The sequence below is a fragment of the Corvus moneduloides genome, chromosome 3 (genome assembly GCF_009650955.1).
Source record: "Corvus moneduloides isolate bCorMon1 chromosome 3, bCorMon1.pri, whole genome shotgun sequence".
NCBI lineage: Eukaryota > Metazoa > Chordata > Aves > Passeriformes > Corvidae > Corvus > Corvus moneduloides.
The window spans coordinates 99823886-100111117 of NC_045478.1; the positions used below are offsets into that span (position 1 = coordinate 99823886).

The 287232-nt window shown below is 40.2% G+C and overlaps 4 protein-coding genes and 2 long non-coding RNA genes across 12 annotated transcripts; 2 read left to right on the forward strand and 4 right to left on the reverse strand.

The window, feature by feature from the left end:
- Nucleotides 1–46064: 46064 nt before the first annotated feature.
- Nucleotides 46065–48637, reverse strand: LOC116441270. The gene is made up of 2 exons (XR_004238999.1): nucleotides 48384–48637; nucleotides 46065–46314 (listed from the first exon to the last, which is right to left on the reverse strand). It is a non-coding gene; the product is annotated as an uncharacterized LOC116441270 (long non-coding RNA).
- A 73-nt stretch (nucleotides 48638–48710) lies between these two features.
- On the forward strand, nucleotides 48711–77854 carry SMYD2 (SET and MYND domain containing 2). Of its 5 annotated transcripts, none has more exons than XM_032102979.1 (12): nucleotides 48727–48975; nucleotides 51700–51763; nucleotides 58588–58698; nucleotides 60318–60378; nucleotides 62801–62925; nucleotides 66541–66608; nucleotides 68297–68399; nucleotides 70761–70871; nucleotides 72650–72770; nucleotides 72969–73143; nucleotides 74548–74656; nucleotides 76636–77854. In XM_032102979.1, exons 1-12 carry the CDS (start codon nucleotides 48794–48796, stop codon nucleotides 76714–76716), a joined length of 1311 nt encoding a protein of 436 aa, XP_031958870.1. In that variant the 5' UTR covers nucleotides 48727–48793; the 3' UTR covers nucleotides 76717–77854. The 5 variants fall into 5 exon arrangements, with proteins under 5 accessions (XP_031958871.1, XP_031958870.1, XP_031958873.1 ...); XM_032102981.1 differs by lacking the exon at nucleotides 48727–48975 and adding an exon at nucleotides 56524–56623 and having other exon boundaries at nucleotides 51732–51763; nucleotides 76636–77022; XM_032102982.1 differs by lacking the exon at nucleotides 51700–51763 and having other exon boundaries at nucleotides 48893–48975; nucleotides 76636–77022.
- Nucleotides 77855–78456: 602 nt separating this feature from the next.
- On the reverse strand, nucleotides 78457–190208 carry PTPN14 (protein tyrosine phosphatase non-receptor type 14). 2 transcript variants are annotated; one of them, XM_032102977.1, is made up of 19 exons: nucleotides 190109–190208; nucleotides 150661–150986; nucleotides 143861–144030; nucleotides 119689–119786; nucleotides 117501–117568; nucleotides 114503–114573; nucleotides 112784–112871; nucleotides 110305–110393; nucleotides 108611–108698; nucleotides 107867–107949; nucleotides 105533–105590; nucleotides 102189–102267; nucleotides 99046–100535; nucleotides 96274–96417; nucleotides 95032–95250; nucleotides 91395–91523; nucleotides 90229–90463; nucleotides 88123–88286; nucleotides 78457–84112 (listed from the first exon to the last, which is right to left on the reverse strand). In XM_032102977.1, the coding sequence occupies exons 2-19, from the start codon at nucleotides 150832–150834 to the stop codon at nucleotides 83984–83986; spliced, it is 3576 nt and encodes a 1191-aa protein (XP_031958868.1). In that variant the 5' UTR covers nucleotides 150835–150986; nucleotides 190109–190208; the 3' UTR covers nucleotides 78457–83983. The 2 variants fall into 2 exon arrangements, with proteins under 2 accessions (XP_031958868.1, XP_031958869.1); XM_032102978.1 differs by lacking the exons at nucleotides 78457–84112; nucleotides 88123–88286; nucleotides 90229–90463; nucleotides 91395–91523 and adding an exon at nucleotides 92663–93629.
- Nucleotides 190209–192055: 1847 nt separating this feature from the next.
- On the reverse strand, nucleotides 192056–202178 carry LOC116441273. The gene is made up of 5 exons (XR_004239000.1): nucleotides 200743–202178; nucleotides 199957–200128; nucleotides 193444–193518; nucleotides 192550–192585; nucleotides 192056–192466 (listed from the first exon to the last, which is right to left on the reverse strand). It is a non-coding gene; the product is annotated as an uncharacterized LOC116441273 (long non-coding RNA).
- Nucleotides 202179–202517: 339 nt separating this feature from the next.
- On the forward strand, nucleotides 202518–238221 carry CENPF (centromere protein F). 2 transcript variants are annotated; one of them, XM_032102984.1, is made up of 20 exons: nucleotides 202518–202626; nucleotides 203068–203272; nucleotides 204623–204819; nucleotides 207035–207150; nucleotides 208156–208247; nucleotides 210612–210879; nucleotides 212369–212571; nucleotides 215329–215454; nucleotides 217115–217243; nucleotides 218783–218905; nucleotides 221489–221624; nucleotides 222105–225526; nucleotides 226071–228365; nucleotides 228923–229063; nucleotides 230102–230278; nucleotides 231020–231181; nucleotides 232505–232691; nucleotides 233398–233871; nucleotides 235151–235344; nucleotides 237899–238221. In XM_032102984.1, exons 2-20 carry the CDS (start codon nucleotides 203111–203113, stop codon nucleotides 238097–238099), a joined length of 8805 nt encoding a protein of 2934 aa, XP_031958875.1. In that variant the 5' UTR covers nucleotides 202518–202626; nucleotides 203068–203110; the 3' UTR covers nucleotides 238100–238221. The 2 variants fall into 2 exon arrangements, with proteins under 2 accessions (XP_031958875.1, XP_031958876.1); XM_032102985.1 differs by lacking the exon at nucleotides 202518–202626 and adding an exon at nucleotides 202637–202761.
- A 4013-nt stretch (nucleotides 238222–242234) lies between these two features.
- LOC116441276 (spermatogenesis-associated protein 7 homolog) lies at nucleotides 242235–277204 on the reverse strand. Its single transcript, XM_032102986.1, is given in 11 exon segments — nucleotides 242235–243058; nucleotides 251213–251270; nucleotides 253680–253751; nucleotides 254358–254422; nucleotides 255638–255698; nucleotides 255791–255857; nucleotides 255860–256292; nucleotides 257575–257696; nucleotides 269614–269661; nucleotides 272570–272662; nucleotides 276789–277204. Coding segments are annotated over 11 exon segments (1206 nt in total). The 5' UTR covers nucleotides 276850–277204; the 3' UTR covers nucleotides 242235–242932.
- Nucleotides 277205–287232: the final 10028 nt, after the last annotated feature.

Here is a 287232-nt window from a genome sequence, read left to right on the forward strand (position 1 = left end):
GATTTTAGTTTGCAAGTGCTGGTGACTGGTGCAAAGTCTTCCTAAATACTCACAGTTACTGAAAGCTGGTGCTGTCCAGGAGGTGGATGCTTATATGATTTTATACTATAAGGGGACAAGACCACCAAGTAGAGCCCATCTCTGCAGGACAGCAAAGTGAGTTCATCTGTTTGGGCACCTTAAAACACGAAGTGTTGCTGAACTGAAAATACACTGAAACACAGTATTCATAAAGGTAAAAAAGAAAGAAAATAAAAGAACAGTGTGGGTAGTCTGATAGAAAATGGTGGATTAGTATCCATGGAGACTCCTTTCTTCTCTGTATTCACCCAGTATGTACAGGATGTTTGGTGATTTCTCCACAACATCCCACAAGTGCCTTAATCTGGGACACACAGCAAACACCTCTCTGGATAAAAGGGTAACTGGACTTCATGTCCCTTAGCTCAAGGCCTCTCTTCCTGGGCAATTGGGACGGATGTCAGCTACAACAGTAGTTTCTGCAGTAGGGCCACTTTGGAACTACACTGGTAGCCATTGATACTTTTAAGTCACTCAGCAACGTGTTAATTAAAGGTATTTATTGCTACGCCTTGAAAACAATTTACTGCCTCTAAAGGAAATTACTCTTCAATGATTACATGGAATTCATTGGGAGCAGAGGGAGGGGAGTTTATCATTTTGTAGCTTTGCGGAACATAAAATTATTCTATTTTTTCAACACTGGGTTTCAATTGCTCACTTATGACTGTTGGCAGGGGGTACTAAATGCCTTTACACACTAAAGGTGTGTTAGACATAAGGGTGTGGATTTCTGCGATGCTTACACATGCTAAGTGCCTGGGGCTGGGAAACAGATACCTGTCTTTTAGGAGAGAGCGCTCTTCCAGGCAGACTTTTTCATTATACAGGCCATGTGAATGAGATCAGCTTAGAGGGAAATGCCCTTGTGTGTCTCCAACAAGAAGGCCAAGAGCAAAGAAAAGAGGGAGAAGGCCCATCTAGACAGGGCTGCCTCCTAAAAAAATGTTGGCATGTGAATGTTATTGAATGATGATAGTGGAGAAGCAATTCAGCCGATAAGAATTCCCACATGCCTCCATTTCTTTTAAGAGGCATGGTTAATTTACAAAACAACCACTAAAATTAGCACGTTTCATATGCCACTGTCCACACTTGGAACAGAACTGTGCTGAGCACTGAGTTAGATGAACGACACCAGCTACACTGCAGGTCCCCAAAGCAGCCCCGGGCACACCCTCCAGATAATTGCTGCACTGTCAATCAACAACTTCACCAAAATGGAAAGAATTGTCGGAGCACACTACAACCCACCCGGGTACGGCCACACCTTTGTGGAAGGAGGCATGAACTGAAATAACATGCTGCTAGTTTTAGAGAGCTCAGCTCCCAGGAGCTCCAAAGAGGCCCGAGTCCCAAGGCAGGGGCAGAGACTCTTTTGGATACATCTGTGCATTGGTACTACTTGTCCAGTGATCTTTAAGGGTTTCCTCAAGCCAATTATACTACTGTGGCAGAGAGGTTACAAGGACCAGAAAATGCCGATAAACAGAGGGGCAGTGACAGCCTCAGGACTGGCTGCTAATGAGAATTAGCAATACACGTCCCTATGCCCATTGTCTAGGGACTGAGTAACACTAGTAGGTGTGAAATGACCCCAAATGTGGTCTTACATTCCTCAGCTTCATTTCCCCTCTGATTTCCCTCTACTATCCCAGTTACACCTTCTTCGTCTCTGAGTAGTGCATGTCTCTGTGGCTATTCTCATGCTCTCTGGAGAATGAGAGAGTGACAGAATGTTGCATATGCAACGGCTCTGTTGGAAAGTTTTCAAGAGGTAGGCTGTGAAAATAAAAATTTTTTCTTTTCTATAGTAACCTTTTTCAAGGACTAAGAACTGGCTTGGATATCATCTTTTCTCATTTCTCATTAAAAAAAGAAATGTTGACATGTCTTTGTTTTGAAACAATGATCTATCAAAGAAAAAAGGAAAGAGCAGCTGTTTCTCACCCTTTGAAGAAAACCTGACTAAAGTATCTCATATTTTTCATTCTACTTTAAATGTCTAATTTTCATCTATATGACAAGAGGACTCGGAGCAACTCCTCTTCTTTGTCCTAGCATTAGATACTTTTCAAAGTGTTATTTGTTCTGGCTGAAGTCTTGAGGAATTCCAAACCACGAAGTTCTCTCATTTGAACACAAGACTTCGATGTCACCAGCACATATAGCAACAAACATATGTACAAAAATTTTGTGACTGAACAATCTACCTCAGCTGATGTCTGAAAGTTGACAACATATGTACATTTTCTTCACTCTTGTAGCATGTGAGGGCTTTTTGGTCTCAATTCTTTTCTGTGTTTAAATTAAACTCATGATATAGCTGTATACTGAAATGGTTTCCTTGTGAAATATTCATTGATGGACCACGATAATTAATTTCTTTTTACATAATTTCAGAAAGCAATTGTAAAAGCCCCCTCAATTTGACACTGATACAACCTGGGTGCCTTTTATTAACAAAGCAAGTTCTTAAAGTATCCTTATTTTTACTGCTGCTACTATATTAGCAGCTGAAATGTGATTATACCTTTGAGATCCATCATGTCACCTACAGTTATCTGAAATACTGCTCTCAATTCATTATCCACAGAAATAAAGATACAAATCCAGTCCTACAGTCTCATTTTATGTGACAGCTCTCAGTCATGTGGGAGATGTGTACCACCAAACTGCATTTATCACAAATCTATATTAAAAGCCTGTCCTATATGAGCATGTGGATTAGAAAACTTGTTTCCTGACAATGTCTACAAATGCACAGTCCAATCCATATTCCTTGCCCTAATACAAATCTAATAAAAATGTTCACAAAATTCTTAAGGGTTAGCTGCCTTTCAATTTCTCCCCCTCAGGTGCTTCCTTCCCAAGGGACTGGTTGTTTTAAAAACAAATCTACCTACGAGTCTTGTTTTTCCTAGAAAATCTCCAGATAAGCACAAGTTGAAATCGCTTTTTTCATCAAAGCTATTCCTTTATATCTTTGACATTGGTTTTGTTCTTTTAAATTAAAGGGGGAATCTGTAAAGCTCTGAAACTGCAAAGGACTGAATTGCAGGTCTGTCTGGAACAGGCCATGGTTTAAGGCAAAGCTTACAGCTCTGGAATTGAACACGGGGGCTCCCAGCTCCCACCACACTTTCCAACCCACTGCATCAACAGCTCATTTGCCTGTGCACAGGTGTGGCCACCTCAGCTCTGGAACAGTCTGGTAATGTTAAGTCGTACGTTGCATGGACGGGGTCAAGGGAGGAAAAGGGAAAATGTTCCATTTTCCATCGTTTCCCACCACTTCCAAATTTAGAAGTGAGGCTGGGTGTATGGAAAAAAGGCATTACCTCCCACAACACACCTTGACTCTTATCTATCCTTAGACCATCACGGTTCCAGCCATTTGACTGTTACAGGCTTAGAAGCAACAAGAGTTTCATTACCCAGATACTCAGCGAGGGAATCTTCTGGGCTGTTGCAGTGCATTCAGAAAGAGCTGCTTTGAAATCATGTGAGCAATACACAGCATTCCCTGTGAGAGGCTCCCTGCTTTGTTGAATTGATGCAGACCCCTCTCCAAGGTAAGAAGCACATTTGCACGAGCTGGCAGAACCCACGTGAAAGCTCAGAGCTGCTCAGGGCTTTCTCGACATGTTTGCATAATTGTGGTTTTTCAGACCAAAAGAGGAAGGTAAACTTCATTCATGCCTGACCTGCTGGCCTTCACAGCTGGAACATGTTGGAATCACTTCTGGCACTGAAAAGGTTAATTGTCTCCTGCTGTGAAGTAGGAGTCTAGAAAAGGATACCACATTTGGTGGGAATTATAGTAAATGAGGTTTTCTTTATAGCACTGCTCATTCTCAACATGTTGAAAGGGCATTAGTTCACAGTCACTTTCTCTGGAATTATCAAATCTGCTCAGGAAGCCTTCATTAGGATATTAAACAAGACTTAATAAGTGAAAGTGATTTGCATCGCTGATAATCGTGCGCATTAATCAAGCAAGCTTCTGTCTCTCCCCCTGCAATATGTTTCATGTTCCATTGTAAAGCCTCTTTAATTCTGTAGGGCTTCTTAAAAGGGAAACGTTACATTTAGAAAGCCATTTTTAAAATTATTTACTTAGCAAAGATCACTATAAATAATGTTCAACTCACTCCTCAGCTTTAACCATCAATATAATTAATACTGAGGGGTTTGTATCAGGGATATGGACCAGATGTGTTCCCATTTATCAGATATAGATTGCACTTACTCTAATAAATGTGTTTTCATTCTGAGTAAGTTTTGAAACCAAATAACTGCATGTACCACTTTAATCTGAAGTCACAATTTTAGGCTAAGGCATTTATTTCTCATGCCATGGTGGACCATGCAAGCTTTCACTACATCATGCCACATACCAGAGTCGCCCTCACAGTTCTTAATGAAATTGTGCAGTAAATATCCCCTGCTCTTCGGTAATTCCAAGGTAACTTTGCATGATTTATTCTTAGGGGCTGATGCCACAGCCAGCTAGCATGGTGTAAATAATCCTCACACTTCTGCAGCATCTTCCCCTCTCAGGATCCCACAAAGGTTTGTAAACAGGTAAACACCCCACAAGACAAGTCTTTTGCACACAGGCAAACTGACACTCAGGGCACAAGTATTTTTGCCTACATCAGCAAATGCTTGAGGAAACAGAATTAGACCCTTAAAAATTAGAATTAGACTCTCTGCTGCCCTTGCCACTAGCCTGCACTATGCCAGTACTGGCTTCCCCCTCTAACATGACCCTGCAAACACCATGAGGGCTCTGCACGCTCATCAGTGCCATCTGCATATTGCACAGCCATGAGAATAAAAAAAACCCCAACAAACCAATCTTGATATTGCTGTTCTTCACCAAATGTCTCACCAAGGATAGCCTTAAGGCAAAGCTTGAATTAGAAACCATTGTGAAAAACGTGTAGATATTGTTTGTAGTGCAACAGGAGGGGCTTTGGCTATAGTCTGTGAATATACAGCAGTGGCCGAAACCACAGTCTAAGTAAGGAATAACACTGATGTCAGGATGAAGAAGGACGTCATCTAAACAAGTTCACCAGTGGGGGTAACCCCTTACCCACCAAAATGAGCTACAACAAGGAGGTTTATACATTTTTTAGGAATCCATATGAGACCCTGAGCAACTTTGATCATGTTTGGCTATTTCTGATACAGCTATGATTCTGTTTCTAGAGAAGGGGTGGAAATTACTGGTGGGAGTCAAGGCCCACTCTTTTTGCAGGTATGATGATTTAGCCCACTCCCTGGAGGAGGCTGCCATTGCTTACTTCCTTCATTGACTTTTTTTTGTGTTGTCCTTACTGCATTTCATGCCATTTACATTCTCCCAAGACTCAAAAGCATCATTTAAGAAACCATCACTAAAGTTATGACCATGAAAGTATTTATTGCTCCTAAGAAAATGCTGTTTGCTGGAGCTCATGTTTGCATTCACTGAGGCTGAGCACATAGCTTAAATGGAGCTAAAGAGATGATGTTTCTATAAAGTTGTGGAGACTCAATTCATCCTAATGGCCTTAAACATGAATTATGTGCCCTGCTTCACTAACTTCATGGTTCAGTAAGCTGCTATAGCTCAGATGGAACCATTTATCTGAAGAGAGAAAGGTGTTATTCCCTGCTTACTGCTGATTTTCTTTTATTTGTGCCTGTATATGTGCTCATGTGTGGTGTTTTCCAGATAGCAGGTGTTAAACTTCACAGGTCTAACTGAGCAGTTTTCTTTTTTTTTATAGAGTATATTTGAGAAGATCAACATCCAGCAATTCTTTCCTGTTTTCAATACCAAGTTTTACAGTTGGACCATTCACATGGGTGAGAAACTCTTCCTCTAAGCTTTGAAATCAGTTATGTGGCTTCCCTCTGATGGTAACAGAATGGGAAAAATATTCCAGTGGCCACTAATAAGAGCACAAATGCAACCATATTTTATTTTTTTTAACTGCTGCACAAAAGCTTTAAATTTTCAAAGCAAGAGCATAAAGTTTAAGCTCCCAAATCAATACTTTGGTGTTTAAATGGATTTGGCCATTTATTTTGCAAGTATGCTGGGAGTTGCACTGGAGGTCAGTGCAGCAGGCTTGCCTGAACACGGTCCATTACCCTCTGCAGCAGCAGCAAACATGGAACAAAGGGACCCCTTCATTATCCCACACAAGGAAAACTCTGGCAGAGGCTGAAAGAAGGTGATGAGTATATCTCCAGTGAGCAAATACAGTGCCACATGAAGATACCCAAACTAGCTCTAATTGACCAAAATACAGTTTCTCTACATGGCATTGCACTGTGCCATGCAAACATAGCTTAAACCTTTGTGTGTGGTGGTGCATTCCTGGTAGTTCTGGGTAAAGTTAGCTTTAGGGCCAAGACCCCCTCCATATAGCTCTGACAACTAGAAGATCAGAGATAAAGCTAATGATATCCCTCTATTCTGAATTATTGCTGCCAACTGTATCAGTGTTAAAGCCCCTGCTCCTGGGATCATATGATTTGCTGAGAATCTCTACTCTCATTTAATAATAAAAAGGTAATTTCCATCAATGATGCAGAGGAAAGCTTGGAAGCATGACCAGAATATATCCTAAAACCTCTTCTCTCCTGCCAAAAAATCCCTCAGAGGTAATAAAAGGAGTCTAAAAGGTATTATTTTTAATCTTCCAATATTTAAGCCAATGACATAATTCTCTGTGCTGCAGCATCTTATGATTTTTGAGCACTCAGAAGTATTAATAATGCAGCCTAAAACAGATATTTGCGAAAATGCAAAACTAAATAGCATAGGAGAGAGGCACATGAGGCCTTCAAAATAGCAGAGCAGGGCTGGGAAGGGAGGGAGGGCAAATGGCCACACAAGCTGTATCAGTGTGACCAAATAAATAGGCCCTGGATGTCTCTCCGTTTGGAGGCCAAGTGGAATGAAATGTCTGGCGCCCACATCCATCAATTTTCTTTCCCCCAAAACAGGGTGGCTGTGCTCAAACTGCCCCCTGGGACTAGGTGGTCACCTGTGAGTTTATTTACTACCATAGCTCCTGGGATAATGAGAAGGGAGAGCTGCAGGCTCTCCTGCAGGAAGATGGGGAATGGGGTACCTGCAGGATCTCTGACACAGTGGGAAGGGAGAGGCAGCTTGCAGGATGGAAAAGGTAAGAGAAGCGCAAAGGGCGTGAGTGTCTGCCAGGTGGGAAAAGGAAAGTATGCAGAGCCAGAAGGCAGCAAAATATGCAACTCTCTGAACACTAAAATAGAATGACTTCCTGGACAGAGAGGCACAACTGCCCTTCTCTTTTTGCTGTAAAATGTTATTACCTAGCTGCAGTTTGCCACCACCTCTCCATCTTAGCACTCGTGGAAGTTTCTTGACAAATAATAAACTTTACTAAGCCAGACTGGCATATGACCCAGAAAGAATTCTATACCAAGTTTTAATTTAATCTTTACATGCCACATTGAAAAATCAGGCAAGATGATATCAACCAACTGCTTTCAGGGAAAAAAAAAAGCCCACAAACACACAAGAACTCATCTAGAGATTGTTGATTTAGGCTTAATTGGAGCAAATGTTATTATAAATGGTGTGTGTATGTAATTTCTCAGACTGCTGAAACTTGTGAGTAATTTTGGTGTCAAATACAGTCCTGTATGATTTAGAAATGGGGAATAGGTACCAATATAGGGTCTGACTATCTTCATTGCCTCTGACTTATTTTCACTCCCTAAGAAAAAGATTGCACTTAAGACACAAATACTTACACCAATTTGGAGGAAGAAATTTGGATGTGAAATTTTTGGACAGGCTTATCTCACAACCCGAGGCCAAGTCCGTGAATAATTTAGGGCACTAACACAGAGAGATATGGTCACAAATATTTTTATTAGTGGAAAAAGCAAAGCAGAAAACTCTGGCCTTTGAGACACAGGAGAAAGCAAGGAAGTTGATTGCACGAACATAATCAAAGCACTCAGACTCTGCCAGAAGCCTTGGACATCACCTGTTTTTAACTGTGAAGGCCAGAAGGTCAGATGTAAACAGCCATAATTGCTTTCAGAAATTATAACAAACATTAAGCAGTCCTTCTCATAGAACATCAGTCTGATTTTGGTGATCATGATGTGGAAATAATAAGAGGAAATCCTTTCAAGGTTTTGTGCAAGCATTGCTGTGGATTCTCCCAGCCACCAGCTTTCTCACTGTTACACATTAATTGATTGCTAATCTCTGTTTGATGGCCCAGTTGCAGTGGGATTTGCTCTCACAAACTCAGAGAGTTTGTGACTCCTCTCAGAAGCCCCACTCCTCTCCCCAGAGGCACCTTCTGAATCCTACAGTAGACAATAGCTCACTGGTAATTTCTATAATGATGTGCCAGTGGTACTAAGATACTTGCCTTCTTGCTGGAAGCACTTGGATAACCTGTCAGTGTCTGTTATGTTACCATGTCATATCATATTTTATGTGACGCTGCCTACAGGGCTGCATATATGGGGTTTCATGAGCCCCTTTCCAGTGGTCATGGGGCATGTTTGGAGCACTATTATTTTTTACAACTTCTGGAGTAACGCAAAACATTTTTGGAATTAAAATAATAAAACTGACCTCGGACTGAGACTTTGCTGTTGCTCTGATGTATGGTGCACCATGAAAAAAAAGCCAAAAGAAATGTGCCTTCTGTCCTTCACGGTAAACTATCACAAGGATCCAGCAGCCACATAAAATTGGATTCTGGCAGAGTGATCAACTCATTTGTACTCATATTTCCTGTCATTTGCCTTGTGATCTGCTTAGCAATGTCCTCTTGGTGAACCTGACATTACATCCTAAATCTACAGGTCTTTTTTTTCCCCCAGCAGTATTACCCTTCTCACATGCTGCAAACTCAGCGTTGTTGGTGAAAAGTACTCAAGTAAGAGAAAAACACAGATTAACCAATCAATACAAATCAGCACACAACCAAAGTAACTTAATTAATAGCAATGAGGCTTTGCCATAAGGAGAGTAAATTGAAGGAGAATCGTTATAATCAGTTCTTCAAAGTAGATTTTATAGTGTCCTGGTACAGTAGCAACTGCATCTTTCTTCCTGTTGGAGATGGACTGTGTGCAGAGAGGAAGAGAGAGGATGAGAGAGGAAGGAAGGAAGAGCAACTGATGTGGTTGGCTTTCTGTTTTGAAATGTCTGGGTGGCATGTCTTCTTCAAGGAAGACTGAAATCCCAGTAAAGACTAGGCAGGAATTGTGGGAGGCCAGGAATTGAACTCATTTCACGCCTTCAAAAATATATGTATTGAGACCTTTTACAGTTTGGTATTATTTTATCCACATGTCTAAGAAAGCTGATTAGCATTATATCTTTAGAGAGTTGAGGATAACCTAGAGTACATAAAGTGCCTATGAGTGGCAGGGTCAAGGATGAAACCAAGGGTCTATAAATCCTAAATCTTTGCTCTCAAATAGTTATTAACAAATAGTCAGTATTTCCCCTCAAATGTGAAGAACAATGATTTTTTCTGGGTTATATTACTTTGGGGGGCTATATAACCTCTTATTGGCCCAGAAATTAGTTGCTCAAGATCCAAACAAGCACACTGCAGTGAAAGGTGAAGATCCTGTATTAACTTGTCTGTGATAGCCTCCACTGCTGAAGAAAAATGCTCATTTCAAGTGTGATTTTATTACAAGAGCAATAGAAAACACTCTTTTCTTAAATGAAGTTATAAAATTATTTTTACCACATCCTTCCTCATCTCCTTTTTCTATGGATCAGAACGACAGGAACCAGATGCTAAGCCAGAAAGGACATTGTTCCACCTGCAACATCTGGCTCTTTGGCAAGCCATACGGGAAGCTTCAAAGTTTCATCTCTGCCTCTCACATGGTAAGGCTGCTGGTTGATTGCTTTATCTTTCTGGATGTAATTTTCCTTTGATTCACCTATAATTCTGAAGAACTGATGCATTTGTATCCATTTTGAATGAGGTTCTGTACAAATGACACATTTGATCTCTAGGCAGATCCTTTTATTTTCATTTAAATGTTCTTTATTTCATGCACTAGCTCTACTGCTGCTCAGCTACATTGTGGCTGATCCTTGCACACATGCCACAGCCTTTTTTTGCCTACACCTAGTTAAATGGCCAGGCTCTCAGCCAGATAAAACCAAGTAGAAATTGAAATACTTTTCTTAGTATTGCTCCCTTCTGCAGTGAGGCATTTTTAAAGAAGCAGCCACCTGTTACTTGCAAACATTCCTGACTCACTCCTGTCCTCAATTCCTTAGTCCTCTTCTACCAGATTTTTTCCATTTCTCTGTTTCTTGTGAGTATTAGATCAAGTAAATTAAACATTAAAGTAACTTTCAGATGAACCAGAAAAACAAGATGACTGCAAGTTAAGACTGAGCACCAGTCTCTTCAGAACCAGCTGGCCTACTGAGGTAACAACTAATTTCAGCTGTTTCCAAGCACTTTGATGTCAAAGTATGAAACAGCCCCTGTCCCTACAAAATGATAATTGAGATAGCAGAGAACTGTACAAAGCATGCATAGCACAACAGTGTTCTGGCTGGGCTCTCTAGAGGGTGCTGCAAAACACTCTGTTAATTAGTAGGGAAGGAGTAATGAATTTTTAGCTTCCATTCATTCAGGATTTAAATCCTGATTAGAAATGTATCCCACCCTACAGCTATCAGAACCTTTTTTACTTTCTGTTGTAATCTGTAAAAGGGAACACGGTTCCAACCTTCGTTCCGCTATTTCCTTCCTCCGCCTGCACCAGCCATCAGACTGAAATCTATTTTCCTAACTGCTCTATCCCTGCTCTGAGGCAGGTAACATGCAGTCCATCTGAAAGAAGGATAAGGTGAAGCCTAAGAGAACTATTTTTCCCTTAAAGAACCACTTTTCTTCAGGTTCTCTACCTGGGGCCAACCAAAACTCAGCAGCTGCTTCAAAATAACATAACCCATGACAGGGGATCAAGTAATCTGTCCACAAGAGGCAATGAGTATGTTCCATGATGTGGCCCACCAGTATTTGTTTCATCTATTCACTTTAAACACACTGGGTGAGGCTCTGTTTCATGATGGGGGGGGGCTCTGACCTAAATTCCAAGGCAGAGGGAATTCCAGCTTTGCCTATGTCTAACTACCAAACTCAAGGATAGATGCCTTGCAATGTGCAGACATAAAGCCATAAAGCATAAAATCAGTGGAGGTGAAATGGATGTGGATTGCACCAGTGTAATTGGCAAAAATATGACCCACTGTATTCCAGCTTCACAAAAATCAACAGGAGTAAAGGAAGTCTACTTTTATCTAAGTTTAAACTTATTTGAAAATATGAAAATAGTACCCAAAACTTGTTTTGCCTTTCTGAGTTTTAAGGATAATTCCACTCTGAGTCAGAAAAACTGGATTTTTTCCAAGCTTCAGAAATTTGTTGTCGTGAAAGTTTCTAGCAACAGAGGAAGCTGCAAGTGGGGTTATGGCCCAGTTCTCCTAGCTACTGTACCAACTCAAGGTAATAGATGGTCTCTCCTGCAAAGGACTAGCAATAAAAATAAAAAATAGATATGGAAAGTGGCAATGGAAAGAGAAGCATAGAGGTGAAGTGACCTAATAAATTTACATAGCAGAGCTAAGAGTAGAATACAACTCTACCTGTGCCTTCTCCAAGTACCCGCTAGAAGAGGCCATAGACATCCCTCAGTTTTTCCAGGCAGTCCCCCAGTATTTGCTACCCTTGATTGGGTACCTTCACTTGGTCTTTCTGGGACAAAGAAAGGTCCTTGGGCTGTAGCTCACAGTGTTTCTAAAAACAGTTTACAATTATGAACAGCTGTAAGTGAGTTTGAGCTTTATTATTTTTATTTTACCCATTTTGCAATTTTATGTAATTGTTTGTATAGGAATACAAGTGTATCTGGGGTTTGACTCATTTCTTCTGCAATCTGTGGAGACTCCTTCTGCCATCTGACAATAAGGCACCTGTAGTTGATAATGTCCACAGTTTGTGGAGGAAGAACTTTGACAGTATTGTTTTCTTGACTCAAAAAGAAAATAAGAACTAACTAAGATTTGAGAGTGATAGCTCCCATGGAAGTCTACACATCCTTTTCCCTCTCAACAGCAGAGAAGCCAAGCAGAGGTGAAGCACCTCGAGCCTTCTCAGACACAGAGTAAAGAAGAACTTCACCCAATTTGTGCTTACAGGCATTGGTGTCTCCAGTTATTGAACCCTCACAGAAGAGTTAAAGTCATGCTGCTTGCAAGCCTAAGAGTGAATAAATAAGTGTATTACCGTGTGCTTTTGCGAAAGGCAGAGGAAGCCCTCGTATCTCCAGTGGATACTGGCAGTCGCAGATTCACTGGGTAGGTGTTGACTGCTGTTAAGGTGACGCCCAGTCCTCATTGGCCCAGCTGCCACAATTGCCAGTCTCCAGCCCTCCCAGTATTCTTTCTGTCCAAGGAAACCAAATGACTACTTTGTCTGCTCCGGAGGTACCAGCCACCCTTTTCTATAAAATTGCCCAGCTGACCAGCGTAGTTCAGACTCAGAGACACTGTTCCCAGCCTTTCCTTAGCTTTCTGACTCTTCTGGTCTAGACCAGAAGAAACTTTTGTGGAACAAAAACCCTCACTTGATTTTCTAGCCTGACCTGGAAGTAGATATGCTTCTTCCAAACCTTTCCTCTCTCCTGCTGGGCTCTGCACACTTCTGTCTTTGCAAAAGCTTATCCTTGAAGAAGGCTATTTTCAGGGAAATTGAGTGATCATGGAGGATCACGTTGTGCAGGAGATCCCCTTTGCTGCTATGACCATTATCTGAAAGATTCATGAAGTCTGGCAAGAATGTCACCCACCACACGGTGCTCTCCAATATCTTGAGGGAAGGTCACAAAGAACAGCCAAGCTAGGAATCTGGTGGGCACCAGTAACATTAGACAGGATAGAAGATGTGGCCAACAGAGATGGGAGAGAGATGGAAATTAGACATCCAAAACACGTGGGTACAGACGTCCTCTGAGTCAAAAGTCTGATATGCCAGTGAAGGCTTTGCTTCCAAGACCTCCCCTAATGCTGGCAAACTATGTATAAATACAGATTTATGGTCAGACCAACACTGTTTTGCCAGCTTTACAGATGCGCCTTTCCTCTTCTGCATTTTTAAGCTGTGCAGCTACCAAGATAACTCTACAATGTTGAGCTTTTTCTTCTGTATAAAAGGTCTCATCTTGTTTCCAAGAAGACCTAGTGTTTTTCTCCATAGATAAGATTTTATAATTTGTCCTTCCTCCTTTACAGTAACATTGTACTTCCTTAATGGTCAGAAACCAAGGGCCTAATATTTGAGTGTTGAGGACCAAGAAAAAATAATTCCCTGTGAAGTGAACAAGATATATGTGTGTGTGCTCAGCACCTTTGAAAATCAGGCTCTCTTGTGCTTAGCTGTCAAAATGATTGGCACCAGTTGTATCCCTAGACAGTGTGATCTATATGAAAGTATTCCTCCTTCAAAATCTTGTCACTAATTCCAAATCACATTGCTTCAAGACCCTGTCAAAAGTATATTAAATTTCTACAAAATCTAGTCCAGTTTCTCTGCAGAAGAACAGTTTAATTTACCCTGTTCAACCTGGTTAGGCTATTCATATTCTCTATTCAATTAGGCCAGCTCTACTTTTGATCTCATCAGCACCAGAACAAACATCATTTCCCAGATAAGGTCTCAGGACATTCACTTTTTAATGTCTCCAATCAAACTGCTGTTTTGATGCTTTTCCTTCTGTTCCGCAATCCTCTTCCTACATTTCATATATTTTTCAAAGGATCTCTTTCTGTGGTACCCTGTGAGACTTTCCTCCACCATCTCATGGAGTGCCCCCAGAGTGGTGATTTAACTTCTCTTCAGTCATTATCCTTTATGTGCACCTTTGCAAAATCAACAACAGTCTCTTTATGAATGCAGAGAAACTGTTCATTCATAAACCAATATTAGTATTTCACCTGTGGCCTTTCCCTGGAAAAAATGAATGACACAGGGTGTAGCAACAATGGTTAGGGAATTCTCCCAGTTTTTGTTGATTGTGCTTACATCAGACTGGCTTGAATGTGCACACCTACCCACAAGCATATATATTTTTATAGCAAATTCTGTCCAACTAGTGAATTAAAATCGAAAGTGCTGCACTACCCTGTGACAGATCTATCAAATGCCCAGGAGAAAAACGTAGCATTAACCTTCAATCAATGAATGGATTATATTGTAAATAATAAAATGGCTAAATATAGGCATGACCTATGAATTAAACATTGCCTAACTTTGCATGATGTTAATTTATTTTGGCAAATCTTGATGATTGTGCCGTGGCTGTGTCCTTCTGAAGGCTTTTTAATTGTCCAGTGGTTATCCTTTGCAATCCAGCTGCTGGCTACAGTAAAATATACAGTAATCCATGTCAACACTAACACACAACTGCACACACACATTGTACACCAGATATGGGTGACACTTCGTGAGGTACACATAGGCAGACAGCATACATGCATACAAGGCCTCATTCATTCAAAATAAAAAAGCAAAATTCAGTTATTGAACTGATTAGAAATGTTGTCAGTAGAGTAACTGGGTGTAATGACTGCAGACTTAAGCTTTCTGTGCCTTTCCAAACAACAAATCATTAGCATTTCCCATGCAGAGAAATGTTACACTATTCTTAGCAGTAAATCTCTTGCATTTGGTCTTCTGTGAAAACTAGAGGGAGGCCTCTGCCAAGAAGAAGCAGCTCTGTATTGGGTGCTGTACAACCACAGAAGAAGAATGAGCCACTGCTCCAAAGGCAGTCTAAGGTACAGAAGAGATGAGAACAGATAGAAATTAAGTACACAGAGGGGGGACTTGCTTAAAGTCGCCAGGGCATGGCAGCCCCTGTAAGCTTCTGCGTGAGAGCAGGATGAGCCTAACCCGAGACAAGAGATGGGATAGCCATTGGTGGGAAGAGAGCTTTAGGAATAATTAGGGATGAGAGTAGCTGCTGGAAGACAGGGAATTTGCAGAGGAGCAATGAAGAGCTGAAAAGCCCCACTGCAGGGTGCAGAAGACACTGTGCTGAGTCAGGAGGATGTGCTGAACCTGCCCTGGTCAGGGCACTCACACCATGGCAGAAATACCCCCATGTGTGAGCACAGGGTGCACATTCACCTGAAGGATGCTCAGCATTGTGAGCACCTTGCTCTCTACACGGCACAGTCACTCAGAGCATGGCCAGTTCTCTGTGGCACATGACTTTGTCCTTACATGTTCATATCAAATACAGGGGCACTGCAAGTGCCATGCTCCTTTTAGCCAGAAAGGCTGTTTGATCCATAAACATGCTTTTGACTCTTTTGGTTCTCTCAGATGCCCACCTGTGACTTAGAACTATTTCTTGAGTAGGACTTTCAAATGCTCCAAGGGTGCTTGTAACCCTCTCCAGTCCCAGCGTTTTACCATACCTGTTCTTCTCCAAGTCAGAAAATGCATCTGAGAACAATGGGCCAATGCTTTAGTGCAAGACATCGTGCATATCCCTAACATGAGGCTGACTGTTCTGCTAAGACACATAAATTCAGCCTCTACCACCTTCCCCACGTTCTAATGCATGGTCACCTCAAAAGAATCTGCAAAAAAGGAAAGAAAATATATTTACCACTGGCCACTGTTAGAGGATACATTGTATCCAGGCCATTACAGCCTGTAAAATCTCCTGGAACAAACCAGGCACAACATACCCTGATAGTCCTTCTTCCTAAATTAATTTATGCAGATCCTGCTCAAGTTTCTCAGGCAACAATATCAATGATTTGATTCATGTAATCGAGGGCTGGAGAGGGGATTGTCCCTTTAAATTCTGTTAACACTTTTTCTACATTTTCCCTCTTATTTTCTTTAAAACTCAAAATATGGACTATTTTGTGACTTCAGATCTGCAGGGAAGAAGATTACCTGGCTTTGGAACATGGCAATGTGCTTGTAAGCAAGTGGCAAGCACCACCTCAAACACACAGCCCTAGAAGATGTGCTCAGTAAACTAGGATGACTTTTTGTTTAATGTAGAGATGAGCTTCCTATTGCTCTCTGTCATGTAAAGCTCACTATGGAGGCCAGTTTCACCAATTCATCCCTGTGTTTACCAAAACTGTATACTGAGAGCTCAGAGAAATAAAAGAAAATGCCAAAATATATAAAATAATAAATATTGGAAATTATATGTGTAATTCATAGAGCAAATTAACAGAGATTACTTGTACAAGTAGCCTGCAATGTCCTTAAAAATATTCTTTAACTGAGGAAAAGTTTTCTGACCTTTGGAGGAAATGCTTGCTTCTAGCTATGACTAAAAAGAGATTTCCTTCTTTCTCTGTTGTGTTAAGAATCTTTTCTTCTTATAAAGAAGGCACCACAGTGGTTTATAACTGTCATAAAAGCCTGCAATCCTTTTGAGGTTAAGCTACTCAGCTATTCAACTTTTACTACAGAAACTTTGAAATTCAAAAAGAAAAAATAATGTAAGTTTTTGAAGGACATGTGTTGCTGTAGGTGATCCTGTTAATTAAAAGTGATTGCCTGCTAGGAAATCATACTTTAAAAAGTTTCATGAATTTATTAGAACCCTGAAGGTATCTTTGTATGCACAGGGCTTTACATGCCATTTATGCAATTTTGTTTCAGATCTGTTTAAAGCTTCACTGACGCTCCCTGAGCAGGGAACAGCACTGCCAGCATTTGTATGTATTTTGACTAATTGAATTATGTGAAAATACATACTAATGAAGCTTTACCAGTGATGTTTGCTGAGGATAGTTGAAGTCTCATTTTCTTCTATATTAGCAATATCTTCCTGCTGCAGATTTACCTTTTTGAAGAGCAGACATACCTATAGGTTTTTGTGCAGAAACTAAGTCCCTTTTTTTTTTGCAGTGTTATTCAGTAAGTAGTTATATGAATGTATATGTGGTTGCATGTCGATTGACATACAGCTTTCAACAGAGATGAAAAGATGAAGAGTAAACTATGATTTGAGATTAAAATATACTAGTTTTTTATTAGGAGAGAACAATTTCAAATGGAAAACTAATTAAGATCTATCTTACCAATTTATTTTTCCTGTTACTAGATTTACAGATTGTATTTTAATTGATCATTACTTAATTATCCATTTCTGCACAAATCCATCTGGCAATATTCTTACATAGACCTTTCCTCAGCAATGCTTTGCTGCCCCTTGACAATGGTGTTTGAGGGATAAATGATTGAGACAGAACAGTTGTTTACCATGTGAGGGTTTTTTAAGCTGAACCACGGGAACTATCAAACCTGAGGTGTATGGATCTGTTGCACTTGAGATGTGTGGGGATGCAAATCCCTGCACTCACCAACTGACTGCAGGTAACTCAAGTTTGTGGCCACTTCACAAAAGCAATCAGTTTAATTGCCTAATAAAAATTGCGGTCGTATTTGCTGCTCACATTTTCTTTTTCAGGTTAGACATTAGAAAACTCTTCTTTTCCTTTCTGTCATGTCATTTTTGTACTTTATAGTGTATTGCATAAACTAACCCAATGTGCAGGCAGCACCCTGCCTTGGTGTAATATCAAATACTGAAATGTTGAAAGGAAAAAAAAATCCTCTGTGACTCTTACCAGCCAAGAAAAAAAGAGCTGAGGAAAAGCAACAGGAGATTTATGAAAGTTCACCGTGCACTTTGAAGAATGTGTGGGCAGGTAATTTTGCTCATACTTTGGAATATGTTGTCTGTTACTGAGAAATTTATGCATCCCAGAATTGCTTTGGAATGATCAGTGCTGGGGAGTTGTTCGGACTTGACTGGGCAGTTGATAATGTTAACATTCATCTGGAGCCACTGCACTCTCCTTTGCTGAGCTTTTCCACATTCACACTATTTAAAATAATATCCCAGTACAGCTCTAGACAATGTGCATAATTAAATTTCTTTTTAAAAAGCATATTAATAGCAAACAGGCAAAACTGTCATTTGGTATAATCAAATCTTTTTTTTTTTTTTTTACTCAAGAGTTCTTTTAGATTATTGTGCTTGGTATCAGACAGACTGGAATTGATTTTTTTTCAGGCTGGTCTTCCCCTGCTATTTATAAAGCCTACTGGTGGCATCTTTAGAAATGTAAATATTTAGGGTTTGCATGTGGGTGTGCATGCCCATGCATTTCAGAGTAAAAGAGTTCTGCCTAAATTTTACCTTTTTAAAGTAAGAATCTGCATTTATTTATCTACCTGCTGCAGCATAAACAGTTTGTTGTGTAATGCATGAATAAGGTTTGTGAATAATAAAGCCAAGAGTTAATACTTTAGAGGAGGGTACAAAGTACAGTAAGAAAAGCAAATATTCAATGTTTTCAGTCTCCCATTAATACTGGTACTGTCGATCTGGACTATAACATCTTTTAGCATTAAATAAATGTGTCAGTTCATCTGAGTGACTGAGTGAATAATGTATTAATGTGTGTTTGATGTGCACATTTACAGATATGTATCTGCCAAGCCCAGTAGAAAAATCTTTTCTACAGAGAGTCCTTCTTTCAGAAATGATACCTCTTGAGGCATTAGAAACAAACAGGGCTTTTCCCTCAAGCTCTTATAGTCCCTCTTCACCATCCAAAGTAATCAGATAAACATTATTGACATGTCAGTGAATTCATCATTAAATAATGATGAATTATCATGTCTATCATTATAATAGCAAGGTGTTTCAGAAAACTTAAATGAAAGAAGGTTACATGTTAAGGGCAAGACTTTGTTCAGTCATGTAAGAGATGTACATAATGTGGAAAAAAGCATCTGAAAAAACCCGGAACCTTTTGAAAAATTTGTAACTCCTGATCAACAGAAAAGAAGCATATTTTGCATTTTGTCTTGTTTATCTGTCATGCCTCTCTGCTCAGTGCTAGTGTCTTGAAACTGCTTCTGCAGCAGGAGTCACAGCCAGTTCTACTGCAAGTTCTCTGCCACCAGCACACACTCAAATACTCACCAGCTGTTTTGCTCTGAAAAGAAAAAAAAGACAACCTGGTGCTGTTACCAAATGCCAAGACCCTAGTTGAGATGCAGACAATGTCTCCAGGCTCCCATTATGTTGCCTCAGCCCTGAGCTCTGAAGAGTATTGATAAGGGGCACAAAATAAAACAGGGAAATCAAGAGACGCTGAGTAATAGACCTTTGAATCTTTGTTATTGTTAGATTTACAAATAACACAAACTGGTTTGGGTAGGGAAGGGAAATCAGTTTGCAGTTCAGCATTGGCCTTGATACAATATCATTTCTCATATGTGGAAAAAAGCATATTTGAACACTGAGAGTCATTGTGGTACAATGAAAGTGAATAAATCGTGGCTTCTGTATCAAAGGGTCAGCCTCTCCATATCCCTGTAAAAGGGGTAGCAGTGCTCATGCTAATGTAAAGCTTATCCACCTGAATGCATAGGGCATTATATGCACATTGAGAGAGAGAAGAGTTTCGTGTCCTGAGTATTTTCCATCTTGCAAGATCATCTTTCCTCTGTACCTAGCATTTTTTCATCTCAATTTATATTTTGCCTGTGGCCAGTAAAACCTTATGCTTTTCAACTCAAATGAAGATTTACATTGCAATTCCGGATTTTGAATGAAAAGAAACTCCAGATGCTGAAAGGCTTTTTTTGTGTGGATGTCAGTTTGTGTGTGCAATTGTTCAGCCTTGTAGAAAGAATTTATAGTTACTTGCTCTTAAAAATGGCACCAAACCCAAGGCATTCTAAGCAAAACATACTATGCTTTACTAAAAACCAAAATATTTCACCTTAAATGCTCAAAATTGAAGTTCCTTCCTGGAAGAGATGCCTGGCACTCATCCAGCCACAAGGCTTGCCAGTCTTTGTCCCTGGGTACTGTCTGTCTCTGAGGGAAGTCTGGTACTGCTGTGCCTTTTCCTAAGTCCTTGCTACACTGCTGCCCTTTATCCATTCCAACAAAACTGTGCTGGCATGGTAGTCCCACCTCCCTGTCCCACTGGTGCTACTTGCTGTCGTCCCCAGAGCAACAGACTTTAAAATGCAAAATAACTGGGGTGATCATAAAGTCAGTTTAGGGCAACTGTTTCAGTTGGACTGTAGATTCAGGTGGACAAAACTGTGTTGCTTAAGTCAGATCAAATTGTTGCCATCTCTGAACAAAAATGAAAGCTAAAAATTATATATTCAAGGAAAAACTGTGGGTTTGCCATCTTTGCATGTCTCTGTAAATACATGGGCTTATTGTGACACTACTGAACCTGGAACTCAGTCCTCCAAACACATCCTCGGCTTCAGGTAGGGCTGTTATCTGCCTGCTTTCCAATCGCACTGCCCAGTTTGGCCCACACATAGACTGATCTGTGCCTGCACAGCAGGCCTGTGTCTGAAGCGACTTGCGTTTTGTATTTCCAAGGTAGCAACCCTGGATGGAACAATAAATACTCTTTTCTGGCAACGTTTTTCTCCTTAAGATGGCAGCTTGCATCCCATTATTTTTAAGGTAGCCCACTGAAGCAGGCTGTTGCTTTGAGGCAAAACCACAAGGAGGTGCTGAATGTGGTTCCTGGGTAAAACATACCATGATTTCCCACCAGACTTGTATTACACTAGAGGTTTAATCCTTTCCCAAAAGATACGTCTTTCTTGAGACTCAGTTCCACTCAGTAAAGGATGGGTCATTCAGAATTAAAAAAAGAGAAAACAGACATGGCTCTTTGCAGTTTGCAGTCCTGGTAGAACAGCCTCCCCAGCCTCTGGGGGATCAGGTAACAATGGGGTTTGATAATACTGCCGGAGTTTGTTTGAGGGATGTTGACAAGCCTAATTGCTTGGCAGCTCCGAGCAGCTGTAGGGCCCCTGGCTGGTCTGGGGTGGGGGGGGGGGCATTAACTCTTGATTTGCCTGTGGGGTTCCTCATCGCAGCCGGAACACCGCCTGAGAGAGGGTTACTGTGACACTGAGCTGTGAGAAACACGCTTGGAAAGCATTCGAGTCTGAATTATGGGAAGTGACTGAGAAAGATACTGAGAGGATGTAGCTGTAGTAGAAGAAAGGATAACGTATTTTAAATGGATAGCAGGTCTAGAAGTGGGCTTTCTGCATGTGTCCTCTGCACATTTAAAGTAATGAGCAACTGTGTCATTCTTGCAATGGAAGCTTTTTCCTGTGTTATCCAGAGAGTTAGTTGCCTGAAAAAAAAGACCAACCAAGGCAAAAAACCCATGACAAATCATTTCTGTAACAGAGACAATGAGTCAACTTCCCTCAGCAGTCTCTCATCCATTTATTTCTACTTTTCACTGAACTTTGACTTTTAAAGCAAATTCTACTGAGAAACAGAAGTGAATGGGGAAACAGACCCAACATGATCATTGCTGACTGTGATACAAAACATTGCAGATGTGAGAATCTGCATCATTTCCACTCTGTGTTCTACCCTACTGGAAATGGGTCATTTGCAAGTCTAGCAGCAGGTATATAGCTGTAACATGGCAGGGTAAAGTTGTTTTGGGAGTTTCAATCGTGTAGTTCCAGATTATTTTAGCGAAAGTGAAGTCCCCATTTTGCGTTATAGTGGTGGTTTTGCAAACAATGTAGTTCTCTGATGTGGAAAATAAAACACACAATTGTGCAATTGTTTTGGAACCCAATAAAACTGCCATTCACATTAGGCAGTGGCCATTTGATACAGAAATCCCTGAATTATATCTTAAAATTCTGGATTAGTACTTGGCATTTCACCCGTTCATGGCTTGTGCTAGTAGAAGACTGAATAGCCAGAATTTTAGCAGAAACCAAGAAGCCTGCATCTCTTCACCATCACTGCCAAAAGGTCTGCATGGTGTTAGCCACAATATCTTCCTTGTCTCAATTCTCTGTCAGTTGGGAGACAATCCTTAAAATTTGGCATGCAAGGGCAGCTCTAAGTCAGCCCACTTGGCACAACCACCCCAGGCCCAAAGGATTTCTAGGATTACTGTCTTTCAGAGAGCCCAGCTGTGGCATACGGTGCTATGACTTCTTCCTGCCATGTGCATAAGCTGTCCACATATCTACCTGGTCCAAGACATGTGTGCCATCTCCTTGCTAAGTGTCAAAAGGAAGCATATTCCTTCCCTTAATTATTAATCAATTCTTCTCCTTGATTTCATATTTATTTAAGCATTTAAGATAGTGTTCTGAACACATTCCTACAACATTTCTTCATGAAATCAGGAATTTCAAGTCTGTATCATCTGTATGCTCTGCACATAAGAATTATTTTAATTCTTTTTACTGATACTTGGGCTTTAGTGCAAGGGTTTCTAGCATGAGCTAAAAACCCTAGGAGATCTGTGAGTTATTTCTAAGGAATGCCTAAGAAAAGTATACTGCAAATAGTTGTATTTTCTTTTGCAAGCACCTAAACATTCAGCAGAAACATTTTCAAGGGTTACAAATCAGAAGCTGTTGAGAGCTCCTGCTTTAGTGTATTCTTTCTGGGAATGTAATTCAGACACGCCTGCCGAAAAGATGACTCCCAGAGCTCTGAGAACACTGAAAGCTTCCTTTGCTCAACTCATGTGACTTCTTTGTGTTTGTCATTTGGCTTGGATCAGTGAATCCCACACAGTGCATCATTTCTGATAGGAATGGCCAGAAGTGCTTATATATCAATCCACACCGTCTGCTATTCAGGGAATATTTTGGCCACACCTCTCTTTGGTGCAGACCTTTGGATTTTTCCTTTGGTGATTTGCAGTGCTGACTTCTCTTTACTTGGCAGTGTGTAAACTCTGAATAGGACAGAGCTATTTTTAGCGGCACATCAACACATTAAGAATGAAATAATTCCCAGTACCCATACGTGAGCTAAAGTATAGGAGGATTTTAGACAGCTAGTAAACTCGAGTTGCTTTTACAGGCTTTCATGGCCAGCAAGCTAACTGCTCATTTTGCATTGTAAAGTAAAAAGTACCCTCCTATCCCTTTTAAATAGTCTCTCCTTTCATCACTTCTATCAGAGAAGAATACTTTGTCTTTGTTTACTAGGTGCCTCGTCCTCTTAGAGTGCTCAGAGGATTGATAAAAGCTAATCAGTTCCAGCATTTAAAATACAGTAAATGACACAATTACCATCTGTGTATTAATGTACATCAAGGTGATTAATTTGATTTTCTTCCAGCTCAGTGAAAAAGAGCACAGTAAGGTAAAAGGGGCCCTGGATTCCCGATGAATATTTTTCTCCTGCATATTTTTTTTCCCCCCAGCTGAGACAATTTTGCTTTTCATTTTCCTTTTTTTTTTTTTTTTAATGCAGCTCTTAATTCCAGGCCACTCTAGAACATGAGCCACCCAAAATGGCATTTATGCCAAAATAGTGGAAGGCCAAACCACTCTGCCAGCAGTGTCCATGTGATTTCCAGGGCTCAGCAAAAGCCTACAGTGCTACATACTGCCCTGAGGACTCAGACATGAGGTGCACATTAAAAGTAATGCCTGCTCACTCCTATTCCCTTAGGCCACAAACAGCTTTGTTCCTAAGTGGCATGTTAAGGACAAGTAACTGCTTTAAGCATTTCCAGGTAAATACTTTGAGGCAGCCCTAATCGGAAACACCAGAGAGATCTGCTCAAAAATGACCTGAACACCTGTGTAGGAATCCTACACCTGGCCCTTTCTCCTAATGCAGCTTAGAGTCCGTTGTGCATGCCCCATCCTTGGGAGTGTTCAAGGCCAGGTTGGATAGAACTCTGAGCAACCTGGTCTAGTGGAAAGTGTCCCTGCCCATGGCAGGGGAGCTGGAATTAGATGGTCTTTAAGGTCCCTTCCAAGTCAAGCCATTCTATGGTTCTATGATTTGCAATTCTTCATTTCAGTTGACTCATCCAGACAACGGGGACAACTATAACAACTCCTGCAACAGCCAAGGATCACTCCAGCCTTCATTTGCTGGTGCTTATGAAGGCCCTTAAAGGCACATGGCCAAAGAACAATACTGCAATTAACTCACCCTTTGGCCTTGACCATGTTATTTATACTCCTGTTATCTTGAGTGAAATGGTTGCAGGCAAGGAGCTGCTGATGGATGGATGCACTGGCCAAAGGCACCATGTGAGAGCACGGACCCCTTACAAAGTAGGGCAGCCCGCTACAGTTTCCCTATGCAAACACAAGAAAGAGATAGCGTTAAGTGGACCCAGCACGGCCAAGGAGCGCCACAATCAGCCTGCAATCCCCCCATTTCTCGGCTCTCCCAAGACGGTGTGAGAAGCTGCTTACACGCTTCGGAGCAAGGAGCTCGCTCCTAATGACACGCTCGTGTTCCTCCGAACTAGTTCGTGGCGCTGCCAGCAGATGTCAGCAAGCGATAATAAAACGCAGTCCCGAGCCTCGCAGCAGAGCGTGAATTTGGGATTGCCTGCGCCCAACTTGCGCTGCGACCTCGGGGCATCCGAGCCATCTCATCACCCACGGCATCGCCATCCAGAGCAGAGCCGTGTTCGCCTGCAGCCGCCTTCCAGCTGCTTTCTGTTGGCGTGATCCCTTCCTAAAACCGTCCTGGAATGAGGGAAACTGCCGTGATGCCGAGACCAGGCCAGCTGGGGAAGGGGGCACTGCCTACAGGACACGGGTGCATCAGGCGGCCCGGGCCGGGGGGAAGACAGCAGGGCTGGTACTTTCCCACTAATAAATGAAATATGCCCAAAGCATCAGTGCTGGGAAGCGCTCGCTGACACCTCTTGTTTTGCCACATACAAATAGCCAGTATGTCACTGGATCTGCCAACAAGCCACTGCTAAGAATGGACAAAACAACAACAGAACCAAAATGTAAAGCTCTGTCCCAAAACTCTCACTGTACAGGTTTAAGAATCGCCTCAAGTGGCAAAATAGCATCACAGTAATCCCCATAGAGCAGTGCTTATATCACTGTGGCATAGGTTTAGATTTTAGTATGGCCACAGCCACAAGTGGAAATGAAATGTGTTCAACTCAATATTGATCCTCTTCATAACCTCAAATAGATCTGCCAACAGTTCTCAGAATCACCATCAAATGTAAGGAGCAAGTTTCATATCAGGACTTTGTATCAGCTGCTGGATATAAGAGTAGTTTAGTTTTCACTGTGGTTTTAGTGCTCCAGGCAGTAAATGTGAGCAGGATCCCAGAAAAACATCCTGCAAGTTATTTGCTGACTACTGACTCCATCCTGGCCTTACAGTTATTTGCTGACTACTACCTCAAACCTGGCCTCACTAGCAGAAATAAGGGTGAGGTAGCAAATTCTAATTCTTTGTGCACTTCTTGATGAACAACTCATCCCCTCATCAAGGAACCTGAAGCCATGTGAGTGTTGAAAAGGCATGTGGAAAATTGCTGTCCATTTGCTAGCAGGTTGAAGCAAAGTCTCACAGCTAAACTTGGAGTAATCTGTCTTTGCACTGAGCCCCAGAGGCTTTCAGGAAAGCAGAATGAAATCAATGTCCTGCAGCTGAAGTTTTGAGTGAACCACCAAACCCTGGAAGCAGACAGGTCAGCACACACCAAGAGGCAGTGCTGGGTTTGAGTCTTCTTTGGGGTTCTTTGAAAAAATATATACTTTTCTCACTTGGGGCCACACATCAAGTTGTTACTCAGATTTCGAACCTTTATAGGAAGACTGGAAGGCTTCTGATTAAAGCAAGCAGGTTACAGGACCATTTGATTAAAAAGCAGTTAAGGAAACTTTTTATTAGAATTAAAATACATTCGAGTAGCATCATCTGGCCTTGTATTTTTTGCCTAAATTTTTTCTTCATATTGGTCTGTCTTTTCCAGTCTTAACTATCCACAAAGAAATCTTTCTCACATAGTTCAACCCTCATATTTCACTGAACGTGTTTGACTGAGCTGGATAATTTAGATTTTTTGGCCCTGATTTGAATCCCATTCCAGGTGGTTTGGAATTATCTGAGCCTGAAAATGGATTGGAACCTATGCAGAAAAAAAAGAGTATGTCAAAGGCTTTGCCAGTTCTGTCCCAGCTGTCTGAATTGCCACCAAGCACAGAAAACACTGCCTCCAAAGGAATTGCTCCTTGATATTTATAGGCTGCTAAAGTGAAGTAAGAAAAAACCCTTCTGCCCTGGTCCTCCCATGGAATTCTCCAGACAGGGAGTACTTCATCTATGCTCAAACCAATGAAGAAGATGGATGAGAATATGAATGTTGAAATTCATCAGTGCAAATTCTAGATGATATCAGGAAGTTACAGGAAATTCCCTGCTGGAAACCTATATGGAAGGGATACAGGGGAAATAGGCAATGTGGAGATGGGGCTGGAGATCACCTAGAAATACCTGTTGCACTGCATTAAAGTCCCTTTGGATGGACCAGAAAGTCTAAAGCATGGGTTAGAGGAGCTCCAGAAGGATCTACAGTTCCAGGAGTAAAGGACATAAGAACATTGCTGAATAAGATTTATAAAATCAAAATTAGAAACCAAGAAAAGTAGGTTCAAAGACCAATTTGTAGTATCTTACATCTTATTAATTGCAGCAGCTAATTCTTCATGTTCCCAAATGCCCATGGTGCATTAATAAAACTTCACCCAAAGCCCAAAGATATCACTAGCATTAATGTTCACCTCACTGAAACCAGGCAGAGCAGGTTCCCACGGAGCTTAGCTTGGTATTTTCTTTTATGCTACATTGCTATTGCTACAGTAACCCCAAGAAAACACAAAACCAAGGGTGTTTGCACAGGTGTATTTGTTATTGCAGGATTTCTCTCAAGGGCGGCAGCATGGAGGAGTGAATACAGGTATTGGAGGCCAACGGGGCCTGACACCCACAACACGGTTCCCTGTCATCCTACCCTCTCCCCCTCTTAGCTTCCTACAAAAATACCCCATGATGCTGGACCATTTATTGCAAAACTCAGCAAGGGAGGCTGTAATCTGAGGGGTTTACTTGTGCCAGTGTGAGTTTTTCCACAGGGTTTCCACAGGGTTCAGACCCAGTCCAGAGGTCCTTATTCGCCTATCCAGCTTATTTGCTGTAAACTTAAACATGCACTTGCAGGATTAAAGCAGGTGTTTCAATTCTGTGCCTGAATGGAGAAGCATTCAAATGTGTGCTTAAATGATTCATGGAACTGGGGCCTGGAAACCCCCCAATTTCTCCTCAGGATAAAGAAAGGATCAACAAATGACACGAGAAGTTATTCATGTAGTTCAGAGAATTACCTGGAAGGAAATTCAGGGAGGAGCGAAGTAAAAAGAAAAAAGAAAAATAAAAAGAAACCCAAAACTCTTCTCTAGCACTTCATTTTTACAGAAAATGTCCACAGCTTCCAGAAGAATTTAATCTATTTTCCAGTATCCACTAGAATAACAATCTTTCTCAAAACACCAACACAAAGGCAACATCAGGTGCGATGTTCTGACAGTGCAGGAAACAACCTTTGCTGTCCAGCAGGAAAAAGGTCAGATCCTCTTGTCCTTCTTTCTGCTCAGAAAACCCTCAGAAAACACTGCGGTAAGAACTCTGCTCAGCTGTGAAAATTTTCTCTGTCCCATGACTGTTTTTCTCTCAGCATGTGGAGATGGATCTACCTCAACTAGCAAAGCTCTGAGCCCAGTGAATGCCTGGAATGATAATGCAGAATGTTCAATATACTCTTTCTATACATTTGATTCGCAGCTCAAATGTCACGTTCCTTTTCCTTTAATTACAGATATAACCTGGAACTATGAGTTATTTCTCGAGTCCAGAATCATATATTTTCATTTTTTTTGGTGGGATGTTTGCCACCAGTTGGAAGAGTCACAAGGTTTCAGCATTTCACACAGTTCCTTCTAACTTATTATCCCCTCTTCACACTATTCAGGCCTCCCACTGTTCCTTTCTTTGTCTTGTCAGATTTCTCTTTTGATGACTCAATTAACTCTGATGGAAAGTTCTTTCAGCTGTTTTCCTCACTGCTGCTCTATCTCTTTTTTCCTCACTGCTGCTCTATCTCTCTTTTCCTCACTGCTGCTCTGTTTTTTCCAGACTGAACAAGAGTACATCTCAGCTGCCAATGCCCAGTTCCCAGGAGCCCATTATGTCCAGGAAAGCAGGCATTTAGAAGGCATTTAGGCAATGTCCCTTCTTCCATGGAAAGGGAGTCACCCACGAGTTTCTTTCCAAGGGTTACCAGAAGTGCATTATCACTTCTGTCCTCACCTCCCTTTGACCACTCTGGAGTCATCCTGAGCCCAAACCCCAGTTCAGGAAGGGCGAGTATTGGTCCTTTGGGAATCCCAATGCTCTGTATGCTGAGGGAAAATAACTCAATGTGCCACAAGACATGGAATTTTATGATTGTAAGCAACTTTTAGAGGGAATCTAACAGAACCATGAGTGGCAAAGAGCTACTTTGGATACAGTCATATCTTCCATCAAGCAGTTGCTATCAAATGGATGGAGATATTGGAGTTGCCATTTTGATCCTGATACTGAACAATCCTCTTAGATTTTGCTTGTGCTAAGTAGCAATCCTAATATCTTTTTGTCTATTTTTTAGGAGGTAGTACAGGTTCAACATACACTTTTGAATTTAAAGCAGGAAGAAAAATTATTACTTGTGATAACTGTAATTCCACTGCAAAGGAATGTTGAGAAATCCTGATATTTATCAGGAAGGTGAGTTTTTGAGGGAACTGTGGCCAGAACTAAAGCAGGATCAAAGAGGAAAGACATCAACACTCATTGAGGCACTGAGATTCATATCATAAGCCTGAAACTGGAATTTACCTAAGGGTCTGAAGAGAAAACAAATAACTCCTTAGAGCAAAGCTGTCTGTGCCCTCTCTTCATCCCATGTCATTGTGAGTTCTGTGATCCCTGAATAGCTGTTTTAAAAAATATATTCTTCATCCTGTTTATATAAAAATTAACACTTAAAACTTAGAAGAAAATGCAATTTTCTCTGATTGTACTCTGTACAATCTCAGACAGCTTTAAAATTATCAAAGTTGTAGTGAAATACAGGCAGCTACATCAGTGTCATGACCATGCATCTGTCTAAAGATTACAAATGAAGGTAGAACATATCCATAAAAATATGGATTTAGAGCACACTCAGCTTCTACAAATTTCATTAAGGGTTAGATTTTGATACTGTTATCTGTGTCAAGTGATGTCTTAATACTTCATTCCAATGGGATAATTCAAAGAATTAGGTATTATGCAAGTTGAAAAAGGTATCACTATCCAACCTTAAAAGCTGAGTGCTCTCAATGCACACAGCAACAGGCTCATTGCCAAGAAAATTAATGTTAGACTTTTCAGGCAAATAATAGTCATTGTTTTCTACAAATTATATTTTCCACCAAAATCATTGAGAAATTTCTTAACTTACAGAGTAAATCCTCTGAGGGGAGGGGAGAATAGCTCTGGTTTCACTGCCTAAGTGTCTGTTCCATTTTAAGGATATTAGCTAGCCAAATGAAAAATGCATGAATCAATCAGCAACAAGGACCTTGATCTCCAAATGAGACAATGCTGAGCTTTGAGATTTATGGTCTTGCTTCCAGAATTCCATTATTTGGAGGAACAACAACAATAACAATGGGAGATGACATCAGAATAACGTGTGTTCTTCTTTTCTTTTCCTTTCCTGTTTATCACAAGATGCTGACTTCTGTGTCATTCACCCCTGTCAAATGAGTAAATGTGCAGTGCTTTAAAACCTCACCAGATGCTCACTGGGCTCAAAATAAAATGGGAATATCTTGAATGGAAGGACTTTATTTCCAATTGCATTTTGCACTATTAATTTGTTTATCCACAGAGCAATTAGCTATTTCTTCCCTTTTTCCCATATTTCTTCTGCAAGCAGAACTCCTTTTGATTTTCACACATATAAAACCTACTGTTGGGAGTCATACTGCACTGGTGCAGGGCAGGCATGGATTTCATTCTAACCACTCATGATTCTTGTTTTCTTTTCCCTATAAAATTGCAGTTGTCCCTTAATTTTATGGTATCTACAGTGGGTAAAATTCCTTCAGACATTGCCTGGCAAGACCTGCCATAACAGGCTTAACTCTGTCGATACAAAAATGCTGCTAGCAAAGATTTTCTTGCTATTTTCTAAGTCCGTGAGAGACTTTTCTCTCTCACAGAAGGGGTAGCAGTTATGTAAACAACCAAACACCTGCAGCCTTGAGGAGTCTTGTTTATGGTATAGTAGAAAAATATTTTGACAATGGATGTTTTAGGATTTTAGCCAATCACCCCCAAGGGGTGGCTGATCCTTTGTCCAATGAGACTATGAAGAAAAAAGTCTATAAAAGAGTTTGTAAAATAATCAAATAAATCAATCTTGCTGCACAATTCCTGCCTGCTGGATCTTCTGTCCTCCTCCTCCCTACGGCTGCAGGACACGGTGATGTACCCTAGGGCCCAGGCCTGTGGTAATAAAACTCTTCTGCCATAATGCCAAAAGTGAGAGAAGGTAAGGAGGGGACAGATTTACTGGAGCAGGCAAGAGGAACTCGCATTAGCACCTATGCCCAAACCAATGAAGAAGGACATGGGGACCCACACCTTATTGTATCTTACAGTGAAAATAGTCATACATTTGAAAGTGACTGTAAAGATCAGATTCAAATTCAGCCCTAAACTCTCTCCAGACTAGGGGACTTAGAATTTGTTCAGTGCCTTATCTTGCATGAATGGCTCCCTTCTTCAACTATCATGGCATAGCTCAGCCAGTGAGGCAGGAAGGAGAGGTAAAGGATATATCAGAGACAGGAATGCCCTTGCTTCCTTACTTCAGTAACTTACAGGTTACCTAAATCCTTCATATAATTTTAGGACATGTCAAGCTAAGCAGGTAAACCTCTTTCCCTGATGACATGGTCCTCATTTGGGATGACAGTGAGTTTAATACAGAATATATCAAGTTAGGGAGGTAAAGAAAGAATTGAATTGCTTGCAACTTCTTCACCTTTCAGGACTAACTCAGTAACTGGTTATTTGCAATGAAAATGGCACCCGCAATGAAATCACGGCCCTGTTTACCAACCTGTGCATAGAAAAAGGTAAATTCTGGTATTTAACTGCAAAAACAACAACCTCATTGACATGGAATCTCTTCTCAGCAACTCTGTGCATTATCTTGCAAATAAATCAGCACAGAGCATAATTTACTTGTTCTACCAGCATAGAGAAAACCCCTCCAAAGAAATTGGTGTATGTGCTTGCTAACAGAAAACAATGCCTATTGGGGTGCCATCTCCTGCAAAAAACATGAGCAAAAAAATACACATAAATCTTAGACCTGAGGTAAATGTAGTAATAGAACTGCTAGTAAATCATTACTTCTACATTACTGGTTGACACGTTGTGAAAAAGTGAAAGTGCTAATCACTGAACTACAGCAGTGGTGTTGTTTGTAGCTGTGAATGTATTGTGTGATCTTGTTCTTTGGAGAATGATCCAGTGTGCCACTGTCAGAACAGCCTTCAGCTCTTGGTAAGGAATCCACACCTCCTAGCAGGAACATAAATTAAACCAAGAACGACTTCTGCTACAGATTACTTAAACAAATATTTTAATCCCCCTTCAGCCTATATATGCTGGTCACTTACTACATTTGCACTGGCTTTCCCAGAAAAACTTCCGTTTACCATCTCAGGATATATTTTACAGAACTTATGACGAAGACTATGAGGAGAAAGCAACTGCCTTCCATACTTCCAACACGACACAAAAGTCACTGAAGTCAACATAGGAATTCCACACTGGCTTTGGTAAGTTTAGGATTAGACCATTTTAAACACAAGATCTATGTTTAAAAAAGACAATTGAGAACGCTGTGGGAAAATTTGGAAAATATGATGGCTAAGAAACCATCTGGCTTGGAAAAATATTAGATTTAATATTAAAAATATTAGGGTTTTTTTAAATGCAAGCATCCATTTTGCATGCCTTCAAAAAGTTTTATTATTGTTTATTATCCTTATTGGGGCAGCTTGCTTAACAAGAAATTCTTATGTTTTCAGAGTTCCCTTGCTCCTGCTGTTTATAGGAGCAGTTTGCTGAGACCAGCAGTCCTCAGGTCATTTATTTCAGACAAACCATCCTCTCCCTGTCTGGCTACCGCTGCTGTTCTGAGTGATGTGGCCATACAGAAGGCACTTCAATGTAGGACATCATGGCATTGTATGGCACTGGGTAGTTGATGACTCAGTGCCATTTCCAGGCAAATCAAGTGACAGAAACACCCCGTCTTTGTACCTCATACATACTCAGGTGAATCATGTTTTGGAGAGAGAGAGGATGAGGGAGTGGACTGCACTCAAGCTCAAAATTAATCTGTAACCTTAAAAAAAAGATCCCTATGCTTTATGGCCTTGAGGAATTAGAAAGTTTGTTCAGCTTTAGGAAGAAAAACACAACTCAGTATGAGGAGAAACAGTAAAAGTAAGCAGAAACAAGTTTCTGTTTTCTGGGAAAATCTACCTTTTTGACATTTTCCCTGTTCTGAAACAGAATAAAACTTCTTCCCAATTTTTCCTTGAAGTAAAGTGCTACCAGAGAAAAAGTATTTAAAATTAGCCCAAATGATTTGCTTTGACTTTGAAATTTTAAGATGTTTGAATAAAAATATATTCAGAAATTTTTAAAATGTAACATCTTTAATTTGATCAGGTATTTTTTATATTTTTCTTGTAACCAGATTTCAAGGAGTTAACATTTTAGATAGAAAGTTTTGCATTTATTTCTGAAAAGTTCCTGACAGGTAGGGAAAATAACTGGGGACAGGTACCACAGAGTTTTTAAAATACATCCCATTGCAGCAGGTAGCTACATGTACAATAAGGCTTTGACTGTGCTGTTCTAACCTGATCTCAGCACAGGGTTTCTTTACCTGCCTTTGTTGCTCCAAATGTTCTTTTAGACTGCTAATCTGAAGGAAGGGCCCTTGTAGTCCTGTGATGACACCCCTTTATTTATCAATAGATGTCCACTGAAAAAAAAAAGGTGACTTCAGTGGCCCCCTGCAGATGGAGGAATCTGGAGATCTGAAGTTAGGTTTCCCATTTCAGCAACATACTGTACTAACTTACAGTGGTTCTTCTTTTAGCTAAGAGCATCACCCAGCTTCCAGCACGGCTACAGCTGCAGGAAAGGACTGGCAGCTAACACAGTAATGAGTAAGTATCTATTGAGATTCACTCATTACTATTAATTTTGCCATTGCTTCCAACTGATTCAGGAACTACTTATGGAAATTCTTCTTCTTCTGTCTTGCTGAAATCCAGTGCTGTTGCTGTCAAACCTGCCAACAGGCGCTGCAATGCTACTGTGATAAAATAAGTCCAATTCTATCCCAATCTTGCTTTCCTAGGGAAGAACAGAACTCATTAAATAATTATCAACTGTGACAAGAAAGTAGCTGGCCAAACATTTGCTGCTAATCTAGGCATGACAGCAGGACTATACCTTTCAAAGCAGTAATTAGTTAGATGAACAACAACACAAGTACCAGACAATGACACGGAAAGGACTGTCCCTAAAGGACAGATCCATTATTCGTAGGGTTTAGTGTTTGTGTGACTTATGAATGTTATTTTGCAGTATAAAATTACATTTCTCCTCTGCTGCCTTTCTCTTTGTTTTCTGCACAGTTTATGGAAGGGGACAGAGAGAGAATCTGGAGCCAAAGCCATGAGAGAGCAGGTGGCAGAATCTCTGAAAGACCTTCCTTACATTCATGAAACGAGGGTGGGTGGATAGATCTCACAGTAGAACAACACCATCAGCCTGCACCTCCAGTCTTGTGTGGGTAAGAAATCCAGTACTTGCACCCTTCCCTTGTTCTATGCTTGGACTGATACCTAGTACAGATTTGTAGATTACGTCTGGTAATCCTCATGAATTTCCTTTCTCAACAGGGCAGATTCTTAGGTGGTGTAGATTGGTGTAACACTATTGAAGCCAGTGGAATAATACAGATTTATCTTCAGCACACACCAAAACAGCAGTAAGTGCCAGAGGTGTTGTCCCATAAGCTAAAAGAAGTCACGAGCCCAAACTGCTACCATTGAATGTAGAAAGCAGGATTACGATCACACGTAGAGTTGAAGCTGAAATTACACCCAGCCAAACTTGTTTTCAACTGGACTGTTCCAATGCTTAAAGTTAAGTATACACATAAGTGTTTGCAGGATTAAAGCCTTGATTTGTAATGACAGAGCAAATCCAAATAGAGATGGATTAGCTGGCAGGGGGCAGGTGAGGTGGTCAAAGGCACATGCAGTTCATCATATGGCTCTGTAATTTACTATGTGATTATCACAACTACATATTTGGTGTGGGGATATAGATATACATGCACACATGTATACACAGAGCCAAACTTTATTGGCACAGAGGCCCCACAGTCATTTCAAATTTAGACTCTGGGCTGCACTTGTTCCAGGACTGTGTGTCTCTTGCCAACACACTGAAGCGCCTCAGGCTTCAGTCTGATTCTTTGTTTGCTTGCCCATTAAAGTTCTTATCCCACACTCCCTTTTGGCAGAAAATTTTGTTATTTCTGCTTTATGCTGGCCTAGGCCCTTCTCTTGCTTCTGTTCCTATTAACCTATAGCAGTGACAGCCAGGAGCAAACTGAAGCAGCTGGTTGGAGATGCTACTATCAGACTGAGAAACAGCTGTTGTGCAGAGGGGCCACCCTGAAAAACTTCTATTGCAGCATTGCTGGGCTGTAGTTTGGCCATTGCAGTTGGGGAATTGGGGAAAGAGAGCACTTTCATTTTCAGATATTTAATTGCTGAAAAATGTAGGGGTGTGTGCAGCATCTTTATTGGATGTCACACAGAAGTAATGCTTTCCAGGTATTTTTTGGCACTTTGCATCATTATCCTCTTACTGCCAGCATGGAATGGCCCCATGTTGCAACTCAGTGTGCAACTGACTTCCAATTTTTCTGTTTAAATTAATATTTACCAGTTGGTTATTTTTGGCAGACTTTTATTGATAACACTGATTCAAAACAAATAGCCAAATTCTGCCCTTGGTTACAGCCATATGACATTTAGAGTTAACTCTACTTTTACCAATGCCACCAAGGGAAGACATGGTCCTTTTCCTGACCTTTGCTCTGTACTTACCTTTAGATTAGAGCTGGGCTGCTGTTTTAACTTTGAATATGTTGGGATACAGCATTGAGTAGAGCTCCAAAATGTATTGATTGGGCATTTCTCTAAGATATTTAATAGTCCCTGCATCTTACCCTTCAGGAACCAGTCCCTTCAGAATGCCATCACATATGTGCAGAAGAAACTCTTGCAAGAGCACTATAAATCAGGCCTTTGCTATCAGCCAAAAAAATTAATTATTGAAGTACTTTTGTATCCACCAAAAATCAGGTGGATTCATCACTTCAGACTTATTTTAGTTATTTCTAAATTAAAGATGTAGCAGAGTCATTGACCAGGGCATAGGACCTACACTGTAATTTGAATAGACTCAGAGCAAGCGAGGTACTCAAAGAAGCTGCGCAGAATTTTCTGCATGTCCTGCTGTACGTTGCCTCCACACCTCTGTAAATGCACAGCACTCCTGAATCCAGGATATTGATACAAGTAAAAACCTCAGCTATGCCTATAGAAAAGCCATAAAATGGCAGGACAGTGCCTGTGTAATTGGCATGTGGGCCTAAGAACTGTTGCATTCGGCTCATGTTAAGAGCTGTATTCCAAACCACATTCCTGTTTGTCACCTTAAGGGTGGGAAACCACTGAAAGAACAAAGTCAGCCACCAAGGCTGCCAAGCTAAGTTTGCTGTGACATTGATAAATATTCAAGCCAATGTCTTTCAAATGTTATTGTGAATCACCTTTCCCTCCTTCCTTCCCCTGCTTCAGTCATCTTGCTGGCTCAGAATATTCACCTTTGTCTCAGACCTCAGCTGCCTTCACTTTATTGCATATGATTGCTATTGTCTTTGTCTCTTTTATCCGCTTCACTGTGTCTCATTTTCCTAAAGTATCTGGCACCCACTTTTCCATAACACTGTTCCTTTGTTCCAGGAAAACATAATTTCAGGAGGCAGCAGAAATACAGTTCCAAAGGCCACCGGGTGACATCCTCTCTCACCTGATCTTTATTCATATTGGGGTTTAATGGCACTTTTTTTTTCCATTTCTCAAGCACCCTGCAACACCCTTCCTCCCTGACAGGAAGGCACATTTTATTTCTCATAAAAATGCTTCCCTACCAATCTTCTGTTCTTCAGAAGTTTCAGAGACCTTTCTGTTAAATGCTGGTTTTCTCATGTGGATGGACCTGTTGACCTGGTTGTGGTTTATTACTGTTTTGACACTTTTTTCTCCTTCCTAAATTTGGAAGAACTTAGACCCTTTTGTCATTTCCAATTCCTGTGATATTGGCTTCAGCAGCAATCTTTCCAAATGCTGTTTTGAATATTGTGGTAAGAACAATTGAGAATCCTCAATATTTGACCAGTTTGGCTTTCTAAAAGTAATATTTTTAACATGATACCACTAATCTTGTGTTTGTGGCTCATACATAATCAACCTGCCTCTGATATCATCAACACCACCAAAAAAAAAAAAAAAAAAGGAAAAAAAAAGTAGTTTCTGTCATTTCTACCAACTCAGGCAAGGATGCTGTTATGCTGTCCTTTATGTACACTTTCTTAGCTCCCTGGTGCACTAAAAAAGGGCCCTCAGTCCATTGAAATAATACAAAACCTCAGTTGCTGATGGTAGTGGTATGTGATTTCCTGTGTACGTTTTACACCAGAAGGTACAGTGCCTATTGTACATCCCCATTTAGAACTCAAACACAATGGCTCATGCAGCTGCATGGTGACCTGCCAATAAAGTTTAAGACAGCATAGACTTCCACATGAATCTGCAGATTAATGAGACAGAGAACTATCTTCTTTTTTCCCCACAAAAGGCTACTCGTGCATTCAGAATGTGCTGCAGACTAAAACCAAAGTTCAGCTCGCCACAGGAGTAGAGAGAGAAGAAACACGCACAGGATACACTCAAAAACAGCCCAGCCCTTATGGAAAACTCCTGTGGAATTTAACACAAAATGATATGCTTTCTACAGACTTTTTTTCCCTACCATCCTATAGCTCAGATAACTCTTCTATTAAATTCTATACAATGGCACAAAAAACTTCATATAAAAGATATAATGCTCCATAGGTTTTAGAGTAATTTTATAGTGTTCCGTTACATTTCTATAGGACCCCCTTGTTTCTATTCCAATTATGTTATCCAGAACTTTTCATAAAAGGCCTATTTTATAACAGGCCCTTTCCCTCTTTTTCTGTTTTCCTTTAACAGAATGTGTATAGAGATATACATTACAAGGCGTGTTTCTTACAACTCCATGATTTTAGGCATATTAAAGTCCCACACATGGCAAAAGCATTATTTTGTCTTTTGGCTAGGAAGCTAAGTAAATTAGTGAGCAAACTGTCAGAGCCAGACAAATACAAATTTATAACTGCCTTCTCATCTTGATTAGGCCGATGAAACAACACTACTGTGGGAGAGCAGGAAAAAAATGAGCTTTCAATCTTTTTTTTTCCTATCATTTTGAAGCAAAGCCCAAGGTATAAACACTTACAGAAACCTTTCTGGTGAATATCCTTTCAGGACTTTATGTTAAAAGGTGAAGTAAGTAGTGCAAGGGTTAATTTAACTCCTTGAAAAAAGTCTTCAGTCTTCAGGAAGTGTTTGGCACATCACAGTCCAGAAATTATAATGTAATTCTTACATATCTGTCATTCTGGAATACAGTGGCTGTTGTCTTGGGTGTTAATTCAAACACTGCCATGATTTTGGGCTGCTTAATATTTGTCAGTGGACACAAAGACAGCAGGTACTTCAAGGGTGATCTGATACCTTTATAATCTGAAGGTGCTAATCCACTATGGAAAGATAGCTCAGACTATTCTTTGAGCTAATAACTAGAGGCCAAATTATTCCAAAATGGACTGGAGAAATGACAGTAGTTTAAATAGAATTTTTCATTCTAGAGGTCACCTAGTTAACTGTGTTATAACAACACTGGATTCACTAGTCCCTGTTCGGCATGGCCATGGCTCCAGACAGGAAATTGTCTTCACATATGGTGCTCAGAGTGAAGAAGAACACAAGGATTCCCATATGGCCTTATGATGAGCAACAAAAATTACAGTGACTAAAGAGACGACATCTAAGAAATAGGTTTCTGTACTCAATTTTGGCATTTTCAGAGTTAGTGATCAAAATAAGTAATTCCACATCTATGAAGGAAAATGCTGGGTATATTAAGAAATCTATAGAAGACTAAAAGTTAACTGAAAAAGTTAATTGAACCAATGAAGGCACATGGTCTATTATTTTTTTCTCTTCCATAAATTTCACAGAGTAACCATGTTTTGATCTCAGAGAGGCAGGAGATGGAAGCTTAAAGCAAAGTGGCAAACTTTAGCTTATCAATTGGAGACTATTTTTAGTCACTGATTCTTGACACAAAGATTACCCTTGCCAGTTTTTATGGCTTGAAGAGAAGGGACCCTAGAAAGGTTTGATAAAATGAGAATGTCTTTAAAAAGAACAAGTAAGAGCAATCCTCCTTGAATTAACCTCATTTATTAAACAATAATTTTGTGTCAGTTTTGACTCATCGAGAGCTTATTTTGTTCATAAGAATGCCTTTGATGGTGTAAAAAGGTCTCTGAATACATGAATCACAATTCAATACCATCCAAAGCATCATCAGATGTCATAAAAAGGGATAAATTCAAATTCCCTGTGTTAATGTGGATTGTGTATCCACTTATTTTTATTATCAAATCTTTATTTCATTCCTGAGATGACAATATTATGTCTTACTGCTTTCATGATTGTTTCAATTCATCTAGCTCCTGCATACATTTCAGTACTTTTCATTTTTCACATAACTCCCTTGAGAAGGAGCTTTGCATTGACTCATTTTCTTTCTTTTCCCTCTTTAAGAAAGTTTTGTCTCTGTGGATTTTCTCTGAAGATGTTTTAACTGATGAGCTGTGATTTCAACACTGTTTCCCAGACTGACTGAGCAGTGTAGTCTCATTCTCATTGTGAGTGTGTTCGCTGAAGTTAGTACTGTGGTCCAGCTGAACAGTTTCCAACTCTCAATACTGTAGTCCTAATGCATCTTCTGTTCTCTGTCTTTCTTTTGTTCCTCAAGGTATTTCTTGAAGTATGGAGAATCCCTGCTCCCCTTCTAGCACTGGAGGAAAAGCATCATATTAATCTTTGGGAATGCTGATTTCTGTTCCTAGTTTTCTAGTGTTTGAAAAAAGCCTGACTTTGTTGACACAGTCATTTTCTGGGACAGAATATATGACTGATGTATTTGTCCATGAATTCCTGGTTTTATTTTTTATTATTTTAATAAAACAGTAAAATTACATGCAAATACATCCATGAAGTTCAATGAGGCCAAGAGCAAGGTCGTGCAACATGGGTCAGGGCAATCCAAGCACAAGTACAGGCTGGGGGATGAATGGATTGAGAGCAGCCCTGCTGAGAAGGACCTGGGGGTGTTGGTGGGTGAGAAGCTCAACATGACCTGACAATGCACACTGGCAGCCCAGAAAGCCAATTGTGTACTGGGCTGCATCAAAATAGTGTGGGCAGCAGGACCTGGGAGATGATTGTCCACCTCTACTCTGCTCTGGTGAGACCTCACCTGAGGTGTTTTCTGGGGCCCCCAAAAGAGGAAGGACATGGATCTGTTGTAATGAGTCCACAGGAGGCCACAACAATGATCACAGGGCTGGAGCACCTCTGCTATGTGAAGACAGGCTGACAGAGTTGGGGTTGTTCATCCTGGAGAAGAGAAAGCTCCAGGGAGAACTTACTTTAATAGAAGACCCTTAGGGATCTAAAGGGACCTACAAGAGAGCTGGAGAGTGACTTCGTACAGGGGGCAGGTAGAGACCAGGACAAGGGGGAATGGCTTTAAACTGAAAGAGAGTAGGTTTAGATTGGATATCGGGAAGAAATTCTTTACTGTGAGGATGGTAAGGCAATGGAACAGGTTGCCCAGAGAAGATGTGGGTGTCCCATCCCTGGAAGTGTTCAAGGCCAGGTTGGATGGGGCTCTGAGCAACCTGGTCTAGTGGGAGGTGTCCCTGTCCATGGCAGAGGTTTGGAACTAGATGTCTTTAAGGTCGCTTACAATCCAAACCATTCTATGATTCTATGAAAATAAAAAAATATACTTTTTACTTTCATTTAATATTTGCACCAAATCTTTGAGTAGATATAAACCCATCTGTATTACCCAGATCAGTTGCTGAACAGCCTCATTTTCTGTCTTATATATTGGGATTTTCCAAATTGTTGTCTTAAAGAACATTTGCCCTTCCATCTGGTCAATCATATCTGCCATACTGGTCCCTCTACACACTTGGGCCCTGAAGTTCACTTACCCTCTGCAGTCCAGGTGCTCCAACTGCATGTATGGAGTCTGACAACTCCAGTCTCACACAACCTTTCTTTCTCACCCCACTGAAAGGCTTCTCAGTGACATAAACCTGCAAGGCAGTCACACTTGAAGATAAAAGTTCCCTTAGTTTTATCACTATTATTATTGTTATTGCCATTCTCTTAACTCTGAGACCAAATAGGCACTGACAATGGACAAGGGAGAAGTGAGTATTTATCTAAAATGTATTTGTCTGTATCTAAAATACTTTCACAGCGCAATTCTCCACGGTGCTGAATACCTGAAATCCCTGACCAGTTCACACTTATTCTGTCTCCGTTCTGGATCATTCCAAGAGCATCCCCAAAAGAGTGCAATGGCCGTGTGACAGATGGTTTCCTCCAGAAAGCATTCCCAAAGGCAACACGGACAAGACTGCACCATATTATCTCCTGTCCCCATCTCTGTGACAACATCCAGCCCTTCAAGTATTCCCTGTGCCACATCCCTGAGCTCACAGAACTCTGCTCCCTGGAACCAGCATCACAGGGGCTGCAGCTTCGGGGATGCATTATTCCATATATATTGAGCAAACACCACAAACTAAGAGTGCTCTCCCTGAGCCAAAGGCTCACTAGCCCAGGCCCAGAGCAAAACTCACATGCTTTGACTACATTTTTTTTCTCCCATCCACTTGGTGGATGCCACACAAGCTAAATGACCACCAAAAAAAATTGTTGCAAGTAATGAGAATTCCCAAAGTCACTGATTGTAATAAAAATACTCTATATTTGATTTTTCAAATGCACTCTGGTACGTAATACAAAGGTGGGAGAGCACCACATTTCTGTATAAACACATCTGGAGGCCTTCCATCTGCTGCTGGTGTGATACCTCTCAGCACAGTGTCCCTTAGAAATAATTAGTACTCTCCAGACCAGCTTTCATCTTTCAAGAAGTAGAAGTGCCTGTCATCTGATGATGGATGGTGGCTCTTGTCTCAGCAAAATCTGTGTATTCTCTGCTTCTGTCCATGTAGAAAAGCAGGCACAGAAGGAAAAGCAGACGAGGTGGCTGTCAGAGAAAACACCCACACACAATGTGGACATGAATTAGCCTGCTGAAAGATGGGCTCCTCAGTCAACAGGGAATCATACCCTGTAAGAGGGAGCTGGTATACTTAAAGAAGGCTCTTTGGTTTCCAGAATCCATCTACTCAATGCCTTTTTTCTTTTTCATTAATGAAATTAAACCAGGACAGTAAGGGAAGAAGGTAAGAACAATATTAGTTACAGTTCTCCCTCCTTCCTGCTATTACTTCATTTTGTTGGAGGAGATTAGAAGGAGGAATAGTGCTCTGCAGCAAAAAGAAAGAAAAAGGAAAATTATTACACACAGGAAATTGAAGATTAAGATGCATGTATATCCAGCAAGGAAAAAAAAGACAAAAAATAAAAGAGTATGTGAAGTACACTATACACAGAAGAAATTCCAGCAATGGAATTTGCCAGGAACTAGATGAAGGTGGTAAAATCATTAATAATGAAGAAAGCCATATTCAATAAATATGTCTCTCCTTGATTTGGAAAAAGCAGGATAACAGCAGTATCATATCGGGCAGCCAAAGCCTTTTTCAGTCCATTAGTAACCAAATAGGATGTTAAATATCTACTTGTGATAAAATCCTGTAATTCATCAGGCCCAGATAACTTGCACCTGAGGAGTCTCAAATAGTTGGTGGAGGGAATTCTTCCTTCCACATGTTAATTTTTAATGGGTCTTGAAATAACACAGAAATTCCAGAAGACTGGAAGAAGACTGATGTTTTGCCAGTATTCAGCAAGGACAAACATGATGACCTTGGTAAATATAAGCCAGCTAACCTAACATCAAACTGGAGAGGAGGTGAGGGGGGAGCAAAATAATAGAATATGGGATTCAACTGATAAAGAATGAAAGGACAGGAAGTAATTAATGCCAGTCAGCATGGTTTTATGGAAAATAGGTCTTGTCAGACAAACCTGATTAGATTACAAATTTGGTTGAAAAGGTAACTGCCTCAGTGTGATATACTGAGGCATTTGTAAGGCATTTGATTTAATTTTGCAAAGCATTCTGATTTAAAAAAAATATTGTACAGCCTCAGTGAAACACCCCCTGGCAGAACAATGCTCTTATTAAGCAGCAAATCTCAAAAATATTTTATCTCTGGGAAGTCATCACTGAATATAGATATTTTTAGCATGGCTGGGAAAGGGTCAGTCTTAGGCACGGCATTTGAGCATTTCTGTAGTGGAGTTAAATATAAATTACTATTGATTGTACTGCTAATGCAGTCTTTGCAAAAAACAAATAGAAAAGTATGTACATAGATATGATGTTACACCTTTATGCAGCATTGGTGTGGCTACTGAAAATGCCTCACAGTTTCAGTGATCGTATGTTCCACAATGCTGCAAAAAACCCCAGAGGTTTAAAGAATAGCTGCAAAACCCATTATTAGGACTGAAGAAAATGCCTTACTATGAGAACTTTAGAGAATGTGGAGAGACTGCTTGGTTACAGTGAGTAAATACCTCCATCAGCAGAAAAGCAGCTCACACACTTTCCTTTTTCAGCACCCCCAGTGTGCTTGGAAAAAAGAGGTAGGCAGTCTTAGGGCCCAGGTCACCCTGAAGGGTTTCTGTTTCCACATCAGTAGCAGGATAGGTTAAATACAGCCTGGTGGCAATGGGGTGACCCTCATGTCAGGAGGGGTGCCTGACCTACTACACACGGCAGCACTCGTGTAGGTCGTCTGCATCTGTGAAGGCTCCAAGATTTTTCTCTTGCTTGTAATCCCTCTCCAAGTAAAAGGGCAGATAAAGTGACCCTGGATAACTCAAAAAGTGTCCTGGCCAATTATCCTAGGGAGCCTCAAGGAGTTATCAGAGGATCAAAGACCCTTCTCTAGTCTTCAACTCAGAAAAGTTGCAGCTAGACAACAAAAGGAGAGGCAGGGGAAGAATGTGACAACTTAATGATTCTACAGCAGCACCGGGTAAGATCTTCAACTTGAGCAAGCAGGTGCCACTCCTTCAAAGTCAGTGGAGAGATGCTGATTTACACCAGGGGAGAATCTGACATAATATGTTTTTTTATTTGCTTGAGTCCTGCCGTGGCTCCATAAGCAAAGGTTAATGCAGGTCTGCCAGGGGCAGGCTGGAGTTAACACAGAAAGGCAGTTGTGAGGTTGCTGATTCTGATAAAAGCAAATTGTGAACTGCAAGCATCTGAGTGTTGAGTGTCACATTCACACCTAACTGCTGCCCTTGCCTGTTCCCCACAGTCATCCAGCTCTGTCATCATGATATGTTCCTGAAACCACATTTGTGCTGCTGTCACTTTTTGTCTTTGGAAATTTGTGTACAGGCTTTCTATAACGGCATACTAAAAATGCTTTTAAACTTCAAATGAGTGGATTACAATATGTTTAACCCAGGCAAATCACTTCCATATATTAGGTAGAAACTTGAGTCTTTACTTCTTCTAGGTCTGCACTTGCAGTGGGGATGTTAACACTGATAAAACTGTAGGAGGCATCTGATAGGTGAGGGCAGTGAAGAGTTTGCTCCTTTCATGAAAAAAAAAAAAAATTAGGAACCTCTTTCCAGATCTCTGGGTCTTTCACTGTCACAATGTCTCTAAAGAGAAGAGACAGGTATCTCCGTAGGGTTGCTCATCTTCTCCACTTCCACCAGCCCTTTTTGGCCGGGAACAAAGTTCTGACTATCAAACAGAACCACAGCATCTGCAGAGTATTTTTGCCTGTGTTTCAGTACTGGGCAATGTCAACATTGTCAACATGTCAACAATTAGTAGCACAGATGTAGAAGATAACATGAGGACAGATTTTGAATGTCAAGGCCAGGCCCCTCTAGGGCTGGGAGCTGGGAGCACATCCGCCTAGAGACGCATTGGTGACACACCACCCTTGCAGCCCCCACCAAATTCTGAACTCACTGCCATCCCTGAACTCCCACCTTGCAGGTTATTTCCTAAAAGTGATTAACTGCACTTTTCTTCTTTGAAAGGCAGCATTTCCCAGCTCCTGCTGAGTTTTTACCTTCACACTTAATCTCTGGTTCACAACAAGTAATACAGAATTGCACTCTCCTGCTGAAAAGGTGCAAATCTGAACCCAAACTATCCATAAATTGCAAAGGTACCAGAAACAGCTGCCTAGCTACAGCAGGACAGAGTTTAGGACAAGCCACGAAATCTACCCACAAAACCTATTAAACCAGCTTACACCGAGGTTTTTTGTTACTTACACTGCACTGTGGGATGTGCTTCCAGCTGCCCTGGTTGTGAGTACCTGTACTGGTGAGCTGAAAGCAGCTGATGGTACCAATAGGTTCAGGATTAAAAAAAAAAGAAAAAAACAAAGGATAAAAAAAAGACAAGGTTAGTATACCAGATCTCTCTGGAAATAATTGCATTAAATATAGAAAAGGTTATATACCATTTCCTTTGTCCTTTCTCTCCCCGCAGGCTGCTGGCCTATGATTGTTTCTTGTACCTACCCTGTAGCTGATTTTAGTGTTTATTCCTAGCTCCCCCTCCAGTTTGCTCGGGGCCCTGTGTCTTAGTGAGTGACTCCCTGCTCCCTTTCCAAGTTCAGAACCTTTCTGGCTAAAGTCTGTGGTGACACGTAACACAAAAAGACAGCTCTGGGCACAGGGCATGCAGCCGTTCCTGGAGAGTGCAGGCTGCGGTTCGGCGGTACCGTTTCTGGAAGATTAAGTGATTAAGCCTAACTAAAAGTGACTAACTGGGATGGATCTTTTCCTGTCAAACACACAACGTTTTCCATAGAGCGGCTCCAAGGTTGTGAGTGAAGGTGAACAGCTCTGCTTCTAAAGACTCCTTAATTTTAAGAAATTCAAAGAGCCCGCACGACACTTTGTTCTGTGACTTTCTTAAACCTATACCCTACTTCACATCCTTTCATGAGCCATCATCTTTCATATTTAAAGCAGACACAACGGAAGTTAAAAAAAGATAGAAGAGATGAGAAGTACAAGTCTCTGCAGATGTAAGGTATAATTTAGCAAAGTATTTTATCACCCAATCCTGCCAGGTCCTCAACATGTTCTGCAAGCACAGACTCCTCCACTCATCTTGTGAGCAGTGGGGAGTGAGAGCACTCCAGTCTTTTTCTGGTTGCAGGAAACTCCCTGGTGTTGTTCATTCAGCCTTTGCATGCATATTCATATGGCTAAAGCCTTGAGAGTCTTCATAAATTGATTACTAAGTCTGTGTTTTGCAATAAACCATTATTTATTTAGGCATTCATACTGATTCATAAAAACCCACGTTCAGATTTTCTGATGAACATGGTATGAAAACACAGATGAAATAGGGAGATCCAAAAGAATATGTTTTATTTACAGGTTTTCCATAAATACAGAAAACAGGAGATGGGATAAATACTCTAACAAAGTAGCCACCAAACTGTTTTCATTAATAACTTATCAAACCAGTTTTATTTTTGCAAACATCCAAAGGAAGCTAAAAGCTATGCAGGCAGCTGGTTGAATTTCTCCTGGAGGGTTTGAATGGGACTGCAGGCCGCTGCTGAATTTCACTCTTGGGAATAAATCCATGCATTATCTGTTGGAAAGCAATATTTTTCAGGGTGGAATAGAGCCTATTTAGTAAATTATTATTTTTGTTTTTAAAACTAAATGACTCTTTATTAAAAAAGAGACCTACTGAAATTTGAATTTTTCCTCATTACCTGAGGCATAATCAAATTGTCAGCTGTTTTACAAGGGTGATAATGTGGAACAGAAGTGTGATAACATTTGCCATCATTCCAGCTGGTTCCCCCAAAAGACTCCCTCCCACAAGCTTCTTATCAGTGAACCCACACGATCTTAGAGAAGCACAAGTTATTGTTTAGAAGTGATCTGATAATGAACATCTTAGAATCATTAAGGTTGGGAAAGACCTCCAAGATCATCGAGTTGATAGATATGAGCTGTTAGCCTTCTTTTATTTGGACACAGTCTCATTTGAAACAGAAATTAAATGCTGACTTCAGGAAAGAATTTAGGAATTTGTCACTGATTTCAGCGTGACCAGGATTTTGCTACTGGAGTATGTCATCCTGTTTTCAGATTTCGGAAGCAAATGCTGAAACATTTCGTTTTGCTAATGTAGAGAGTAAAAAAGCTGAAAATGTTTCAAAATAGTTTATAATGTTATAACATGATACAGTAGCTGAAAAGATAACTTGGCATTTTAAGGGTACAATTAAAGTGTATGTGTTTACTAGGGATTTTTGTAAACACACTTATTAAGGACATTTTAAAATCAAGATTGGTTATTTCATAAAAGTTCTGCTCTACTTTGAGCATGAGTTAGTTTAAGGAATTCAAATAGCTTGTGCAGCGTAAGAAGTCAGAGTAGGTGCATTTAGGAGCTGTGACTATTTGTCTAACTATAATGGATCTATAAATTAATCAAACTGGATTGACCATAAGGGCAGTTTTCCAGTTAATGTTAATTCATTCTCAAAGTGAATACATTATCGATCACTATTTTTAAATATACTTAGGTATAGAATAGTCTATAATTAAGAGTTCAGGCCTTTGAGCTTGACATCCTCAATCTACCGAACTGGGATGTAAATGGCAGTCCTCACGCACTAGATGAGGTACTTGGTTAGACACTGCTCCTATTATTTTAACTGGATACCCTAATTCCATCCCTGCAGTTCTACAGTTGGTCATAATCAACATCTAGCTCATTTGTTGAGGGTGATAGCATATTTTTCAAGGACTGGACCTATTTTCATTGCTCAGTCTTTCGTTGTGAAAACAGTGATGTTTTAACTAATTCAAATAACACTAGTCCAGAAAGATACATTCTTTTTGCAGTGGATCCAATGACTTCATCATGTTACAATGGATGGGAATATCAGAGAAGTTAAAGATGTGCAACTGGATATAAATTAGTTATATGGAATGGTGTATTGTTAGGGCCCTGAGGGCACAACTAGGGCTTCATCTTCCTGTCCCACTTCCCTGGGGACTCCCACCCACTTTGTCTGCTGCTGCCCCTGGGACCTGGCTCACCCCTGACCGTGCCTGGGGCTGTCAGTGAACCTGCAGGGACAGGCTAGACTTGCCACGTTCTCTCCCTGCCCTGGTTATCCAGGAGGCCACAACACCTGAGCCCCCCATGACCTGACCTGGAAACCTGCTCACGACTGAGGTGCCTTGCTCTAGGAGACCTTGCTGCTTCTCTCAGTGGCACTTCATCACCCTGGTGTGAAATAAGTTTCAGATTACCCCACTAACTGCTCTGCTACTGCAGGCACTATATTCCTTGCTGACTCTGCTTCTCCGGAGCTCCAAAGGAGAAGCCTGCATGGATAACAAGCAGCTGCTCCTGAAGATATTTAAAAGCTATTCCCTGAGATAACTATTATTTTCACAGTATTACTGCATAGCAATAGAGCATGGACATATTTCTTGGTCCTTTGGCAGACAGAAATCTTCCGAATGTGATAAAACAAAGCCAGCCACTTCCTTTGGCACAAGAAAATTTGTGGTTAGGCACAAAATTTTAAAAAAAAAAAAAAACCAAACTAAAACCAAAAACAATATCTCAATGCAAAAAACACCTTAGAAGCTGGGAAAAGCCACTGCTGTGAAGCAGGAGAGTATAATTACCTCAGTTTTACCTTTCTTCAAATGAGTATGACTTGCTTCACTGACTTCACTGGGAACTGTATTAGGTGCTAATATTAACGAGAGAGCTGAGAGGCCAGCGGCAGAGCCCCTTCCCCGGTGCCCTCGCTGCCCGACAGCCGGGTGGGTCTCGGGGATGCTTCCACCGCACACAGGTTCGCGTGGGCAAACCCTCCCCGACCCCAGCCCAGCCCGCGGGCCGCAGCCGCAGCCAGGCCTCGGCGGGCAGGCGGCTCCCGGTGCGCAGCCGCCGGCGGGGCCCGCGCCGCCCGGAGGAGGCGCTTCCCGCGGCGGGCGGGCGGCAGCGGCGCCGCGGCGGCCCCGGGCGCCCGAGTGCTGGGAGGGCAGCGCTGCGAGCCTGCCCGGCACCCCTGCCCTCCCCTGCGGCCGGAATGCGCTCGGAGGCGGAGGCGCAGCTGGGCGGCCTGGAGAGGTTCGCCAGCCCCGGCAAGGGCCGGGGGCTGCGGGCGCGGCGGCGCTTCGCCGTGGGGGAGCTGCTGTTCAGCTGCCCGGCCTACGCCGCCGTGCTGACCGTCAGCGAGCGCGGCAGCCACTGCGACGCCTGCTTCGCCAGGTAGGGCCCGCCCGGCGGCCGCGGCTTCTGCGGGGCGGTGGCAGAACTTTCCCCCTCCTCGGCTCGTGGTGCTGTGGCAGCGTGGAAGTTTAAACTCAAAGCCGGTTTTCCGAGCTCAGGAAAGAGAAAAAAAAAAAAAAAAAAAGGAAAAAAGAAAAAAATCTGCTCTTCCCGTGCTCTGGCAGTCACGCAGACATGTGCGTAACCATCCTCTCGCCGGAAGTTTCCTTGATCCGTCTAGTTTTGTAATGATTTCGTGTTCTCCGGTTTTAATGAAGGTTTAGTAAGGGAGAAAGGGTTTACAATCGCCTAATTCACACTTCACATTTCATAGTGCGAATGGAATATCTATGAATGAAATTAATGAAATATTTATATATATGTATGTCCGTAACGAAATATACGGCAATATCTGTATGTTACCTCTGCCTGAAACTTTAGCCTTCAAATTACTTCTACTGGGGTAGAGCGCAGGCAATGCAAGAAGTTGTTTGTCGCATGGCTGGGAGCATTGGGACTGGAGTGCTGCCTGCTCCTGCGTGCTTCGGGATTCCTGGTGCTGGAGGGATGCGGGGGGCTCGAGTTTGCTGGGGCCCCTGCAGCTGCCTCCTTACCTGTGTGAAGGGAAGGTATTCCAGTGTTTGCCTCAAGCCTCTCAATATGAGCTGCTGCAGGGAAAAAAAAATAAATTAAAAAAAGGCATATTAGGGTCAGCAAATTCATGAATTTAACACTGCACACCACACCATATTTTTAGAAGGTGTAGTACTTTTGTGGCTTCTGACATCTTACTGAGGAATTAAGTGCTTACCTGGTTATAACTCAGAGCAAATGCTAGTAGTTGCCTCAGTAATTAAAAACAACTGTTGTAATTGTGCTATTTTTATCCATACATCCTTTTTCTTTCCTCATTACCTTATGTACTTATGGCTTGTTCACTTGATTCACCCCTCTCTTTGCATATGAGCTCCTAATATAGTTCCTAGTGAAGCAAGTCCCACCAATTTGAAGAAGGGTACAGCTGAGGTGATTTTCCTCTCCTCCTTTATGTCAGTGGCTTTTCCCAGCTTCTAAGATTTGTGTTGAGGTGTTGTTTTTGGTTTTAGTTTTGTTTTTTTTTTTAATCTTGTACCTAACCACAAATTTCCTTGTGCCAAAGGAAGTGTCTGGTTTTGTTTATCGTATTCAGCTTTGTCTGCCAAAGGACCAAGGAATACTCCCATACTTCATTGATATGAAGTAATACTGTAAGGATAATAGTTATCTCATGGAATAGCTTTTAGTTATCTTCAGGAGCAGCTGCTTGTTATCCACGCAAGCTTCTCCTTTGGAGCTCTGGAGGAGCACAGTGATCAAGGAACATACTGACTGCAGCGGGACAGCAGTTAGTGGGGTAATCTGAAACTTATTTCACACCAGGGTGATGAAGTGCCACTAAGAGGAACGATGTCCCGGTGATGTAACGTGATCTGCCGGTGCTCAGACATGTGCTCTGTGTCTGTGACTGTTGCATTAGCACTGAGCTAGCACGTACTAGATTCCGAACTGTGCTTGTTGAGCTTGCAAAGGGCCCTAGCAGGAAGGTTATGGGCTCAGCACCAGCCTTGGGAAGGGAGACTTTGCGAAGTTGTCACGGAAACTTATGTGGTAACATGGGCAAAATGAGGCTGTAACATTGTATTTGCATGAGATAGTGGTTGTTACTTTAAATAAGCGGTTGTAATGTCAGCAAGAGGAGTCATGATGTTAGCCCGGCTCGCTCGTGTTGCACCTTGTGTGCTTCGCAAATATAATCAGAGGATGCCAGACTTGATGGTTTTTATGGGCTCTGAATGCCAGTGACCACCAAAATGTTACACACTATCACATCGTATGAGGACCCTCACCCTTGATTTATTCCAATAAGCTTACCTCAGTTTAAGACAATTTTTTTTTTTTCTACTTGCACCAGGGAGGGTGTGAGACCTTTTAAAAGCATTCAGTACTGCTGCGAGGTCCCTACTGCTGTCATACCAAAATGTCACTTGTTGGGTAACACACGTTCTATTTTTGGTGGGATCTGCTGCAACACATGCACTTTAAAGCAGAAAAGGACCTTCTTGTGGCAGTTCCCTCTGTTGAGGTATACACAAATATAAAAAAGGAGAGTGTGAGCCTTAGGTCTGCTCAGAATACACAGATATCAGAGCAGACAGGGTGGGACAGTAAGGGGCTCTGAGGTGACAGGAGATCAAACAGCATATTTAACGATTAACAGTGTTTTTTCTTGGCTTTTGGAGGCACTTGTCCAACAAAGGTCATGCTTTCTATAACCAGAGAAGCAGTAGAAAGGCAAAGGGTTAGTACTGGTGAACGAGTACACAGAGCAGTTTTAAAGTTTGCAAAACACAAAAAATTTGGCTCATTATGCATCGTATAGTGACAAAAAATGATGCTGTCTGTCAAATAGCATAGAGTAACATGTTTCCAAACCCAGCAATTTATCAAGAAAGCAGAGTGCTTTTGCATAATGAGAGTTGTTTGGAAAAACTTGCTTTTGAAAATCTAAATCAAATAAAAATAGTGTCCACTGTTCAAAAATGTGGTTCGATCTGTAGCTGCAATGCTCTGAAGAAAATATAGTTTTCATTGTGAAATGCAAAATACTGTGCAAAAAGTGATCCAGCACACAGTTTTATTTCATTCAGGTTTCTAGAACAGAGTAACTTCTGTTTTCTTTTTAAGGAAAGAAGGATTGTCCAAGTGTGGAAGATGCAAACAGGCCTTTTACTGCAATGTGGAATGTCAGGTACGGTCATGCAATTTGTGAGAGTGGGGGGAAGGAAGGGGAGGTTTGCTGAACTCCAGTTTTTGTTTGTGTGGCATTGATATGCTCTAATTGCAGCTATGGTTAGCAGCAGTCCAGTCAGTTCCAGCATCCCACAGATGCTGACCATGGAGCTGTGCATTGGACAATCACAGGATTTCGACATGGTCTGCATGAGTCTTTCAAGATCGGTAGCTTCAGGGCTTGGTACCACTGAGACTTTGATTAGAGCTGCCTGTCAACCCACTAATTATGTCTGTATTACTTCTTCCTTTAAGGACAAACCAGATAATTTAACATTAGCTCACTAAACTGGTAAGAGATCCTGTGTCTAATGGAAAAAAATCAAATCACTAAATAGCCATCTTAAGAGAGATTTTTTAGGATTTTTTTTTTTTTTAATATTTGCAAATATTTTGAGTATTGAGACTACCACAGCTGATGGTAGTCATAACCATTTGAAACCTACCAGGCTTGCTCCCTAACTTACTCACTGTGGCAACTTTTATTCTTTTTATATACTTTGTTTTTTAAAGGCCCCTGGAAGTAGAATATAAGTGTACACTAAAGTAGAGCAAGACAAAGACATCCAAAACATTTGCATGCAGTTTAAACTCTACTTTTAACTCAAATTAGAATAAGCACCTTAAAAAAAAAAAAAAAGCCAGAGCTAGAATCTAGCTTTTCTGGGCCCTCAGATTGACATGGAAGAATTATCCCATTTCATGTGGAAAAGCTCAACTGGATTGAATAACGTAAGCTCTGCAAGGTCTGTGGTGCTGGGCACAGAGTGTGGAACAATGCTTATGAAGGATTTGAGTCACCCAAGGTCTGGCATGCAGCTGTGTGTTAGCTATAGGTAATCCAAACCTTTTCCTGCACGTCACCGTGCTGTTGGGTGTGTGGGTACCTGCCGAGTGGTCTCTGTTGTCATTATCATCTGGACAGAGATGTTGTGCTTTGTGCTGTTCAGTTCCCAGGCACTTTGGACATGGCTGTCGCTTTTATTTCAAGGATATATCTTACTCTCCTGTTGCACACGTTTGAAAAGAAGCCCGACCTCTCCTCAGTTTTCCTTCTATTACCTTCCCAGTTTCCTGCTTTCCCACAGAATCTTAGTGAATTGTGGGTGAATCAAATAGCCTTTTGGTTTTGAGGCACCAGGAGAACTCAAAAGGCTTAATAGAAATACATTTTTTACAAAATTTGCAGTAGTTCATAGAACTTCCAAAGTAAAAACTTACTGTATGAGCATCCTTAAGGGTCTTGAGAAGAATATGGGTGAGTTTTAAAGACAGTGTAGAGAAAACCCATGATTCATTCATGAAAAATGTTTTTTCTAAGAAATGTTTCCTCATGACATTATTTCTTAAGAGCCTTTAACTATATGAGGGAAGGAAAGACTTGAACAAAACATCTGTTTAGCAGCTTTTATCTGAGACTGTGAGTTTCTGCTCCTACTATATAAAACTTAAAATGGTTTATGAAGCAGCTAAGCAAGATTTTCTGAAGTAGGAAAGCTCAGTAATTTGTGCTGGGAAAAAATAGCAAGTAGATATCACATTGGAAGTAGAAGAACTTGTTTCTTCTCATCCATGGTCCTTCGCTTTCACTGCCAAGTGGCCCTCCCTCAGTATCCTGACTTCCAGCCTTGACAAAGTTTATACTTTTATATTTAAAAATGAGGAGGGATTGATTTTTTTTTCTCTCCCTGGTAAAGTTATGTACATGTATTGCTTTTTTTTGGATTGATTTTTTCACAAAAAAAATTATTTTTTGGTGGTCAGAATTCTCTCTCTCTAGATGAACATGTTCCTAGAATAAGAATCTGAACTGCTTAAACTGAGTGTCCTTAAGTCTACTAAAGCTGATGCTCATCAAAAGCGCGTCTGTCTTATAAGTTAGTGAATTAGAATCTTTTCTACCTGTTGGTGTGTGGTATGATGCTTTAGATGTAAAGGCCTTTTTTAGATTTTGTTGATGTCTAAACTATAGTATGACCTACACAGGTACTACAAGGTATCACTCTTACTGGTGATATACATATGGTTTTTGACTCCCTAATTGATGTAACACTGTCTTCCATCTTTTGGGTCCTTCTGAGTCAGTCTGATGGAATTTAAGAACGTTGCTGAGATTGAATTCTTTGACATTCTTTCAAAGTTACCTTCAAGCATAATATTCTCTAGAAACCAATCTCCACTGACTTTACATGCTGCACAGACAGTCTGCACTGCATCTTCATCTCTGTCTTCTTCAAAGGCACTTTTCAGCAGTTCAGCAATTCTTTGTCAAAGCCAAAAGGGACATCTGTGCCTTGATAGTGAATTTGTAACACTGGAATGTACAGGAAATGTGTGCCTTTTGCCTCCATGGGCATGAGACATCATGCGACAGGGACAAAAGGGCAGGGCTGTACTTGAGAACTGTCATGGTATTGGTCATTTCACTTTTATTTTTTAAGTTAACTTTTCCCTGTAAATCCATTGGATATTTTACTCAGTTCAGCTAAAAATTACATGTACCCAGCAAGGCATGGTATGATTTCATATGTTGGTTAATACCTTGTTACTCGATATAAATCAGTTGGACAAATGTTTACTATGTGAGGAATACTGGGATAAAAACCCAAAGCTTTTGAGCTTGCTCTTTTCTTACTTAAAGACCTCCTATACCACAATTCCAAGGAATTCTTGCTCATTGTGGGGAGAGGTGGATGTATGCACACACACTGGCTTTGGCACAGTTCCTTAATGTTCCTGTTTCGGTCTCTTATTTTGCTTTTAAGATAGATAACCACATGTTTGGCCGATATTAAGCTGGATGTTTGCGTAGGTGTGGATTCAGCAGTGGATACAGGGCATGTGAGGGTGGAAGTTGCCTTCGCTGTCTGTCCTTGCTGCTTTTAATGTTTTGTGGTTTGGCTCTAGTATGGGTTTGCTGTGTCTTTCTTTTCCCAAGCTCTAATCCAGTTCTCCTTTTAAAAGGGATTGTGATTTCCAGCAGATTTACACCGTCCCACTCTCCAGTGTCGCCTCCTCGGAGCACAGGCCTGTTATTTCAGCCCCCATCTGCAGCTGTTCGGGTCTTGACTTCTTAAATTATAATAATTTTAGTCAAGCAAGAAGAGACCTGTGCTCATTTTTTCCCCTCAGAAATTAGCTGCTGAAACACCCCAAAGAGAAATGTTTTAAGAGGATTACGTGGTTGCAGTTTTGGAACTGGTGAACTTGAACTGGCTACTGGAACTGCTCTTGCTCTTATTACACATGGCTATCATTTATCCCAGACAGAGTGGGGATCAGCTAGCCAGACTGCAGAAAGAGATGTTTTTGTCATGACTTTCAGCATTTGAAATAAATTTTGAACAAACCATTTATGAGTTTTTCTTAACGTGTCATGTTAAAGGCTGCTGTAGTTGGTATTGCTGGAGTAAGTGAAACAGGTATTTTTAACCAGCCTCAAAATGTAGTTGCAGACCTGTAATTAGCATTAAGCAGGTGTGTTTTAAATGGGACCTTGTAGAAACTGCCTACTCCTCTTTGATGAGCTGTAGAAAAAACACAAAATTTTTTTGCTGTAATGATTCTGCACAAAAGGATTTTGACAGTGCAAGATTGCTTTGGGTGTCTGTCCCCCTATACAAAAACTTTCCCAATATACTTTTCTTTGATAAATGTCTCCTGTGAGTATGTTGAATGTTAAACCATGAAAGTCAAATACCCTCTATAGCCCAGCATTTGGTAAATGATGATAGGGAAGGATGGCTGTGAAGATACATGAAACTTCTACGTTCACTGCTTGTTGAAAGGCTGTATCAGAGAACTTTACCAATTAATATCAGACATCAGAAGTTGCCTCACTGAAATTCAGTTAAAGAGTTGGATGCCATTTGATCACAATTGGACCTTAAGATTTTGAAGAAGTGAGCTTAACCCCTGCACTGGCTTGCCCATCATTTCTCTCTCGTATTTGTGTGTGTGTCTTTTTAATTGAGTGAAATAGAACAGATTTTGTATATAGTATTGTAAAAGTCCATGTGAAAAAGGAGGTATGATGACATTTGTTTGGGCTTAAGTCTTAATTTTTTTTAATATTGTGTTTTGTTAATTGTTGTTTTTCCCCAAAGGTGAGCTATAAGACAGTGTTCTGGGAATCAGTCCAATAGTCCTGGACAGCAGAATCTTTTTGAAGAACTTGGTGAAGAGGAGTGTTTCCATGCTTTGATGTAAAAACCATAAGCTTTAAAGAACTTCCCTTCCAAAAATGTTGTCATTCTTAAATGAAGGGAAAAATACTGTGGTTGTAATGAAAATAGGAAGAAAATGTCATTAATGAAGCATTAGGGATTCAGTTAGAACAATGCTACTTGTTATAATTCAAACTACTTGGAGGAAAATGTGGAAAAGAATGCAAAATACAGTCCTGCTGTGATCGCAGGGAAAGCTGCTCTCATGGTGTTTCTATCCCAGGTATTACTCAGTCATCAGAACTCTCTTTTTTTTGTGGTGTTTCAGGCTTTTATCTCATTTTGCACAATTCAGCCGTATCTTGTCCCTTTAACCTCCCTACCAGTTCATATAACTCAGTATGATTCTGCCTGGGGAAAGATTTTAATTAACGATGTGTAAAGAATAAAGGGACAAATGGATTTTTTTTAAAAACACTGGTTTGAGACAGGCACGTGATTTTGCATTTTGATTTTTTGTTTTATCAGGTAATTTCTCCTGTTTATTTAACAGGTGTGTATGGATGAGAGTCCTGCAAAGCTTCAGGTTCAGTGTCTTCACTTTTTGAGCAATCATGCTAAAGTTAGAGGGTATCCTGGGTGGGCAAGAAGAGGTGAGAGGTAACATTTCCCCTCTGTCTCTTTTTAGCCTTTAGCCTGTAGATTCCTAAGCAGAGGCTGTCAGGAATTTTCCAGAAATGATTTTGGGGCATACGTAGGAAATGGGTCTCTCTGGGGATGCATTTTGTAGTGTGACAGCTGTAGGAGAGTTGAGAGTGTAATTTCACATGACATGATTACAGTGTAATATACTATTTTGGTTCTGGTCTGTATTGCCACATCCTCTTAGAATATTTGCACTGGAGCTTATTTCAAGCAGCCTGTATGTAGGTTTTTTTGGAAGTACCATACTGAGTTGTCAAGGACAGCAAAGTTGACGTTGTGAGGGGTTAAATACCTTTGCAGTGTTGCACTGCTTCAAATCCTACCCAAGGCTGGGGCAGGTGTTGACCTTTCTTTTCCTAATAAAATAACCTCCTAAAGCTGTCCATGCCCAGGGCAGTTAAAAGAGCTGTTTTCAATGGAAGAATTTTTGGTGTAGTAGCTCTGAAATTAGTAAGCTCGGCTTTTGTTTTGATCTGCAAAACCTGTAAGTAAGTTGGTCAGCCAATGTAGGAGGCACTGAGGGTCCTGATTGCCCTGGCTGTTTAACTGCTTTGGGTTGTTGTATGTAGCCTACAGCTGTAGTTCCCACAAGGAATTCATCTCCCACTAGACCTGTATCATATCTACCAGTCCTGTGTAGATGCTTTAGACAGCCTCCAGTGTGTCTCTCTAGTGTCTCAAATGGCTCTTGCCTTTAGTGGCTAGGCAGCTGAGAGAAATTGTTTCTTCTGTGCTGCTCAGTCACTGTGATGGGCCATATTGTTGGGTTTTTAAAATTATTTTTAAAAATTTGGGGGGGTGGACCAACACAGGGTTTGGGGTACTGGGTGAATCAGAGTAGGGGATTTAAGAACATTCTGGAGGGTGCTAAAAGGTTTTCAAATTTTCACTTACAGATTTGTGGGATTTGTTGTGAGTTTTTTTCTCTGCTAGTGTTTTCCACCAGTTTGAATCGTATGAAAACAAAATTTGATGCTCCCTATGCAGACAGAACACTATAGGTCTGTTCTAATGTAGTGCTATAAATATGTGTTTGGGATGAGATATAGCAATAAATAACTGTGCATTGCTTGAATATTTCCATGTTTGAATGAATATGCAAAATGGAATTTGATGCAGTCTGAGGACAGCCTGGACTAGTGCAGATTGTTAATATGTGTTTCTGTGCTATTTTTTGGAAGATTCTTTGGCTTTGGGTGAAACTTGTAGAGTGACAAAAGCCAGTACCTTGTGCCATCACTCCTGTATGTTGTTACAGTATGTTGAACTAGGAAAATGCTATACATTAACTAAACAATATTCTATACATTTAACGAAAATGTTTGTCTATCTTACTGTGTTTTCATTGTCTAGTTGTACTTTTATTCTTCAATATTTAAGGAAAAAAATCTGATAATTCCATCAGAATGTTTGGGTTTGACCTTACAGTGAAATGATTCTTAGTGATTGTGAATCCATTGACTTCAGCCACTTTATTCCTGATTATACCAGGGTCGCCTCATAATGAGGGGCCAAGGTATTAAATGGAAATGAACCCAATAAAGACATCAAGTTCAGACCTACAGCATCCTCACATGCTTGAACTGAACAATAAGAACTGGTGATTTATAAATCATGTTGTCTGTTTGCTTCTTCGTCATTTAATACTTTTTTTCCATTGAGTAAATGAAGATGTTCTGACCTCAGCTCATCCCTTGTGAATTTGTTTGAAAAAAGCAGGATAGCTGTACCTCTTAAATGTGACTCAAGCTTTTGTTCAGATTTAGTGAGCGTCATCTTATTTTTTAAAGGAAATACATTTCACTTGACCTCTAGGATCTGGCAGGACTTGTTGCATCCCCTTTTTCGTAAGTTTTTCTCTGTGGCACTTCTTCATGTTTTTTTTTTTAATTATATTTGTCTGTGTTTTCAGAAGGAAGACTGGCCAATGCACAAGCTGGAGTGTGCCTCCATGTGCGCCTTTGGGCAGAACTGGCATCCCTCAGACACTGTGAGGCTAACAGCAAGGGTCCTTGCCAAACAGGTGAGCAGGAGGCAAGGCTTGGGAGGTTTGCTCCTGCTCTGGGTGCCAGGGAAGGCAGGAAAATGAAAACTGACCGACAGTAACTTCCCTGCAAAGAACACACACAAGTTTCCTGTGTACAGACAGGTGTAACACAGAGCTCGAGCAGCTGGATGAACTGACCATCAGACCACTGCAGCAGGGTCAGAGCCACCAGAGCCCAGCTGGAGACTTTTGTGGAAAGCTAGAAAAAGGCTGGTGGGGTCTTCAGCTGTGTAGCTGTAACCTATGGCCAAGGTACTGCTGAACAGAGCCTGGAAATGTTTACTGATAGTTTCACATTGGTGTTTCAGCCTCTCTTCTGGGAGATTTGAGCTCTTGGTTACACGTGTGGGCGAGCACCAAGGCCATGCTGATGAAGAGAAGGAAGAATGAGATTTGGTATTTGGGCTTAAATTCCAAGGAGTGCTTCTAGTGTTACCTGGCTGTAGGCACTGATATATTTATGAAGCAGTTGCCTGTTGTGTTTTTCAGCTACAGTTGCATAGCATTATGTAGCATATAACTCCCAGTACATTTGTAAGGTAAAAACACCTCTGAGGTATTCAGGATAAACATTTATGATTATGAATTAGCTGGTGAAAAATAGAGTTTGAGAGAGAAATCTCAGATCCTTGGTCTTTGGAGAAAAAAAGTATTGAGAAAGGAAGGAAGATTGCAATGTCAACCTCCATTTCAGTGTTCCCTGACTATATGGATACTGAGGGTAACACGGGTGCTTACACAGAGGGGATGGGATTCATGAGTTTCAAGGTTATTATGCTGTGTATCTTTGTAGAGCTCTAAACTCTCTCTGCAAAAACAAAACCTCTTTGAAGCCTATTTTTGTGATTGAGGTCTGCTTATGTGACAAGGGCAACTTGGATACTGTATGTAAGGAGGATTTTGGTGGCCTGCTGGAAAAGTAGCTGCATCCTTGCTGTGTGTGTAGGTGTGTGTGTGTGTGAATGTACATGTGTGTGACTTAATTAAAGAGTGATTTGCTGGTGATCCACAAACAAAATCGAATGTTTAATGACAAAAAGTTGTTAGAGTAAATTTCTGCTTTTATCACTTACAGGGAGGTGGGAGAACCCTACATGTCATATAAAAGCTAAATATGCAAACCATAGTCCCTGAACCTCAGCTGCTGGGCCACCTGCAAAGCCATATTTAATGGCCAAGATTACAAAGAAGTGGCCTTAGGCCAACAGTGGAGCATTGCTTTTGAACTCTGTCAACAGTCAGTTTATTCACTTTCCTCAAAGCAAAGCCTGTCTTCTGCCTGCTTGCTATTGTTAGCAGCTTTCTGGGTTCTAGAACAAAGCAAATGACATATTCAAAATACTGTTCAGTTTATGTATATAAATTTGATAGGAGTTCATCTTTGGCTGCCTAATTTGGTGTGGAGAGAATATTTCTATGCCTTTACTTAGGGTAGTCAATTTAACTCATTGCTGTTTATCAACTCCTATAAATTCCACAGACTGTGGATTTGGGTTTGTCTTACAGGTAGGAGTCCCCAGATTCTGAATGAGTAAACAATACTGCCAAAGCGAAGCATTAAAATATTTTCTTTTTATTTTTTACCTCGTTGTTAGCAAATTCACCCTGAAAGAACACAATCAGAGAAGCTGTTTGCTGTAAAAGAGTTTGAATCACGTAAGTAAGAAAGGCTTGCAGGTAAACAGAGGTTTTGACTTAACTATATTAATGATTTGTTTCCCCATGGTGCCCCTCCATCAACGCCTTTCAGAACATCCCACTCCTGCTGGAGGAAGGGAATAAACAAAGAGAACTGTGGTTCCTCATTTTTTTGAAAGTGCAGTGCTCTTTTTTCTTTTTTTTTTTTTCTTGGCTGTTTGTGGGAGCTGTAAAACAAGGATGAAAACCTAGACAGAGTTAATTATGTAGCATACATCCGTCTCTTGCTTCTCTAGTATTCTAGTGTCTTTTGAGAATTGTAATGTTGTAAAATTAAAATAGCTGGTATTTGTTACCAGGAGGCATAAAATCAGAGACAGCACAGTTGCTTGATGGTGACAGTGACTAAGGGGCTAATTGCAAAGCCCTCTGGACTGTGCTTCAGTGTCACTGCCAGTCAAATCTGACATGTTATATATGATTCCATGTCCTAAATGCTCTAAAATAATCCACAGAAGGAGGTAAGGCAATGGCTCACTTTTAACTGGAAATCTGTTTACATCCAGTAAGGCCAAGTTAGAAACTGACCATTAGTAACCACCCTGGCACAGTCTTCACCAGTCTGTGATTTTCTTTCTTGGTGCTGAGCATAATATACACAGAGAGAATGGGTTATATATTCACATTTCTCATTCTGATGGTTTCCAAAACCTTTTACAAAATGCTGAATAAATGCACTCATTTCTAGGACTTGAGGTAGCAGAGTAACCAAGCACAGTAGTCTTATTTGCTTCCTGAACAAAAGCTGCTGTCATTGCTTTTGGGACAACTTGGGGAACAAGGGGGAAAAATGCCAACATTTAACTTTGCCTAGGGCAAGGATAGTTTTTACAGGTAAGTTGGCAGGATTGAGGCTGAGGAGAATGGGTAAGTGCTGAAGTAATTTCTGTGTATTCTTCTGCATTGCAGCTTGTCTTCAATAATTTATTAATTTGGGAGCTAAAAGGCTGAAATGTTTTTTTCTGTTGCAGTGTTCCACTTGTCCTCTAGAAGCCTTTGTTTTGTTAGCAAGCACCACTGTTCCTGCTGGCTTTTTGACTCACCTCACTGCTTTAGCACACCTTTACTGTGTTCATCAGTTGTCTTATGCTTTACAACACCATACACAAGACAGGGAAAGGCACCTGGCTGGCAGCTGGAAGCTCAGAATTTCGTATTTCTGATTTGTCTTAATTCTCATCAAATGGTCCAGTTTCATTTTCCTCAGTGTTTTTTGTGACTCGCCCATCATTCACATCTGCTCTTACAAATCATTTCCTCTTTCTTCCACTGTTGTGCAGCCTTTTCTTTCCATTATTGTTTTGAGTTGGAGAGAGCAGGAGAGAACTATTAACACTGCCGCTGTGAGAGAGTGGATTAGGAAAAAACTTCCAAACACTCTGCTCTTGAGGGGAGAGGGAGGGGACCAGTGTATATGGTTGATCATCTAGCTTGCTTTGCATGGACGAGGCAGGAGAAGGTTCAGTGGCCATGGCTTTGGCTAGAACCTGTCACGGGCCTGAGGGTAAATCTCTGAAGAAACCCATAATGGAATACAGCTGGCAGGTGTGCCAGGACATTTCCACTGATGTTCCTGCTGTCTCCTATTAGAGGATGCCTGCAGTCTAAACACACCTCTGTTGATGGTCACCCCCCAGCCCAGACGTGGGCACTTTCAGGCACTGTTTGCTACCTCCTGAAGCAGGTACCTGCAATAGGTCAGGTGGATTGCATTCCTGGGCATCCTCATGTTATCCTCTTCTTGCTGCAAAGAGAACCCCTGTAATTAGCCCCAGTGTTGTTGCCAGATCCCTATCATGTGTGGCCACAAATAGTTAGGGCTTCTGTGCTGGGAAAGACCACATCTTTTAAAAGCAGCAGAGATAAGCAGTCTTAGCAGCAGTTTGGGCTAGTTTGTGCTGTTAAGGAATAGGTCTGCATGAGAAAATTTCATTATATAAAGCATGCTTTCAGGTGGGTGATGTTGAGTTCACACCACAATAGATGGGGCCATGTCGCTCATAAGGTCGTGTCAGACCAGCTGAGGACAACTATCCACAGTTGATAGGCTTCCAGAGGGCCAGGGCTGGCTGGGCTGCTCGCTAGAGTTAACAAATGCACTTTAAAGACCATAACCCTTCTCCCAAGAAAGTGAAGCCTGTGTCCAATTATTTGCTAATCTAAAGATGTCAGAAAATGCGTTTTAATCCTTCATGTTCTCATAGTGCACGTGTGGCTTTAGCAGAGGCAACCTTATGTTTGTGGAAGAGCAGACACTTCTTGCAGTACTTCCAAGTGGCTTGTCCTTCAGGGGTTTCTGTTAAAGTGTGGGCCTCTTCTAACCTAAGTCTTCCTGGGGGGTTTTCCTGTTACTGAAATGGAATGTATTCTTTGTCCGCAGACCTTGACAAGCTAGACAATGAAAAGAGAGAGCTGATTCAGAACGACATTGCTGCTCTTCATCACTTTTACTCAAAGCACTTGGAGTACCCTGACAATGCTGCCCTTGTAGTTCTCTTTGCACAAGTAAGTTGGCTAGAACACAGCCTGCTTAGGTGGATGGTGCTGTAGGAGTTTAGCCTTTCTGAAAGGGGGAGAATGTTAATGGCAATGGAAAGAGTAGCTCTTTGCTTATCTTGGGGACAACTGAGTATACTTGAAGGAGAAGATCTGCTCGTTGAGCAGTAGTGGCTGGATCTGCCCCATTTCTTTCCTGAGGGGAGAGGCTCTTGTATGCAGACTTTCCATTATGTGCTTCTCAAACACTGAATTAAAGGGGAAACAGCCTTTAGTAAACCCTGTCAAAGTTAAGCTTCTTGTGGGCCAAATATAGTGTGGCTGTTGTTGAACTAACATGGAAAGCTGCTGGCCTGAGACCCTGCAGAGGTAAATCCTTCGTTCAGGCTTCAAACTTGTGGAAATCCTTGCTGGTCAGGTCATCATTGTGTTTGACCTTCACAGGGAGTAAACTTCAGAGAAGTAGAAAGAGCAGCAGAAAGCGCAGCCTAAAACTTTTATCTGGTGTGTGGCTTTTAAATGTAGTCAGGTGGTTTGGCCATCTGGAGAGATGAAGGAAAGACAGGATGTCTTGTTAGATAACTTCTGATATGTCACTTCTTTTTTCTCACCTACTTTTCATATGCATCTGAATTGAACGTATTGTAGTGGATGGAATAATACACCAGTGGAATACTGAAAGATCCATTTTCTTCTTTTTCCTCTTTTGCTTCTATATAAGCTAGTTTTGTACTTAAGTTTCTGAGTAAAATAATATCTTGAGATGGGGGCAAATGTTGACTGCTGCGATGAAAGCTGACATGGAAATAGCCTGTTTGGTAGAGCTGGGCATCTACCAGCAAGAAGGCACAGTTACTATTTCCTTGATACAGAGGTACTCTTATTCTGTAGGGGAGTGATTCTTTAGGATGTTTAGCATCTGCTTATCATCCCTTGTGTTGTTTCTAATTACACATTTCCTTTCAATGACGAGGGATTTTTTCTCTTTTGAAGACTTTACAATTTATATTTGTCAGAGGGATACTTTGAAGATGTCAATACAACCAGTTTATTGCAGTACTTTGAATATTTGTGTTAGAATGTAGCCAGAATTCCCCAAAGATTACATTATTTTGGCTATAATGACTTTTGTTTCATGTCCTGTCCAAGAGCAGCTCCACCAGATTGTGGTACTTTAACTGACTTCTGTGAACTGCTGACTCCCAGATCTCATATTCCATCCAGTCTTCTCTATGGATGTCTGATGTCATCTGTAGGTGTTACCTTAAGCTCATCCTGATCATCAGGTATCAGATCATCTTGTCATCAGTGTCTCTGCCACTGTGGACATTAGAATTTTTTGAACTAAAATCTCCAGAAGTCACCTGGATGGTCCTCAGAAGTGTTTTACGGGATGCAACCTTATGAGGTGTTCTTCTAGAAGAAAGGGAGGTATGCTTGTACTTGACATGTACAAACATGTTTCCTAATAATTAGTTAACTGGACCTAAAACCAGTAGTATGAATATGCTGCTGCTCCTTTGTTTTCCTGCAATACTTACTCTGGCCCCATGTGGTCTGTTTTGCTCCTCCATTCCCCATTGTTTCTCCCTGTGGTTTAGGGCAGTCATTTGGGACTTGCATACTTTGACTCCTTCCTCATTACTTTTAGTGGACTTTGCCTGATGCTCTTCCTTACACAGCTAAAGTGTAAGTGATCCTTTTGAGTGGAATAGCGTTCTTTTGCCCAAAGTCCTTGCCTTTCACTGCTCTCTTCTCTGGCTGTTGGCATCATTCTACTTTCTTTTGTCCCCATGGAGTATAGGTCTTGAGGCTGGAGCTTTCCTTCCACAGTGTTACCTTGTCATACTCTTCGAACAATTTCTCTCGTCTCAAGTTCCAGCATCTCACCTTTTCCTTGAAGACCTTGCATTTCATGCCTCCCTTTGCACATTCTCATTTCCACCACTGGGAACAACCTTGAGCTCCAGTTTTATTGCTGTTATCTCTTCACTCCCTACACTTGGCCTTCTTTTAGTCATGCATTCATCTGGTGAAACCAGTGATATCTCATTCCTTCTAATCTCTCCTCCTGTATCATTCCTAATATGATACTTTCATGAAGTGTGTTGTCTCTGGCTTAGTGGAGGGGAGTTGGTGATAAGGTACTACATATTTTTAAATATTTCCCTGTGATTCAGAACCATCAAGCTGTTTTTTGTCAGCCTTGTAGCCTTATGTTTTTACTTGCTGTTGATATTATCTTCCCCTTCTCTTGTTTTTGCATTCAGCAATTACATGTTGGTTTTGGTTCAGGTATGCTCTTACACTGGCCAGTGCAGTAGCATGCCCATCTTGAGAGACTGGGAACCTTTGGGTGCTGTATTGCTAAAAATAACAGAATAAATATCAAGCAAAGATAGCAGAGATACTGAGGAGTGAATAAGGACACTTCCCTTAATTGTGAACTCACTCTAAAAGGTTCATACCTGAGGAGTGCCTTCGGGTATTTGTGTGTTTCTAAAAGCCAGTCCAGGCTGCATTCCGGCTTGTGGGACATATCACTTTGCTTGGTGAGCAGCCTGGTCTACTGGAAGATGTCCCTGCCTCTGGGGACTGGAGAAAAACCAAGCGATTGGAACTTGATCTTTACAGTCCCTTTCCAGAACAAATACTGCACTGTCCTTGATTGACTGTTCCTGTGCCCTTTCTAGCTTTAGCTGGACTTGGCCATGTTGTTTTAGTGAGTAGTTTTAGTGCTTTACTGGTGCTTTATTCATGTTTGTAGGGAGATAATGGTGAATGTAGAGAGGTTCTCTTTGTGTCGGTATGTGTGTGACTTGAAGTGGAAGTGGAATAAAGTACTTGACTGAGGTGCATTTTGGCCACTTAAAGTCATATAAACCACATGAAAAAAGCTGAAACTTCTGTAAGATTCCTTTGACTTGGATGAGAACAAAAGTGAGAAAGTTTTAAAACCTGCTTGAATCTAGTCTATAAGAGAGTTTTGTGAACAAGTTCTTTTGATCCCGTGTCTGTTTAAATTAGGAATACACTTCCTCTCATACTCTGTCCTTTTTCTGTCCCCTCCTATTCTATGTCTTTACGAGGTTCAAGTCTTTCTCAGTGCTTTTGTTGTTTTCATGTGTGCTTTAGCTGTAGCTGATATGTGCAGTCTTTGATGACAGGTGCTGTTGTGGCAGGTCTCTGTGACATATGCTCCATCAAAGCTCTGTACTGCCCCAGCCTGGCTGAGTTTGCTGCCCTTCATTCCCACATTGCTCCTTGCATGTGTAGTTCTGCTTTGGCCCTTTCCTTGTCGTGGCCCAATGAAGTCTCTTTGCCTCATGTTGGGGTGAGGTTTTGTGTGCTCTTTCTCTTGGCTGGCCCACTAGATGTGTCCTGAGCAGGTGCAAGTGTTGAACTGTCAGTTCTTTGGTGTCCTGTGCATTCCTTTGGAGAGGCATTCTATCCTCACTTCACTTGTTGAGATGTCGTGGAGCTCCCTGTGAGTCTTGGGGAGGTGGATGGAAAATTTTAAGCAAATATCTGCAATTGTGTTTGATGTATGAGAATGTGACATGAGTACATGTGGAGTACTCAGCTGACCAGCAGCTGATCCAGCACCTTTCTCTTTTTTCTTAGGTTAACTGTAATGGCTTCACAATTGAAGATGAAGAACTCTCTCATTTGGGATCAGCCATATTCCCTGAGTAGGTTGATTTTAATATTTTAAAAGTAAAACTAACTTATTTAAAAACAAACAGAGGAAGTAGATATCTACCAAAAGAAATCAGTTTATCTTGTTTTAAATATCTTTAATTGGCTAATAAAATGTGACCAATTATTTGCAGTAAAATCCAGTAATTTTGGTAAAATTGCTCATGTAATTTGTTTTGAAACTTAGATTGTGAACTGTATTCAGGTTGGTAGAAACACTTAACTTGGGTAGCAGGTTCTGGGCAGGGACATCAAGTAATGATCAAAGCCAAGTGAAAAGGATTGCAGGTGACTAGCTCTGTTCACAACCTTCTGGTTTGGGTGGGTATAATCCTTCACCTGGTGCTCTCTGAACAATATCCCTTCTACCTTTGTTCCTTGGCAAATAGTAAATCCCTTTCATAACTTCTTTGAGCCTCCTTGCTATGACAATGGAAAAAAAAATGTGCAAGCTTCTTAGCTTTACAAATAAACTGCAGATGTTACGTGTTAGCTGCAGTTCGGGAGTGGGGGACCACAGCTTTCTTTAGGGCCAAGAAACATTTCTTGCGTTTTTAAATCTTCCCTTCCCACTTAATATTGTAGCAGAGGAGGGTATTTTCTGTCCCTGATCTTTGCACAGCCTGTATGAAGGTATTAGCACTGAGGCTTAGTTTGACTTCCTGGTGAGGCTCGGATTACTCGAAGCTTATCTGTGTCAAGGTAACCTGAAACTCACAGATGCCTGCTTAAAGCGGGATGTGATTTTGCCAAGTGCTGCAGACAAGCAGTAGTAGCTAGTCCTTGCTTCACAGATTCTTCTTCAGGCAGGTTTGTCTGCAGTTCATATCCCTGATCTACAGGTTGGAAATTAATGCCTTGAAATGCCCAGGATCAGAGTCATTGTGGGAAGAGGAGAGTATTAAACCAAGCTGTTTTGGAAAAATGTCCAACACCATCCTTTGTAAATGCTCAGGATATAAGAGTCAGATCTTTCCTACTTAACAGATATGCCTGTGAGCTAAAAATACTGAAGAGACAGTTGTTATTTTGCTAGATTGGAAGAGAAAGAAATAAAATTACAAGTTTTATCTCAGATAAGCAGTGAACTGCACTTTCTCCAAGCTTGGTATTAAGGGGGTTTACTTTTCTCTATCCATCCAGGTTTTTGTCCAAGTCATGTGCTTGTATAACAGAGATCTCCTCCCTCCCACTTCAAACATGGAGGCTGTTTACATTTGAATAGAATCCAGCTAAAATTTTAACACCCATCTTAAGTTGCAATGCAGCAAAGGCTTTTGTTTTCATGTGTTTGCTTGTTTCCTTTTGGGTTAAACATGTTTTTCGTTCTTTCTCCTCTGAGGAAAATAGTCTGTCTATCATGTTGATGGTAAAGCTATATGAACATGCCTGTCAGCTGTCCTGTAGCACTGTAAGAAAGGGAAAATAATAACTTACCTAGTAATGCAATAATAGGATTTAAAAATTGTAATGATTCATTAGCACAGCCATTCTCCATATCATTAGAATAAACAACAGCACAACAGATTTTCCCAAGGTTACCTTCATGTTAAGCCTCAGAATAAAAACAGCTTACTGACTGAATCTTTCAGACTTATTTATTTTGTGAAGTGGTGCTTAACTTTTTGTCTGTTGCTTGTGGTGGTGGTTGGGGAAAACATTTACTTTTCTACTTTTACAGTGTTGCATTGATGAACCATAGCTGTTGCCCAAATGTGATTGTGACTTACAAGGGAACCTTGGCTGAAGTCAGAGCTGTTAGAGAGATTGAGCCTGGAGAGGAGGTAAATGCACAGTGTTTGAATGTGCTCTGTACTTGTGCAACCTGACAGGATTCATTCTGCTTCTCAGGGTTCATTTCTATTAGATGGCTACTTAATAATAGGAAGGAAGGATCTCATGTTTCTCAAAGAAATGCAAGATGGTGCTTTGGAATAGTTAGGGTGGCTCTGGAGGACTGAAGGGATTTTTGGAGACAGTACCCTATTTTGTGCTAAAACATGGGAAGGGCACCTGCAGCAGTCACTGTGTATCTGCCAGCCTCTCTCTCAGTTTGCCCATCTGTAAAATGAGGCTGAGTTTACTGATGTTTGGCTGGTGCTTTGAAATTCCAAGATCAAAGCAAATTATTACTGCTATAATAGTTCCCAGTATAATAGTAATGTGTTGAAATTGAAGCCAGAATAAACAAGGTAAATGGTACAGATAAATCCTCTGACTTCTGTTTGGACAGAGCATCCACAAAACATGGGACTTGGTCATATCACCTCAGTGGCATCTGCTGGGAAGTCACAGAACAAATGTGTGTTTTTAGGTGGAGTGAAACTGAACGCAGAAGGATAAAAATCTGTGAAATTGAGTAAGGCTCTGGGTTTACCTTGAAACTTTCTCAATCAAATAATGAATTTGGCTGGGAGTTTTAAACAGAAGAGCTGCACTTTACTTTAAAAAACCAAAAAAAGATGTTAAACAGAGTTGAGGAGGATGTTCAAATATCTGCAGGGAATGAAGATACTGAACATCCTCTCTGAGGATGGAGTTTGCACAGTTTCAATGGCTTATTTGTAAATAATAATTAAGTGGGTGAAGTTAATGCTGATAAGCTCAGATTTGATTTTTGATAACTTCTACTGTTTTCTGAGGTGTGTGATAGCAGCCTGCAAGAAAGGTAGAGAGGTTGTTTTTATGGATTGTAGCTGTTCCCCGTTGTGAACAAAGTGAATTTAGTTGCTGTAGCCAAGGGTGAATGACTCAGGTGAGCAACTTCTTTTGATGCCGTTTGCCAGCGATGATTTGTCTGTGATGCTGGCAGTCACTGCAAATGCATTGTGGTAACAGACAAGGACTGATTCTGGCTTCACAGTTTTGCTGTGGAATCCCAGACATTTTCAGCATGTTAGGGGGAGGTGTATCATTAGAGGTAGAGAAGTGGACTCTTTACCTTGCTCAGCATCTTCTTCAGCTTGAATTCTGCCTTAGAAGCTGCATCAGCTCTCCAGGACCTCATGGATTTTGCTCATTTGCTTTTCTGACACTTCAGAATTTTCTAACTGTGAGCTGTGGCTGTGTGTGGTCGCTGTGCAGTCTCCCAGCCTGTGTCTCCATCTTCAGGCTCCGTGTAGCCATTGCAGGGCAGCACTGTAAAGTTTTTTTGCTGTAAATGTGGTTCCTGCATTCCACATGCTTTGAAAATATCGAAGGGAGGAGAGGAGTGTGAGGGAAAGTGTGAGATGACACACACTTAAGAAGAAGGTGCACTGTATGAAATTACATGTAATTTTGCTTTTAAAGAAAAGAGAAACTTTAAGTATAAAGACTGAGCAAAGCATTTCAAATAACCATAAATGAGGAAACGGAGCTAAAGCTGTTCCTTGGTCTGCAGAATGATCAACTGCACCGTGCATAGGACGTGTTTCTTGGGGGAGATCTCATTTTAAAAGCAGAGCATTAAAGCTAGTTGCAGGGGTTCTTTTCTGAAGACCATTGAAATAGAGGAAAACTTAAGAATAGTGTATATGAAGGGCCTTTAAAATGATCAAAAGCAGGTTTTCTTTGCTTTAAAATATTGCTGCTGAAGTAAATCTGATATTCATTCTCCTTGAACTGGAGCACTGGGCCTCTCTTCTTTTCAGAGATCTAAAGGTCTTGTCCTAAGTTTCTAAAGCTACTAGTGACTCGTGTTGCCCCAATTTTTGTAGGTTTTCAGAAAGAAAAATTTGAGATTCCAGCCTCCAAAAAACCAGGCCACTGTAATTTATCCTAGGCTGGATACCTGAAATCATTATTTTACTTCTGAAAAGTAGGCATCTCTTTGTAGTCTGACAGGAGCCTGAGATTTATGCTGTGATAGTTTCCTTATCCACACCTGAATCTTGCTCTCCTGGGTGCAAGCCAGGGTAATATTTGAGGGAAATTCCACAACAAATAGGAAAAGAACACTTCTCTGTCAGGCTGCATTCACAAGTGACAACTCCTGATGCTGCCAAGGGGCTTGGAATGTGAGGGAGCAGCCAGGTGATGTGGCTGCAGGGGTCCACAAGCTGCATGAATATGTAGTTGTCATACTACATATATCAGAACTAGTATAATAAATATGTTTAATGATGCTGCTTCTCACTAACTGCTATTTTTTTTTCACCATGTAGATTTTTAGCAGCTACATTGACCTGCTGTATCCCACAGAAGACAGAAATGACCGGTTAAGAGACTCCTATTTTTTTAGCTGTGATTGCAGGGAGTGCGTTACGAAAGAAAAGGTAGTGCAATTGGTGTGAAATATACTTCTGACTGTCAAGGCACCCACCTATGTCCTTAGATGCAATATTCTATCATCTGGGTTAATTACTTTTTGGAAAGTAGGATAGTGGGATGGGGGGAGGTTTTGTTTTTCTGTCTTTCTGTCCAGAACGCTTTCTGATACTCATTCTTTCCACTGTAATTATGACACTTCAGGAAATTTCCTGGTAGAGGCCTATTTAAAGTTCAGCTGCAAAGCAAAGATGAAAACATTGTTAAAAGTAGATAATTATACTGTGTCTATGCTACCTGGCCAAAAGAATTAAGCTCAGAAATTTTTTTTTTTTTGTAATTTCATACTTTCTACCAACTCGCAGCAAGGAAATCTTGCTTGGGGCATTTCTGGGGTCCTGTTCTGGGATAGAGTACTGCTGCATTTCCTGGTTGGGGCATTACAGTCAATTCTAGGTGACACTGTATGGCATCTCTGGATGTTTTGGAGACCCAGCAGAATCTGAGGAATGGCCTTCCCTACAATAGCATCAGATTGATCTGCTCAGGGACAGTGTGGTCCTGGGTCATAGTCCCTGGTGAGGTTCAGGCCAGGGTTATTTTTGTTCATTAGACATGAGCTGGTGCCCCTCAAAGGACAAAGGAAGATCCAGACAGTCTTCCTGAAAACAAGGTGTTAAATGTTTTAAAGAAAAGCACTTCTTGGAGGGAAAAGGTAGATACTGAGACAGCTGTGCCTGTGCAATCATTTGGCCCTCCTTCACTGAAGGTCCTACAAGAATTGAGCTCTGTGTAGCTTATCTGTCATTCCAGACAAGATCAGTGTGTCTGGCACAATCTAATCCTTAAGTTCCAGATCATTTTTCCTCCCATCTTCACCAGGCATCCTTTTAAGAGCTGCTTCCCAAAGCGACCAGGCAACCATCTCCTTCCCCTAAATGGTGTCATCTTTTGTAATTTTTTTTCCCAAATAGTACCCAATACTGTTGCTTGAGATCATTCTGCTGGTACCATATCAGTTTTTCCCCACAGTTACCTTGATAATTTTGCCATGGAATTTAATGAAGCCAGGATTTCACCTGTGATTTTCAACAATCTTCTGCTCTGGGAATCACCTGTCACTCATTTTCCTTCAGTTCTGGAAAGAGTCCCTGTAGCTCTCTCAGCTGGCAGATTAAATAATAAAAAAATAAAGAAATCTAGCAACAATGTGAAGCTTAAACAGCAAAAAATTGTCTCTAAATTGTAGCTGACTTCATGAAATAGTATGTTAGATAGATAAGAGTAAGTGGAGCTGTCCAGCAGAAATAACAAAATACATGGAAATGTGGTTTTGTCTGTAGATCTGAAGGATCCTTTTCTGTGTTTAAATTCATGTAATTTTCCACAGAGACATCACTTGGTAGTTGACCTAAGGTATTTGAGCTGTTATAGCCCTAAAACTAAGGCTAAATTTGTTTTAAACCCTAATCTCTTTGAAACAGTGAAATTTCTTATGTAAAACTGCTTGCAACACACAACTGAAAAGCTATTCGATCTTTCAAAAGAAAGGGACTTCATGGAAGTAGAGAATAGCAGATGAACTGGAGGGCCAGGGGATCCTAGGATTTCTAGCCAAGGCTTTAGAGAAAAATTGCAGGTGCACATTCTACATTTGTTTTTTCATTCTTTGAAGAGCTTAAGTTCGCATCTGTGTCTTTTTATTAGAGTAATTTTGTATAGCAGGTGCACTTTTATTTGTAGGGCTTGGAACCTGCCTTTGTAAGGTCCATTGTGTTTCCTTCAGGATAAAGAGAAATTGGAAATCTGCAAGCTGAATGATCCTCCGTCAGCAGAGACAGTAAAGGACATGATCAAATATGCCCGGAACGTGATTGAGGAATTCAGGCGAGCCAAACACTACAAATATATCCTTTGTCTTACCCTGACTCCATTGGCGTGTGACCTAAAAATCTTATCTGCTGGACTTCAGAAGTACTTGCAGGAGAAATACTATGACCAGTAGAAATTAAACTTATCTCTGTCTTCTTTGTGTCTGAAGGCATTACCAGATAGTTGTATAATGAGAGGCCATCGATTTATTTCATTCCTTGACTTCTTCCTACCCCCTAGTGAATTACTGGAGATCTGTGAACTCAGCCTGGACAAGATGGGTGCAGTGTTTGAAGACAGCAATGTTTATATGTTACATATGATGTACCAGGCCATGGGCGTCTGTCTCTACGTGCAGGACTGGGAAGGTGCACTGCGTTACGGGCAAAAAATTATCAGACCATACAGGTAAATATGAGAGACTATTTTTTTTTTCCTTAGTGCTCTAATTCAGTAATCTGAACAATTAAGACAAGTCTGGGCAGAGATCACTTCTCTCAGTATATGTGGTATAGACATTCTACCCATGATACCACTACTCAAAAAGGAATATTTAGATGCTGGGACAGTGTTTGTTACTATCAGAATGTGGTCTGCAATATATAGCAGGACTGACTTTGAAATCATTGCTTTGGGTTCTCAAGACAATTTTGTGCCACCTTGGGTGCTGTGCTAATTCTGCTTAGCTGGTTTCCAAAATACTGTAATTTTTTACTAAAGAAGGGCTTCAAGCTACATCTGCAGCCGGTATTTTGTACAAGGTAATGGAGGCAAAGCCTGTGTTGCTGTCAGATTCCTGCAGTCTCCCAGTCCTCTCTCTCTGCAGCAGCACAGTGGGCACGGCTGCAGGAGCGCAGAGCCGTGTCCCGGGGCTGGGGCCGAGCAGCAGAGGGAGCTGGAGATGAGCTCAACTCCTGCGCTCAGAGCTGGGGGTGCCCCGTGTTGCTGATCCTGCTGCCCTAGAGCTGGAGGCATGGGAGAATGCCCAGGCTGAAGCCCTTCGTGGGGCAGGGCAGCACACAGCCTCTGCAGGAGATAAGAATACTGTTTCTGATAAAGTTCTCTGGTTTTGCAGTAGTGAGCCCGTTCATTAGAGCCAGCCGGTTACACTGGCTGTGTCTGGTGCTGCCGTGAATCTCCTAAACAGATTCTCGTCTTGAGATGTGACTTTCTTGCCAGCTGGGGGGAGCGCAAGAAAAGCTCTCCCTTTGGAACAGATGCCAACATAAAGTCACAGATCACTTGGCAGAGAACAGTGATACAAAGAAGGAGCCAACATTCCCCCCCTGGGGGCTCAGTACTATTTATCTTCCCTGGGACTTGCCCAGCTCCTCTGGCTCTGAGCCTGGCATTCCAGGTCAGCTCTGCTGCAGCGGGCTCTGCCCGCTCAGTGTGTGCGAGCACAGACTGCCATGTGTGCCCTGCACACTGCAGAGGGCCCCTCGCTTTCCAGCCCACCAACTATTGTGGAACACACGGAGCGACTGCTGTGGGTGCAGGGTGGCTCCAAAAACTCATAACAATGCAGGCTCTCTCTGTAGCTGGCTAGATTAAAACTAGTGGCAGAAAGTCATTGCCATCTGACAGCTGTTCAGAGGCATATGGTAGTTTCAGTTCAATTCCCAGCTGACAGGCGTCCCCATCCCAGACACAATTGGCACTGGCTCTTGGCAGTCACGGCAGAGGGGATGAGCGCTGAATGGGCAGGGGCAACGAGAGGCAGCTTCTTGCCCCATGAGAGGGGGACAGGGGCTGGGAAAATGCAATGAAACTGCCAAGGCTGATAAAGCTGCATTTCTTTCTGTCTTGCAGTAAACATTATCCCTCCTACTCGCTGAATGTTGCCTCCATGTGGCTGAAATTAGGGAGACTGTACATGGCACTGAAGAACAGGACGGCTGGAGTTAAAGCCTTGCAGAGGGTATTTATTGCCTGATTTCTCCATTAATAACACCAGTTCAGGTTGTTGAAACACTGTGTGCTTCTCTGTCAGTGAGCCTGGCAGGGTAGGAAATGCACCATGAGTTAATATATTTGGTCACTGGATTTTTGGCTCAGATTTGGCTTTTCTAATGATGGAGTATAGGTCTGCTTATGGGTGCCTTTTCACAGTGGGCTCATACTGCAGCAGCTGGAACAAGAATTATGCTTAAACATTTGCTCTGAGTTCTTCACTGAGCTAGAGCTGCACTAGTGTAAATGAAGCAGAACCCTATCTTCCCCTCATTTGCTGGGTAAGGACAGGAAAAATGCTTGGCTCTTATAAAAGGCACATAGTGTTTCATTGAAGTCTGTGATTTCTATATCCAACTTAAGCTAAGCATGCTTTTGGTAGTTATTTGTTCTGGAACCAGTTGATTTTTACATAACTGAAGGGAATTCAATGCATCTGGTAATGCTGAAATTGGCAAATACAGCATTTTGGTTTTATGTTTTTCTTCACCCCTTTTTGTTATTCTGTGCCTTATTCTTTAGTTTTTTATTCTTCTATTTTGTTATTAGTCTGTACTACGTTTCTTGACTATTTTCCTTTATTGATGTTGGACAGAAATTTATTTTAGTTTCTTAAGCATCAGTGACTACTGTAGCATATAATGACTCAGTGTGGAATGTCACAATGTATTTCTTCTTGCTTTTTAGATGCTGGCAAGGTTTTAGCCAGCAAATAACAGCGCCATCCAACCATGGTGAATGATGCTACAATCTATGCTCTAAAATGTAACTCTTACCTAGTTTGAAATTGGCATAGGTTTTCCTTCACTGTGGTGTTAAACCCTTGCGTAGAAATGGGAATTGTGCCAGTAGGAGCATGGGATGGGGGGTAGGGAACTGTGAGGTAGATTTGTTGGCATAGTTAGTTTCCTAACACAAACATTTCTTAATGACTCACTTCCAAAAGCTGTCTACAGGAACTGCCCAAAGTTATCCCAGCCTCTGATCATTGGGATTTAGTGGAAAAGCAAACCCATTGTTCCCTTTCCGTTTGTGAGCAGCTCATCCAGAAGGTCCTCCTTTCTTTTTGTGGGCAGGAGGAGGATTGGAGTCATTTCTTGCTGCTGAGGTGGAACCAAAAGCCCTTATTGTACTGTCCTAACAAATACAAGAGCATAAAAGTTTCCCAAGGATGAAATAACTAAATGCTCAGAGGGCCAGGATACCGCAGTTCCTTGCTCTGTCTTAGCACTGTTGGTCTTTAAACATTCTCAGACTTACACTGAACTTTCCTCTCAGTTCTGTCTCATGCTGCCTTTTATCACATCTTTCCTCAAGAGGAAATCTTGCCCTTGCACACATTCTGCAGGGCAGGAAATGTGCCAATCAGGGGGTTTGGCTGCCTGCAGTGTTCCCTCTCAGGCCTGGAGCAGGCTGCAGGTAAAACACCAGGGAGTCAGGCACAGCAGCATCTGTCCCAATCTGACGGGATCTCCCTTTTGCTTCCTTCCTGAAGAATTGGCAGTCCCTGGAAGGAGCAGAGGGTTTACAGACTCAAGTCTGAAATGCCTCAACATTACTCCTGCACTAGGCCTGCATGTCTCTGACAGCTCAAGGATAAATTGGTAGGAGCAGAGCTCGCTCTGATACTGGCTAAGTCCTCTGCTGGAATATTATCCACCGCACTTGCAGTTTTCTGTCCTGGAGCTGGTTGCATTCAAAGTAGTTTTGTCAAGAATATAATTTTGAAAGGTGCTTTGGGCTCCTTTAAGATCAAAGATGTATTCTCTGAATATAAAACCTTTATTACTTAGTTTTGAATTTCATTTTATTTCCTACTGGGTTTATGACTACAAGGGGACAAAAAGTAGCTAGAGGTGTCAGACTGCTTCAAACCTCTAAAGAGAGTATTTATAGCCTGGTGTTATATATGAATCAATTGTGTGAATATTTTTTTTCTTTTCATAGGCAATTGCTATCATGGAAGTAGCACATGGGAAAGATCATCCATACATTTCAGAGATCAAAAAGGAATTAGAGGACCACTGAGCCTTTGAATCTATGCAATCCTTCAAACCTTTATTTAAAAAGCCTTGTTATGGAAACCTTCAGGAGCACTTTGAAAAGCGGTAGAGTATGAGCACAGTTCTGTCCTATAATTGGAATGACAAACACACTTAGGCCTAGCTTCCACACATCTACAATTGCCTTTTTTTTTTTCTTTTTTAAGGAAGCATCCATGGTTCCTTAAAGGTTATGCCTTTTGATGGCTCATGGGCAAAAATGGCCATTTTTTTCTTTAGGGATGTTGATGTGGATCTTATTTGTGTAAAATAAATAAAGTGGTCTTGGGCCCTCTTGACTCCACTTGTACACTTAAATGGGTGCAATAGTCCTGTGATATCCGCTTTTGCCCAAATAGTTTTGCTTAATCTGACAAATTAGAAAAAACCCTACTTTTTCTGTTGTGGTTTGGCATCCATTTCCTTTTTTTCTCGCGTCATTTTTGTTTGCAGTGGCTTAACTGGGAGAGAGGAGAAATGGGGTGATGAATTCTGTACATTTTACAGCAAAGCCACCAATGTTCCCTCAACCAGTTAATCTGCAGGTCCATCACTGCTCCTGGCAGATGAGGATTCATCACAGTAAAGACCTAGAGCTCAACTTGTCTTGTACAGAAGATACTGACACCTATCTTGGAGCTCGGAGGCTTGCACAAGACATGAACTATGCAAATTCTGGCTTTTTAGTCCCCTTTACAAGTTAAAGTGAGTTATTGCAGAGGAGAGCTCATATTTCCTTACAGCCATACCTTCACCTCCAGTGGATTACAACTATTGTAATAGTATGTTAGCAATTATTTTTAAGAGAGGAATAGGAACACTTTCTGAGAAAAAAGTCCAGGACTTAGCTTTCTCCACCCATATATAAAACAAGGGGATTTTTTTCCCCTCCATTTAGATCAATGGCAGGAGTTTGCTTTTAAGGATGGGGGAAAAAAAGAGTGTAGCTGTAAACTTCTAGCATCAAAACTGAAATATGGTGCTCAATAAAATTACCTGCCCATTCCTTACTGTTTTCACAGCTTATAAAGTATGATGAGAAAGAGAACACATCACCCTTAAGAACTTCATTGTATTTTCTTTCTTGTAAGCACTGCTCTGAAAATAAAACTGCTAGAACAAGGGTCTGTCAGCTCATTTTGCTGAAATCTTTCATTGCTCTCCAGCCAGCAGTTGCTGCTGGAGTACATAAAACTGCACCACATCTACAATTCCGGAAAGCCAAGGCCATTTAACTACAGCCAAACCTAGGAAGAGGGCAGTAGCTGACTCTTTTTATCCTAACTTTGTCTTGTCAAATAAACTCTTGTCCTGGGACATAACACCTTTACTTCAGCAAGTCTGTCCAGAGCCCAGACCACACTTCAACACCAAAGAATTGGATTAGCTGAACATGAGGCACCAGTGGGAGCCTTGCCCCTGTGAAACTTGGATTACTATTTACAGAAGGTTATTCAAAGCTCACTGTGGGCCTGGCTGTGCCTATCAGTTTAACATGGGAAACCAACTGAAGCAGTGTAGGTGCAAATACAAAACCCTTAAGCTGATACAGAAAAGAATACAAACGTTTTCCTTGAAAAAAAAAGTTTTATTGTATACTGTGAATATGAAGGACAGATTTACCAAAAAAACCTTAGTGACTGAAGACATTCTCACATTTGCAAAAGCATATAAGAAACTATTTACACAAAGGCAGTGAAAGGGGTAAAAAAATTATTGCAGTCAATTAATGCTGATAGAACTTTTTATTATAAAAAGAGAAAGAAAAGAAACAGTGCAAAAATACTGTCAAAAGTAATCAGTTCTATACACAAGATAAAACTGATAAGCATAAGCTTATGTACTGATATGAATAATACATTAGAATATAAAATAGCATGCATAGATTTTTTTTAAAGGCTTTCAAATACCATAGAATAGTTCTGCCATTCAGCCCTAACAGGAGGGAGTGGGGGCAGGAAGGGCATATAACTGATGTCCCATTACAAAATGTGTACATACAATGAGATGGTGAGATTCAGATCACTGTTTTGTGCTAAACTGTCAGGTACAAAATTACAGAACAAAACAGAAGGCATCAAAATACTGAAGTAAAACAGGACAGTAAAATCCAGTGACATAAACATGTTATCTCATTTAACACATTCCACACAATAACATATGGGAATATTACAGTCATCTGCATGTGTAAACTTTTTCCTTTGCAAAATAGCCAAAGAAAGGTACTTTACTAGTGAGGAAAATGTGTTTTCCATATGGAGCAATCTCAATAGTCTAAACATCCTATTACCAGTGTTTCTGGCACTCAAGATTTGCTTTCTTTTGAAGACCAAGCAGAAGCAAGAAAATACTTTCATTTAACATACACAAAAAGGAAGTTCTTATACATTACATCTGTAAGTTGTGGAACTCACCAGCACAGGACATTGTGAAGGCCAGAGGAATAACTGGCTTCTAAAGAAAAGATAATGGGATTTGTGGAAGATGGATCCATCAGTAGGTACTACACAGAGTGAGCAGGATACAGCTTTGGCCTCAGGAAGCCCCTAAAGCAGGGGCCCAGAGGGGCTGAGAACCCTTTTCTATACACATCCCTATTTCTTTCTCAACTACCAGCCACTGTCTAACTCAGGGGGTGCCCCCCAACCTGACATGGAAACAGTTTGTGGGAAGCATTCCTCTTTTCTGCCTGTGTGCCTAATCAAGGAACACCACCCCTGAAATACCTGGAAATGACTGTCCAACCACTGAGTCCTTACCCAGGTGAATCAGTGGCAGTCCTTCCTTTGCTGTTATATAGTGCTGGAATTCTCCAGTGGAAGCTGCAATTTATCACTTTACTGATAAATAGCTGATTTCCTGTTCACTCTCCAAAGGCAAAGTCTTGTTGTTAAAGCACGTGGGAAACTCTCAGTGAGGGTGCACATAAAGCATGGGCAACAAAACTTCAAAAAAACAGCTGAGAGAAACCAATGCAACTGTAATCTAGGATACTCCAAGAACATTGAGTACATTTATTTACTTTTAATATTTATATAAACACTGCTATTTTTGAACTGTGCACTGTTTTTTCACAGTTTATTTATGGTTAATACCTCCATCTTGTTTGCCCCGCAGCCATCTGTTCCCTTCCTCAAATCCCAACCCCTGCAAGCAGCTGCATGTATAACATCCTTCTCTCTAAAGACTTAGATGGCATCTATAGCTCCCTTAGCACCAGGTCCTACAAGAAAACCTCTCTAGAAGGCTAAGACCGAACTGGGGACAATTGCCTTTGGGGTTCTGGACTTGCAGCCTTTCTCTTATTGGCATCAAAACCTATCCCAAACTCCATATGCCTTGAAGTATACATCAGCAGCTTTATATTCATTTCTGTAGAAGAGTGGTCAAAGGCTGTTTTCACACAGTCCTTCCATTCATGGCCAGCTCAGTAATTTGTTCCTGCAATGTGACGCAGCCTTTATTTCCTGAAGTGAGCGCCAGCCTAGCATTCTTTTTTCCACCAAGAGAAGCAACAAAATTTAACTCAGACCTCCCTCAGTGATGCATGAGAGCTGCTACAGCAGAGATCAGCCTGATGATTCCACTTTCTGAGCACACAGACCACAAACTGTTAGCAAGGCTGACAACAGCTAATTCAGTCATCATCTCCTCCCAGGAGACCAGCGGGAAGTCGGCTGTTGGAAATGCGGCATCGTCAGTAGCTGCTGAATTTTCCCTACAGATTTCTGTGCTGTATCCAAGTACAAGATTTCCCATCAGCATTTCTTTTAGAGTTGCTTGTGGACTACACAGACATAGCAGGTATTGGATCAAAAAAGTAATGTCCTGGCTCACAATGACAATAGCTATTGAAGCACTTAGATTGGAAAAGAGTAAGTCTGTGTTTTGCCATTTGCATTTCTGTTTGTTTACAAGAAAGTAATTTAAAAAAAACCCAACTTTTGAAATCATGCAAATATTTAATAGTATTTGTAGCTGAGGCAGCTGATTTAAATAAATAGAACAGAAATGCACTTCAGTATACTTCAAGGACTGTGTTGGCAATATGTTAGGTTCTCAGAGACATGTCTCTTGCCAGCTAAAATTAGTTTAGGGAATTTCTGATAAGGCTGAGCACTTAGGATCCCTGTATACCTATACAGGAAAATGTTTGTGGGAACAAGCTTAATCTTTCCTCAGGTAGTTGAGGACAAGAGGTGCCAAAACAGGCCTTTGTAGGACCTGAAACAAGTAGGACCTCAGCAGCTGATGTCCTCCATCCTCCAGTGTGAACAGAAACAGGATCCCCACAGCACTGAGAAGTGTCACAACTCCACTGTCATCTCTCCCATCGAACAACGGGAGGCATGAAATGTTCAGACTGTAACCAAAAATCTGATGCCAGTACCTCAATACTGTAGTTGGTAAGAGTTTAAATTAGAAAGGAAAAGGGTGTTAAATACAGATGAAGAGTGCACAAAAAGGAAAGTGGACACAATGGATTCCCAAGCCAGACTTACTCATCCACTGCAAGTTCTCTCTTGGAAAGCATCAGGGAGTGTAGGTCAGAGTGCAAGGTGGGTGCCCTGGGAGAAGACTGCTTGTGTCAAAATTCCTTTCATTGATGAATCATTGTGAGATTTTTCAATTCAGATTCCAAATGGATGAAACTGGTCTGAAATTACGGTTATGCTTTGATGTTAAAAAAACATCACAACAAACAGCAACTCCCAACTGTCCTTTTCTCCTCAAGGGTTCTGCTGTTTAAAAGTCTGCAGGACAGAAACTAAACAGCACTGTTGCTTTAAGACTCATGTGTTCATTCCTGCTATGACTAAGAAAATTGGATGCAAAATGCATTTTCCTGTCACTCCCTAAAGGTTAGGAAATACTGCCCAAGCAATTTTGGCCTGATAAAACTACAACAGGTTCAAAGTGAGAAGGTTCATTTTTTCCCTTACAAAACTGTATCACATTTCAACCATAAAACATCAGCATGCTGAGGGCTGCTTGTAAGCTGGGGTAGAAAAGAACCTCTGAAGACATGCACCAGCCCAATTCACTTATGATATTAACCGATCTAGTCAAGATAAAATCTAGCAGGGAAAAATACATTGAAGTCAGATGAAAGGAAAAGTTTAAAATTACCGTTCTTTGACAATGAAAGGGAAAAAGTGACTCACATTGGCCTCTATCTACCATACCAGCCACATTAGGAGTTAATTGAAATGACTGTTTACTACATGGCCACTTATTTGGCTCATTAATAGGCACTGACTTAATTTGGAAAGGATTTTTAGTGCCTTTTTCTAATTAATGTTTTTCTAAGACACCTATGATGCATCTTTGCATAAAAAACATGTGCGTAATTTTCTTCCCTTCAAACACAGCTCTTCACACTCTTATGCAAGAACTTTCCTGTGCTCGTTGTAGCAGCAGAAATACACATTTCAGCCAAGAGCAGCTGAATAATAAGACATAGGAACAGATTCTTTTCCCTCCTGATTTTCTACTTCTCATATCTAAGTGGAGCAATGGGACTTGACAGCTCTGAGTTCAAACTTAATTCATCATTAGGAAATTATTCAAAAAGTTATAACGAGATAACTAATTTAATACACTTTGCTTCAAGGTTTATTCCTTGGCTTTTTTCCCAGATATAAAGCATCTCTCTGCAATTATCATGCAGATGCTGCTGAAAAGACTTTAAATGGTTGCTGCTAATTTAACAAGAGATATGTTGGCACTGGCAGAAGAAATTAGAGGAAAACTGAAGTTGACTGAAAACTCAACTGATCCCTAAAAAGAACGTGGTCAAGGTATTACAGCAAAATAATTCCTCTCCATTTGTTGGGGGCTACAAGTCTTCACCAGAATCTTCGTCACCTCATTAGGCCTGTATTGCAAAGTACCAAATCAACACAGTGCTGTTTTAAACATATTTGAGAAACATTCTGGTACAGAACCTTAGCTTCAGCTCCCCACTGATTTTAGTCCCTTTAGTGCTGAAATTACGAGTGCTTGTAGGCTTAGGCCTTTGTACATTGACCAGGGTTTGAAGGCAGGGATGCAACAGAAAAGCGACAATAGGATTAAAATATTGAAAGTATCTGGGGAAGGGATACTGAGAAAGGTGATTTCACCATGACAAAGTAACTGCATTGCATCATGTGCCCCGAGAGGCTGTGAAATCTTCACCCTTGGAATTCTGAAACTGGATGTGACCATGAACAAGCCTATCCAAGTTTAAAGCTAGCAGTGGGGTGAGCGGGGCTGGGACCAGAGACTTCCAAGGCTCCTCTCTAGCCTGATTCATTCTCTAGCCATCCAACTATAGTTCACACATGAAAACTAAGGCAGCTGGAGATGCCTAATTTAAATGAGATTCCTTTTCTACGGGAGGTGAGCCTCAAGGCAATAATACTTTCAGTGTAATTCATGAGAAGGTGCTTGATATGGCTCTTTTTCCAGATACATTTGGTTGAATATCCTCTGCTGTTCAGCTCTCAGTCCACCAGTTATTGGAAAGACTCATTCACTGACTTCAGCCTGCTGTAGATCACTGCACTTCACCCTACATTGCTTCTTATGAATCCCTTCAAGGGCTGCACACAGCAGCAGAAGGCCTCCTTTAAAAGATCCAGCATTGATTTTTCAAGGACTAATCTAAAACTGTAATTCTTGTGGAATTTGAATAGTTTAGCACCCAAAACTCTCTGTCCTCACAATGTCCTGTGCTTGAGCCCTCTGTAACGTGCCCACTACACGTGAAGAAGCTCAGGTCTCCATGCTGTGCACCCTTACCTTCCACTCACACAGAGCAGTAGCTGACATCTAGCAGGTCTTGTTTTTACCAGGGAAGACACATACTGGGTCCAGAATGTCCTTACGTGAGAAAAAGCCCACTGCCAAATAACTGTAGGTTTCAGAAGCTGTGTAGCAAAATAAAAGCCAGCAAACTACCTTTACAAAGGATTGCCTTCCTTACAGACATGTTACAATGCAGACCAGCCATGTCAAATGTGGTTCACTTTGAAGGACACTATAAGTTTTATGAGTTATTAAAGTAATTCAGAAGTTATTCCAAGAAAAATAAATTATATCTTGTATAAAATAATCCACGGGAGACTAGTAAAGAACCATCATTCCTTACTTTCAAGACAACTTTAAAAAGTGCAATATATGCACACAGTGTTGTCCAGGCAGTTCCCCTTGTTCATCAGTAAGGTTCAGTCAGATCCACAATGCTGGGTCTGGGATGTTTGAAAAGATTAAATAAGTCTCGAGTTTTGCAGGAATTGTATGAGCACTTGGTAGACAAATTTGTACTGGGCTATGGTCTGGATCATAAACACTCTCTGCTCCCGCAGGTGTCTCAGCATCACAGGAACGTCCATCTTCTGTAAAGCAAAGGGAAAAAAAAAAGCATAAGGATCTGGGTTTATTAAATCAAACAATCACTGTCTCAAATATCAGTTATCTGACACAGGGAGCTATACTATAGGTTCCGTGGACAAAACTAAATATGCAGGCAAAGATACAGATCCTTTCACTAAAGGAGAAGGGAACTCACTGCCACCAAAAGATCCAGGGACTCCAACATCTGACTTCCCACAGTCAAGTGTATGTTAGCAAATAATGCTCCAGGAGAAATAGGTCTGTAAAGTGAAACAAAGACCCAGTATCCACAACACGTGTTTTGCAGACTCCAGGCCAGCATCAGTTTGTTGCCACCTTCTGAACATCCCCTGGGACACATTAGGGGTTCTCCAAGAAGGCATCTTCCAGCTTAGTTTCATCCAAAAGAAACTCACTCGTGTGCCCTGAAAATGCTCTGCAGCAGGAACTGAAGTAAGTAGGCAGAGATAAGGAGATCTACTGGGAAAGCACATCCCTAACCCCATTGGGCCCACTGGGGCACAGACAGCCTGTAATGGTCTGAACTCAAAACCAAATGAGTTCTGTGAAACAGAGGCCCATGAGGTGAAGTGTTAGAAATCACTGCACATTTCATTAGGATGCTATCATCAGATTTCTGTCATTTAGGGAGCCAAAAACCTATGATGCTGTTGTGTTTTATCTGTTACAACAGGTACACGAGGAGCTATTGAGAAGTTGTTGAGCCATGAAGCTCAGCCTGCCAGGCTCAAATTCAAACAGCGTGTAATGTGAGCCAAGCTGAGGGGCACAAACCTTCTATGGCAGCAGTAAATGTGAGCACTAAGATACATACTGGTTTTGAGGAAGTTCTTAAGCAGTTCAAGATACAAGACTAAAGAACAGCTACCCTATCAGGCAACATAAACTGCACTTTGTAATACCCACTTGCCATTGCAGAAACACCAAGAGAAACTTAGCAAGTCTTTTGACTGAGATTGCTGCTAAGCCTTGGAGGCCCAACTGAGCATGGAATCTGCTTCCAGGCACATCTGAAGTTTCCTGGAAAGTTTAAAATAAAAATCACGCTGCATATCCATTTCTGTCCATATATATAAAACTCAGAATCTCCATTCCATGTAAACAAGTATTAACTCATAGGCTATCACTTTCTGAAAACAAGGCCAAATATTCTGCCACATAGCCCAACAACCTGTTATAAAAGGACATCTCTAGAGAGCCAACAAGTGTAAATATTTGGGATGAGTAATGCCATATTATTATCAAACAGGTGCAAAGAAAAACGGAAGCTCTTTCCAGTTAACTTGGCTAACTTGGAGAAAGCCTCCCTGTGGACTCAGATGCTTATGAAAGCCACATGGTCCTTGCTGAGCAGAGTCATGTGGAACCTGATCTTACCTGAACAACTACAGCAAAAATGTAGGCCAGCTTTGACCTGCACATCATGTTTGTCCCTCAGCAGCTCACTGGTTTTTAGTAGGCACACTGTGTTCCATGCACCTCCTCAAAATGGAGATGGCTTTGCCTTATTTCAGAAATGGAAGAAAACCTCATCCTGCCTATTAAGCCTTGCTATTTATAGACAGCTTAGTATTTAATTCCAGGTAAGCAGAATCCCTAAAGTCACCTTCATTACAATGTTCATATTAAAAAAAAAAAAAAATATATATATATATATATATGTACACACACACACACACCCCCCCTAATGCTTTGCTAAGCTGGCACTTGCAAACAGATCAAACAAAAATGCTAACTCCTTTCTGCCTCCCAAAGTAAAGACCTCCCATGTGAAAGCATGCTGTAGATGCAATCATGAGTTAATGTCCCAGTGCCAAGTCTGGACTAAAAGTTGATAGAGCAGGTTCTCAATTACTTTCTCGTACTACGTGTCTACAGCAGTAAGGATGTAATGACGTGACATTTACATGCCATGCAGCAGTTACTGAAACTCTACCCCTGCAATGAGATACAGCTTTAGACTCAACCAGCCATTGCCCAGAAGCCACAGTGACTGAAGCTGTATAGAATTTGATTAAACATGGCTTTTTACCTAAATCTGAAACCTCAGGCTCAAGAGTTCTGGTTTTTGTTCCAGCACTGCTGCAGGCTTTCCAAAATAGTCTGTATCAAAATTTTCAAACTCTGATTTTCTCTCACTGCTAAAATGTTAATACATTTATTTGCTAGGACACTTCTGTGAAAACCAATTCCTAAGACTAAAACATTTTAAGCGATAAGTAATTTTATTTCAGGAAGAAACTCCAATCAATTCTACTACAAAATAAACAAATGAAAAGGAACCCCTCTGTGCAGAATCTGTCACAAACTGAAAACATACTGTCAAGATTTTTAATCTTTTTTTAAAATTAGGTTTTAAAAAAACAAAAACATTAACTTGGTACAATCTAGAGAAACAAAACCCTTAATGAAAATTGTATTTAATGTTAATGATGATTTTCATTATTAATCAAGACAAAAGAATGCTTTAATTAAGGGACATCAGAGAAATCCTTTATTATCGAGCACTACCATCAGGACCTAGTGAAGTTCATGAAAACTCTTATGAATGATGTCAAGGCTGAACCTCATGCTTAGATGTTGAGGTGCTGCCTTTGCCAAAGCTACTCTTTGCCCAATGGGTGACTTAAGTAAACCACAGACTGACTTCTGTAAACTGAGGTGGCCAGACGCTGTTGCACAACCTTTAGAGTTTGCTTCTGTGCACATACAGAGGATGCTGTAAAGCAGACATGGCTACACTGATGCTCACAAGCAATTCAGGGATGGCTTTTTTAACTCTCCAGCTTTCCTCTGGCATGCAGAAATTTCATGGCTGTTGTGTGAACAACAGAAGCAGTCACTTCCACATGCCAGTGCATAAGGAAAGTAAAGCAGGCTCAAGAGTCGGTGCCATTGCCCCACACCAGAGCAGCTACTGAGCAGCAGCCAGCACTGGGAGGCTGCTGGGTTCCCAAGACACATTGCTGTGGGCCCTTTCTTGGCCAAGCTACCTTCTTTCCCTTTCTCCTCCAGCTGCCACCACCCCCCCCAACACCTCCCACTGCCAATAAAAAGCAAGAAAACAAAGTGTCAGCTGTGACACAGATCTACGGGACACCTTCACCTTTGGTGTGGCCCAAGCAGAGTTGGAGGAGGTTTGTCTCAGCTGATATGAGCCCAGGATCTCTAGGGATCTTGTAACTCCAGAATGATGAGTTGCTGGAGTCCTCAGTCTTCCCTGAACTCACCCAGTGGCTGATTATTGGGAGGGGCAGATGATATATGTCTATTTGTCACTCTTTCTGCATTCTTATCTCTACAAGCAGCTTTGGTCTTTGAGCATTTTCTTTGGCAAGAGAAGCCCCTGGTTTCCATAGCTGTCATGAAAACTGTGTGGCACGTTGATAATCAAGATGTGATGTTCTTCCTAGACAGTTTCCCAGTAGCACATGAAAAGCAAGTTGCTACCCATGGTTACTCTACTGGGGCTCTTAACTCCAGACTGTGTTACTCGTAATGCTGGCTGCAAATCCTAAAGCCCTATTCCCCACAGGAATACACTTATCCTTAAAACACAGTTAAGTTTCAGTCCAGGTGAGATTACAGTCCCTACAGGAGCGAGGAAGGAGCCCGAGGAGAGAATTTAGAGAGCAGAAAACTTCAGTTGAAAGAGCAAGGACATTATTCTCTAGCCTCTCTCAGGCAGTGCTTGTAAACACACTGTCTCTAGACTTTTAATTAAATACAGGTATGAATTAGACTAAATTCTTAAAAGAGAGAAGAAAGCCCTATCTTTGAATGTATTAAAATAATCCTAACAAAAAAAACCCCCATAATATCAACTATACAGAAAACTACAGCAAGTAACCTGCCATGGGGAATCTCTGCCTGTCACATTGCTCACAGAGGTAGAGAAAGAAAGCACTTCAATGCCTTTTAATTTCAATCTCAGAAATGTAGCCAGTTAGCCAAGGGACAAGCTCAGGGTTTGAAAACAAAGCTGACTTACTTCATTATGCTCCAAGCAGCCAATCATGAGTTCTGTTAGGATGACCACTCCAGTCCTCCCCACCCCTGCACTGCAGTGGACCACAATGGGAGGGTTGCAGGTGTTGCTGCTGTCCAGCACGCTGTTGGTGTGCCGACGCACCGACTGTATCTCCTCCAAGTAAGCTGCAAGAGAAAATGCAGGCAAGGATGCAAACATCCGCATGTCTAAATGTAAAATTTAGGAGGGGAGGGAGAGACAGGGGAGAATGTGAAAAAGTTATTCTCTGTCAAAGTGGCAATAATTTACATTTTTTACAGCATAATAATTATCTTAGCCAGGGTGCACTGAACAGCACTGCATCCAGCAAGTACCAGCTGGGTGTCAATTATTACTTGGGAGTCTGCTCCTTTAAATTAAATAGTTCTTTTAAAAAATTAAATTCTGTTTTCCCCCTTGCAAATCTCCAGGTCCCCTAAGCAGATGATTCTAGACATTACTTACAGCAATTCCTGCTATTAACAGGCTGGGATCAAAACAATAGCTAAGTCCCATTGAAACTACTGCCTGTCAAAGCCAGTATCAGATGGGAAGCGAGCATCCATCTGCCCTGTTCCCTCTCTTCCTTCTCCCTTCTAGACTGTGACAGAATCTCCCCCTCACTCTCTGCTCAGGCTTTGTTTCTCAATAGCTACAAGCCCTTCTGGGATATCACTGCTTTGTTTTCCCTGAAGCCATTTGTAGAAAGCTCAGGACGCAGGAACAGCTGCCTTGTGTGGCTGTCCTAGTGTCATTCAACACATCCTGCTGTCAGACCACTCTGAGAACCTCATGTGCTGGAAGCTCACTCAGCTTGCCAGCACTCCGAGTGGGAAGTGAGACCCGAGCTGCACTCTCCTGCTCTGACCCTTGGTGTCAGGGCACTGCAGCCCCAGCTGTCCTCTCCCCCCAGGCAGGATGGGGCTGGAGGCCTACCAACATCCGAAAAGCTGCATTTTAATGCACACAGGGAAACGGGACTCTAAGTGGTGGCAAACAATGGAAGAGAGGAAATGGGGACAGTTAGGTTCCAATTACTGTCATGCCCAACCACAGCAACTGGGGTTGGTAGGAGAAACAGAGTATGGAACAAATGAAGAATTGGGCAATAGCTTTTCCTTCAAGACAGATCCCTTGGCACTCCTTTGCTGAAACTGAAATGCCATTTTTTATTTTTTGCCTTGGTGACAGATCTGGGGAAAGGAGGATGCCCTACTTACATCAAGCGTGTACCATGCAAAGGAGAATGGATCACTAAAGGACTGTAGCTGTGGCAAGACTGAAGAGGAACTAATGGACCTTCCTGAGAGAGGACTTAGCTGCCACAGAGCTGCAGCTGCAAAACTGTCAGGAACTAACAGGGCAGGCATCTCCAACACATCAGTATACCATGTTCAGACTCCTTCAGTGGTAATTTAAAGATTCCTGCATTGTTCTCTACTGTAGTGCCAGAGATGTGTCTTAACTAATGGTTGAATTCCTATTACTTAATATGGGAGGGCTTATTACTTGGCAAGAATCAGGAAGTGCTATCAACACATTACAGATCAATGAAATTGCTGTATTTTCAGAAATCCGTGAACCCGGACCATATGTAACTGGTACATGTGCTTACAAGGGTGGCAGTGAGCTCAGACTTACTGCAGGTGTGATAGAGCCCTCTGCTCTTTTACAGAAAGAAAAACTGGAGAAGATGCACCATATTTCACTAGCAACTCATCGTCTCTCACCCAGACCTCTCTAACCACATTTGTATACAGCCTATTATCTCCTACACTCATTAGGGAAACAGCAGTAACTTTAACCAACAGATCAGCCAGCAGAAGTATCCTATTATTTAAAATTTCCTGAGTTTTTGGCACTGTTGCTTGGATTTTTCTTCCTGCTAATCACCTTAGCTCCTACCTCTTGAATCCCATTTTTTTTCCTCCAAATTGCAGTGAAGTATAACTTAGTTGAAGCCTGCATATGCCACAACAACAACTACTTGATATCACTCCCAGCTGTAACTAGGTACAGTGAACTGAATCCAGTGTGAGCAATCTTTTTCTTGATGTATTTTATCATGCAAATTCAAGAAAATCTTACATAAAAAGCCTTGGACTTCTTCTGGACACCCATGGTCTGGCCAGTCAGTATACTGCAAATGCCACACTGTCCTCTCTTGTCCAGAGAGAAGATGCTTGACCTTCAGACCAGTAGTTGCAAAGCAGCCAGAGTCTGTGCGGAACTTGGTTGTCACCTTGAACTTCCCGTAAGTGGCTGAGCTGTGCTTAGAGCCCAGTTTAGGCCAGTAACGATGGCTCTTACTTCTTCCTCCCTCCTTAATAACAAAACAAGACAAAAAGCTGTTAGTTCCTGCAATTTTAATTCTCTACAAAGGGCATAAAACTCTGTGGATAAGCCAAGTATTCTTATTTTAAAGTACTACAACAGCAAGGAGCATGCCACAAAGTAAAGAAAACACCCATTAAAACCTCTCAGCCATATAATATTTCTAAGTGTAAAACTACTTGAAGAACTGACTCTTGTCTCATGATGAAAGCCAGCTACTGCCTACAATACCTTGGTAAATACTCTCCTCGTGGGGAAGCCTCTCTTAAATAGAAGGAGAATCTCTTCAGCAGCTTCTAAGCGTCTGGTTTTGCTCAGGCTTGAGAACTGGACAGTGACTTGATGTGCTCTGCTACTCCCTGTGTTTGCTGAAAGCAACCAGGCATGAAGCCGAATGTGGTGTTAGTTAACAACGTGCCAGTTTTTACAACATAGCACATAGTTCTTGGATTACAATAGGAATAACTGTTTTGCTTGGCATAGGAATAAAAAGTTGTGGGGTGTTTTTGTTTGGGTTTTTTTTGGGTTTTTTTTACACGGACACTTCTATGGAAACAACAGCTCCTGGTCTCTTTTCAGCTGATAAGAGAGATGGTATGCAGAACTGGCCTTGGACAGTGTGGAAATCTCTGTCATTTTAACCAGGAGCAAGTTCAGCACTCTCACATTCCAATGGAAACATCTTTGTTTGGGTTGGCCCAAGCAGGAGGAAGGAGGGCTCCTGCTTGTTTCGCTTTAGCACTTGCCAAGCTGAGTGTCAGAAAGTTAGGAAGTGTAGTATGAGAGCAGTACAGGCATATGTTCAAACAGAGCCAGAGGAAAAGGGGATGTTGATAGAAAGAACAGGTTATTGGAGTGGGAAGTGATGATAACAGGAGATTTTCTCACATCAGAAAGAACTATTCTGTGGTTTCACGTACCTCCTCAGCTGTGACCATGGCTATAACATTCACCCCCTGTTCCCACACCATCTGCCAGAAGTCATGGCATGTGTGTGGCAGGGGCCCTTGGGTAGCAATGTAGTGCCACTCCTCTCCACCTACAGTCACCTGGGAGAGAGGGAAAAAGAAACAACCAGTCAGGGCCCAAATTCTCAGCAGCGTCTGTGCCAGAACTGCCTTTTAAACAAAAGAGACTACAGTGAAATCTTTACTTCTTTGTTCTTCTACTTTTGTTCAGAATTATGAACAAAAATCATCCTCTTGATAAGAGCAAATCTGACAAAACATAACCTTCAGTGTTTCCACATCCTGTCTTGATGCCCATAAACAAAGCTTTGGCCTAAATGCTGTCTATCTTTCTTGCCATTGCATCTGGATCATACAGATGAAAAGAAAACCAAACAAAAAACCAAACCAGCAACCAACCAAACAAAAAAAATTGGGGATTTTTTTGAGGCCCTGTGTCTGATATGGCTTAAGTACAAATAAGTAGCTGACTGACACCCCTGGGCTTGGTGACAGACCAAGAATGAAAGAAAAGCTAAGGACCAGAGGAGGTGCCTACATGCATTAAAAAGGCACTGCCCTGCTGCAAATTAACACAGGGCAGGTGCAGAATGCCTGAACACAAATGACACTGTGCCTGACGAGCTAAAGGCCTCTGCTGGTTCAGACTGCCCTCAATTATTTTCCATTCAGGCAAAAAGTGATTTATTAAACAGCCTCTTCCTACACTGGTCACTGCTGAAGATGCAGCTATGCCCACATGCTGCACATAGCAGAGCTTGACAGGCCTGTTGCCAGTTAGAGATGAGATCCAGACAGGCTTCATTTCAAGTTACTCTTCCTCACTTGTCTTGGGTTTTTCAGTTCAGAACCTAAAAACTACCATAAAGTAAATCCAGTAAACTGGCTACATTAAATGGCTTTCAAACACCATGAGAAATTTAAATTATCCAAAGCTGTAGTCATGTAAATCTATTTCCCAATACACAACTGGTTTACTAACCACATCTTACAGGAATACTTGTGTATTTGCATGACATGTAATGAAATTCTTTTCGAAGTATTAACACACAGATTTACACACTGTAAATTCTGTAGTGCCCTCAACAGAGCCAGCATTACCTTGCAGTTAGCCAGTATAAAACACAGCTTCATTTAACTGACTGAGGCAGTTAAAAAAAAAAAAAATCACTTGTGTATAAAAAAATCGTAATTTTATGACACATAATTTGCTATACATCAGAAAAGGCTTACAAAAAAAATTTTTTTAACATTTTACGTAAAAAGCCAAAGTGCTTTTAGAACTACTACATATCATTTCAAAAATATGCTTACCAGCAGAACCAGATGAACTAATTATTTTGGAAAGTTGAAATATTTTTCCTTCTCAGGCTAAGGCCTCCTAATTCTGTTTATTAGCCCAGAGCCACTTCTCCCAAAGTTATAAATCCCAGAGAAGATGATTTACAACAAAAATGCTGACACATCCATAAATATCAACGTACTGGCAGACAGCGCTACAAGGAACAATCAATAACTCTGACAGGTTCAACCATACACTGTGTTTGAGGTACAAGTCTTTGAATACATTTTCAGAAATAGAATCAATTTACCTGTTAGTCAAACAACTGTTTATTAAGCTGAGATGCTTGGGGTTTTACACCTGTAAATAACACAGTTTTTGTATGACAACAAGTTTATCACTTCACTGAAAACTGTTCAACCCTGTACATCAGCTCCTTTTCTTTATTTCATACTATGCAGCATTTTCTCTTTTGAATGATGGTTAAAAACTGCAAGACTAAAGCAGGCAGACTTCTCAAGTTCTTGTACTAGATGGGAATTAATACAAACTCTCAGCCCTAAACAGCATCCTGCACTTGGACTGATGGTCTGCAGCCATGAGTGCTAGTACAGTGTTACTGAGCTTTCTAAGTCAATACTGACCTGGCCCAAACAGTCAGATGAAGTGCTCTTAAGAACCTTTTTGCTTAATCCATAAATTTAATTACAATTTTTCTCTTTGGTATAGATGATGATCCTTGCATCTAACAGCAACAATCCATGGTAAATAAGCAGAGAATTATCGTAAAACTGCAGTGCTTGCAGACCAAGCAGTGGGAGCTGGAATCCTCCAGGCATGGATCTTATCAGGATGACAGAGGAGTCTTCTTTGTCTACTGACTTCTGGTCCAAATATCCAGCCTCCTGGCACGTGACATGAAAGGCCCATAAATAGTCTGAAGGGAATAGGATGCCTGGAATGTTTACTGCATTCTAATGCCCTAACTGCAGGAAATTAAAAATTAAATATTGGGCTGAAAACACAGACACACAGTGTGCTGCTGAGGTAAATTTCACAGATGCAATTTCACCTTCTAAGCAAAAGCACATCTGCTTGGCTTCTGAAAGCGCTGCTCCGAGTGCAGGAGGAAAACCCTGCCAAGGCCCTCTGTCAGGCATCAAAACACTGCTGCCTGCTCCTGGGTGCTCTATGGACACAAGATGTGTCTGTGTCCAACAGCGACACACAAGATAAAATGTGGACTCAAAATTAGCCAGGGAAAATGGCATCATTTAGGAATATCTTTTTTTTTTTTTTCCCTCCACCTAATTTGTAGGTGGAAAATTCTGGGCTCAGAAATTCATCATCATAGCAATGTCTGATTATGCTAAAACTCAGTATCTGCTTCCTACCAGGCTATGCAGAAAAGTGATAAACTGCCCAGATCCTGGTTCAGAAATTGTTTTGGACCACCAGGATTTAACAGTGTAAATCACAGCCAAGGCCACCAAGAGTCTTTAAACTTTTAAAAGGATTTTACTCAAGGAAAATATTAATTTAACAGGATGTTTTATTAATTATTTTTGAATTATTTCGTTTTAATTTGGATTTTGACAATGAGAAAACACAGACAACCCTCTCTTACAACAGAATCTGTCATCTGATGCAGGCAATTTCTGTTACTTCTCTCAGGGTACAGTAAAAGCCAACAGAGGACTTTGCAAATACTGCTGGAAGCTTAAAGAAAAACAAACATCTGCAGTCACTGGAGCATAGTTCACTGTTGAAACTGACCATGCTTGTAAATACAGTCAGATCATATCTTTAATTATTTCTATATTGAATTAACATGAAATCTGAAGTTTCTTGTTAAAAACATGACTTGAAACATGGAAGTTCAATGCAGTTTCCAGTCAGAGATGCAGGGATCTTATTAGTAAGTCAGTCCATACTTAAAAAAATTTCTTTCTCACTCTGCAGGTATTGTGGCTGATCTAATGCACTTTCATGAGGTTTAATAAACATGGCACCTTTTCCTACACTAACCAATAAAGCCATTCCACAACAAGCTGGCAGAGGTAGGCACAAAAAAGCCAGGATGCCTCTCTAAAATGACTTCCCAGTCTCCAGCAGTTAAATCAACTTATGCATGTTAGTCGATAGGGGACTTCAGAGATGCCCATGGTGACACACAAAGGTATAATGATGCATCCTAAACCTTTTCAGAAGCTCCAAAGGTAAGGAAAATGCTGCTGCGCAGACAGAAATGCAAACAAAGCTTTAGCACACCTTCATTTGCCAAGCAAAACTCAAGCAGGCTTTTACCTTGATGTGTGAAGCATTGATGTAGCCTGTGTTATTTTCTTTGGTCGGCACCAGCTCCACTCGGTTCTCCTCATAAGGAATGACCTCTCTGATGCGGTTGCGCTCCGTGTTTTCAGGCAGGGCAGCAGTGGTGAAGATCCCATCTGCCTTTTTCTTTGGAATCTGCTCATACTCTGTAAACACCATCCCCTCTTCCAGCTTCCTCTTGAAGATTTTGCACTAGGATTTAACAAAAAGGAACACCAACCCATTAATGCTTCTGGGAAGAACATTTACCACTAGACCCATCCATCCATTCTTTGAATTCCAATACACAGCCATAGCATTCTCTCACTCACTCCTTCTGCAGTTATCTGAGGAAGTATTACACACTTATTTCTACCAAATGAAACCACAGGCAAATTTTTCAGTTTTACATTCCTCCTCCACATTTTTGAAGACTGATAGCATAAAAAGCAAACCTGTGCTAAATAATCTTGGTTCAGTAAGAATTTGAGTATGAATACACAATTTCAACATAATAGGTATTTTAATTTTTTTTTTCCGGAAGAAGATTGTACTGCAAGAAGTGTGATGGGGCCCACATGTTCAAAATACTGCCTAACTCACAAGGATGCAATGTCTGTGGTTGAACACAACCCCACATACTGACAGGTGGAGGTGAAGTGCTGCTCCCTAAGTATCAGACAACACAAGGTTGCAAAATTCTATCCAGAAAACCAGAAAGATTCTTTGCAAATTTGCTTCTCAAATCTTAAGAGCAGCAACTGTTTTTAATTTCTGAGATTCCATATACACGCACGCACTCGTGTGTGCAGACATCAGGAGGCAAACAACTTCTTTTTTTTAAATTTAATCCCATTAGAGACATTAACCAAACTCCTCAGCTGTATCAGAACATGAAAGACAGTATCTATGGGTGAGCACTGCAGAACTTCGCCTGACCAAGTGAAAAATGTGTTAAGTGTTAGATTTACAGATTGATCTTGTACAACATTGTACAGTCAGGTGAAACAGAGAAGAGCCTCCATTTTCACTGACTTCAGTAAATGTTCAAGACATTTAATGCTTTGCCTCCATTCAAAGACATACCAGTGTTAGCCACAGACCTTTTGCATTAATGGCTCTGAAAACTTTTAAGAGAACATTTTTTCACATTTTAAATCAAATTTTAGTATTTTAGATACTTCATGCTGCTGGGAACAAAGGGAACAAGCAACATTTCACGAGGCTCCATCTTACCCTCTCATCCATTGGCACCTTGGCAACTTCATCCTGGCTGTCCTCCGGCACTGGAACCCTAGCAACTGACAGTCCGTTCAGTGCTGCCAACATCAAGGGCCTCTTCTGGGCCTCCAGGCCTGCCATCTTCTGCTTTTCTAGATTCTTTTGGCAAGAAAAGGCACGTTTTCATCTCTGTGTGATTATTTATAATGCCAGTAAAATGCTGGAATGTTTTTTTAATCTCCAAAATCTGCAACTCTCTGGCCAAGGAATGCAGATGATCACCATTAGCATCGTAAATTCAAATACAACCTCTATTCTTCCTGTTATTCCTCAAAGGCCTGCTCCTACATGAGCACAGAATTTTAATTTCAAAGAAGCAATCCCAGCACGTAACACAGTTTACATGCCACTAATACAGTCTCAAGCATTTTCCTGCAGACATTATTCCGAATGCAGGACGCAGAAAGCATCACCCTGTTACGTTAAAGTAGCACTACCAAAGCCAAGATACCTGGGGCATCTTTTAAAAAGCAGTAATTTCAATCTATAACAAGCACTAAAACACAGGCCATTGTTTCTCTTCTGTGATGGTAATACTTAAAATGAGGAGTCTTCTGATGCACTCAGCTTTTATGGTGATTCAAACAGCACCCATGATATATTTTGCACTAAAAACTGAGCTTGCATGTCCCAGAAACTGAATGCAACAGCAGCCAGGGAGGGATATTATTTATCATATTCATGAATCATAATATGGTATGGAGAACCAGAGCATGAATTTTAAATTCATCCTGCTGCCCCCTCCTTATGCCACTGGGAGCTGAAGCATCAAAAAAGACAGAGCATCTCCAGAAGTACCCAAATTAGGAATATTTTATTCCATTTCCTTAACAGCTCTTTCTGCTGGATTTGGAAGGAGGGATAAGCAGAAGGGGTGCCTGGTTCTCAGCACACATATGGAAGCTGTGGTCACCAGATGGGCCAAGCTCAGCTCCTAGAAACACACTACTGAACCTGAATGCCCTCAGACATACGTAAATGGCTTGATTTTTCAAAAGCTTGTGAGCTTTTTCCTCACCACTGGGTTCCTCCAGAGCACTAAGCAAAAAAACAAACATCCAAACCACTCTGGCTTCTTTTTATACTTCCAGAAAGCAGGAAATGCAAGTATTTTTCCTTTGTTTGGGAATGTTATTTTTATTACTTCAAAGGTGAAAGAGAAGAAAGTCTGTGCTTAACAGGTCACGGTCACCAAATTACCATTAATGTAACACCTGATTTCTGTGACAAAAGGAAGGTCCCCACATGTCAAGATTCCTGATCTAGGCTGAAACCACCTTAAAAGCTTAATGCTAAGGCTACCCCTTTACTTTCAAAACAACAACAGAAAAAGGGACCTTTTGACCAAAGTGATCTGAATGGCTATTGCAGAGGAAGAATATTCAAACATCTAAGATCTCTTCCCACCTTCATTTCCATCCTAAAATCCTGTAGGCTCCTGCTTTTCACTAATTTTTCTCTCCTCAGAAGATCAAAAGAGCATATGCATGCTTATTGCTATGTCTATTCATTAATGAAAAATTATGTTTTATAGTCAAGTATCTATTTTACATTAAAGTTTTAATTTAAATTTAAAGTTTAGGAGTTGGCAAGGACTAAATTCAGTCTCCATGTTGCAATTTAGTAGCTCAGGCTTTATTGCTAACAATTACATCAGCACAAGGATGCCCAATGGACAAGAATAATGTTTAGAAAATTTCTTGAATATACAGTAGTATTTAAATCTAGCAAGTTATTGATCTTGTACAGTACAAACCCTTTTCTGCTTTGGACCATTTAGGTGCTTTATTAATTTGTTTCAGGAATTGTTTTTGTTTCAGACCTCAGTGCTGAAAACAAGAACTACAGCATACACTTTGGTTTCTGTGACTGCATCTGTACTGCTCACAGCACTAGAGCAGCTACATATGTAGGTCACTAAGTGATAAGCACCCCTCATATTTCTGTTATTGCCTTTAAATACTTCTTATTTTAAATTCATTGCAAGTTTAACAGAACCCTATTTCTCATACTTGAGTGCATTTTTAAAAAAATAAACAATCCAGATGCTCAACCACACGGCCTCTACATCTGCTGCTTCTCTATTTAGATATCCGGTTCCTCAGTTACTGGCAAAACCAACAATCCATACTCTAGAGCTACCAGGGTTTTATTCAGACAACTATGTTACATAAAGAGGCAGGAAACGGAATTAAAGATTGATTGCAAAAAATCCTGAGTTGCCATTATTATGTGGTACTTCACGTGACATCCTTGCAAAGGAGGAATAAAACATCAGTGCCAAAAACACAACCTCCCACCCATCTCAGCAAACACATTCCAGACTCGCCCTGCCCTCAAATCCTGAAGGGAAGCAGGCATCAAGGGGGGCTTTGACATCAGCCTCCTCGTCCCTGGCTGCATGCCCTGCCACCTACCTCCAGCCAGCACTGCTGCCAAGGTGGTGGCATCCTCAACTGGGTCAGACACAGGTCTGGCCAGCAGCCAAAGAGCCACAGCTGAGGAAACAGACAAGCCCAAGCAGTGCATGGGATCAGCCCCCTTGAAGGCCCACAAAACCAAATTGTACGTGGCACTTAATATCACATTTCCCAACTTTAAGCGAATCCACAGCTTCCCACCCACATGTTCCCCAGAGCTTACTGACCCAACAGTTTTCTGATACGGAAGTTGACCTGTGTGATTACTAATTTCCAAGAAGCCACCGCAACAGAGGAAGGCACTTACCCTCATCATGATCTCTCTTTCTATAATGCTGTCCTCGATAGAAAACATTTCCGACACGGGCCTTTCCTTGACCGGTTCTTTCTTGACCCGCTCCTTCACGCTGGTGAGGTCAGGCTCTGAGATAGAGGGCCCCAGGGAAGACCCATTTATTGCCACTTGATCAGTTCGAGAGACACTGATGGCTTTGGAAGGCCCTGGCCTCATGGCCTTAGCCCTGGCCACAGCCACAGAAATGCTAACGTGGTCCTGCCTCAGTGCTCCGTTGCTGACACTTTTACGAGGCCCAGGATACTCTGGAGGAGGTTTATTTGGTATTCTAGCCAAGGCAGCTTGCAGCTGAGCACTGTACTCCATGTTCTCATGGAGGGCTGTTATCCGAGACACAGATTCTTGGGTTTCTTCCTCCTCTTCGCTTTCACTGCTGTGTATCAGCATTGTGGCATCAGAAAATGTCTTTTTGTGGTGGTAATGAGGAACTTGCTGAACCTCGTGCCCCATCTGAACCGACTCTTCCGGCTGCACCTGCTCCCGCAAAGTGTTCCTGCGTGGCAGAGGGGCGTTCAAAGTTTTTAAGGCCATGGCTTCTATCCCACGCACCATATTGCTGATGACCTCCAGGCTGTGGCGCTTGTTCACCGCCGCGTGATGCTTCACGGCCATGAGGGGCTCGCTGACCTCCTGCAGTGACTGCCGCACCACCGGCGAGCTGTCCTCCTGGAAGGTTTTCACCGAGAGCTGGACCTTACGAGTGACCAAGTCAGGGCTGCTGCCACTGACGTACTTGTGCCGGTGGCTGGCCAGGTCGGGCGTGCTGGTGGCCGGACGCGGGCGTGGGTATGGAGGCGGGGGTCTGAAGAGATAGTTCTTTAACATGTGGGCAGTGTTGTAGCTCTGGCTGCTCTGCAGCTGCATGTTGGCAAGTTCTGGGGTGCTGACCGTGTGGGATATGGCACTAGCTGCTGTCTTATTCTGAGCAGCATTGTTAGGGTTCATTTGGTCAGATGGGGCCACAGGTTTGTTATAGCCACCCCCCTGGGGCCCGTAGGTGATCGTGTAAGGGTGCCTCTCTCGAATCTCAGGCTGGCTGTAAACTAGGTCTTCCGGCTGGTTATAAGCATGTGTGTTTCCAATATTGAGATTCCTCAAAGACTGACTTTGGCTATCCATCTGGATCACCCCTCTCTTCATTTGCCTCATGACAGTTTCATAATCTGGAGTTGGCCTGTAAGACGGGACGATGATTGCACTATGTCTGTGGCTGGGGATGTAGTCTGCTCTCATGATGTCGCTTCCCGGGATGCTCAGATTTGAGGACATTGGAGATGCCTGGATGAAGTTCTGTGAGCGATTGAGAGAGTTCATGCTGTGGGCACTGCATACACTCCCATTGGGTCCATTACCATTCAAGTAGCTGAAGTCCATTGGACACCTATCCAAACTGGTCTGAGACCTACAGTAGAAAGTTTCTTCATTTCCATGGAAAATGCTATCTGTGTAGAGCAGAGAGAGAAATGTTGACAATTTTAACCCACAAGGACTCATCCATTGTTAACAAAACTTCAAATGCAGTCTGCAGCAGTGAGTACAGAGACAGCTTAGTGCACAAGTGCAGGGAACATTCGGTCTTGGGAGCATCCTTGAGCCACTGAAATAGAACTAAAGCAAAGCTACTAACATAAACACTCCCAACACTTAGCAAAATATGGTAGTAGTTCAGATCCTTGTGGGAAACATGAAAGAGGAAAGAGAGGAAGTGTTTTTGCCTGAGGTGGCAGGGAAGAATAAAGGGGCATCTCCTCCCTCAGCATCATGGAAGGGTTGACTGCTGCTGACACCTTAAAACTCCAGCGCTGCGAGCATACAGTTAACCTGAAAAATTCTCTTGTCTCTTCTGTTGATACACAGCTGTCTGAGATTCATAGTAGCAGAGGACTGTGAAATTGGAAATCCTACTTTAGACCAATCAACAGTTTTGAGGATCTGAAGTATGACACAGCTGGGTGATCAAAGCTCAGGGAAAAAAAAAGAAAAAAAAACCCCAAATAACAAACCACCCTACAGATGCACTATAGAATGTTAAATACTTCAGCAAAGCATATCTTTGCTGAAATCAAGACAGTAAAGCTCATATCCCTGGGTCACAACTTTAATGCAAGACTCTCTCTGCTGAAAATCTTGTAAGAAAAAAGTAACAGTTCCCCAAACTCAGAAATCAGCTAGTTCTTTGAAAATATAGAAAAGTCTGTTGTAAACCTAAGGGAACTTGACAATTCTTCTAAAATTGAGAATATCCTTCACAGCCTCACCTTCACAATAAACCAGTAGTAGCCACTAAGTCACATCTACTGTATGCAAGGAACTCTACTGAATGGCTCCTTTCAAAACCTATCAAATTCTACCTTAAAAATAGTCAGATCCCACAACCTGAAAACGCTAACAGGTGTGACTGAGAGTTCCTCTGCTCGTGAGAGCACTTCAGCTGTACCTCTCATGAACTGCAAAGAACAGCCTAACAGACCTGGCTGTGTGTATTCCAAAAGGTGGGGTGGTTAAGGGTGTGAGACTGAAGGTGTTTAGGAGCTGGGCTCCATTCCCAGACTTGATCAAAGTAACCTGGCACAACCTCTTAAAGAATTTATTTGTCAAACATGGGCATAAAAATAGTTAACCCTCCTTGTGTCCATAAGGCTAACAACACAGGCAGATGGTGGTGAAAAATCAGCAGAAAAGATTGTCTACAGATACAGTTTCACGGACGGAACATTATGATTTCTCCTACAATAAAAGCTTTTTGCTGTCTCCTTTTTCCTCACTCGGTTTCTCTCCCTGGCCCCAGCTGGCACTGCCTTTGAGTACAGCCATCATACTCCCTTTAGAAATTATTTTTTCAGCTCACTGAACTGGAATACCAAGTTTAAGGTCCATATAATCATACACAGATATTTTAAGGAAATTTGAAAACTGAAATTGGACTTGAAACAGAAGACTTACTGCAACATTAACTATAAAACTGCTAGTTCTCCTGCAGCAGCAGCTCCCATTTGACCATGATGGCATTATAAATCTAGACACAAAGCTTAGGAGCTGCTTTGAATACACATAAAATCGAAGTACATTAAAGGCAAAATATATGCTCTAAGTACCTTGTGAATTATGTGTTTCAGTGTAGTGTTCTCCACATTGGACATGCATAGGAGGCAGTATAAAAGGATGTTGTCTTGGCTGAAATAAAAGAACAAGGGGGAAAAAAAAAAAGTATTAGAACTTCATTTGCTACAATTTTTGCAACTGAAACAGGAAAATGGTTCTATGCCCTTTCCACTGAATACTGCTCTTTCTTACCCAGCCAAAGACACGTCTTGGCAGTTCCTTATGGAACAGAGAATAACTTTTTGTAAATTGCTTGCTAAATTTTGTTACAGAGCCCAAAGCTGACCAGTTAAGACTCCTTTAAGCTCAACCACTTCAGAAAACAACATCCACAATTTCAGCTCTTTTAAAATTCTTCACATTTTCATTAAAAGCCCTTGCCCTTGAAGAATTAAATCCAAACAAAACAGACACCTAATCGGGACAAAAGCAGAGATGGAACAAATTCAAGGACTTAGGACACTGTTACACAAGCAATAGGCTTAAAATAACTCTGTAAATTACATGAACATTGAATTCCTTAGATAACAAATTCGAGTCTACTCCAATAATCTGCACTGAAACAAATTTTTTAACGCAAGTCTCAGAGGGGGCAATTCAGCATGAAATCAGCAGGATCATTTCAGGAAGAATAAATCAGAGCTGATGCCATATTCCCCAGCTTTGTCCCTTGGTAAACTGACCTGTTTTGCAATTCTACTTTGCCACCTGCACTGCAATGTCCTGTCTGGTGTCACTGAGCAAAGTTTATGAAAACATATTTCAATACATGAAGTAAGCAGAAGGACAAGGAAGACACTCCTGTCTCATGAATGTGTCTTCCTTAACAGCAGAATAAGGACTTTTCCTCCAGGCTGATTCAAGTAGTTCAAACTATTAAGGAATACTGTGGATGCCCAAGGCAAAAAACCCCACATAATCTGCCTTTGTGTGCACACGCACCAAATGAGCACCATGCAAGTTTGCTAGTGAAGAGGGGGTGGGAAAGAAGCAAGATTTACATTTTCTATGTAAGTGGTGAGAAGGAATGAGAATCAAAGATACTCAGTATGAATTCTTGCATACAAAATAGCTGTGTTAAGCCAGAGCTGGAAAACAACAACAAGTATTTCTGCTACAAGAATTACTTCCAAAGGTGTAAAACCCTAGCTCACTGAACAACCTGGGCCAAGGAGACTGCTGTTGACAACCTTAGGAGGAGCTGAGGCTGGAACTAACCAAGATGCTGGAAAACCTAACAAATGGAGGGCAGAGGAAAAGTGCAAGGGAAGAGAATTGACTTCTACTAGGAATGTGTATACATCTGGAGCAGACAGTTTCCTTTGTGATAGATGTCATGAAAGGTATCTGCAAGAAATTTGGAATTTTTCTTTTTAAGGCCCATCTGCCTCTTTTGACAAAAGAGAACCCTGAGGTCTGCAGAACAACAGTATCCAAATTAACAAGCGCTTGGATTTTTTTAAATGTCAGGTAATTAAACATACCATTATATTAAGATCTCCTACACTGAGGGGGCTTTTCTGGAAAACCAACATTGCTGGGTGGTCTGACAGGAGAAAGAGACAGCAGAAACCATGCCAAAACCATATAAAGGGTCTTGATCTGAAAGTAAAGAACATGATCCCTAGTGAAGTGGCAGAGCCTCACCCCAAAGATTCCACTTCACTTCCCATTCCTGCCAACTGATTTATTACTAAACAAGACAAATGAATAGGTAGGTGTATGGAGGTATGTGCAGTGCAGACAACAGTCAGGAGGGCTGCTTTTTTTTTCCTTCCAAAGAGAACTGTTCCAACAAGTTCACGGAACAATTATGAAAAAGGCAGCTGAAAGTTCACCGTGAGCAGCCAGCAGCCCAGTGCACTTTTCAATTGATGACCCTGCATTCTTCCTCTTGATCTGCCTGAGACTTTGGGGTTTTAAAACTCGTTGCATGCTTATGTTCAAAACAAAGTGGCAGCAGGATTTGTTTTTTTCTTTTGAAAGAGCAGATCTCCATTTTTCATATATAATATAGAAAAGACTTTTTCCCCTCGTGATATAACAGAGGCCCTAGCATCAAAATGCAAAGTGCAGTTCATTTCTTCACCTTCAGTTTTTCATAGTCATTTCCAGGGATCAAACTCATAGATACCAAAAATACTGTAAATACGCCTCTCAGAAAATGTGATACACAGCCTGCGTACCGCATCCTGACACCTCAGAAACAAGCTACGAATGGAAAGACAAAGAAATCTGGAGGCAGCTAAAGCAGCTTTCCTGCCAGTGGCTGGGAAACACAGAGTGCAACTTTTAGATCTAATGGACTGTAAACACATACACAGGAAAATAATCTCTGTCGGAATCTGCAGAGATAAAGCTGTCCTAATATCACTACCTGCTTAAGCTTAATTTTGGAACACTTTCACAAGCTGTAATGATGCTGTGGGGAAATGTCAAGAAAACACTTGCCCACATCAGCATTCTGCCATGCAGCAATCGGGTTATGGACTTTTCACTCTGGAAAGGTCTACAAAGTAGGTATTAACCTATATCACACATGAAAACTGGCAACCTGCATAGAGATAATATTGCCCTCTGTCTAAGGAACCAGCAGTGCTACTGTTACAGAAATTAAGAATCTGTTAAATAAGATTAAAAAATACTGACATGCTAGATGTTAAAATTTAATCCAAAAAGAGTTTCTTTAGAACTGAAGGGAGGAAAAAAGACCTCACACATTGTTGGGGTTTTTTTTGGAAATATTTCAGGAAAAAATTACCCAGTTTTGTCAGATTTATAGTGTTTCTGGAGATTAGTTAAATGGAAATAAATACAATTTAGGAAGAACTCTGAATCACAATCCTGACTGATTCTAACAGTTTAACTTAAATTAACAGTAACTTCACACATAAAATAGGATCCTAACCCAAGAAACTGGTAAATTGTAAGCAGTCTTTAAACAAAAACATGAGGATTGAAGAAATGTGAAACATAACATTATGTAATGACTAGGTTTTGATGCATACATCACAAGACACTTCAAATTCTTTCTAGAGGATTATTTTCTCTACATATTGAAATAACCTCAATCCAGCAGAAAAGATGCCCAGTTTCTCCAGGGCAAATAAAAATATAATGCCTTGAAGACTGTAATTTTTACTACTCAGTGGCGATATTATCCAGTTAAACTAATCAATCCGGGCAGTAACACCCTTGAAACTCTTTCCAATGATATTGCCTTCAAGAAATGAGTTAATGGGCTTATTTGAAATTTAGAAAGTGGTTCATCTTACACAACGCCTCATCCCATTAGAAATGGTATAGATATTCTTAAAGACCTCACTGTGGCACGTACCAAAGATGACCTACTCCAGGTTGGCCGTCGTCGGATAGGGGGAGGAGAATTTGATTGTCTGTGGAGGAAAAAGAGAAATGACAGAAACTACGATATCTCAATTCTGAGTCAAGAATGAATGGGAAAAAGAAGACATGAAGAATCTGTTTGTATTACTCATTACTGAGATCTTCGGATATATGAATAAATGAAATTAACTCAGGTTCTCCTTTAAATCCTTTAAATAAGTATTCCCATTCCAAACTATACATGCCTTTTGTTCATTATCCTATTTGGCTTACTTGGAAACACAAGAAAGAAAAATTCTGGTTTAAAATGAATTAAGTCTCATAAGTAAAAAAACTGAACATGGCACACAGATACAGTCTCAGGTGACGTAATGTGAACATTAAAAGAAGGACAATTTTATGAAATTGACAGCAATCACTCCAAAGCAATGCACACAGATCAGGAAGAAAAGGAAAAAACCAACTGGTTAGACAATACTAGGAGAGCCACATACCATGTTAGAGCAGCCAGGTGCGGTGGAAGGAATAAGGGATGTAGGAGGAAAAAAAAATACGAGGAAGGGAAAGAAACAAGTTGAAGGAGGTAGAAATATAGTGCTTACGTGAAGAGAGGAAAGGTGGAATTTGTCCTCTTACAGTTTCTGATCTGGTGAATGATGTTATGTGCGATTAGAGGAAAGGCACGCAGGAAAACAAACAACTATCATTTTAACACAGAGGGCAAGAAAATTATTTGGCTAGAAAACACGCACTGGCATATGCTGTCATCAGTATCTGTGGCTCTAGCACACAAGATTATACCACATGAGACTGTGGTAAGGGGAGCAGTTCTAATGACAAAAATATATTTAAACTTGTTATTTCACTCTTTGACTTCATGACATTCCCTACCTTTATTAGCCCAAATATTTGCAAGTTGCCTATGAAACTGCTTTATACACCCCATTCATGGGACCCACATACTTATGGTTCAGTGTTTAGGAAGAAACATGATCAAAAGCTATTGCTTCTGCAGTCTGGATTATGATTGGTAACAGAAAGTCCTCTCTGTTGACCCCATCACACAGCTTCAAAGGGGGAAATATCCCAAGGTGAGACACTATGGTATTTTGTTTTCTTTCTTGACTGTCACAGGGGAAACAGTGAGGAGCTCCCTTTGAATTCAATCCCTCTGGAACCATTACAACTGAATTTAGCATTGGACATTTGAAATCCATTATATGGTGCTAAGAAATGTCTTTTCTCCGCTCACCTCCCAAGAACTCTAAGTGCCATGTAAAATCTAATCAACACCTCTTTTGTGTAAGTGAAGAGATCACTCAAAGCATTTCACCTCACTGGACTCTCCTATGCTCTAACTCACCATATGTTAATACAACGTGTGCACACGTGAAAGACCTTCCAATCTTCCCCTCATCATTTTGGCTTTATTTTCCAACAGATGGCATTACCTAGCTGAACAGATGGGATGTCCAGCTCTAACTAGAGTTGTTGACAGAGATGAGACTTCTTCATGGTAAGTTTTGCAAGAATTTAATGTTCTCTGCTATACACACCCAGCACACCATGAAAATTTCTCAAAACTCTAACCTTTTGAAAGCCAAATTTATCTCAATCTGAAAATGTGTGCTAGTGTAAATGAAACATCTCAGCTAACCAACAGACTTTTGAATTAAAGCTAAAGTCGAATGAATTCCTCCTTCAGTTAGAAGGAATCCACCTGTGTGAGAGGACTAGCTCAAGGCCAGTTTCTAAGAAAGTGCTCAAACCAGACCCTAAAGGAGACTTCAGGTTTAGATTTACAATCTCTGCTGCATTGTGGCAGTACAGCTATGCAGATTAACACACCCAGGTGTCCTCCCTTGTTCAGCACACGTAAGAGGCAGACAAATGATGCTGCCCAAACTAGAAGATGACAACCTGCACTTTACAGTGCCCTTAGCTGCTGGATGGGCAGTGCATTTGCTACGACAGCTCACACTTTGACATGATAACGTCACCCTTCACTTCAGTTTGTACTGACACTCTGGGCTATCAACAGCAGACACCAAGGCCTTTGATTCAAGACTCTCTGTAGGATTTGGCTGCTTGCAGACCACCAAAGCTCACAAGGCTCAGAATGAAATTTCATTCTCAACTGTCTGTTCTTGCTGTTGGTTAAAACAAAACAGAAAAAAAAAGGGAAAGGGGAAAAGAATAACTGACAAACGTGACTAGGAAAAAAAACCAAAAAAACCCCCAAATTTAAATGAAACCAGACATGCCAAAACTCAGAGCAATTCCAAAGCAAGGTGCCAGAAAACAACTGTGAAGCAAGAGTACTCACTCTGTGCAGATTTTGTTCTGTTTGTAAAACTTGTGTCTTGATGCAAACAGACGTGAAATATATTTGGCATTTTCAAGATCATCCTTTAAAAATGAGAAAAAAAAAAAAAGAAAATAAATTATTTAATTTGTTATTCTTACCAAGAAGTGACAAAGAAGTTTTTTTAAAAATCCAGCTGCAGGAATGCTTGGTAAGGTCCATCATGTACTGAATCTGGCTCCCAAGAACACATCTAGTGGTCTCAAGAGCATTCAAGGCATAGGATTACTGAAACCCAGTGGTGTGCATTTACACACTGTCATTTCACTGCTAAGGCACAGTAGAGGGGGACAGCAACAAAAAAAATGGCTCAAGCTTGCTGGTCCAGTTTCTATACTGGTCTTGGTTCAGAGAGATGTGGAGTGATTTTAAACAGCACACAACAGCACCACAGCCTTCTAAGTTCCAGTATATGCACACACGGTAGCTCATGCCCTATTTCTACTTATGCTGCTGTATTTATGCCATCAAAAAGCACTTCAGTTTTTTGCAGACTTCCCAGCATAGCATAATTCAGGATGCTTGGAAGAAAATACAGAAATCAGTACCTAAATGAAGTTAATTTCACTTTCTGCATAAAGTACAGCATGAACTGTGAGGGGGGTGGTGTTATGCAAGTGAGCCTCTTTGAGAAAAGTGGAATTTTAAAGGTTTATTTTTACATAAGTAGCTTTCTTGATGACACTGATCAGATCTTTTTCTTACTGTGTGAAAGAGTACATTCTCTTCTTTGTTGATCAACTCTAGAACAATTGAAGACTTGTTATGAGCGATATTCCCAATGTCATTCCACCTGCAGAGTGAAAAAAATGCATTAGAGTTTGCCAACACATACATTCGAACATTTCACAAACACAGTAAGAATCCCTTAGTCAACATCAGTCTCATTTTATGGGAAAGCATTTCAGTAGCTTTTTGGTGAAGAAATATGGTCAGGAAGTCATGTTCTGATTAAAAGTGAAAGGATATTCATTTCTTTACCCAAAGCAGGAGAGTTAAAAGCGTTCTTTAAAAACGCAAAGTTGATGACTCACAATAGAGGACACATTGAAAACACATCAATGATAAACATTTTACTGAACTGTGGCATTTTGGAACTGATTGATTTTAGCCATATGCAACAGAATTATTTTAAGTGCCATTCCTCCCCAAATGCTGTTTCCACCTTTCATTCAGTGCCAACTCTTCCTAAAGAAGGGTAACTTGACAACAGGGTTATGTAGGCTGTGCATACCATGTTAATACTCTGGCTTTATGTTTGCAATTTTTTTTTTCCCCCAAGTAATTGTCAGGTTGCCCAAGATCTGAGTTATAATCTTCTTACAAATAGCTGACAGACATTTGCGTACATTGCATGCAATCCAAGGGGATGGAAAGGACTTGTTTGTTCTGTTTGCAGCATGCATTCCTCTTCATGTCATGGCAGGATGCGTGCAGTGCATATTTCCAAATAGTAAGAATCCCAGCATCAACTCTCATTTCTACATGTAAAGAAACTTCTTGTTGTTGTCACTGGGCCCAATTAAAGGATTATCTCGTTTCTTCTCAAAATTACACATGCAAAACATCAGCTATGTGGAAAAGGGAACACTAACATTTTTTAAGCTGACTAATGAAAGCCCTTTTAAGGCAATGCCCCCCCCCAAAAATTCCAGCTTCAGTCTGATATAAGCCTTAGCTACTGACTGAAAACCAACCAATGCACCTTGAAAAACACAACTTTTGGGCTGCACAAAATTCCTGCTCTAATCACAGGGACTAGTAAAAATCCACTTCAAGTAAACAGCAACAGTAATAAAAATACCCACTAGAAGAGTAGAAAAGAAGAGTGAAACTGTCCTCCCTGGAATCATGGAGATTTCTAGCAACATTTTCATGCAGAAAAAACCCACAAAAGAAAGTTAATGGATAAGTCATTATTATTAACCAAAATTAACAGTGGAAGAAACAATAGAGTGACACAGCCATGATTTTCAAAATCATGGAACGAGAAAGTTCAACTTTTTTTTAGTGGGGCACCTAAATACGGCAACCAGATTTTCAGAAGTGTTGAGCTCTCAGGCTGCCAACCATGAGGTTTACCAGATTTGTACTCAGCAGCATCAAAGAAGAAGACATAAAGACAAGAAAAGAAAAGAGATCAAAGCCTTGTAAACTAGAACAAGATATATGACAGGCTACTACAACTTTCTTGCCATCCAACCCATTCACAGACATCAGAAATTATTCTTTATCTAATCTCTTTGGGCCAAGAGACCAATCCTGAGAACAGCAAGGTTACTACTCCTTAGTTAAGAGGATTGGCACTACTACAGTCACACATGTAAGTGAGGAAAAAGTCCCACACATAGAGCTCTGGAAAGAAACTCACTTTAAATACAAAACACCATCATTTTTACCTATAAATCACAGTCGTCCTTCCAATTCTGTTTTTTATGAAGATGCCCATGAAGAAAATACCAAGGTGTATGTCATTTCCATGGTTATCCTGCAGAGAAAGGATAATAAATTTAAATTAATAAAGAAACTGGCCAATATGTGTATAGGAATGCAGGCTGAAGTACCAAAGAGAAGCCCTTCAGTGTGGATGCAGGACTAACCTATATTATACTGCTTGACTGGACTCTGATTTTCATTACTTCAGAGCAGTTAGCATTTAAGGGGATTCATTGTGCTGATTAGTGAGAACAGAAGACGGCTAAACGAGCTCAAAGTTCTCCTCTCTCAAACACCATGCAGACCACAAACTGGCATTCATTGTGTAAGACCCCACACATCCCCTCTCTTTGTGATTACAGCTATCTAGAGCCCATAAGAATACCAAAAGCAATAGTTCTCTTTCACAGTCATGGTATTTCTCCAGACATCTGTTAAAACATGTAGAGATTTCAGAACACCACACCTGGAGATGGAATCCCTCTCAAAAGCTCTACCCTTCACACTTCCTCCTTTAAGTACTCTGTGTAGAAGTTCACAGCATGTCACCTCAAAAAGTACTTCCATCTCTATGCAGATACATCCTCCATTGATTTTCAATTGTTGGGTTAAATATTCAACTGCACATACCACACAAAAACAATGCAAAAACAGTGGACTCTAAGAAGTCCTACTGTTTTTGCACCTACCCATGTCTCCTTGTAGGCTCCTGTTTGAAAACCACATGCTACTGATCCATTTTGAAATCAGTTTTCTTAAGAGAAACCCTTTCCTTTTTTTTGGCTACAAAAGCTTAATACTGTTGACAAAGAGGTTTTTCTACATTTATCAACAAGCAAGAACAGTTCCCCCTCAGCTGCATATATAGTAATTGATTCACACTTTAAAGTGGCAAATAGAAGTCACGCTAACACCATGAGTGTGGTTAGAAAGAACGGCAGCTAATGCACTATGCCTGCACAAGAAACTATCAGGTGCCCCTGCATTTTAATAGACCAGATCAGAGCTGTTCTCCTGGCCTTGCCGTGCTTGATCCTCAGAAGGCAACGATGGAGTATCTGCACCTGTTTAAGTACTGAGTGCCAGGTCTTTTGCAAACAAACCATGGATGGCAATTCATCCACAAGCCAGCAGAGAATCAGCAGTTTAGTCTGATGAGAGGACAACACACTCTTCTGCCTTGTGCCAGGGGGAGTTTTACAAAGCAAAAAGATTGGGAATGTGGGGGGGAAAATGTATGTATTTTTATACATACGAATACATATATCTACATGTGTGCATGTATACATACAAATATCTGTATGGAAAGAAAGACACATACTTCTAATAACACTTTCTACCAGGACAAAAAGAGAAATCTTTCCTTTTTCCCTTTGAATGCAGTTCTGTTTGTCTCCAAGGCCAGCATGCTGCTCTTTGATGCAAGGCTGACACGTTCCTGCCATTTTGCAGAGCACCCAGTCCACTGTTCATACTGACCTTACTGACACATGCAGTAGTATCTAAGGACACTTCCAACACAGAAATCTTTTGCGGTAGTATTCAGCATTATTCCAAATTAATTTGAGGAAAGCTTTCATTTCCTTCATTGGCAATAAACATTCCAGAATTTTGTTTGGTGGGTTGAAAGTTTTTTGCCATTCAGCTCCTCCCCTCCAGGCCAATTCTGAGATTGGCACCAAAGGATCAATTTTGACTTCAGCAGGAAGCTTGTTTTGTTTGGTGTGTGGCTGTGCTTGTTTTTAAATTCCAAGTTATCTTTAACTAGCAGTAAAACCACTCACAATCCCTACTCAGGGTGGCTGGGTAGGTTAGTAAAGGGAAATGGGTCATCCATTGGGAACAGCAGTTTTCGGTTTCTCAGCACAACTTTATCATGGCAGCATGTGCTCCATAAGGCCACACATCCAGACAATCCATGGCAGAATGGGACTTCCATTGAAGGGAAAGTGACTGCAAATGCAAAATAATCCCTGAAACTCCCCCTTATTAAAAATGTGGGGAGGACCTGTGTGCACATATAAGAAACTAAGGAAAAGTGAAGTTAGTGCTTGGTAAGTAGTAACTTAGACATGAAAAGGTCTCCTTTTCCTATCCTGTTGAAGATGACCAGAGCTGAGATTCATTTGCCCTGGTCACTCTCCCATAGACAGCACATGAAAGAAAAGCAAGGAGCATCTCTGATTCCCAAGAGAGCAGGCCCTAGCACAGAGCAACCTCTTCTGTGAGGAAGATTTTCATGGAAGAGAAGTAGCACTATAGGCCTATGAAACCCTCATGCTGCAATGTCCATTCAAGCTACTAGCAGTCATTTCACCCTCTGGAGCAGTTAAACAAGTCCTGTCTCTTTTGGACAAACACAACTTGCACGCAGTCCAAAGGCTGCTGCAGAGTTCTGCATCATTTGATTCAGAGGTTCCTTTATAATATACACTAACATACCTTCACAGGGAAAATTTCCTGCCCAAATCCATCCAGACGTTCCACTTCATTGATGTACATTAGCTCAGCCTCTGCTGCTGTAATGCCACTGCAATTAGATTAACAAAAGGCAGCAAATAGTTCAATATTACACACACAAATACTAGCAAAAAAAATGGGAGTTTCACAAACCACTTGAGAAGACACTTTGGAGACGCTGCCTAGAAATGCACAACATAAAACTAACTTTCAACATTAGGATCATAATCAGCAAGGGGGCAAATTTTACTAAATGTCACTAAGGTAAGGTACAAAGACCAGTTCAAATTACAGGAGGAACAAACTGAACTGATCACATTACTCAGCTTCTTCAGCACACATCAAATCTTCTCTAGGCTTTATGAAACCATCAGGTTGTGGACAGTTTTGGATGGAAAACTTGAACCATAGGGGTGCTAATCTGCCTGAATATTATACAAGGCCACTGGAGTTTCTTAAAAAAACTTAAAAGTTTTCAAGTTGGCTGTTCAAAAATACAGGCACTAAACCCAAAAGCTGAACAGATTCTCTTTCATAAAAGAGAACAAACCAGCTGAAAACTTTTACACACGTGTCTACACACGCTCCTGTCACAGCTCAGGAATTCAAACAGATTTCAATTCTCAAAAGTAGGTCAGAATAGATTGCAGGTTGCTCCAAAAGAAGGCCACTAACAATTTTTCTCTTCTTTGCTCCTCCTTACCACAGCTTACAAACAGAAATATAAGAACCAGATAAATATCTGGGAGATGGGAGGTGGAATACGATCTACCTGCTGAAGTGAGGGGAAGTATTTGCCCTTTGTGCTGCAGAAATAGCACTATAGAGCACAGCAGGTGGGAAATCTTTCCTTTCAAGTCTGTGAGTTAACCAAGATCACACAAGCAGCCCATGGCAGGGAGAGAACAGAACCAGGCCTGTTCATGGCTGGCTTGGAAGCTATTCCTTTGGCTGCATCAAAGGCCCAGGCTTGCATTGAAACTCAAAACTGAGAATGGCCTTAGACTCAGAGACTGATATTTGTCCTTTCACAACCACTTTCTCTCATGTAATGGGGAATGCAGCATCCTTCACATAATATTCCTATTGCATATGACATGTGGGCACTGCCATTTTTCCCATAACAGCACTCTAGAGGTTTGAACACTTCCACCACTGAAGCACCGGACAACATGAAAGAAGCCTGCTCACAAAGAAGATTTTTTTACTGAGGCACTAATGCACACACTCCTAGCTCATTAACTAGTAACACTATACTGTGTCTTCTCCATGAGACTTAAAACCCAATTCCTGTTATTTGCATTTCCATTACACTGAGAGCATTTGCATCCCACTCCTCTTGAAAGAGGCCCTTGGATCGCCACCAATCAAGTCACAGTGTCTTTTGCCATCAGGAATTAAATGAAATCAAAAAGAGAAAGGAGTCTACTGCATAGCACAAGTAGTGTTACACATGCTCATTAAACCTAAGGGTGTAAATGCTCGTTTATTTAGGATTAAGCTCCTCAGCCAGTTTGTGTTTACAAGAGGCAGATAATCTTTTGTGATAGACTAATTAAAAATCCAGTGACACAAAGCATAATAGTAACATGAAGATAAGCTAGTTAAACACTGCCAGGAATGCAGGGGGAGGCAGGGAAGTACTAGAACAATGACAAAAAATTTTAAAAAACAGTACAAACTTTATCATGTCAAGCTCACCTGTGAGTTCGGTGCTCCTGAGCAACCTTTTGAGTCAGCTCCTCCAGGACAGCTTCGTCCTGGGTCCAATCCTGTAAGAACAGGAAGCAGCATCAAAAACTAGTCAACCAAAGAGAGAGAGAGAATAAAATGGCAGGCAGAAATTATGAGAACAGATGTTTCAAGACTTTACTGTTCACACTCTTCTAGGTAGTTACCAAGAGAGAACCTATCACTGACCACATTGAAAATTCAGAGCATGGGATGCTGAAAATGTGCGAGAAGAACATAAAACTCTGATTTTTTTTTTTAAACATTTTTTGGGAGGGTAAAGCAATTCTGTTAAAAATAGGGGTAAGGTCCTTATTATTCCAAAATAGAGAACAGAGTACAGGGCACAGATAAAGGACTTTTTCCTGGATAGGTACTGAACAAATCTCTAAAAACTTGGAAATCTACAAATTAATATATACCTTTTAAAAACAGTCCAAAATAATACAGAGACCATGGAAAATGAATTCGTTAATATCTTTTGCTCTGCAGCATACAGGTTCCTCCTTCCTCACGTTAAAGGGATTGAAAGTTTTGCTACCTCTGCAAATAGGCATTAAAACCTACTTTATGCTTGCAACACATTCCTGAGCAGAAATTTTTGTACTCTGCAAATTTAATAAGGTGCAGTAGAAACAATTCTGAAATAATTGGGAGCAAGTTAATAAAGGAAGTCTGCTCATAAATTCAAGGCCAAAAAAAGGAAGCTGAAAAACTTTCTTGCAAAACCTCAAAGTTCTTACTTCTATTTAAGAAAGCCTTAAGGCTGCATGTAATGTACTTAAATACACTGCTTCTTGCTCAATGGGGCCCTCCCCTCTGATATTTGCTTCTGCCACAAAAAAATGTGAAAGTGGTAGTGTGCTAATGAAAAATGGCATGGTACATGCCTATGCACAGCCACACACCTGTGGGGTGTACTGTGTACATAACTTTGTTCTTTTCACTGCTGAAGAAATGCCATTTGACACACATTGTAGCCTCACAAGATCAAACAGCACAAACGCAGCTGCCCCTCCCTCATCCAAAAGCTCGCTTCACTAATGAATTTATAGCAACTTTCTCAGTGGAGGCTTTTTCTATGCCCCAAATTCACTCAAATCTTTCAGCTTGCTTAGGGACTAGTTTGTATCTGCAGCATTTAGCCACTGTTACTGAATTTGCAGTTAAATATTTACTATTATGTTATCCATCCTCCCCAGAAGAACAGAGAGAAGTAGTTAAAGAAATGTCTAGAGAAACAGTTGATTTAAGAGTAGGCTTCTGAAGGTGTAGGAAGCAGACACCCTGCTGATCTTCTTAAATTTAGCAATAGTAGCATGGATGAAAGGCAAGATACCACAAGGGGATGGTAAACATGCAAAACAGGAGAGCTGACCACACCACCATGCAGGCAGCTGACACAAAAACAGAGTTTCGAAGAGATGGGCCCACAAAGTAAATTGCTGAACCGCAGAGAAATTAACCACCTGGAAGCTCATCTAGAGACCTAAAACCTCCCCTAATTTTTTTTCTGAACAAAAAATAGTACCAGTGTATCCCTGGCAGTGTTCAAGGCCAGGTTGGATGGAGCACTGAGCAACCTGGTCTAGTGGAAAGTGTCCCTCCCCATGGCAGAGGTGTTGAAACTAGATGATCCTTAAGGTCCCTTCCCACCCAAACCACTCCAATTCATTCTTTTTGTATTGAAAGAACTTTGCAGAAGTTCATTTACGAAGTGACACCCTGACAACAACACTTTTCTCCGTATACATTTTCAGCCATCTTCTTTCCCATTTAGGCTATCATACATGACTTCAAAAGCCATCAACCACACACAAGATCATCAACTACTTATCAATAGATAAGATGGCTTACCAAAGAAATTCTGCTCCACTAGAGAGGATAACAGAAGTTTATTAGTGAAAGGTTAATACTGAAGCCACATTCTACACATATATTCCATGCAAAGCATATTCAGATCTCTGTACATTCCCTTCTTCCTTCCCATTTTTTTCAGGTCGTTTTGAACTGCCTAGTGGCTCAAAATTGCAGTCAAGACACAATACAGATGTCACCTTTTTGGATTTAAGAACAAACTGTCCACTGCAACTCCTGCAAAAGAGCATGGGTAAGTGGGATGAAATGCTTCTCAAGCCTTCAAATTACAGTGAGATGAATCATTCTCCCTCTACTACTCCACTAATTGCAGAGGGAAACCAGATGCCTTAACTTCCAGGCAGCTACACCCTGCTTCCAAATATTTTTTCCAGTTAGAAATAATTCCATGATCTTTTATATTTATGAAGCTTACACTAAATATTCATGCTGATGGACTTGTTCATCTAAGACAAAGCCACCCTTAGCTTCAACAGTCATTTGTTTTGGTTTTCTTCTTCTCTTATTCGTCCTCCCAGAGAAGCTCAATGTCCCAGACTGCAAATGCTCGGCATTTGTCACCAAATTTCCAACATCATTAGCGATCTAAATTCCTTTCCTAGTTTCCAAATGTAAACCAAATTTATAGCACAGTCCCTGGAGAACGTTTGGAGAAGACTTGATTCAGGCTTCACTTCAGTGCAACAGTCAGCTGATGTAAATTCACATTCTCTTCAGAAATGGCTGCATGGCTTGTCCCGTGACACAACATTTACTACAGCAGCAGCCCTTGTATCCCCTTGATATGCCATGTTGCTAACATCACAGTGGTGCTAATATATACCTTTTAAAATAGATGCAAATTCTTTTTTGATTCAAAGACGTAAGTTTCTTTTGTTGACACCTATTCCTAGTGGAGGCTCAACAGGAACTGAAAATGGGCTGACATTCCATAGCATAGAATCACTCAGCTGCAATCAAGTTTTGGGGAGCAAATTTTGCTTCCACTAGTCCAGCGCTGGTGTTTTTGCTCTGTTATCAACAAAGCCATCTCTGAGTCATGGAGAAATTATTCACAAAAGACCACAAAAGAGAGGGATAAGGAACTCACCATAGGAAACAAGACATATTCTCGGAGGAAGTCATGAGATTCAAACTGATTATAGTCTCCAAAATCCGCTGGAAAAGAACAACACAATTACTCACTTTGGCACTATCCACACATGTTAAGACCACACTCAACCTTTGCACAGATGCTTAATTTCAAGTGGGCGAGTTCTCTTGAAGCCACAGCCTAGCACAAAGATTTTTGCTTGTACTTTAGCTTTTAGCATGGAGGTCTGAAAATAATAGTGTTATTACCAGAGATCAAGTAACAGCCAACAAATAATTTTTCTTTTGATCTCTAATATAATGATCATTTGCAGTGCTTAACCATCAGAAGAGCAAGAGTTTGTTTTTCTGTAGCCTTCTTGAACTCATACCTCCATTAAAAAAATGCTGGGATTGCTCAGTCTCTTTAAAAATCATGCACACTTTTGCTTCTCCAACATTTCCAACTCTGACCAGGCAAAAATAAAGAAAATTTAAGCTACCTCTGCTACAACTCTACACAGTTGAACAAAAGATTAATTTTACAGGCTATAAAGGTTAAAATCCAGTAGTCAATTTTATTTAAAATTGTCAACAACCAACATGAGGGAAGGTTTATCCTTCTGCAGCCAATGGAACAGCATAAGGCACTGTGTTGGTTTAACAGACTGGCCCACAGCTTTCTACTCACTTTTCTGCTTCTTCTACATCTCTCCAAAAGATACTCATCTCCGTGCTCACATTCACTCATACGTCAGGCTGAGGATTCTTGTCTAAATATCCTTGAGACCATGGAGTTTTGGAAATGCTTCCTAAAGGCTAAACTACATTTAAAAACCCCAAACAATGCCTATATTTATCTATCTGTTAAATACACAACAGCTTATATCAAAAGAGTATCTTGCCAGGAGGTTTTTATTTTATATTAATTGAACAGGATCAAACGCCATCTACAAGATTCTCGTATTACAGGAGCTGGAAATCCCCACCATAAATCATTTTATCTTAACATTCTTCCAAAGCTTCTAGACGATTTCGCATATTGCAGGATGCCAAAAATGCGGTTTCATTTTGTTTCTACCTCAGAGTTATGTTTTAGCATAAATAGAAGGAAATCAAAATGGGCATGAAACAGAGTCTACAAGTTTAAAAGAAATAAGTATTTCAAATACCTTTGGTCGCATCGCATGCAAAGGACAAAGGAAGTCATACAACCTCAGGAATAGTAGGATTGACTCACTCTCAAAATTAGGAAAAAGCTCCAAAAACACAATGAAATATATTCAGTATCTATTCAGACCTAACTTATACACTGGAAAATCTTCATTTACCTAAATTAAAAGATTAATTATGGAATCTTATACATATATTTTCCTTTATTAGGCAAACATTTCAAGATTTGACAAGACATTTTCCCTTCAATTTTTAATGAAGATATAAGATACAAAACCAGCATTTCTACTGCTCTAAAAAAAGACCACATTAGCATTTCTCTCCATTGAACCTTTAATTGTCAACAATCAGATCCTCATGTTTGCTATTTATGTATACACTTCCCCCGTTCCACTCATCAGAGAGCATGCAGAGAACACTATTGCTGAAACTCTGCCTCAAGTTCTCAGTCAGTTGTGGATAGACTGAAACGTACATTATCCAAATACAGGGCTTCTTCCCCTGCACATATACATTATGTGATCCGACTTTTATTGATGTCCTTAGGAGTCTCAGAATAAAAATCATGTTGTAAGAAGTAGTTTATTATTAACTTATAACTCACATAACAATTACGGTCATGTGTTCTTTCATACTTCATATAGCACTATACAGCAAAATGAGATTTTAATTAAAGGCAAAATTAAAGCTGCTGCCATGCTCTTTGATGTAATTTGCATTTCAAACCAGAGAACGTGAAGCAAATCATTACTGCAAAGTACTCCGTGGTCAGGGCTGGAAGAACTGGAGTTTTGCTGAGATTCACTTGCATGAATTTTAGAAATAGGAAAGTTGAGCACTGTGGTGTGGTCCCTCGTTCCCTGCCTGAGGCTGTGAGCGTTTCATCCACGGCAGTCCACCCATGCACTTTGGAATCAATTGGAAACCCAGCTGCTGTGAGCAGGAGTCATACAAGGCCTCAGTGCTCAGTCACGATAGAGGACAAACCGAAAGAGCCATTGCTGGACAAAGGCCATGGGATCATGTCACCCTACCTTGCACTGCCAGACCAGCCAGTCGAATTCCCTGCTCGAATGAGGATATTAACCGCCCATCAAGAACATCCTTTTTCACCTGTAGGTAATACTGATATCTACAAACAAAAAAAAAAAAGGCACAAATTATAATATCTATAAGCTGGCACATTTCCCACAGGAAAAAACAAAGATTGCGGAAAAGAAGGAAAAAAATCACCCCAAGCAAGAGGCCAGGCTGTTGAACAGCAGGCCTGTACCCAGCTTCAGAAGCTCCACATTACCACAACAAATTCATATGATCCCTACCTGTGCAGTGCTTCCAGATGGATGACAGGGAAAATGAAAAGTTCTAGTTTGTGTTCCCTAGACCACATAGAAGAGGGACATCTGCTAAGATTACCTCTTTTATGAGTTTTATAGAGGTTAGTGCAGACCATGTAATCCCCAATGCAAAAAGGGGCTGTTCATATTGCTTCCACTGTTTTTGCTCCAGTGTCACCATTTTGACTGAAGAAATGGAATTTTAGCAATACACTTTGGTCTGCTGATTTAACTTAAACTATGGCCCATATAAAAGGTTTATTTATTAACTGGCATTTTTCATATGTACGGATGACTAAGACACACAAACCAAGCAAACACAGCTTCTAACATGGTCCATGTGTGCACTCAGCCTCCAGGTGCACCTGGGTGACCCAAATTAGGAACCTCAAAACTCAAGAAATGCACTTTTTCAGGTTGTGAGCAGACACACCAGCCTGGCTGCAGCTGAAACAGGTTCAGAGGTTACTGCACCCTTGAGCTGCATATGCCTGCTAGCCCCCTGAAACAGAGGGCATCCACTTAAAATGGCACAGATTTAAGAAAGAATTGCTTGAGATAAACTGGGATAGAAAGAAGTGGTACACAAGCATGCCAGCCAGTCCCAGAGACTGCAAGCTCTGCAAGGCAGACAGCGAACAGCAGTCAAAGTCTGTGGGCAGTAAACTCCTAACTGGGCTCAGCTACAACCAGCACGCCACATCTGACCTTTCCTCTGAACCTCTTGGCAAAGAAACTGTTCTGGCCTTGTTCTAGAGTGTGTCACCTTCCCAGTGTCACCTTCCCAGTCCCAGCAGAAAGGAGAACCACTGCAACATCAACCGTGGAACAGGGACCGCGGTGCCTTAACTAAGCTTGCAAATGTTACTGTTTGTGTTGAGAAGTAAGAAAAATATAATCGCATTTAAAATGCTCAGATTTGGCTTCCACACAGCCTAATGAAGATTAAAACTTGAGGGGATTTTGAAATTTGAGAGAGGCAGGCTAAAAAGCATACGGCTCCCCAGCTTGAGCCCTGTGCCTCAGCCCCAGGTTTTACAATTGCTCGGTCCAAGAGACAAATCAGCTTCTTTCTACTCCTTTGCAGTGACCAAATCCCAACTCCAAAGACATGCATGCTTTCATAGAAGCTTGACATAAGCTGCTTATCAACGATGCAGGTGAGCAAGTGTTTGATTCATTTGGTCTTCAAGACTTGTAATCCCAAAAGCAGCTATTTGGGTCCACGCTACACATACACACAAGTTACATATTCTAGTCTAACAAGGAGAGTAAAATCCACATGTGCCAGAAAAATAAAGCTATTGTTAAAACAAACACAGAGTTAAGAGGCTACATGAAACTCAAACCAATGTAAAATTCTTAGAGTGACATCCTAGCTGCACAGAAGTCAAGAATGTGACCAGCTGTAGGGGAGCCATAATTTGAACCAGTGTCCACACAACTGCAGACAAATCACAGAAAGAATTACTCAGGTAAGCATCACCAAAATACAGCGCCAATGCAGCTACCTTAGTATCAAATATTATGACCTAGACTTTCAAAAGAAACATTGCTGGGGGGTTTGAGTTGCCATGTGACTTGCCATCGGAATATGGTGCAAGCAAGGAAGGAAACATTTTTTTTTTGTCTGCCTTGGACAATGTGGAATTCTCAAGAGCTGTCTCCACCATTTCCCCCCAACACTGTCTTTGACCAGTAGCCTCCAAAATTAGAAAAAAAAAAAATAGGTCAGACCCTAGACAGATGTTAGAAAAGTTAGGGCAAACAAGGACACACGTGTGCACACACTCACAAACACACAGTTACACACTCACACACGGTTACACTCAGACATACACACACACACACTCACAAACACACAGTTACACACTCATAAACACACAGTTACACACTCACAAGGACAGCAGACAGCACCCATAATCTGAGAAAAATGCCCATTTACAGGTGCTTCACTTGATCGTCAGGAAGAGGTCACATTTAAAAATCTTAATAGGAATATTCTACAGCATTATGGAATCACAGAATGGGTTGGGTTGGAAGGGATATTAAAGATCATCCAGTGAGTTTAGGATTTATTATATATTGTAGATTGACATGCAGTAAGAGTTTAAGGGATGTATATAATTGGTGCTCTGACATTAACTAGTGTATCTGTCAGGGAAAAAGTCTCACGGAGAAAGTTGTCACTTTTCACAGGCAAACACACTGAAATGCAACCACCCACTGTGGCTCTGGCGCCTGTTTCAGTGGAAGTGCCAAGATAATCTGAAGAAGACCGAGGCAGAAACCTGTGGTTGGTATGTGCTTCCTCTTTACCCCTGTACTGACCGTGACAAGTGACACCCACCTGAAGAGTCCCCTGACATCTCTGTTCATGGTGTCCAAACAAAGCATGAACCAGGACATCTTTCCCCAGGCATGGACTGGGGTGGCTAATTCCAGTGTCAAGGCAGAGAAGGAGCAGGATACCCTGGAGGAAGCTCCACTAGAAGGCTCTAATAACTCCACCAGCCACAGATTCATGGCTCAGCCATGCTGCAAAACTGTGGTCAGGCTCCCTGCCCAGCCAACGGAGAGGAGCAACTGGCCCACATTCTGTCAGGGATTTGAGGCTCCTCCATCCGAAATTAAATTAAATGCTGTTATTATACCACTATGCTAACTGAGACTGCTCTTTGTTCACTTGGATTGCAAAAGTAGATCTATAATTTGAGGGAAATCAAACATTTTAAAAATGTTTCAGCCATAGATTCACTGAGGAAAGCTGTTCCAGGACAGCAGATAAAAACATGCGTTTCATAAGCCTTCTATTAGGTGTTTTAGTTGGGAAAGCATATGGAAAGTGAACAAAAGAGAAGTTTGCAATCTGCACCCTCAAAAATAAAAGACAAAAAATTCAAAATTAAGATTTATGAAGCTTTAATCACAAAGTCATTCTGGGATACTGGAGGAGAGCAGGGCAGAAAAGACACCACCATAGCCAAGTCAGCCTGGAGCTGAAATCTCTCACCTTCATTGCTCAGTTTGGGTTAAACATTATTAGCAGAGCCATTGTGTATTCAATATAATAAAGGCTACTGCAGTTTGCCAGCCTGTAGCTAATTCCAAGGGGAATGGGAGTGGACAACAAGTCTGAACAAAGCCATCATTAAAAGGATATCATTTCCCACAACTCTATTTAGCCAACACACAAAACATTAGAAGTATATTTGCATGTATTGCATCAAAAAGCACATTTTTATAGAGCAAAGAAGCTGCAACTGGATGACTATGAGACAACATCTCAACTCCAGAATAAACATCTGTATTTTGGCAATCCATACTATGAAAGGAAAAAAAACCCACCAAAACCCAATGGTACTAGCAAGCAGGAGATAAGGGTACTGTTTTAAAATTTAATTGCAACACGCAGATTCAGACTCTGCTACAGCAGCATAAATGCAGGGAAAGTCCATTTGCTCAAACAATTCTGCATGGGCCTCCCCCAAGACCAGGGTTCACATTTGTTCTGCTGTCACTTCAAGAAAGAACGTGGGTGTTTGTACAGTGTCACTGAATTCATTGCACCCTTCCATCACCACTGTTATCTGATGTAAAACCCCTGGTGCTATTTGATACATGCAGAAGATCACTCAATTTCACTGGTTTCCATTCTCCTCAACAACCAACGTTTCAGGTATCACAAGCCACACAGAACCTGGCCTGACCAACACCAGAAGTGAGATCTTTGCAGAGAAAGTAAAGGATGGTTTACGAAAGTAAGAATACGCATTACGTTTGCAGGGTAATTGCACTGCATCTTCAGGATTTTCTTACTAGTGACTTCCACAAAGAACCGCAAGGCAATACTTCCTTACCTGAATAATTACTCAGTATTATCAGATCTACTAGCCTTAGTAATCAAGCAGCATCAAACTGTGCTAGGAAATGCACAGGAAGAGAACAAAAAAATTCTTTTTGTCCCAGGGATTTACAATCTAAATGTATATTTTATACAAAAAGGTGACATGATCGAGCTAATAATGTTTAATACTGTTTGAATTGTGACCTGTCTGGATTTTTGTTATTTTTTCCTGGTTTTACTAGCCTTCTCTGTAAATCAGGAAGGGTTTGTAATATACACATTAACTCCAATGCAGCAGGAAACATTTAAAAAGCTTTTCTTTTTATTTTTAATCAGTTTGTTTTATTTGGAAATTTCAAGCCAATATAAACACATCACAGTTTCAATACCAATAAATATTTACCTTTAGTGTATCTGAAAACAAACAAAGCACTACAAAACATATATTAGTTACCCAATAGGTACAACTACTTTTCAATCGTTTCTAATGATGCAATTACTGGCATGACTAACTTTTTTATAACTCATTAGGTACCATTTTGGCATCAAGCCTATCTATTGAATAACTGCATAACTATGTAATTTAACTTCTTGTCTGGAGGAAAAGAGAACTGCTTTACCATTTCATATCTCCAAAAGAAGAAACCTTTAAGACTCAAAGGAGAAACAGATTGGTCCACAAGTGGTTTAGCTCAAGAACTTCAGCTCTTTTCCAACTTAAAAAAAAAAATTGCAATTAGAGTACAATATGATTTTCTAAAATTAGGAACACAATAAAAGTCTCATTGAGTCACAACAACAGTCCGAGTCAGCTTGTTTGAGATTATCTTAGTATGGTAATACATTTCTGAGGAGAGACGCTGCAATGTATACTCATGCAATAATGTGCCCACAGGGGAAGCAGTTTCTCCAGAACAGAGGCCTTTTATCATTTACTAAAATTATTTTAAGCACTAAGTTTGATATTGATGTGTCTATTGTTCACCTCATACCTGCCATGATTTTGGCTTTGATACTATTTAGCAACAGGATTCCATGGATACCTATATGCTACATTTGAAATAGAAACCCATTTTTTTATTTTGAGGACCGATTTTCTAAGCCTTTGAGGTAGATGAGTCAATGACTCAGCAATTCAGTGGGCAACCAAAGAAACTCACTGATAATGACCAAAAAGTGATTTCTATTTATTTATTACATATTTGAGACAATCATATTACTACTTAACTCTTGCTGGTAGCTTTTCTGAGAAAAACATGCTTTAATGTATTAACAATGATTAGCCTAATTTTATAGAATATCTGAGGTTGGTGAAGCTACTCATGTAAACTTGGGCAGGAATCCAAGGCAGATTTGGGAGATCTAGGTTTTGTTCCCAAGTTTCAATCCCGAGTACTACTTACTGGATGCTGCTTATTTCATGTGGGTCACTCAATATACTCAATATACAGTAACAAAGCTGACTTGCAAACTTGGACTGGATTTTATATGCTAAAAAAGGCAGACAGGCAGACAAGACTGGTCTTTTCAAATGCAACAACAGTATATTGGCAAACATGGTGTTATGATTTCTGAGCCTGGGCATGCTGAAACACATTTTGGAGGCAAGGATTCAATCAGCACATCTTAATCTAAAGGCACTTAAAAAAAGAGAGATATATAGATTCATGATGTCATAGTCAGTAACACAGAGCTAATGCCTCGTCTTTGCCACTTTAAAAACTTAGATGGGGTTGATAAACAGAACATTTCTAGTTCACTCCTTTGGAATTTCATCAACTTCTCTCCTAGCAAAAGTCTGATGTTTCACAGTTCTAGACAACAGCCATTTATCTGGGATTTGTGTTCGAATATAAAAAGCAATGGCAGTGTTTCCACTAATAGAAGGGTAATATTTTTGGAAGGGTATTATTGAGAATGAGTCTACCACACCCTGTCACAGACCTTCAGGAAGATCAGCAGACTTGCCAGAAAAAGAGTGAAGGAGACGAAAGAGCCTTTGTCACACATGCAGGAGGAAATTCCTTCAGAAGCTCAAACTGTCAATGCCAATAGTAAAAACACAGTCATAACGTCTTCCAGGGTAAGAGCTCTTTGATCATAACAACCTTAGAGGGTAGGTCAAGGTTAGCTTCAGGTAACTGAGAAATGACGCTGTTCAAAAGCAGCATCCAACTGCCTACATCCTGGTTTCCTCCAGCAGCTGGATGGAAAACATGACTGACACTGAAAATGAAATAAATACATGGAAAGATTTGTGTCATTCCCCTTCCTAATGAGACAGAACAATGCTGGGACAGCATCATACTCACACATTTGACTGAAAAAAAAGGAGACAGTTCCTATCATGTACTTCCAGATCACTCAATCTCTGTCTTTAAAAGCAACAGATTATAGTCAGAGGGGAAAAGAGGAGATTTGGCTACAACAGACTAACTTCACAAGGGTCACTTTCCATTCATTTTGATATGCAGATTGCGAGGTAGGGACAAGCTACAGAGCCTGGATGCCTGGCTTGCTTGGTGAGCTGCAATGAGGCACGTAATGAAAGGCCAGCTGCCATAGCTGACCAGTGAGGCTCCTACCAAAGGCCAATGCCTTCCAAAGGTTATGGGCCAGCTCTACAGTCAGCTCCTGGCTAAGGATACTAGAACAGGAAATTTTGCACAGCTAAAGACAGCCTGATAAGAATTGTGCACTGCTTAGTTGTTGTTTACCATCTCCATTTCAACAGTTGACTACTGAAAGGTTGTTCGTTTGCACGCATTCCCCAAAAGACAATTAAAATTCCAGATCTCCACCCCCTACAGTTCTCTACACAGCTGGCACACAATTTCAAAAGTAAATTCGAAGTATTTTAAGAGCAATAAGGTGTTTATTCTGGCATGAATCAGTCAACAACACCAAATTTCTGCAGAAAAATTGAGCACTTAAAGAAAAGTATATTTGTATTACAAATGGATATTGACTGTTTAGGAGGATAACACAGGCTCTATAACCTCTCCCATAGAAGCAGTATATGCTTCCAGTGTAGCCTGGTACCAAAGTGCTGTGGCTCTTTGGTGCCGAGAGTTAAAGAGACGGCCAGTGAAGCCCTCAGCAGTGACAGGAGACAACAGTGTCACACTGAACATTCTCACTGGCAGCAAAAGAGGGAGCTTGCATTGGAAAGAAGTGCTCTGCCAGTGGTTTTTTTTTCCTGCCACTTCTGATGGGCCACAAGCACAGACATGCACCCAGGCCTTGTTGCAGCCCGCAGACGTGACACAAGCCTTCCAAAACATGCCCTCCTTCCATGAGAGGCTTAGCCACCAGATGCAGCTTCTCAGTATCTACCAATTTCTCTACATTTAAACAAAAACTCCCCCCAACCGCAACAGGTCCGTCCTCTGTACTTGTACTTTTTTGTTCAGAGTGTATTATGCATTTTGCATACTCCAAGTTCAAATAAACCCACAAGCACAAAGTGAAACTTTAAATAAAAAGGCCAGTAATGGCATGCTTTAGCAAGAAAGGAAGGCATGCCACAACCTGATCTTGATTTTCTGCTCTTGAACTATTGAATTAATTATAACAAATTACAGGGAGCCCCACTACAATTTATAAGCACAATAAACTCCCTTACAACCACCTATAATTTTATCAGAGTTAATCCAAATACCTGAAGAATTATACAGCACAAAACTCCAACATGCCTTTTAGAGTAAAAAAAAAAAACAGGGGAAGCCATTCGCCTCTTGTCTTCTGAGCATTTTCACTTAGAAAAGGCTACATTTGGTCTCTGCAAGTTGTGCACCAGAAAACCCCATTGACACCACCATAGAATTTATCTTTATAAAGGCTAGAGTGGGATTGCAAAAGTAAAGCAAAACAAAATCACCTAATGCAAACAAATCTGTATTTTAGCATTTTTAACTGAAAATAAACCCCATTCAATGCAAGCATAAATATTATACAAATACTAGAATAAAAAATTTGGGAGCAAAGAGTTTGTTATCCACGCATCTTATCACTCTCTACAACTTCCTGAAAGGTGGTTGTAGTCAGGTGGGGGTTGGTCTCTTTCTCCAGGCAGCAACTGACAGAACGAGAGGACACAGTCTTAAGGTGCTCCAAGGGAAATTTAGGCTGGAGTCAGGAAAAAGTTTTTCATGGGAAGAGTGGTAAAGTACTGGAATTGTCTGCTCAGGGAGGTGGTGGAATCACCATCCCTGGATGTGTTTAAAAAAAGATTGGATGTGGCACTTGGTGCCATGGTTTAGTGTTAGGTCGTGGGTTGGACTCGATGATCTTAGAAGTCTCTTCCAACCTGGTGATTCTGTGATTCTGTCTTTGAAAAAAGCCATGTATCCATTTGGTTTCGGTTTTAAACACATGCTGAAAGTGTTATTGTTCAACGTGACAGTCCTACTGACTTCAGCTAGGCTTGAAAACATGCTCAGCTATGTGCTCATATCTCCTGAACTGAGCAGAATGCTTACATTTGGCTACAGAGATCCAAAGGTAACAGCTCAGGAGACTATTTTTTCTTTTTAGCTTCACTTTCATTTTTGATCGCAAAAGGAAAGAAAAAAAGGTAGAACTGGGTCAGGTAGGTGAATTGCAGCAATGCCACATACTGCTTTTCACAACATGGTTGGGGTTTTTTTGAGTGCAAACCCACAATGTCTCCCACAGCTGCTGCCTCCACCTTCACCTTCAGCCAAACATGGTCTTCCCCATTCCCATAGAGGGCTCCAGGGCTCCTCCTCCTTGCCCTGAGCTGCGTGTCCCAGAGGCAGCTACTGCTCTGACAATAAATAATTATTTATTTCTTAAATAATTCATATTTAATGGATAATAAACCAATTCTCCTAGCCAGCACCTGTCCTTTGGTGCTTGACACAAAACATGGGCTCCAACTAAGAACAGGAGCTCCAGCCACATACAGGCCCCACCTCCATACAGGTGCTCACTAAGGTGCCATGGCATGCAGCCTGTGTGTCATTTCCCACTTGGTTAGTCACATCCTCAGAACAGCAGGTCCCACACACACAGAGCAACTCATGCCCCAAGATCTTCAAACAGCATAAACCAAAAAAACCCCTGAAATGGCAGCTGTGAAGATTCATCCTCACAAAGATGCAATAATCAAAAGATAAGCTATGTATGCTGAAGACTGCTTAACCTCCTGGGGGAGAGGAGCACAAAAACCCCTGTTGGTCTTTCCTGATTTGGAACTAGATTTTGGCAAAAATGGGATTAGACCCCGAAAAGTTAAAAATATCTTGTATTTACTTCCTTTATTCATATGTGTTGACTCAGTTCAAAATATGCTGCTCCCTGCCCTGAAAAACAAGGCAGCTAACCTTCAAGCTGTATCTACTGTGGGAAAAGGTGGTTTAAGCTACATATGGAAGCAATATGAGTCAATGGTTTGAAAATTCTCCTGGTAGCCAGCCAGGTTAATGGCCAAGCAGGTTAGAATATCATGCTAAAAAAATGTGGTGAGTTAACCAGAACAAATGTATACTCCAGCTCATACTATGCAGTACTAAAAATAAATAGATAACCTTTTTTTTTTTTTTTTTTTTTTAAATGGGGCTTGAGTACAGGCGTAACTATTCTCTGGACCCAAAACAAACACGAAGAGTTCTCATGGCCCCATTCTCTTCTCCTCATTGTGTCCGTCGAAACAATAAAATATAATGTATATCCCCCATAAGTCCCGTTTCATTTTTCAATATATATTTTAAATAGTCTCCTTCCATACAGCTCTAAACTCTGGAATGACTCAAGTCCACCATGTTTTTCTGGTTAAATGTACTGCTGTGCACTGATGCAAAAGCTGAACTGAGTGAGCACATATACCAGTGAACAACCGGCATGCATATGTAAGCATCCAGAAGCACATCACAAAATAATTGCTTTGTGGGTGCAGAGCAGCATGCAAGTGTATTCAGGTGTTACTTTATTTAAAGAGCAAGTGAACACATTCAAACTTACAGAAGAATGTGTGCTTAGCCTGAACTTAACAAAACAAAGCAAAGCTCCGGTGAGCCTGCAGTGAAACCTTGTTCATGAATTTATAGAGCTCATTCCCAAAACCCTATCAGTGAAACCTTTAAGTAGTATCCCAACCTCACATAATCAATGTCTGAGAAAGCTCTATGGATTTAGTGGAATTTTACCTGGTGGGGAGTTAAAATCCAGTCCATTGGCTACTGCCTTTTACAGTAATCTGTCCTGGCAAGAAGAAAACACGGCTTGAAATGTGACACAATGAAGTTGCTGCCTATCTATAGGTCGTCGGTACAACACCTTATATTCCTGTGAAAAGGTTGTTGGAACATCTACATTAGCAGCACTGCCAGCTGAAAAGGAAAACTCAGGTTGCTTCCATCTCCCAGAGACCCCAGTGACCCTAGTGTTTCCAAAGGAATAATTGAAAACAGTCACCCCACACCTCAGTAAATCATGCAACAAAACCACAGCCCAGGAAGTTGTAACATCCCAGTGAATGCAACCCTGCAAAAGTGAACACAGCTCTGATAACAACGGGATGTTGCCAGGGAAATATGTGAATCAGTGCCCTGCTAGGTGGGTAAAACAGATCCATTTCATGAAATGAATAATTATTCTTTGTAAAAGCTTCAAAAACAGCTGAAGATATCAAGTGCAAAAGCAGCTGCCAAAGATAAAACAGTGGCCCAGTAAACATCTCACTGCACAGGAATCTGCCATCTTCCGACACTGAGATTTCTGCCAAATTCTTGTTGAGATTCTCAGCTGCATAAGGGCCTCCACACAAATGCCTCTTTTAAACACATTTGGAGACTTCAGGGTTGTACTGACATCCAACTGCAGCTCCTTTAGTGCTACACCCTGCCAGCAAGGCAAAAAAAAAAAAATACAGATATTCACATCACTGAAAAGGTAAGTTTAGAACTAAGTTTTCATGGTTTGTCTCAGCTATAAGAGAAGGGAAAAAGTTTGCTCCAGCCTGCAGTACAAACTTTGACATTGAATTAATTTAATTGAAGACTGGCAGTGCTACTGTAACCAAGATCTCCACTGTCTTAATTTAAAAAGCAGATAGAAATCCCAATCAAAACTCACAGATCTGTTTGCTCATATGCTGCTGCTGTTAGTGGCTTGACCCTCTTCCTGATGCTGTAGAAAAATTTCAGACATCTATCTGGGACTTCTAAATAGAAGACCAATGATCCACTGCTCCCTTTTCAAAACACACAGTAGGAAAGAGAGAATGAATCACCTGCAGAAAGTGATGCACAACAGAGGAATCCTGAATCACACAGTGGAAATGCCCATTTCTTCTCACTGATTACACAGGAAGTCTGGAGCAACCTTCACTCTTTAAGGCTCCCTCAGGAGCAGCAACATGACTGAAGCAGGATTGGCGTGTCATGAAGAGTTTATGCAGTACATCCCCTAGCAGTCTGCATTTCCCTGAGGAGAAACTGGTAAGTCCCTGTTACTGCATTATATGGGAAGACAAACAGAAGAATACCAGCCCCAGCCTAGGTAATGCAGACATCTGTCCAAAACCAGTGCCTTAAACCACCCTGGGAGACAAGTCCAAAGCATGTGCCAGTGTGTGAGGTGCAGCAGAATATCCACCCCGTGCACAGTGCTCCTTAATGAGTGGGAAACCTCCCTCCGCAGTGACACACATTGTTGCTACACCCGGAGGGAAAAAAGAGGCCGCCAAGCAGCTTGCAATAGTCTTGAATGGCAAAGGCAGTGAGTGGCTCAGTTCCTAAACTAGAGGAGGAATTATCCTTTTCACCTTCATTTAAGGCGATGCAAAACCGCTGATGGGCACTTCTGTGACTCAAGCAGCTAGGGATGACAAGTGTTGTCCCTTTTTCTACTTTTCTTATCCTTTCTCCTTTAAACTAAAACATTGACGCTAACATCTTTTTTTGTAAATCTCTCTATTTGCTTTTAGTTGCATCTGTCTGGTTTAAAGACACAACAATACACTAAGAACTTTCAGGGAACAAAATCTTTCATAACTGATTCTATTGAGAGTCATTCCACCAGCAGGGGCTTTTTCATTAAGTTTATAGAAACCTCCCCAATTTGTGGATGCAAACCCCCTGTCCATCATGGTGATGGCAGCACGCTCCCATCAGTCAAGAAACATTAGACTTGAATTTCCAGTCTAGAGAATATTATTTCTATTTAGAAATAAAACTATAATGACACAAAATCTGCTCTTTGTTTGTCATTTTGTATCTCTGCATCCTGTCTTAGGCCTGACACAGTCCTTGAGAGTAAATACCTAGGTGAAGATTTCTTGTAGAGTTTACAAGTGGAAGTAGATCTAGCAAGGCTATGTTGTTAAATACAACTTTTGACACAACCTCCATCTGTGCAAGCAGAAGGGAACTATCACAGGGGATCCAATGCTGGTCAGCACCGGTGTGCCACGATCTTCCTAGAAAGTGTGTCCTGCAAAGAACAACTCTTCCAGGAGTGATGGCAGAGCTCCCTGGGCAGCAGGGGATTTCAGCAAGTGTAGCACCTTCTCAGCTACAAGCGATTCCAGCTCTTGTGATTCAGCTCCCCGTGAAATCACCCAAGGCGAACCCGGGGACAGAGAGACAGGAGCCTCGTATGGCAATTCCACAGAGGTGGCTTTCATTGTCCAGCAGCCCCTGTGAAGGGGAGGCTATGGACAAAGGCTCCCTCATCAGGGGCAGAAACAGGGGGCTTTTTATGGGAAAGGCAGTGGGTGGGGTAGAAACCAACTAGCCAACTGGGTACAGGCTATTGCCATATAGAAACAAGGCATGCTGGGGGTGGTTCACTTTCTCACCATGACCCGAGGAAGGTTGCTTATCTCTGGGAGAGTCTTTTTGCCCTCAGGCCTCTCTCCTCCAAGGGAATGCAGAGGGCTCTTGTGCCAAGGGCTCCCAGCCCTCCACAGGTTACTATCCCTACACTCATCCTCCCGCCTCAAGACACTGCAGTTCAAAGAAAGCAAGACGCCATTTTCCACTTCATTCCAAAAAGTAGGTTAAGTTGCAGTTTTCATGAGGTTCTACTGCCAATTACAGCAAGATTTAAAATATTTTTCAGCACTGTTTAACCAGCTACTAACACAGAACAAGCAAAAGGGACACATTCAGATCATGCAAGCAGACTTTCAATAGATTTTCCATTAAATACACACACACGGAATGGATACTGCTAGCAGTACAGCTAGAGACATGCAACCGTGTGTGTGTGTGTGTGGCACTAGGAAATCTAACAGGAGAAAGCCACGCAGCAGGAAGAGCAGGATTTAAACAGAAGATAACTCCAGGTTATCACAGTGATCCACCTAACACAAGTGCTTATCACCAAGCAGCAGTGAGGACAGCTTCCTCAGAGGCGGAGAAACAAAAAGCAGCAGGTGTGACTCATCCAAACACAGCTCCATACACAAAGCAAGCTCCTCACTTATGAAAGCAAAAGACCAGATTACTAGCCTCAGCATTATTTCAACTGTCAGATATCACAAAATAAATATACAGGCCGCTCAAATTGTTTTTGTTTCCTTGCAGGAAGGCAGAAGAACTTTTTCTCCTGCAACAGAAGCTGGTTAGACCTTCAAAGCAAGTTTCAAAATGCTTAATATATTTCCATCTCTTTAAGGATTATAAAATGTCTCAAGTACTAGGTTCAGTCTCATGGACCCTCAGCTCTTCGTTCTGGAATTAAGGTTCAATCCTGACAGTCTATGTAATCAAGACACATTTTTAAGACAGTGGTTTGCAGCCGTGTCCTATCATACCCAGTCACTTCCTCTGGTGACCAGGAACAGGACATGAGGAAACAGAATGAAGCTGCCTTAGGGGAAGTACTTACACTGGGATTGTGAGACAGGGACAAAGCAGGGCCTGTTGTGATAAGACAAGGGGCAATGTTTTTAAACTAAAAGAGGGTAGATTTAGTCTAGACATAATGAAGAAATTATTTACAGTGAGAGTGGTGAAGTGAGAGTGGTGGAACAGGTTGCCCAGAGAGATGGTGAATGTCCCATCCCTAGAAACATTCAAGATCAGATGGAATGGAGCTCTGGGCATCCTGACCTAGATGCTCATTGCAGAGAGGTTGGACTAGATGACTTCTAAAGGTCACTTCCAATGCAAATTATTTCATCATTCTTCTGTGATTCCAAGTTCAGATTGGACATGAGGAAATGGTTCTTCACCCATAGACTAGAACAGGCTCTCAAGGAAAGTGACTACAGTACCGGTCTGAATGATGCTTTAAATCATGATTTATTTTTAGGTAGTCCAGCCAGAAGCAGGGAGTTGGGCTCAGTGATTGTTATGGGCCCCTTCCAACGTGAATGATTCTGTGATTCAGTGAATCCTCTTCTGTCCTGTTGCACATACCCACATTTTCTATCTGGCTCCTGATGCACTTTTGAAATGGATGCACAAGTACTGTACTGTCATCTCTGAAGTTTCATAGGCCACATACCAATCCCCCTCAAAGCTGTACTATTATTGAAGAGTGATACTCCTTTGGTAAAGCTAGGTGTTCCTTTTCCTTCTGGTTTTTGAGAGCTATAGAGTATTTGGAGTCATACCTTTCATGCCTTTCTTTACTTGCTCATTACCAGTCCAGTTTGAGTTGTGTTTTGAACATAAAAAAATTCCAGACTGAAATTCCTATCGTTACCTCATTTCGAGAGCTGCAAAGTTTAGGGAAAAGCCTAACATAATAAAAGTCTCAAACATAGACAATAACACGGCTATATTGTACCCAGCTGCAGAATTCTTCTTAAAAATCTGAATCATTCATGGTTGTCAACCATGGTAAAAGCCATCCACATTGCTTATCCAACATCAAGGTTCAGCCAGTGTCTCCAACAGCACACGTGCCCAGGTGGACAAGAAAAGGAGATCCAAAGTACTTTTTCCCAAGTGCAAATGCCTCCACTATCTTAACTGGCATGGAAGGATTCAACCTGGACTACCTAAGACCAGAGAGGAAGCCCCCTCACCTTGTGTCTATCATTACTAGTTGAGAAGAACAGAACCAAAGAATGTAATCTTTACTTCCCTTTAAAAGGGCCCAATAAAAAAAGCCTAGGTTACTCCAAAAGTATGTGTTCTTCTAAAACTGAATGTAGAAATAGCTCCCATCAGGAAAGCAATGTTAGAACACGTGACTAAGCCGCAGAACATAAAATTAGTATTATTTCCTTATGATCAGATATAAATGTGAATCTGCCTAATGCCAAGGCATTCCTGTTGCAACATTTCTAACCATCACAGCCACTGCCTTCAAAACACAGTAAAGCAAGAATGAAGGCTGGAAGTATCCTACACTGTATTTATAGTTATGCAACACTATTTTTTAGAGTTGCTACATATGTACTGCCCAACCACATACATGAAAACACATTCACTTTCTGGTCTAAAAGCACAGTATAATGTAATAGATTAGATCTAAGCGTCAACAGTTTCTTAAAATATCTGGCACAAAGAGCTCAGCTTTCAATAACCAACACACAGAGAACAAGCTCCCCATTCACTGAAGAAAGTCAGCTGGGAGAAATGTTTGCCCTCCTCAGCAAATATTTTATAAACAGGGAATTAATGTTGAATCTTAGGTCTGCCTTGAAGGAGTTCTTACTTTTAAGTCAAAGTTTAAACATCCACTAAAATACACATCCAAAAAGAACCAACTCAAAAATATTACTGAAAAGCAAAACAACACATATGCTGCAATAATATGAACACAAGAAGACCCAGGCAAATACTGCACATTATTTGTTGTTGCTGTCCTCTAAATACAACATGAAAGCTAATTAAGTATCAGGGTGTTTACAGTGAGGCAGGTACAAGCCTAACATGTGTTTTATGCTGCAGTAGCCACTAATATTAAAAAAGTCTAATAATTAAAACAAAACAATAAAACCATCAAAGGAGCATCAAAACACAAATATCCCAGACTGTCTAAGCCTGGGTGGCCACCCAGGGCTCTTAGGACTCATCCAGCTTGCATGCAGTTCCGGAGCTGCTCCCTTGTCTGGGCAACAAGAGCCCAAATTCCTGCAGCTGGAAGGAAAGGAACAGAAAAGAAAAGAAAAAAAAAAGCCTGACATTTCCAAGTTACTTCATGACCCACCCACAATCTTGTCCAACAAAAGAGAGCTGAGATCCCTGAGGACACAGGACTCCCTGGCTCCACTTAGCAATGAATCCCAGAGCTTGCCTATCTCCCGGCTTTGGGAGATGGGGTGCAGTTCCAGTCGTGAGACAATCAGTCTGAGGACCCTGAACAAGACTGGGGCCTGTATGGTCATGCAGGCTGTTAACAGCTATCTAAAACCAAGGGAATTCTGTTCCAGCAAAAATTTATTTGCCTCATGTCAATTCATAAAATTTCAGCTCCAGAGTTCCTACTGCTTCCTCTAGAAGATCTCGCCATGAGATCCTACAAATACTCTCATGAATAAGATACTTCTATTAGTACTTGTTCCAACTCTTCTTTTGCTGTCTTTCAATACTCAGCAACTACCTACAGCACCCTCTATTAGTTCTCCTATTTAAACAGTAAAGAAACAGTATCACCACATATGGGTCAGCTGGCACCCCATGCCCTGTCACAGTTGTTTCACACCATTCCTCTGCAGAAACATATCCAGTAATTTGACTCTCCAAATCATTTAGCTGAGAACAAAAGCTTTGATGGGATTCATGGGATTAAATTATCTTCCATTTCTAAGGTCTCCCATTCTTACACACCACCCTGTCCTTTTCTGTTCATTTGATACAGCTTCCATGTATAGCAGTAACTGTTTTAATTCATGTGAATCATTTAAAATTGCAGTCCATTGACCCAAAGTTCTCTATAAAATATATACGTATATGTATATAATGATAAAGTGGGAAATATTCTAGTAGAAGAAAGAAGCTGCACTGGTTTATACTACACAAGGGTCCAGCCCAATTTAAGAAACAACAGGAACTGACAAACCTTTTAACTGGAAATAGTTAAAAACACAGGACTCTTCTGACCATTAATATCATATTTATGTTGGAGAGAACACTATTGCTTTTTAGTGAAGAGGAGGTTCATCATCTTTCCAGCTGGGCAAGCCACACAGCTGTTTCTGGTGCCAAGAGGGAGGGCTGTGTGTGTCAGGGCCTTTCCTGTGTGGTGTGAGCAGAGCTGATCAGCACAAGCACCATGGCCATGACACTTCCCAGAAAAGCAGGCATTGAGTGCAATGATTTTTCTGGAAACTACATAGCCTGCCTCCAGATAACATCTTTCCAAGACAGCAGGCATGCTCTGAAAACATGTGTTGGTAAGGACACCATAAACACAAACTGACAAAAGGCTCCTAGGAAGAGACAAATTCGGACAAAGCAGTGAGACATCTGCTCTCTGAAAACTAAACTTTTTTCCTTTGTTACTCTGTTACACACCAGTAGCACTGAAGGGTTAAATTCTGACTTAAATTTCCAGGTTTAAGAGACCAACTGGACTTTTTTTGTTTTAAACACCCCACCTTCCCATTTGCCATGTATCACTCAGTTCTCTCTCATTTACCAATCCACTCAACTAAACCACACATCTCTCTTCTCCTCTCATCCTCCATGCTATTCTTCTGTACTTTCACAGAAAATTTTTTACGTGTCAGTACATTTTTGAGAACCACTGGCATTAAAAAAATCCTATGGGTCTATCTGAGGTGTAGTAACAAGCACGGCCACACAACCAGTCACAGTCCTCGCTTCAGGCAAGCGCAGTCCAGGATGTCTGGAACAAATCTGATTGTACACATTGTGCTGTTTTTTCCAGCACAGTGTGATATTCAAAATAATTATTTTGGACAATGAAGCCAAACCAACTACCACGAGCTCCAAAGTACACAGAGAGTCTTCTGCAGCCACCAGCTGCAGGTGTGACCAACCATAAAAAGCAGCCTCATGTACTTGTTACATGTACATGTTACATCCTTAACAACTAAAGAGTTCCACTTCACTGAGCTTGCCACAAAACCAGGCTGGCACAGGAGGATATGTGATATCCAGCCTTAACACAAATTAAAAGCACAGTGTAAGGAGCAGTGACTAGCAGAAAAGACAGCGGTGACTGGTAGAAATCTGCAGCTGATTGGACTTGTATTAAAAGCTAGCTACACAGGAGGAGGTGAAACTTTAGCTTTTTCAAAAAAAAAAAAAAAAAAGAAAGCACAGCAGACTAAAAGCAAAGATAAGCTCAAGTAGGCAAGACATTTAACAAGGACTTTTTTGAGGCGAAAGAAAAAGATCCAGCATTTGTTAAAACAGATTTGCGAAAACATTTTTCCCTGTAAATATGAAGCACTCAATCACTAATTTTTCCCCTCTAATTTATTCTCACACAATTTAAAAATTCATACAGTCCTAGAGTCTGTACCTCTTTATGCTTTAGAAGAAACTTCTGCTTAAAAAGGTCTTCACCTAACACTTGCAGAAAAATAAAGAAAGGGAAAGGCTGGGAACTGCAAAGAAGAAATATTTCCTTAAAAGACGAACAAAAAAACAGCTACAAGAAATGGTGAAGAAAAGGGCATGGCAGAAAAATAACAGAGAAAATAAAAGTTCACTTAGTTAAAAGAGGGTAAGGTTGAGGCTGAATTTTCACAGACCATTCAGAAAAGAGGCCTGGGAGCCACAGGCTCTAATTTTCCACCTGCGAACACATTCATTCCCACACGTCGCAGGTGCAGCCATCCTATTCCAAACACTGTTTCCTTTCACAGGAAAGCTGTACAGCACGTTCTTCTGGGGAAATGCAGAGCTGACAGCTGAACTTGGGGCAGAAGCCCAATGCAGCACAGTGCAGATGCTGGAACATGTCCTTCCCTACAGAGTCATGCATGCCAGACCCACCATGCAGAGTACCATGGGGACCCAGCTCCACGGGGGTACCCACACTAGGAACTGCTCTCACTTCCCAGGACTATGTCCCAGTCTGCAACAGCACAAAAGCCACTGGATATCACTGAGTACAGAGCACCCAGTAAGATACCAAAAACTTCTTCCAGGAAAGAAAGAAGAAAACCAGACTAAAGCACACCTTTATTCCTTCACAGGAGGCACAGCAGTATCACGTACTAAGAAAGAGTTACTGTGGGGAGCGAAATGTGACTTCAGTCTTCCCTTAGAACTGTGGGAAGGGGGAAAAGAAAAAGGCCCTGGATTGTCTGATAATTGTGCAGAAAGCAGCATTGCACCCACATTTTCAGAAAGCCACAGGAGCGTGTGGGTTCTCTGTTTTTGGAACAAGAGCACAGTGAAAGTAAGCTTGTTTACTTTAGACACTGTACAAAGACTTTTTTTTAAATAAATGCTTGAAAGGATGCCTCCTCTCTGAGGAGTTAGCAGAAAATAAAAGGCAGATTTATATGTCTAATCTATGCAAATATCTACTCTAGAGGGCATCACAAAGACTGCTTTATATCAGACAGTATGCAGATCCCAGGTGCTTTAAATATGCCAAAAGCATGCGCAGCATCTCCATCTGCGATGGCAGCTCACTGAGAACAGCTGGATGACTAAAGAGGTTGTCTAAGTAGCCTTCCATGAAAAATGCTTTTTGCTAATGTGCCAATCCCCATACTCCCACCCAAATTACTCCTGCTGTAACTGCCGTTGAGTCTGAAGAGGGATTTTTGTGGTTGTTGTTTGGTTGGTTTTTTTAATTCTGTTTATCACAAATTCTTCTAGAAATTTTCCAATTGTAGCAATAATAACATGGTGAAAACTCCTACTGACACCTTAAGGAATTATCATGATGTTTTAATTAATCTGTGGAAATGGAAAACGTGTGGGACTGGGCACCAGTAGAATGTCATGACCAGCGGCCAGGGAGATGCTGTAGTCACTGAGATTTTGGGAGAGACAGGATTAAGAGCAGGGAATATATACAGATGAGAGCCTCAACTCAAGAGAAAAGAAACAGAGTAGAAAGAGTAGGGAAATAAGAGGGTAGGAAATAACTCTCCTAGGAGAAGGCTTAATGCCAAGAGTACAATGCTATTGCACTGCAACTAAGGCATAGCAATAATATTTATGTCATGGCCACTACCAGAAAGAAAAGACAGGCACTTTACAACTGGTGTCTGCTTTCTGTATGCTTCCCTGGGACATCCTTGGGAAGCATCCATCACAGGTCAGGAAACATGACTGCCCTGAGTAGCCCCTGCATTTGCATTCAAAACCACAAATTGAACAAGACTGACAATGTCCTGCAGGTGCTTCCTACCCTGTCCCAGTGATTAACTTCATCCAAAGAGGAAAAAAAACCACACCACTAATACCTTCATCTTTAGGCAAGTGTCAGTTTTGTAGCAAAGAAGGAAAGAACTGCAAGCCAGAGTCAGATCTGACCTACTAAAACAATTAATGTGCTCCCCAGAGTACTCTTTGCCTCATCTTTTCTTGCAGGTCTCAGAGGTTGGCTTCAAAGAGCTTAAGAGCTAAATAAACTGCTTTGACAGCCTTGTCTTTTCATTTTCTTTACCACAGGCCGTCTCTCATATTATCAGAAACACCTCTCAAAATTAGCTACAGGCATCCCACAAGAAGACATGGCAAAACTTGTGTTTATATGACAGGTGCCTGCAGCTCCACAGGTCCTCAATAACCAGTTACATGGTCAGCACCCATCCACAATTTGGAATTATGAGGTCATTTGGGCATAAACTGAAATACAAGGCATGCCTTCTAAACATAAACACCCTCCTTTATTGCAAGGGTGACTGAACACCCTAGATTTCCCAGAGTAGGTGTGGAATGTCTCCCTCCATGAATATATTCCATACCAAATGGGAAGTGGTCCTACAGCAATCTCCTCTAGTTGACCTTGCTCTGAGCAGACAATCTCCAGAGATACCTTCCAACCTCAACCATTCTGCAACTGCTGCTTGCTTTTCACTGCAGTAAATCACCTGACCCTCCCACACTCTGACACCCTGTGAGAGCCAGCAGTGACTCCTCACTACACTGCCATTCCACTCCTCTCCCAGCACATCACATGTGGGCAGGTTTCCACCGAGTCTGTCCAGCACTGTCGGACACAGTGCTCGGGGCAGTGTTACTCACCTGTACTTCTGCCTCCTTCTGACACTTGGCTTGTCAATACAGGAGGTTACCAGAGAAACCACAAAGAGCTCCTGACCACTACCAACACCTGCAGGCAGTTAAAATCCAGGGGCCTGGAGGCATAATTAGCATTTCCTACTTCCAGCAGTAATGGTAAGATGTAAAGGAGTTATAATTTTGTAGATACTGTCCTATTGGTAACAGGCTTTTTCCTGTTGGTCCCAGCCACCAAACACAAAATGGTTCACATACTGTTTTGAAGAGTCAGATGATCTTTCAAATAAAATTATTAAGGAACACCACCTCAGAGCCAGTGACCAACACCCTAAGTAATGCTCCTCTCAACCAACAAAGCCTGAAAGACTTGGACCATTTTCCCTTTTTGCGATGACAGTATGTGAGGCACAGGAGGTTGCAGTCACTGGGAACAGGAAGGAGTATTCAATTTGGCGACAAATTTCTCAAAATCAGCTATCAAGTCTATAATCCTACAGATCAGAGGCAGAGTAAACCAGCTCAGCAAACCAACTCCCTAGTTTTTGAATACTTGTGCATTATGTCAGTGTTTGCTGAAGCATTCTCAGAAGACTTCATCATCTTCAAGGAATATTAATCAACCCTGGAAACCCTCGAGTCTACAATTAACTAAAAGCTTAGGCTGAGAGATGGGTTTCACCTCCAGCTCCAAACACAGCCAGGCAAGCTCAGGGCTGGAGATGTTTCCACTTAGAGAAGGTTACAGAGGTGACAGGTTCACTGCTGGCTGTACTGTCATCACCTCTGCAGCTTTGGCCTTTGGTGATGGTTGCGTTTTGGGGTTGGGTTTGTTTGTGGTGGTTCTGCAGCCTCCCAGAAGGGGATGAAGTGTCTCATCACAAGTTCTGCATTTCAGACAGATTTGTCATTTGTACCTAAATATAAGTCAAATACATAGGCACTGAGTGGGTGAGTCCAGTGCCTACCTCAACATCACATGTAATCGTATCACGATCAAGTCTAATCCTAGAAGCAGGCAGTGTCAAAAAAAGCCAAATGTTTAATCAGTTTACCAAGAGCAAACAAAGCCAAAAAACCCCCTTACAGGCCCACATCCATCTGTCCATCTAATCAGGTTTTAAACTAAGCCTTTCTCAGCCATTTGTTTCAAAAGAATCCTCCATGTCCCCACCATTGCTTCAAACACGAATCTACCTATGGCACAGTTGAAGGCTTGCTGCCATCACACCATCTACAGTGCAGCAATTCCACTCCGCGAAACAAACAAACAAATCTATAAACAGGCTATTCTATATCTGAAATCCTCTAGGAAACTGCTGCCTTTGCTACACACATTTAAAGAAACATAAAAGGCACTTATAAGACTCTGCAGCTTATGTTATCAATCACTTCAGAAAGAAAAACAATTCAGCAGCCACTCCAATAGAGAGTGCTGTGAAGTTCAATTGTCACTGAAATGCTTTGTTATTACCAACCTGGGCAGAATGAGCAAATATACCTCTGCAGGTGAGCTATGAATGAGCAATCAGCACTGCAGGCTGCAGCTTGAAGAGATAATAGCATCCAAGTAGCTACAATGCTTCCTTGCACACAACTAGGCCAGGACTGGGCTGACAAATTGAGCAACAACATTTCAGACATTCCGTCTGCACATTAAAATAATTCTGAAGGAAAAGGTACTGAGGCTTCCCTCTCCCAGCACGTGCAAAGCAGGAACACACAGATACAGACAAGCATCAGTATTTGGTCTGTTCTCAGAGAAACTGAGGTTTTATGATGTTTTTATCCCACTCTTTGGCAAGAATTCAGCATACACAGTAGTCAAAGGGTGGCTTGACAGCTGCCATTTCAAGAAACAACTTTTTCACATCCTACCAACGTCAACTCTCCAGTTCAGTGTCAAAGAAAGATCCTTTAAAATACACAATCTGCAATATAAAAAATGCTTCATGTCTTGCACGCCTTCTAGAACTAAGGCCACTCTTTCTCCACTATTTATATTTCTTTCCTTAGTTATTATGACCATGTGCTGAATTCCAGGTTTTCAGCAACAGCACGTTTTTTTCAGTGGCAAAGTTTCTGCCACGCTGAAGCCTTCACCCACTTATTCCAGGCTTTACCTTTAGTTGTGCTGATACAACTTTGCTCTAGACTAGATAAATGAAATAATTTTGGTTAAAAAGAAAACAATTCCACCCCTTTTAAAGTGAGGTGGGCTTTTTTCTCCTCACTCCCTTTTTTGTATTATTAAATTTCAATATAGCACAGATGTGCAAAAACCACACAGTGATGTGGTTTACAAAAATAGCCCCTGAAAACAGTTGTATTGTTACACAGAGCTCTGAATAAAAGAGTAATTCCCACTGAAGTTGTTTGCAAAGGTACACTCTGATCATAATTAAAACACTAATGCCCTCTTAACAGTTTTAATCTTTTTGTGAAGCATAAGGGAAAATCAGGAGTGGGATGAGCAAAACTTGGGGAAAAAAATGCCAAAGTTCACTTTCACCAAAGCACACGTAGGCTTAAGAATAATAAACTAAAACTCTATATAGAGGTCCTTTGTCTGTGGCTTCCTTTTCATCAGTAGAAAGTTACAGAAGAAAAAGCATGGTCCTTTTTAAATTTATGTCAGATTTTCAAACATACAACTATTACTCCCATTTTTTCCCTGCAGTTGGTCATGCACATTCAGTGGGACAACTTTTTTTTCCCCTCTTCCCAAGCAGACATAATCAAATGGTGACTTCTCCCACTTTTTCCCATTTGGGCAATCATCAGGAAAGGAAATAACCAGAGGACACCTGAGCAAATACTGAATGCCAGAAAGAGAGCAACTGTTTCTCTCAGTGGCTCTATCACAGACCCATTCTCTCCCAGCTCTGTTGCAATAGTGCGAACAGAGGGAAGCACGTACCTTGTTACCTCCTGCTGCAGTCGGGAAACACTGGGCACATAGAACATAACCCCAAAGAAAAGCAAAGGCTCATTGGCAAATTTGTCCAGCTGCTTCTTCAGAGGCTTTTCCAGTTCAACCCAGCGGTCTTGCTGGCTCTTGCTGAGAAACCAAAGGCCGAAGTAGTGAGTCTAGATAAAGAAACAAATTAGTGTCAGTTTACCTTTGCCAGCTAGATCACTCACACAATGTCACAAATGCAAGAAAGAACAGATGGCATTGTGTACAATTTTCCATATGCAAAATCAGAGTAATTTCTTTTTTACTGCCCTTTTTTGTAGGACAATTTTGAAGACGATGACAAAATATTGCAATATACTTCATGGAGCACTATCTGCCTCCTACCATCTCTCCCAAATGCATATTGAAGAGCTCTACCTGACATTGTGGCACAGGTGACATAAATGATTTACAGAAAGTGTCTGAGTCTTTGTCTTCCTAAGGGACACCTGTGCTTTGTGAACAGACAGCAAACACTAAGTCTGAATTAAAGTGCAAAGGCTTCATGAGACTCTGGATCAGGAGCACCGCACGCAAAGGACAAGGACTCTTCCAACTACAAAAAATAAAGAATGCAAACCCACATGCATGTGTCAAAATATATTGACCAATAGTAGAACCGTTTACCCAACACAGAACATGTTTACTTTTCTATTTTTTAATGCACTCACAACATTTTATGACAGACAAGTATACACTTAGAATGTGCATATCACATACAAGTTGTTTGCTCTAGGCTCTACAGAAATACCAGGTTGGAAACCTCAGCTGTTTCCTGCCCATGGCTGTAGTAGCCACCATATGAGCCACATGGGACTGCTGCTGGTGAAGAGGAATCAAGACAGAACAGTGCTCAGAACTATAGCTTCAAATACTACAAGCTGGCACTAAAGCAGAAGGAATAGTGAACCCAACATGAAGGATTTTATTGAAAAACACTTAAACATCAAGTACTATGACTACAGATCTGAAGAAAAAGTGAAAAACGTTGTAACAGACAAATTGCAGATGTTAAACTTTGCAAAATCCACCATGAACAGTCTGTTTCATGCTGGTAAGGAGGTTTCTATAAAAACCATTGCACACACCATGACTTAGCACACAATGACATAAGGACAAGTAATACAACACCAAAAATTTTAAATGTTTACAAACGGCAACAAACCAGCAGGGGAAACACTGCTCCAACTGCTTTATAGCTGAGGGCATGCAAGAGACAATCATGCAAAACTCTGAATGCAAGCACAGGTGTGCTTACTTTAGGGCCTCATTACGTACATATTTTCAACTTTGGACAACGTCCAGACTAGCATTTAACTAAGGTGATAACTAATTCAGCTTGATTCCTCAATTAAGCCTGACAAACAGCTTGAGCACTGCTCAGTCTGGTACAGTGAAGCAAACTTGTCCTTTTGTAGTATTTCCTCCTAGAAATTAGAGATATCTTCAATAAATAAATAAATCAATCTATCTAGGGCACAAATAAATCAAGAAGTCAGCATCTCCCACAGGATAAACTTCAAACAAAACTAACCTCATACATGTTCCCTGATATATGTCTACTCTCCCTTTGTAGTCGGCAGTGGATAAAAAATTCTTTCTGATGAGCTCAACCATGGTAGTAATTAGATTAAAATGAAGGTGGGAGGGACAGTGGAGGCAGCAGAGAAAAGGAATTATTGTGAAGGCAGAAAAAACCAGTGATTTTACCACCTCTTAAGGGAAACTCTAACACAGTTGAAAATCACTGCAGGGCAGCTCATCCTCAGCAAGAAACAGCACAGAGATGCAAAAACAGGGCTTCCATATTACTTGAAAAAGTAAACATTCACAACAGCTAGAACCCAAATTCAAAGTGTGAAGTACTTGTAAAACATCTAGCAACTAGGAAAATTCAGACTCTGAAGTCTAGAAGAGTTATTCAAGGAATTCAGGTATTGCAATTAAACAGCTCAAATGAGCACAGTCCCTTCCCTTTGAGTGGGGGCTGGGGGACAACACAAGTTTAGATTTGCTACAGTAGAAAGACTCTTCAAGCACCGAATCCAGAATCAATTCCAAGGAACAAGAAGTAAATGAAATGCATGGTCGAAACCTCTAGACTACAGGCAGTACAGTGGAGCAAACACGGCAGCATGCATTTTGCACAACTAAAAGACAACTGTTTTCCTGGAAAGCAGCCTGGAGAGGATCAAGCTACTGCAGATGAAGCACAGGAACTGACTGCAGAGCAGAGCTCATGTCACAAATTCAGGCACTTTGGAGAGACAACCCATAGAGTTATCTGAACATCAGCACCCTGTCACCAGCAACTTTACTTCTTGAAAATATCAGTGTTTTTTAAGAACCCACAGTGAAGGACTTCTGTAGCTACTACTGTGAATGCCTGAAGAGACTCTCCCCCTTAGGAACATCAGTAATCCCCAAAAGGAATGGAGGAACGTGGGACTGGAACAGCTGGACCATCAAGTTCAGCATGCTATGAGCAGTCATTTGGCTCTCCAGGTGGCCTTACAGAATGCGAGTCATGCCATGCTCTCCAGTCCACAAAGCACCCCAAAAATAAGTTGAGGGAATAAAAAAATGGGATCTTCTATCTGTAAGCAGCTGATTGAAAACTAGGTTGATTCCAAAAGCTGGTCTGTTTGTCCATCTGTACAAAGTGAACCACTGACTTTGCTCCAATTTCCATGGAATCAGTATCTACACCTACAGCTGTCAGGCTCTGAAGTAACACATATTACTCTCAAAGTTTTAAAATTTGTCTTATCTACCATGCATGACTTCACACTTGGTAGAAGGAAACTGGTTTACACTCCTCCAGGAGCTGTGGTCCTCTGATAAAGCAGCAAACAAGAACTAGAGCACTTCTGTGCCCCAATGAAAAGGTGATTCTCAAAATAAGGTGAGTCAGAACACTGGACATACAAAAACTGCACTGGGAAGTCTTAAAATAGATGACATTATAGCTGCCATTTCAGGAGGCAAAGTATTTGTTTTGGATTTGGCCTTAGCTATACTCGCAAGTGCAGAACTACCCCTGCCTTTACGTTGGGCCAAACAAGTAGAATTGTCAACTAGAGGAGATGACAGAAAACTACTAAACCACCAAATGTCATTCTAAAAGATTCATCAAGCACAGCTTAGTGCTTATTAAGGCACCTGGTTAAGCAGCCCAACTAAATAGAAATCCTTGAGAAAGAGACGGAGTTCCAGCTTCTCCAGGCAAAAAACCATTAAGCCCTGCTGTCCCAGGGCACTTGAACAGAGGGGAAGGTGCCATTTACAGCAGCCAATTATTCACTGCAGGCCTTTTGTCCAAGCACTGCCTAAACCCCACCCCTCAGCTTTGCTGGCAAGACAAGCCAAACCAAGCCACGCTTTGAGGCAAACTGGCTGTAGAACCCCAGGTTTCAGCTGTGCCTTAAGAGAAAGGGGCACCTTCTGAGGCACAAAAGTAAAGGTCAGAATGGCAGCAAAGGGCCACCTCTGCACAGTGATCAGCATCTGCCTGTGGTGCTCAGCTCACCATCCTCCTGCTTTGGTTTGGGGCTTATAGGATCACAGTGATGGACATACCATTATGAAATCTAGCTCACAAGAATAATTTTGGTTGGAAAGAACCTTCTTGCCCTCTCCTCCACTTACAATACATCAGAACATACCACCTTTAAACATTTTAACATTTTAGAAAGTGAATGAAAAATAACAAAAAGGAGAAGGAAACATGAAGACTCACAACAGATTTGTACTTAGTTCACTTAGTCTGGAAATAGAATGGAAAAATGCCATTATACTGGGGAAAAAAATCCTTTTTATAATCTGTGCACATATATATAAGATTATAAAATTACATTTTTGACCTTGTCTTTCCTCTCCCTTCCTCCCCTCTTCTCATCTTTTTACATAATGCTGGCCTAAGAGCTCACTTTATTGGAACCGGTAACTGTTCCAGTGGAAGACCTGATGCTTTGTCAAGAGCTTTGCTGAAAAGGATAAATACAGATTTTACAGTAGTTACTGTAAAATGGCTCCACTTTCTACTGACCTATTCCTGAACCCTGACTCAGTCAGGCAGGGAGTTGCATTCCCCAGAGATCAAATAGAAATATGCATAATCCATTAGATACTGTTTTTCAGTCATGTGTGGTATGATTGACGGTCCTTCGCAACGAGGCATAATCTCAAACAGTTTTGCATTTTAGCAGGAAGGGTTTGGGCAGTTTTTTGTTTATTTCTAAGAAATTGCATTGAGTGAGATATGGATGCATTCCTAACTCGAAGGTAGAAGTTGTGGTACACCTGGGATTTATTTGAACGTAAGACTAAACTGAGGTATTACCTGAGACTGCATGGAGGAGACAAACAGGAGTTTAGCACTGCTTTGTTAGCATGGGATTTAATGAAGGCTGGCTTTGTTAGCATGGGATTTAAGGTTGTCTTATTCTTACTTGTACATCACAGTTTGCAAATCAGGACTTCTAAGAAAAGGCATATTCCAGCTGAAGTTTTTGCTGCACTCAGGGAATTTTAAAAGTTTCTCTCCAATATGAATGCTTGCAAGGATTTTTTGCCTCAGTATACTTAACAGGCTTCTCTACTCAGCTATCCAATTGCACAAATCCTGTAGAAATCTGAGCTTTGTGAAAATATTTTTGACCCTTCTGCAGAATTTGTCTGGACAGCAAGTTCAAAAACTATGGTAAACCTAGAGAGGAGAGGGGATGGTCATCAAATTACTTCATCATCCTTACAAACTGTGGCAGGAAGAGTACAGGGGCAGAAGAAGAATTTAATTTGGGGTCTGAAAGACAGAACAGCACCGGACACCTCCAAGCCTACTAGCCCTAATTATTCCGCATCCAAGGAGCAAAGGAGGATACAGGGAGACCCTCTCAGAGTTGAAAGAGGTAGGTAATTCTCTCCTAAAAAAAACCCCAAACCACCCACTTCTGTCAAAAAATGCTGTACTGTCGAAATCTGAACTTTACAAAACCAGTGCAACATTGCCAAAACCTTGTTAAGAAAAAAAAGCAGGGAGGGTGATGAAAGAAGGGGAATGTGTTCCAACAACATCAAAGCATTCTCTTCTATGTTGTTAAAATATTTTTTATCTTGAAACACAAACTTTTTGTGCTGACATTTCTTTTTGCATGACAGAAATAATTTTGAAAATGAAAAAAACCCAAAGCAATAGAAAACCTCCATGAAACTGAACACTGACCAAAACAGCTTCCTCTGCTACTCTACTGTCTAATTTCATTTCTCTGGAAAATTTTGAAACTTCAGGCTTTGTTCCAAAGTGGAACAAAACATGTTCTGAAATCACAAAATGCTTTGTGGAAAAGAACACTAACCCACTGACAGAGCTATTGTTTGCAAATGCAGGTGGACCTCCAGAGACAATCAGGAGGCCCCAGACTTCTGCTGCACCAACTAGATAAGCCTACAAGGAACATGAGGAGAATCACTTCATTCATTTCGCTGCTTTCTCCATTGGAAGGAAAGAGAGAGTTAGGTTCTTCCCTAAGGACACCCTAGGGCATCACCAGCAGAAAGGAAAAAGAAGGGAAAAACTATTTACTGATAAATCTTGATCTCTAGAAGTAAAGCAGGAGGGGGGAAGGGGAAACGATTTTACTGAAATTCATATTTAAAAAAAGAAAAAGCAAAAAAACACCCAAGTATGAAAATATGCAATATTCTCTCTTCCCTGTTCCTGCCTGCACATTCCCCAGCCTATTCTGCATACACAGAGTTAGATTCTTCTCCCATTCTTTATTATTATGGATGGATAAAAAAGAATTTTTGTTTAGTTTTCATCTGTTGTAGTTATTTGTATGCTACCTTCCAGTTGCCCCCACCACCAAGGCCATGGACCTTGCATAAGACACTGCAAGATTTTTCATTTCCCAGCTGTGCTTACAGAAAGTATCAGCCAGGACAGCCAGATTATAACATAGCAACTTCCAGGCAATAGTTTTCCACTTATGATTTGGAAAAGTCTTGAAGCATGTAGGATACACACAGGGAGCCCACAGAAGGTAAGAAAAGTCAGTCAGTTCATTTGAGCCATGCACATTGGAGAGGTATTTCTAAAAAGGATTCAACACTTAAACACTAAAGTCTACAGCAAGAAGTAGAAAATAAAGGATTTCTATCTTGAATAAAGGCTGGTTTCATCAGCCTTTCCAGAAGCATTGGAAATGTAAAAGAAGCCTTTCAGGATTCCAGATGTGAAATATTAAACAAAACAAAAGGAAGAAAAACTCACCATCCTCCAACTGTTACTACTAAAGCACAACTGTTAGTTGTAACTGCTAATAACATCACTTGCCTACTTCAGTTTTATAGTAACAGGAGTATTTATGTGGAGGTGGATGTTTAAAAGCCAGTGGTCTCCTTCCCACCGGCATAACTCAGCCATCAGGGCTGGTGAACCCGGGGTTACATTCAGAAAAAAGTTACTCTAACTTGTCCTTTGGCATCCCAGCTCAAAAAGTAACACTTGCAGCTTTCTAAGAAAAGAAACTTCATGTTACAAAGAGCTCTCAAAGCTATGATGGATGAGCAACAGCCCAAAGCCCTGAGTGCCGTTCCGCCGTCAGTTTTCATGCAATCAGAGTATGTTTGTCCAAGCTCCAGCTGCTGATCATATCTGGCCAGCCCTGAGAACAACATGACTCAAACGCACAGACTGCCTGAGCTAAAAATGTGTCCAATTATCCAGTGACAGATGGTCTTTCCCGGACTACCCTTACCTCGCGTAATTCCAGCCTCTGAGCGACAGCTTCCAGGCACTCCTGCCCCGTGCTCTCCACGGACAGGGTGCACTCGATCACGTTGCTGTCCAGCAGACGGATCCTGGTCACAAAGCAGTTCTTGCTCAGGACGTTGTAGCGCCTGGTCCGCCGCAGTTTCAGCCCGAAAGGCATGGCTGAAGGCCTGCAGGGTCGCCCCCTCCCCGGGCTCTCCCCAGAGCTATCAGCACACTTGTCGATTCGCCTCGAAGGCTTCTTCAGCTGGCACTACTCTCCTCCAAAAGTGGAGGTAGCTGTCCATTCCTGGGGCAAGCTCCAAGGGATTCCTGCAAAATACATACACGTAAGTAGACTGAAGTGTGAAACAAGATGTTCCTAAAGTTCAGTGGGAAAGAAAAAAGTTTAGGAGTCACATTTAAAACCATAAAATAAACACCTCCACATGAAGGATTGCCATTACTACATATTACTACACAGTCCAAATGAACATCTTATACAACAAATCTTCCAAAATACTGTTTTGGCACTGAATTTAAAGCACGGATTTAATTGCAAAGCCGTTCTTTGAGAAGCTCAGAACAAACAGCAACTCTACAGGGCACTCATCCAGAGGTGCTAACTCTCCCACCATTACCCCCACCACAGGGGTCTATAACATAATCTTCAAGTTTTCATGCCCTCAGGCCAGCTTTGAAAACTAGTTTAAAAAGCTAAGGAATAGAGGCATTGAAAAGAGGTGCGATCTTGAAAGAAGAAAGGCTGGCTGTAGTCAGCAGGAAATGCAGGCACTCAGCACCTCTGAAAAAATCAAACCGAAAATATGCATGTGAAAAGCAAGAAGCATCTGAGCCATTTCAGAGGAGCCTCCTCTGAGGCAATCCCTCGCATTTTGCTGGCTTCCAACTCCAAAGCGATGCTGCGTTTCACCCTTTTAGGTGGAATGAGTAACTGCAGGAACGCGGCTGTCAGAGACCGGGGCAACACCGAGGGGGAGGAAGAGAACACATATTCTAGATACTGTTTCTAACTAGTACTCCTAAAATTTATCAGGGACATACGCAACTGCTGAGCCAAAACACAACGTAGACAGAAGAACTAGAGATACAGAAATAATGAGGAAGAATAATTGAAGAAGTTATGATCCTCACCTGCAAGAACCACTTCTTTTAAAGCAAAACAAACCAAAAAAGTTTAGTTAAGAGCAGGTTCAAGCTAAACCAAAACAAAGCATTTGCACTGACATAACCAGCTCTAAAATGCCACTGTCCATGTGCTGAGAGGAATGAAGTAAATAGCAAATTACTTGCTAGCAAGTCTTCCTGGTTTTGTTTGAATATTCTGGAGCAAAAAATGGAAGAACACTAATGGCGGCATTTAAGAGTCCATTTCTCTTAACCAATAGGACTGCAAACGAAAAACTAGATCCCATTTCCTTACTTCTTAAGAGAAGCAAGGGGAGGCACTGCCAGCAGAGTATGCATCATTTGAATACATCAGCTGAGTGTGACATTTCAAACAGATAGTACATTGCCCACACATACCCCTTGGCACAGAACTGCATGAATCAGTTATTTTCACTTTTTACTGGATGTAGTTGCTATGGGGATTACTAAAAGCTACCTGACTGACTACAGTGGTTATCATTACATTAGAAAAATAACTCACATTTTTCATGAAGTGTATTTTCCAAAGCCAGTATAACTTGCCATTTATTAGGGAGTTAGAGCAACACAAAAAAAAAAAAAAAATCAAATCAAAAAAACCCCACACAAACAGAAAACCACTGGTTAGGTGTGTGACTAGCCTGGTAGTCTACCAGCATCATCAGAGAAAAGCCTAGAGACTGAGAAGGAGCACTGCTACTTGACTGAAATGCAAACAAACCTATCAAATTAGCTGCTGTGGTTTAATCTCCCATTTTTAGCTTTCATGGGTACAGACATAATGTATTATTTTCACTTAATTGATGAGAAATCTGTCATACCTTGCATGGCTGTAACATCAGAAGCCATCAAAGCCATAGAAATACATCCTCACAAACAACCTGATGAGGCAGGGACATGTTACCCGTGACTCCCAGAAAAGGAACTGAAACATGAAACAAACATCCACCAGCTTGTCCAGCATCGATCAGGACAATGGCTGAAGACCTCGTACCAAACCATGCAGGACGGGTTACTGCTTTAACCCCTGGCCAACTACTTGCCAACTGCCCTGCTGACCAACCTATCTGAAACTACAGCCTGAATGTGAAAAGTGGGAAGAATGGAAGGAAATTACAGAGAGGGAAGGGTGTGGAGGACTACATCTTATCAAGAACAGTATTTTTGTTCAGTCTCTGGCTTTGCAGATTATTTTAAGTTGGACACAGAGTTTTAGCTAGCCAATTCAATTTCAAGAAAGACTTTTATCTTTCATTACTGTTAGTTGCACACATTTCCTTGCAGAGCATGAGCCATTCTCTGTGCAGTAATTGTAGAGTTAGCAGTACTCTAAGGATGAAATCAATGTTAGTTAAAAAACCCCAAGTGTTTAGCTTTGCTGTCCAGGCACACTGAACACTGCAGCTACAGCTGGACAAGCCATTCCAGAAGGTGTGTGTGCAAACATGCTATTCTGGAATTAACGCATCAGCTCCTGTATACCAGACCTGACAACATGGATTGGACATTAATTGCTCTAAGTTATACTGTACACTCAGGTAAACAAGGCCAGTATTTCCCCTGCTTTTCAAAAGCAGTAAAGTAACATGAGTTTTCCCTTAATTCTGTGAGTGCAATCAGCCAGCACCATTTTCTCAAGGTGCAGATGTACAAACGGGTTAATGGATGCACTTCGTGTAATACAGATGGGATTACTATTTCATTTAACTTAAATATATATATGAATGCCCAATGACATCTCTCTCACATGAAAGATCACACTTAAAGTAGTTTTCAGTTAAAGAATTAATTGGGATGGCAAAGCTGGAAACACTTAAAAACAGCTCAGATTTGCCCAGCTTGTAAAAACTATTAATTCTCAGATCAATTCAGGTATCTAAGTTTTCTGTTTACACATATTCTGGATGTCTGACCAACTTCTTACTGGGTTTTCTGGTAAGATTACTGAATAAGATCTCACAGACCAGTCACAGGTACCTAAAGGTAAACTAGGTTCTTCAATGTTTGCATCATCTTAAAAGCATCAGGAGCATTCATTTTTACTCATGGTTATTTTGTAGATGACTGAAAAAAAGATGCCATTGAGAGACAGAAATGATTTGGTGTTCCAAATGAAGGATTATTCCATTACAGGATCTCCCTTCCCAATTTAAAGGTTGCCTGGGAGAAGCAATGTCTCTAACAAAGTCATCCCAACTGCGCAGGCATTCACAACATTCCCCTCCTCAAACTCACACTTAAAACAAAACCAAATCAGTGAAACTAATGCAAGCCTATAAACAGCTTATCAGATAACCATGAACTTGTTCTAATTTTAACAAAGGATTTTTGTTAAGAGTATTTCAGGTGTGAAAAACATTTTAAAAGTGACGTTTTCCATTAAGTATTTATTTTTCCGAAGAGAAATTACACTGGGCTCCTTAAAAACTTTGGGTACTTTTTTCTTTTTTGTGTATCAATCGCTCTTTGCAAATTAAGCTCATTCTAAGTATGCTGAATTAAACAACGTCCTTAGAGCATAAGCTTTGGAATTTAAACATTCTGCTAAGTGGAAATTCCTTATGTTTAAAGTACATACTCTGTAGGCCTACAACACGCACACAAAACCTTAAAGTCCTTCAACCATTTCTCAGAAAACAGCTACTGAAAAAAGAAGTATCCTAAATGCAGTTTCATCAGTATGAAGACAAAGAGATCTTTGTGGATTCTTGGTAAAATTTTATATTCTCCTACTTCATCAGACCAAGAAAAAACTGAACAATGAGCCAGTCCCTTTGCTATCACAGATATTGGAATCAGACTTTTTATGGTATTTACTTGAAAAAGCCATATGGATAAAGTCAGTGACTGTGGAATGGGGAAGACCATAAGTAAGAAAACAGAATAAAGAATGAAACAAATTTGATACAGAATAAAACTAAACCATTAATCCACGATCTCATGCCAAGCACAACACAAGTCCTCCTAACAGCCTTCACTACCAAACAGCTTAAAGGGCCTGATGTAAACCACTTATGTCTCAGCCCAAGACACTCTTACCTATCCGCTTTCTCTACATGTGACTGAAGAGAAACATCTCGGTTTGTCCGGAAGCCTTACCAGCACACTCTGTGCAAAGGCAGGAGACACAGAGGTATGGATCCCTCCAACAGTATTTGATTCCTCCATAGAACCACTGCATCTTGCAAGGGGCGAGAGAAGGAGTCACTGATCATTCTTGCAAAAAATCCTTCTCTGCAGAGAAGGGGCTTCAAGAGGTACCATTCCACCCCCTCCCCCCCCCCCCCCAACCACAGAACTTGTTGTTCACACATCCAAAAGCAGGAAAAAAAAGGCATAACTCATACAACCAAGAACATCTTGCAAGCACAATGCTGGGGACCAAACAAACACCTTCAAGATGACACAGCTATAATGGTTTAGGGAGGAAAAAGCTAATCCCTTAGTGCTACCTATTAGTAACATTAGTAACCACCCTTCTTCACTGGCCAGTCCTGCATGAAGAATTAGGTCAGATTCACAATGTGATACACAGCATAGAATTGCTTCTGGTTTTTAAGAAAACTTTGTTAGTTTCTGCATAGAATTGAAACTCTCCCTATAGATCTAAACTACCTGATGCAGATAAAAAATTGTGCTTTTCCAAAACCGTAATTTTCTTGGGGTTTTTTTTTTTTTTTTGTTTGTTTTTTAATGAGACATTACAGTGAAACCAGGTCAAACCACTACTACACAAAAAGCAAATGAATGAATATTTCACCCGTTTTCCAAACCTAAAAGCAAAAGAAGCCAGAAATACAAAAATTCTTCCTTAGCTCTCCCAAAGTCAGCTGGGGCTGGCCAGACTCCTGTTTGTCAGTAGTTTTAAAAGACAGACTGAAGGGATCAAGTGAAGCCAAGATGCTGGGTGTTTCATGCAGACGAGGCCGTATGGCAGAAGCTGCTTTGTGAGGTGAAGGGCACTGCTCCAGTCACTGGGCATTCTCAAATTTATTTGAGGGCCAGGAGAGAAGAAAAGCTTATAAATAATTAAGGCCAATATAACTCTCAGGACACTTCCAGGTATGTGACTCTCTCCTCTGTTACAGACAACAGGTACAGACTGTGCTACATTCAAAGGAGCATAAAAAAAGAATACATAGCATCTGATACGAAATGCACTTAAAGCAGAATGCTTTCCTTCACTTCATTTGCTTTTGTACGTAATTTCTGAAACTCCAGGAAGAAAGCAATTATGTCAAACTGCAGCCTGTATTTACCAACAGCACCTGGCAGCCCTCCAGCATTCCTGGCACTGCAGGAGCAGCAGCACACCTAACAGAAGTATGTAACCCTGGGCTGGGCTGAGACCGCAGCATGGAATGGCAGCTGCAAGTGGTGTGCTGGCCTGCAGTTTTAGGGAAGAGTAAAAATAACAGTGCACGGGAGACGAGGTCTGACACAGTCCATCTCCACCTAGCTGTGTCTAGAGGAAGAGATCTCTCTCTGTGAAACAGCTTTCTCTCCCTTGAGTGCTCTCATGGGAGTGTTTCATGCAGGTAGAGCACAGCAAGGAGCATTTCTGTGCCTAACAAGGTGCCTGTATCCCACCTAGTTATGGGTGGAAGTCCTATAAAGCCTGATAAACTCTCAGGAGTCAAATTCATCCCTGGACAGATGAAAGGGGGTTTTAACCCTTACATAATACCAAGTTGTCTGCCCCAAGGCCACTGTCTTCAACTACTTGTTTATACAGTCCCTGGCAAGACACAGGCCTCATCCTCAGGCATTGAAATCTCCTTAAAAATTCTTGCAGGCAGGAATTTAAACATTCCCCTAATCCAAACAGTAATAAAACTATTAACACTCTCACCTCTACATTCTGGAAAAGGAGTCAAATTACAATTCCATTTAATTTTTGTAACTATTACAATATTCTAGACAGAACTTTTAGAGTCTCTTAAGCATCTAGAGATGGCATACCTGTGCACACGAACGGATGCCAAGGCTTCCCCAGGACATTGAACTCAGAACACAACTGCTACTGTTACTACTACTGTGAGTCATCGGACAACAATATGAGGCAGCCAAAGATCAAAAAACCATCTCAGTTAGCATTTCTACTTTCCCAATCCAATCACAGCTTTCCCTTTCCAGGAAAGCTTGCGTTCTACATCAGATCCACCTCTGTTGTAACAGATCTTTTTTGATCTAAGTTGTTTTGTGTTTTCACTGTATCTAATTTGGGTCAGTTTCTGGTTTCAGTAGTCCAAATAAAACATCTAGAGAGGTTTAAATGAAGTCAAATTAACAACTTCAATTCAAACCAGTTAGAATTCAGCCCTTTCCTCTCCTTTGTGGCAGTACCCATGACAGTACATACTCAGAGACTCTCAAGAACACAGAGATTAGTATGCACAGCCCTTGTTATTCCATCCTCCTCTCCCCTGCTAAAGTACCACACTTTTTGTGCGAACACACCTTTCTTGTGCATCCACAGAACTATGCAGTTTTGTGGGTACAAATCTGTCAGGCAGCACCTAAGTCCTCTTCTGTGTCAAGGTCCACAGGCACCTAGTATTTCTATAGGTTCTAGTAAGTGTGTGACCAACGAAGTTTCCATCGAAGAGAAGATGTGAACTTCCCAACCTGCAAATTAGCACCTTATTCATTACTTCCTTACTTATCATTCCAGAACACCCGCAGCAATCCAACAGCTCTTACCAAGGCAACTACTGATGGAGGACTCCTTTTGAGGTAGTCTAAGCATTCCAGTTAGGAGTAACATCTGCATAAAGTGACATACCTACATGATGCTTGCATTGCCATTGTGATCAGATTTAACCCACATAATATCAGCAACGAAGGTGGAGTTACCACTCACCTTGCAGAACTTTGTGTTCTAAAGTTAAAAAAAATCAAATAAAACCCTCATAATACTCACCAAACCAAAATGCCAGACTCCAGTACTTTTCCCTTCCAAATAGGAAATGCTGCCTGTCCATGTCCATGCAGCAGCTCCACCTCTCTGTCCTGGCAGGGTTTAGGTCTGCAGGGTACAGCAGTTAACCATTTACAACCCTCTCACACCTTGGCTGTGTTACTGCAAGACCTCAGATTAGACACAGCCAAAAGTGCCTGGATGGCACCTGTCCAAGGATGCAGTTTTGCACCTGAGGCAATCTCATTTAAGAGCTCACTTCTGCCAGGAATGGGTGAGAGGTCCTGATCTCTTTCCCCTCCCTTAATTCCAGAGCACATTACAACTTGTCTTGTGCCAGCTCTGAAAATCTGCTGGAACATCCTCCTGGTTTAGCCCCTTCACCTCCCTAACTTAGTAAGAGAATATGATCCTTTTCAGCTGGGTTAGTGAGTTTAGATAGCTCACGGCACAGCCCAGAGTGACTAGCTCATCTGGCAGAGGGAAGAAAAGAACCACACAGCTCAGAGAAGGAAAAATAAGAGTGATTCTGCCTTAATTGACAGCAGTTGGTCGGGTCAGGAGAGCAGTTCGTGAAATCACAGCCCAAGGAAGGCTCCTGGTCTCAGCAGGCAAAGGAACTCCCCAGAACATGTTCCCATTATTCTTCTATTGCAAAGCTATGTTGGAATAAAAATTGCTTTATTGGAAATAGCCACTTGATTCAAATTGCACTAATTTTTTTTGTTCCCCCCTCCAAAATAAAACATTCTGTAATTGAATGTCTATAAGAGGAGTTAATATTGCAACCTCTATATGAGTTATGTTTTCTGCATGGGACAAGCCATTCAGAAGAGGAGAAGCAAGACCAAGACCAGCATTCTGGTACTTTGAGAAATCTTTCTTTTAGACCTGGTACAACATCTGGTCTCTAAGTGCCACCCTTCAGAAAAGGCACAAGGTCCTGCAGCCTAAATTTTCACTAAACACTTCCTAGCAATCAAAGATTAGGAAAGCCTAACCATTATTGTAAGGGTCAACTATTTAAAATCCATTATAACCAAGTGACTTAAAAATCTCTGAGAACATTTGACAGGATTCTTCACCTTTTGTCCCTACTTTACCCCTACTGGCTACAATCAGTAGCAACACAGTATTGGTGCCATTTACTTTTTCCTTGTAGTTAGTCACCTTTCTAAAGGTTTTCAACTCCTTCAGACTTGCTGGAGCTAAGGTGATTTTTAAGAGATTATGTTTCCTGCTAAATGTGATTGATGGGCATGCAAAAACATTACAAAAACTATGAATGATACTCTTAGTAAAAACCACAGAAAAACTCACAGCATGTTTCATTATTCTCTCATGTTACAAAGAAAGACATGAGTAAAACTAAGAAGTTCTAAACACAGGACAACATGAAGAGCAGAATCAATAGCTCCAACAGATCCAAGTATCAGATAGAGGGTAAAATTATATACCCCAGAGCATTCTCACTAGTTAAACATCCACTAGCAAAAACTGGTGCCAGTTGGTGTATAATTTTAAATAATGCAATAACAACTTCGTTAAAAAGAAAGACATAAATTCAAACATCACCTATCCTGCTTTAATGAAAAAATATCTATCCTCAAGAGGTGGCTGCAGTTTCACTTCTGTACTGGGATTTTGCAATGGAGCAGTTACAAGAGAGCACTCGGAGATTAGGAAGCAAATAGCCCCAGTGCTCGTGAGACTGAAAGATCTGCCTGCAGCTCATTACATGGCTCTGGTGTCAGATAAGACTGGCAGCTGCCTACCTGGCCTCACACGATGCTGCTCTCAGCTGAGATCCTGCTGGGAAGGTGTGCTACTGCAGCAAAATATGGTCCTATGCACTTAATGAAGGTGTGATATTTCTTCTCCTGCCTTTCTTCTGATTTTAAAATGGCACATGCAAGTGTGTTTTTATAATTTCTACTTAGTGGTAATGCTTGTGTACCTTCCATTCTTCTTCACCTCCTTTAATATATACATATACATATATATTTGGAAGATTGTAAAGGCTTTCAGAAACAGAAAACCGGGAAAACCTGGGTTATAACTAGAGATTTCCAAAATGTATCACATTACCCCTGACTCTTGAAAAAGTCAAAAAGGTATTTGTTTCACATAAGGAAGTCGCAACATAAGTGGATTCCTTGGCCCACCAGGAAAGAAAATGTTTTTTTTAATATTTACAACTGGGGGAGGGGGAAAAGATCAACAAGAACCACTGAATTTGCAACGTATCAACTGCAAACAATGTAGTGGCCACTCTAAACTGCCAACCTGCCCTTTTCCTTACAGGAACAAAATCCAGTCCTGCTCCCACTGATGTCAGTAACAACACTGGCACCAAGTGAAGCAGGACCCAAACCTACAGTAAGAATAAAACTTTGTTCAGTTTCTTGATGTTTAGAACAATGGTCTACTCTCCTGGAGAGGCTCAACTAGTCTCATTCACCTATTAGGTAATGAACAGAGATAATGCAATGGAGGAAAAGTGGCTGCAGATAAGCAATGAGAGCCAAGTGTGATAGGGTGAAGAAAAAAGAGAAGAGGGAGAGAGAAAAGAAAAATAAAGTTAAAAAAGCATGCACACTGTAAATCCCAAACCACGACCAGGCACATTTAGTTACACAAGTAGATACTTCACACAAGATCATAACATGAACTTTTGAACTTGCATGGGAAAAAGCCACTCCACTACTTAATGTATTAAAACATCGATGCTACAAAATGCTGAAAAAATTCCTTCCAGTTGTATCAAAGGAGGATTATATTGTGGGCACATGCATGAAGAAAGCAAATCTGTTATCTTTACTGAATATAGGCCTTGATGTAAATCACACAGCCACAGTCTGTGAATAACTGCATTTGTTTCGACAGCAAAACACCTCATCTGAAATACAGAATAGCTGCCGGAAATGAGCTAATGGTACTTTTCTTTCTGTATTAAAGGATTATTTTCCAGCGCCCACTGTGTGGGCTTAAACACTAGACTGAAACAGTCAAAATACTTAGAAGTAAGATTTATGGCTAAAAGGGGGGAGGCTAGGGGGGAACCTTCTTTGAAGTGACTGATTTCTTTGACCGGTGTCTCAGAATTACAAGGCTACAAAAGAACCCCTCTCTGTGAGCAGCCCCCTGCATTCTTCCTTCATCTCTGTGGCAGATCATATTGATAAACAAGATCTGAAAACAATTACCTGGGTATCACAGCATTGGATAGCACATACTAACTGAGATATTATGACCGACAAATGTCTTTTTATTTTCTAATAGTTCTTAACAGAAAAATTACACCTCAAACCCTACTTCAGCCAACAATATGAATCCTTCAGCACTTTTTGTTTTTCAAAAGGTTCAAATGAGCTTGGGAGAAAAATCGGGAGTTTACTTCCACGGTATTCCAAAAAGTGTTGCTAATTACATTGACAGAGGAAGAAATTGTACAACCTGTAACCCCACACTCTTTCATTGTACAAAAGTATAATTTTCCTTTTTTAGTTGCAGCAGTGCTATAATAGATTCGTTTAGATTGGCTGCTTATTTCCTCTAACATATTATTTGTCATTAATTCTACTCAAGAGAACAGCTTTGCGCTGAAGGCCAGTAAAACTGTGTTAGTTTTGGAGTATAAAACACATGCTGCAGCTCTATACACAAACCCACTGTAATAAATCCTAAAAACCGTGGCACCATTCTTTTTTCACCTTTCCAAACAGTGCTTTGATAATCACTTTACAACCTTTCACCATAAGTCTGGACAAAATACTCACCCTTTACATACGGTGATAGCTTTATCTAGAATCATAACTGAGGTTATCAGCTTTTCATGAGATTATAGCCTGATTCTTGTTAACTGCCCCTGTTAGAGAAGGTAGTTGCTTTGTAACACTTCAGAGTGAAAAATTGCTTTGCAGAAAATTTTACTTTGTCAGGAGCTGAAAGAAATTCTTCTTTAAAATAAACCATCTCTATTTCTTGCTCAGATTAATCCATTTTTTGTTAACATTTTAGCACATAATTAGAGCAATAAAGGTCCAAACTGACCTGTAAGCTTGTGACCCTCTGTAGCTCCTGTAGTAGACGTTGTATATTAAAATGAAGACTTTGTATATTAAGGTGGAGAGAGGCAAAAAACCATCAAAACAGAACATTGATATTTTCTTGTTTTGCTGTTCCTTGTAAGAAATTCAGCTTTGAAACACAGGAGTTAGTCTGACTTTTAGTTCTCAAATGAAAAGCAGCAAGGTTACTCTAAATTTAAATTGCACAATTTATTAAAACAGCCTAGATCTAAGCACGACTTGCACAAAATCAAAACACCTTCTATACAACCACAAGCAGGTGTATTTATTGTATGATCGTATCAAAGTGGCACAGATAGGCCTTTGATCCACTGCATCCACTGCAGTGGCCATTGAAGTTCTGCTGAATGCAGACAAAGAAAAACACTATATATAGGTCATGTAAGTTTATTTTCTTCTAAGTACAAAACCTAAATATCAAAAGAGAAGAAGGTGGAGTAAAATAAATAATAATTAAAGTCTCTCTGTATTCATCATGTTATCTTGTTTGCTATCACATAACTGGACTCACAGAAGTCTATGGTGATGAGGTATCCCTAAGACTTACACTCAGTTTAACTGCAACACAGAGAGAAGCAAGAGAAGAAACCAGGAACAAAAATAAAAAGTGGAGAAAGCCCATATGGTACAGCCCTCCCTGTAATCCTGTCTCTGGTTAGCAAGTTGGAAGCATTTCACTTCTCTGACTTGAAGCCTGATATTCACATTCCTCTGTGGCTTAATGTCGACATGGACTACAGATTGCACTCATGTCTAAAAGGAGCTAAATGATTTAGCACAGCAAGCCCACAAACTAGGAGAGAGATAGCAAGAAACTTTGTATTTCCATCCACTTCGAAGAAAAAGAAAATAGAATTTCATAATCCCCAGTTCTGCTGCGAAGTAGGCAATGCCGTGTGGATGCAATGATTGCCCTAACCAAAAGTAAGTAAAAGCTGTCCTTGGCAATTGTGAAGACACTCAAGCCTCCTGAAGTGCTGTTAAGTGTGGCCACCACTCCTGGGAAATCAATCAACCTGCACCAACACAGTGTGGGAGTGGGACATGTCTCCAGCCTGTTGAGAACCAGTGCAGAGTGGCAACAGGCTGAACAGAAATGAAACAGCAAAGAGGTGACACTAGTGTGCATTGGATTCAACAACTTACCACAAAGACAAGCCCATGCTAACACAAATTCCTGTAAGCATGGAAGAGCAAATTGCTGTATGTGATGAAAAAAATGGAGCAGACCAAGCCATGCCTGATGCTGTCTCACAGCAACATCTACTGCACATGAGACACCAGTGTCAGTGGGAAGGGAAAGGAAGTGCTCCCCACCAAGTGGCCACAGCACTGCAATTCCACCCAAGCTATTTATTTATTGCTGCTAAAGTTCAGTGTTCCCATTTGCAGACGCAAAGCTCCGGGACAAACTTGCCAAGAATTAACCGGCCTGCCTTTTTTATAAAATGATTAGCTATGCTTTTGAAAGAGTTACTAAGGACCACAGGGTCACAGGGTAATTTATTTACAGAACTGATGCAGGGATGAAGTGACAGATAAAGACATTACAAAGATCATGCAGAGTAAGGAATGAGAAATTCCTGAAATTTATAGTCTAGCACTGTGAAGTATGATTCAGAGACAGCACCAGTTCTGCTCTTTCCTCATTATAGTGATAGACTATAATGAAAATACGAAATCTGACTCAAGACTTTAATTCTCCATTTCCTACTTCGTACTGGATCTATTCAAGAAGGTAAAAAAAGATTAAATCAAGCCTGCCATACAGTAGACATCATGAAGAGGCGATGTTGCCTTGCTTTGGTTTGGAAGGTAACCAGCCCAATTGTGACAGAATTAAAGTGTTCCCTTTCAGCTAAATAAAAGCTGTGGTTGCAGTACAAACCACTGCCTTGCACTTCAGCATAAGGAGAGTTTACAACCTGCTGTTGTGGGAGGGCAACTGGAGGCAGCATGGTTCAGCCGTGACTCTCTAAGAGGGAACAGGATCACTGGAAAAGAGTTTTAAGAATCCTCGTGAAAGACAGAACAGCTCATATCTTCCCCAGCCACTCCCCCCACTGCAGAATACAGGACACTCAGTCCAGAAGCATTTTCATTGCCTAAATATAACACAGGCATTCACATAGCATAAATAGGAGAATCCTTCTGAAGGGCTGTCTTCAAAATAACCTCCATTTTTCAGTAGGGCTAGAGTTCAAAGTCATATATCATCATGTCAAATTCTGGATAGCCTCCTAAGAAAAGCGAATTTATTGTTACTATACCTGGCTATTTTTATAAAGTTTCTGGAAACAAAAAACATGAAATGTGCTTAATGAATACTCATACACCTTCATGTTTCTATTTGGTCACAAGCCAAGAAGATTTGATGGAGTATGATCATATCCTTATGGGATTTCGTAACATCAGTTTTCATTAGCAACCATTCATTACATACTCCAAATGAAGCTGCTATGTTTTTTCAGTCTTTTTCCTAAGCTTTGATATATAAACTTGTCAAAGTAAAAAATAGCTGACCCTTAATATTACAGTTTATGCCAAAACCAATAAGAAGCTATAAGAATCACAAAGCCTAGAATTTAATTAGAAAATGAATGCTGCAAAATATCCAAGCATAAACCATATGATTATATCAAGAAAGAGTAAGCAAAAAAAGTGTAGTTTTGAAGAAAAGTTAACTCGCTACCCATGATGGACAAATTTCAACATCCATTGTTTCCATATCTAAACACTCCAGCAAACCAAACATTTTAACTGGCAGTAGGATGTATGCCCTGGCAGATATATGTCTTCTGACAGTGACAAGGGCAGCACAAAATCTACTACCATGTTTCCACAGTGGAAATTCAAAAAATAAACTAGTAGAGCCAAAAGACCAAGTTCACATTGCTGGAACCTTCTTCAGGTCACTGGGCTAAATAAGTAAGACTCAAATAGCACCCCCTCACTACTATGATGTATGAAAGTACTCAGCCTGACACCAGGAAAAGAACCCAGACACTACTTATTTAGTTAGTTTTAAGTTAGAGCAAGAATTTAATTTCCAGAGGGGGGGAAAAAACATCACTTTGGCACAAAGTGGAGGGAGAGTAGGGAGAAAAAGAAAAAAAGATTGGCAAAGATAAGCAAAGAACATAGAGAAAACATTTTTTCACTGCAGATAGGAAAGGGAAAGAAAGACTCTGCAGCTGTTGGCCGATCTGTACAAGTTTTAAAACTGTTCTGAAGAAGTAAAACAGTGGGTGTTCATGTAAGATACATGATTTAGAAGACCACTCTTCTTCTAAACTCCTTTGCCTATTCAGACTGCACTTTTCCCACTGCAATCAAAGTTCATCATCTTTTTTTTTTTTTGTGGAGGGCCAGCAAAAAGCAACTCTAACTCATCTAACTTGTGTTCTAAACATAAAAAAATGCACAAAAATCTGGGTCTCATATTACTGATCAAAAAGAAATCTAGAAACCAGCTCAATCCTAATTTATGTTTTCTCTCCTTCGGCAGAGGGGTCCAACATAACTACTCACCACCCATTCTCAAGAGTCAGGCTCATCCTTTCATGTGAGTTATAACTCAGACAACAGATGAGAGCAACTACACCGTTCCATGAAAATAAGTTCACATTTGCATATTGCTATCATCTTGTACCTCACAGATGTGAGAATTATATCTTTTTCTCATCTGTATACAAATACTATAGTAGTTTCAAAAAGTTAGCAAGATGAATTATCCCATTCTGGAATCAGGCCTGCCTGCAACCCTAGACATCAAATAGCCTCCCAGTTTCTCACCTCGTTTTTCCTTGGAACAGTCTTTGTGCACCTTAGGGCTTCTAGAAAACAAAATGAACGACTTTTATAGACAAGAAAAGGAATAATGTACTACATAATTTTCTTCCACTACTACAGCTACCTGTGGAATCTTAAGAAATTGCAAACAAGACAAGTTTATCTGTGATCTTGAGAAAAGAAAAGAGATATTGGAGCAAGAAGACCTAAATTAAATAATGGTCCACACAGTTGAGGAAGTTTCAACACCTTCTTTCAGCTGGAGAAAGAAGACAGGAATTACACAAAAGCACTCAAGCAGTACAAAACTTACATACCTTAGCTGTAACCCATATATAGTTAGCTTCCCTTCACAGGGTGGTACCGTGAATACTGCACAATAAAAACAGAGGAAGAGTCTGGCTATAGACATCAGTATAAACGTTCTTTTATAAGCACTGTTTTCCTTCTACAGGACCAAGAGTGAAATACCCCATATAACATTTTATTCTCCCGTAAATGAAGAATACAACACACAGAATTTCCTGTAGTGGAACACACTTTTCTTTTCCATGTGCAATTTAAACTGCCAAGTTTAAACAGAGAAAAATATTACATGTATCCATGGATATCTAATTTTAGAAAGACAAACAATTCTCCTGCTCCAGCACCAGGGGGAAAAAGTGGTAAGAAAGAAACAGTTATTACAAGTCTTACGGAAAGGAGCTACGACAATACATGACGTGCAAAGAACGTAGTAAGGACTGAGTTGGGCAAGTGCCCATGAGGAAAACAAGGCTTTTGTGGGCTCTGCATCTGAAATGGACAGGCTACAGTTAAAGCCATCACCTCTTACTGCCAGCTTGAGACGCTAATTTTTCTCCAGTGGAAAATCTTTGGGAAGGTTGATGCCTTTAGTGCCTTTGCTAGCAAGCAGAGAGATTGGCATTATAATGATTCCACAAAAGCAACTGTAACGTCTGCTTGTCATTCATACACTTCATTTTCCAAAGTCACTGTGGTTTTGGCTTACAGAACCTGGCCAGAAGTCTTCAGAAACTCAACGGGGCAATTTTCCTTTCTATAATCTGAACTAGATAGAGCTAGAGAGATTGATAGTTTCACTGCATGCAAGCACATATTCATCACGTATTATAGTTCTTGCAACAGTAAAATCCAGTATGTGAAATGTAAAGAAATATAAAGAAAAATATTTATGTTCATACAGGACCAGTGCGCTCTAATGAAGAAGTCCCAGTAAACAACAAAGGCAAGCATCTAAAAAGAGAAAATGGATAAAACCCCTGGATGTTACAGGTTCTGGAACAAAAGGCCAGACTGTCCTTACAAATGGAGTGCCAGTACTGGAAAATTCATGCCAAAACCAAGATATGAAAAGGTCCTTGTATTTACCTTAAGCAGCTGCTGAAGGTTGCAGCAGTCTCCAAGGTAAAACCCACTAGTCTCCACTACCAGAAAAATTTATTCCTCAGAATTACAAACTATCTAATTAGCAACTAAGTTAGCTAGCTAGTTTCAATTATGAACAAGCACTGTAATTCAGATATACCTTCAGGTTGTATTACGCAATTTATAAAACACTTTCATTCTTTAAACATACTGTTAACTAGGATCCATTAAAACAAGGATTGCTATCTCACCTTCAGAATCGAAACCTGCCTTGCATTTCTGATTTTTTTTGTTCAGAACCAGTGGACAGAAGTTTACCAGTCCTCAAGGCGTGCTGAATCCTATTTAAACTTTCCAGGTCATATGAGCTTAAAAATTACGTTTGTTTTCTTTCTCCAGCTCTTGCTTGTAGAAACTCCCTATATGATTGTACCAACCAGAAATCATATTTGCAATCTTGGGATGATCCTGAATGCTTGTTTTTGTGCGCTAACAATATCATTAACAGAAGGCAAAAGAATATTATCCAGAAGGACAGAGAAAGAAAAAATAATTGAATTATCATGATGTCAAAAGTATGATAGGACTTGTGACTTTCTAGAGATGAACACAAAAAAGTCATTGTTCAAACTGAGACAGTGATAATGCTAAATCCTAAGAAACATACCTCCCTGGCCTTAAATTCAATAAAATTTTGTCCAGAAATGCACCTCCTGTTTAATCCAATTTGCAGTTCAATTATCTTGGTTAAAAAAATAAATAAATAAAATACACATAACTAAAATTAACCTCATTGTTCATTAATGCTAAAATTTACGTAGATGGTCTAAGGGCAAAGTAACCACCCAAGGCCAACAAAAAAACAAAAGGCCAGGATAAAAAAAGTAACAATGCATTTTTTAAAGGACAGTTTTGAAATTTACTATAAAGTCTAGAAATAGCCACTGAACAATTACAGTTACAAATTTAGCTTGCCAAATTACAACTGCATTGCAAAAATCCAGCAAGCTATGCTGGATCCCATGCAGGGCACTAGCACCCCCATCTCAAAGTCCTACTAAGTCCTTTTAAAACACAGACCAACTGATCTCCCTCCTTTAACTCTCTCTGTGGTTCTTTGTTAGTGCCTGACTTAATTTTCTGTTTCCTTATTTTTATCGCACATGAGAACACTGTGATATTTTGACTACTTACAACATTCAAAATGTTTTTGAATTAAAATAGCCAAAATAATCCAAATAAAATTTATCAAGAGAAAACAGTGATACACAACACATTTCCCTTTTTAAAACCTTGCTTTTTAACCCAAATTTTATCTGCTAAAAGTTTACCCGCCAGATTTCCTCCCCCTACTCCAGCCACTCGGGCACTACGAAGAGGCTGAATCAATCTCAGAGCAGCCAGCCAGGAATTCCCTAATTTCCGACCCAAGCAGTGACCCATGCTGAGCCAGAGGTGCCCTGACAACCAGGTAGTCCTTGCTTCCCACTCCCTGTGCTAAGCAAACCTCAACATAAATTCTTCTTTTCAAACAATGTGACTTGAAAACAAACCAGACAAAGGTTCCTAAAAATCCCTATAACGGGGAGTTGAAACTTGTCCGTGGATGCACACACAGACAGAAACTACCTCAACCAGACATAACGTTGCACAGGAAGCCAGAACCCTGTTCATGTGTTCAGGACCTGACAGAGTGGTTTGAAACATGATACAGTCCCTTTGATACAGCTCACGAGTTTAGAATTGGAGGGGCCGTATCCTATTAAAAATAACAGGAAATTGGCCACAGCAATAAATCTAAAGCTTTGGCTGCTGCAATTTCTTATCTTCCATGAGCAGCTGGTGGTGTGCAAAAAAACCATGCAACTTTTCCTTCTGAGAAAAAGAAAACAAACAAACAATTTAAAAAATCACTCCAGAACTGTAGCTTCCACTTGGTAACAACTTGCATCAGTCAGTGACAGCCTTGGGAGACCTAGATCTCCTGTCACACCAGGATATTGATGGTTTACTGCTGCCTCCAGGCAAAACCATGTCACTGAGGAAGTGAAGATGGTGCACTAAAGCTGACAAGTCCCAAGCAATCTCATCAGAGGCTTTGGCACTCCTGACAGGACCCTTCTCATGCAATTTCTGCCTTTGAGTGATCTCTCTATCTCCTCTGATAGCATTTTTCTCTTTACCTACTGAAACAAATCAAGATCCAAGATGATAGCAGCTTCTTCTAATGGCTTCCCAGCACTTCAAAGAGACTGCACCAGGCAACGTTATCTCTGTTATTCCCACTAGTGGAGAAGCAGCTTCTGCTGGGCTGGAAAAAAAGAGGATGAGGGGGCAGGGAGGAGGTAGCCAAGGCTCTTCCTCGAATGGAATAAAATACATACGTCAGAGGATTTCATTCAACTGGCAAAGACTACACTGAGCTTTTTGCCAGCATAACTGTGTCTGCTGTGGGTTTGACTTGTTTTCCCACTCATAAAAGCAAGAGCTTCACCAAAAAAACTTTAAAGACTAAGACCAACAATGTGGGTGTAGGGTTTGGTGTGTTTTCAGTACACGAGTGAAGTTAACTATGGTCCAGATTCCTGCCAATCTAATCGACACATCGTGTAGTGCCAGTATTTTCTTTGTTTCTTACTCCAATTAGGTCCTGCAAGCATTTCTGGAGCAGACTTTTCAGACAGGCAATCCTCCTCTGAAGCAAATTTTTTTTTTTTAAATCCTAGTGTAAGATCCCAAAGGCGGGAAAAACTGAAGGGCCAAGTGATTTAATACAAAGGGCAGATATCTACTTTAAGAGCTAAACGCACATCTAAAACACGTGTATTTTGCCTACATTTAGACAACCACAACATGCTAGTTGTATGAGATACACTGGAAAGATGAAACCACTGCACCTACTAAAAAACCCCCAATCATCAACAACAACAACAAAAAACCATTCTTCCAGCCCTAGAGACTTAAAAACCAGAAGATGAACCTTCTTGCATTAGGACTAATTATAGCAGAATAGTTACAACATGTTTGGAGATCACCTCACCTGTGAGTATGTGCCAAAACCAGGGCTCAGTTCTCTCCTGCTACTCTGGAGGAAGGTGGGAGGGAAATAAGTTCCATTTTGGATAGTGCAGGACCCCAAGAACTATCTCCCCTTGAAAAAAATATTTATATAAGAAAACAGATTGAAAAAACTTCCTCTTCCTTGCATACATTAATTCTGTAAAGCTGTTTCCTTGGTTGGAAAAGCTGTGTTAGAGCTGGGCCCGCTATGTGAACCTTCTCATCTCAGTCACGGAATTTTGAATCTCAACCAGCTCCTGATCCCAAGCATCAGGAAGGCTCTACATATTTTTCCACAGATCTGCCTCCAAGGCTGTAAGCCAAAAAGTTCCATTCCTTGACATGACTCCTTGATAATCTCTTCTCTAGAGCCAAAAAGCCTAATACAGAAGTCCACGGAGTGCATGGTGATCCCACTGGCAAGAAAACTAACATTGGCAAAGAAATTATTAGGCCACCAAAATGACTTTCCACTAGCATATTAGAAGGCAGAGTTAGGGGTATGGAATTTCTTCATGCTTGAGGGCTAACTCTCACCAACACTAACCCATCTGACATACATTGTTTTATGTCTGCTTTGATTTCTTTTCTTTTGCTGCAAAAAAAAAGGGAACGCACATCAGAAATGTTATGGACCACCAGATTTGTTTCATATATTATCAAGGCTAAACACTCAAACATTTTATGGAGATTAAGAGATTAGACTCCAAGAGATTTTATTCTTCTGTGTGCAAAGCTCTCTCTTTCAATCAAATTAAAAAGTGAAGTTCAAGGTATGTTGTTAATTCCTGAGGGGAAATGATACATAACCCACATGCACAAAGAAGTTGGCTTGTGAGTGGTTGTTTTTACAGGACAGAATCTGTTTCAATCTATGTTTGTTTAACAAGATGCAAGTCTAACAATGGTAATTTACTAAAAGCTTGTGCACAAAGTATGTACAGTACCAGAAACAATGGTCATAACTCCTTCCAAAGATACAAAAGCATCTACAAAACTATCAAAACATAAGCACTGCCCTGGATTAGTAGTTTCAAAACCCCACATTCCAAACAGCTTCATCATTTCAATAATCCATCTATAAACATTTAACTAATTTTGGACTACTGTTTTACATTCCAGCAATGAGTTGCTGCCAGTCAGTCCAACACAAAATTTCACTATTTTTATTTTCACTGATTTTTTTTTTTTATCCACAGTATCATTACTGTTTGCTCAGACAACTTTTGCAACAGCAAATCCTGGCTTAAGTATTGTACTAGGAACACCACTTGTTCAAGTAGCTATTTACTATTAAGATCCTCAGTCTATATTTAAGCACTTGAATAACCAGCTACTTGTACAACTAATGGCCAGTGACCACACAGCTGCAGGAGGCGAGGTGGCACTCTGCCTCCCCAACAAGCCTGTTTGTCAGTGCTCAGGCCCAACCTGCATCCTGCAGTGTTACAACCATAATCACATTTTGAAATGATTCATTATTTACAATGTTGCTTGAGGCTTACTAGATGATATTCTGTTCTCCCTAAGAACCTAATAGAGCTAAATGAATCTTTGTGATGAACAACAACCTGTGCCTTTAGCTATTGCATCAGATGGTCAAAGTTTCTTCAGTCCCTACCCTGTGTGCTTCCAGCACCTGTATTTTACAGAATGTATTTCACCATGATTTCTACCTGCACCAGAAGACTGAACCTTTCTTTGTCATGGTGAATTTTGTCATGTGGACTGTAAAACAATTTTGGTTCAATATTTGCATTTTGCTCTTATGATCAGAGCCCAGACACAGTTTTATGTCAAGATAGCCCAGAAACTTCTAAATGGGCAGGTCACTTCATTAGAAAAGAATCAACCAGAAAACAACCAGGTGTAGCAATTCCCCTCGAGCCTTGGAAAACAATTAACAACAAGGTTTACAAAGTGCATTAAAAATGTTAGAAATACTTGCTTGGCAACAACAAACAACGCACAAACCTGTTCCTGAGGACAACTGGGGAGTGGGTTGCAGACAGTTATATTGTAGTAAGGTCTGTAAACTATGGGTGGTTACAGTGCACTTCTTACTAGCTTCAAAAATAAAGTGTTTCACATTTCAGACACATTTGGTCTTAATTAACTGCGGCAATCAGTTAACCATCGTTCAATCGCACATACTTGGAGGGTGACTCACCAGATGTCAGGTGTTTAACTTGCATGCTCCCCAAGTAACATCTAGCCACTGACATTTTTTTCTCCCCTGCCTCCAAAGTACTGTGCACAAATGATCACAGTAGTGGAAAACATCAGAGGATTAATATCATTAGTTATCATGGTTAGGATTAATATCGTTAGGAGAGATATGCAATGCCATAACCACTCTGAATCTTGTAACAACCATGAGATAAGCTGCAAATTGTCTCTGTAAAGGAAGTAATTGAGGGAATGGAATTTCCAAGATTCTCTGAAAATTGCTTTTTGCTGATATTGTTCAGCTTCTCAATTCTGCAACCGCTACAATGCAGGCACTATCATTATTCTATTTTTTTAAAGAAATATAAATTCAGTGGTGCTACCTATTTGAAGTAGACCTGGCACTTTAATTCAGCACATTTCTAAACAGTACCAAGTGAAACACCTCATTGTTTTTCCCTTACTGGCAGGCATCAATGTACTCAGCACTCGTAAAGCATCTGGCTAGCAAGATGTGGCAGCCTTCAAGTTTTGGAATTCTTTTCAGTGCTTCTCTAAAAGAGAATTGTTTTGATCCCCAAGTTGGTCCAGATGGTATCTCAGAATTGTCCAACTCCTCCTTTCAAGATAGCTGCCACTATTGTTCCAGAGGGGCAAGCAAACAGGGATTTTCAAAGCAACCCATCACTACTGGAGATGGTCTATCTAAGGAAGCTCACAACATCTAAATTCTCTGATAAGCACTGACAGGAGAGTTTTTGTAAATCAAAACTATTTCTCCCATGTGTCAGACTAGAGCTTTGCAGTCTCATGCAGCTGCTGGGCTGGTAGCACCAGGTGACAGACTTCCTCAGAACTCTCTGAGTGCTGATCCTAAAACTGCAACAAACCGCCTGTAGGGTTGGCTTGGACCAGAGAGCTCGATTCCACAGCTAGCAGAACGTCATAGCTTGCGTGGAAAATATCAACACACTGAAAACACTTGTCAGCAACACAAGGAGGCAAAATGAACAATTCCCATTTGAAGAAAAGATTCTGATTACTAAAGCAGCTTGCACAGTGCCTCGTGCCCAGCAGATCTCTTAGAACCACAGAATCATTAAGGTTGGAAAAGACCCCCAAGATAATCAAATAGAATCTTTGACTGAATACTACCATGTCAACTAAGGAAGTGCCATGTCAAGACATTTTCCACTTCCAGGGATGGTGACTCCACCACTTCCCTGGCCTGCCCATCCCAATGCTCACCCCCTCTTTCAGTACAGAAATTTTTCCTCATGTTCAACCTGAATCTCCCCTGGTCCAGCCTGAGGCCATTTCCACTGGCTGTTTTGCATAGGCAATAAGTTAATGCAATTCATCACATAACCAAATAAATAAACCAGTTTTTTGATCCTTCAATAGGAAAAAGTACATGTGGATGAACATGTGAAGAGGTTCATTGATAACAAAGCACTGCAGACTTAAGCCAGGCTTTTCATACCAAAAATATTTACAAGGAAATTATAAGGGTATCCTTGACCTCTTGCAAAGTAACACCAATTTTTCTGGAAACTGTATAAAAAGCACTGACACTGAATGCACCAGAAGCACCATATTTCTGCAAAATCCAGGCAATTTAATAGAAAAATTCTCATTTTACAAAAAAGCTGCATTTTTAGAAGTTTAATACTGTGAGAAAAGAAATGCCAGTACACATCTCAGTCTCTACAATTTAATGCTTTTTACTTGCACTGAATCTTCATCTAGTATGTACAGTTCTCAGAAAACATATTTTGTAGCTACTAATTTAGAAATAAAAAGGGAAGCATTTATTTTCACCATTTGGGTAGTGACACTTCTAGGAAAGAGTTAATGAGTGTAACTTGAGCAATACCTTACAGTATACAGAAAAAAATACTTCGCAGGATTGAGGGGACTGGGAGAATAAAAACCAGATATTATCATCATCATTACTATTAACCCTTTATTACAGATAAAACAACCAAGAGGCATAAGAAAATGAGGAACTTAAAGTGTCTTCATAAGCCCAACCAGAGAAACCAACACTCTTCAGTGCTTTGGAGAATTCCTTTGTCTAATCCAATCTAGAATTGAAATTATCCTTCTGGAAGTGCAGAAAAAAAGCTGTGCAGAGAAAGTGACTGTATCACCATGATTAAGGAAATCCTCTTCCTCCAGATGGGTTTCCCCACCATGACACTGCAAATTCAACAAACCACATTCAGCCCAAGTCGTCAACAGCTATATTCATTTTAGGAGGTCTTTTAGCTAGCAAATATAACATTGCCCTTAAGCTACCAAGGAAAGAGTGTCACCATTCCAGGAAATGCTCCAAAAATAAATCTCAATGAACGAAAAATTAGAAGTCACCTACAACTATTCATTACAGTCCTGCATTATCTCAGTAAACAAATACATTATGTCACTTGGATATATGTTTTTCAATTAAAAGCCAGACAAAACACCAAGAAACATTCTCAGGTTTGTAAAACAAATATTAACTTCATTAAAAGGATATGAAAAACACAGCCATGTGTGAGTTATTTTTATTTTTAACAGAAAAGTTCCCTTCGCCAGTACCCGTTCATCTTCTTTGAAAAGTGTGTTTTCCATTCAGCCCAATACTAAAAATACAGTTTTCAATATGGCTGATAAGGCATATATTTCAAATACTGCACCTTTTTACTTTTTCTTGTGCTCTAAACCAATAGAGTGTGTTTCCTCAATGTAAATCTTTTCTTCAAATTGTTAAAATGGATTATATGCGAAGTCTATTTAATGAAAACTTGTTACTTTTTCCATCAGCCTTAGCAATTTGAAGAATACAAAAAGTGTGCTAATAGCAGAGGGGCTTGAGGAGGAGTAGCTTTAGATGCAAAGCTGACCTCTGGTGAAAAAGCAAAATCTAGCAAAGTAGCAAAGAGACTGCGGCAAAGGAAGAGGTTTTTACATCTCTTCTACGCAGACATGGAAAATTCACACACAAATAATTTATCTCTAAACGCCAAAATGGGTTTTTTGTAAGGTAATGCTTAAATCCTTCAGAAAGACACTTCACAGCAGAACCCTCTGCTACAACAGGCTCCTCTTACACTGGCATTATCCAGTTTCTTTACACAGTGCAAGCTACTGGACCCTTACTGCACATCACCGTTCAAAGAGTACTGAAGCAAAATCTTGACCTCAGGTAATAATGTGCAACAGCGAAGTCACAAAATTGCAGGAACATCTAGCACAAATGTTGAACAGTGATGCACTTCACAAGCCCAACCCTGGGCTGATGAATGCACTCACACACCGAAATACAGAAGCAATCTATATTTCTGTATGCACGTGCAGTACAGACAGGGTCTTAAACTCATAGTGGTGTCTGGTTTCATAACATATGCCCTTCCTTATCAAATGTCATTTGTATTGCCATCCCTGCATCTGTCTCCACAGATGTCATCCCATGTAATGGAGCATATGGGCTTAAGCTGACATTGTTTGCAAACAGGAAGAGCTTTTGGCAAGAAGAATTGAACATAAAGTGTTCTGCGGGCTGCCTCTCTTAACCCATCTTTGGTTGGCTCCTCTGCTCAGCTGAAACTGGTCAGCTACTTTCTGAGAGGGCAGAGTGCCAACCTAACAGATGGGCAGAAGTAAAGTCATGCCAAAGAACCAGAATGTGCATCTAATTTGATAATTAGGGGCTGAATTTCCCCTTAGAAATATTGCAATGGCAGCACACACAAAGTTTTCAAGCTTAAGGGTAAAAGAATATGCTTCAGACTATCCAGTTGAGGGTTAATTCTGAAAATGAAAAAAAAAACCAACAGAAGTGAGCCATGGAGGAGGGAGGAGACCAGCCATGGGCTCCTATCATTCAGGATTAGTATTCTTCAAGGAGAGAAGAAATAAGAGAGAAGGGGAGGAAAGACACAGCAAGATTAAGCCTTTATCGTGAAATAGCTCTCCACAAGGGGCACCTGCAAATCTTGGCCAGAACAGTTCTGCGGCCTTGCTGAAAATAATTTATGCTGAATAGAGATAAAAGCAAGGAACTGATGGCCACTTTACAAAGCATTAAACACAGCTTTCCTGTCCACAAGGAATAGCCAAGCCAATAGCCAGTAAAAGGCAAAGGACAAAGAGTGTTTATGGCTCAGTGGAAATCAAACATAATAATGTACACACGTACTGTTGACAATTATTGTCTTGGTCTTGATATACAGTGATACAGAGCTGTGGCATTCAAATAAAAAAGTTAACAGTAAAAGAGAGAGAGAAAGATTTGGGCACTCAATAGAAATTCTCTTTTAATACATTTTGCAAGTTTTCATGCAGTAAGGCAGTGGTCCTGTGACTATCTTAAAGAGTCCTGTCAAAGCAGGCTCTTCTGGGTCATTTTTCTCTTCACCTTGTGCGTTCCCTCCCCTTTCTCAAGCCACTTTACTCAGCAGAATGAATGCCAGCAGCCATGCACGGCTCAGTTTGGAAAAAACATTGTTCTAATTAATTCTTCTCTTTCCAGTTCTAAAGAGACTCTTCCAATTTACAGCTTCTGAAACAAAAATATTAAGAGTAATAACTACGATGGCTTCAGTTAAGTAGGATTTACAGGCTTATAGTTTGGATAAACAAATAAAAATTTTAATCCTGTCTTTTTATCATAAGCCCTGTGTTGAAATTCTCCAAGAAGCTAAGAGGTTACTTACTCTCACTTTGCCTCCTTTGGAAATATGATGTTTCAAGAGGGCTTTCAGGTTGTCAGTGGATGGAAATTAGCTCTCCAACACAAGTAGTGTTCTGAGCCACATCTTTGGAACAGAGCAGAAGGCTCAGTCACAGATTTAAAATAATTTAAAAATTATAGCTGGAAAGTGTCTAAAATCACATGTGCTGCTTTACAGACCTCCACTGAGACATCTCCCTCTGAAGAAACTGGTCAGTGAAATGTCCTTTGTTCTACTGTCAAATTCTGGCAAGCTCTTTCCCAGTATAGCAGGAGACTTAATTGGGCTTTTGTTTAATTACCATCAAGACAATGACGCTCAAATGAAGAGCACAACATCAGCAAGTGAGTGAAAGCAATCAATTAGGATGAGCTTGAAACTATCTTTCCAGGGAAAGGAAAGGGCTACTCGTTACTGCGGCCATAGGCTAGAAACTCAAAATATAAACACGTCATTTACTAAAATAATACATAGCTTTTAGAAGCAAATAAATTAAATGACAGATAGTAACTACAAAGGAGAAGCATCATTACGAAGTAAGACCAAGATTTAATACCACAGCACTGCTGCTAAGCTTAGGAACACAGAGACTCGACTTAGTGGATTAACATGAATGCTGGTGCCAAACTGGGGAAAGATCTCCGAAATGCACTCCAGGTGCATATTTAGCAACAGCCTAGATGATACAATAAATGAATCAACGAACACAGAAACTGCCATGAAACATTTATCAATTAGCTTGCAATGAATCAAGAAAGCAGTTAGCATCTCCACAAATAAAATATGACAAAAAATCTAAATACTATCCTGGTAACTCCCAAAATCAGTAATACAATTGAAGGTAAAAACCACAAAAGGATCTAGTATATATTCTACAGCAATAACACAAGACTTGATATTAAATCCGCATCAATTGGTAAGACAGCAGCTGCATTTGAGAAGCCAAAAAAAGTTTAATCAAAGGGGTGAAACCTAAAGACAAACCTAAAGACCTTCACATTCAGTCTTCCCTGACACTAAGAAGTGCAATCTCACCCAACACTATAGGCAAACACACACCCTAGCAAGCAAACGACATCCATTAGTGGGAAATGAGACTTAACCATAAGGGACATGCAGATGGTTGAGCAGGGAACACAGCAATAGCAAAATGTTTGCCCACGGTCTAACTAAGGTAGGACATACCTGGAGGAGTTCTACCTCACTGTTCTAAAATTCAGCTCTACCTTTGCTTTAAAACCTCAGGTCTAAGTTTGCCTTTTGCTTTGATAAGTAAATGAGCACATGTGAAATCCAGGAAGTCCATTATTTTCAGTGGCCACAGCTTTCATGCTAAATGGCAAGAGAATATACAAAAGGTTATGTATTTCCAGACTTACTTATTCAATTTCTACCCTAGATGAGCCAAACGTGACACTGTGCATCTCAGTTACTTATTTTCTCAGCCAGAGCTCACAACTGCAGGCTCAGCTATTAAACAACAGCACTTTCCCCACAAGAGCGAGAGTAAGTAGTGATACAGTAAACAGGTTGTTGAGTTTTTTCTACCACTTATATAAGCACACCAATTGCAGACAGAAGTAGCATTATGCTTTCTTGGCCTGCATGTTATTACAATAGCATCTCCCACTAAATTAAAAAAAAAATAAAAAAAAAACTGGGTAAGTATAAGAGTTGAAAAGCTATTTCAGACAAAGTAAGGAAAGTGGACAGAGAAAAAATTTAAAAACACAACAGGAAAAAACAACCCCAACACATAATTTAAGTGAAACCTTTATTACAGAAACATGATACTGGTACCTCCTGAAACAGATTGTAAAAATAATGGAAAATACCCTGGTGAGACAGGAAGCTTAAACACAGCTAATCTAAGGATAACTTTCATAATACAGGAAGCAAGCGTGCTACCAAAGAGATGACAAAACCAGAGATTATTTTAGGTGTTTACTTATTCCCAGATGAAGCTAAAAAGTGTGCTAAAGGAGCTTGGGGTAAGCACGCCAGACTTACTGCTACAGCCTTTTGTTTTAAAATAAAATCACAGCACTGACTTGGCAAGTAACAATCGTCCAACAGAACTTACTTTGGTACAAGCTGTCAAGAGTTACTGACCGCTTTCACACACTCACCTTTGGAAGTGCAATTTCTTGTTGCAGACTGATGTCCTGATCCCACAAACCTCTGCTCACACAAACACTCTGGGCTGCCAGTTGTGCTGGTACACGCCGGAGGCTTGGGGATGCAGTGCTCACCAAGTGGACTTCCTGCCTGGAGCTTACTGTGCCAAGGTAAATAATTACGATACCACACTGACAGACGTGTCAGAGGTATGAGGTATTAACTAGATTTACTACAGTCTTGAATAACTGAGTTGTAATTTTCCGCTCTCCTGGCACGTAACGTAATGATGCGAGGTGTCTTACAACGCCAGGATGCCCCCAACTGCAACACTTAACTTCTGTATCTTAGAGTCCATGTGTATTGCACTGCCTCTTCTGCACAAGACTCTTGAGCCCCTTTTGTCTAACCACACCACTCCTCCACCAAAAGAGGGCTGAATTGAACCCAAAAAAGTCTCAGTTACCTCTGCCTTGTAATCCACTGAGACTGACAGAATTTGTGTTTGGACAACATTCTCAGACACATGGTGCAATTTTGGGGCTCATCCTGTGCAGGGACAAGAGCTGCACTCCATGATCCTTGTGGGTCCCTTCCAAGTCAGGATATTCTATGATTCTGGTCAAAGGACATAAGACAGTTGTCATCATCATGATCCTGGCAGGACAAAGATAGTGTAATCAGTGCTCAGTCTCAGCAGACATGGCAATCAGGCATTCTTTTGTTTTTAATTTCCTCTGACCTTGCAGTTTGTCCTTGCAGAGTTCTCACTGTTCATGAGCTAAGGCATCTGTTTGAACAAACTTAGTACACAAACTGCTTCCACACACTCGATAATGTCTTTTGCTCATAATTCCACCAGATCTTCAGAGCCACCATTCATTGCCATATTCCTTAAGTCAAGAAGATATGGAAGTATAGAAATCACTGAAAATATGAAAGATTTGACACATAATCTTTAAAGGCATATACAGATAAATATTACAATGAAATAACGTAATTGATTCCAGTATTTCAAAGTGTCCTAAAAACAAAGTGAACTTTTCATTATCTGAAATTTCTAACTTCTGAGAGATATAAACTGCAGAGGTAAAGCTCATGGTCATGTCTAGACATCACTTATCCAATGCACAGTGCCACAATAGTTGTGGTGACAGGCAGCTGGCAACACAACTGTACATAGCCTATAATAAAGAACATCACATCTGGGAGAGTACAGATCAATGATCTTCATCTGTTGACAGAACTATTCTTAAAAGCCATATACCTTTGTTATTTTATAAACTTCATTTATCTTTCCTATATTTCTTCATCATTATGGGGATGAGATATATATTATGTTTTAAAACAAAACGAAACTACAAAAACCCCACAAACATTTCAAGCTCTCCTCAATCTCTTTTCCTAACGCGTAAAGGAGTCACTGCATAAAGACTTAATAAAACACCCATCACTGACAACATCACCCAGAACAGATTCTGCACTGTTTGGTGCAGAGTCCCTTCCTGTGCAGTTAGCACTTGATACCCAGACCTATCAATCTGTTACCCTGATTAAATTCTTTTAGGTTTGACTGCTCTACACAAAAATCACCACACATACCAGTAAAATAACTTCACTGAGATAACAGTGAAGGAAATCTACATTTAAGTCATCACCCAAACAGTTCCTATCCACACTGGTTCTCCATGAGAGGCATTTAGGACCTTGCTTAGAGCGTGTTGCAGAGAGCAGGTTGAATGATGTCCGATGGAACGTGGTGTACAAAGCACTCAGCGTGGCCAACATGAAACATTCCTGGGTATGACACCTAAAGAGAGCCCCAGGTGGGGCAGGAATACACACGGGCAAATGAATGCATAGCCCGTCAAAAGTCCCAGGATAAAGCAAACGAAGTGTGTATCAAAGTCCAGGTATGAAGGTATGAAATACTGCAAAGGAGGTCAGTTTCTTCACAAAGGCTCCAAAACACTGCACTGCCAAAAGTACTTACTGAAAGATTTCTGGATGGGTTTTATACTACCATTTTACCAGATCCTTTGCCTAAAAATGGGTTCAAATGCTTAAGCAAAAAAAACACCAGAAAACAGCCAAAGAAAGCTTGATTTTTTCCCCAAGATCAGTAACCCAATTCATCTTTATCCTTAAAAGAACTGCAAAAAATAACAATTACTGGAGCTAATATCACCAGCTTTTAAATTAAAAAATATTTTATTTTTTCAAACCACTACAAAGTAAGTGATCTCCTTGATTACAAAGCCAGAACCTTCTCCATTTTTCTGACAGACTTTGACTCTTCAGTGAATGTTTCAGTGGACTGTTGAGTCTTATTTTAACACAGTTCCCACAACAGAGCTATTCCTAAGAAATTAACACTATAAATCATAGAGCTCATTATTGGGAAGTTTTCCTAATAAACAATCCAGATTCTAAGTTGAACTTATAAAATTATTTTATTAACAGTATTACCAAAGGGTCTTTTTTAACATGGAAGTTTTAAATGTTATTTTATTTTCATTCACATATCTTAACCTTTGCAAAAGGCACTCAACAAAACTAACATGTTCTGCTTTCAAAACCACGGCCACAGGGCGCTCAGGTTGTGGCAAAAAGCCTTCTTGAGATAAACATGCACAAACCTGTTTTCTTCATCATAAGAAAATATTGGAAAAATGGAGGATATCCTTCCCTGTCATTGTCTTATCCTCTGCTGCTCTCTTTGATTGCAACATACAACATGAAGAGACTGACAAATGCACTTGCTCTGATTCCATCCCAAGTAAAAAAACAAATTACTTTATAAATCCACACTATTAAAGAGAGCAGAGAAAGCAAAATTAAGTGGCATTTAACAGTGGACAATGTTACCTGAAGTTAACTGAATGCCCCTTTTATTGAACAGATTTACATGCAGAGGACTTACTGTATTATCACCAGCTCATAGTCCAGCCAGTCATGACCATTTCAGTGTATTGCTGAATGTATGGGGGGTAGGAAATGCAGAATTTCACAGCTGCATGCAGAGAACTAGTGGTACTTGTCAAGGACACTGACAACACAAAGCTAACATGAAAGTTAAGCCATGTGTTAACAAACTTCTACTGTAATGCAAGCTGAAAATAAAAAAGTAGGTAAGAAACCTTATATAACATCAACCAAAGCTGACAATATTGACTAATAGACAAAATGACTAATTGTCTCCAATGTGCACCCGCCCCTTGTCAGATGTTTTGACAGATTAATTAGTGCATGGGTGGCAGTCTTCATACCTCAGTCAGGTTCAAGGAAAAACTGTAAGACTACATCAGTCTCTCCGGATAAACCCATTTGTACATCAAAAGAGACAACCAGGCCATCATTACACAAGGTTTTGAAAGCTCGACCTATCCACAGTAATAAATTACCCTTCCAGCAGTGAAAATTTATATGCAAATGTACACTACAAGAACTTAGAGCCATTCTGTGACCAACAGTTTTAGGTTACTACACCAGCAGCAAGGAACAAAAGCAGCCAGAGCAAAGCTAACACACAGCAAGCAGAGATGATCTCATACCCCAAGCTACTGCATTCTTCTTACAGGTGCTTCTTTTCATTCCAGCTCCAGAGAAATGCTCATCGTTTCACAAAGTCAGGCAGGTCCTGAGGTGGTATCAGTAATTTTCTTCCAGAACAACTGTCTCAATTACTGAACCATAAATCTGCATTTCTGATTTTGCATATTCAAATGCCCATGGCAATCACCAATCAAATGCAGAAACCAGAAAAACTTTCTAGAGGTGAACCAGCTTTAGAGGGCAGGCCATGACCAAAGAAACCAAAATTCTTATAATACATGGCAGCACTCCCCAACACACCATTTGCCTCTTGCACCAAACCGTTTCTTCTCCTCTTCCTCAGACTGTAATTCCAGACATGTATTTTGTCTTTTCCTATTTGTAAACTTCCCAGTACATTCTACAATACCAAAAGGAATTCAAAAACATTATTTTTGAATTGAAATGTATCTCTCCATACACAGAATTGTATTTATTTAAACAATTCTCTGTACATAATGTTAAGCAGCATGCAACATCAAACTGCATAGCAAAAGCCCTAAAATATGCAAAAAGCAAAAATAACGTTCATCTTTAAATAGCAGCTTTTATTTCCCCCTTGTCAGAAAGAAAGATAATAAGAAAACGGAAGTGAAATTGTCAGCAACAAACATACTTACCATTTGGATGCTAAATGTTAACCCACCTCAATAATGCCCTCCTGCAATATTTGAGTTCTGCTTTACAAATGAGATTTCCAACAACACAAAGATGCACTTTAGGGCACCAAGCTAGGAAGGGCAACATGGATACATGGAAGAGAACTTGAAAAAAAACCCTGTCACTGCCTTTCTTTGCTCTCAAAAAGAACCTCAACAAAGTGGGGATCAGCAGCACATCAAAACTGTGATTTAGCTTCCTCTGCTGTCACAGATTCCCACAGCACAGTCTTGGCAAAGGTGGAAGGACTCACAGGACCTTTACTCAACTATGTCTGAGTGAGTTGTTTCATTCACAAGCAGAAACTTGCCCTGTCCACCCTCCATTCTGAAACAGCCAGAGCTCTGAAGCTCTGTCAGTATTTCTGTCTACCAGCAGCAGACTGCACCAGTCATCCCCTTCAATTAGCAGCCAATTTCTTGATCTGGTAAGCTGACCAAAGCATCTTCCTAAACAGGCTGAATCTTCACAACACTATGAAGAATGTAAATAGACATCAATTCCACTCAGAAGCTCTTAAAATATACCAAACTAGGAAAAACAAGAAAAATAAACGAAAAATTATTATCATTTCAGATGCCTGTTTTCCAGGACCTTTGAAATAAATTCCCACCACCCCCAAAGCTCATCAGGGATTTTCTTTCTGAGGCAGGTCTGTTCACATCAGGCATTTCACAAAGTTCTTAGGGGAGAAGTGGGATTTCCTCTGAAATCCCTCTTTTTCTATATTTGAGGTAAGACTTTCAAGGCCTGCTCCCTTCTGAAGGTATCAGAAGTTTCACTCCACCTCAGCACAGGGCAAATTAAGCCACTGAATATATTGTTTTTCCCCTCTCCTCTCCCTCTGTCCTGGTAAACAACAGGCACAATGTTTTGTGTAGAAATTCCCTTACACACTGTCTCCCTTTCAATGCACCTAAGATAAGCACTGCATATCACATACCCAGAAAATGCAGGGTTTCCACTACCAGCAGGATACCTTTTGCACTGAAAGAACAAATAGAAGTCCTGCATGAAGAGGTCAAAATCAAAATGGCATCAGCAATAGACATCAAAAATAGGATCTGGCTTCTATCTGTTGAATCTCTGATGGGCAAAGTCCCCTGATTTTGCCCAGGCTTGTCCAAAAACCTGGCTTAATTATCATCACCAATAAAAACCTAAAGGCATTTTATCTACAAGGTAGTGAATGCCTCCTCTCAAAAGAGGGAGTTTCATGATAAGAGCTAATCTCAAAAACCTTAGGAATGCAAACTATTTTCTCAGTTGTAAAAACAAGAAAGAATTTCACAAACACAAGTTAAAACAACCACTGGTAACCTCCTGCTTCTCTACACTGCCAACTTCTCCTGGGCTAAGGCCCCACCTTTTGTCCTTCAGAGAGATATGCTTTGAATCCAGCCCAATGGTCAAAGGATGTCCCAAGAGAGGACATCACTTTCATGCACCTTTAAAAATGAGAGCCTTCCCATAAACTTTATTTTCTAAGTTCAAAAAGCAGTGCAAGGCTGCCTTCACAACAGCTTCAGCCTTTTGAAGAGGGAAGTCAAAGTCAGTCCACATTTTATTTTGCAGATAGCTGCCAGGCAGTCCGTAAGACAGCTCATTCTGGCTGCTTAGACTACCTAAAAGTTGTACAAGTCCTGGCTTTTTATTCTTTAAGCTATAGCATAGTTTTCTGAAACTTCTATAGACAACTCTTAACTATGTTATATACTACATACACTAGTCTGTTAACATGAGGCGTTGATTGTTAGATCAATCACAATGCCTGCCACTAAATCAATCTTTCCCCCAGCCTGCAGATATGCAAGGATTCCACGGTGTTGGTACACAATTTTTTGGCAATATTTTCTGTGAAAGACCCACTAAGTTGCAAAAGATGTAGTTATATCCATAAACCAGTCCCTGTGCTTCTCACAGCCAGACACAGAAATATCATTCTGTTACAGAAATCAAAACTATTTATATTAACTACCCAAGTTTTTAAAATACCCTTTGTTCATCAGAAAACATACTAGAAATCATAACCAAATTGATTAATAACAGATACCAGTGCTATCTGCCTTTTAAATGAAGCCTAATCATCACTTCTGTTCTTCTCTATGCCTGCCCAGGCCACAGCAGAGCATGTCTCAATAAATTAAAACTTGAATCTGTTAAAGACTTAAAGTCTAATGCATACTTTCCATGAAACCTGAACATATACAAAGAAATTAATCTTTCAATTCCACCTGCATGAATTTGTAATTAAAATCAGCATCATTCACAGCACAATACAGAAACTAAATTACTATACTGTCTAATCATCGGCCCAATATCCTGCTCCTAACAGCGGCTTACCCTGTAAGAAAACATACAAAATATCACAGCAGGCACATATAGCATGATCTATCCTAAGAGAAATTTCTCAATCCCTGTCATAGGGCTGATTTATGCCCTAGAGCAGTACAGTTAACATCCCTTCAGGTGTAGCTGTGACTCTTCCTCCCATCCCTAGAACAGTTCACTCATCTTGTTCATCCTACCAGGCTTTTGGTTTGTATGATCTCCTTCGGTGATATACACCAGAAATGTTGATTTAGGAGTTTTATACACATTGTCTTTCAAACTACTCCCTATAACCAGTCATTGTATCAAAAGGTAACAGCCAACCACTATTTTGCACATACACATCCTACCTCCTCTAACCAACCCCCTTGAAACAGTGCTACACTAATATTTTCAGTTCAGCTTCATACAAATATTTTTCAATCACTCTCCTTTGACAGGCAATCACAAATTGATTATTCCAGGTCAATCTGAGCATCAGTTTAATAGCATCCTTTGTGTCATTAACACCATATTGCAAAACAACTGTGTCATTTTTCTCCTGCCCAACACTAAGCATTAAGAAGGTGCACAAGTTCAAATAAAACATTGTTGAAATCTTCCTCTCCAACTTAATAAATACAGTTAATTTACAAACCAGTAACATGAACAAGTAATTTGATTATTCCGTCTAACATGCACATTCTTGAATTTATCAGCATCATCTGCTATGCTTCCCTTTCACCCAGCTTTCTTGGATTCCCTTTACAATTTCTCAGTCTTCTTCAATCTTGCCTAATCCAAACACTTTTGCATCATTAGCAAGTTTTGGCACACCATCATTCATCTAGTTTATTAGATCACCAACACACATGTTCACCACCCTCTTTTTAGAGGTGTTTATACATCACATAATGTAATTTTAGGTTTACATTGTTACTGACAAAATAAAAAAGTATTCTTAGTCATAAGGACAGGTAGACTGACTGAGAATTAGAAAGGAGAGTTGCAGGTTCCAGAAGACATGCTTGGTGTTGAGCAAAGCTCAGTACCTAAACTCTACAAGAGCAGAAAATAAGACTCTCACAATGGCTACAGGACATCAGAGGGGTCAGTGTTCTCTTCTTCCCAAGCCAGCATGCATCCATTATGTCATACACCCAAAATCCTCCAGAAAAGTCCTTTGGTCAGAAAACCTTTTTCATGTTAGCTAAATTCATAGTCCCTCAGATATTCACATATAGCTGACAATAACATGCACAACTGCTTATTAGGACAGCCACGATAAGGTGGGAAATACATTTTAGAACAAATACACACTTCTTTTTACATACTTTGTGCCGCACCATAATCTCGTGTCCTTAAACCCTTTCACATTCCAGATTTCTCCTCATTCCATCCTACAGCCCAGAGGAAAGGGGAAGAGTCATGGACTGCAGTTCCAGCTCCTGGGGCTATCTCTACATTGGTGAGGAGCCCTATGCCTTCAGAGGGTGTGACAGGTCTCCTCACAGATCACCTCTTCAGCTTCACATGCACAGCAAACCAAAAGGCTTTAAGCAGAACATGGGCACCTCATGGGACAGGTTACACTTGCTCTGGACATGGACTGAATCCAGCACCACCAGAGGAAGCTACGTCTGCCCACTGAGTTTTAAGGTCCCTGCACCAGGCACAGGAGGATAGGGGTTAGACAATGAAACCAAAATCATACTTTTACCTCAAACATGGACTTCAGCTCCATTCCTTTAGGAACTACTCTTTAATTATTACTTTTAATATACATTTTTTAATAATTTCACAGGTGGAGGCAGCAGCTTTCAAGAAATCTCTGAATAGAAAACCAATAGATTTTGAAAAAGGAACCCAACTTTTTCACATTAAACTTCTGAGAATCTTGTGCACAATCTTGTGCCATACTCCCTACTCACAGGAGGAAAATCTACACAGTAATGGTTTATTTGCAAAGATCAGGATCTGTTCCAATGGAACTCCACAAAGCATAATAGGCCAAGGCATGCAGTACTTCACAGTGGACTTAGACATAAAAACTACTTTTATGGCATTTGCTCAGCATAAAAATTAAGCCTTTATTGAAATCTTCTTACAACTGAGCTGGATACACATGCACAAATATACTGCATACTAGTATTATAGCTTGGCTCCTGCAAGGACTTGTATACATGTTTATTATTACATATATAAAAGAAATCCCATGGTTTCAAAGGTACTATTCATGAAGGCAAATTGAAGCACATGGGTGGGTCTCTGCAGGACTAGGACCTATATGCTACTGAGCAGCACTGCCTGCTGGAAACTTTCTACCTGTTGTATACTACCAGCAGTTTATACATTCCCCCCTCAGCTGACAAACCCTTGCAACAGGATTTGCTTCCAGCTGAGGAGATGAAGTTAACATACACTTTTCATACTGTATATACCTATGCTAAATATAAATCCGTATTAAAATGAGCTACTTAAGTAACAATTAATCAAACACAGCCTCACTGCATAAGAAGAGAAACAGAATGAAGAGCAGCAGATTAGCTCAGCAGTACCAAATAAACATAGAAAAAGGAAGCCATAGAGTTATCAGAACAATGCACACACCTCTATTTGTGTGTATATATATAAAAGACTTTCTCCATGATTGGAGGAGCCACTGGTGGCCAAAACAATTTGCTAAGTGCACAAGAGTAGATGCATTTCATAGAAAGCCATTCCATACCTAAGTTACAATAACTGACTCATGGGCTTCTGCTGGACGAGAATGACCAGGAGAAAAGTCAGTCATTAGTACTAACACTGGTTGCTAATTAACCCTCATGAACAACGCTGCACCAAAGCTACTTCTGCTACTATTACAGAAACATTTAAAAGGCACGTGTAAAACTGTAAATATAATGTACATACAAAAGCTCAGTACAGAGATCAGCCCAGCAGCCCTTGCTCTGGCGTTGGTCTGCACCACTGGATTCCCTGAGGATGCATCAAGACAGTCATGCTATACAGCTTCTCGCACACAAATGCACTGGCAGAATTGATGGCCTACAAGCTCTGCCACAGATTTTAGGGACTACCTTTTAGCTGATGGACTGTGCTGCAACCCATAAGTTTGCAAAGCTCCCAAGTTTTGCATCATGGCCCATGAGATACACACAAGTGTCCTCTGTAAGCAACTCTGGCACAGCCTTCTGAAGATGCCAGAGAGAGTTCAAGTACTGCTGATAACTGAACAGGTCCTAAAGCTTATTTGCATTACTATAATATCAACACACACTCTATTTTACACCGTGTAACAAGTACTAGATGTCAGCTACAAAACCCCCAGAGGCCAAGAGCAAAAGCTGTTTAATCAGTATTTTGTCACTCATATTTGATGGGACATTCTCAGCTGGACAACCAGAGAGCAGTCTCTGCTGGGGCTGCCTCCCCTCACATCTCTCCCCAAAAAGTCCTACCTCCTCTCACAATATGGAAGTTGGCAGGTGGTGACTTGTGATTTTGGGGGGAGCCATTTTATATGTATATTTTTCCAAACTCTGAAGAAATGCAGCATGTAACTGTGCTTTCGGAATAACCAAACCCTGTAACAACTATCTGCACAGAGTTTAAAGAAAAAAGAACTGGCTTCTGGTAAAAGCATTTCTTCTCTGGTTTCAGGCTACATGCCAAAAAATCCCAGAAAACTTCTTGGGATATTGAATACTGAATCAGCCTTTTATGGGTCACTGTTCCCACCTTGTTAAAGTTACAAGCAACCAAAGAGTTGCTCATAATGGAAACATATGATTATTTTACGCAAATCAGAGAGATAAAACGTTCTCAACAGGAAAGCTCCAGTACACATTATATCCACATACCACACATACATTATGTAACGCTTGTCCCAAATACACCCCAATAAAGTGAGCTGGTTTGAGATCTTAACAATTCATCGAGTTTGCCACATCAGAAACGAGAGTAGATGTCACTCTTCCCTGCCTCGCCGCGATCTTTGCTGTAGCACTCGGCAGAGTTACAGACTTGCTGAAGACGGCCAGTTTAGGCTTGACTGTAACTAACAAAGAGCAAGGTAAAGCCCCGGGCGGGGGGAAGGCAAACACGGGCATGCCGCGATGTAAATAGGGGCAGCCCAGCACGGAGCCCTGCCCGTTCCTCGCTATTTACAAATACCTCTTGACTAGACAAATGCCGTGTTATCTGGGTGTCTAACAGATTAAATTCACGGGCTGGACGGACCGTCCGAGGCTCGCTTATCGCAGGTCACCGACTGGCATTTATAACGCAAGCATGGCTATTTTGGTGGTTCACAGGCAGCGGTGCACACCCGGCGGAGCTGTGTTAGCACGGCGAGCCCAACGCAAACGCTGCCGAGTGCGAGGCAGCGCTCGGGCTGTTTCAAAGTCTGCGCGGGGACGCGCCCGAACTCGAGCGAACTCGGCGGCGGCGGCGGCTCCTTACCTGCTGGGCAGCGCGGCGGCTCCGGCTTTGTGCGCGCCCGTGGGAGGCGGCGGTCCCGGCCCGAGGCTGCCGCCGGCACCCGGCGCTGCGGAGGGAGAGCGGCTCCCGCCGCCCCGGCCCGGCCACCGCGGGGAACTTCGGCGGGGCGGCCGGGAGGGCGCTGCGGCCGCCGGTGGCGGCGCGGAGGGCCGGGCGCCCTGAGCTCCTGCTGCCGGCCGCGGGGTGCGGGAAGGAGGGAGGCAGGGCGGGAGGGAGGGGACTGGTGTCCCGTGGGGGCGAGCGGGGCCGGCGGGCGGGCGAGCCGGAGGCGGCGGGGCCGGGGCTGGGCTAGGGCCGGGGCGGCGCGGGGAGTCACGGCCCAGGAATGCCAGGAATGTGGGGCGGCCGCTGCGGCCGCGGGGCCCGGAGACGTCGGGGACGCGACTTGGGATTTCTTTTCTCTTTTTCCTTCTTTCTTTCTTTTTTTTCCTTCTTTTTTTTAACTCTTGCCCCCTCCCCAAGGAAGGAGGAGGAGGGCTGAAACCCACCCCGCGGAGGAGGGAAAAGGAGGGAGGAAGAGGAGGGCGCAGGCTCCTGCCAATCCGGGCGGGTGCCGGCGGCGGCTCTGCCGAGGAGGGCAGAGCTACCAGGTGCGGGTGCGAACCCCTTCCCGGCCTCTTCCCGCCCCTCCTGCCGTGGGGCTCCGCGCACGTGTCGGCCCGGCCCGCCAGGAGCACCGGCGGAGCTGGGGGAGCACCCCCAGACAGACTTTGGGAAGGGGCAGGCGGGGAGGCGAGACAGGCTCTGCACGCGTGGGCCTGGAAGCTCCTGAGATCTCCTTCCAGCCCTCCCGTACGAAGGCGCGGTACCGCCCTGCTTCTCTGTGGCCACTTTTCTGCCCTTCCTTAACTCCCTGTCCGTCTCCTACAGCCTTGCGCGACAGCATTGTTTGTCCCTGTGTTTGCTTCTGCTCTTCCCATCTCAGTCCTTTCGGTCTCCTGCTTACTGTGTGACCCTCACTTCTAGAAGGGTGATTATCCCTGCTCTTCCAGCTGCACAGAGGGTAAAACACCCGAGAATGGAAAACACTCATGATCCTGCTGTCATGCCTGTGCCTTGCTGGAAAGCAAGCAGGAGAAAACCTGAAGTTGGCCTAAAATGTGGTGGCTTGTAATTACACGAAATGCCCAAGACTTGGCAGATCTGATGCCTGCTATAAATGAGAAAAGGAGCAGGGAACACATCATGCTGTAGGAATACCGTCAGGAAGGTTGAGACTATCAACAGGTGTTGAACGTACCACACCAAATCAAGTAGGCTTAAGAGCAATGTGAATATTAGAAATTATGTGTAGATGCTCTTGTGCATCATAGCTAATGGGCAATTTGCAAAATTATTTTTGCCTGAAAAACTACACTTATTTAAAATTATCCACATTCCAAAAATAATCCACATTCTAGAAAGTATGTACAAAATACCTCTGGTACCAATGGGCATCTACAGAAATGTCAAAGGCAGGTATCCCTTTAAAATAACTGTGATGCCTTGAGGAACTTAAGGACTCTTGCAAACAGGGAAAATTATTAAAAATAGTGATAAATGAGAATTGATACTATTTTGGAGTTGGTGTTACTGTTTGTTTCTTGTATACCTTACTGAAGGAGTAAGTGAGCAGATTCACTGGAGTCAGGATTACTCAGGTTATTAATGGTAAGAGGATCAGGAGCTGAGAGAGGGAGAAATAGCACAGATTCGTGATTTTGATAGATAAGTAATTGTATTTAAACACTGTACAAGGAATCACAAGCCTATGCCTTACCTCTGGCATAGTAATATTATAATTACATTTTGCAAGCACTCCTTTTCATCTGAGACTCTCAAACATTTTACAAGCACCACACCTTAATGAAGTAAGTAATTATCCCCATTTTACATATGGCTACACTGAGGCACTAAGAAGTGACACCATTTAAGATTTAAACTTGAATTGTACTTGACCACAAGTACAACTGTACTTGTAGATATGAGAGCTTAGAGTAACAATCTGGAAGAAACATCAGGTGTCAGGATGAGATGATAAGATGGATCATGGAGTCGCTGTGCTCTGAACTGATACAGAAAAGGGATTTCCTTACTGAGTAGAAAGTTGCAAAAGAGGGTAGTAGGATTCAACTTGTTTGTTTGCTGTCCTGTTTTCCCCATGCTGGGCCGGGTGTAAGGATGCTGTTTTTAACACAGTAGTACTGACTTGCGCATCTATGCCTCAAGGTGGTGTGCTGGCTCCCCAAAGCCTTTTAGTCGAATTCCTGGTTTGCAGCTGGTCACTTTCACTTCCTCAGGTCTCTCTGCATTCGAAGTAGACTTATTTAGGGACCTTAACTGCAAAGGAAACGTTTTTACAAGAATCACTGACACGTTGAAGGAAGGCAAGATTTGTGGGGGAGATTTGACATATTGGTTACCTGCAGGATTGGGTCCCCTAGAAGAGATCAGATTACCTAGAATAAATAAAATCATACTTCTTATCAGCAAGAGCAACGTCAGCTCAACAAACTGCAAAATAAAATACATTGCAAATTTACCCAAGCAAGAGAAGCTCCCGAAACTGAGAATGGTGATGATCATTACTTTTCATGCATTACTTAATGCAGTGATTAATATGTGTATTAGACTCTCAGAGACGGTAGCAGTAGGTGCTTTAAAAACCAAGCTTCCCAGACATTATAGCCGGGTTCTGCAAAGAGGTTTCCATAAGCAAATCTGCTGTGTTGGTGGTACTACAGTTTTCTAGGACCATTAAAACCTGGAATCTTTACATACATCTTTGTTCCTTAAGAGCAGGCAGGAGTGTATGAATTTGGGATTAAAACTAACAGTTCTTATCTGCTAGTTGGAGAGTGATTTAATAAAAGACTAAAACTAGTGTAGGTGTTACTCAAACTGTTTCAAGAATTGGAGGTAAAAGTGATACAAATTATTGATTTGGTTCCAAGTGCCTGTGCTGGTTCAAATTTGTCCAGAAAACCTTGATAGTTAATCTTGTATCAGTCATATGTGGGCTGGAATATGTATTGTCTTTCTATGCTGCTAGAGAATTTTACAGCAATTTTTTTTACCTGAAAACACGACACCTCTAAATTATATTTAGAGATTTTATTGACTTGCCATAATGATTTATGAACTCTATCTCAAAAATATTTCCTCTGCTCTGGTATAATTTAATTTTTATACTGGATCCTTTTACAGTATCACCAGGATTATTGTATTAAGTGCTCTACAAAACAGAAACATCTAAATAGCATACAAATAGAAACATCCCAACAAATGGGAAATAACTTACTGACATAGGACTGTACCTCAGCTACCTTAGCTACCAGTCTTTGGCCTGATGTTGGGCGTGTAGCAGCACATCCCTGTGTCTGTTTTCTTGTCTGAAAATTGAGAAAATGATAGTGATCTTAGGAAGGTGCTTTTTGATTTCCAGATGAAAGCAACCTATAGGAGAGATATATTATTTAAATTTTTGTACCTAAATTTTGGATTTGGTAGGCCTGAATGTTGTCTCAAACCCTTGTGAAAATAAAGCCCAACACCATTCAGGTTGACCAAATGGTCAACTATCAGCAGAGGAAAACTGACTTTATCTATGTCAAAATATAGGAGACATTTATTATGAAACTGTGCAATGAATTTTGAAGTGTCTTAGCACTTTGCTAGCAAAACCTGTATTAAATGTATTTTGAGTATGTTAAAGAATCTTGTTATAACGTGGAAAAAATCTCGGTCCTTGTTGGTTGATGAAACCGTCATAACCTGTTTCATACAAAACTGTCTTTAAACTGTGCTTAAGCAACAGCTGGTGGTTTCTCCTGTGAATAGTAGATGATGTTTCATTAGCTTTACAGTCATCTACATTACAGTCAAATCAAAGAATGCAGTTGCAACACATTCCCAATTTGTATTGTAAATGTGACCCTAACAGTGTTCCTAAAATCTCTGTCATGTGCTACAGCTGGGTACACTGACCTGATTGTAATGTAATGAGCAGAAACTTAGTGCACTAGCAGAAATTCCCATTCCTAAAATTATGTTAGTTCTTTATAAATTGATACTTTCAATGTTTGAAGCTTACCACAAAAAAGATTTACTTCTCTAGTATCCAGTGCTCTCATTAATTATTCCTTTTAATAGTGCTTCTCAAAATCATCTCTTAGAAAAGGAATTTGGATTGCACAACCTTGGAAAACAAACCTGTTGCTACCAAGCATGAGCTAACATGTTGTAGTACTCTGTGGCTTATCACAAGTAAGCCAGCACCCAGTTTTGTAGTCCAGAAAAAGTTTTGGTTGATTATCTGTGCAAATAAACTACACTGTGTTGAATATTCTAGTTTGCTTAGAGTTGTATTCTGCCTGAGGACTTGTTTAATACCTGTGTCTCTTTCTAGCTTTCCAGTAAGGGCAGTAAAACAAAATACCTTTTAGTATTTGCGAGTAAAGTAATGAACTTTGATTCCGTGGTTGCCAGTACTCCCAAAAGGGGTTTGGGACTACAAATATAGTTTACTGTGCAACTGTTACTGCTGTCCAAGGTAGGGTAGTCCAATGACGGAGTGAATAACATTTTTATAGTTTTCATGGATTACCAATTTGGATATTTTTGAACATACCATTTAGCATGGTATTAGGTCCTCCAATTTCTTTAAACAGTGGCCTCTTGAACAAAAAACAAAACAAAACAAAAAACCAAACCAAAACCAAACCAAACAAAAAATACTAGCTTTTAGCAGAACTTAGTTTTCACTGTGCCTTGAAGTCAGTAGAAACCACTGATTCGTAGATGCTTTAGTGGCTGCCCACTTTCTGATAATCTTCATGCATCTCAGCATGGATTTATGTGTCTGACTGTGGGCACCCCATTGAAAATACTTTGTTGGCACTTAGAGGTAAATGATTTCCTGAGAAAGCAAAGAGCTAATGTCATAATCTAAAATACGGGTTTGGGACTTTCACAAACCTGTGTAACTTGAATTGAATCATTAATGTTTGCTTATCTCTATGAAATGGGTCTAAGACCATGCTTGGATATGAAAGTAGTCTGAAACTCCATATTTTAAGGTTTTCTGAATGATTTTCTAAAGTGCAGTGTAAAAGACTAAAACCTCAGCTAGATGTATCTCAGCTTTTTGGAATCTGTATATTGTTTCTAAAAGAGCTCTGATTCTTATTCTCACTTCTGGTCAAAACAAACAGGGAACTTGCTCTGAGAGCAATTTGGGATGCAGAGAGGTGTATATATAAATATTATTTTCTATGCTGACTATCATTTATGTGATAAGCTAGATGCTCTGGAAAGACTTGAAATACATACAAACATTTTCCTGGAAAGGACTAATACAAAAATAGTATAGGAAATATCAATAAACTCTTGGCATTTAGACTTGGAAGAGGTGAGGAAATCAAATGATAACCAAAGTCATTAAGATGTAGAAAACAGTTGTTTTCTCCTTCCATACTTAGTCTGTTGGATCATTTCAGTTAGTGGCTCATAAACTATGGCTTTTTGAGATGGGTTTCCTACTACAGTTAGTTGAGTGACTAAAAACTCACTCTAGACCTTGCCTGTAAAAATGGCAGAAGTAATGTTGAGGTGGTTATGGTGAGTATAGGATAAGGAAGTGTACTTTTGTCTTATCTAGTCAAACTTTTCACAGAGAATCACTGGAAGATTTTAGAGACAGCATTAAGATAGGTAGAAGCTAATAAGTGATTTGATTAGCTTGTCATGAATGGTTTAAGGTTCTTATGGTTTAATGGTTCTTAATTATCTCACTGACTGATAAATTGTTTGACCAGTGAGTGAACACAACACAAAGCATGATTAGAAGATTGTCAGATAAGTACCTGCATAAAAGTTACACATACATATAAATTTATATACATATATATATTACAAATATATGTGTATAATCAATAACAGTGGAATTTACTCCCAATGGATTCTTGGTTGTTCAAAGACCAATATGTCAGCTTAATCCCTGGGTTTCAGGCTGCAGACACATTGTAGGTTTAAAGCTCCATGTCAGTGGCCAGGTTAAGTCAGATGGCAAGCAGTCAGCAGGGCTGAAATGATGTAAAGATTTAACCTTTTAACAGCAATAATGATGAGTGGAAACGCTTATCTAAGTCTTGCACTGAGCAAGAAATTGGAAGCTGAACAGGAGATACCTGCAGATAAGCCATGTGATATATGAAAGAATTCAGTGTGCTGAACATGTCCTTTAGTGGTCTGGTGACTCCTGTCAAGTGTGAGGGAAAGGTATTCTTTCCAGGATGATCTAGTAGTGTGCCCAAGCAGGTGGAACACCATGGAGAAGGGTACCCAGGACCTGAGAGAATGAGTTGTGCTGGAAGTAATCTATAGGGATTCAAATAGAGAGCAGTCCCGTGTAGATCCAGATGAGATCCAGTGTACACAATCCATGAGGCAGAAGTTTGTACAGAGCTGCCTTTCTCCACTTCTGGAAAAAAAAGAAAACCAAACAATAAAGCAAAAAAAAACTGTCTGCAGGTTTGGGTTTTTTCCAGAAAAGTTCATATTGTTTTTGTTTCAGAAGCCTCATTTATTTTTAAAGTGTGTGGGTGCAGCCTCAGCTTCTGTGAATGATGTGTGCAAATGCAGAGACCCAGTGTGCAAGTGGCTCAGAAGGTAACACCCACCTGTCAACAGTCAGTCAAGGTTATGTTTTGCCAGAAGGAAAAATCATGCCAAACACAGTCTTTGTTGGCAGAAATTATTTAAGGGTGAATGAAGCAGAAATTTGGAGTTCCTTTAAATGATACGCTACTGTGACAGAGGTGAAAGTAATTACTGACAGAACTGGTGTTTCCAAAGGGTATGGATTTGTATCTTTCCTGAACAATGTGATGTTCAAAAAAGAATAGAATCACAAATCAACTTCCATGACAAAAAGCTGAAACTGGAGCCAGCGATTATAAAGCAACAAAACTTGCATTCTTATGTGCATCCTAGACCATAACAAAGGAAAAACCAAGTATGACCTCAAGACTTCAATTTAGGTAGTTCAAAGGAATGGGATGTTCAAACTGAAGATAAAGCATAGCTAGAACAGCCATGATAAATGATCAAGAACTTAGAATAGAGAGGCCAACAAAGAAGAAAACTCAGACTTGTGAAGACAATCATGCAGATATCATGGCTGTATACCACTGGGAGAGATGGCCTTTGTGGAAAAGAGAAATTAAGAAGTATTAAAAAAAAAAGTAGTAAAGTAGTTAAAGGTGATAGAGGGAGAAAATTATTGAATGTAAGCCAAAGAAAAAACAAATCTTAGACAGGTCTGACAAGAAACAGAGGTAACCTAACTTACCAGCTGGCATTTTCTAAATTCCCCATTTTAAAAAAGTGGTGGTAAAGGTGGAAGGAGTCAGAGATGGCTATAAAAAAGTACATGCCTTTTAGATTACATGTAGTACACTTCTGTCTTAACTGCTTTTCTCAATAGATAGAACAGAGTGATACTCACAGTAGGAGTACTTGTGTGTGGTTAAGGGTACAGATCTAACAAAAATGGGGGCCAAAGGAGATGCAAGCTATAGATCTGTGAAAATTAGGAAAGAGTGGACCACAAAGGATACATGTTCCCATCTTACCAAATGCCCTTTGAAATCTGATAACTCATTGCCCATAAGATATAACAGTATTTGATAGTACCATGACTGTATTTTTTTGTGTTAACATACGTAGCATGAAACATTTGCTTGATATCGTCATTTCTGGTTGGCAACAGAACTACAAAGAGAGAGAAATAACCATTGGGAAAAAAAAAAGTGTTCCAATCTTATTTACAGTTCAGTAAGTGGTAATTTGAAGCCTTAGACAATATGGACTTGATGTGTCACATCATAATGTAATTGCTGTAATTATTTATCATTTTCTTAATTGTACATCAGCCCTTTAAGCATTATGCTAATGGCTGTATTCATAGTGTTTAAAAATAATGTTTTTAGAACAGGAAAGAAAGACATTAATACCTTTTCACTACTGTAACTATTGCTTTAGCTGCAAACCCTTCTTCAGATGGGACGGTATGTGTTCACTTACATAAAAAACCATTTCTTTTTATATGTTTGCTTTCTTCCTCCACCCTTCCAATATACTAACAAGTGCTAAACAAGTAACATTTACATTCAAAGATAACATTTACTAACATCAACTAACAAGCAGCCAGGTTTTCAATCCTTTATATGGTTAAATAATTTACTATTTTTTGTTGCAGTGGGTCTACCCTTGGAACTGCCCAGCAGCTTTAAATTCAGCAGTTAACACTTCTGCAGAAGTTTGTAGATTATTTAAAAATTGCAATAATGCAATGCAATGCATGTAAAGGTCAGAAAATACTTTCCTGTAATGAAAATTATTCAGAGTAATTGCCCTAAATATATCAGGGACTTAACTGAAAGCAGAAGCTGTAAGATAGTTTTACCCCTGTAAAACGCACTGATTATAAACCACAAGAATTCATTTATTGTGGAAAGGTTTCTTATTACCATTTGTCACAGATAGGTGTTAGGGATTAGAGCACAAGGACTTAGGGGCTTGTTGCATGATGTTTTAACTCATTTAAGCTGGTATCCCCACAGCCCTCTTTACTCTCTCCTGCATATCCCTGTTTCACCTGCTGAGCTGGGACAGGCATTTATCTGACCAGACAATACAGCACTTTGCAGCCCAATGTATATGTGTACATGCTGATGCCACCAGAAAGGTCTTTGCTTGACATAGTACCGCTTACCTGGTAGTTCAGGTCAGCACCAAAGTTGTCACAAAGGAGCAGTGGCAGCACGCAGGTGGGGGACAGGAGGGAGGGTGGCAGTGCGGCAACATTGCCTGTAGGTGTTTTAAACTGTCAGGAGCCATACCTGTGGGTCCCTGTCCAGCACCTGCCTGTGATTCACTCTGTCACCTCAGACAAGCCAGGTAATCTCAGTCACCTTGTCAGTACTAGGAAACCTCCCTGCTGGTATTCGCTAGGCTGTACTAGCCAATGTGATCCCGAACAATAGAGCAACTGTGGGTATTTTATCCACTAATACATTCATCCGGTTCACCTTGCACAGGTGTCAGCACTTCAGTAACAGTTTCCATTGGTACATAAAAAATACTGTAATACTCACTAGAGAAACACCCCCCTCTCCTTTGGGAACAGAGTTATAATTTGTGGTATGTCATGGTCCCTGATTTTGTTAATAAACTGTGAGAAAAGATTGTGCAGATCACTTCAACCTTTTTAAAGAGCAAAAGGCAGTTAAGAAATCTAAGGCGTAAGGTCTCTATGCATCCCAATGGCATCCACCTTAACATTCATTCTGTTCGCCAAACAAGGTACGTGTTCTGTGAAAAACCATGTAGAGTAGGGAATCTAAGGGTGTATAAACAACCAAACATTGTCTTTTACAACAGTAGCTCTCTGGTTTTTCCTAGTGCAGACTTAACTTTGCAGCTGCAGTACTGACACCTAAACTGGCACCATCTTCTCAGTCACCTTCATGCATTGGCAGAGATGGGGAATTTTGTTTTCCAAAGGCAAGAGGCATCACTTAGGGTGGGGTTTGGGTGAGGCTAAGGAAAATGATCCGTCTTTCTCTTCTTTCACACGCAGCCTGGCAGAGTGTCTGCCTCTGGTGCCTCCGCAGGGAAGTTGGGAAGGTGGAACCCCATCAGACAGAGTGCCTGGACCATTTATCTCTTTCCCTGGGTGAACGGGGTTGCTACAGCTCTTCAGGTGCTCTTTGATGTGTATATGCATTTATATCTACGTGTGCATATGTATTTATATATACACTTACATGAATTTGGACTTTCCTGGTGGATTCTGAGTCTGGTAAGGAAGAATATGGAGGAAAAGCTCCATCTGGTTTCTGCCTCTTGTAGTATCCAAGCGGGGGGAGGTTTTCTCATTGAACGTTCTTTTCCTTTCTTTCCCTTCTGGTTTTGTTCCATCACATGCTCTGACATAAGCTGTAGCAATACAAATTCAGTCTTTAATGGCTTTTGTATTCTACTTACTGTTCTGGCCCCTTACTAGAAATTGTAGTAAGGAATGCAGGTGAGAAAACATAAATGGTGATTTTTAGCACTTGGCAAAAACTGAATGGAAGTTCAAGGACAGAGAAAAGCCAATTCACAAGACTTGAGGTAGTTTTCTCTGCTCAAAATCATGGGGAACTCTACAATAGGGGATTTTGAGAGCCTCTTAGAAAGACCTTAGAAATTCTATCCAGTAGAGAATAATGAAAATAATTACAAGTGTTAGGCAAACTGATTGTTGCTATTAACACCCTTTATAACTTCTTATTATTTTTTCAGAGTATTTGATCTTTTTCTTGTATCTCATAGTTCAATCTTACATTTACTAGTATTTTCATTCTTATATTTACTTCTATTAATTAACATATTGATACTTATGAAGCTACTGTAAAAAATAAGGTTGAGGTGGCAAAAGAAAAAGCAAGTTCCTGTACTCATTATGAGTCTTTTTATCTTTCATGATAATTAGTTAATTCCTGCAAAAGTTACATAACAGTTGTCAAATATGAAAGAATTAATTTGTAGATCATTAACCCAGTACAAACCTGACCATTCTTAGAAATCAGCTTCAGAAGAAGTTTGACATACTTAAGTTGACAATAGTGTTCAGGTTCCCTTTTTTTAGCCTCAGTTATCCAGATATGAATCAGACTGCATCTTCAAAGCTCAGCACACAGCAGCTGATTTTCATTTTTCATGCCTTGTAAGAACCCTGAAGGCTGTCTCTACTCATTCTTCCCCTTCTGAAAAATATGCCACCAGTCTTGGAAGTTGAAGCTGTTTCACTGAAGCCTTCCCTGAGGGATTAATCATGATGAACTAGTTTAAATGCTAGGGCTCCATGTCCATCAGTCGTCCCACTGTAATATCATCTGTAGAAAATGAAAACTCTTCAATTTTTTCAATTGATTATGTAACATTTGTTACTGTCCAATGGGAAACACTTGTTGAAAATAGCATATAATGAGTATTTCATTCTTATAGAGCATTTGCTCCTTGTCCACCAAGCAGAGGATCCCCTTCAGTTCAGACTGGTCCTCAGCTTTCATGAATTATTTGGCAGTACTGTGTGAGGGTTTTCAATTCCTCTAAAGTTGTTCCTGCTCCGCTGCTGTTTGTGCTCTTCCCTCAGGAACGCCTGCACAAAGTTCACCATGGAACTTTCTAGCCTGTTTGATTGGTTTGGTTTTTCCTAATTGTAATTTGTGAAGAGGTATTTATGATGGATCAGTTCCATCATTGCAATGGCTTGTTTTGTTCGGGAGATAGTTTGGAGATGTTTTAACAATGTGCTGGTGAGTTTGTTGTGCCATATTTATTTATAATAGGAGTTCTCACCAGCCGACTGGTGAGCTGTTTAACTTCTCAGGGAAGATTTGTTTAACTCGATTTCCTAAATATGATTAAAAGAACAGTGCTTTAGTAAATATTCTCAGAACGATTACGAGAGGCAGGACGTTTAAACAGGTAAAATGATAATCAGATCATAGAATCACAAGTCACAGAATCTGATGGAAAGGAACATTGCGCTTCAAATCCAAAACTCCCCTCAGAGAGGCAGTTGGGGGGTTAGGGAGAGGAATACCAGAGGGTTTGAAAAACCAGTGACAGGTACCCAGGGAGGTCCACAGGAACATGAGAATCCTTCAGCCTTCAGTGTTGCCATGTCTGTTCTATGCTCCATGTTAGACCATACTTACAAACTATTTGGGGCTTTATGAATGTGTTTGTATTTCTGGGTAGAAAACGTGTAATACTGGGCTAACTTGCCTCCCTTCGCCTCAAAAAAAACTAAAGAAGAAACAAACCCCAACCCGCGGGAGCAGAACTGAATACGAAAGCACTTCGGGATCCTTCCGTTGATCTTTCCCAGTGAATGGGTGATGACCAAGACAGCACGTTTCGTTCCTTTTCTCAAAACTCAGGTTCTCTTCGGGGTTGGGAAAGTGGGTTTGGATAAAGATCTGACGCTGCCGTTACACCCCGCAACTGCTGCTTTTACCCCCATCCCTTTCTCCGGCCTCGTCCCCTTCCCGCCCCGCCGCTCCCCCCGCCCAACTGCGGGCACCGCCCCGGGGTCGCCCCGCCCAGCTGTAGGCAACGGCCTCGGGCGGCCGGGCGCCTGCGCCGCCGCCTCCAATGGAGTTTGAACGCTTCCGAACCAGCCACTCAGGAGGGCGGGCGGTGCCGGGCTGCGCTCCCATTGGCGGCGGGGCCGGGGCCGCGTGGCGAGCGGCGTGGCGGCCGGGCCAATCAGCGCGCTGGGGCGCGGCACGGCGGGGGCGGGCAAACGGCCGCGGGGCGGTGGCGCTGGGTTTGAGTTGCGGCGGGAGCGGCTCCGGCAGTGAGGGGCTGAGAGTGCCGGGGCTCATCGGCAGCGGTCGCCGGGCTCCGCGTCGCTGTCACCGGGCTCCGTGCGGCGGTTAATAGTGAGTGAACGGTCGGGTGCGGGGTTGACGCTGCCAAGTAGCCCTCCTGTCTCGTGAGGGCTCTCTCCGCCTGTCGTTGGTTACTAGTTTTAGTTCCTCTGAAATGCCCCGAGCTCAGCCGCGTTGCTTTGAAAAGTAAATAAAGAAGCGTCGCTGATGCCCGACCGCAGCCTTGTGTTTTCGCAAGGAGACGCCACCTGAGGTAGAGCTGTCAAAGGCAGCTCTAAGTGTATAAACTCTGTTGCTGTCAGTAGATTGAGTAGAGTGAGGTTTTATGATCTGGTCTTAACTGCATAGAAGTGTGTTTTTAGATCAAGAAGCCTGTACGGTGGTGGAATGCTGTATTCTAATCGCTGCTAAGCTTAAAAAATGCAATTTATTTAAACGGGACGCTTACTTAACCTCTTGGAAGGTCTCATTGTAGTTGTTTTTGTGTTTCAGGCAAAATACTATCCATTTGGTGTGAAACAAGAATCCGGCCAGCATGAGCTGGGCTGTGGAGGAATGGAAAGAGGGCCTCTCCCCCAGAGTCCTGCAGAAGATCCACGAGCTGGAAAGTCAAGTGGATAAGCTCAAAAAGGAGCGTCAGCAAAGGCAATACCAGCTAGAGACTTTGGAGGCAGCTTTGCAGAAACAGAAACAGAAGGTAAGTCAAAATGCCATTCTCCATGCCAAACGCTGTTATAACAGTTTCTTATCTGGTGGTTGTTGTTGTTTTTAGGGGATGGGTTAGTGTTTTGCTTCTTCCCCCCTGACTGAAAGGAAAGGTAGCACAGAATTATAAACTGTTTATTTTCATCTTACTTCATACTCATCATATTCTTCCCTCTGTTTAGTTCTTTTTGGTTGTTAATGTGATTCCTGCTTCCTATCTGTTTGGCATGATTGTCTGTTTCTAGGTATTTAAGTGTACTTTGAGGTTTTTCTACAGCTCTTTGTGATTAGGAAAATAAACATTTTATTGTTATACCTGTTAAAATCTGTGCTAACGTCTGGGCCTGTTTTATATACCAGAGCTGCACAGTTAGCAGCCTCTTCCTCTTTCACCTTGCCTACAGATACCCATAATCTTTTACTTAGTTTATGTAATTCCTTGGTTTTTTTCCTTGCAGAGACTGGGGGTTTGGGATTTGGTGTTCTTTTTCATTTTTATGGCTGTAATTTTACACCTCATCTAACTACCCCATCAGCCCTCTAACCAGGGGACCAGACACCCTCCTGGCCAGGGTCCTCCCATGCTTCAGATTAGCAGAGACCCGTTTGGTTCAATTTTGTTTTGTAGTATCTAACTATAGCTCAGAGACAATTTACAAGTGTTGCCTGTTAGTCCCATTGTGTTGCTACAACTTTCTAGGAAATCCTAAGCCTAGTAGTTTTTTTTGAGCTTCTTCCCACGAGTTTCCAGGAAATTGTTTTAACCATCCCAAGAAATGGCTGTGCTCCCCAAACCAAAATAAGGGATGCTTTAAAATTCTGAGAAGTAGTAGGTAATACTATTTTTCAGTCAAAAGAACAACACTGTGCCAAAGATGGTACGCCTTAGGTGCTTCTCCAGGGAGGAGAAGGACATCTTTCCTGCCAGACTCTATCTTCAAAGCTGTGACCCTTGATAAAGATTGTGCACTCTGTGGAGTGAGCCAAGGTCTTCTGGCTGCTAAAGATAGGCTGGAAAGGGAAGTGAGATGATTTTTGAAGAAGATGGACTAATGATGATTATTAGTATTTAGGGATTGATCAATTTTTTGAAGAGCTTGTATCTCGTCAATAAATAGAAATTGTCAATGTCACTGAGTTGATTTTCAGGAAATGTGGGTTTTATTCACACCCAAGAATATTTAAACAATGTGTACATCTGAGGTTTTTAGAGCTGTCAGGATTTTGAAGTGTCAGGAAGAAAGTAACAGCACGTAAACTTTGTGTTACTAAAATAATAATAAATGCACCAAAGTATAGAGAGGAGTTGATAATTTCAAAGATGTCTCTGTATTCCAACTAGGTTGAAAATGAAAAAAATGAATCTGCAATACTAAAAAGAGAAAACCAGAGCTTGATGGAATTGTGTGATAATCTTGAGAAAGCAAAGCAGAAAATTTCACATGATCTTCAAGTGAAAGAATCTCAGGTCAACATTCAGTCAGGTCAACTGAATTCCAGCAAGAAGGACATTGAAAGGCTAGAACAAGAACTGAAAAGGTGAGGACTTGTTGTATGTCTCTAAAATATTTACAATGATTATTTTGTCTTTTTTGCTCATTTAATATGTCCTTCATGGTATTTTAGTTTCATGTCATACTTCTTTCAGAATTCGTCTGAAGTCTCAAAACATTAGCCTGTTTTTACATACACATGTGCATATACAAACTTCTACATGAGCTCTTGTGCTACTTGAAGCAGTTAGTGCCTGTAGTTTCTGTTTATTTAAGGGCATTCTGCAGTGTCATGGGAAATGGGAGCCATCCATTCTGTGATTTTTTTTAAAAAAAATTTTGTTTTTTTGTTTAAACAAACAAAAAAGCTAACACAACTGAGGCACTTGGCAAAAGTAACCTGCAAAGAACTTGGCGTTGCAAGCAAAGTACACGAACAATTCACTCTGTGAGATGAAGTCTACCAATAAACTTTGAGCTCTGAAAGAAGGAGGCAGGAACTTCTACTGGAGTCAGAGAGGAAGCTGCCAAAAGCAGTGGTACTGTGACCGAGACACAGAATCCAGTTGCTCTGGTAGAGTGGTGCCTAGTTCATAACACCTCAACTTATAAACACTGCTGAGACAGTGTCTGTGTGCTGTCTGTAGGGGTGGAATGCAAATCACACAACACAAGAATCTTCTGCAATGCAGGCACATCTTACATCCTTCTGAGGGTGCTACACAAGTGGAACAGTTGCCCAGAGTGAAGGGCTCTCACCTGTTAAACTTGCTCTCATAGAAGAGGTGCCCTCCATTCTTGAATAAAAGAATTTCTGAAACTGTGTGTGCTCATAAGGCTGAGTGTTCTGTCTATGCAATAACTTGTTGTGCTAGTAATGCAGATTACTGTCACAGAGAGGGTTGAGTCTGGGCTACCAGGGTTCTTTAGGGCTTGGGGTATTTTTTTGTTTTTATTTTCACAGCCTGCACTATGTTTGCTTCCTGTAACTTTTGGATGGCATGCCTCATACATGTCCTGATAGAAGTAAATAAAGAGGAAGTTGTGTTGTTCTTTCTGGGTTTTTTTTCCCTTTGCCCAATCATTTTTTGAAAGCTAAAGAGAGTTGAGGTATTTGACTCCTGTGAGAAACGATACAACACAATCATTTATGGCATGTAGAAACACTAACTTTGTGCAATGAGTTGCTGAGATCCATCAGTGAAAAATCTAGTGAGATTCAGCAGGGGTGATAGAATCACACTAGTGTTCTCTGTATCTGCTGTCAAATGTTGGGACAAAGAGGTTGTGAGCTGAGGATATGTGTTCCATTTATCTATTCCCAAAATTTAGTCTGGTTTGCTGAGTTCCCCCTTTTCATTATAGTATTGTACATAACTGTTCTCTACAAAATATACATATATATATATATAATATAATACAAGGTATTACATGTACCTTGTTCTTGGCAATTGTTTTTGATTTTGTATTTGTCTGCATTTTGTTTGGTACATGGTCATTTGCCATCCCAACTAACAGTCCACTGGGAGAGGAGTACTTGGCATTGTGTTGTAAAGGAGGGGAAAATAAAAAAGGCAAGTGTGGAGTCACTGATGCAGTGGGCTACAGCCTGAACTATCATCAACCTGTGCTCACTGAGCAGGATGAAAGTTACTGTATAGCCTCTGAACTAGTTTTATATATATATAGGTTTCATTGGATGCCCTTGTAACTCTTCAAGCTCACAGAAGTCACTTGAATGGGTTGCCTACTGTGATGTTTTGGGTAGTGATGTAAATGGAGCACATGAAAAATGTGGACAGTATTCCCTTGCATTTTCATGAGGTATGCACACTTTTCTGAAAGTGTGTAGGATCAGAACATAACTAAAAGTTATGTTTCCTGCCATAAAGATGCTCACTGAAGAGTAAGAGTTTGATATTCTCAGTGCTTACAGTGATTTAGGTATATTTAGCTGAACTACAGCTTTGTACAGTGAGACCTCAAGCACTTCTAACAGATTTTTTTCTACCTGGGGTTTGGTTTTGTTTTTTAGCTCTGACTCCTGTGTAATTGATTAACTGTTGAAACTCTAAATAAAATGTTGTTTCTTTATTTGTGTTACACCATCTGAAAATTTTCAGTGGATGTATCTTGACTTGATCTTTAAACTAAGTCCTTAGAATCATATAATTTATTATTGTATGTTATGCTCTTAAAAATAGATCATTAACTTTTTCGTTTCCGTTATTAATTTATGCTGCTGCTTCTTTCTTAAACAGATGCAAATGTGAGCTTGAGAGAAGTCAGCAAACATTAACTGCAGGAGATGTATCATTCAGTGGCACTCCACAGAAAAGTTTTACTTCTCCTTTAACACCAGTTCGAAGTTATAATGGTAAATGATTCTTTTCTTCGTTCAGCATGTCAGTTTTCTTGGAAGGTGGAGTATTTTAAACATTACACTTGTACTGAGTTGCTCAGTCCCTCTTACATAGGTTATTTTAAGAGTGTCTACTTTGTAGCACCCCAGATTTCAATTTTAAAAATTATTAGTGCAGATTGAACACATCACAAATATTACATCTTTTCAATGCTACATTGATGGACATGGAATAGTAATAAAATATCCTTCAATAGACTGCAGCAATATTTTGAATGCCTGTTCCTGGTGTCAGCTCTTCCCTTCATGTAGTGGGGATCAAATTTCTTTCTCCATGTACCATGGGTACTTTAACTAAAATGCAGTCAACAGTTAAATGTGTTATATCTTTGGAAAATTATTTCTTGTTTAGACTGTTACTGTGCATAATAATCTACACAATTAATGTTCTGTATCCATTTCAAAATATCACTTCTATCTTCAAATTAGTGACATCAAATAGATTTAAATACTTGAATGAACTAGAAAAGTGAAAGGAAGTTTCCTTAAGTGGAGAACTGTTTTGTAGCCAGACACCCTTATGCACTTTATGCTGAAAAACTTTGATGTGTTCAATATTATACATGTTATTTACCTCTTTCAGTGCGGTGAACAAATGTTCTATGAGTTTGGCATCTCAGTCTTACTCCAGTGGGAAATCTGAGATAATCTCTTACACTCTTGTTCCTTTTACTTTCTTTATGCATATCTGGAAAGGGGTGCAGTTAGTGGCAATGTCAAGCATGGCACTCCTGAAAGAGGGATAAGATTAAAACTATTTAAATAACTTTATTTAAAATTGTATTCCTGGAGAGATACTTTCCCTTGAAAGCTGGAGTCTTAAATTCATTAAGATCATTGAATCATAGAATATTTCAAGTTGGAAGGGACCCATAAGGATCAAAAAAACCTGGCTGGATTGGGTGAAAAACTGGTTGGACTAACATAGATTATGAAGAAGTATTCATCGTGTCTTTGTAGATGCTAAGTTTGAAGAACTAGAAGAAAAATACAAGAAAAAAGTACAAGAAAATAAAGAGCTAGAATTACAACTGAGAACCATCCAGCTAAAGGTAAGTATCTCTTAGGAATGGCTTGTGTGATATCTAAGAAAGTAACCACCGAGTGAACTTGGAAAATGAAGTGTAAAACTAGTGAAATATATTCTACATCACATAAAATATAGTTTCAAAAGGAGAGAGAATTAATCTGTGTGTACTGCTATTCAGAAGTAGTCTTGGAGAATTCAGAAGAGCCAGCCTCTTTGAATAGCAAAGGAAAGAAGGACATTAAAAATGAGAACACATCCTTCAGAAACTGGAAGTCTCCTGCAAGCAAGGACGAGATAAAACAGTGTCAGTTATGCCAAGTTAAATACAATAGCATAATAAAATAGCCTTGAAAAAGATTGTGAGAAATAATTCACACCTAGAAAATAGAAACCCATAAATCTTTCAAACATATAAGAAGAAGGAACAGTATTAGCTGATCTCGGGCAACAAGATGAATAAGATGTGAAAGCCCTCAAGGAAAAAGCCATTGCAGAAAATGTAAAATAATGTTTTATTTAGTACATACTATGTAAAGGTTTAAAAACTTTTCTATACCAGAGCCTTTTTTCATTGGGGTTGAATCTGTGGCACAGCCTCAAATTGAAAAGTCAGAAGTAGTCTTAAATTGGATTGATAAAACGAATAGTAATAAAAAAATCACCAGATACAGAGAATATTTGCCCATTAATTGATAGGGCACTGCAGTGTGGGACTGTTGAATCACTGTGATGTGCAATGTTGCCTCATTCTTCTCTTGACACTGAAAGGGGACAAGGATGATGACATCAGAAAAAAACCACTTACAGTGCTGATTCCTGGAAATACGGTTTAGTCAGGCCAACTTTTTGTCCTGGGCAAACTGTTAGAAACATGACACAATATGTTTATTGAACCATGTGTAGGTGTATGGAGAAAAGGTCCCTTTATTGATAAAGACAAATCATGCCTCTTACATTTTCAGAGCTTTTGGGCTTGTTTTTTTTTTTTTAAATAAATCAGAGAATGTGTGAGGTAAGTGTGACTCGGTGTGATGTTGTTGGATATCCACAAAACACTGATGAAAGGAAAAAAAATTGATAAGAGGAGTTCTTGCAAATTTTAAGGAAAAGATTGAGTACAGTGGCAATAAATGGTCAGTTTTTACTGGGGAATGGTCAACAGAGGAGCCTGAAAAGGCTTGGTAAAGACACCTGTGCTATTCAGCATATTGATTAGTGTTCTGAAAAAGTTGAGTAATATGGTTGAAGACCACACAGTATTTTCTACCACTAAATAATTGCAATAATTAAGATGGTAAGTAAAATTAAGCTTAAAAAATAGTGAAAAAATCAGGAAAACATAATTTTAAAAAAGAATACCTGATACATTGACTCCAAAACTACGATTACAGGAAGCATTTGGTAGTCATTATGGCTAGTTCTGGATTCAAACTTTTGTCTCAGAAACTGTAAACTTAAATGGCATATAAGGAAAATGATTACTGCATGCATGGTTAGGTTTCTTTGCTCTATGTTAGCAAGTTACAGGATTGGACACAGCATTCTGGACAATACAATACAGATTTCTGGTCTTGGCACAGCTATTCCTAGATAAAAGCATATTCTCTGGTTTGACTGGGAAGTCACACTGGGTATTACATGGTTTAGGGATTTAGTTTAAGAAAAAATAATTCAAATGAGCTGCATTTCAAAATCCAGTTAAAAATACAATAGGGGCTTTACTGTTTGAGGTTTTGTTTGTTTGGGGTTTTTTTCACGTAAGGAGGAAAAAATCTACTATTTTCTCTGTTTAATTTTCCTATGGGCAAATATTGAAAGCTTGTACCTGGCGTATTTTATTATAGCAATTTTGGGGTATTCTGTTTATAAGTTTAAATAATTAAATCTCTTTTGAATTTACCTGTGCTTCTCCAGTAGAATTAAATGTTGGTCACATATCAGATATGTTAGTCTAGACTTCAATTTTTTTTTTTTTTTTCCAACTTACTTGTCTTCACTTGCCTGCAAAAATGTAGGCTTCCATTTTGAAAAATGTAGGAGTTAAATGATGGGATCTCTCCCATCATTTTCCCATCAGTTAAATGATGGAGAAAATACAAGAATTTGTGTTACTTATAAAAATACACAGATCAAAACACTTTTTTTGATATCCTGATTTGTATTTATAAGTATCAACTATGCTTGGATACTTGGGCTAAAATTGTTTTGTTTACATAGCATGAAAAGTAATAACATGTATCAGTACTTTGCACTCATGGGTGCTGTGACATTTTAACAATGTGAAATGATGGCGAACTATTAGCTACTTAATATTAAATTAGTTGTTTTGTTATGTTTTGGATAAGGAACTATGTAAAGGTATATCCTTTTCTTATTTTGGACACAGAAAATAAACCAGCCCCATCCTCAAAGCTCTTTGAGTCATAGAGAGATTGCTCGGCATCAGGCTTCCTCATCTGTGTTTTCATGGCAACAGGAAAAGACACCAGCTAGAAACCAAGAAACACCTGCAAGGGGAAGTTCTGCAGCATCCTCTTTTCCATGGGATAAAGAAGCAAATTCAAGTATTATATCAGAGAAGAGCGAGTTTGACATCAGCTTTGCTGAGAACTGTAATTCTTCCCTCATGATCCAGCTAAGAGCACAGAACCAAGGTATCTGATGCGTTTCTTTAAGACCCAGAGGCAGTCTCCTGTGTGGTTTCATGAAAGCTGGTGTGCAGATAGAGGCAAGGTATTGAAATTAATGCTTTAGCAAGGAAAAGAGAAAGATACTTGTTGTTGCCTTTGGCAGCTGGCCCTGTTGGCTGCTGGTGCATTTTCAGTGATCAGCCAGTACACAGAGATTACCTACAAGCTGTGGTATCTTTTACATAAGGAGTGTGAGAATTAGAAGGGAACAATTTGTATTCTTGGGATGAGTAGAGGACATCATCCAATATAAAAAATTCCTTCTCTATTATTCCCATTGCTCATGGAACAATCTTCTTAAAACAGCTAAAAAAAGTCCTCAGGATTTCATTGCATCTCACTGTTAAGTTCAATTATATTGTTTCCTTGTTTTTCTATACTACTGATATTTTTGGCTGAGCAATATTAAAAATTTGATGACTGAACATACTTAATGATAACTGAGTTCGTCAATAATGGATGCTACTGGAAGCACAAGAAGAAGTATGCTGCAAAAAGTACAATCAAAACCCAAGATATGGTCTTGTATTGCACATACTGACATGAAGAAATACTTATTCCTGATAGCTGTAAGAGAGGAAATAGTTGGTTTGTTGTGGATTTGTTGAGCATTCACTTAAGCCTGCTATTTGTACTCTTTGGACAGCTTTTCCACTGTTTTACAAGTCCCCATACTCTCCAAACTATTCATTCAAATACCTCCCATACAGCTTCAATTTTGGTGGCTTTTTCAACTTGGAAGCCATACAAATTCAGAATCAGGAAGACAGGACTTCTTTTATCAAAAAAAAAAAAAAAAGACCAAAAACCAAACCAAAACCATATAATAGTAATTCTGGATAATGCCCCATGAAGCTAACTTATGTTGTCTATTGTGAATTGTGTTGTGGTTTTTGGAAGATAAACTCTTACTGATGCATACTGTGAGAATATTACTTGGTTTAGTTTTATATGTATGCAGTTTTGAGACAGGAAAAACATTAAAAATATGAATTGGGTACAGATACCAAATAGTTGAAAAGTCTCTTGAAAGCACAGTCGCCCCAGGCAAATGCTTGTAGTGAATATACTTATAAAAAGAAAAAAAATGTAATAGATATTTCAAGTGGCATGTTTAAAAACAGTAACAAAACCAAACAAAAATAAATGAGCAGAGGAACAAATTGTCTTTGCCTTTGCAGCACTTGCTCCTGAGCTCTCATATTTCTATGTTCTTTCTCATGAGGTAGGAATTATTTAGAGTCAACTGTCTTTCAGTCTTGATAGTTTTAGTCATTGATGTCATAGTAGAAGACAGATGTACCTTGTTTAACTTGCTCAAAATTTTACAGGGTTTCTGCCTGTGTCAGGAAATTGGGTTTTTATCAAACATATTAAATACTTGTAAGTGTGTTGGAAGAGGTACCTTCCAAAGCAGAAAGTATTCTTAATCTTTACTGTTCTTTAAATTCAGAACTAAATTCCATCATTGGAGACCTAGAACAGCAACTGCAAGCTCAAGAAAAAATGAAGAGGTCCCATATGAATAAATATCAAGAGACTGAACTGGAGCAGGACAGATTGAAGTTGCAGTTAACAGAGAAGGATAAAATTCTGAACAAAACCAGAGATAAACTGACTCAAACGAGTGCACAGCTCGATCAAGCTACCACACAGGTAAAACGTTGGCTCACACATCTGACTTTCCTTACAATGCATTGCCAGAATTCCTGTGTGTCAGTTTTCAGCCATTTTAGTAAGAACCAAGGTTCTCAGACTAAGTTTCTTGAGAGTTTGCTAAGGATCAAGTTTACTAAGGATAATACATATCTAGTTTGATTTGTATTATGTGTGAAAACATTATTACGTGTATGCAGTTGCCCATTTTCTGGAAGGTTTTTATACCACCTGAAGAAATAATTTTCATACTCGGGTAAGATTGACTCAAATTCTGAAAAATATTTTACTGGTTAAGTTGCATAGAGCAACAATGACATCTGGTGGCAAGTTCTGACCTGTCATGCTTCTTTGGCAGAAAATCAGAATCTGTTGCTTATGCTACAGGACGTTGTGGGGGCATAGTCCTTGTATTGTAAATTGCTTGTTTTAAATAAAGTCTAGGTAAAAATGCAATACACAATTAAGAATATATGCAGTTTCTAAAAGGACTTTCACAACCTAATCCTAAGGAGTTTGAATTCATAGTAAAAATCAGTAGAATAGTACAATTTGCTTAGTCAAGAATTTACAGTGTATGTAAATACCTATAAAAATCTGAAATGGTTCTGATTTTTGCTCATAATCATGCAAAGAAGAGGAGAATGCCAGTGCTCAAAATATTTCAAACTGTAGAAGGTAACAAGTAACTGTTTTCCTTGATTAATCAAGTTGCATTACCTTCCTAAAGTCCTTTTTCCCGACACTTAACAAAATTGAAATTAGTGCACAGATGTCATAATTTCTTGAATCTTCATGTTTTCATCTATCTTTTAACTTTTTTACCATATTAGTTTGATCCATCTACAGGATAGGGGAAAAAGATGTTTCTGTGTGTATCTTCTCTGGGTATAATAATTATCCATGTTTGTCAGCAAGTTTCTGCATGCTACTTAATTATGTTGGTAAGCTGCTGTTTCCCACAACTCCTGTATTGGTCCTTAAAAAATAAACCTTTGCATGTTCTCATGTAAACCTTGACCACTCTGCCTTCTCAGAGAGACAGCAACATTTGGTAATTCTGCGAGGAGCTAGTTTAGGGGAAGTCTTGGCAGGTTAAGGGAAAATCAAACTCCTGTCATAGTCCCTTGACTTTTTTATAAAGGCACAGTCATCATGGTGCATTTGTAGGAAGACAGCTGACTCAATCTGACAGCTCAATTTCTCTGAAAAGGGCTTTATTTTAATTTATTTGATTCCACAAATGACTGGATTCAACTTCCTAAAAGACTAGGGTATTATGTATTTAATTTTCCCTTGTTTAGGGTATTATGTATTTAATTTTCCCTTGTTAATTTTCTGTGGGTTTAAGAGAGTGGAATTGTTTTACTAAGGAATCAAAGGGGATTAAAAGCAGCCCAAGGGAAGGGGCAAGGCTGTGTATCTAGAAACATGCCTGGGGAAGGACAAGGAGGAGTGGGACTTGCCGCCATTGGAACTGAGGTGCAGCCCATCCTTAAGGTGCAGTGCATGTTGCCCTGAAGGTTCCTTTGGTCCTGCCATCTGAAGGTGACTCCTTTCTGTTCTGTTTCCTCTTTCTCGCACTGGAATTGATTCTCTGCCTGCCCACCCTGGACTTTGAAAGCAGAACTGCATTGCGATTTTGGGTTTTAGTTCTTGCCTTGTAGTCTGGATTTAATCCTGGCACTCCCTCTTGTACAATTCTCTGTCACTGGCGCCATGCACAGACTTCAACCACAGCACCTCTGTGTTATCAAGTATTTTCACTCCTTGTGAAATCTGCAGCCTTTCTGCAATCAAGTTTCTGTGTGATGTTACAGGAGTTCATGATCCCTGCAGTCTCTGCCTAATAACCTGACATCCCAATACAGCTACCCGCTTCTTATTTTCTTATTTCTACTGTTTCATTAACTCCATAAACAGCTCTTGTTGCTGAAAAAAGAGAGTCCCATTCACCCTTTGCCATTTTTCTTACTCTCTGGGGAAAAAAAGAACATATTTTGCATTAACAGATTTGGTCTGGAATAAAAATTGCATTTTTTGTTTGGGAATTTTTTTTGTTCACTCTCTTGGGTGGCACAATATTGACATAATCAATGGAGTTAAATAAGTTAACATGGAGGTGAACCTGGAACATAGCCTGCCAATTTTTTTTTTAATTAAAGTTTAAATTGTAAAAGATACTCTGTTGTAGTAAACTAAGAGGGCTGCTTCTTTTTTCTGTCCAAATCAATGTGCTGAATCACTCTGAAATTCAGTGGAAAATTCTTTTATTTTCAGTCTAAACATGTAGTTGCTTAGCAGTTTGCTGTCATTCTTTAGTTGGTAGCAACCTGAGATACTGAAAATACAATCTATTCTTACTGCCAGATGTAGCATATTTCTGCAGACTGTCAAAGACACTGATTTTCTTATTAAATTATCTAAATATATAAAGATATATATTATCTAAAGATTTTTTTATTATTGTATGTGTATGCACTCATACACACCTAATGCATACATACAAAAGTATATATACTCTTTCTATATATACACACGTTTTCTCACTAAACAAAAGGAAAAATGAGTTTTGATGAGTTTTGTACTTTGGATTGCTAAGAATTTGTATGGTACCAGCTAAAGTTACTTTGGTTATATGAATGCTAGAACAATTGTAGTAGCTGAAAGCAGTGGTTTTTTATATGAGTGCTTGTACATTTAAATGAAACATCATTTGCACCTTTAACACTTGTGATTGAAACTAAATTATTACAGGTCCAAATGTTGGAACAAAAGGTGAAGCGATTGTCAGAAGAGCTGAATTGCCAAAGACAAAATGCTGAGAGTGCTCGTCAGTCTTTAGAACAGAAAATAAAGGCAAAGGAAAAAGAATACCAACAGGTAAGACAAGGAGAACGTTTTAATTTTGACTTGCTGAGGAGATGAAATCACTTGTCTTATTTTGTGTGTCTACTTTTCTGTTAATTGCAATCACATTTGATAGAGGTAAAAGTTGCAAAGGTAATTGAAAAAATGGAAAACAAACATTGCAATAGAGGGGAGAGGCTGTTGGAGAGGTGCAGGATTCTGTTGGTATTCACTGGACAGTAGCAGATGTGTTTGAGAGATGGAATGAGGTACAAATTCATGGGAAACTGGGCTCCATTTTTATAGAATTATGTATATGTGAGCTCAAACTTAATAACCAACTCAGTTATTTCTGTGAAATCTGAGTTAATTTTTAATGCATTTTGCATGGAAGAAAATAATTTCTTTAGGATTATATCTCTGTTATTCTAATTTTGGTTCACGCTCAGAAGATGTTAATATAGTCAATTAGCATAAGTGTCTTCCATTTCCTTCATGCCAGCTCTTGCAGAGAGAAAAACTCTATCCCGGGAACATTTCTGGAGCGAAGGTATATTTAGTATTAACAACATTAATACTGACTTGGATTAGGCCTAAACTCTCTGTATTTTTCTTTTAAAGCTTAATAATGTAATCAGTGTTAGGAAATCCAAGACATAGACTTGGAAGTGATAGTGCTGCTTCAGATGGGTATTTTGAGTTTGCTTTAGGGATTGAATAAGGGCCCTGAGGAAGACTACTTCTTGTGTCAAATTTTTGACTTGAAACCTTTTCTCTAAGATATGTCCAGACAGATAAAATAATGGGCAGAGGAATTCTGCTGGGGTAGCCAATAAACAGTGCTCCTACCAGCATTCTTGAGTGAAAAAGTGATTTTACAAAGTCCATTAGTCCAGATAGTACCTCAGGATCTCAAATTGATACTGAAGCTTGTCTAGAAGTGGTAAATTGGAAAAACGGATCTTTATATCTGAATAGTTGTAGCATCACTGTATTAATCAAAAGATGGATTGAAGGCCCATAAGCCTTCTGTCCTGGTTTTTCTTTAAGTTAGCTAAAAAAAGGCCTTCATAAGATTAATATGTAAGTCCGCATACTGCCATTCTAAGTTGTTCAGCAAGGCCATTAGTTGAGAAGAACTCTTTTTTTCTACAATTTTTAGGATCTGTGAGCTGTTATAGGTTCTTAGAAAGTTTGTTTAATGTTCATTTATTTATAACAGTCTGTAAAGTCCAATTTAAAGGCTCTGTATTACATCTTCTTGCAACAAAATTTGTGCAATATCGTAGAAAAAATCAACTTTATGGTATGGTAAGTAAGTAATAGCAGAGATGAACTTGTTCACTTGCACTGTAATGTAGTTCTTATATGAAACTTCCCTTTAATATGAAAAAGTTTAACACCATTACTTTCACTAGTTTTAGATTTTTTTTTTTTCTTTCTGTGACAGGGATATTGCAGTAATTAAGCTCTTAAGCAGATGACATATGTTGGGTTAATGTTATTCTTGCCTATGTGGCATTTGCCTTATGAATCAAAGATGGGTTTAAACTGTTGTTTACTGTGCAAGACAAGCTTCCCTGAGGAGGCAGCACCTGCTGATTAAAATCAGTTGTTATTTCTACAGTAACCAAAATAGAGACTTCTTGTAGTCATGTGTTTATTTCTTTGCTTCTCTGCCACTGTTTTCTAGGAACTCTCTTGTCAGCAGCGTTCCTTGCAAACAATGGATCAGCAGTGCAACCAGATAAGAAGCAAACTGAATCAGGAGCTACAGCAAGCCAAAAATGACTTCAACGTACTGCAGGCAGAATTTGACAAAGTAGGCTTCTCTTTTAGCATTAAAGACCACTACTAGAATGGTATTTAGTTGTCTCAACAGTACTGCCTTCATTTAATTATACATAAAGAAAAAAAATAATTAATGTGGCATCTTGCATTAATGTTTTTATGGTATGTATTAGGTGTTTTGTATTTACCATTTCTTACTGCAATAATATGTATCTAAATCTGAATTATAGGCTTTTGAAAGTTTGTGGCTAGTCCACTTCTCACAGGGAAGGAGATGTAAATGCAGACAGTGCAGGTAAAACAAAACTGAGTGAGGAGCAGCTAAGGCTGATCACAAGACACTTTATGTAAAAACCATGCAGAGGTGTAGTTTGATGATAGAGCTAGTGACCAACAGGTTGTTGCCCTTTGGAAAAACAGTCCCATTTTTATATACCCTGGCCACGCGCTCCTCATGTGATCCTGGAGAGACCTGATAGAGCAGATAAAAGAGCAAAGAAGATCTTACATTTAAATTAGCATATATGTATACAAGGCCAAGTGTTTGCTATCAGTTTAACTCCCTGAACTGGTTCTCCACAAAATCAGATGAAAGTCAGGGTTTGTGTAAGGAAGAACATCCCCCTTGTATGAAGGAGGTATTCCACGGCTTTGGCAGCAGCTAGCTGTTAGAACACATTAGTTATCACAAACTCCCAACTTTAAGTAAGTTAGAAAGCAGCACAAGCCTCTCGAGTGGGTTGACCAGAGAAGAGGAATGTTTAAAGGCCTCAAAAAACTTTTGAGAGCATCTCTCAAGCAGCAGAGCTGACTGAATTTCTAAAAAGAGCCACAAGTTCTTGAAAGTTATATTGAGAAGCCCCATTGGTAGGCAGCCTGAGCTTGAAACATCATTTCTAAAACTGCCAACAGCTTTCCTGCAGGCTTGTTTTATTTTAGAAATATAGCCATGGGACTACATTCAGTCAAGTGTTTTTACTGGAGGCTTCTTTATTTTATTTTGTATATGCTTACTGGAAAATTGATTTAATTGAGAGGAAAAAAAGTGCCTTTTACTTCCTTCTCAAAGAAAGGTAATTTATTACTTAATGACCTTGGAATAGACTTTTTTTTGACCCACTAGTGGCATTTCCTTCTTTTTTAGTCTGGAGCATTTTAGGACTATTTTGAAAGAGTTTAAACCTGTTCATCTTTTGTAAAATCTATGTCAACAGAGCAGTGAGTGCAGTTATGATCCTAACTTTCTGATTCACACGGTTCAGCAAAAAGGCAATTGTATTCCAATCTCATTTGTATCCTACAGATATCATTGTGGTGATGTACCTGCAAGTTGGATGAATTAATCTGATTTCAGACAGTCTAGAAATGATGTATCTTACAAACATCCCATTTTTTGGTCAGAGGCAAGGGAGTAGAAAGGCAATAAGGAGCTTTCCTCTAGGTAACAGTAAAGCAAACCATGGTGGGATAAAATACTGTAGTTTCATTTTGTAATAGAATGTTGAGCTCAAGAATAGGAGTTTAAAGAAAGAAGTTGTATATGCCTGTGATGACAGCATTGGTTTTCCAGGTAATGGCAGTGAAACAACGCTTGGAACACAACACCAGTGATCTCACCCAGAAGCTGTGCAGAGCAGAGCAGGCTTTAACAGCAGCCCAAGCTAAGGAAGCTGATCTTACAAGAAACTTTGAGGTGAGCAATGCTGAGGAGTATTTGGCAGAATTAATACCAGAAATCAGCAATTTGTAAATACTTAATACTGTAGAGCATTTGCTCACAATTGTGTTTTTCCCCATAAGCGATCTTTAAACACTTTTGTGGGCTATCTTAATAACTCATTCTAGTTGTAACACAAAATGAGTCCTTCCCTAACATCATTGGAATTAGTCCATTTTCTGGAACTGGTTGTGTGGTTAGGATTCATTGCTGTAACGCTGCTGATATGATTCTAGTTCATGTTGGACTTCTTTTTTTAAAAAAATAGATTGTGTTTCAAGAGATTCTTGCTTTTGGTTCTGGAATAAAAATAGAATAATAGTAAAATGCTTGTTTGATTTCGAAAGTAAATTCTAGGATCATTGACTGCTGCTTTGATTCATACTGTCAAACTCGGTTATTTTGTACAAATACTAAATCATCTTTAAAAAAAAAGGCAACTATTTTAGAATGAGACGCTCCAATAAATACACAGTTTAGAAAAACTTTCCCCCAAATGAAGGTAAATGCAGAGAATTTTCTGTATGCTGCCATACCACCTCATTGCTTTGGTGGCAACCAGAGCAGCTACACTTGAAATTGTTACAGTTTTGCCACTAGAGACCTCATAATGCAAATTTTTTCCTTTATTTGGAGAATCAGGAGTAGGTAGGAAAAACAGCTGGATACCTATGTAACACATGTCACAGTTTGGTTTTGTTAAAAACTCTCATTTTGCTTGTTGCCAGTTGTCATCAGCAGACATAAAATAACCCGACGTAGTCTCTGCCAAAAAATTACCTTCGAAATTCTCTGCAAAAATCTAAAGGAAACTAGTGGGTTTTGTTCAGATCATTGCAAACATTTGTATGGGTTTAGTATATTGTGAAAATTTAGGTACATTCTTGCTGGTAGATTGCGATGTCTGAGAACATTCCCAGCAATTGGAACGTGACTATTGTTAGAACAGCACTTTGCATGCTTTTGGCCTAGCTGACTGGCTCTCTCTCATATATTGACTTGTTGAGCAAGTCCAGAGGAGGCCACCAATCAGAGATGATCAGAGGGATGGAGCACCTCTCCTATGAGGAAAGGTGGAGAGTATTGGGTTTGTTCAGCCTGGAGAAGAGAAGACTTTGGGGTGCCCTAATTGTGGCTGTTCAGTACCTGAAGGGAATCTACAAGAAAGATGGAGAGGGACTGTTTACAAGGGCCTGGAGTGACAGGACAAGGGGGAATGGGTTTAAGCTGAGGGTAGGTTTAGATCAGATAGTAGGAAAAAATTCTACACCTAGTCTAGCAAGGGGTATTCCTGCCCATAGCAGGGAGGTTGGAACTAGATGACCTTTAAAGCCCGTTCTAACCCAATGTATGATTCTATGAATACTGGAAATGTTTGCACCAAATCAAAATAAATGGACCTTTCAGCCATTTTAATTCCTTAAACTTGTTTGTTTTTCTTTCCTTACATAACCCTAAGTTTTCTAATGATCAGGCTAGTTTAATTCATGTGCTTGTATTGCATCTGTGCATGCAGCTTTGAATGCAAGGGGTTTAGATGCTTGGACTTCTTTGAAAAGTTATTAGGACTGCTAGAAAACTTATTCATTGAAATTTATATGTGACTGGATTTTTTTTTTAAACTATGGGTAGGGAATGCTGTGAGTAGAAGGGAAGGCAACTGTTAGTGGCAGTGACAACTTTAATCATGTTCTGAGGATGATTTATTTGTTGTTGCAAAAACAACCCTGCCATGCCAGCAAGCTTTTAGTTTTTTTCATTCAGACCTTTCCATTTCTTGAGCTTGGCTTTTGTGAATCAATGCCCATCTGCTAGTAGTAAATGGATGAATAATTGGCGGTCTGTTTCCATTTGGGCCATGCCAGTTCCATGCCATCTGTTGTCCAGAGCACAGGAGTTTGGAGAACAAGGATGAGTTTCCTTAAAATAACTTTTGTTTGGTTTCCTGGGTGCGATGTAGTTGCATAGCTGGGTGTTTTTTGCTGGTGGTGATAGTGTGTTTTCTTTACTTGTTTGAGGTTTTTTAAAATCAATTTATTTAAAAGAAAATGCTGTTAATTGCAAAGCACCTGTCTGAAAGTGTGAGCACTTCTAAATAAAATTTGACCAGTGTTGCCCTGTTGATGATATTCAGTGGAAAGAGAACTTGTCTCTGCGTGAGATGACAGGTGACATCTGATCTACACATTTCATGTTAATTTTGTTGCCATTGCAGGGATTTGTTTACCGAGCTGCTTTGGAAAAGTAGCCTGACTTCATCAGCTCAGATTTTGTAGAATCTCTCCTGTCCTATCTCTATCTGTGAGGTCATGTGGAGCTGTTTTTTCTGTGCTAACAAGGAGCACACTGACTACATCAACTTGCAGCACATCTCAGATGCTGTCAATTTGTTAAGAATAAAAAGTTCAGCTTATGTTTCCAAGCAGTGCTTAGGAACCCAGGCTGCCCAAAGTCTTAACAGGATCTAATGGAATATCTTTACTTTGATTTAAATGAACTGAGTCCTTTGATCTCCTTATCAATTTACATGAAATATGGTCTTATTTGGTTTTGGTTTAGGAAGTGAAACAGGAGAAAAATCTTCTCAACTGTCAACTTGAAAAGAAATCGCAAGAGATCCACCAGCTTGAAGAGGAACTAAATATGATCAAGCAATCTCTAATGCAAAGCCAGAATTTTGCAGAAGAAATGAAAAGTGAGTCGTGATTTTAAGTTTACACAACTCTTTGTATGTTTCCTGCATTGCTGTAAGTTCATTGTGAATTAAGTAAAAAGTTTCTGCTGGGGGGCATGATTAGTGTTTTTTAACAACACTGAGTTTGTTGTGAATGAAAAGAAGGTTTTTGTCTAGGAATATGTACAGTTCCCGAAGATACGCTGTTCTGAAAATAATTAAAGTGTACTGAACTTACCAGCAAACTTGTTTTCATAGAATCTAATTAAAATAGAAAACTTCTGGTTTGCAATTCCTCTATGGAAAGCTGCCTGTATTTAGTGCCTGATAGCCTAAAGTGATATAAACATCCTTCATCTAGTGATATAACTTAAGAGTAATGCTTTGCAGTAGAATGAAAATTGAAAATAGTAAAAGTAAATAGTAACACCTCATCTAGAAAGTTATCAATAGACTTGACAGTATTGACTGGAAAAGATTTGATGATATTTTCTTCTACAGATAAGAATGCTGTTCAGGAAGTGGAGCTGAAATTACTGGAAGAGAAATTTAAAAGGCAAGAGACCTCGCTTTCACTGGAGAACCTGAAAATAACTTTAGCTGACATGGAAAAGCAACAAGAGTCTACCCGAGGTCTCCTCAAGGAAAAAGATAATCATATTAAAGAACAAGACTCTAAAATAAGTAAGATGGAGGGACAGTCAGAAGCTTTGCAGAAACTCCTTGGGTTAAAGCAGAGAGAATGTGAAGAATTGCAAAAAGAGGCTACTGTTTTTTCTCAATGGAAAAATGAAACTGATCATCTTATTTATAAACTTAAGTCTGAAAAGGAAGGTATGCTGGCTCACATTAATGACTTGGAGAGTTCCCTTCAAAGTCAGCAAAGCAAAAATCATGAGCATGGTGAGAAACTTAGAATGATGCAAACTGAAAGTGACAGGAAATCCACAGAGATTAGAGAACTTAAAGATATGCTGGAATGTAAAAGTGCAGAATTAGAAGAACAAAAAAAAGCTTTTGATGAACTTAAGCAGAAAGCAGAATGTTCTGATAAAAAGTACTGCAAAGAGATAGAAAATATGTCCTGTAAAATATTCCAGCTCACCAACAAAGTTGCTGAAGTAGAAGAAAAGTTACAGTTGGCAGCAAGTCAAGGACTGCAAAGGGAGCAATGCTATCGTGACCTGCTTGGTGAATATGAAAAAATCTGTTGTCTTGTAAAAGTGAAAGATACTTCAGAAGTGACTGAAGATGGAGAAGTTAATTTGCAAAGCAGCCAGGATAAGACTCCTTTAGATAATTTGCAACTTGCAGCAACTAACTTCAACACTGAAGATCACGGATGTGCAAGAGCTCTCCTAGAAGTGCGAAAAACTAAGGATCTGGCCAATTTACAAGAGCAGATCTCTTTTCTTGAGAGTTCCTTAGCAGCTCAAAAGCAGCTGAATTCCAATCAGCAGCAGCAGTATGAAGAATTACTGCAAATAAAGAGTGAAACGGAACAAAGATTATTTGCAGTAGAACAGAAGCACAAAAGCTTCGTGACAGAAACCGAGCAGCACATCAGTAATTTGCAAGCGGATATTTCAGCACATCGGGAATTAGTTGAAAAAACTTCAGCTATCCTTGAGGAAAAGGACATGCAACTGCAAACTCTGAATGAAAGATTAGAAAACCGACAAGCTGAGCTTCAGGATTTAAAGATCAATAATAAATTGCTTGAGGAGTCACTAAGACAGCTGAAGCTCATGTCTGAAACATGGGATTCAGAGAAGAAGGACATGTCTTCAATGGTTTGCTCATACAGTAAAAAAATTGGTGAACTTACTGAAGAAAATGCAGCCCTTAGGGATTTAAGCAGTGCTTTAAAGCAAGAACAAGTAACTTTACTGGAGGCAAATAAAAATATTTATGATAGTTTAAAGGAAAGAGAAGAAATAATTTCTGAAATGTCTGGAAAACATGAGGAGGAAAGACAGCTTATTGAATCAAGAACTGAAGAAATCAAAACAGAGCTTGAAGTTTTGCAGGAAAAGTATAAATTAGTAGAAGAAGAAAATGGAAAAGTTATGAGCATTCTGAGAGAGCAGACAATTGAATTTGAGGAAAAAAAAGCAAAATTAGAACAAGAGAAACAGGTACTTAGTGAGAACAAAGATATTTTGCATAAACTAATAGTATCAGAAGAAATAAAAAAGGGTTTGGTTCAAGAACTTCAGCAACTGCAGTCAGAATTTTCCAACATCCAACATGTGCCTTCTATAGAGCTTGACTGTGTAAGTCAGGAAAGGTTAAATGTCAGGACAACACAAAATACAGTTCAAGAGAAATGTGGCCTTGTACCTCAAGAAAAGGAGCTATTGGGGAAGGAACTACCAACAGAAAATGAATCTCTAATATGCGATGTTAACTGTGAACAGAGACTCTGTTCAGAACAGTTCAGAAAGTCCATGGAAGAAAAGGACATTGAGCTGAATAAATGCCAGGTTAAACTTGAGCTTCTTCAAATGGATTTTGAGGATAGCGAACTCTCTCTAGAGAACTGCAGGTTAGAAGTGATGCAACTGGAGACTGCTTTAAAAGGTGTGGAAGCAGAACTTGAGAAAAGCATGAGGGAGAAAGAGAGACTGCAGCAAGAACTACTGTCTGTTAAAGAACAGAAAAGTGCAGATTCTTCGCTTACAGCATTAGAGGACGATGGCCACTCATTGGAGTGTAATTATGGTGACATTTCCCAGGATTGTGGCAAAAGACGAATAGATGAAAGTCCCTCATCGGTGTTGCTGGCATCCTCTTTGCAAGTAACGATAAACCAGCTGAGTGAGCTCGAGAAAATGTGTGAGAGGTTGCAGAGTGAGAACACTGCATTAGCCTCTGGATTCAAAGATGCAAATACCAATGGTACCACAGGTATTAATAAAGAGGAGAAAGATAATATAATGAATGCGGATAGCAATTTAAAAGCTGAGAAAGCTGTTCTTCCTGATGAACTTATGGATCAAAGTGATAACAGTGATGTGAGAATGTGTTCTGATAATAAGGAAATGCCCTTCAGACTTAAAGAATGCAATACTTCTGACTATGAAGATTTAAAATTGTCCAGCAAAGAAGTTAAGATACACTTTACTGAGGTAAGAGAGAGGCTTTTGACTTTCCAGAATGAACACCTAAAATTATATGAACAGCACTGCAGTATGAGCTCAAAGATTTGTGAGCTACAGTCTTGCATTGAAGTACTGAAGGCAGAAAATTCTTCATTGTCAACAAGTCTGAGCAGTGCTCATGTAGATTCTTTGAGAGTGTCACTGTCTTCCAGCCAAGGTGACATGCTGTCTAAATTAGATGACACTAAGGCCACGGATTCTTCCTCAGATCTTTCTGTAAATCCCTGTTTGATAGAAGTAAGTAAGGTGGTTGATTCTCGTAACCGTGGTACATGCAAATGGACAGAGGAAATGAATCAGCCAGACAGTTCTGTAGAAGTAATTTCAGAGGATGCAACAGAAATTTTGGTTGAAAATTTGGACTCTGTTAGAGAGCTCAGGAGTATTACTCCAAGAAAATCTAACCTTGAAAGTAGAATTGAAGAACTGCAGATGCTCTGTCAGACATATGAGAAGGCCATCAAGGTGCTTGAAGATCAGTTTCATGTTCAAGAGAATATGAAAAATGAGGAAATACAAGAGCTGAAAGAAGTTATACTTTCTGAAAGGAAAGAAATAGATCTTCTCAAACAGCAAAATCTATCTGAAAAGGAAGAATGGCAGCAGAAGCTGAATAATGTGACTATGGAGATGGAGTGCAAACTGGCAGCAGAAAGAAAACAAACTGAGAATCTCTCTTTGGAGCTGGAAGCAGCAAGGCTCCAGCTACAGGTCCTTGATTTAAGTTCTCATTCACTGCTGTGCACAGATAATGAAAATGTAAGTAATTGCTGTCATGCAAATGAGTTTTATGTAAAACCTTTGATTTGTGGTGACCCAAATTTAAATTTTCCGATAAAATCTATTTAAAATTGTGCCCCACAGAAGCAGTACTTCTTTTTGGAGAAAGAAGAAAAATCTATACTCAAGCAGTAACCTTTGTCCCCTTAGCAATGCTAATAATAGTTCACTTTGTCATGTAGACACCTATTTTCCCAAAATACAGAAATATGTGGTATCTTTGCACGTAGACTTTCAGCAAATTTATCTGAAATTTCTCCCTCAATATCTTTAAAACCTTTTGGCTAAAGATGTGTGTATAAAGAAGTGTCAATCCTTTCTGTAAGAAAGGAAGCTCTGAAGTAGGGAGGGATGCATCTCTTTTTTTTTTTTTTTTTTTTTTTTTTTTTTTTTTTTTTTTTTTGCATAAGAGCAGGAGCTTTACTGGTTTAAGAGAACTTTTAAAACTTACCATGTTTTTTATCATATGTATACTTCCCCCTGATTTTTTTTTTTTTAATTGATTGATTCTTATTCCTTGCAGAACATAGAACAAGGAAACAGTTCTTTTAAGTTGGGAGTGCCTGTTGAAAACTCAGGTCTGAAAAACAATAATCTTAAAATAATTCCCATTGAGGAAATGGCTGCAGGAGATGCCTCTGTGTGTGAAAATGAAACTGAGACTGCTGAAGCAAGATTAATGGAAGATTACACTGAGAATATTTCTGGAGAACATGAGTGTAGAAATATGTCAGGAAAAATAAGCAGTCCCTCAGACCATGCTAGTGCATGGTCATTTTCTAATAGTAGGGGTTTGAGTGCTGGGTATTTCTGTGAAAATCAAATAACTACTGAAATGCTTCAGGAAGAGGCAAAACAGCAGACAGCTGAAAATTTGAAGCTGATCTATGAGATAGAAAAAAACCCAAACCATGTTGGTTTAAAGATAAAAGTAGAGCAATTAAATTTGGAGATGAACTTCCAGGAGGCACAAATAACTTCAAATAGCTCAGCTTTTGCAAAACTGGAGGAAGCTACTGTAGCTGTTAAGGAAGAAAACCACGACATAAAGGAAAACTATGCAACAGTTTCTGACAATAAGCAGGACTTATCTCTTCAAGTAGTCTCATTAGAAAAAGAACCTGAGAACCTAAAGTCTGAGCTGGAGATATGTAAAGTTAGATCGTCTAATGCAGCAGACATGTTGAATGATGTAGAAATGGCCAAGAGAGATTGTCAGGAACAATTTCATGCAGCTGAAAATGAATGGGGGAGTCCAAAATCTGAGCAAGTTAATAATGAGAACCATGCCTTGTTTATAGAGCATGACATTGAAATGCTTCAGGCAAAATGTCAGCAATTGGAAAGGGAGAGGGAAGTTAACCTGAAAACTATTTCTAGCTTTCAAGAGCACCTTGTTTCAGTCACAGCTGAGAGAAACTGTATTGGCCAAGAGCTGAGTATTTTGTCTGAAAGCAAAAAAGACATGGATCAAAAGTATCAAAAGCTACAAGAACAATTAAAAGAGTTAGAGTTAGCTAAGATGGATTCTACTGAATTCATTAGAAGGTTAGAGGATGAAGTGAGGACACAAGCACATCTGCTTGAGGCTGCAAAATCTGATGCAAATCAATTATCCAATGAAAAAGACCATCTTCTTCAGAAGCTGCAAAGTTTAGGAAATGATGCTGTATCTTTCACCTTAGAAAAAGAAAAACTCCAGAATGAAGCAGCAGATTCAAAGAAAGAAAAAGAGCTGATTGCAAAAGAGCTGGAAACGATGCAGCATAAATTAAGTTCATCAGAAATGGAAAACTCAAAGCTTTCCAAATCTTTGGAAGGCTTGTTAATGGAAAAGGGAGAACTTGCTGCAAGGCTCAGCGCAGCACAGAAAGAAGCAGACCAATTGCGATGTGGAATTGAGAAGCTGAAAGTAAAAATTGAGTCTGATGAGAAGAAAAAACGTCACATTGCTGAAAAGCTGAGAGACAATGAACGGAAAACTGACTCTCTCCAGGATAAAATAGAGAGACTTGAAAGGGAATTGGAGATGTCAGAGAAAAATCTAGAAGATACAATTATTGAGTTGGAGACTGCCAAGGCAGAGGCAGAAACATTAGCAGTGGAGATGGAAGATATGACTGAAAAGCTGAAATGTTCTAACTTACAAATTGATGTCCTCACCTCACAAAAAGAGTGTTTGGCTAAAGATTTAAAAGAAATGCAAGAAAGATTCCTTGAACTAGAGTCTTCAAATTTGACTACAGCAAAACAGTTGGAAGAAAAGGAGGAAGAAAAGATACAAATCAAGGATGAGTTTGAAAATACTGTGGTATTACTAAAATCTGAGCTCAAAGATATGAGTAAGAAATTAGAGTTTTCATGCAAGGAGGAAGCAGATGCTAGAGCAAAAGAGCAAGTCTTGATTAATCAGGTGGCTCATCTTGAGCAAGATAAAATAATGGTATTACAGGAATGTCAGGAAATAAAAAATGAAAGCATCAGATTGGATCAAGCAAGGGAAGTACTTGTTCAAGAATTGATGGATTGTAAACAAAAACTCGATGAAAAGGTGCAGGAAAATTGCGCTCTTGAAAAGCAGGTGAAAGAAACAGAAGCACTATCTTTGCAGCTGACACATATGCAGCATGAGCTTGAATGCTGGCACCAGGAAAAAGAGAGGCTGCAGAATTTGATTGCTGAGTTGAAGCTGAAGGAGCGACACTTTTCTGATGGTGAAACCTCTCTGGATATCCTGAATGTTCTGAAACTGTCTTATAAGGACCTTGAGAAGGAACTGGAATCTACACTTTGTGAAAAGAACACTCTATGTAAAAAGGTAATATAATTTCCATTAGGGTAGAGTTCCCTTTGTAGGAGTGAGGATAAAGTGTCCTCTGGGCTTACCACTTCCTTAATAAATTAAATGCTAAAATAATTTTAACCTCAGACTTTTGCAGGAAACATCCTATTTTTAAAGTTACATTTTCCATGCAATCATGAATTTTCATTGAATTTACAGAGCTGGAAAGCCCGGCATTGTTTTGCATAGGATGAATGAGAAGGTAGCTTGAAAGTAGATATAGACATTTAAGCAATCAAAAATGCAGGAAAGTTTCCTCTTTCCTGTAGAAGAAAAGGAGGAGGAACAAGTTGGTATTGGGTGATTGAGTTCTTGTACCAAGAATAAATACTTTGGAAGCTCAAAAGAAAGTGAAACAACAATAGTGCATTTGCCATGTGAAAACATCATTACCCTGTTATGACTCTTGCTTAAAACTTGACCAGCTGTGGGAAAAAAACAACGCATCTTAAAAGCTATTTGTTCCATTTAAGTAAATTCTTTGAAGGTCATGACTCATGAATTAAAAATAATTCTGGAAAATTTAATTTCAGGTAAATGAACTGGCTGAAAGTCAAACTGAGCTGCAAGTCAAGCTAGATAATACAGAACAGAAGATTACCAGCTTACAGGAAGAAAGAAATAAGCTTGCTGAAGAAATGCAATGTGTTCAAGAACATTCAGAAAAGAACAAAGTAAGTTACCCCATCTGCAGTATTTCTATGTTCAAGGCCAGATGCTCGAGCACAGTACATGTGTGGAGGCTGGTCAAGGGAGTCTGTGATAATGTACAGTATTAGAGGTTCTTGCTTACAAATTTAAAAAAATCCAATGTTCTCTTCTGAGACAAAATGATCAGTTAATAGTTTTTTCCCTCTTCCTTCCATCCAGACTATGTTTTCTTGGCATAGAGGCCACTGCTGGTTATCTAGACATTTTTCAGTGCTGAGAAATTCTCTACTACAGGCTTTCAATCATCAGACTGAGGAGATCAGATAAGGAACAAACCATTTTTCGAAATCACTTTCAGTAGTGCTAAAGTAGTTCAGGACAAAGTCAAGGAAGAAACAATTTTAGAGCCTTTATTTTTAATTTGTTTGCATTTAATTCTTTGAGGCTATTTTATCATCTAGACAGCTTTAGATCTTAATTGTGAACTGTATTATATCTTTAAACCACTTTATGTGGTCGTCTGACCTACTAACATTATTTAGAAAATTTTATAACCAGGGGGTTGTTTCTATTGTGGCGTTGAGGATTTTGAGTGGGAGAAGAACAGAGATTTCCACAACTTTCAGAAATCCTAAATGGAAATACAGGCCAGCTGTCCAAAAAGTAGTTAGGAAGGTGGATGAAAATTAAAATGCTTAGAAAGTTTTGTCATCTTAAAGAGGGTGGGGAAAGTGACCCTTAACCTCTCAAGTCACTCTCAGAGGGAACAATGTTTGTAGAGGTTAAGCTTTGATTTTGGCAGTGCTGCTTGATTTAACGGTGTTGGAAAACTTGCACATGTTTTCTTTTAAGAAAACCTTCCTTTGCCTTCTGTCCTACCTTTTGTGTTCGTATGTTCCTTTCTTTGATTACAGTGTGTTTACCCACTGTTAAATATCTTTTTCCTATCAAGTTGTTTTTGGAAATTCAGAGATGCTTCAGATTTAAACAGTTGAATGGGTCAACCCTTTCTCCATTGAGATAATTCCAAATACCAACAAAGGTGCTATTACTGTTTACAGATTCAGCTGCAGCTAACAACGTCAGAAAATAATGAACTGACCAGGAGTTTGGAGATGGTCCAGCATCAACTACAAGAAAAAGAAAGCGAAATTAAAAGACAAATATCAGAATACAAAGACAGACTACTTCAAGCAGAGAAAGAGCATCAGGATGCTCTGACAGAAGCAAACAGAAAGGTAAATCAGAAAATAGAAAGAGTAGTGCTGTGAGTTTTTAATTCAGTTCTCGTATTTGACAAAATTTTGCTGATACTATTGCAAAAGAATTTCTTTGCTAACAATATTTCCAAAATCTACATACCTTAGAACTTAGTAAGTGTTAAATTAACCTTTTTCCATATAGCAAGCACCTAAATGTGAATTTATCTCACAACTCAGTAAGCATTTAATCTATATAAAAATTCATTGGGACTATAACCTTGAAAATGGGGAAGCAACAGTATATTTAATCCAGGAAATTGTTGTTTTGGTAGGAATAGGGAAGAAAATTTAACCACTTCAGGATATAAGGACAAATTTGTTGGAAATATATTTGTCAGATGGGCTATATGCAAAGAGCTATCAGCTTCTCTGCAGAAATATGTGTGAACATTTACTTGAGGCCAGTAGAACACAGGCAAATAACTTACTATAATTGTTTCTTAATAGTTATCATTCTTATTAATAGAAAGTAGATGTCAGAGCAAGTTATAGTAAAATATAAAGATTTTATGACAGACTTCTTAGAGGCAAGATTCTAGTATTCAAAATATATACTTGAGACAAATTGCCCTTTCAGTTTTAAGCTCCTCAAACATAACATATTAAATTTGCTGTGGAATTCCTGTGGGTTTGTGATATGCTGTTAGGCACATCTTTAAAGTACAACTCAGTGTCCCTTTTATTATCGTAGTAATTAGGCACATTTTCTTTCTCTAGAATGAAGTAGAATTTGAGGCCTGTCATGAGAAGATTAGTTCACTGGAGCACTTTGTCAGGTCACAAAAATTGGAAATTGAGCGTTTGAAGTCAAATAACGAACAGCTAAACAATTCCCTTAAAGAAGCTAATCAAGCCTTAGGAGAACTCCTAAAAACTAAGGTAAGAGAAACCCCTAAGCATGACCAATTTAATGAGATTCCAGACACTGTGTAGTAAAATAAATATAGTATTGAGAACTGGTGCTCCAGAACTTTGGCTTGACTTTGATACAGCTTTTGTTTAACTAAAGAGAACATAGAGCCTGGAGAAAACATTGTTACTATTGATTTACATTAGATAAATTCTGTGTGCCGTGACTGAGATCGCCTAGAATTGGTTTCTGTGACCCTAAACACAGCAGTCTACAGTGTCTGCAGCTGAGCTAAAACGTGGCTGGAATTCACTCAAAGAGCCTTTGCAATGCATCCTCTGTTTTCTGTTTGTGAATTACTTTGATGGTAAAATGTACCGTCACCGATCCTAAGCATTAGTCTTGATAGATTGCTCTTGATTCATGTTTATCAATTCCATTTTATGTGGCATTCTCATTACAGTTATTAACTAGTGTAATCCTCTGACGGAATTGTTCTTAGCGATGCTGGAATATGAGCTCCACATACTGTGAGCTACTGACAGCTGGGAACAGTTCTTCATGTTCTTGGTTTGCTTTCTAGTAGCACAGGTGAAGCTTCACTGTCCATAAAATTGAATTTATGTACCAATAATCCCTGCATTTTTCTTGTTTTCTTGGTGGTTTGGGGTTTTTTTGGGGTTTTTTTGGGTTGATATTTGGTTGGTTTTTTTTTTTTGGTCCTGCTTCAGTCTGTGCTTGATTTCTGGCTTCAACTCTGTACTCCCACTTCAGGAATAAGTGTCTCTCTAAATGCGCTCTTGAAGAAACACAGTCAATTCAATTTACTTGCAAGTAAACACAGAGTTACAATACACTCATCTTGCTCAACAGTTCTTTATTCTTAGGGCCTTCCACTGTGGAGTTAATTTCTTTAATAAGAGCAGTCCTGTGGGATGTGTGCCAGTGACAGAAAACGGTACCCATGGTAGTGTGAATGTAGCAGACAAGGCTCTTAGCTGTGCTCACGGTGTGGTATTTGCACACTGGTTGGTACCAGACCAGTGGGATGATAAAAGTTTCAGGTTAGACATTGTGAAGAATTTTCTCACTGTAGGGAACAATGTTAAGTATTGGAAAGGGCTGCCCAGGGAAGTGGTGGAGTCACCATCACTGGAAGGGTTCAAGAAACAACTCAATGTGGCCCTTAGTGCTGTGGATTAGTTGATATGGTGGTGTTCCATCAAAGGTTAGACTCGATGATCTTGAAGGTCCTTTCCAACTTTAATGATTCTATTATTTCATTTGACATTATAATGTTTAAAAGGAGGAGTTATGTTTCTGGTGAAATAACTAAATTTCGTACTTTTTAAGCTGATAATAGTAATGTTATAATTCAGCTGAAGAAGGAAAATGAATATGCCCACAGTAAAGTGCAGATGTGGATGAAATCCTGTAAGCAGTTGGAACAGGAAAAGGAAATGTTGCAGAAACAACTAGCTGAACATGATGAGCTGCTAAAGAAGGAAAATCTGACTGTGGCAAAGCATAATAAAGAAGGTAACTGAATCTAGATTATCTTAAAGCTTTCTTAGTGGTGCATTAGTCTGTAAAACTTTCTTGTTCCCTAAAATGTCCACTTGCACATGCAGCTCTAGTACAGACCGTGATTCTTAACTAAGATAAAAAATTACAAGTGCAAATGTCAAACATTTTCAAAATCTAGCTAATCTTTTTTCCTCTTCAAGTTATTGTCTCTCTTCTCAGAAATAGCAGTAGGTTATGAATAAATACATTAAATACTAGATTTTTGGTGTTAACAGTGGCTTAAGGAAGAACAGAGATGTTTTCCTTATTAAGCAAGGTTTGTGTGCAGGTTCTTTTATCATTTTTCAGCAAGCTTTTCCCTCTGATTCTCATGCTTTGTTCTTTATATTTTAGCTCGTCTCATGAGATGCACTGTATTGCAAATGATACTTAAAGCAAGTTAAGGGTGCAAAGTGAGTGCTGAGAAGTTACAAAACGAGAGGGAAAATGTTTCCCCGTGCACTGGTCAAGGATTATTTTCAAAATTTGCATGTTCTCTATTTAACGGGGACATTACTATGTCTATCATATTACTGAGTTTGTTTCACAGTCATTTTTTTATAGTTAAACTGTTACAGAACATGTATAATTAAAAGATGTGTGACCATTGTATTATAAATTCTTATGTATGCATAATTTTTATGTCAGTTATATGAATAATAATGTTTTTCCTTGAAAGATGCTGATGATAATGCCAGTACAGAAGAAATCAAGTTAAAATTGGAAGAATTACAGGAATCTACAGAACTGAAGACCAGAGAAGCAAATGAGAACTTGGAGAAATACTGCTCTTTAATTGTTAAATATCATAAACTAGAGGAAGCAAATGAGATGCTGAAAACACAAGTCAGTTTGTTGAGTACTCAGCTGAAACAGCAAACGAGTGATGCCGTCAGCACTCCTCTGCTGAATTCAGATAAGTCATTAACAGTGAGCAAACAGTCTGTCAGAGAGAGAAGGTCAGATGGAGATACCACTAAGCTTTCAAGTAAAAGGCAGAGATGTGAAGACAGCAGAAAAGACAATGGAGAACCAAGATCTCCTGCTCCTGAGACTTCATCGAAAAAGAAAAGGAAGTGTGGTATCTCTCAAAATCTCTGTCAGGAGAACACTGACTGTGAGCTGGATGGGCTTCCAGAAATAGTGCAGAAAGGTATTTGTGTGTCTTGTGAAGGCAAATGTTTTCTGAGCACAGCAGGTGTGCTTTTCCTCTTTTTTTTTTTTTTTTTTGCTGAAGGGCTTTCACTCTGATGAGTTGGGGATTATGCAAACATTTTTGGTGACAGTGATGGAAGGTGAAAGCAGTCAATGAGAGACGCGGCAGTTGGTGGCAAGTTAGCTTTTGTGGACCTCTGGTGTTAGACCAGCAGAACGCATTTCTGTTGGATTAATAAGTCCCATTCTGCTAAGAGTTAAATGGTTGTGGCAGTCTCCTGTGCTCCCATCACCTTACTCACAGGTGTAGTGTGTAGTGAGGTGACTGGAGACCAGAAACTGGGGAGGACTGGTGTCTGGAGAGAAGCCCAGGTGTGTTCCCCAAGTGTTTGCTTATTTGTGTGCTTTTATTTCTTTCAATACCAGTAATTAAAAGTGTGTTAATTTACAAAACATGAAATCAAATAAATTCCCTGAGTTGAAACTGTCTTGCCCACAGCAGTAATACATTAACATCTCCATGAGAGTTCACTTTCCATCTGCTATGAATGCCATGAAATTAGGTAGCCTGGTGTTCCATATAAGGGTTTTACTGCAGCAGAGAGTAACTGAGAAGCCTGCACAAATCAGGGCTTGAAAAATATATTGTATGTTCAACTACCTATCAAATAGCACTTTATAATTAATGTAATTACCATCAGTAAAGGACAAACCATAGAGATACTGAATTGCCTCAACTTTGGTTACTCCCAGAAGTCAGAATTTCTAAGGCAAAACATTATTTGCATTTCACTTTCTTACCAGCATTACTATTTTTCTGAAAATAGACCTGTTCTGAGGATGTGTTGTGCCATATATCATATTTGACTTTTACGCTAGATAGAGAAATAACAGACAATCTGTAACACAGTAGTTCTATGCAGAGAAAAGTATTAAAAATCAAGAGCATTATGTCACATTATCATGAATTAACCATTACTGGTTTTCAGTTTGAAATTACACTCCACATAATAATGTAAAGAAGAAGACCAAACACTTGTTTGAATTTTTTTCTGTAGAATTGCTCTTGTAATTCAGTGGTTGTTCTGTGATAGCCAAGTTTTGCATTTGAATTTTGGAATGCACAAGATCTATTCAGCAATCTCTTTGTTCCATTTTCTCCAATGGAACAAATGATTTATTTCAGTCAGCTATTTTACTCTATTGTGAAGAAAGAAATCCACTTGAGGAAGTGTGATTGCTTTAGCTGGTTTTTATAGAAGCTGTTTATTTTTCAGGGTTTGCTGACATCCCCACTGGCAAGGTCAGCCCTTACATTTTACGTAGAACAACACTGCACCTCAGATCCAGTCCCAATCTGGCTTTCTCAAGTGAGAAGAGGCCTTTGCCTACACAGGACTCACAGAAGTGCAGGCCAGACCATCTTGGTGAGTGCTGCTGTTCGACACCTGGTGGCAGCAAACCACAAAAGGTAACTTGGAAAAATTTTTGTCTGGGTATGAAAGTCATGGGGAAGACTTAATGCATTCACTAAGTGTATTCATCTTGCCAAGTCTATTTGAGGACATATCATTCTTTATGTTCCTCAAAAATACAGTGGAGAGAAGATCATAAATACCGAATAACTAAAATATGACATAGGTCTTGACCATAGTAGCAATCTGCAAATTGTTCATGTGCTGTTATTTGTGACCTCATAGGAACAACCAGTGAGAAATGTAAATTCAATACAGGTATATTTTCCATTTCTTATAATGGATATTAAAGAGCAGATATTCTTTATACTGTGGTTTCTTAGGTTGCAGAGAAAGTAACCACCAAAAGGACTAACCTCTGGGAGTTTGAGCTTGAAGTTTTCTGCAAACAGATTTTCTTGGAATTTATAGAATAACTACAGATATTTGTGAGGCTATTAAATATGTAAATAGGGAACATCTGGATGATAAAGAATGGGTTGTGTTTGGAAGGGGCCTTAAAGATCAGTTAATTCCAACCTCCTTGCTGCAGATAGGGACACCTTCCACTAGACCAGCTCATGCTTACCAGACTTTGATGTCATCAAAACAAGTAAATACTACACAGTTATGTTTTGAAGTGGATTGTTATTAAAAAAAGTTTAGTAACTGAGGTTTACATTAACTTTGTGTTTTCAGTAATAGACACCTTGCTGACTGTTTCACAGTACATCAGAGTAACATGTTCTAAGATGATGCAAATGCATCATTGTTGTTCCAAATTTAGGACAGAAATTGTTCCAAATTTAGGACAGAAATAAACCTTTTGTTGTCCAAAACCTCCTCCAAAGTTTGTAACCATGTTATCTCAAGTTGAGCAGTAAGACAATAGTTATTGATAGCTCTTTGTGTGAGGGCTGCACAGAAATATGTCAGTAGATAAGCAGATAAAATCCTTCCAGTTTGCCAGGTTACACAAAAGCATTCTCTTGACAATCAACGAAATCTTGCACATAGCTTTTTGGGGTTTTTCTTTATTTTGTCTTTCCTTTTTTTTTTTTTTTTTTTAATCCAGTTAGTTTGTATTTGCACATAAAGTATTTTGGCAAGATAGCACAAGTAAGTAAAGGCAAGTGCCACATAGTTAATGAAGGTACAGCTTTTGAGGCCAGAAAGCACCATTGGGAAGACAGATCAGAGCCATAATTTGTTTGGAGCTACAGCAACAGGAAATCTGTGGTTTGTAGTGAGAGTAAATCCACTGAATTTGTGTATGTTATTTCAAGGGGTAATTACCCCACTTGCCAAGAGTTGCTGCTTCTTACAGACATTGCCTGGAGGTCTGTGTTTTGTTACTGTTTCATTAAGTGATGCCAATAAATTTCATTTATACTCCTTTATGTCTGTTTCCCTGTAACTTTAGAAACAAGTGATGCTGCTCGTAAAGAATCTGAGTAGTGAAAAAAGAAAGGAAGCCTTGGTCACAGAAAGTTGTGTAGTAATGACCTGCCAGAGTGGTGTAAGCTTGTAGACTCTTGCTGACCATAGTCAAGGTTATAGCAAGTAACAAGTAATCAGTAATAATTTTTTTCTAATTTTACTGGGGGAGGGATTTCCCCAACATTCCTCCTTTTTTCTCTAAGTTTGTATTGTCTAGGTCCAAGGACAGGCTACTCCTCACCTTCCACTAGATCACAGTAATTAAGATTTCATTGTTGGTTTTGTTTCCCCCCAAGTGTAAATATGCAAAAGTCATCAGCTCCAGGAATTAGTGCCCTTCTCTCTTGGACACTGCTGGATGTGTGTTGGTTTTATTTCAAGATGATGTACATTTGGGAATTTCTGGAGGAATTGCTCATATTGTTTCACCATTTGTTGAAACCATCAAAAAATGTTGTTTCATGCTTTATATTAATACAGTAAATGGTGTGTTTTGTTTTAAAACTGAAATAAGCCTTGTTTCCTTCTCTCTGACAGATACTTGTATGTAATTTATTTCAAATACTCTTTCAAACTCTTCATACTCTTGCAAATTTCTCAAGGTGTTTAAAATGTGCCTGTCATGTTCATATGCAAATGTCTTCACTTTTTAATGTGATTTTAATGTAGAATTTAAATTGAGTGCTTTGGCTGCACATCGGTCAAAATGTGAAAGCAGTGGTTTCTGTCCAGATGTCAGCAAAAAAAGTGACACCTATGCTTTATGTTTGCAGAATATGTACAGAAAAAATTAAATACAGCTCTTGGTACACACTACTAGGTACTTTAGTAAACAGCTTAAGAGTACTGTCTCTTCCTTGTGTAGCTTTTTTCTGTTCCTGGCAGTAGCTTGCCAGTAGTGTAGCAGATATTTCATCTCATACCACAACAAAGCAAGAGTTATCAAGCCTCATTGTGTTGTGTATTCAGAGTGATAAGTGCCTTAAAAATATTTTTTTCTGTTTTCAATATGTCTGTGTTTTTTGTAAATTCCGATATTTAGTCTTTTGCAGCAAGTCTTTTGACCCAAGGCAGAAAGCATATATGGTTTTCCATTACCAGTAAACAAGGATGTTTTTGTTTGTGTTACAGGAAAATGGTGAGCAGCAGTCCCAAGCTTTTCCACTGATGAATTCTACATCAAGGTCACCTCTTTGCCTGCATAAACAACCTCCGAAACCTCTCTCTGATAATACCAGGGAGAGTTGTATGATGCACAAAGCAAAAAATTCCCTAAATGAACAAGGATTATCTGAGCAAGATGAGCAAAAAGAAAATTGTAAGGTGCAGTAAATCTGACTTAGTCACAACTCAGAATAACTGGTGATCAAAATCCATTTATAAAATAAGTATCAGAACTATATGGAGGGCACCATTTTCTCTTCTCCAATGAGTAATGATATATGGTTTCTGCAGAGCTTGTTTGTGAATATTTACTAATACCAGTAGTCACTCAAATTGGTGAGATAATAGTGAACAGATATAATTGATCTTATAGAATCACAGAAGCAGCTAGGTTGGAAAAAAACCTTTGAGATCATTGAATCCAACCTATGACCTAACACCACTTTGTCAACCAGACCATGGATCTGAGTGCCTCATCCAGTCTTTTCTTAAACACCTCCAGAGATGGTGACTCCACCACCTCCCAGAGCAGCCCACTCCAATGACCAATCACTCTTTCTGTGAAGAATTTCTTCCTAATGTTCAGCCTAAACCTCCCCTGGTGCAGCTTGTCTGTGTCCTCTTGTCCTGTTACTTGTTACCTGGGAGAAGAAACGGACCCCCACCTGGCTACAACCTACTTTTAGATGTAATTGTAGAATTATGATTGTAGAATTTTCTGTAAATACTTCTTTATAAATCTGTTAAAAAAATAAGCCATAGAAAAAGTGCCCACATGTTGCCATGTAGTTAATTGTTGTCATTTTAAATGTGTACCAATCATTGATTTACAAATGGAAAATAAACTCACCTAAATATCTAAAAATACTAGTTTACAGGAAAAATGTGGCAAACACTATTGGATGATTGAAAAGGAAGCAGTGGCTTAGGTACTAGGTGCAAGACGAAAAATATAGAACCAGCTAGAAAGTGAATCCAGTGCACAGGGCTCTCTCTTACTCATTCCCTTCTTCCCCCTTACCCCTTCTCTCGTTCAATGATCTCTCTTTCTCATTCACTTCTTCCTGCTTTTTCGCTTTTCTCATTCCTTGCTCTCTCTTTCTCGTTCCCTTCTTCCCCCGTTCCCCTTCTCAAATTCGTTGCGCTCTCTTTCTCGTCCTCTTCTTCCCCCTTTTTCGCTTCACTCATTCGTTGCGCTCTTTCTTGTTCCTTTCTTCCCCCGTTTCACCCACACTCGTTCATTGTGCTCTTTCTCATTCCCTTCTTCTGCTGTTTCCCCCACACTTGTTCGTTGCACTCTTTCTCGTTCCCTTCTTCCCCCATTTTGCCCTGCACTCGTTCGTTGCGCTCTTTCTCGTTCCCTTCTTCCCCCTTTTCTCCTTCACTTGTTTGTTGCGCTTTTTTTCTCAATCTCTTCTTCGCCCGTTTTCCCCCGCACTCATTTGTTGTGCTCTTTCTCATTCCTTTCTTCTGCCTTTTTCCCTTCCCTCGTTCGTTGCGCTCTTTTTCTCGTTCCCTTCTTCCCCCTTTTTCCCTTAACTCGTTTGTTGCGCTCTTTTTCTCGTTCCCTTCTTCCGCCTTTTTCCCTTCACTCGTTCGTTGCGCTTTTTCTCGTTCCCTTCTTCCTCCGTTTTCCCCGCACTCGTTCGTTGCGCTTTTTCTCGTTCCCTTCGTCCCACTTTTCCCCTTCACTCGTTCGTTGTGCTCTTTTTCTCGTTCCCTTCTTCCCACTTTTCCCCCCGCACTCGTTCATTGTGCTCTTTTTCTCGTTCCCTTCTTCCGCCTTTTTCCCTTCACTCGTTCATTATGCTCTTTTTCTCGTTCCCTTCTTCCGCCTTTTTCCCTTCACTCGTTCGTTGTGCTCTTTTTCTCGTTCCCTTCTTCCTCTGTTTTCCCCGCACTCCTTCGTTGCGCTCTTTCTCGTTCCCTTCTTCCCACTTTTTCCCTTCACTCATTCGTTGTGCTCTTTTTCTCGTTCCCTTCTTCCCACTCTTCCCAAGCACTCGTTCATTGCGCTCTTTTTCTCGTTCCCTTCTTCCCCCGTTTTCCCCGCACTCGTTTGTTGTGCTCTTTCTCATTACCTTCTTTGGCCTTTTTCCCTTCACTCCTTTGTTGCTCGCTCTTTTTCTCGTTCCCTTCTTCCCACTTTTCCTCCGCACTCGCTCGTTGTGCTGTATTTCTCGTTCCCTTCTTCCTCCGTTTTCCCTGCACTCGTTCGTTGCACTCTTTTTCTCGTTCCCTTCTTCCCAATTTTTCTCCTGCACTCATTCATTGCGCTCTTTTTGTCGTTCCCTTCTTCCCCCTTTTCCCCTTCACTCGTTCGTTGCGCTCTTTCTCATTACCTTCTTCTGCCTTTTTCCCTTCCCTCGTTCATTGCGGTCTTTTTCTCGTTCCCTTCTTCCCGTTTTCCCAAGCACTCGTTCGTTGCGCTTTTTCTCGTTCCCTTCTTCCCACGTTTTCCCAAGCACTTGTTCGTTGTGCTCTTTTTCTCGTTCCCTTTTTTGCCCTTTTTCCCTTCATTCGTTCGTTGCTCTCTCTTTCTCGTTCCCTTTTTCCCTTCACTTCTCTCATTCGTTGCTCTCTCTCTCTCTCTCTCTTATCCCTTCTTCCTGGTGTAATAATACTGTGCAAGTAGGGGTGAGACATGATTCAAACAAAGCCAAAGAGGACTGTCTGTTTCCCCGAATCTAAGCATCTGACAATGTACTTCTGTAGCTGAGGGTCTTCTGTTGATCCTCACATTTGCCAAACGGCTCTTGGCTAGCCCGTACTCCTCTGCAAGATGGGGGTGAGCACTTCGTACCAGGCCAGAATGGACCCTGTAACAACAAATTTGTTCTTTTTCTACCAGCAATGGCTGGCTGCTGCTCCTCTGCAGGTCACCCTTTACCTCAACAATGCTTAACCTCAAATCTGTCTCTATGAACATCATTGAAGACCTGTACTTGATGTAAGGAGAGTGGATGTGTTGGGAAATGGTCAGGTGTCAAGAAATATCTGTATGGAATGCCCTGAGTTACCTCCTTTTCATTCAAGAAAAATCTTCTCTGAGATATCAAAAGACAGTGACTTATCTGGAAATACCATGTAAGAATCAATACAAGAGAATAACCCCATCCAGTTCATGATAATGCACTTGAATTTAGGATGCTTTGTTACAAAAATGCTCACCCCAGCTTGTGGATCTCAAAGGTGTAACTGGGCTTGCTCAGTAGCATAAACCAACTTAACACTATAGAAAAAGGTAACATCAACTCCATCAGTCATTATCCAACTAAACAGAAACGAGTTTCAGATAGTTCATATTGCTTATGCTCACCTTGCCTGGCCAGGTATTAGGGAAATCAGGCTCCTATACATGAGCAGTAGTGCCCTAAGGCTCCAAGGTGCACAGCAGATAGGCATTTTCACATTGTTGTTATTTTGTCAGAAAGATGTTTCTCCTTTCAAAACGTGTGTAATAATGTTTTCTACTCCTTGGAAAAGATTCCTTAAAATAAGAGACAATACTTCTGTTTCAAGAACTTTTGAAGTATAATGATACCTTCTACATCAAGATTAGTTTTACACTCAAAGCAGAGTGGTTTTCTCTTTTTACATATACATACACACCATTATTCTGCCTTTCTTACAGTATTGTCTGTCAGAATGCAGTTTAGGAGAACAAATCATCTATTCATCAGTGTAACAAAAAAATCTTTAAAAAAATTCAACATTTGTATCACGTGTTTAACAGAATCAAACAAATACATGTCTTTTTCCTTGTTGAAAAGAACAAAATCTTGCCACGCAAGTTATCCTTCAGTAACTAGATAATACCTGTGCTTGGGGTCATAGCAGTAGATCTTGTGGCTTTTTCTTAAACATCTCAAGTTGTTTGTTAACTCAAATGTTAGGTAATTAAAATTATCATTGTGGCACTATGCCTAAAGACATCTTCCAGAGAGACTAAAAGGGGCCCATCTCAAAGGATGCATTTTCTTGCCTCATCTTCTGTCAGGGTACTGACAAAGTGGCTCATAAAAGCTAAATTATTTCAGACCAAATTTTGTATCTTGAAATTACTGAAGGATCATCTGTGGAATTATGGAAATTTTAAAAAAATTAAGTCTCTTGAGGTAGAAGCATGGGTATGAAGAGGCTTTGCTGGCCGACAATAGAAAAAACCCAAACAAAACTGCTGTTTTTCTATTTTAATCTGATGCCTTGAAAAGTGTCCCACTTGGAGAAGAGTGTGGAAAAAACATCTATCTTTAGAAAACTGTCTAATCTTAACCAGACGAGTTTGAACAACTATGCTATAATGAAAGAAGTGACTATCATCAGTAAAAGAAAGCACTGAGACTTCAGTTGTTACATATTTTCCTACTCGGCCGCATTTGTATTTTATAAGCCTTTAGATTTCATTAATGTAAAATGTTTGCATTTTGAAAGGTTACAATGACTAGGTTTTTTTAGCAACTAGTATGTGTTGGAGTACTGGGTAATCTCAGCTTTTTGACATAGGTTAAGATTTTAAAGACATCTTAGATTAATGCCTAAATCTCTTCAAAGTGGGACTTAATATTCTACATTCTGTTGCAAACTGATGAGACTTCAGGTCACAACTTACATAGGGAAGCTGTATCAGGAACATAATTTCCAACCTATCTGTATATCAAGCATGCAGAGGAAAAAAAAGTACTTAATCAGATTTCCTAGTATTATTGCATAGGATGTATTTTGTCAGCCCTCTGTAATGAATGGAAAGGTACTTGTATGTGGCTTTCTATTCTGATTGTGAAAGTCCCTGTAAAAATCTCTTTGGTGCTCTGCTATTGCTCTTAGCATGCTAACCCAGTTGTTGCCATAGTAATACTGTGTTACATCACAGGAAGATGCATTAGCTGGATCTCTTTTTGACTTTCCTGTTTACCCAAGGTTTACATTGTAATTGGTGTAAAATGTAGTTTGCTGTCCCAAGTGGTTTTGCATGCTCCCTGAAATGCCCCAAGTTGTAAGTTAAAAGCATGTTGCAGGAATGCTGGCATCCTTCTGCCATGTTCCCCCACAGCTGATGGAAGGGTCTGGGTGGTTTGTGATGTTCAGCTCTTTCTTCAGAGTTTGAAATATTCTTCTCATTTTTACCTAGTAATGAAAGAAAAACATAAAAGGAGATTTGTTTGTCTGCTGCTCAGGATTATTATTATTATTATTATTAAGGGCCAATGTTTGAACTGATCTCTCAGGTGTCAGAATTTAAAATGTTCCCAGGTCAGATCTTGCCTGGACTTGTGGAGCCCACTTGGCTGCAGAGGAGATCAGGAGTTCTCTGCACTGCCCTGCAGCTCCACCCTTGGGGGCAGTGCTGCCATTTCTAAATTTGCTGGCTCACAGCGGGACCACTTGGAACAGTCTGCCCTTCCAGTGACGGCCGGTGGGAGGGAGAGATGGAGCTGAAAGAAGAATCTCACTCTCCAGCTAATTTTGTTGGTGTGCCCTACAGTTGATGCAAATTAATACACTTTTAAACAGAAAGAAAAATACCAGGAGGAGCAGTGATGAATCCAAATGTGTCTGGTCTCAGAAGTGTGTATTGGACAACAGAGTGATAGCGCCCTAAAACCTTGAACGTGATGACAGAGAAAAGTGCAACATGCTCCTGTGGGGATCTTCTCTGTACAGCACATGACAAACAAATTCCTTTTACACAGGTTAACGCTGCTGAACAAGGTAAACACTGTAGGAAAAAAACCAGTGCCACTCTGTGGCCCAGTGCTGGAGTACACTCCAGATTTTTCCCAGAACTAGTTTCAGGTGCCTGATCCTTGTTCTTTCTGTTCAAGACTTCAGCTGTCTAACCCTTAAAATGATTCCACCTCCCTCTGCTTCTGCTATCTTGTCATAAATAGCCATAAATTACAAAAGGCTGATGGTAATTTTCTGCAGAAAACAGCTATTGAAAACAGCTATTTGAACTTCTTAACGATGTTGACAACTGAACGCAAGGTGGACTGTGGTGAAAGCACACTGCAGTAGTAGTATTCAAAGGCAATGTTGTAGGTTTGCTTGATATATGGACTAGTCTGTCTATAGCTCCAGGGACAGGAGATAGGAGATTATCTCTGTATATATATAATATATATATTATATATGTGTATGTGTGTACGTTCTCTGACACACTTATATGCACACCCGAGCACTTATTTTAGTGTAGAGTTCAGAAACTCTGTGGAACATAGGAAAACAGGATGTAGCTATAAAATAGCTAAATCTGTTTGGCTTTTTGCATGGTTTTATTCCTGGAAGCTTTTTTAACAGCAGACAAATCATGATCTCTGTTGACAATACAGCTGTTGAAATATTTCAGTGAAAGGTCTGATGGGTACATAGAAAAATCAGCAGCTCTTTGTATTTTGCTTTTCTGCTACTCTGCTTCATAAATTAAACAGATGGAAGCTCAGTGAGAATCTGCTCTGTGCTGGATACAGAGGTTCCTTTATTTCAGGGCTCCTTTATTTAAGTGGCCTGCTGAGTACCACATAAAATACAGTGTAAATACATTTGATCTTGTGAAGGAAGATTGACTTTTTCATGAAGACTGTGTATCCACATCTGACTACTGATTTTTTTCTTCTTTTAGAGGCAAAATGGGAATTTGGAAGTTATTAACTGTGGTCAGTGCCTGCTTTGATTTTTTTTTTTTCCCAGTATAAAGAAAGGGAAGTGTTCTGTATTCTTTTGACCCCAAGTTGAAAAATACTCTGTTTTCAGCACTGTTGTTGATACTTAAACTTATGTGTGGTTTTAGGCACTGCCTGGCACTGAGGGATTGAAGATTTTAGTTCTTCTGAGGGGAGCATAGTTTGGATTACCTTAACTTTGGACTAATGTAATTATCTTAGATTCTGATCATGGAGGTTAAAAGTAGTAATGGAGAAGACTGATACTTCATCCTATGGGATTTTTCTTTCTCTTCAATTTCTTACGAGCGATTACAGAGGAAAGAATCTATTTTGTGATTTCTGGATCTCCTACTTGCTTAGCTGCTTCTTTAACTTGGTTAGCTGCTCTTTTTCTTCTCTTTTTATCTAAGTGTTTGGTGTCTGGCTCCTGATGTTATCTTCAGGTCAACAAATGTATTGCTAAGACAGGCAGTTACACATGAAAGTATTGGTTTATATCAAAGAATCTAAATAAGAATCTCCCATTAAGTGCACATCCCCTTACACTGTTTTAAGTGTGAGTCAGAAGGGTACCAAATGATTGGTTTGCTTAGGTGTCTCCATCCCCATTGCTGACTTCTTTGACAAAGTAGCACTCTTGTGTTGAAAGCATCATTTTAATGTACTTAAAATGACAAGTTAAAAAATGAAAGGTCAGTGCAGGGAAGAAAATATAGCCTTGAATGCTCTGCCAGAGCTTCCAAAATGTAGCTGAGTTTACGGGTTAAGTTCACATGGTGTTCAGCTACAGCTTAGAACTAAAAGATGGGGAAACTAAAGTCTTGTCTTTGCTCTAAAGCTGATGCTTTGAAAAAACACACAGTCCTGTTTTAGGACTGCTGCTGGAATAGCCATATTCCATACCCAGATACCTGGGAAAGCGTTGCACCCTGCTCTTATGAGCTCTAACAAAGGAGACCAAGTGTTAATTCGTCCCCACTTGTTTCTTATCCAGTATCTCTTCATCAGCAGAGGGAACTGGGGGATTTTACAGTCATTTTAAAGGCAATTCTCCTGGGCTCAACCACCACAGTTGCTATTTCTGCATTGCTGTCTAGGGTACATTGAAAAAAATGTTGATGGGAATGTAAGTGATTGCTGGCTTGCTGTAGCAGGCAGGAGGATTCCACAAATTCGCATCGTCCCTGTGGTACACTGGAGACACTTCTATAAATTCAGTAATGCAGCTATGATTATTCTTCTCCTCGCTTCCCAATTAACCAGTACTGCACATATTGTTCCCTGTCAAATATCTTATTTTGTCAGATGCCAGAGAGCAGTGTTGTTCTCTTTTCAAATTGCTGGTTTGATTTCTGGCAGTACTTGATTGCTTTAAAATGTACTTTCTGCATCCATTTTCCTCAATACTTAATTAACTGGAGAAAACTACTGAAATGAGGTTTCAGTTAAGTAGGTGTTTTACTTTTGTCCCCACTACCTCATTCATTTATTTCCTCTAGCTCACTCAAGTAGTCCCAGAAACTTTGTCTTCCATTTGCAAGAAATTTTTCAGTCCAGATCATCTATCTTTTAGCTAAATTCTCCTGGAAAATCCCATTCTGGAAGATGCAGTTTCCATCTACACTAAATACCAGAAAAAGCTGGAAACAAGCACCTCTTTTCCAGGTCACAGCTGTTGCAGCATGAGCAGTGCCTGAGCATTGTCTGTGGTACTTCTGTGCCTTCACAGGGTTGTCTTTAGGGTACCTACAGTGCAGGTGACTGCTAGAAAGCACTTGGCTCTCACCTTTATCCCCCCTCTTTTGGTGGGGTGTCTTCAATGGGAAGTGCCTTGCCTGCAGGAAGCTCCCATGGAGTAGAACTCCATGGAACACATTGCATAAAGTAGAAGCAAATTTATCTTTTCTGTGTGACAAAAATGTGGGAGATTGATACATCATAGCTTGGGACTGCATGTAGTCTAAGGTTATGCCTACCATGTGCACAGGTTCCCCATAGGTTAAGACACCAGCTTGAATATCCAGAATTCATTGGAGCAAAACAGATGCTTTTTAAAATACTTTGTTGTGACCCCATGTGTTTCTCTATTTCAGCCTTATAAGGCTACACGTGTCCCCTGGTAGAAGGATGGATCATGTTTGTATGGTACTTGTCCAGTTTTACAGTTGTCTTCATGTTTGGAAACTCTGGTTTACATAGGCAACTTGAAGAAAAGGGTATTTGCCACCCCAGGCAATTGAATGTGCATGTGAAATGTATAAACAGCCAGAAATTAATACATCCAGTTGAAACTTCAGAAGAAATTTAAGAAATTGAAATTAAACTATTCATGCTGGAATTTCTAAGACTTTGCCAAGATAGAATATCCTACTTTAAGTCACATGGGTAAGAGAACTTGTTTCACAGGACATTTCCCCTTCTGCCTGTGATGGGGCCACTGGGTCAGTACTGGTTTGGAAGAAAGTTTCCACACACCGGATCACTGACATTTTCTGTTGTGAGAAGAATAAACTTGGGTCCTGTGCTCATCTCAGAGCAATCATTTTCATTTTTACTGGTTTACTTTATAAACTTTCCCATGTGCAGTATCTAATTATGGTCCATTACAAAATGCTGTATTTAAATGGTAACAGTGCACAGGGCTGAAAGGGACTGTTGGTAAGTTGCTTATTCACTTTGATGATTAAACCACTAATTATTGCATTAGCATCCCAAACCACAGTCATTTGTGATGTGTCTCCTCCTTAGGCAATCCCATGAGGCATGATGGGCTAAGTAGAAAGGGTACCGCACTTGGAGAAGGGAAGGGCAAAGAACACGTAGGAGATAGTGCCAGGGATTAAGCAGAGTTGCTTTCTCCTGTGTCTGCTCCAGCGTGACTCAAGATAGTGCTGGGGTGTGGTACATCAAAAAGAGGGGATTTTTTTGCCTTAGAAATGTAAAAATAGACCTTTCCACTAATGGCTGTGAAAGACCCTATGACGCTTTCTGCCAGGTCTTATCACTGAGGCCATACTTGCACAGTAATCAAATGAAATTATTTTATTTGGTTGAAAAAAAAGGCTTTTCAGCTTCCACACCACTGTGGTGTGCAGTTGCCTGTGCTGTTCTATGTTCCTGTTCTGAAATGTTTGGTAACACTGCTGGGTGCCATTTATCAGATGTCTTCCATCTTGCCCTCATCTGAGATAAAGCTTTTGGTGTCATTACACTGTATTTTTTTGAAAATGAACACTTTATGATCCTCCTAAAAGCAAAGGCATAAAACAAGTGTAAGGTATTACTTTGTATCTTCAGAAGCTTTTGGCTTTATATGATAAAATTCCCAGAAATAAGTTACTTGGAACAGTTTGCCCATTGGAAGACTGATGGGCACTGCATCCCTCACCCCTGCAGGTGCTGTGTTGGTTTCCCATCAATTTCCTGAAATGATGCACTTACAGACCCATTCCAGTGGCTATTTCAAGCCCAGGAGACACGTTTTGCACTTTCCTGGATTATATGAGCCACCCTTTTACTTGTACCTCTTAGCAAGGACCAGCATTTATTTCTTTCTAAAGGAAATATTTTTTATGGAATTATGGCTTCTCAAAATGTATCTAAGTATGGATCAGATTCTGCAGCCAATATGTCATCCTTGCACTTCTAAAGGTATAAAACTGTCTGATGCTGGATTTGAGCAAGTGGCTAGATAAAAATTCACAATTTTCACAAGCTTTCCTGAGTAGAGATCATTTCATTACTACAGAAAATGGGGGAACCTGTTTCCTCTGTGAAAATTTGTTGGAAAAACCAGAAAAGAATATTTGAATATCCTGGGCTGGGCAGGTGAAACAAGCCCTCAGCTGAAGACTTCTGAGCAGACCACTGAATGCAGTCTGCAGAGGCAGTGAAACAGTGTGAACAGCAGAAATAAATTTTGGTGGAAGGACTGGTGCATGCTTTCTCCTGGGCATGCTATTTGAAATTGCATGTCCTAAAGAAAAAAAAATATATTGCTCATCTGACATACCTTGATGAATCAAATTGAAAATTACCTTGGTGGAAGTGCCCTCTGTGGCCCCTTTACAGCAATAACTGTGCCATGCAGGCATGTGGAGAATAGCACCAAAGGTGAAGATGATAGTCATTTCTAAAGGCTTTTGTCGTTGAGACACTTTCTTAACTCCACGTGTTTCCTATATTTTTCTCCACGCTCTTCTTCCCCGCTCTGCAGTTATCTGTTTCTTAATGCAACTAATTGCATTCTTCTTTCCCTCAGTCCCCACATAACATCCCATGGAGTGTGTGACCTTCTCCCCGGAAGAGTAATGGTACTTTTTCTCAAAGCTGGAGGAGAGGCTGCAGGTACTAGAGACATGAATTCCCTAGTAAGTGGTGAGGATTGCTTGGGTATGGTGTGTGGACAAACATGAATGGTGGGTTAGGCAACACATTTGGGTGGGTTTAAGCACCCTCAAGATGTTTAACTAGCAGTAGACCTAAGTGAGGTTGTTTCAGGGAACAGATCTCAGACATTGTCCTGGAGCAAATGCCAGCAGGAACTTGGAGAGGGATGTGTTGGTTTTGGATAGCAAATACACAGAAGAGCAGATCCCAGAGAAGGAAGTACCCAAATAACAATTTGGCCGGTATCCAATATGGGTGAAAAGGAGACATTTCAAAGACCTGTGTTTCCGTCTTCTTATTTTGTCTGTCTGGCCCAGAAAGCAGTGATAGGAAATAAAAACAATTTGATTTGAAGACATCAAAATAAAAGAGAAAAATATACTTTTGCAGGACAAAAGTCCACTAGCTATGGAATTCATTTCCATCCACTGGCCAATTCACTTGGCATTTAAAAGCCTCACAGTGATTCAGCTTCCATTACTTTTCTTGTGGGAACTGTGCCTGGTCTAATACATGTCACTGCTCACTTCTCTTGGTGTAAGTTCTACTTACACTTCTTGTTTAACCTTTCCAAAGAACACTTCTTTCTCCTGTGGCAGCTGTGTTCTTCTATTATACAGAGGCAGTTTGGTTCCTTTTCCTTTCATTGATGCATGGCTAAACATGCAAATATGTGATTAACACTAATCTTTAAATCGGTTCTTGGCCAATTTTATTCCTTTTTTCTGAATTTCTTTAAAATCTTTAGTCAGTATCTTTGAAGGGGAAGATACCAGGCTTAAGCTCTACTCAGGTGCAGAACAAGTCCTAGACATCAAACATGTTACAGTGGGACGTAGCAGAAATCTGCTACTGCTTACAAACTCATCCTTCTGGAAGCAATCATCTACCTTCAGTTTCCTGCTAAAGGTTCCTCAGCTCTATCTCTAAGGCAACAGTTGACCGTACAAATATGCTCAGCATCCTCTAGTCAGATGTAAAATACATATCCTCTCAAACTGAGGTGCAGCTGCTAATTTTTTTCCCACAAAACTGACTAAATTTCACTAATTTCAACTCAGATAATTCCCTAAACACTTTTTCCACCTACTGCCTGTCAGTCCAGCAACTAAACAGTTACCAAAACACCACCTCTCTAATTGTAGCACTTTGAAAGACAAAATAACATTCTGCATTCTAATTATTTTATAATTCCTTTGATTGTTGTTTATTCAATGTGCAAATCATGTGTGCAACTCCCACATGCCTAGTGTTGAAGGAAGTATAATTGTAAATGGTTATAAATTTGCAGAAACAAACCAAGGTAGCTTGTTTAAAAGCCACACTCTGCCATTTCCTCAGAAATGTTCCCACCTGAGTCTGCTTATGAGGTGTTGGACTTGGGTCTTCTCAGCCTTTGGAGTCTGCCTTCCCTGTTTCATGGGCAAATGCTTCAACCAGTCTGGGATAACAGCAAAGACAATGGCAACACCACTAATGCCACTTCCTCTGCAAATGACTTTTCAAAGGAAAACAGTGTCTTCTTTCCAATTTTTTCAAAGGGCAGTTATAAGCCCTGCTCTCAGGAGAGGCCTCTAAACCCTGGATTAGCACAGGGAAATGTGCTTTTGCTCATCCTAGATAAGGTGCCAGACTTGCAGACAGGAGAGACAGGACTGTGGCCATGTATTTGTGCCTGGCATTTCCTATTGTCTCTCCACAGGCCCCTTCCCTCTCAGCGTGGGAGATGTCCAGATAAGCATTTTGAGGTGTATAATTCTCAGCAGACACTACCTGGGGAGCCTTAATGTTGGACTTAAGAGTTTTACATTCGGCTCTGGTGACCAAACTCCTAAATGCAAGCTATTAAAACACAAAGTCTTCTTACTGGATCTAGTCACAGCATCCAAGTCTATTTTGCTGGTCTACTCCAGAAAATAGCAGTCACAGCAAAAAAGTGCAGCAGCAAACATTCATAGTGAACAGGTTTTATGTAATTAAAGTCATTCTGCATGCTAACTACATTATTTATCTTTTAGAAACATTATGAGAGCAAGACACAAAAATGTACAGAAAACCAGCCCTCCATGGAAAACACCCTTACTGCTGCTTTGGTAGAGGGACTTTCTCCTTGCTTTTTATTAAAATTGCGTGGTCATCAATCTGCCATAAATTGTTGCTCTCCCTTGATGTACAACATTTCCACTGGAGGTGACAGAATATTTAATATTAGATGTTTTTTGCTCACCTCATCAAGGTTATGCCTCTTACTTTTAACGTGCATTTGAAATACATCTTCTAATGCCCTTAAAAAAAAAGAAAAAAGAACATCAGTGCAAAAAACCTCAACTGTTCAAGGTCCATATACTTTCAAAATGAAAAATAACTACTCAGCCTGTTTTTCAGATCACACCATCCCAACTTTCCACTTTTGCTCCATCTCCTCCCCATCTGCCTGTAAGTGGATTTAAAAACTAAAATCTTAAACATTTTAAGGTTTTTGGTTATTCTCATCCCAAGTGCCTGCTGTTTGGCAGGAACTGTGTTAGGGAAAGACTTTCATATATGTAATTCCAATTTTTCCTTCCACTTTTAATAAAAATACAGGAGTACTGGTGCTGCCCATCGCAATGCAGTAGTCCCCCCCTGTGTTTTGGTGGGGCCTAAGTCTCCCTTGCTATTGCCAAGTTCTGTCCCACCACATCGACTAGGTGAAAATGCTGCAGGTACTGGGGTGCTGGGCAGTACTGCAAGCAGCCTCCTAGATTCATTTATAGCTCTTTTTCCTTTGTCCAGGATATGGTGCTACTCAAAGAGGGCTTTGGAACTACCTCTAGCCAGCACTTTTTAGATTCTGAAGGTCATTTGCATGATCTCTTTGCTCTTGGGTCTCCTTTTCAGTAACTTCTAACGGAAACACTAAAGGTTGGACTTCCGCGCTCATGGTTTGGTTAATAAGTGTACTAGGGAAAGGGAGATGTCTTCAGAAAGTTCTCTCAGTAATTTTTTTCATAGCCATGATCAGCTATGAGCAAAAGATGTGTGAAATGGTAAAAATAAAGACCTACCTGACTAGGGAAATTAGGTCTCCAGGTTCTGCAATCATAACTCAATTAAATCTAACCCAATGGTTGCATTTTCAGCAATATCTGCAATGAGCTGGAGGGCTCATCAGAGCTGGTTTGGTTTTAGACTATATATTAGAATTTGGTTTTATACTGTATATAGAATTGGGAGGGCATTCATGATTTTATCTGTAGAATACTGGCCTAAATAAATGGAGACTTTAAAATGTGTCCATCATATAATTCCTGTAGCAGCAGGGTAGCTAAGGCCACTAGTTGTATTTCTTTCCTAGTTAGACACAAAACCTATTTAGAAATTCATCTTCTGATTAAAAATGAAAGGGTATTATTGATTGTTCACTTTTCTTCAGTAGAGAAATTAAGTCCTGTTATTAGAGACAACCTGAGAACACAATGGATTATTTTTCACATAATTTTAGTAAATTTTATTTTTGAGGGAGGAGTGCACAGCATCTAAACCACCTCCCTCTAAAGCCAGCAGAGCAATCCTCTCACCCTGCAGGCCTGAGCAGGGACACAAACACACAGACACGCCCTTATCTTTTCTTTAACTCTATGTATGGGCTGGCATCATACTTTGTGACCTTTTTTCAATGTAAATGAATTAGTGTCTTTCAAATCTGCTACTGTTCCTCCCAGTGTATCCAGAAAATTCACTTGTAATTTGGGCCTTATGTTTGTCTGAAAACCAAAATACCTAGCAGAAAGGAGGGGAGCTATTACCTTTAACTGATTGCTCAGGAAACAAACCTAGTACTTGTGCCAATGGCCACTTGTTTTCTTTTAAAAGGGACTTAAGGATTTTAACTTAAATCCTCTAAATTGAAAGAGAAATATCGTGGTGTCAGGCTAAGCTGGATTGATTTGGGGGGTTGGCACCTCTCTAGCATCAAAGCACTTAAAACTTAAGGTAAAATCCTCTATCAAAAAAGAGTTTCTCCCAGTTAGAAATTGCATAGGAAAGGGGGACAAAATGTTGTCACTTTTAGCAGGGCTATAAACACACATGTGGTTTATCACAGCTCTCTAGAGATTAGAAATGTGCTGGATTACTATTAGAATGTACAGAACATGAGCCCAGAAAAGGTTGCTGCAGTTAGACACCATCAGCATGAAGTGTGTTTGGCTCTGACCTTTATGTGTGAATCATTAACTTGAGACTGCACATATCCTAAAGAATGCAATCATTGCAGTTATTTATTTTGCTTTTATAGGAGGGAGGAAGAACTCTAAACACAGAATCTTGCTCTGATGAACTTTGCTAGGGAAGACCCATTGTAGCTCCATGGGTTGCTAGCTCAAGTTTGGCTGGGAACTGGAATGAGTGTTGTAACAATAATATCCATCACCATCCTGTAGAAGGGAATGATCTTGAGAACAGGGCCAGTGAATATGATATTTCCATATTTCTACTAGAAGTCAGTGGGAAATACGAGGCTGGCTGAGAATATTTTCTGTTCAGGTACTCAGTTTAAATCATGACTCCCATACAGTGCAGTCACAAAAGTATTCATCAAATTAAACTGAATCAGAGTTACACTTTGCTCTCATTAAAACCACCAATTATGTATACTGATGTGTGAAAATTTTGTTACTCAAAGGAATAAATATTAAAGGCAAAGCACTTACTCTTTTTGGTAACAACTTCTAATCAAAATATCATTTGTAAGATCCTGGAGAAAACAAAGGTACTCTTCTTCTCTGTACAAACACAAAACTGTCAGTATCTAACATACACAGAATACAAATAAGGTTTATGATACCATCTAAAGAGGCAGCAGTTTTAGAGTAATTAAACTAACTCAAAGAAAGACTTTTGCCAACCTAAACAAAAGTGCTAAATCTATTTACTAGTCTTCATTTTTTACTGTTCAGGCTTATAAATTTTAAAATGTCTGATTTTGATAATTCTTTCTATCAGCTCCCAAAATATTCTAATCCATTAATTTCATTAATTAAGAATATCTATGCCTTTTGTGAATAATCAGTTAAAAATGGTTCCAATGAACAAAGTGTAGGTATCAGAAGATAAATTACTTTTAATATTGTTTTTATTAATTAGTCTTAACATATTTACCTTGCCTATGGTAAGAGGACATGACCCAGAAAAGCTCTTCCAGCTTTCTGATCCCACATTTCCCAAGCAAGTAGCTGAATCCTTTATTCCCAATAGAATCCCTCTACTCACTGTATGCAATCATTGGTAATAGGCTCTTGTGTCATGTTTTCAATTTTCCACTGGATTTCTGCTTTAATATTTTGTCATGAAACTTAGAAATAGTGAAAAGGGACAAACATATGACTTACACTTCTTCAAGCTGTAATCCTGGAGAAAGTGGCATTTCAGAATCCTGACTCCACAATTCATGGTTCTGCCACAAAAAGGAAAAGGAGAAAAAAGTAAAGAATTTGTTTAATCATCTTTGTATTATCATTATGTATTTCCACTCAGAGTACCAGGGAAAATCATCTGATTTCATAGCGTATCGAAATCACAACTACATCACATCCCAGCTCGTGTGAAATAAACATCTTGGGTGTCAGTCACTCATGTAAATAATGAAAAAGTAATATTATTGGGTAGATTCATGTTAGAGAAATGGAAATCAGCTTGTATAACCTGAGAGAAATTGTGCAAATGCTATAAAGAAAACCAGAATTTCTGTCAAAATTGAAAATCTTTGCAGATTCCATACACTACAACAGCATTTTCTTTAGAAGGACATGCAAAATACATTTGTGTTTTTGAAAGAGGACTTAGAAAATCAGATTGATATCAAAATTATCTTTTGCTGTGGCATCATCAAATGAGAATAGGAACTTCTCTTGCTAATATTGTTAAATGAAGGTTTTGGTGGTTGGAACAATGATTGAAATAGTACTATCAAGCACAGGGCTATCACAAATCATGCCCTGTGGTTCCTTGGCTGAGATGTGCAGAAATTCAGCATGGCTTCTGTAAAGGGGCATGTGTGCCAAGGAATTATACAAAACTTCTCTATCATGCATGGCTTTGGCTATTGCTAAGCAGCCCTTATTTTTAAGTGTATAAAAGTCACTAAATCAATCCATCATTCATCTTGAAAATCCAGATGACTAATGAACTGCAAAATCTTGCATGGCATTCTACAGTAGTGACAGTAGACTGAGTGAATAGCACTTTGTCTGGACATTTCTGGGCTCCGAGTCACTATTTGGAATGAAAGGCTGTAAACCAATCAAAAAAGCAGGAGTTCAGTCAAATAGGAAAGAGCTCTGCTTTCAGAAGAGCAGATTTGTGTTGGGACACAGTTTTCCACATCACACAGGGTCTCATTTGTGTTTCTCAGAGAGACCAGTCGCTTTAGCTGTTCCTGTTTTATTCACAGATGTCTGTTGACCCTATCCAGACCTGCATACTGGATTTCCCAATTGCAACCTTAGTCACTTCTCATAAGATAGTAGAATATTTTGGTTTTGCTCTTAACATATATTCCCCAAAGCCACTGAATCCATTATCCATTTCATTTCCACGTAACCAGGATAACTTTTGTGTATGAGCAGTGTTTTCTGCCCTTTTTTCTTTGTAACTCACTAGGTACACTAACCTCAACTGGCTGCTGAGGAAAGTGAGTAGAATGTGGTCTCATATGTGCATCCTCTAAAAATCTGAAAGATTAAAGGCACAGTGAGAAACAGTTATGATTCAAATGATATGTTTGAAAAAAAAATTGCATAACTTTTAGCATTGATGTCAGTACCTGTGCAAGCCTTCTCTCTTTTTGTTTTTGATGTCTGCTGATTTAAGTGATGGTCTGCCCAGGGAGGGCTCCTTTTTCTGGAAGGAGGATTATAATATTTGTATTTTACAAGAAAAGGTTGATGGGATGTCTTTAAGACCCGAGGAGTAAAACACTGCTTCTTTTCTGTAAATTAAATTGCATATTTGTCAAGGAGGTCCCCAGAGTAGGTTTTATGAACAGAGTTTTGAAATGCCTTCTTCTTGTTGTGACTGCGCAAAGTCATGTGAGGCTGCAGGAGTGGTGAAGCAGATGATCTGTGGGCACTGGGGCTGTGAACTGGAGTCTGAGGCAAAGCACATGGAGCAGTATTTGGGATAGTCTTTCTTGCAGCAGCAGCCAGCATCAGGGTCCTTGAAGCGAACTTCTGACATGATACAGAGAGAGGCTGCTCTCTCTTTGTCCTGGGATAGCTGCTCTGACCAGACAATGGGTGACCATTTTCCAACAGTGCCCAGTTTGTCTGTAAGTTAAAGAACAAAACTGACAGGAAAATTACATGAGAATTTGCTAAAGACACTATTTCCTACAAATTAGCTCACACAGGAGGAATTTTAAGAAACTGTTTTCAAACTGGCTCAATTGCTTTTAAGTGGTGTAAATGACTTGTTCAGTTCTGGGAACCACGCTTAGAAGTAAAGCCATCTTGCCACTGTGCTTGAGCTAACAAACCAGTCCTTTTCCTCATTTCCTTTTCCTTCCTTTACTAAGTTGAAATTTCTAATGATGAGTAGTGTCGGGAAATTACAGAAATCCCGTTTTGCTTGCCAGGGCTCACAGAGGAAGAACAGGAGACTTTTTTCTTCCTTGGACGTTTTGCATTATCGCCTGTGGAATTGATGACTCCATGGCAGTCTCACAGACCTTCTTCAATGGCACCTTCTGTTCCCTCTCCTTGTGTGCCTGTGCACATGTGAGCACGGCTTCATCTCATGAGTTTGAAGTCAAACAGAGTCAGTGTTTTCCTCACAAATACCACAGGTGAAATTGTAACCTATTGTTTTGCTGTTCATCTCACTGGGAACAAGATTTTACAAATCAAAAAATTGCACATTTCAACTGGATGGTGTTAGTAAACAATATCATTGAGAATCTAGTGGTAAACCCATGGGATTCTCAAACTGTAGAAGGTTTTACAATCTAAATATGGTCTGCCTAGGAATTTTTTACCCAGAGAGACTCTGGACAATGGTAGGATGAAATGTTTTGCAAGAATTTGTCTGTTGAGATGAGATCCACTGGCAGAACTTGGTGAAGAACAGGTCTACTTACATTAATAAAAGATTGTACAGTTTCTGGTATCTGGCAGAATATGTAGAAATAGGATTAATTACTTTAGGGTCTTGGTTTTACTAAAAAGTAACATTCTAAATTCAGGGAACAATGTAAAACAATGTTAAGTGTGGGAACACAGAGAAAAATATTGGGATTTCTTTCTCTGAAAATATTTTCTCTTGAACATAGTTACATACACGCAGCCATAACATGGATACCTTTCACTGTAGCCATGCAGGGACAGAAACAATTCAATGGGATGACAACTGCCAGGTGGCAAAACTGAGACTCAAATATTATCTCTGCTTGACTAGACTATAAAAAGCCACACTGAACAAACCTGCCCGTAACTGCTGTGCTACATGCACTCCCCACACCACAAAGCACAGCTAACTAAGGGGAAAATGGACTTTTTCACGTGGCTCAGTGCCACCTTTGTGACAGGTCCTATGCTGTCAAACATCACATACCTTCTGCTGGCTTGGAGAAACACTTCTGGACTTGAATGGTGAGGCAGGAAGACCATGTACAAGATCCTTCTTGTATTTCTTAAGGGCTTGAATTAGTCTGTCTCTTTTCTGCTGGTCTTTGTCTGTACATGTAAATATGAAAGTACAATCTGTTCCTGTTAAATCAATGATCAGGTCCTAGAGTATCACTCTTCATTCTTTTTTGCCACTAAAGATTATTCTGTCTCCTCGTCTTAATACCAAGTAGCAAACAGAGAAGGCATCATTCTACCTTTTACAGTTGGCTCTTGCTGCTTCCATGCTCAGCACACATCTGAATTTGAAATCACTGTGAGCCAGGACTCCTTTACATCACTCACACTGTCAATAATGAGCCACTTGGAGGGATAAGAGAGCATGGTAACATTTTGTTCCCACCCTGTGCATCATTTCCCCTATCCTATATAGAAGGTGAGGCAGGTCAAAACGGAAGAGCTGAGGCAGTCAAGTAAGGATTCAAGTCCATGTACTAAGAGCTGAGTGAGCAATCAGGCTGCCACCGTGGTCTGTGCAGACTGCAATGCCAAGAAAGTCCTCTTTCTGCACTCGTCAAGCTCAGGCTGAGAAAAGAAGAGTAGAGTGATACTTCTGCTAGTCCCGCACACACAAAATGAACACAAACAGGCTCAGCCCTTTGGCACTGGCACAGGAGCTGTGGCTGGCTCATTCCTGAAGTGTCCAAGGCCAGGTGGGGCTTTGAGCAACCTGATCTTCTACAAGGTATCCCTGCCCATGGCAGGGGGATTGGAAGTAGACAGTCTCTAAGATCCCCTTCAACCCAAACTACTCTATGATTTCATGACCTTCTAATCTTCCTGAAAGCATGCAAGTGAGAGTAGAAGTAAGAACACTTATTCTTTTGATCACTATTGCCATGTAGCATATTATATAATTTAACATGTAATATATTATATATTAAGTATTATAAAATAATAATAAGAAAACACGGGGATAGGAAGCAGACATGGGTTACCCAAGACTATAGAAGCTCACAGAGACATATTCATGTATCATGCAAAGCCTCTCACAATTCATCATCCTTTGTCAGAACCTTACTATTAGCAATGCAAATAGGAATGATGCATGACCAAAATTTTCAACTCTTTTTACCTTCTGTGTTCCTTCCATGCACAGCTCTGAGAGAAAGGGTATGTTGATGTGCAGCAACACATTTCTCTTTGTAGATGATGTTTAAAAAACACCCCCCCCAGTTCTAGCTGAAACTAGGGACTCACACACAAAATATCAGTGAAGTGGGGTTCACTGAGGCCCTGCAAGCTGCATATGGTCTTTTGAGTTGAAAAATCAGCTCTGTCAGAATTTCCTCATCCTATGGAGCTCTGGCACATGGTAGCACATGCCAACACTGCCAGGCAGGCCAGCAAAGAAATGTGTTCTGCTCCCTCCCCTCCAGTTGCAGCTGCACAGGCTCCTCAAACATGTAATTTTAGAGAGCTAGAAAGGCTTCAGGAGGGCTGGTGAAATGTGACTTCTGTAGTGTGATGATGCTTCGATTAATAATATCTTATTCCTGTCAAAATGCACAAGTGGTTCATGATCAGCCCAGGGTCCCCTTACACTGGTATTGTGGCAAGAGACTAGAACATGCGCTCACAATATGTTCCAAATTTTTTGCTAATGAGAAGCAACAGCTCCTCCTCTGAAGGGGTGTAATTGCAGGGCATATCAGTAAAAATGTCACAGAATAACACCTGAAACCTGGCAAAGCAGCACTTACTAAAGATGCTCTTTCTGAAGGGGGAGATGTACCAACCTGTATTTAGTATTGCATGTTTCTGAATTAACAGGAGGGTTACTGGGTGTTAGGTAGTCTTAATGTACTATTTCTTTTAGAAAAGAAACAGCTGAAACTTTTTTAAAAATGAAACAAAACAAAACACTTATATACTGCTCTACTTGGGTGGTTCTTCCAAAGTTTGTGAGGGGTCTAATATGGGGCACACCATCACACAGTCTAAGATGGCCTCAAGGCTGTGTCCTTTTCATTAAAAAAACCAGATTTCCCTGACAGACCAATATATAGTCTCCTGAGGCATGTAATCTGGCTTTCCAGTCTTGCATAGACATGAATTCATAGCATCATCCTATTACGAAAAACATGTTGACAATGCTAAATCCTATTTGGATGACTGGGAAGCAGGATTATACAACTCACTGGAACAAATAACAAAATGTACTTGCTCAGTCGCGCTCATGCAGCGATTAATACCTTCCCCGTTTATCTGGGTTTCACGGGGCCCAATCAAAGGAGCCCCCCCGTTCTGATTAAAGACTTTGCATTCTGCAGTCATGTGAAAAATAGCAGGCAAGGCAGCTTGTGTGGTGTCTGTGCACCAGTGCCACCAGTCAGGGTACCAGGTTTCTTTCAGGACAGTGCCAGTGGCTTGGGAGGCCTCAGGGAAAAGTGACATCTATGCCACTCCTCTCTGTCGGGGCACAGGTGAGGCAGGACAACAACTGTCTGCCCAAGGCATGGCTGAGCCTTCAGCAAACCTTGCCAAGGGCAAGAAAATAAAATGTTCCAGGTCAAAGAGCCACAGGTTTTAAACAGCTTTTGTCTAGTATTTCACTGATATTTTGACTATAAATATGGGTTATAAACATGCCACATGGCAGCAAGCCTATTCAAATAAGTCCTACTCCAGTGCATTATAGTTTTATGTTTTGAGGAGTTAGCAAAAGTTCCTGGGCAGAATGTCTCATAGCAACTCTCCTTCCCCTTTCCTAATAGTTTTACCTGTTGGGTTTTGTATATGCCACACCCAGGTGAGGCTGACTGAGGGATCCTGCAGCACATCCTGGTTTGCTGACATGTCTGCAGCCCTGGAGAGCCCTGCTCTCCAGTTCCTCTGTAGGAGAAAACAACCACCTGCCCATTCTGCCTTTCTCCAAATGCTTTCTGAAAACAGCAGTGACCAAGAACAAAAAAAAAAATAATATGCAAACTTGGCATGATGCTTGGGGTTTTTTTATTTTTCTTTTAGAAAGCCAAAAATTAGCCCTCCCTCGCCTTCTGATCTCATGCCTTAGCTGAAGAGTTTAAGAACTGGCTGAACTGCTTCCCAGGGAATAGAATCATGCAGTGTGGCCAGAGCAGGAGTTATTTAGGCAAATGTATTCAACAGTCTTTCTCTTAAGCTCATTTGCTTGCTAATTTATCGTCCTGCCCACTGTGGCAGGCATTAATTTATCAGTGTTAGAGTACAATTTCACTGGGACTTGTACTGGTGTCTATGCTTGTCAATGTGACAAAAATAGAGAAAATAAAAGGGGTTTGGTTGTAATCTGGTCCCTGTAAACCACAGGAAGATCAGATACTATAGCTCCCACGCTGTTTTCCTGGCAGTTCTCATTGCTTGCCATTTGATAAAACACCTTGTCTTTCCTTTGCTGCTGTGTGGAAGTCCTGTGTACAAAATGAGTGGGCACAAACTTACCCAATATAGTAGAAGCAGCTTAGCTGATAATATTGGTTTATCTGAAGGAAATAAAATAAATCTGGGGGTTTTTTTAATCCAGTGCCTTTTAGTTCTACTTATCTTTGTCTTAAATAGGAAGAAGGGTCGTTAAACACCTTAGAGTGCATGCACTTCTGCCTCCTAAAGCAGAAGGTTATTTTTGGGTCTAAGACAGAACATTATAGCCCAAGTATGAACATGGGATATAAAGCCAGGACAGCCTTCCCTTAAGTTGTTTACCAGATGTTACAAAACTCAGCGATTATAGTTAGAAACAGAATCCACACCTTGGCTCATTCCTTCATTCTTGGCTCAGAGTGGGAGTTTTGGTTTAATCCCTACCAAGATTTTTAAAACAGTTGGCTGATGTTTAATTCCTGATGACTTTTGAAACAACAAGGAAGTTTCAAAGGACTGTAGGGAAAAAAGAAGAGCAAAAGTGGTAAATGAACTCTGGGCTGATATCAGTCCTGAGCATAACAACTGAAAGGCTGTTACAAGACTCATTTGAAGCAAGTAACGTGAGCAGCACCAGTCAAAAAGGTTAAAAACAAAACCATGCTAGCTAGATAAGAGAAAAAGAGAGATTTTGATTGCAGTTGAGTGAGATAAAGGTGCTGGTTTAAAAGACTTCTGTAAGCTCCCTGGCTTTGTTCTGCATGTTCTGCATGGCATTTTGACTAAGAAATTAGGACAAAATTACAGATGTTTACAAAATAGTGAACTGGGAGATCTGAAAATGTAATTTGCAGGTGTTTCTAAAGCAAGGATCATTTTTGATGTTGTAATATTAAATTATTTCTTTCATTTATCTGAAAGAAAACATAAAATCATTTCTCATAAAGCTTGACTAACTACAGTTTGGGAACTCATGAATAATAAAGGGGTGGTTTACTGTAACAAAGTGATGTGCATTGCTCAGTGATGTAGATGTAAGGGGGCAGCATACTTTTCAGCATGGATAATGGAACATCTCCACTGTGAAAAGGCAGGTTTGTACTTAAAGGGGAGTCTTATCTGGGAATCAGTGTCACTGAAAAAACATCCATGCCTTCTTCTAGACAAACAGCTGCCTGTAATTTCTGACAGCAAAAATGGGGCCAAAATTGGACTAACACCACTGCCTATAAAGAGTGGAAACCTCAGTTGTAAGTACAGGGAGCCTTTACTTTTGCTTCCTCAACAGGTGGATAGTTGCTGCTGGAATTATATATCCTGCTTTAAAACTACTCAAGAAACATTTACGAATTGGGAAGGATGCAGAGAAGATCCATAAGTATGATGAACTCTGGAAAACACTCTCCATCCAAAGAGTCAGATTTAAGGAGCTGAATGTATTTAGTTGTGCAAAAGGATGGTTAAGAAGTAACTTTATTCTTGCTTAGGACTACCTATAGAAAGAACAGAAATGAAACAGTACAAATGCATCGCAAAGGAGAGGTATATGTTCCTCATGGCAACGTAAGTTAGCCTTTGGAACCCTTTAATGAGAAGTGGGATGTAAATAAGTAAAGTTTGGACATCTGAACCCTTTCCCTACAACTGTCTAAAATAGCAATGAATGGAGAGAAGACTTAGGGAAAAGCAGGCTATATAACCACAGCAGTTTATTCTTGCCGTGTCTGTGAAACTCAGTGATATGTGTCAGTCATCACAAATCACCTATCAACTTCTCCAAAACCTCATTATTTCTCAATTTCTGCTGCTATTTTTAATTGATGTAATAGCAGATTTTTGGCCAGTGCAATACAAAAGGACACCAGGAGAGTTACTTGTGAAGTTCACATCTATGGGCCAGGTGCTGTAGTTTGCACTGCTAACAGTTTGTCTGGTGGGGGAACTGCTTATTTTGGCAGTTCAGCACAAATGAGACCATTCCTTCAGCAGAAACCGGTGGTAAGTGAGGCTCAAATGCTTAGATTTTATTTCAGAGGCCCTTTTCTATGCTAGCTGTCCTTACAAAAAGCCTATGTGGGCACATTAAGCAACAGGACATGGGTGTTTTTAAGCCCCAAGGTTTGGTTCAGCATGACTCGTTTTCAGCAATATTTAAATGCTGCAATGCTATCGAGCAAGTGGATAACAACAATTTTAAAGGGGAAGAAAATCTCGGAAACATCAGATAAAGCCAGAAAACATTGCTAAGTGACACTACCTGTTGTTCTTTGCCATTTTGTCTTCTAATCACTTGCCAAATTCTGCACCTTTTACTACTGTGAGTGCTCATGTTGACATTAGCAGGAATTTCCCCAGGAGGAAGGCAAGAAGTCACCTCCACAACAAACCACCCATTCCAGCATTTCTGAACTGCTTGAAACCTTTGGCCATAAGCCACACCTGCTCTACCTGGTTCTGGTACATTCATGGTACATTCTGGTACATTCTGGTACATACCTGGTACATTCATGGCTGTCAATGGAGCTGACAGCACATGACACAATTCCTGTGTAGATCTCACCAAAATTAGGAGAGAACACACTCTCTTCTCTTATTTGAGCAAAGACAAGGTTTGACATTTGTTTCATTTACGTAGGGAAAGTGGTCTGTTTTTCTTAATCTTTTACTGAGTATAAGGAGTTCCAGAATTTGGTGTACAAGGGAAATGTCAAGATGCTTCACCCCTGTTTAAAGTACTGACTGATTGCTACTTTCTCCTTTGGCAGCAGAAGGCAAAGTTAAAATAGTCAGTGCACAATGGCTATGATGAGACTCCTCTACATCCTGCGGTCCCACTACACTCTTCCTCCTTTTTTACAAATACCCCTTTCAACAGCACTGACTCTGAAATTGATGGTTTGGTGATTAAATCACTATAGTAGGACTTGGAAAACTATGCTTTAATTTCCAGCTCCAGAGCGATCACAGGTATGTTAATTAATCTCTGGTGTCTTAATTTATTCCCTGTAAAAGAGGATGATAACACTCATCTGCTCTGCTCTAGCTGGTGCATCATTTTGGGCAGATACTCCCAGAAGATGATCTTGAAATATGCAGTGGCTACTGTGAAAGAACTCAGATCCCAAACGGAGCTGCTTGCATAGCGTAGGATTCGTAGTGTGACAAGAAGAATTTATGAACTAGACAAGTTGTTTAATCATGGATAGCAGCTGAATGACACAGTAGTCATACATTTGATAGTCCCTTCATTGCAGCTCTCTGGTGAGGGTGATATAAGCATTTATTTTTTACAGACTGCAAAACTTATTATTAAAAACCAGCTCGCTAACACTCCATAAACCTGCAACGATAGAAAATTGATGCTTGCCTATATAAACACATTAATTTTCATTGATTACCAAATGATTTGTTCAATTGCCCAGGACTCAGGACAACTAAGATTCCTCATCTGTAAGGATAAAATTATGTTTATATAATTGAATATATACTCTGCGTACAGAAACTGTGGAGAAAATTCTGGAATTTTGTATGTCTTTGATCTGTCAGGAGAAACAGCTTTTTCTTTTTCACAGGTGTTATGGGCTTGCAGAAAGCAACTTCATTTTCAACTGGCTAAAACCTGAATGGAAATTGTTATTTTGGCTAATGTCTGTCTCATGCAGAGAATTATAAAGGGAAAAACACAGGTTACAAAAAGACCAGTATGTGCCACATCTAACCACTTAAATACTCTGCTGGTACATGGAAAAATAAAATACCTCTTAAAATTCCTTCTATTCCTTTTTCCAATTACTAAAGCCTATGTTTCTGCACACATTTGTTTGTGTGTTTGGGTTTCATATTTATAAAAATGAGTCACAGCATATGAAGCAATTACATGATCAACACTTCCCAAAAGGTGAAAAAGTAAGTCACATGGCCTCATGTACTTACATAAAATATTACTTGTAATTCCTTTTGGGTAAATGAATATCCTGTACTCTTTAAAGTCCAGGGAATTGTGTAAAACATACAGTGGTCTGAAAAGCTCATCTTACCATTGCTGGTAGTTGACCTTGACTTGGTAATCAAATTCTAGCTCAACAGAGAGGAGAAGGAATGGGTTTGTCTTAAGACCAAGGTTGTGGATACTTGAAAGTGTGCTCAGAGAGGCAGATTTACCTTAGGTCTTCCTTCAGGAGATTTTTTAGCTTGGGTAGAGTAACCCAACCACTTCCTAGCACAGCTTCACCATGCTGGTGTGTGTGTTTTGCTGAACTGATACCCAGTACTCTGCTAACAGAAGCTGAGCAGATACTGCAAAACTAGGACCAAAAAAAATACATGAGAGCAGCCCTGGTGAAGACACTCTTATTCCTGGAATGGGAGAGTAGGAAGAGAATTAGGGCAGGGTGCCTTGGACCCCTGCACTTCCCTGTGTTGATGGACTGTGGTGGAGTTGAAGCACTGAGCTTTAGTAGAGATTTTCAGAACTGCATTCTCCTGTATGAATTGTGAGTTACCTTTACGGATCTTCTGTTTAGGGCTGGTTTTGATTAATCTTTCATGAGTGTTTTTCCTAGTTTTCTGCCAACGCATCTGGGACAGCATCATATGTACATCAGCCAAGGTTTCTGCTCCCCTTACTGAGCTAATCAGCCTCAGGAGATCTGACTCAAAGTTGGGCTCCATGAATCTGGGGCAGAACATCATTTTAAAATGGAAATAATGGTTAGAAGAGACTTCTAGAGCTGTCTTATGCTTTCAAGGTCCAAAAATGTGATTCAAATGCTTAATAATAAAGGTGAATAATTAATCCCTAATAACTGAGAAATTTAGAGGACCTTCTGGAGGACACAGCTAAGTTTAAGTCTCAGGCTCAGTGCTGTATAAATAAATAAAGCACAGATTTCCAACAAAAAAACCTGACTTTCTCCTTTGTTCAGACAGAAACAATGCCTCATCAAATTTTCTTTTCTTGCCCCAGAACTTTCACATTTCCATTGGAACATGAATTCTTCTTTTTGATCCCTGAGACTCTTCTGAAACCTTATCACTGGTGTCTTCAGCAGCACACCTTACCCTCTTTCCATACTCATTAGATGTTCTTTCTAGGAAGTGTGCCTTCTGCTGAGAGTAAGAAATGTAAACATCCTCCTACACAGACACTTGGAATGGCCAAGGAATTCCTGTTTTCACAGTACTTTCATAAATCATGCTGTTCTCATGACTCTTAAAACACCTCTGCTTAATTTTATCTCCACAATAACACTTGTGATGATGAACTGTACTTCTCATATCCCTGATTCCTGCAGCATCTCCAGCTAATATATCTGTTCTTAAGGCATGGGACAGACACATGTTTCCATTCTTTAATGAAAGTTGAAAAATGGCCCTTGATTTTTAGCATAAAAACATTGGAGATGCAGTTTTATGGCTACAACAAAGCCAGCTCTATGCCGGAGAGAAGTGACTGCTCAGGAAGCTTTATCTTAACTGTTTCTCCCTAACTTTTGTCATAAGTTTGTGCAATTTCAAGAGCATTTTGAATGTTTATTTGACATTAAAGAGACACAACTATTATTTCATCCTGGCATCCAGTGATACGAATTGTGGGAATGGTTCAAAGCTGTGCCAGAGGAGGTTCAGACTGGACATCAAGAAGCATTTCTTTCCCAAGAGGGTGGTCAAACACTGCAACAGGCTTCCCAGAGAGGTAGGTGATGTCCCAAGCCCATCAGTGTTTAAGAGGCTGTTGAACAATGTCTTAGTAACATGTTTTAACTTTTGATCAGCCCTGAATTGGTCAGACAGTTGGACAGGATGATCACTGTAGGTCCCTTTCAGCTGAATAGTCCATTCTATTCTATTCTATTCTATTCTATTCTATTCTATTCTATTCTATTCTATTCTACTCTATTCTATTCTCACGAATTGATGAAAGTTGGCACTTGCTATTCTTTACAAACCATATTTAAAGGTCATTAGAATAACTTTTTATGTGAAACAAAATCAGCTAATTCAATGGCACTCTTACCCACTGCAACATTAGGAACTTTATGAAATCTAAAAGAGCAGAAACCCCAATAAAGCAACAAATTTAAAACAGTGTCCTTCTAAAGCTTAGAATTGAAAATCCAAAATATATGTGAACATACTCAGGAGAAAGTCCTATATACTGCACATCTCACACTTTGTCTGTACAGTTGCACTTGCAGTGCAACACTACAGATAGCTTGAGAAATGGTGCAATTTATTTATAGGAAATACTAGCAAATTCTTTACAGTGTTTTACCTGCTGTGCATTTATTCTTAAAATGAAACAAAGAATTGTGCTCTGTATTTTCTTCTGGCTTCCCAGAACTAATCTTTGTAGCTGTTTGAGTCTTTAATTTTACAGTTTTTTGTATGTCTCCATCACTACCAAGTGACCTGAATTTTCTTTTCAGCCTACCACTGAAACGTGTGGTATCCAACACAGATCACACATTTGGAAAAATCCAACACAGTTCACACATTTGGAAAACAAGGTTATACCTAACTGAGTGTATGGATTGAGAACAGATAAGAAAATATATGGCTTCAGAGTGTATCTGTCAAAGTTCTAACAAATGTCAAGGTTTTAAAAGCACTCCACATTTAGTAACTAGCAAAAGCAATAGTGGGAGCTGGTTGTGGGAGAAAATTGCACATGAAAAGAGGAAAACGCTGTAATCTTGTACTAAGCAGAAAATTAGTTTTGTCCTCCTGTTATTCTAGTAGGCTGGCAAAACAGACCAATTTATTTTGTTTATGCAAACGATGTTTGATTATGCAAATAATAAACAGAAGCCTATTTTTGTAGGCATAAAATCATTTTATACTGCTCAAATGATTTGCACATTAACCCCAACAGCAGCAACTGTACCACCATTGTGCTACTGCCCTACTTAACTCTTCAGAACACAGAAGTTCTGATGCACATTTTCATGGTGAATTCTAAATTTTGAGTTTTATTCTTTGAGGGACAAAATTTCCTTTGCCAAGACAGACATTTCTGAAGCTAACCTGTCTGAAAAAGGACTTTACTCATATATAGTATCTTTTAGTGAAGATAAATATTAAACAAGAAAGGTGATTTGCATTTCCCCAGTGGGCTACTGACAAAAATTATATTGGGTCCTCACTTTCTCTGGCTGGGAGTATCATGTTACAGCTTCTATGACCACCAGGCATCTTGTACTCATTGCAGGCTTCTAAATTAACAAAAACTGCACAAAACAGTTCAGTTCTGCTTAGCTCTGTAAAATGAGTATCTTGCTAAGAAAGCATTTGAAGAAACACAGATAATGTTTCCCTCTGGTACATCATCTAGGAACACTTGCTATTGTGGCAAACCCAGCTAAACAAACTATGTCCTCTTGACAGTCTCAAGGAGGTGAGATTCTACTCATGCACTTCTGTGTCAGGATCATCTCTTCGTCAAACTAATGTTCTCAGAAAACTTTCCATGGCATTTCTTTCTATTATTAGAGCACTTTTTAATCACTATTAAAGTGACTAATACAAAATTCTAATCTGAAAAAGAATGGAAAACACTGTTGATCATGAGGAGTTAAAAACAAAGCTAAGGGAGTTTTGACTGTAATGTGTTATGATCTTGAACTTGTTCTCTTGCTCTTGTCTAATGAAGATCTCATATGATACATTTTTCTGACTCTTTGTGGGCAAGGGTTATGTTTGCCTTCTTGACTTGTGTGTATCTTGCTGGAACAACTGCTTCTCACCATTGCCTCTGAGCTATCTTTGCTTCCGAGCCCATTATGCCCTCCTCAGAGCAACAGCCCTTTGCAATTCTCAGATACGTGGTTCCCACTCTGCATGCACTGTGCAAAAACAGCAGCTTCCATTTTCCCAGCTTATAAAATTTCATTTTAAAATAGGAGGTTCCAGTGTAGGAAGGGTGTGTGCTGCCTTGTATGTAACTATCAGAGAGAGATAAGATAGAACAGAGATAAGAAGAATATGCCTCACAACCTGGTAAATAAGGGAAACCAAACGCATGCCAAACTGAACGCTGTGTTTCCAGGGAAAGGGATGAACGGGCTCCTTTTCATCAATCTTTCTTCCTTACAAAAAGGGAAGGGCGGGAGAGACTCTGCCTTGACATTGGGTCCTGCAGGCTTCAGCCAAGAGGTGGCGTTAAGGTGCAGTGCAACGTTCCCTTACCAAACCCCCATTTATTCCTCAAAACCTGTTTCAGCGCTCGTGTGCCCGACATCCAGAGACACACGGAGTCGTTAGGGAAATGAAAAATACACTGTGGAATAGCAAGGAATTCAAAAGGCCAGTGGCCTGAGTTTAGATTGGAAAGGTAAAGCAGTCTATGCCTCCAACAACATTGGTTGAAGTAGGTGCATCAGTGAGTCCCACACTTTGCAGGTTAGCTTGTATTTGTGTGAACAAGAACTAAGTGCTGGATACAGCTGTTAAGTTAGATACTAGATTAGATACTAAATGCTATTATCTTAACCCTGATAATGCATATTTTCAGCACATATATGCCTTTTCAGAACACCTCCATCATGGAAGAAGACAAGTGCTTCCAAACCAAACAAATGGAGGCAGACCTATTTTGAAAACAAACCAAAATGAAACTACTCACATTTAACACTGGTATGCAAACTCTTTGGTGCAGATGAATCAACAGCAGCTGTATTAACAAAAAGTAGGTTCAGTCCAATGAAACACTGACATCACAAATAATCATAGCAAAAAGGGTAGAGATGAAACTGATAATCCTGAAGTGTTGAATTTCCTATTGGAATATAGTACTGACTGCATAATACTAGCATTGTTAATAATACAGATCTACTGACCACTAAATCCTCATTTTTCCCTATTGATGAACAGCATTTTCTGCTATTATCTTTGTCCATGGTCAGTTCTCAAAATCTGGTACAGGTTAAATGCTCTGAAATTAGTTGAGTTAAACCAAATACAAGTACAACTGCAATGAGACTGTTTGAGGATTTGACCCCTTGTCTCTCTCTACATAAAAGCATAAGGTAAGTGCTTCAGTATCAAATGTGGATGTGATTTTTGTGGCTTTCACCCATGTATACTTAGGTATAGAAGTTAGGGCCAGTTCGGCTATATTTATTAAACTTCATTTTAATTTATGATTTAAGAAAAGCTGTACTAATTTTGTACTGGCATTTACTGCTACCCAGAAAGTTTATATGGATGAGTAGTACAGCTGCTATCAGAGAGGGGAAACTGCCAACTGATGCTCCAAGATGGTGGTTCAAGATGTCCTGAGGTTCAAGGTCATCAGTTTTTCATTGTCTTCCTAGCAAAAGGAGCTATTTCATTACACAATTACCAACAGTTTTGCACACCAGGTTTTCTGTTATTTGGTCATTTGGTTTTCACTGTAAAACATTAAATGGAGTAAGCTTCGAGGAATCAAGCATTCCTCAGCCTTCATTAAGTCCTGTGTCCATACAGGAGAAGTTAAGGATGGTAACGGAGCACTACGTCAAATTGCATATCCCTGGATGTAACTGAGGTATATGAGGAAATGCTATTTTTGATTGTGGAGGGAAAAGCAATCTCCTAGAAGCTCAATATTCCAGTCACACTTGAAGGACACTGACTTCATTTCCATCTTTGGTGGTTATTGCCAAATGTCAAAGCAAATTGTAGTTTGTACAAGTGCTCCAAAGTTTTGGACATGTGGGGCTGGCCACTGTCTGGAGTGAGGCCAAACAGGTTGTAGTTTAAAAAGAGGGTGTATTTCAAAAAGATTGGAGAATATTTGGAAGGATACTGGAGAAGGCCTTTGGACAACCCTGACCGGATTTTTCAGAGGCACAAAATTCTATAATCTGTAAATCTGTATGGAACCGGTGGCAAATCAGCACTTCACAGCATCAGGTAAGTACAGAAGAGACCCTTGATATCCTTGAAATATTGCTGGTTTTGATATGTGTGCAAAAGTTAGCTCTACAAGGAAAACCTGTGTGAATGACAAAGCACTATAATAAGTAAAATAAGTATTTTAAGATTAAAGGTTCCAAATCTGACTTTTGAGGACTGTAAGTTCAGATTGTGAAACACATAAGAATTAGAAATTTTGGCCACCGGAAATTTTGACTAGCACCTACTGTGAAAATATCTTTCCAGATTGACTGATTTCTGCTGAATTCTCCTGCAGAGGAGCAGGACTGACATTTGAAAAAAACAATTGAAACCTGTTGGGAACAAAGCACTTGGCTCCTTTTATACTAAGAATATCTGATGTGTATTTTCTTCTGAGCTGTAAGAAAGTAATTGACAAAAAGACTGCAAAACACCTCTGTTACTTTCCTTTTATTTTTTGATCTTCACTCCCTCATTTAGACTTCACCAGCTGAGAATAAAATTTCAATTATATATGGCAGTGTTTGCTGCTCTTAATTAGTCCTGATGCTTCTGTATATTTATAAGCAAAGTTCTAGGATGTGAATTCTACAGTTCCTAGAGTTCACTGTTTCTGTGACATTAGCCATGAAAAAGCAAAAGTCACTTAAGTACGAAAGTACACAGCAGCAATCCAGCCTCCAGCTCCCAATATGAGTGGGATGGTCATGGACTGTAGCATGGTGGAGGTCATGAAACCTTCAAAGAGTTATTCTGACACCACAATGAAAAGATGCACTGTATTTGAGCAAGGTAGTTTAAGATAAAGCATTTGGCACTGTAAATTAACAAAAGGATTTGTCTCCTGGCAAAAAAAACCACAGTAGCAGTCTCATCTATTGTCCAATAGCTCTGTTATTATAAAGCTCACTGCATGTAATCACGGAATTTTTTGGTCAGAAAGCCTTTGGAGCCCAAGGGCTGGAAGTCTTGCAGGAAAAAAAATTACAACTATGGCCATTAAACTCCACCTGTTTCATCTGTACCTGAAGCCCCTGTAAGTTTACACAGCTCCAGACAATTGACAGAGGACATTTTTTTCTAATTCCAAATTTTTTTTTTCTAGTGGTTTTGTGGCTATTTGCAGGAGGGACAGCATTTGAAGAGCCCTCATGACTACATGTGGTTAGTGGAACTTCCCTCTGGGATACTTAGGACTGATACTGTAACTTTCTAGACATCAAAACCTGTAATCCTGTTGTTATTCTTCAGTGGTGTCTCCCAATTAAACAAATACCTGCCCTAGTTCTCATTTTACCTTTCCTGTTAGTCAACTGCCATATACACCTAAACAGAATTTACGAGTAAAATAACACAGGGGAATTAGATAATATTCCTCTTCCTAACATGAACTTGTCATTTCATGGAACAGTTTCACTCCATAGACTACACATCTTTCAACAGTCGGAATTTTCCCAAGCTTCTCCCAAGACAAGGTTACAGTTCCAATTGAGTGTTCTACATATCTCTTAGGGCACATCATTTTATGCCTCACTTTTAAATCCTCCTACTGCTGTTGAGTAAGTGACAGCGAGAGGGAGGAAAGAAAGGGGAAGAAACTCAGCAGCCAGCCAAAAATAGGGACAACCAACATACCCTCAACTCTGATTTCACCTTTTACCTACATAGATATTCTCATAATTAAAGACTGTACACACCTTCGACAGACATCAATTTCTTGAAATGAGCAACCATGTGGTCTTGAATGATGTACTGGTTGGAGAGCTTGCAGGAAGGTCCAGGAGAAAAAGCTGTGGGAGCAAAAAAACTGAGTTTACTCAGTGGGACAAGCAATGTCTCAGGTAATAATAGTTCTGAAAATACTGTAATATTTATCCTCTCCTGCTTGCAATAACATCAAGTCACTATTCATTCTTTTATTTCAAAAAGTAAGAATAGCAGAGAAAGTAAAATGAACAAGTGGTAGATTATTCCCAGTTTTCATGTTTTTGAGTACGTGAGAAATATGGCTTGCAATAAGTAATGCATGAGCCCTTGATATTGTTGAACTCTGGAGAATAACAGACAATCTCACTGTTCAATGTCTGATAAAATAAAAAGCATTTGCCTTCTGAAAGATTTAATACTATAGAGTATTAAATAGTAGAGAGCATTAATACAATTATTAATGCTAATAGTGTTATTAGATAATATTACAAAGTACTGAGAAATGCATATTAATGTCTCACCTCTTGGTGATACCAGACCTAACTCGAGCATTCTGTAGTTAGATAAATGGACTGGATACAAAGACAGAAGAAGGGCTGGAAAAGGAACCAGATCATGGAACTGAATTGTGTTAAACACAGACTGACCATGACACCCCTCTGAATCTCTAATTCACCAGACTTCTCAGATTCAGAAAAATTTGTCTCTGTATCTAAGTTCATTAACCCAGAAAAAAAAGTTAAGAAATAGATAAGCATTCACTTATTGTAAATTTTTAACCTGGCAGTGTGGCTGAAAGAGATAATTTTCTTTCAATTTGCTTCCAAAAAAAATATTATTTCTTTCTCAAACACTCTTAATTCCTAACTGACAGGATGTGTAGATGGAAAGTTACTAGCACATAATACAAAGAATCAACAGAATACTGGAGATCAGAAACCTAATGTGCCTTTGGCTTTCCATCCACAGACCCAGAATGACCCTTTCACTGAGATAATCAGCCCATCCAACCCTATCCAGATTTGGTTTTCTGAGCCAACAAAATAAATTATGGTTTCATTGTTCACGTCCCCAATGTACAATTTAAGCGAATAACTTTGTTTCATAGCTTTAATTGTGTTTTGAAAGAGTAGGAGACCTTGGGTTGGGAGTCTGGGAATCAATCCTTCTAATCTCAGTTTGGCTGCATCCTTGCTGTGTTGCTTTTTCTTATCTCTTCCCTACCAAGTGAGCCAATGCTACGAACAGGTTTCACTACAAAGGAGCTTGACTATATTCAGTTGATTGTGTCATCTTTTGAACACACACCATAAGAAAGAGCAGGACAGAACACCTGATGTTGGATTTGTTGCTTCACTTAGTATTATTCACTAAGGTGTTCCTGCAAGTGGTTTTAAGCTTGCCAGAAGGGCACTGACATGAAGACTTAATTTCAACAGCTGGTCCAGGAGCAGCAGCACATCCCAACATGATGTGCTGCAGAGAGGTACTGTTGCTTCAGCTCCAGGGCCATCCATTCTGACTGTGCATGGAACACATAGGCACAGCCAGAGTGCTTCCACCAGGACACAAGCAGGTGCAGAGACATCAGTGGAAATAATGACTCCATGTTTGCTATGAAGCAGTGGAGAACTTGGTGCAACATTCTGAGCAAACTGTATTTACCTCTTGTCTCAAACTGAGCATGAGTAGTACAGGTAAAAATGGAATCTGATACATGAAGCAGATAAATACAAAGACGACAAACTTTCTAATCATGAGCCTATACATGTCCAATTTTATTCAGGGAAACCACGCACGGGTGTCAATGCCATAACAAAGAAATAAAATAGTTAGAATCAGTACTGTACTGTTTCAAAGCTTTTATGTGTTTGAGACCAGTCATTGTTCATTCCAAAACTTGTAAATGTTGGGGTCCGTCCCCCGCCGTGTAGCCCTGGGAGAGGGGCCCTGAGGGCACAGACACGGGGCTTCCCTGCCCCTGCTCAGCCTCGTTCCCATTGGTTGGTTTGTGTTCCCTGCGCGGGCAGAAGGACCCTTGGTCCCGTGACTGGGACAGTTCCTCGGCAGAGCTCCGGCCATGCGGCTGGAGAAATAAACATCTCTGAAACAGCTATCAAGAATCTGTCCATATATATTTCCTTCCCACGGGACTCCTGGTTTGATATGCGTGTTACAGTATCCGCACCGTAAGATGTAAAAATAATTTTTTTTTCATTAATTTTGCCAGTTGTGCTGTAACCTCCTGCTGGCAAAAGCAACTGGAACAAGCTCTCCAGTAATACCCAGCACCATCCCTATCTGCTTTCAAGTGGGGTGTCTCTCCTGAGCTCAAGGAATGGCAAAGCCCTAAATCACAGCAGCTAGATGCTCTTGTCAGTAAGGGAAAGAAAATAGTATTTTGGTAAATGCCCCAAATCTTTCCCTGATTGGCAGTGACAAGCTGATTTCAATATATGCAGTGAAAAAGACAGCATGGCAGAAGAACGAAGTGATAATCTAAAAAATATCCAGAGATTAAAAAGGGATGGAAAATCCATTTATAAAAAGAACATTCTTCTCAAAATGAATAACTGCCCCAAATTTGAAATGCTAAAGATATACAAAGCACTAGTAGATTAATCTAATTTTTGTCTTTCATAAAATCCAACTCTATGCTGTGTCCAGAAAATTACTGACATTGTGCAATAAGCAACATTGTGGTTATTCCTATGTAAGGAAAGGAAAAAAAAAAATTCCTTTCTTTGCCAGAGACTTTCTGTTGAACTTTGGCAAGTTATTTTGTGTTTTTGTGTCTCAATCTCTCTGAATAGAGGACATGAAAAAGCACATCCCTCTCTCAAAGAAAAGGCTTTAAGGATAAAAACAAATGAAATGGGGAGGCTTAGGGGGTGTTCAACTAAGTATTTCCCACGATTACAGAAGGCGATCTTATTTGAACTCACTGGAAAGTTTACACTTGCAAACAATTTTTTCTTATGTTTTCTTTGAGTAACTTCAAATTGAGGGAAATAGGAAAAAGAAATCTTCTGGGAATTTTAAGTAGCCCTGTTAAGAATCTCTGTTGATGGTGCAAACACACGTCAAGTCAAATTGAAACAGCCCTTTTGAGTGCTGTAAAGACAGGCAATGTTCTTAAGCCCATTTTTGAACAGAATCCAAGTTCTGTATTTTCTGCTGCCTTACACAGATCTCATTTGCTGCAACATTCAGCAAATTGCTTGATCCAAGTTTTCAACATTTGAGAGTTTCAACATTTTCTATATATGAGCACAGATCTATGTAAAGAAAATTGCCTGCTTTTGAAAATTTTTCCAAACTCTGAGGACTATTGTACTTCCAATATATTTTCATCTTATTTCTACACACGAGGAAAGATCTCCAGGAAACCAAGACCCAAGAACGAGTAGTAAAGAACAGTGACAACTCTCTCAACAATGACTCTTTTTTATTTCCAACTTTGTAACGATTTCCCTAGAAATTTATTATAGTCCTGAATGTGTACTTGTGTGATGACTAATTTACCTAGTTTCCACTGATTGAATTGCAAGAGATTACCTCTGCAGATCGTGTCTGGAGAATATATCATGTCTAGAGGTATAATGTCATATCATAAATCCAGTCATAGCAGTGTTAAAGTTTGACTGATACACAATGACAGTGATAAAACATGTCTTTTCCATGTAGCTGAAAACCAAAAATAAGCTTTTGAAAACCACAAGAGGTGACTTAGCTTCTCACCAGACTGCTGATTCAAAGCCAGTACTTTTTGCTGCTTACTGGGGTAAAAGTCTGTTCTCAGTAACATGTCAATTATTTTACTTTAATATAACTGCAGAGCTGCTATACTGAAAAGAGTTTATACCATTGCTGACTGATAATTCTTACAAGTGGGAATAGGGACTTGGAGAAGGTGCAAGGTGCAGTGGAACAGCATTTCTGAGAAGGGAAGTTTAAGGCAGAACAGCTTTCCAGCAGTTCTTCTACAGGTGCTTGGTGAAGATCCTGAACAGGAAATCCGTTTGTCTAAATTGAGAAGGTGAGATTTTTGTAATAGAAGGTATTAGAAGGACTTAACCTTCTAAGAAGGGCTTACTTTACATTGTCGCGATAATAAAATACGTATTTTTAATAGTGTCATAATATTTAAGCTGTTATTCCAAAATTGGAGCACTTAGTCACTTTTCAAGTAATAATTCGAATACTTACGGCTGCTTTTGAGACTCATGTGTCCTCTGAAAGGTCCCATCAAGGAGAAGTTAGGCACCATGGCTATCAGGGAGCCTGCAGGCTAGGGAAGGGAAATGTATTGGTTGTGTATTAGTGGAAGCATTAAGAATTATGTTTATCTTTCTACAAGTTCTATAGGTATTACAGAAGAGTCATGTCCTGGCCAGAATGCCACACTACAACTGATACAGGTATGGAAAAGTTGGCACTTCGGAGTTTCCTTTCCCTGCCAGATTATTTCTGTTTGGTTCAATCCCTCTCAGTTTATAGGGCCCTTTAGACCAGATACTTCGAGAGAAAATTCTCTGTTACAACAGCATTAAAAGGGCAATTTTCTACAGGCCACAAAAATGAGCCATGGCATTGTGCAAAGGTCACATATTTTGCAATCTGAAAGATCATCTCTGCTAAATATCTTCAAGGCAAAAGAAGGAGCAGCTCAGTCTGTTACTGTGCTGTATGTGCCCAAGGGAAGCAGCGGGGGAAAAAGCACAGCGCTGAAGGTTTTCTGAAGATACTCTACAAAACAGTATAGGCTCACCTCATAGAAGCCAGACCTAGAAAAACCAGACCCAATACAGCAAAGAAAGCAAACAAGCCCCTGCTTATTTTGAATTAAGGGCAGGTTGCAAGAAGACAAATTCTAAATACACAGAACTCCTCCTATTTTATGAAGAAATGTCCCACCGCTGACAGATGAATTTATTTCAGACAAGTAACAGGGTAAATTTTACAGCTAACAGGTAAAATTCAACAGGTGGAAGAGCCAAGTCTCAATTTCCAAAGGCACTTAAGTTCACAGGAGTCAGACTGACAAAAATTCATAGGAAATCCAGAAGATTTCAGTCCCTACCTGTCCAGTGGTATGGTTTTCAACACAATCATATTCCTAAGTCCCACTAAAATCAAGAAAAAGCTGGTAACTTAATTTGCAAGTCTGATCATGGAGGCTAAACTTCAGTCCTCATTTTTAACTTACTTTTATCTAAGTGAAACTGTTTGTCTATATGCAAAAGTTCCAGCAATAATTATAACTGTAATTTATATAGACTTTTGTCAGTTTAAACACTGATTTTGATTGATCTTAGACCTACTCCTGGTTAATGTGAAGCAAGCCAGTAGCACTACAATGTGCATACATAACCTTCTCCACCAGATAAATCCTATCACTTTAAACCCACCCATAAAATTCCATGCTTCTTAAGCAGATAAGTCAACTGGCACACAAACTCAGTAGCTTTGTACTCCAAAGGGTTGTCTGGCAGCAGAAGTTGTCGACTTGTGAACTTGGATTTGCCTGATTTGATTTGACAGTTGTGAAGGAAATATCTCCTTAGAGATGATCCTGAATGTCAAAGAACATACGAAGTGCCATCAGAACTGGAAAAATCAATACAATTCTTTCTTTGGTTTCAAGGCAATGTTGTAATTTGGGGGAGGAATCAGGAGTGTCTGTCCCTTAAACAACGAAACCTTTTCTTTTGTTGTCATACACATATTTCAGAATAATTTTTGGTTTCAAAGGCACGGCTGCAAGTTCACAAACCATGTGTTTATACCTTTAACCAAAATCTAAGGGCAAAGACTTTGGTCAGGTTTTGGATCTTCATTTGATGACACCTGAAAAAGAGACTGTTTCTTTCAGAGAGTGCACATTCAACTGGTTCTGAAATTCAGGCCTCACACCGGGAGCTTAGTTTTTGGCAAAATCACCTGCCTGGAACGGCTCTCTTAAAGATAAAAGGATGCAGGTAACAGAGAGCGTTAAGCAGTGTTCTGAGAAAACAAAGGCTGGAAAGATTATGAGCAGAGGTTTTTGGTGGTTTTTTTTGGTATCAGATTCTCTGCCATCTTAGACATAAAATAAAAACGTTATGAAATAAATGGGAGCAGAGTAAACTTTATTGCTTTTCCTCTGTGCTCATATTTCTAATTGTCATGGATCCCTAAGTTAATAAAATCATCAAAAGGTCAGCTTTTTTTTGTCTTTTGAAAACATCCTTTGGTAGTCACAACAGGATATGGGCAAAGGAAGTCACTGCTCTCAAATCCAAGGTAACACATCAAAATATTTGGTTATTATTTAAATGCTATTTATTTAGTTGTATTCCTTAAGCATTTTTAGTTGTGTTTTGGAAAATAGTGGAACGTAATCATGGCTTCATATGTACTGGCTAAAGATTTAAAAATAAATTAGTCTAGCTCAATCTCGTATATTACTACTAATAATTTTGATTCTTTATTTTGAAATATAAATTATCCTTTGCTTCTTTTTTATTCAATGTCAAACATCTTTAAAAGGCATGAAAAATAGAAGGATATTGTATTGAAAAGAGGTCTTAACCATGTGCAACTTTAGGACGGAGTAATTCTCTGTCTTCTTGTGTCCAATCCTACCACTTTAGCTCAACAATTACTCTACGATTATTTGAAGTAGAAAAACATCAGTGGGAAACTGCTCTGAGTGAGGACAGATAAAATGGAAGAAGCATGTATCAAAAAGTGTAACTGTTTGGCAAAAGTACTTTTAATTTAATAAGTGTGTGCTACGTGTAACACATGACGCAGGCACTAAACAGTTGTCGTGATGGAACATAGTCACAAGAATGGCAGATCTTTAATTAACCAGTCCCTTGCAGGAGCTTTCACAGCAGTTGACTCATGCCAGAATGTTACTGCTGTTGTTTGAACTCTGGTGACTTCCTGAAGTCTCAATCAGATCACTGTCCCAGGCTCTGTACAAATAGTCAGGCACTCCTTAACAGACCCAAGAAGTTTATAACTGAAGCTTGCAAACCAGATAAACAGCAGTTAGGGGGAAAAAAATATTGTCTTTGTTCTGGAGGCTGAAAAAGCTGGCTTTGTTCATTGTAACGAGATGAAAAGATTTAACAGCAAAGAAATGCAACTTGATTTTCTGACTATCAGACCTGTGAATAAACCTCAAGACATCTACTTTGAACTTCATTGAAATATGCAGAATTTTCATTCTGATGAGAAGAAACACTGCATAGTTTTTGTAGCTGCAGTCATGTTTGACTTAGGGAGCCCTACAAACTCCTAGGAATGGTGTGTTTCCCCATAAAAAGCCACAAAAAAGAAAACTATTTGGGCAAGAAGTATTTTGAAAATGAATCAGATGATAGTTCAGGTTCTGAGGATTCATTGAGGTGGTCCAATACCATGCATGAGGGCAGAGCATAGGCAAGATGATGCCCCTGGCAACATCCTCCAGTCAGCTGCAAGATCAGGCCCTGAATGATGATCACCCTTTTCCAGAGCAAAGTGCCTCATAGTGAAACAAGGGAACTGTCTGGTAGAGTTTCTGAATGTGAAAGGTTCAGTCTCTTAAAAGCAGTTATTTGTCAATGTTCCTTACAAGTTAAATTCCTGTGGGCTTTACACACAGCCTTTGTAAAACCATGCCTTAGCACTATCTTTAAAATGATTCAGCACCTAATCAAATGCTATTACTTCTGCCTTTTCTTAGAATGCAAAAAATAGTCCACAGTATTTGAAAAAATGGTGTTACGTTTTGTGAAACTTTGAGCCATAGAAGACTGAGAGAGAACAAATCTTCTGCCTCACCACTGCTTAAAGTCAGGTATACAAACAGAAGCTGCTGTGTTTTGGGATAATTTCAGAATGGAGGAATTTCTTAACTCATCATGATTTATGACCACATCTGTTAAATTTGTGTAGGACAGTGTAGGGAATCTATACCACACACTCAACAGTTACCTACCCAACTAAAAATTCAGCCCTGATCTTTGCAATCATTAGATGAGGGAACAAGACCGAGGTATAGCAGGGGCTCATTTCTACTTAATGATGTGTGTTGTTGTCAACATAGTGTCTTCAATTTCTTTGTGTTTTCTGCATTTCTGTAACACCTGAATCTGTCTCCCTGCAGAAACGCTGCAGCAGTAACTTTCATTTCTGCCAGACTGCTTTAATTTCACTGGATTATAATAAATCAGTTCAATTGGTTAGTGTTATACTTTGCTACTTTACATCCATGCACAGTTCTTTTAACAGGAGACACAGGCTGTAAATTACATGTGAGTAAAAACAGGTCTTTTTTGTAGCAGACAGATAGATACTAAAATGCTTTACCTATTGGTTTGTACCCTATAGGAATTGTACCTACTGAATATAAACCACAGCATACCTGAAAATGCAACAGTAAAAGTGCTGAATGGAGGTGGGAGAAAAGGGACATGCTTTTATCATATTTTCACTAATTACAATGCACAGATATGAAATGACCTTGCTATTGGCATTCACAGAAAACATAAGACCGACTATTTCTGAATATTTTAAATGATCTACAATGAAATAGATTAAAATATACAGCTAAGCATTTGTTGCTGTGAGAGGATCATTCTCCAAAAACAAGGGATTTGATGCTGAATCTTTGTATTTGTCTCCAGTAAGCTGTGGAGCAGCATCAGCTCCCAGATTTGAGGGCTTTTTGTGTTGAAAAATTTGGCTCTCAGTACAAAAGTTAGTGACAAGTGCAGTCTTTAAGAAGGGTCCAACATCAGTCTAGTCTCCCGTGCTGTTATTCTCTATTGACAAAATATCCTCCTTCACATAGTCATATTTTAGGATTCATCTCCACATACAACAGTGGGCTAGAAACTTGGGTGCATATGAGACCATTCCCATTGACAAGAACAAGGAAAGTTTAGAATAGTTCTGAAACAGAAACAGATTTGATCATACATATTAAGCAATGGCATTTATGCTGGAAATAGGGGTTTTCTACTGATAGAGCAAGTTAGGGTAAAAAGGAGTGGATTTTATTTGCAGGAATGCAAAACTACAGTGTCTAAGATATGCATTTGGCATTCACACCTGACTAATAGACATTAATTATTTTTCAGCATCCTAAAATCCACATTAATGTCCTAGTGGACTGGAATCACTCTGGGTCCGTATCTCAATACCTGCAGAAGCCTGGATCCCTTGTCAGGCACTAGATATGGAAGCAGCATTTACAAACTTAATCCAGAACGTTAAAACAAACTCAGCTTGACTTTTGTTTGTGCAGTATTTTAAAGCTGGTCCAAAAATTTCCAGAAGAATAGGATTTTTGGTGGCATTATTTGTAGGTTTGTCAAAACAGAAATATTTTGCAGAGAAAGAACAGGATTTCTCTAAAATTCATGACTAAGGCCTGCAAAGAATCTTGCCATGTCACACTGACCGCTGCTGTCCACTGCCCAGGCTAGCTCCAGCGGTGTGCGGCAGGAGTGGGAGGCACGGAGCTTTAAAGCTGCTCCTCTGAAGCCTCAGCTCTACCCTCCGGAGCGCCGGCTCCAGGCACTGTAGCAGCCAGCAGCCCCCGACGAGGGGAGAGATAAAAAGTAGCGAGGAGGCTTGCCCCGGGGGCTAATCCAATTTTATTGACGGGAATGCACAGAGGACAAGCCCCGCCTGCAGCGCGCCCATGCCTTACAAAGGGGGGGTGAACAAGGGGACTACACCAACCAGGGACCAATAAGCGGATTAGGAGGGAGGGATGCTGGATGGATGGACTCACATCTGGTCCAATGGTCTTGGGGGATGGAGAGAAAGGGGTCACATGCCCCAATGGGGCGTCGAGGTTTAGGGGATTTCCAAGAGGGGAGGGCTCCGAGGGGGCAGGGTCTCGGGGGACTGACGGGGGCCATATAAGGGTAATTAGGGAGGGCTCAGGTGATGGACACCGAACCTTCGGGAACAACAGGAGGGGTTTGGGTGATTGATAGGGAGAGAGCCAGAACAAGGGGCGGAGAACAACCATATAGGAGCACCGGGGGAGCGGCTTGGGTCTGGGGCAAACCAACTGGGAGTAGGAGTGGGGAAGGTAGGGATGAACCACTGGGGCACAGAAAACATGAAAATACAATAAAAACCTCGCATCACCACACTGCCAGATGCAGGAGAGCAGAGGCTCCCAGGACTCAGTGACACTATATGGTATTCCCTCTGTTGGGTCTGCAGCCAGTCCAACACTTGCTGTTTCCAGGCCCACCAGCTTTGTGAAAGTAGCAGGACCATCCTCTCTTTTGTGACGCCCAAAACTACATTTGCCCTTCCCGTTGAGCAGCAAGAAACCTGAGATCTTTGAGAACTCAATTTATGCCCAATCTCTAATTCTTGAAGGCCTGGGAGACCCTCATCTGGGATTCTCAGGACTCACTCTGGTATGAATTGCTAAAAAATGTGGAAACCCTGGAATGTGGGAATCTACAAGACAGACCCTCCATATTCAATTAATTAAAAAAGAAAAAAGGATATAAAGGCACAAGTAGAGGGGTTCTAATATATATTCTAATAAGGCACCATTTCTTTTCCTTAATTTTGGAACTTCCTGTGGAACAGTTCTGTCACTCAACTCCCTCTACTAAAGCTTATCATACTTGTGTGGGATGAACACGCTGATATTTGTATTTTGTGGTATTTATTTATCTGATATCTTAAACCACACGATTCATTGTTAAAAGCTGAAGGCAAATTAAGCAACTGTTACAGTTACATAAGTGATACCCTAGCAGCCTCTGTGAAGATATGGATGAACCCATACCCAGGCCATCCTCCCACTGATCATGGGATCCAATTTTAGCAGTGTGCCTGTCAGCTGCAAGGCCCCTCAGCAGAGCAAAGACACTCCTTTTCAAATGCCTTTGCTGTCACTGGGTGGTATCCACTTGTAGCTACAGAGAAAACATGGAGAAGCAAGGAGAGACAGATGAAAGCAAGAAAGATCAAGGCAGTCCATCAAATTCCTTTGATGTGTAGGGGAGATGTTACAGTTTGGGTGTCTATACAGGCAGAAAAATAAGAACAGGAGACAAATAATAAGAAAACCATAAAAGCATGTGGAAAAATTATGACTCTGCTGTTTATTTTCTATCTCTTGTCATTAGCAAAACAGAACATGGCTTAGCTAGTGATGTATTTTAGGAGGATGTCTTTCTTTTTATAAGCACTCAGACATTTTCACTCACTTCTATGTGTCATTTCTGGGTAGCTGCATACAGACCAATTATTTCTTCTCATCCAGGACAGATACAAAATTTCCTAGTAACACTTTCAAGATTCTGAAATAAATAGAAAGAGCACCTTAATTGTATCAGTCCTTTTATCTCAATTAAACATCTGTGGGCTGCTCAAGTACTGATTAGCCTATACTCTTGCCCTGCAGGATAAAGAATGACTCCTATCGGGCTTCTCATGGACCAGAGCTCATCTGCAAATTGTTATCATTTACACAGCATCCAAATGAAAGAACTTGACAGCAAGGAGCCTATTCATTAATATATAAAATGTAGTTGATGAAGCACAAATTACATGATTGCCTGAGAAAGTAACTGAGCTACCTCTCGAGCTCACAGCCATGCTGTGGAAGCTCATGGATTTCAGTGGGCAACACAGTCAAGCACTTATTGTAACAAAGGCAGGAACTCTTTTTTGGGTTTCTAAAATAAGCACACTGTAAGTGAAGCACTACACATTTATCAACAAGAAATATGTCCTTCCTGGGCAGGTAAAAGCAAGATATAAGTAAATTTATGGTGTTTCTGCTGATGGATATGAACCTGCTGCCAGCACTTCAGTTATTTTAGAGTCCTTTGAAAATTCAAACCCTAAAATCACATCTACCCTGCTTTACCCCCTGTTTCTTCCAAAAATCTATTTTTCTTCTTAGCGGAGAGAACGCTGACTTTAGCAGGATGGGTACAATACAGTCTCTTCCTTCTATCAATGCCCAAGACTCATCTTGGACATGGTCCACGCCTTGGAGTATCCCTTTCTCTACTGCCTGGAAGGTTTGTGGCAGCATCCAGCTAAGGATGTGCAGCCTACTCCACCAGCATGCTCTGCTCTCCCCCAGAGCAAGCAAATGTTTTCTCTCTGTTCCCTGTGAAGAAGGTCGAGTGCTGTGGCAATGGAAATTTCCTTGAGCTTCAAATTGCTGCGAAGGGTTCTGCTGTTGTTACTGTGCAGCAATGTACTATCTGTCACATTTTAGGAATATGTTTATAATTAGTGCCTAACTTAGAGGATCAAAGACCATGATGTGTACCTTTTCCCATTCCAATCTGTTTTGTCTAGTTAAAACAGAGGTTTAAAGTTTCTCAGGGCAATAGTTGTCTTTCACTCTGTGCTGACATGTGCCTCACAAAATGAGTCTTGATCTGCCACATTTAAGCACTAGCACAGCACAGCCAGCAAGTCACGAGAAACAATATGAGTACAAATAAGCACTGAAACATGAGACCGCTGCTGCTGGAAAACCCTGAGGTTTATATGTCCACCGCACTGGTCAGCAAAAGATTGAAGGCCATTTCTCCCCAAAGGGCTGAGAAAGGGAAAAAGGGAAAGTGTTGTCTTCTTGTCCTGTTCTTAGACTTTCCCAGACATCTACTTATGGCCAGTACTGGAGACATATTTGACCAAACAAACTTCTAGTCAGATGCAGGGCAGCACTGGTAAAGTGTTTTGCCACTTCACAGCCTTCCTATAAATGATATTATATACAATGGAAGTTATAAATTAGAAAAAATTATTCAGACTCAGTTTCTTCTGTCAGTATAGCTTGGCTGATAACTTGTCTCCACTTTTTTGAGCAAGATAAAGCCACAGGCTGCATCAGGGCCAATGACCTACAAACAGAAAAAGCCCCAACTCTACCAGTCTTGCATGTTTTATTTACTATTTGGTCTCGTCTTGCCTATAAAGGCTAAAACTGGAAATAATGCCTAGTAGGAAAAAAAAAAAAAAGAACAGAGCAAATTCACTCTTAATTAACAGGCCTTCACATGACTTACTCTGTTAACTTTATCCTAGTGTTTAGATGCCAAGGAATGGCAGGACATGTGTGAACTACATTAATTTAGAATTACGAATGTACCTTAAAAAAGAAATAAAATCCAAAGGTTGAAAGAGAGCACAGAAAAGAATATTTAACCAGAGCAGCTGGTAATTGCTGTCTCTTCTCCCTTGAGTTTTAGATATTTTTTCCATTACTTGGCTGGATTTCCTCCACTCATGCACATGCTTTGACTTTTTCTACATGACATGACATTAAAATGTTATTGCCAAAGCAAGAAAATTTGAAACCAACTTCTGTTCCACACAGTGAGGAATTGCTGAATTTCCCCTCTTTTTGTCAGGTACTATGCACCGTAAGATAAAACCAGTGTTCAGAACTATTGCATGAATGAACTACGTGAAGAAGTCTATCATTTATTTTGTTAGGATTTCAACAAGAAAGTAATTTCATCCCTTTAAATCGTCACACAATTTATTATTATAGTATTATTTCTATTTTCCATTTTTCAACCTCCAGAACTGTAAACCAGCACTGATGTGCCATGTGGTAGGTCAAAGGTTGCCATCTTGAACATAAGATCTTCCCAAGGAACTGCAGTTCCCATTTGAAACCTGCTGGCTCACAGCGGTAAGCTACAAGTTTCCACAGTTCACAGAGGTAATACGGCCTCTTCCTGCAGCAGCTGCATCAGATAGAAATAACAGACTGATGGCTGAAGAGGAGAAATTAAAAATTGGGAACTTCTTTTCCTTATGTCATGTCAGGGGCATGCTGTGCACTTGGCAGGGTGGCCAGGAAGCTCAGCCCAGAACCTTCGGCACTGGTGGGGCATAAGCAGTGTCAGGTGTCACAAAGCAAAGTCACCATCAGCCACCAGTGTGGCCACAGCAGTGAAGGGCGGGTGAAGCACTGGATTCCAGCAAACTGGAAGTTTCTCCAGAGCAGGCAAAAAGCTCCTGGTGGCCAAAAGCCAATAAAACAGCTCTGCTCCATCTAGTCATAAAGCCTCTAGCACAAGGATAGCAGGAACAGCGATGCTTCTGTTCCTAAATGCCAAGGAAAAAGCCCCATATGAGGCTGTATGAAGCACGATTCAGGGGATAACTACAGAGCCAGTACAAGTCACTGAGCACTGTCTGTTCAAGAAGCTGAGCTTTCTGTGACATATGTCACTAAGATGAATGTTCCTTTGTATCAGAACTGCAGTCCCTCTAGTGCAGCATCCTACCACCAGGATACTGTCTTTGAAGTACCTGAAAAAAAAACCCTTCAGCAAGTGAATATATAACCCAGTTTTTTCTTGCCCTCATACTACATCTTCTAACACCCAGAAGTTACCTTCTGAAAAAAGGAAGAGATTAATTATTCTTCCCAGTAAATCTATTAGAATTTCCTACAGAGTAGTTGATACATCAGTTTGTGTCATCTTTAAACACAATTAAAAGGATGAGAAACAAGATCTCAGTGTTTATCAATACATTTTAGTACTAGCAAACACTTCAGCAGCTGCCTTGAAAGCATTTCAATTCCTCTAAAGTGGCAAGTAGTCTTAACTCAGCATTTTAAAATTTTCCAAATACTCCTGTGAACTGTATA

Excerpts from the sequence above, each read along its gene's own strand:
- SMYD2 (XM_032102979.1), top strand. The coding sequence starts at position 48,794 with ATGCGCTCGGAGGCGGAGGCGCAGCTGGGCGGCCTGGAGAGGTTCGCC. Across the intron at positions 66,609-68,296 it reads GGATCAGCCATATTCCCTGA|TGTTGCATTGATGAACCATA; the intron begins GTAGGTTGATTT and ends CTACTTTTACAG. Across the intron at positions 74,657-76,635 it reads GAGTTAAAGCCTTGCAGAGG|GCAATTGCTATCATGGAAGT; the intron begins GTATTTATTGCC and ends TTCTTTTCATAG.
- PTPN14 (XM_032102977.1), bottom strand. The coding sequence starts at position 150,834 with ATGCCTTTCGGGCTGAAACTGCGGCGGACCAGGCGCTACAACGTCCTG. Across the intron at positions 114,574-117,500 it reads AATATGTCTTGTTTCCTATG|GATTGGACCCAGGACGAAGC; the intron begins GTGAGTTCCTTA and ends CTGTTCTTACAG. Across the intron at positions 88,287-90,228 it reads AGAAGTCCAAGGCTTTTTAT|CTTACTTGGAGGAGATACAG; the intron begins GTAAGATTTTCT and ends TTTCTCTTGCAG.
- CENPF (XM_032102984.1), top strand. The coding sequence starts at position 203,111 with ATGAGCTGGGCTGTGGAGGAATGGAAAGAGGGCCTCTCCCCCAGAGTC. Across the intron at positions 207,151-208,155 it reads ACCAGTTCGAAGTTATAATG|ATGCTAAGTTTGAAGAACTA; the intron begins GTAAATGATTCT and ends GTGTCTTTGTAG. Across the intron at positions 229,064-230,101 it reads AACATTCAGAAAAGAACAAA|ATTCAGCTGCAGCTAACAAC; the intron begins GTAAGTTACCCC and ends TACTGTTTACAG.